The 266,862-nt window shown below is 43.5% G+C and overlaps 4 protein-coding genes and 1 non-coding gene across 7 annotated transcripts; 4 read left to right on the top strand and 1 right to left on the bottom strand.

Annotated features, from left to right (window-relative positions):
* The first annotated feature begins 7,057 nt into the window (after positions 1 to 7,057).
* On the top strand, positions 7,058 to 22,550 carry LOC139544384 (isochorismatase domain-containing protein 1-like). Its single transcript, XM_071351416.1, has 5 exons — positions 7,058 to 7,359; positions 13,154 to 13,273; positions 15,101 to 15,304; positions 18,075 to 18,191; positions 18,604 to 22,550. Exons 1-5 carry the CDS (start codon positions 7,096 to 7,098, stop codon positions 18,670 to 18,672), a joined length of 774 nt encoding a protein of 257 aa, XP_071207517.1. The 5' UTR covers positions 7,058 to 7,095; the 3' UTR covers positions 18,673 to 22,550.
* A 2,002-nt stretch (positions 22,551 to 24,552) lies between these two features.
* On the top strand, positions 24,553 to 43,821 carry LOC139544383 (isochorismatase domain-containing protein 1). Of its 3 annotated transcripts, none has more exons than XM_071351415.1 (6): positions 24,628 to 24,927; positions 30,713 to 30,832; positions 32,660 to 32,863; positions 35,637 to 35,753; positions 40,138 to 40,314; positions 43,369 to 43,821. In XM_071351415.1, exons 1-5 carry the CDS (start codon positions 24,664 to 24,666, stop codon positions 40,282 to 40,284), a joined length of 852 nt encoding a protein of 283 aa, XP_071207516.1. In that variant the 5' UTR covers positions 24,628 to 24,663; the 3' UTR covers positions 40,285 to 40,314; positions 43,369 to 43,821. The 3 variants fall into 3 exon arrangements, with proteins under 3 accessions (XP_071207513.1, XP_071207516.1, XP_071207515.1); XM_071351414.1 differs by having other exon boundaries at positions 43,350 to 43,821; XM_071351412.1 differs by lacking the exon at positions 43,369 to 43,821 and having other exon boundaries at positions 24,553 to 24,927; positions 40,138 to 41,188.
* A 101,996-nt stretch (positions 43,822 to 145,817) lies between these two features.
* On the top strand, positions 145,818 to 258,948 carry LOC139544378 (A disintegrin and metalloproteinase with thrombospondin motifs 19-like). Its single transcript, XM_071351403.1, has 23 exons — positions 145,818 to 146,177; positions 146,466 to 146,965; positions 154,535 to 154,715; positions 160,082 to 160,254; positions 160,984 to 161,067; positions 161,515 to 161,669; positions 169,014 to 169,057; positions 181,218 to 181,323; positions 187,216 to 187,356; positions 188,240 to 188,390; positions 195,147 to 195,248; positions 196,963 to 197,108; positions 198,308 to 198,456; positions 203,177 to 203,304; positions 207,041 to 207,161; positions 209,449 to 209,529; positions 231,218 to 231,375; positions 233,559 to 233,727; positions 235,045 to 235,180; positions 238,321 to 238,525; positions 242,277 to 242,429; positions 248,971 to 249,148; positions 255,604 to 258,948. Exons 1-23 carry the CDS (start codon positions 146,111 to 146,113, stop codon positions 255,753 to 255,755), a joined length of 3,480 nt encoding a protein of 1,159 aa, XP_071207504.1. The 5' UTR covers positions 145,818 to 146,110; the 3' UTR covers positions 255,756 to 258,948.
* trnaa-agc (transfer RNA alanine (anticodon AGC)) lies at positions 207,976 to 208,052 on the bottom strand. The gene has a single exon. It is a non-coding gene; the product is annotated as a tRNA-Ala (tRNA).
* Positions 258,949 to 259,707: 759 nt separating the features above from the next.
* LOC139544377 (major intrinsically disordered NOTCH2-binding receptor 1-like) lies at positions 259,708 to 265,856 on the top strand. Its single transcript, XM_071351402.1, has 3 exons — positions 259,708 to 260,105; positions 261,514 to 261,762; positions 265,637 to 265,856. Exons 1-3 carry the CDS (start codon positions 259,959 to 259,961, stop codon positions 265,841 to 265,843), a joined length of 603 nt encoding a protein of 200 aa, XP_071207503.1. The 5' UTR covers positions 259,708 to 259,958; the 3' UTR covers positions 265,844 to 265,856.
* The last annotated feature ends 1,006 nt before the right edge of the window (positions 265,857 to 266,862 follow it).

The following is a 266,862-nucleotide window of genomic DNA, read 5'->3' as shown; positions in this document are numbered from 1 at the left end:
AGGTGTGTTTGGCAAAAGTACATTTGTTAGGTGTCCTTCAGTAACTGTGTTGAGATGGCACAGTCCACTGGCACAGCACTAGTTTATTAAGGGCGTCATGCATTATGTCATGTTTTCAACAGTTTGCCAGTTAGTCATTACCATCTTGTGTTACTCTGAAATGTAACCAGACCCAGGTCCAAAATAGTCTTTATTTCCTTACTTGTACTTATGAATCGGTTCCATTGTAAGACCAGCTCAAGAAAACAAATACTATTTGAACCCAGGTCTGAATGTGATGCAAAGTGATTATATTTACTGTCAAAATGATAGCTGAGAAGCTTGTCAGGGATCCATTAAGGGTTCAATTCAGTCAAACCAGTGTTAATGCTTTATCAACATGCCTTATCCCCTCCAATAAAATAACAACGTGGTTCTGGAGCAACTGTAAAATACTAGCCCGAGGGCCATTCTATTGGCGCTATCATGCCAACTCCTTGTCAGCCATTTTCATGACAATGCTTGTCATATTTGACTTGCGATGGAGTTGGCAAGAGCACAAACAGGTCTGGGACCAGGCTATAGAAGGAGACAACAGGTCTGGGACCAGGCTATAGAAGGAGACAACAGATCTGGGACCAGGCTATAGAAGGAGACAACGGGTCTGGGACCAGGCTATAGAAGGAGACAACGGGTCTGGGACCAGGCTAGTAAAATAACAAGCAAGCCACCTCTTATAAGTAGATGCTTCTAGCTTTGTAATTAGGCATCTGGGTAGTTAGCCTCATTTATGCAGTATCTCTATTTACTAAGGCAGGTTTGAGGCTAAGGCGGGTTTGAGGCTAAGGCGGGTTTGAGGCTAAGGCGGGTTTGAGGCTAAGGCGGGTTTGAGGCTAAGGCGGGTTTGAGGCTAAGGCGGGTTTGAGGCTAAGGCGGGTTTGAGGCTAAGGCGGGTTTGAGGCTAAGGCGGGTTTGAGGCTAAGGCGGGTTTGAGGCTAAGGCGGGTTTGAGGCTAAGGCGGGTTTGAGGCTAAGGCGGGTTTGAGGCTAAGGCGGGTTTGAGGCTAAGGCGGGTTTGAGGCTAAGGCGGGTTTGAGGCTAAGGCGGGTTTGAGGCTAAGGCGGGTTTGAGGCTAAGGCGGGTTTGAGGCTAAGGCGGGTTTGAGGCTAAGGCGGGTTTGAGGCTAAGGCGGGTTTGAGGCTAAGGCGGGTTTGAGGCTAAGGCGGGTTTGAGGCTAAGGCGGGTTTGAGGCTAAGGCGGGTTTGAGGCTAAGGCAGGTTTGAGGCTAAGGCAGGTTTGACTGAATTCAGCCCTTTAAGAGTTTTCTATGTATAAATATTGTTAATTTCTACAGGTATTTGAACTATGTTTTGGTGAAGAAGACTATAGTTTACAATGTCAGAAATGTTGAATTCATTGAGATGGTCAAGCCCTTATGATTAATCTAGTTAGGATTATATTATATAATTTTCAGATAATTTAAGCACAGTGAATGATTGCAATGAAGTTAATTTGCACAGTGTGTGAAAATCACATTTTCAGCTTGTTTTACTTTCTGGTTTGGACAGCCAAACACGTTTATTTCACTTTGATTATTTAAAATGTTGAATATTTGGTCAAATGGTGTTTAACAGCATTTGTTGTTTATCATTTTAATTTGATAGTATTTAATTTGTGTGTGTGTGTGTGTGTGCCAGATACATCAACACTTTCAAATGCAAATTTCAGAGTTATATGGACCACCATTTTCAACTTTTCCTTCAGACACTTATAGTGATACTAGTGCCACCAGATTCAATTTCCTTATACAAATTCAATATGATTCAATTCAGATTCAATTTCTGGTGGCAATAATATCACTCCATATTATAGTAATTTGTCATCTTTGCTTTTACCCGAACCCCATCTTTCCAAAATGGAAAATATGCCTGTACATTTGCCTGTGATATGCCTGTACATCCATTAACAGCTAGGGTCTTAGGGCTACAACAGTAAATAGTCAGAGTGATCTGACAGTCCTGTTAATGTCTGTGTGTAAAAGCTATTCATTAACACTACTTAACGCTGACAGTTATGTTGAATGCCTTACGATGTGGTTTATAATGCATTGTAAAACATGTTATAGGCATGTATGACCCTCCCTGATAAAGTCTTACCTCATAATGATCATCTCAAATTTCAGTCAGTTGAAAACATGATAAATAGAGAGACGTATTACAGGCTTTTAAATCAACACTGATGCTTTCTTACAACAAGTACTAAAGCGTTATAGCTGCTTTAAGTGGTACTAGCTATACCACATGTTGTGGTGATTCTCTCAGGGTACGTTTACTGTGTGCACTGGGAGGACCTTGCAAGCTGCTGTCGTAGGGAGTTTTAACCCATTGAGGTCCAACAGTAGATATACTGTATTTGTGTTTTCCATTGTCATCATTGAAGCCTTCATTAACAGTTTTAGAACATATATGTAGCCTAGCTGATTATGGGAATAGTCTGTGCCATTGTGAATATGACATGGAAGAATTATTAAAAGTTTTAAAAAATGACGAGTGTGTGGTTTTACCTGTACTGTGATTATTAGTAATGCGTTTTAATTTAAAAAAAAAAATGTAGAACTGTGGTTAGCACATTTATTTAGAAACGGATGACATCATTTGAGGGCTCACTAACTATTTAATCTCTTTTTCATTTTGTTAGTCTTCATTGAATCAGACATGGTTAACTAAATTTAGCCTGGTCAAATGTGCCATTGCCAATAACATTGCTGTCATTGTTTTGGCATGACAGCACAAACAGACTGGCACTCGGACTATAGAAAATTTCCAAGTGGTCTGAAGTATGACAATCTGTACCGAAGCGTCTTGATATGGGCTAGCCTATTCACTGATTGGTTGAATATTACAGGTGGCAGACAGACCGCAGATAAACATGCAGACAATACACTTTCATCAACCCAGATTAGAGAACGGAACGGTCATAGAAGACAGATTAGAGAACGGAACGGTCATAGAAGACAGATTAGAGAACGGAACGGTCATAGAAGACAGATTAGAGAACGGAACGGTCATAGAAGACAGATTAGAGAACGGAACGGTCATAGAAGACAGATTAGAGAACGGAACGGTCATAGAAGACAGATTAGAGAACGGAACGGTCATAGAAGACAGATTAGAGAACGGAACGGTCATAGAAGACAGATTAGAGAACGGAACGGTCATAGAAGACAGATTAGAGAACGGAACGGTCATAGAAGACAGATTAGAGAACGGAACGGTCATAGAAGACAGATTAGAGAACGGAACGGTCATAGAAGACAGATTAGAGAACGGAACGGTCATAGAAGACAGATTAGAGAACGGAACGGTCATAGAAGACAGATTAGAGAACGGAACGGTCATAGAAGACAGATTAGAGAACGGAACGGTCATAGAAGACAGATTAGAGAACGGAACGGTCATAGAAGACAGATTAGAGAACGGAACGGTCATAGAAGACAGATTAGAGAACGGAACGGTCATAGAAGACAGATTAGAGAACGGAACGGTCATAGAAGACAGATCAGCACTTCTTAATTTGATGTTTTTAGAACACTGCATAAGGTGTAAACAACTCCAGTCCTCCAGTAACCCCTACAGTACACATCATGTAGGGCAGTGTTTCCCAACTCCAGTCCTCCAGTAACCCCTACAGCACACATCATGTAGGGCAGTGTTTCCCAACTCCAGTCCTCCAGTAACCCCTACAGTACACATCATGTAGGGCAGTGTTTCCCAACTCCAGTCCTCCAGTAACCCCTACAGTACACATCATGTAGGGCAGTGTTTCCCAACTCCAGTCCTCCAGTAACCCCTACAGTACACATCATGTAGGGCAGTGTTTCCCAACTCCAGTCCTCCAGTAACCCCTACAGTACACATCATGTAGGGCAGTGTTTCCCAACTCCAGTCCTCCAGTAACCCCTACAGTACACATCATGTAGGGCAGTGTTTCCCAACTCCAGTCCTCCAGTAACCCCTACAGCACACATCATGTAGGGCAGTGTTTCCCAACTCCAGTCCTCCAGTAACCCCTACAGTACACATCATGTAGGGCAGTGTTTCCCAACTCCAGTCCTCCAGTAACCCCTACAGTACACATCATGTAGGGCAGTGTTTCCCAACTCCAGTCCTCCAGTAACCCCTACAGCACACATTATGTAGGGCAGTGTTTCCCAACTCCAGTCCTCCAGTAACCCCTACAGTACACATCATGTAGGGCAGTGTTTCCCAACTCCAGTCCTCCAGTAACCCCTACAGCACACATCATGTAGGGCAGTGTTTCCCAACTCCAGTCCTCCAGTAACCCCTACAGTACACATCATGTAGGGCAGTGTTTCCCAACTCCAGTCCTCCAGTAACCCCTACAGTACACATCATGTAGGGCAGTGTTTCCCAACTCCAGTCCTCCAGTAACCCCTACAGCACACATCATGTAGGGCAGTGTTTCCCAACTCCAGTCCTCCAGTAACCCCTACAGTACACATCATGTAGGGCAGTGTTTCCCAACTCCAGTCCTCCAGTAACCCCTACAGTACACATCATGTAGGGCAGTGTTTCCCAACTCCAGTCCTCCAGTAACCCCTACAGCACACATCATGTAGGGCAGTGTTTCCCAACTCCAGTCCTCCAGTAACCCCTACAGTACACATCATGTAGGGCAGTGTTTCCCAACTCCAGTCCTCCAGTAACCCCTACAGTACACATCATGTAGGGCAGTGTTTCCCAACTCCAGTCCTCCAGTAACCCCTACAGCACACATTATGTAGGGCAGTGTTTCCCAACTCCAGTCCTCCAGTAACCCCTACAGTACACATCATGTAGGGCAGTGTTTCCCAACTCCAGTCCTCCAGTAACCCCTACAGCACACATCATGTAGGGCAGTGTTTCCCAACTCCAGTCCTCCAGTAACCCCTACAGTACACATCATGTAGGGCAGTGTTTCCCAACTCCAGTCCTCCAGTAACCCCTACAGTACACATCATGTAGGGCAGTGTTTCCCAACTCCAGTCCTCCAGTAACCCCTACAGCACACATCATGTAGGGCAGTGTTTCCCAACTCCAGTCCTCCAGTAACCCCTACAGTACACATCATGTAGGGCAGTGTTTCCCAACTCCAGTCCTCCAGTAACCCCTACAGTACACATCATGTAGGGCAGTGTTTCCCAACTCCAGTCCTCCAGTAACCCCTACAGCACACATCATGTAGGGCAGTGTTTCCCAACTCCAGTCCTCCAGTAACCCCTACAGTACACATCATGTAGGGCAGTGTTTCCCAACTCCAGTCCTCCAGTAACCCCTACAGTACACATCATGTAGGGCAGTGTTTCCCAACTCCAGTCCTCCAGTAACCCCTACAGTATACATCATGTAGGGCAGTGTTTCCCAACTCCAGTCCTCCAGTAACCCCTACAGTACACATCATGTAGGGCAGTGTTTCCCAACTCCAGTCCTCCAGTAACCCCTACAGCACACATTATGTAGGGCAGTGTTTCCCAACTCCAGTCCTCCAGTAACCCCTACAGTATACATCATGTAGGGCAGTGTTTCCCAACTCCAGTCCTCCAGTAACCCCTACAGTACACATTATGTAGGGCAGTGTTTCCCAACTCCAGTCCTCCAGTAACCCCTACAGTACACATCATGTAGGGCAGTGTTTCCCAACTCCAGTCCTCCAGTAACCCCTACAGTACACATTATGTAGGGCAGTGTTTCCCAACTCCAGTCCTCCAGTAACCCCTACAGCACACATCATGTAGGGCAGTGTTTCCCAACTCCAGTCCTCCAGTAACCCCTACAGTACACATCATGTAGGGCAGTGTTTCCCAACTCCAGTCCTCCAGTAACCCCTACAGCACACATCATGTAGGGCAGTGTTTCCCAACTCCAGTCCTCCAGTAACCCCTACAGTACACATTATGTAGGGCAGTGTTTCCCAACTCCAGTCCTCCAGTAACCCCTACAGCACACATCATGTAGGGCAGTGTTTCCCAACTCCAGTCCTCCAGTAACCCCTACAGCACACATCATGTAGGGCAGTGTTTCCCAACTCCAGTCCTCCAGTAACCCCTACAGTACACATCATGTAGGGCAGTGTTTCCCAACTCCAGTCCTCCAGTAACCCCTACAGTACACATTATGTAGGGCAGTGTTTCCCAACTCCAGTCCTCCAGTAACCCCTACAGCACACATCATGTAGGGCAGTGTTTCCCAACTCCAGTCCTCCAGTAACCCCTACAGTACACATCATGTAGGGCAGTGTTTCCCAACTCCAGTCCTCCAGTAACCCCTACAGCACACATCATGTAGGGCAGTGTTTCCCAACTCCAGTCCTCCAGTAACCCCTACAGTACACATTATGTAGGGCAGTGTTTCCCAACTCCAGTCCTCCAGTAACCCCTACAGCACACATCATGTAGGGCAGTGTTTCCCAACTCCAGTCCTCCAGTAACCCCTACAGCACACATCATGTAGGGCAGTGTTTCCCAACTCCAGTCCTCCAGTAACCCCTACAGTACACATTATGTAGGGCAGTGTTTCCCAACTCCAGTCCTCCAGTAACCCCTACAGCACACATCATGTAGAGCAGTGTTTCCCAACTCCAGTCCTCCAGTAACCCCTACAGTACACATTTTTGTTGTAACCCTGGACAAGCACACCTGATTTAACTTGTCAAGCCGTCAATGAGTTGGATTAAAAATACACTGAATTGTGTTAAGTAAAATTATCCTCTTGGGAAATGGTTAGATATTACTGTGAGCCTACAACAATGTCACATGCAAATTCAGATCAAATTCAACTCTAATTTTGAGGAAGGAAAACAAAATAAAATTCAAGGAAAACATTCGATAACTCAATAGTATAAGGTTGAGAAGTTTGAGCCATATTCAGCGCAGAGTACAACATAACACAACGTCGCAGATAGAAATGGAATGTATAGGCCTGACACTAGGCTACGCTTCCGGTATACAATACAGACCTATCTGTTCTACCGATCGCTTTTCTAGTTTCTGCACAGTTGCGCCCTCTATGAATGACCCACGCTTCTGTACGCATTCACACGACACACAGCTCCTGGAATCATGGCGGACGGTCACAGCAACAACAATCATGTCCCTGTTTTGCTTTCATTTTCGGCGTTTTCGCGGCCGTCCTCTGTCCCTGTTGGTTCTGGATATGAAGTGCTCATTCAAAAGTTTTTGTCACTATACGGACGCCAGATTGACCTCCGTCGTAAATTCATGATTCAATTGTATTCGGACGAGTGGGCACAGTACATTGATTTGCCGAAAGGATTCATCATATCTGAGAAATGCAAGCTACGATTTGTACCTTTGGAAACGGATGTAAGATTCTACCGTTTAGTTTCTTCATTGCAAATGTTGTATATAATGATGCACATTATCGCCCAAAAAGTCAAAACCTACTAACTTACAGTACTTTGACAAATTGAATTGGTTTCATAGAGACTGAGTTGAAAACGGTTCACTGCAATACTTTGTAGCTTGGCCTACTTGTCAGTAATACGGTCGCTGTCACAAATGCCCAATTTCTTGTAGGCTACATGTTTGTTCCAAAATGGTAGAGAAATACTAGCTATCATCCAACATTCATTACAGTATTTAATTTAGGTTGCCATGTTTCATATTTATTAAATGTATATTGAATTAGTTTACATAATTATAAAGTCTTTACTGTACAGTAGGTGTCAGTGAAGAGAGATGCATGGAAATTATCAACTTGGTGTAATTATTTATTTAACGTAATTGTTCTACTGTGAAAATCGAAGTCTTGGAGTCTACTAATACAGTAACTTATGTAGAAAGTTTTATATAAGGGAAATTAATAATTTTATTTGGCTACAGTAGGCTATTTTACCAATACACCCTATTTAGTGTGAACTGGCCAAAACAAACGTAGACTTGTATCATTATCACTATGTATCTTGTATTTGTGTATCACTAATACAGTAGTAGCCTGAGCTAAATAATCATACAAAATGCATAATATTTGCTTTTGAGTAGTAGGGCTACAAACACCAACAATATTGCCTAAAAATGACGTGCAGAAGTTGCCATTGTAAACCATCAAAGCTGTAATTGTAGTGTGACTGACAAAAATGGGATGTGGGTCGTTCTTGAATTGCGGTAGCGTTTGTGCATGGCATTCTGGGGGAAGAAACGTAAGGTTCTTGTATATCTTTGTAATGAATGATTTTCAAGGCGCTAACATCAAAGTTCATGAAACTGAGGGAGTGGTATTTTAATATTCGCCTTTGTTTTCATTGGTCTATACAATATATTAAATACTTTTCACTTCCTAGCATTACAAACAATTGAAAGATATCTCTAAATCCTCAAAACATGTCGCTACACATCACCACTGGGACAAGCCAATTTGCTTACCCTAAGTCCTTTAAACCGTGCATAATGTTTGATCGTATACCCTGCATGCACAATTATTAGGCAAATTGTATTCCTCAGGATTCATTTTATTGTTGAACAATCACAATGCCGTCAGTCAATCCAAAATGTTATTGAACCTCAAACCTGAATGTTTAACAAAGGAAAAGTGAGTTTTGTCTTTCTCAGAGGAATATATAAGTGTGCACAATTTATTAGGCAACTATTAGTGTGCACAATTATTAGGGAACTAAATTACAAAAATAATTTCTCCAAACTCACTTGTTTATTCTCAATTTTTAGAGTAAGTGTAACAAATAAGTAACACAAAATGACAATTAAATAAAAATGTTGGCCTTTCAAAAATATTCAGTGACCAATATAGCCACCCTCCTTTTCAATAACTGTCATGAGTCTTCCGTCCATGGAGTCAGTTTCTTGATCTGTTCACGATCAACTTTCACTGAAGACGCAACCACAGCCTCCCAAATGCTGTTCAAAGAGGTGTATTGTCTCCCCTCACTGTAAATCTCACGTTTGAGAAGGGCCCACAAGTTCTCAATGGGATTTAAGTCAGGTGAGGAAGGGGGGTCAGGTCGTTATTCGGGCATCTTTGAGGCCCTTGCTGGCTAGCCAAGCAGTGGAGTACATGGATGCAGGTGATGGAGCATTGTCCTGCATAAAGATCATGGCCTTCTTGAATGCTGAGGACTTCTTCCTGTACCACTGATAGAAGACAGAATGTTCCAGAAACTGGCAGTAGGTTTGGGAGTTGAGTTTCAGTCCATCTTCAACCACGAAAAGGTCCAACTACCTCATCCTTAGTGATAGCAGCCTATACCAGTACCACCTCCTCCACCTTGCTGGCGCCTGACTCGAAGTGGTGCCCCTGTGTCCATTACTGATCTAGCCACGGGCCCATCCATCTGGTCCATCAAGAGTCACTCTCCATAAAACCTTAGGGCAAAGAAATACCTGAAGATAGATTTTTCAATCTTGACGCTTCAACTTGTGAATCTTATTCAGTGGTGGTTGTGTTTCAGCCTTCTTGACCTTGGCCATGTCTCTGAGCACTTGACACCTGGACAGTCCAGGTAGGTTGCAGTTCTGGAATATGGTGGCACTGAAGGATAATGGGTTCCTGGTAGCTTGACGTTTAATTCTTCTCAAGTCTTTTGCAGTTAATTTGCGCCTTTTCTTCTCCATTCGTTTTTTTTGTGGCCCAGTTGACTATTCGCAACAAAACGTTTGATTGTCCGGTTGTCACACCTCAATAGTTTAGCTATTTCAAGAGTGTTGCATCCGTCTGAAAGGCATTTTAAAACTGTTGACTTTTCAGTGTCAGTTGGCCCATTTTACCTGAGGTAATGAAGCTGCCTAATAATTATGCACACCTTGATATAAGGTGTTATTGACTTTCGCCACACCCTCCCTCATTACACAGACACATATCACCTGAAAATGATTCAATCCAATAAGCATTCAAGTTTATATTGTTTGGAGTTGGAACATGTACATAGAAATAACGATAAGATCAGAATACTCACTTGCCTAATAATTGTGCACGCAGTGTATAAACAGCCCACTGGGCACAGACTTCAAATCAACGTCTATTCCACATTGGGTCAACGTAATTTCATTGAAATGAAGTAGAAAACAACGTTGATTTAACCAGTGTGTGCCCATTGGGAGTTCAATATGAACAAAAACATGTTTGATGTGTAACTATTTGTAATTTAATTTTTTTAAATTTATGTTTGCAAAGGGAAGGCAAGGGACGCAAATGCTACCAACATTCAGGAACGACCCTCGTGTAATCCTTGGGAGGCTTTCCACTGATTCCAATGGCAGCTGTCAATGGAACCCCAAAGGAACCACTGGCACCACTAGAGATGACAATGCCATTGATCCTTTAGTAACAAAGAAATAGAATGACAAAAGTGGGTATACCTGTTTCAAAGCAACACTCTACCCGTTTCAAAGCAACTCTCTGCCCGTTTCAAAGCAACTCTCTGCACGTTTCAAAGCAACTCTACCCGTTTCAAAGCAGCGCTCTACCCGTTTCAAAGCAACTCTCTGCCCGTTCCAAAGCAACTCTCTGCCCGTTCCAAAGCAACTCTCTGCCCGTTCCAAAGCAACTCTCTGCCCGTTCCAAAGCAACGCTCTGCCCGTTCCAAAGCAACTCTCTGCCCGTTCCAAAGCAACTCTCTGCCCATTCCAAAGCAACGCTCTGCCCGTTCCAAAGCAACGCTCTGCCCGTTCCAAAGCAACTCTCTGCCCGTTCCAAAGCAACTCTCTGCCCGTTCCAAAGCAACTCTCTGCCCGTTCCAAAGCAACTCTCTGCCCGTTCCAAAGCAACTCTCTACCCGTTCCAAAGCAACTCTCTACCCGTTTTCAAAGCAACTCTCTACCCGTTTTCAAAGCAACTCTCTACCCGTTCCAAAGCAACTCTCTACCCGTTTTCAAAGCAACTCTCTACCCGTTTTCAAAGCAACTCTCTACCCGTTTTCAAAGCAACTCTCTACCCGTTTTCAAAGCAACTCTCTACCCGTTTTCAAAGCAACTCTCTACCCGTTTTTTACAGTGGTGGAAAAAGTACCCCATTGTCATACTTGACTAAAAGTAAAGATAAGATGATAGAAAATGACTCAAGTGAAAGTCGCCCAGTAAAGTTTTTGGTTTTAAATATACTTAAGTATCAAATGTTAAAGTATAAACCATTTCAAATTCCTTTTATTAAGCAAACCAGATGCCACACATTAAAATGTATTTATTTATTTATAGATAGCCAGGGACACACCAACACTCAGACTATCAGGTTTCAGTTAGGACCCAGATTCAGGTCAGATCAGGTCAGGTCAGATTCAGGCAGGCTCAGGGACAGGCAGGCGGGCTTAGTGTCAGGGCAGGCAAGAGGTCAAAACCGGGAGGACTAGGAAAAACAGGAACTCTGAAAACACGTGGGTAAGCTTGACAAGACGAACTGGCAACAGACAAACAGAGAACACGGGTATAAATACACGGGATGATGGGGAAGATGGGCAACAGCTGGAGAGGGGTGGAGACAAGCACAAAGACAGGTGAAACAGATCAGGGTGTGACACAGACATAATTTAGTAACTGAAGCATGTGTGTATAGTGAGGCTGCAGATCAGAGGCAGTAGGGATGACCAGGGATGTTCTCTGTTTAGTGAGTCCTCCAGATCAGAGGCAGTAGGGATGACCAGGGATGTTGTCTTGACAATTGTGTGAATTGGACCATTTTCCTGTTCTGCTAAGCATTCAAAATGTTACGAGTACTTTTGGCTGTCAGGGAAAATGTATGGAGTAAAAAGTACATTATTTTCTTCAGGAATGTAGTTCAATAAAATGTGTTAGAAATATAAATAATGGAGTACAGATACCCCAAAACATACTTAAGTAGTACTTTGAAGTACTTTACACCAATGTTTTTTTTTTGTATATCAATTGAACCCCTATTGTAACCATCAAATTGTATTGGTCACATACAGTACACGTGATTAGCAGATGTTATTGCAGGTTTAGCGAAATGCTTGTGCTTCTACCTCCGACAGTGCAGTAATATCTAACAAATTACACAACATATACCCAAATACACACAAATCTAAGTAGGAATGAAAAAAAATAACTATATACATATGGACGAGCGATGTCCGAGCGGAACGGACTAAGATACAGTAGAATAGTATGGTTATTGTACACAGACAGAACTTGGCGCCGACGGAGATGGCAGCATCGCGACTAGATCTTAGGAACCATTGGCAAGTCTTACTGTCCAATGTTTGTTAAAAGATGGTCATAAATACATTATGATACACTATAATTATTTATGAATGTAACTTAGAAATGCCTCATGTTGTCAGTTCAACTGTCGTACCCCATCAGAACCCAAAATATAAGCTTGTTTTACTCCCAATATTTGTAAACAAACACTGTATAAGCGTCAAAACATGGTTAAAATGATACGTTTGATATCATGGATGCTTTGTTATTGTTCCAATTAAGGACTTTTTGACTAAAAAAAACATGATCAATGGTGAATCTCCATTAAAAGCGTTTTTTTAGTTCAGGGCTTAATGTGTCTGGTGAACTGGAACTAGATGTTTCAAATCTTATTGTACGATTACAACCAAATTACAGAGAGACAGTGGCAAACTATTCACTCAACCCTGAGAAATGTCTTTGTCGTGATGTCACAATACTATTTCTCCCTTCCTTATTATAATAGCAATAGTGATATTAAAGATATGTTCATTAAATGAATACTCTGCCGCGCCATTGAGATATTAAAAAGAGATGAAGGGAAATGCCTGAGCAATACTGGGCTGAGCTGTTACAACGATAGGATTACAAGCATGTCGCTAATTTAATTATTTTTCTTCTTGGCATTAAGCTATAATCTACTGAATATACAACAGCTGAACCAAACCAGAATGTTCAATTTGATAATTTCTATTATACTATAGATACCATATTTCATAGTACATCAAATATTATGATTAAGATTCCTTTATTGTCCAATTTTACACAAGGCTCCAATGGAAATCCGTCTTCCACTTTATCCCAACTCCTCTGAAAGACACACAGTCAATTTTACGACAAATACTTATTTCTCCTCAAAGACAAAGCAGTCAACTAAGCTCAGTCATTGATAATGTAGACTAAATATAAAACTATGATGGCAAAACCATAAATCATCCTATTGTTTTATATGCAGGTGACAATACTGGGGAACCTGATCCCAGCCACCACGGTTTTCTTCTGCTGTGACATGCAGGAAAGATTCCGCCCAGCTATCAAGTACTTCGGTGACATCATCAGTGTGGGACAGAGACTGGTAAATTGACCCCCTTTTCATACACCCTTGTTAATTTACATTTAAACAATATTTATGTACAGTACCAGCCAAACGTTTGGACACACCTACTCATTCAAGGGTTTCTCTTTATTTTTACTATTTTCTACATTGTAGAATAATAGTGAAGACATCAAAACTATGAAATAACACATATGGAATCATGTAGTAACCAAAAAAGTGTTAAACAAATCAAAATATATTTTATATTTGAGATTATTCAAAGTAGCCACCCTTTGCCTTGATGACAGCTTTGCACACTATGTCCTGACAAAATAAATAGTGAGCCTATCACAAAAATGAAAATAAATGTCAAGAAAACTGTAGGCAGTTAGACCATTATTTATCATTACCGCACATCAGAGGCATGGAAAAATGGGCAAATGGACTTGAAAATGGTTGGTATGGCGGCAGCCTGGTCTCAGAGCATTTCATATTATTCTGTATGTAAACCCCAAGGCAATGCATTTAGTATGATATATTACATTTCGTATGGTATGTATTCATTTGTGGATGTCCATCAACCATTTCATATGATAGGCTATGTTATGAATTACAATTTGTATTATATGTTAAACATTAGCAAAACGCACAATATGTTACAAATTTGCTAAACATACTATATGTTACGAATTCTAGCTAGGTGTCTAACGTTAGTTAGCAATAAGAGAATTTAAAATGCCAAGAGTGTGCAAAGATGTCAAGGCAAAGGGTGGCTACTTTGATGAATATAAAATATATTTTGATTTCTTTAACACTTTTTTGGTTACTTCCATATGTGTTAATTCATAGTTTTTATGTCTTCACTACTATTCTACAATGTAGAAAATAGTAAAAATAAAGTAAAACCCTTGAATGAGTAGGTGTGTCCACACTTTTGATACTGTAAATATACACTACCATTCAAAATTTAGGGTCACTTAGAAATGTCCTTGTTTTTGAAATATTTTTTATTTTTTTACCATTAAAATAACATCAAATTGATCAGAAATACAGTGTAGACACTGTTAATGTTGTAAATGACTATTGTAGCTGGAAACGGCAGATTATTTTATGGAATATCTACATAGGGGTACAGAGGTCCCTTATCAGCAACCATCACTCCTGTTCCAATGCCACGTTGTGTTAGCTAATCCAAGTTTATCATTTTAAAAGGCTAATTGATCGTTAGAAAACCCTTTTGCAATTATGTTAGCACAGCTGAAAACTGTTGTGCTGATTAAAGAAGCAATAAAACTGACCTTCTTTAGACTAGTTGAGTCTCGGAAGCATCAGCATTTGTGGGTTTGATTACAGGCTCAAAATGTCCAGAAACAAATAACTTTTTTCTGAAACTCGCCAGTCTATTCTTGTTCTGAGAAATGAAGACTATTCCATGCGAGAAATTGCCAAGAAACTGAAGATCTCGTACAATGCTGTGTACTACTCCCTTCACAGAACAGCGCAAACTGGCCCTAACCAGAATAGAAAGAGGAGTGGGAGGCCCCGGTGCAGAACTGAGCAAGAGGACAAGTACATTAGTGTCTAGTTTGAGAAACAGACGCATCACAGGTCCTCAACTGGCAGCTTCATTAAATAGTACCCGCAAAACACCAGTCTCAACGTGAACAGTGAAGAGGCGACTCCGGGATGTTGGCCTTCTAGGCAGAATTGCAAAGCCATAATAATAATAATAATAATAATAATTTACATTTCCTGTTGCTGTGGGATTATTTTCCTTCTGTTGAAAACTGGCTCAAATTAAGATCCTACATCTGTATATGACATTTATATATTCCCCTCTCTCTTTCCATCCCCTCTACTGTGTAGCTTCAGGGGGCTCGTATCCTGGGGATTCCCGTCATCGTGTCGGAGCAGTACCCCAAAGGCCTGGGTAGCACGGTGCAGGAGATGGACCTTACTGGAGCCAGGCTGGTGTTCCCTAAGACCAAGTTCTCCATGGTGCTGCCTGAGGCCGAGGCAGCCCTGGCCGACCTGCCGGGGGTCCGCAGCGTGGTACTGTTCGGGGTGGAGGTAAGGTTCAGAGAGAGGGAGACTGTCCTTGAATTGCAAATCGACTCCCAGACTGTACGGCGTTTGCACTTGTGGAGATATGAGAGGGTGTGATAGCTGTAGGGAATAGAGAAAGATGGAGCTCCCACCATATTGCTTACACCAATGGTTCCCAACCTTTTCTGAACCGTGGCAAGGGATAAAACATTCGGCTGCACACCTAACATTTCCCGATTTTAAATTATTTAGTGGTAATGACCTCCATCTGATCAAAAAAAAGATTAAATAGTGTTAATTTGAAATATTTTGATCGTTTTCATATACTGAACAAAAATATTAATGCAACATGTAAAGTGTTGGTCCCATGTTTCAAGAGCTGAAGTAAAAGATCCCCAAAAATGTTCCATATGCACAAAAAGCTTATTTCTCTCAAATTTTGTGCACAAATGTGTTTACATCCCTGTTAGTGAGCATTTCTCCTTTGCCAAGATAATCCATCCACCTGACAGGTGTGGCATATCAAGAAGCTGATTAAACAGCATGGTCATTACACAGGTGCACCTTGTGCTGGGGACAATAAAAGGCCACTCTAAAATGTGCAGTTTTGTTACACAACACAATGCCACAGATGCCTCAAGTTTTGAGGGAGCGTGCAATTGGCATGCTGACTGCAGAAATGTCCACCAGGGCTATTGCCAGAGAATTGAATGTTGATTTCTCTACCATAAGTTTATCGTTAGAAAACGATCGTTTTAGAGAATTTGGCAGTACTTCCAACTGTCCTCACAACCACAGACCACGTGTAAGCACGCCAGCCCAGGGGAAAAACTCATTCTGATTACCTGGGCCTGGCTCCCGAGTGTGTGGACATATGCCCACCCATGGCTGCGCCCCTGCCCAGTCATGTGAAAACCATAGATTAGGGCCAAATAAATTTATTTCAGTAGATTTTTTTATTTCATTTTTTATTTATTTTTATTTCACTGTAAGTGAAATTGTTGAAATTTTTGCATGTTGCATTTGTGTGTAACCATTTAAGAGTGTCCCGCAAATCCACGGCAGCAAGAAAAAAATGTAGCTCTGGTAAAGTAGGTCTTTAGTTTTGAACGGTTTGAGGTGCTAGAGATGAGTGGTTTTCTACATTCTAAAGATACAAACCATAGACACAAAGCCATGCTCCTTTTGTTTCTGTAGCAGAGGCTGTGCTACAGCTAAGCCTAATCAGACTTGCCTGTGCTAATGTTTTTCACAGGCAAAGTAAAATGATACAAATGACTTTGCTCGTAATGCACACCCCTTTAAATGATACAAATGACACTGCTCGTAATGCACAACCCTTTAAATGATACAAATGACTTTGCTCGTAATGCACACCCCTTTAAATGATACAAATGACACTGCTCGTAATGCACACCCCTTTAAATGATACAAATGACACTGCTCGTAATGCACACCCCTTTAAATGATACAAATGACTTTGCTCGTAATGCACAACCCTTTAAATGATACAAATGACTTTGCTCGTAATGCACACCCCTTTAAATGATACAAATGACTTTGCTCGTAATGCACACCCCTTTAAATGATACAAATGACTTTGCTCGTAATGCACACCCCTTTAAATGATACAAATTACTTTGATCGTAATGCACACCCCTTTAAATGATACAAATTACTTTGCTCGTAATGCACACCCCTTTAAATGCTACAAATGACTTTGATCGTAATGCACACCCCTTTAAATGATACAAATGACTTTGATCGTAATGCACATCCCCTTTAAATGATACAAATGTAACAACAGCCTGATCACACTGGACTTGAAACAACCACACAGATGTAACCATGTGACATGTAATGGTTTATCTGACCGCCACTAGGCTCCCAAATCAGATTCCCGGTGCATCCCACAGGTCACGTTTATAAGTGAATGTTACAAAAAAGAATAATAATACTAAGATTAGGAAAAGTTTTGCAGTACTCCTGAGAGTTCCTCAAGGCACACCAGTGTTAAAAACCACTGGTTTACACAGTGGTTTTGGGAGCCTAGTGGGAGCCTAGTAATCAAATGGCTACCAGAACTATTTGCATTGTGTGCCCCCCCAACCCCTCTTTTACGCTGCTGCTACTCTCTGTTTATCATATTTGCATAGTCACTTTAACTATACATTCATGTACATACTACCTCAATTGGACCGACCAACCAGTGCTGCCGCACATTGACTAACCGGGCTATCTGCATTGTGTCCCACCACCCACCACCCGCCAACCCCTCTTTTACGCTACTGCTACTCTCTGTTCATCATATATGCATAGTCACTTTAACCATATCTACATGTACATACTACCTCAATAAGCCTGACTAACCGGTGTCTGTATGTAGCCTCGCTACTGTATATATCCTCGCTACTGTATATATCCTCTACTGTATATAGCCTCACTACTGTTATTTTTCACTGTTTTATTTCTTTACCTACCTATTGTTCACCTAATACCTTTTTTGCACTATTGGTTAGAGCCTGTAAGTAAACATTTCACTGTTGTATTCGGTGCACGTGACAAATAAACTTGTACTCAAATTGTATAGGGGGAGACTGTCTTACACGTTGCCGCCATCTAGGGGTGTAGTCTAGTGGTACAGTTGATTGGACAGCAGAGGGTGAAATCCCAGTACAGTACAATTAGAACGTATGCACTTAATAACCAAAGATATGTCCTTATTAGTAGCCATTTTGTCATGAACATAGCTCTTCCTATAAGTAACCCAGACCTCCTGTGTTGTCTGTCTCAGACCCATGTGTGCATCCAGCAGACAGCCCTGGACCTGCTAGCAAGGGGTTTCGAGGTGCACATGGTGGCAGACTCCACCTCATCCCGTAGCATGATGGACAGAATGTTTGCACTGGACGTAAGTATCATATTTTCATGTATTTATTTAAATGTATATTTTCATATTTATTTTTATTTAACCTTTTTATTTAACTAGAAATATTTTCCACTTAAATTACTTAAATAAATACTTAAATTCATTAAAAATCCTACAATGTGATTTTTCTGGATTTTTTTTCCTCATTTTGTCTGTCGTAGTTGAAGTGTACCTATGATGAAAATTACAGGCCTCTCATCTTTTTAAGTGGGAGAACTTGCACAATTGGTGGCTGACTAAATACTTTTTTGCCCCACTGTATATCAATATTCCATGTTCTACCTACCGCCATTGTGCCTTTGAGCAAGGCACTTCAAACTGATCTGGGGGCGTTGTACTGACTTTGGCTCTGACCCCAACCTCTCTCTTTCTGTATGTACTGTATGTCTACCAGGGAGAATGGGATATGCAAAATACTCATTTCCATTGTTCATGTACTAAACGGACAATAAAGTCATCCTAAAAATAACCTATTGCATAATTTACAGCAGCAGGGTATTTATTAACACACGTCTAGTCAGACTCAGCTCTTACTATGTGCTAGTGGGTACTTGCCTTCTCTTTCTCTGCGTCTCTCTCTCTCTCTGCGTCTCTCTCTCTCTCTGCGTCTCTCTCTCTCTCTCTGCGTCTCTCTCTCTCTCTGCGTCTCTCTCTCTCTCTGCGTCTCTCTCTCTCTCTCTGCGTCTCTCTTTCTCTCTCTCTCTGCATCTCTCTCTCTCAATTCAAGGGGCTTTATTGGCATGGGAAACATATGTTAACATTGCCAAAGCAAGTGAGGTAGATAATAAACAAAAGTGAAATTAACAATAAATATGAACAGTAAACATTCCACTCACAGAAGTTCCAAAAGAATAAAGACATAACAAATGTCATATTATGTCTATATACAGTGTTGTAACGATGTACAAATGGTTAAAGTACAAAAGGGAAAATAAATAAGCATAAATATGGGTTGTATTTACAATGGTGTTTGTTCTTCACTGCTTGACCTTTTCTTGTGGCAACAGGTCACAAATCTTGCAGCTGGGATGGCACACTGTGGTATTTCACTCAGTAGATATGAGAGTTTATCACACTGTGGTATTTCACTCAGTAGATATGGGAGTTTATCAAAATTGGGTTTGTCTGCTTTCTCTCTCTGCATCTCTCTCACTTTCTCTTTATATCTTATGCTCTTTATAGGACACATCACTGCACTCTATACTCCTCTGTAAACTGGTCATCTCTGTATACCCGTCACACGACCCACTGGTTGATGCTTATTTATAAAACCCTCTTAGCTCAGATAGGGGGGAGTGAGGCCTAAGAGGGTTCACTCTCCCCTATCTGAGATATCTACTGCAGCCCTCATCCTCCACATACAACACCCATTCTGCCAGTCACATTCTGTTAAAGGTCCTCAAAGCACACACATCCCTGGGTCGCTCGTCTTTTCAGTTCGCTGCAGCTAGTGACTGGAACGAGCTGCAACAAACACTCAAACTGGACAGTTTTATCTACATCTCTTCATTCAAAGACTCAATCATGGACACTCTTACTGACAGTTGTGGCTGGTTCGCGTGATCTATTGATGTCTCGACCTTCTTGCCCTTTGTGCTGTTGTCTGTGCCCAATAATGTTTGTACCCTGTTTTGTGCTGCTACCATGTTGTTGTCATGTTGTGTTGCTACCATGCTGTGTTGTCATGAGTTGATGCCATGCTATTATCCAGAGCGACTTACAAATTGATGGGGTGTCACTAGTTCCTCCTTGAAATAAAGACGAATGGCAGACTAAATAGAGGCGTCGTGTGTTTGAAGCACTGGTGACCACATTCTGGTCACCCAAAATTCTTCGTTCTGACCTACTACACTAACCAACGTAGATATGAACTTTTAATATCAGAAACGGTCCATATGCTTTGCTACAAAAATAGTAGTAATTCTGTTTTTGTTTTTTAAATAAATATTTTATACATATAGTTAAGGCTCATAATTTAAACCAAAGTAGGTGTGTTTGGCAAAAGTACATTTGTTAGGTGTCCTTCAGTAACTGTGTTGAGATGGCACAGTCCACTGGCACAGCACTAGTTTATTAAGGGCGTCATGCATTATGTCATGTTTTCAACAGTTTGCCAGTTAGTCATTACCATCTTGTGTTACTCTGAAATGTAACCAGACCCAGGTCCAAAATAGTCTTTATTTCCTTACTTGTACTTATGAATCGGTTCCATTGTAAGACCAGCTCAAGAAAACAAATACTATTTGAACCCAGGTCTGAATGTGATGCAAAGTGATTATATTTACTGTCAAAATGATAGCTGAGAAGCTTGTCAGGGATCCATTAAGGGTTCAATTCAGTCAAACCAGTGTTAATGCTTTATCAACATGCCTTATCCCCTCCAATAAAATAACAACGTGGTTCTGGAGCAACTGTAAAATACTAGCCCGAGGGCCATTCTATTGGCGCTATCATGCCAACTCCTTGTCAGCCATTTTCATGACAATGCTTGTCATATTTGACTTGCGATGGAGTTGGCAAGAGCACAAACAGGTCTGGGACCAGGCTATAGAAGGAGACAACAGGTCTGGGACCAGGCTATAGAAGGAGACAACAGATCTGGGACCAGGCTATAGAAGGAGACAACGGGTCTGGGACCAGGCTATAGAAGGAGACAACGGGTCTGGGACCAGGCTAGTAAAATAACAAGCAAGCCACCTCTTATAAGTAGATGCTTCTAGCTTTGTAATTAGGCATCTGGGTAGTTAGCCTCATTTATGCAGTATCTCTATTTACTAAGGCAGGTTTGAGGCTAAGGCGGGTTTGAGGCTAAGGCGGGTTTGAGGCTAAGGCGGGTTTGAGGCTAAGGCGGGTTTGAGGCTAAGGCGGGTTTGAGGCTAAGGCGGGTTTGAGGCTAAGGCGGGTTTGAGGCTAAGGCGGGTTTGAGGCTAAGGCGGGTTTGAGGCTAAGGCGGGTTTGAGGCTAAGGCGGGTTTGAGGCTAAGGCGGGTTTGAGGCTAAGGCGGGTTTGAGGCTAAGGCGGGTTTGAGGCTAAGGCGGGTTTGAGGCTAAGGCGGGTTTGAGGCTAAGGCAGGTTTGAGGCTAAGGCAGGTTTGACTGAATTCAGCCCTTTAAGAGTTTTCTATGTATAAATATTGTTAATTTCTACAGGTATTTGAACTATGTTTTGGTGAAGAAGACTATAGTTTACAATGTCAGAAATGTTGAATTCATTGAGATGGTCAAGCCCTTATGATTAATCTAGTTAGGATTATATTATATAATTTTCAGATAATTTAAGCACAGTGAATGATTGCAATGAAGTTAATTTGCACAGTGTGTGAAAATCACATTTTCAGCTTGTTTTACTTTCTGGTTTGGACAGCCAAACACGTTTATTTCACTTTGATTATTTAAAATGTTGAATATTTGGTCAAATGGTGTTTAACAGCATTTGTTGTTTATCATTTTAATTTGATAGTATTTAATTTGTGTGTGTGTGTGTGTGTGCCAGATACATCAACACTTTCAAATGCAAATTTCAGAGTTATATGGACCACCATTTTCAACTTTTCCTTCAGACACTTATAGTGATACTAGTGCCACCAGATTCAATTTCCTTATACAAATTCAATATGATTCAATTCAGATTCAATTTCTGGTGGCAATAATATCACTCCATATTATAGTAATTTGTCATCTTTGCTTTTACCCGAACCCCATCTTTCCAAAATGGAAAATATGCCTGTACATTTGCCTGTGATATGCCTGTACATCCATTAACAGCTAGGGTCTTAGGGCTACAACAGTAAATAGTCAGAGTGATCTGACAGTCCTGTTAATGTCTGTGTGTAAAAGCTATTCATTAACACTACTTAACGCTGACAGTTATGTTGAATGCCTTACGATGTGGTTTATAATGCATTGTAAAACATGTTATAGGCATGTATGACCCTCCCTGATAAAGTCTTACCTCATAATGATCATCTCAAATTTCAGTCAGTTGAAAACATGATAAATAGAGAGACGTATTACAGGCTTTTAAATCAACACTGATGCTTTCTTACAACAAGTACTAAAGCGTTATAGCTGCTTTAAGTGGTACTAGCTATACCACATGTTGTGGTGATTCTCTCAGGGTACGTTTACTGTGTGCACTGGGAGGACCTTGCAAGCTGCTGTCGTAGGGAGTTTTAACCCATTGAGGTCCAACAGTAGATATACTGTATTTGTGTTTTCCATTGTCATCATTGAAGCCTTCATTAACAGTTTTAGAACATATATGTAGCCTAGCTGATTATGGGAATAGTCTGTGCCATTGTGAATATGACATGGAAGAATTATTAAAAGTTTTAAAAAATGACGAGTGTGTGGTTTTACCTGTACTGTGATTATTAGTAATGCGTTTTAATTTAAAAAAAAAAATGTAGAACTGTGGTTAGCACATTTATTTAGAAACGGATGACATCATTTGAGGGCTCACTAACTATTTAATCTCTTTTTCATTTTGATAGTCTTCATTGAATCAGACATGGTTAACTAAATTTAGCCTGGTCAAATGTGCCCTTGCCAATAACATTGCTGTCATTGTTTTGGCATGACAGCACAAACAGACTGGCACTCGGACTATAGAAAATTTCCAAGTGGTCTGAAGTATGACAATCTGTACCGAAGCGTCTTGATATGGGCTAGCCTATTCACTGATTGGTTGAATATTACAGGTGGCAGACAGACCGCAGATAAACATGCAGACAATACACTTTCATCAACCCAGATTAGAGAACGGAACGGTCATAGAAGACAGATTAGAGAACGGAACGGTCATAGAAGACAGATTAGAGAACGGAACGGTCATAGAAGACAGATTAGAGAACGGAACGGTCATAGAAGACAGATTAGAGAACGGAACGGTCATAGAAGACAGATTAGAGAACGGAACGGTCATAGAAGACAGATTAGAGAACGGAACGGTCATAGAAGACAGATTAGAGAACGGAACGGTCATAGAAGACAGATTAGAGAACGGAACGGTCATAGAAGACAGATTAGAGAACGGAACGGTCATAGAAGACAGATTAGAGAACGGAACGGTCATAGAAGACAGATTAGAGAACGGAACGGTCATAGAAGACAGATTAGAGAACGGAACGGTCATAGAAGACAGATTAGAGAACGGAACGGTCATAGAAGACAGATTAGAGAACGGAACGGTCATAGAAGACAGATTAGAGAACGGAACGGTCATAGAAGACAGATTAGAGAACGGAACGGTCATAGAAGACAGATCAGCACTTCTTAATTTGATGTTTTTAGAACACTGCATAAGGTGTAAACAACTCCAGTCCTCCAGTAACCCCTACAGTACACATCATGTAGGGCAGTGTTTCCCAACTCCAGTCCTCCAGTAACCCCTACAGTATACATCATGTAGGGCAGTGTTTCCCAACTCCAGTCCTCCAGTAACCCCTACAGTATACATCATGTAGGGCAGTGTTTCCCAACTCCAGTCCTCCAGTAACCCCTACAGTATACATCATGTAGGGCAGTGTTTCCCAACTCCAGTCCTCCAGTAACCCCTACAGCACACATCATGTAGGGCAGTGTTTCCCAACTCCAGTCCTCCAGTAACCCCTACAGTACACATCATGTAGGGCAGTGTTTCCCAACTCCAGTCCTCCAGTAACCCCTACAGTACACATCATGTAGGGCAGTGTTTCCCAACTCCAGTCCTCCAGTAACCCCTACAGTATACATCATGTAGGGCAGTGTTTCCCAACTCCAGTCCTCCAGTAACCCCTACAGTATACATCATGTAGGGCAGTGTTTCCCAACTCCAGTCCTCCAGTAACCCCTACAGTATACATCATGTAGGGCAGTGTTTCCCAACTCCAGTCCTCCAGTAACCCCTACAGTACACATTATGTAGGGCAGTGTTTCCCAACTCCAGTCCTCCAGTAACCCCTACAGCACACATGTAGGGCAGTGTTTCCCAACTCCAGTCCTCCAGTAACCCCTACAGTACACATTTTTGTTGTAACCCTGGACAAGCACACCTGATTTAACTTGTCAAGCCGTCAATGAGTTGGATTAAAAATACACTGAATTGTGTTAAGTAAAATTATCCTCTTGGGAAATGGTTAGATATTACTGTGAGCCTACAACAATGTCACATGCAAATTCAGATCAAATTCAAATCTAATTTTGAGGAAGGAAAACAAAATAAAATTCAAGGAAAACATTCGATAACTCAATAGTATAAGGTTGAGAAGTTTGAGCCATATTCAGCGCAGAGTACAACATAACACAACGTCGCAGATAGAAATGGAATGTATAGGCCTGACACTAGGCTACGCTTCCGGTATACAATACAGACCTATCTGTTCTACCGATCGCTTTTCTAGTTTCTGCACAGTTGCGCCCTCTATGAATGACCCACGCTTCTGTACGCATTCACACGACACACAGCTCCTGGAATCATGGCGGACGGTCACAGCAACAACAATCATGTCCCTGTTTTGCTTTCATTTTCGGCGTTTTCGCGGCCGTCCTCTGTCCCTGTTGGTTCTGGATATGAAGTGCTCATTCAAAAGTTTTTGTCACTATACGGACGCCAGATTGACCTCCGTCGTAAATTCATGATTCAATTGTATTCGGACGAGTGGGCACAGTACATTGATTTGCCGAAAGGATTCATCATATCTGAGAAATGCAAGCTACGATTTGTACCTTTGGAAACGGATGTAAGATTCTACCGTTTAGTTTCTTCATTGCAAATGTTGTATATAATGATGCACATTATCGCCCAAAAAGTCAAAACCTACTAACTTACAGTACTTTGACAAATTGAATTGGTTTCATAGAGACTGAGTTGAAAACGGTTCACTGCAATACTTTGTAGCTTGGCCTACTTGTCAGTAATACGGTCGCTGTCACAAATGCCCAATTTCTTGTAGGCTACATGTTTGTTCCAAAATGGTAGAGAAATACTAGCTATCATCCAACATTCATTACAGTATTTAATTTAGGTTGCCATGTTTCATATTTATTAAATGTATATTGAATTAGTTTACATAATTATAAAGTCTTTACTGTACAGTAGGTGTCAGTGAAGAGAGATGCATGGAAATTATCAACTTGGTGTAATTATTTATTTAACGTAATTGTTCTACTGTGAAAATCGAAGTCTTGGAGTCTACTAATACAGTAACTTATGTAGAAAGTTTTATATAAGGGAAATTAATAATTTTATTTGGCTACAGTAGGCTATTTTACCAATACACCCTATTTAGTGTGAACTGGCCAAAACAAACGTAGACTTGTATCATTATCACTATGTATCTTGTATTTGTGTATCACTAATACAGTAGTAGCCTGAGCTAAATAATCATACAAAATGCATAATATTTGCTTTTGAGTAGTAGGGCTACAAACACCAACAATATTGCCTAAAAATGACGTGCAGAAGTTGCCATTGTAAACCATCAAAGCTGTAATTGTAGTGTGACTGACAAAAATGGGACGTGGGTCGTTCTTGAATTGCGGTAGCGTTTGTGCATGGCATTCTGGGGGAAGAAACGTAAGGTTCTTGTATATCTTTGTAATGAATGATTTTCAAGGCGCTAACATCAAAGTTCATGAAACTGAGGGAGTGGTATTTTAATATTCGCCTTTGTTTTCATTGGTCTATACAATATATTAAATACTTTTCACTTCCTAGCATTACAAACAATTGAAAGATATCTCTAAATCCTCAAAACATGTCGCTACACATCACCACTGGGACAAGCCAATTTGCTTACCCTAAGTCCTTTAAACCGTGCATAATGTTTGATCGTATACCCTGCATGCACAATTATTAGGCAAATTGTATTCCTCAGGATTCATTTTATTGTTGAACAATCACAATGCCGTCAGTCAATCCAAAATGTTATTGAACCTCAAACCTGAATGTTTAACAAAGGAAAAGTGAGTTTTGTCTTTCTCAGAGGAATATATAAGTGTGCACAATTTATTAGGCAACTATTAGTGTGCACAATTATTAGGGAACTAAATTACAAAAATAATTTCTCCAAACTCACTTGTTTATTCTCAATTTTTAGAGTAAGTGTAACAAATAAGTAACACAAAATGACAATTAAATAAAAATGTTGGCCTTTCAAAAATATTCAGTGACCAATATAGCCACCCTCCTTTTCAATAACTGTCATGAGTCTTCCGTCCATGGAGTCAGTTTCTTGATCTGTTCACGATCAACTTTCACTGAAGACGCAACCACAGCCTCCCAAATGCTGTTCAAAGAGGTGTATTGTCTCCCCTCACTGTAAATCTCACGTTTGAGAAGGGCCCACAAGTTCTCAATAGGATTTAAGTCAGGTGAGGAAGGGGGGTCAGGTCGTTATTCGGGCATCTTTGAGGCCCTTGCTGGCTAGCCAAGCAGTGGAGTACATGGATGCAGGTGATGGAGCATTGTCCTGCATAAAGATCATGGCCTTCTTGAATGCTGAGGACTTCTTCCTGTACCACTGATAGAAGACAGAATGTTCCAGAAACTGGCAGTAGGTTTGGGAGTTGAGTTTCAGTCCATCTTCAACCACGAAAAGGTCCAACTACCTCATCCTTAGTGATAGCAGCCTATACCAGTACCACCTCCTCCACCTTGCTGGCGCCTGACTCGAAGTGGTGCCCCTGTGTCCATTACTGATCTAGCCACGGGCCCATCCATCTGGTCCATCAAGAGTCACTCTCCATAAAACCTTAGGGCAAAGAAATACCTGAAGATAGATTTTTCAATCTTGACGCTTCAACTTGTGAATCTTATTCAGTGGTGGTTGTGTTTCAGCCTTCTTGACCTTGGCCATGTCTCTGAGCACTTGACACCTGGACAGTCCAGGTAGGTTGCAGTTCTGGAATATGGTGGCACTGGAGGATAATGGGTTCCTGGTAGCTTGACGTTTAATTCTTCTCAAGTCTTTTGCAGTTAATTTGCGCCTTTTCTTCTCCATTCGTTTTTTTTGTGGCCCAGTTGACTATTCGCAACAAAATGTTTGATTGTCCGGTTGTCACACCTCAATAGTTTAGCTATTTCAAGAGTGTTGCATCCGTCTGAAAGGCATTTTAAAACTGTTGACTTTTCAGTGTCAGTTGGCCCATTTTACCTGAGGTAATGAAGCTGCCTAATAATTATGCACACCTTGATATAAGGTGTTATTGACTTTCGCCACACCCTCCCTCATTACACAGACACATATCACCTGAAAATGATTCAATCCAATAAGCATTCAAGTTTATATTGTTTGGAGTTGGAACATGTACATAGAAATAACGATAAGATCAGAATACTCACTTGCCTAATAATTGTGCACGCAGTGTATAAACAGCCCACTGGGCACAGACTTCAAATCAACGTCTATTCCACATTGGGTCAACGTAATTTCATTGAAATGAAGTAGAAAACAACGTTGATTTAACCAGTGTGTGCCCATTGGGAGTTCAATATGAACAAAAACATGTTTGATGTGTAACTATTTGTAATTTAATTTTTTTAAATTTATGTTTGCAAAGGGAAGGCAAGGGACGCAAATGCTACCAACATTCAGGAACGACCCTCGTGTAATCCTTGGGAGGCTTTCCACTGATTCCAATGGCAGCTGTCAATGGAACCCCAAAGGAACCACTGGCACCACTAGAGATGACAATGCCATTGATCCTTTAGTAACAAAGAAATAGAATGACAAAAGTGGGTATACCTGTTTCAAAGCAACACTCTACCCGTTTCAAAGCAACTCTCTGCACGTTTCAAAGCAACTCTACCCGTTTCAAAGCAGCGCTCTACCCGTTTCAAAGCAACTCTCTGCCCGTTCCAAAGCAACTCTCTGCCCGTTCCAAAGCAACTCTCTGCCCGTTCCAAAGCAACTCTCTGCCCGTTCCAAAGCAACGCTCTGCCCGTTCCAAAGCAACTCTCTGCCCGTTCCAAAGCAACTCTCTGCCCATTCCAAAGCAACGCTCTGCCCGTTCCAAAGCAACGCTCTGCCCGTTCCAAAGCAACGCTCTGCCCGTTCCAAAGCAACTCTCTACCCGTTTTCAAAGCAACTCTCTACCCGTTTTCAAAGCAACTCTCTACCCGTTCCAAAGCAACTCTCTACCCGTTTTCAAAGCAACTCTCTACCCGTTTTCAAAGCAACTCTCTACCCGTTTTCAAAGCAACTCTCTACCCGTTTTCAAAGCAACTCTCTACCCGTTTTCAAAGCAACTCTCTACCCGTTTTCAAAGCAACTCTCTACCCGTTTTCAAAGCAACTCTCTACCTGTTTTTTACAGTGGTGGAAAAAGTACCCCATTGTCATACTTGACTAAAAGTAAAGATAAGATGATAGAAAATGACTCAAGTGAAAGTCGCCCAGTAAAGTTTTTGGTTTTAAATATACTTAAGTATCAAATGTTAAAGTATAAACCATTTCAAATTCCTTTTATTAAGCAAACCAGATGCCACACATTAAAATGTATTTATTTATTTATGGATAGCCTGGGACACACCAACACTCAGACTATCAGGTTTCAGTTAGGACCCAGATTCAGGTCAGATCAGGTCAGGTCAGATTCAGGCAGGCTCAGGGACAGGCAGGCGGGCTTAGTGTCAGGGCAGGCAAGAGGTCAAAACCGGGAGGACTAGGAAAAACAGGAACTCTGAAAACACGTGGGTAAGCTTGACAAGACGAACTGGCAACAGACAAACAGAGAACACGGGTATAAATACACGGGATGATGGGGAAGATGGGCAACAGCTGGAGAGGGGTGGAGACAAGCACAAAGACAGGTGAAACAGATCAGGGTGTGACACAGACATAATTTAGTAACTGAAGCATGTGTGTATAGTGAGGCTGCAGATCAGAGGCAGTAGGGATGACCAGGGATGTTCTCTGTTTAGTGAGTCCTCCAGATCACTGGCAGTAGGGATGACCAGGGATGTTCTCTGTTTAGTGAGTCCTCCAGATCAGAGGCAGTAGGGATGACCAGGGATGTTGTCTTGACAATTGTGTGAATTGGACCATTTTCCTGTTCTGCTAAGCATTCAAAATGTTACGAGTACTTTTGGCTGTCAGGGAAAATGTATGGAGTAAAAAGTACATTATTTTCTTCAGGAATGTAGTTCAATAAAATGTGTTAGAAATATAAATAATGGAGTACAGATACCCCAAAACATACTTAAGTAGTACTTTGAAGTACTTTACACCAATGTTTTTTTTTTGTATATCAATTGAACCCCTATTGTAACCATCAAATTGTATTGGTCACATACAGTACACGTGATTAGCAGATGTTATTGCAGGTTTAGCGAAATGCTTGTGCTTCTACCTCCGACAGTGCAGTAATATCTAACAAATTACACAACATATACCCAAATACACACAAATCTAAGTAGGAATGAAAAAAAATAACTATATACATATGGACGAGCGATGTCCGAGCGGAACGGACTAAGATACAGTAGAATAGTATGGTTATTGTACACAGACAGAACTTGGCGCCGACGGAGATGGCAGCATCGCGACTAGATCTTAGGAACCATTGGCAAGTCTTACTGTCCAATGTTTGTTAAAAGATGGTCATAAATACATTATGATACACTATAATTATTTATGAATGTAACTTAGAAATGCCTCATGTTGTCAGTTCAACTGTCGTACCCCATCAGAACCCAAAATATAAGCTTGTTTTACTCCCAATATTTGTAAACAAACACTGTATAAGCGTCAAAACATGGTTAAAATGATACGTTTGATATCATGGATGCTTTGTTATTGTTCCAATTAAGGACTTTTTGACTAAAAAAAACATGATCAATGGTGAATCTCCATTAAAAGCGTTTTTTTAGTTCAGGGCTTAATGTGTCTGGTGAACTGGAACTAGATGTTTCAAATCTTATTGTACGATTACAACCAAATTACAGAGAGACAGTGGCAAACTATTCACTCAACCCTGAGAAATGTCTTTGTCGTGATGTCACAATACTATTTCTCCCTTCCTTATTATAATAGCAATAGTGATATTAAAGATATGTTCATTAAATGAATACTCTGCCGCGCCATTGAGATATTAAAAAGAGATGAAGGGAAATGCCTGAGCAATACTGGGCTGAGCTGTTACAACGATAGGATTACAAGCATGTCGCTAATTTAATTATTTTTCTTCTTGGCATTAAGCTATAATCTACTGAATATACAACAGCTGAACCAAACCAGAATGTTCAATTTGATAATTTCTATTATACTATAGATACCATATTTCATAGTACATCAAATATTATGATTAAGATTCCTTTATTGTCCAATTTTACACAAGGCTCCAATGGAAATCCGTCTTCCACTTTATCCCAACTCCTCTGAAAGACACACATAGTCAATTTTACGACAAATACTTATTTCTCCTCAAAGACAAAGCAGTCAACTAAGCTCAGTCATTGATAATGTAGACTAAATATAAAACTATGATGGCAAAACCATAAATCATCCTATTGTTTTATATGCAGGTGACAATACTGGGGAACCTGATCCCAGCCACCACGGTTTTCTTCTGCTGTGACATGCAGGAAAGATTCCGCCCAGCTATCAAGTACTTCGGTGACATCATCAGTGTGGGACAGAGACTGGTAAATTGACCCCCTTTTCATACACCCTTGTTAATTTACATTTAAACAATATTTATGTACAGTACCAGCCAAACGTTTGGACACACCTACTCATTCAAGGGTTTCTCTTTATTTTTACTATTTTCTACATTGTAGAATAATAGTGAAGACATCAAAACTATGAAATAACACATATGGAATCATGTAGTAACCAAAAAAGTGTTAAACAAATCAAAATATATTTTATATTTGAGATTATTCAAAGTAGCCACCCTTTGCCTTGATGACAGCTTTGCACACTATGTCCTGACAAAATAAATAGTGAGCCTATCACAAAAATGAAAATAAATGTCAAGAAAACTGTAGGCAGTTAGACCATTATTTATCATTACCGCACATCAGAGGCATGGAAAAATGGGCAAATGGACTTGAAAATGGTTGGTATGGCGGCAGCCTGGTCTCAGAGCATTTCATATTATTCTGTATGTAAACCCCAAGGCAATGCATTTAGTATGATATATTACATTTCGTATGGTATGTATTCATTTGTGGATGTCCATCAACCATTTCATATGATAGGCTATGTTATGAATTACAATTTGTATTATATGTTAAACATTAGCAAAACGCACAATATGTTACAAATTTGCTAAACATACTATATGTTACGAATTCTAGCTAGGTGTCTAACGTTAGTTAGCAATAAGAGAATTTAAAATGCCAAGAGTGTGCAAAGATGTCAAGGCAAAGGGTGGCTACTTTGATGAATATAAAATATATTTTGATTTCTTTAACACTTTTTTGGTTACTTCCATATGTGTTAATTCATAGTTTTTATGTCTTCACTACTATTCTACAATGTAGAAAATAGTAAAAATAAAGAAAAACCCTTGAATGAGTAGGTGTGTCCACACTTTTGATACTGTAAATATACACTACCATTCAAAATTTAGGGTCACTTAGAAATGTCCTTGTTTTTGAAATATTTTTTATTTTTTTACCATTAAAATAACATCAAATTGATCAGAAATACAGTGTAGACACTGTTAATGTTGTAAATGACTATTGTAGCTGGAAACGGCAGATTATTTTATGGAATATCTACATAGGGGTACAGAGGTCCCTTATCAGCAACCATCACTCCTGTTCCAATGCCACGTTGTGTTAGCTAATCCAAGTTTATCATTTTAAAAGGCTAATTGATCGTTAGAAAACCCTTTTGCAATTATGTTAGCACAGCTGAAAACTGTTGTGCTGATTAAAGAAGCAATAAAACTGACCTTCTTTAGACTAGTTGAGTCTCGGAAGCATCAGCATTTGTGGGTTTGATTACAGGCTCAAAATGTCCAGAAACAAATAACTTTTTTCTGAAACTCGCCAGTCTATTCTTGTTCTGAGAAATGAAGACTATTCCATGCGAGAAATTGCCAAGAAACTGAAGATCTCGTACAATGCTGTGTACTACTCCCTTCACAGAACAGCGCAAACTGGCCCTAACCAGAATAGAAAGAGGAGTGGGAGGCCCCGGTGCAGAACTGAGCAAGAGGACAAGTACATTAGTGTCTAGTTTGAGAAACAGACGCATCACAGGTCCTCAACTGGCAGCTTCATTAAATAGTACCCGCAAAACACCAGTCTCAACGTGAACAGTGAAGAGGCGACTCCGGGATGTTGGCCTTCTAGGCAGAATTGCAAAGCCATAATAATAATAATAATAATAATAATTTACATTTCCTGTTGCTGTGGGATTATTTTCCTTCTGTTGAAAACTGGCTCAAATTAAGATCCTACATCTGTATATGACATTTATATATTCCCCTCTCTCTTTCCATCCCCTCTACTGTGTAGCTTCAGGGGGCTCGTATCCTGGGGATTCCCGTCATCGTGTCGGAGCAGTACCCCAAAGGCCTGGGTAGCACGGTGCAGGAGATGGACCTTACTGGAGCCAGGCTGGTGTTCCCTAAGACCAAGTTCTCCATGGTGCTGCCTGAGGCCGAGGCAGCCCTGGCCGACCTGCCGGGGGTCCGCAGCGTGGTACTGTTCGGGGTGGAGGTAAGGTTCAGAGAGAGGGAGACTGTCCTTGAATTGCAAATCGACTCCCAGACTGTACGGCGTTTGCACTTGTGGAGATATGAGAGGGTGTGATAGCTGTAGGGAATAGAGAAAGATGGAGCTCCCACCATATTGCTTACACCAATGGTTCCCAACCTTTTCTGAACCGTGGCAAGGGATAAAACATTCGGCTGCACACCTAACATTTCCCGATTTTAAATTATTTAGTGGTAATGACCTCCATCTGATCAAAAAAAAGATTAAATAGTGTTAATTTGAAATATTTTGATCGTTTTCATATACTGAACAAAAATATTAATGCAACATGTAAAGTGTTGGTCCCATGTTTCAAGAGCTGAAGTAAAAGATCCCCAAAAATGTTCCATATGCACAAAAAGCTTATTTCTCTCAAATTTTGTGCACAAATGTGTTTACATCCCTGTTAGTGAGCATTTCTCCTTTGCCAAGATAATCCATCCACCTGACAGGTGTGGCATATCAAGAAGCTGATTAAACAGCATGGTCATTACACAGGTGCACCTTGTGCTGGGGACAATAAAAGGCCACTCTAAAATGTGCAGTTTTGTTACACAACACAATGCCACAGATGCCTCAAGTTTTGAGGGAGCGTGCAATTGGCATGCTGACTGCAGAAATGTCCACCAGGGCTATTGCCAGAGAATTGAATGTTGATTTCTCTACCATAAGTTTATCGTTAGAAAACGATCGTTTTAGAGAATTTGGCAGTACTTCCAACTGTCCTCACAACCACAGACCACGTGTAAGCACGCCAGCCCAGGGGAAAAACTCATTCTGATTACCTGGGCCTGGCTCCCGAGTGTGTGGACATATGCCCACCCATGGCTGCGCCCCTGCCCAGTCATGTGAAAACCATAGATTAGGGCCAAATAAATTTATTTCAGTAGATTTTTTTATTTCATTTTTTATTTATTTTTATTTCACTGTAAGTGAAATTGTTGAAATTTTTGCATGTTGCATTTGTGTGTAACCATTTAAGAGTGTCCCGCAAATCCACGGCAGCAAGAAAAAAATGTAGCTCTGGTAAAGTAGGTCTTTAGTTTTGAACGGTTTGAGGTGCTAGAGATGAGTGGTTTTCTACATTCTAAAGATACAAACCATAGACACAAAGCCATGCTCCTTTTGTTTCTGTAGCAGAGGCTGTGCTACAGCTAAGCCTAATCAGACTTGCCTGTGCTAATGTTTTTCACAGGCAAAGTAAAATGATACAAATGACTTTGCTCGTAATGCACACCCCTTTAAATGATACAAATGACACTGCTCGTAATGCACAACCCTTTAAATGATACAAATGACTTTGCTCGTAATGCACACCCCTTTAAATGATACAAATGACACTGCTCGTAATGCACACCCCTTTAAATGATACAAATGACACTGCTCGTAATGCACACCCCTTTAAATGATACAAATGACTTTGCTCGTAATGCACAACCCTTTAAATGATACAAATGACTTTGCTCGTAATGCACACCCCTTTAAATGATACAAATGACTTTGCTCGTAATGCACACCCCTTTAAATGATACAAATGACTTTGCTCGTAATGCACACCCCTTTAAATGATACAAATTACTTTGATCGTAATGCACACCCCTTTAAATGATACAAATTACTTTGCTCGTAATGCACACCCCTTTAAATGCTACAAATGACTTTGATCGTAATGCACACCCCTTTAAATGATACAAATGACTTTGATCGTAATGCACATCCCCTTTAAATGATACAAATGTAACAACAGCCTGATCACACTGGACTTGAAACAACCACACAGATGTAACCATGTGACATGTAATGGTTTATCTGACCGCCACTAGGCTCCCAAATCAGATTCCCGGTGCATCCCACAGGTCACGTTTATAAGTGAATGTTACAAAAAAGAATAATAATACTAAGATTAGGAAAAGTTTTGCAGTACTCCTGAGAGTTCCTCAAGGCACACCAGTGTTAAAAACCACTGGTTTACACAGTGGTTTTGGGAGCCTAGTGGGAGCCTAGTAATCAAATGGCTACCAGAACTATTTGCATTGTGTGCCCCCCAACCCCTCTTTTACGCTGCTGCTACTCTCTGTTTATCATATTTGCATAGTCACTTTAACTATACATTCATGTACATACTACCTCAATTGGACCGACCAACCAGTGCTGCCGCACATTGACTAACCGGGCTATCTGCATTGTGTCCCACCACCCACCACCCGCCAACCCCTCTTTTACGCTACTGCTACTCTCTGTTCATCATATATGCATAGTCACTTTAACCATATCTACATGTACATACTACCTCAATAAGCCTGACTAACCGGTGTCTGTATGTAGCCTCGCTACTGTATATATCCTCGCTACTGTATATATCCTCTACTGTATATAGCCTCACTACTGTTATTTTTCACTGTATTTTTTATTTCTTTACCTACCTATTGTTCACCTAATACCTTTTTTGCACTATTGGTTAGAGCCTGTAAGTAAACATTTCACTGTTGTATTCGGTGCACGTGACAAATAAACTTGTACTCAAATTGTATAGGGGGAGACTGTCTTACACGTTGCCGCCATCTAGGGGTGTAGTCTAGTGGTACAGTTGATTGGACAGCAGAGGGTGAAATCCCAGTACAGTACAATTAGAACGTATGCACTTAATAACCAAAGATATGTCCTTATTAGTAGCCATTTTGTCATGAACATAGCTCTTCCTATAAGTAACCCAGACCTCCTGTGTTGTCTGTCTCAGACCCATGTGTGCATCCAGCAGACAGCCCTGGACCTGCTAGCAAGGGGTTTCGAGGTGCACATGGTGGCAGACTCCACCTCATCCCGTAGCATGATGGACAGAATGTTTGCACTGGACGTAAGTATCATATTTTCATGTATTTATTTAAATGTATATTTTCATATTTATTTTTATTTAACCTTTTTATTTAACTAGGCAAGTCCGTTAAGAACAAATTCTTATTTTAAAACGACGGCCTACCCCGGCCAAACCTTCCCCTAACCAGGACGACGCTGTGCGCCGCCCTATGGGATTCCCGATCACGGCCGGTTGTGATACATTTACATTACATTTACATTTAAGTCATTTAGCAGACGCTCTTATCCAGAGCGACTTACAAATGATACAGCCCAGGATCGAACCAGGGTCTGTAGTGACACCTCTAACACTGAGATGCAGTGCCTTACACCGCTGCGCCACTCGGGAGCCTTATATACATATTTGCATAATATCATGAAAGTGTAATATGTAAACATCACAGGGGTCTCTAACATGGTAGCTCGTTGGTTGTCAATGAGAATTAATCAGTAATATTACGTGATTTCATTTGTGAACACAGAATGCCACAAAGTAAAAAGCAGCAGGTATTGGTATCGCGATAAGACGGCTCTGCTAGGTTAGCTAAGGGATATTGAGTGAATAAGCTATTTGACTCTATTTTCAACAAATATATATGCTGCTGAAAACATTTCTACAAGTTATTTTCAACGTTTTCATGGTGAAAGATGGTGCTTCTAACAACGATCCATTTCAACAATTCCATTTCAGTTCCAGTCAATTCAGGAAGTACACAGATTTTTTTTTTTTTTATGCGTTTCAATTAGTAAAATGTGGAATTGGAAATGGAATTTGGTTTACTTTCTGAATTGAAATGGAATTGACTTCAACCCTGCTACCAACAACAATACATGAGTGTGTGTAGCTGGGACATTTACTTTGTACAGTATGAAGACATTCTTCTAAAAGAAAAGGTTGGAGAGCAGCACCACAACACAGCAGCAGCATCACCACGCAGCAGCATCACCATGCAGTATTACCATATGAACCTACAGTGGGGCAAAAAAGTATTTAGTCAGCCACCAATTGTGCCAGTTCTCCCACTTAAAAAGATGAGAGAGGCCTGTAATTTTCATCGTAGGTACACTTCAACTATGACAGACAAAATGAGGGGAAAAAATCCAGAAAATCACATTGTAGGATTTTTTATGAATTTATTAGCAAATTATGGTGGAAAATAAGTATTTGGTCAATAACAAAAGTTTATCTCAATACTTTGTTATATACCCTTTGTTGGCAATGACAGAGGTCAAACGTTTTCTGTAAGTCTTCACAAGGTTTTCACACGCTGTTGCTGGTATTTTGGCCCATTCCTCCATGCAGATCTCCTCTAGAGCAGTGATGTTTTGGGGCTGTTGCTGGGCAACACGGACTTTCAACTCCCTCCAAAGATTTTCTATGGGGTTGAGATCTGGAGACTGGCTAGGCCACTCCAGGACCTTGAAATGCTTCTTACGAAGCCACTCCTTCGTTGCCCGGGCGGTGTGTTTGGGATCATTGTCATCTGAAAGCCCCAGCCACGTTTTATCTTCAATGCCCTTGCTGATGGAAGGAGGTTTTCACTCAAAATCTCACGATATATGGCCCCATTCATTCTTTCCTTTACACGGATCAGTCGTCCTGGTCCCTTTGCAGAAAAACAGCCCCAAAGCATGATGTTTCCACCCCCATGCTTCACAGTAGGTATGGTGTTCTTTGGATGCAACTCAGCATTCTTTGTCCTCCAAACACGACGAGTTGAGTTTTTACCAAAAAGTTCTATTTTGGTTTCATCTGACCATATGACATTCTCCCAATCTTCTTCTGGATCATCCAAATGCTCTCTAGCAAACTTCAGACGGGCCTGGACATGTACTGGCTTAAGCAGGGGGACACGTCTGGCACTGCAGGATTTGAGTCCCTGGCGGCGTAGTGTGTTACTGATGGTAGGCTTTGTTACTTTGGTCCCAGCTCTCTGCAGGTCATTCACTAGGTCCCCCCGTGTGGTTCTGGGATTTTTGCTCACCGTTCTTGTGATCATTTTGACCCCACGGGGTGAGATCTTGCGTGGAGCCCCAGATCGAGGGAGATTATCAGTGGTCTTGTATGTCTTCCATTTCCTAATAATTGCACCCACAGTTGATTTCTTCAAACCAAGCTGCTTACCTATTGCAGATTCAGTCTTCCCAGCCTGGTGCAGGTCTACAATTTTGTTTCTGGTGTCCTTTGACAGCTCTTTGGTCTTGGCCATAGTGGAGTTTGGAGTGTGACTGTTTGAGGTTGTGGACAGGTGTCTTTTATACTGATAACAAGTTCAAACAGGTGCCATTAATACAGGTAACGAGTGGAGGACAGAGGAGCCTCTTAAAGAAGAAGTTACAGGTCTGTGAGAGCCAGAAATCTTGCTTGTTTGTAGGTGACCAAATACTTATTTTCCACTTAAATTACTTAAATAAATACTTAAATTCATTAAAAATCCTACAATGTGATTTTTCTGGATTTTTTTTCCTCATTTTGTCTGTCGTAGTTGAAGTGTACCTATGATGAAAATTACAGGCCTCTCATCTTTTTAAGTGGGAGAACTTGCACAATTGGTGGCTGACTAAATACTTTTTTGCCCCACTGTATATCAATATTCCATGTTCTACCTACCGCCATTGTGCCTTTGAGCAAGGCACTTCAAACTGATCTGGGGGCGTTGTACTGACTTTGGCTCTGACCCCAACCTCTCTCTTTCTGTATGTACTGTATGTCTACCAGGGAGAATGGGATATGCAAAATACTCATTTCCATTGTTCATGTACTAAACGGACAATAAAGTCATCCTAAAAATAACCTATTGCATAATTTACAGCAGCAGGGTATTTATTAACACACGTCTAGTCAGACTCAGCTCTTACTATGTGCTAGTGGGTACTTGCCTTCTCTTTCTCTGCGTCTCTCTCTCTCTCTGCGTCTCTCTCTCTCTCTGCGTCTCTCTCTCTCTCTCTGCGTCTCTCTCTCTCTCTGCGTCTCTCTCTCTCTCTGCGTCTCTCTCTCTCTCTCTGCGTCTCTCTCTCTCTCTCTGCGTCTCTCTCTCTCTGCGTCTCTCTCTCTCTGCGTCTCTCTCTCTCTGCGTCTCTCTCTCTCTGCGTCTCTCTCTCTCTCTCTCTCTCTGCGTCTCTCTCTCTCTCTGCGTCTCTCTCTCTCTGCATCTCTCTCTCTCTCTGTGTCTCTCTTTCTCTCTCTCTCTGCATCTCTCTCTCTCAATTCAAGGGGCTTTATTGGCATGGGAAACATATGTTAACATTGCCAAAGCAAGTGAGGTAGATAATAAACAAAAGTGAAATTAACAATAAATATGAACAGTAAACATTCCACTCACAGAAGTTCCAAAAGAATAAAGACATAACAAATGTCATATTATGTCTATATACAGTGTTGTAACGATGTACAAATGGTTAAAGTACAAAAGGGAAAATAAATAAGCATAAATATGGGTTGTATTTACAATGGTGTTTGTTCTTCACTGCTTGACCTTTTCTTGTGGCAACAGGTCACAAATCTTGCAGCTGGGATGGCACACTGTGGTATTTCACTCAGTAGATATGAGAGTTTATCACACTGTGGTATTTCACTCAGTAGATATGGGAGTTTATCAAAATTGGGTTTGTCTGCTTTCTCTCTCTGCATCTCTCTCACTTTCTCTTTATATCTTATGCTCTTTATAGGACACATCACTGCACTCTATACTCCTCTGTAAACTGGTCATCTCTGTATACCCGTCACACGACCCACTGGTTGATGCTTATTTATAAAACCCTCTTAGCTCAGATAGGGGGGAGTGAGGCCTAAGAGGGTTCACTCTCCCCTATCTGAGATATCTACTGCAGCCCTCATCCTCCACATACAACACCCATTCTGCCAGTCACATTCTGTTAAAGGTCCTCAAAGCACACACATCCCTGGGTCGCTCGTCTTTTCAGTTCGCTGCAGCTAGTGACTGGAACGAGCTGCAACAAACACTCAAACTGGACAGTTTTATCTACATCTCTTCATTCAAAGACTCAATCATGGACACTCTTACTGACAGTTGTGGCTGGTTCGCGTGATCTATTGATGTCTCGACCTTCTTGCCCTTTGTGCTGTTGTCTGTGCCCAATAATGTTTGTACCCTGTTTTGTGCTGCTACCATGTTGTTGTCATGTTGTGTTGCTACCATGCTGTGTTGTCATGAGTTGATGCCATGCTATGTTGTTGTCTTAGGTCTTTCTTTATGTAGTGGTGTCTCGTCGTGATGTGTGTTTTGTCCTATTTATTTAAATTCCAGCCCCCGCCTTTTACCTTTTGGTAGCCCGTCATTGTAAATACGAATTTGTTCTTCACTGACTTGCCTAGTTAAATAAAGGCTACATAAAAAATAATAATCTCTTTCTATCTCTCTCAGCGAATGGCTCGCACCGGGATCATTGTCACCACCAGTGAGTCTGTCCTCCTCCAGCTGGTAGGCGACAAGGAGCACCCAAAATTCAAGGAGATCCAGAATATCATCAAGGCCAGCACCCCCGAGTCTGGCTTGCTTTCCAAGGTCTAGACTAGGCCACACATGGTGAAAAAGGAAAAGGTAGAATGTGTCCTTATCCACTGATCACAGATTATAGATATGGGTTCATATTCTCATAGTGGTTAAGGATAGAAGTTAGATGTAGAGTAGCCTGATCCTAGATCTGTGGTTAAATTAGTATGTAATGGTTAAGGTTAGGATTGAGGGTAGGGATATCTGTGGTTAGGGACAACTTCTACCATCAAGCAGTGACAGAGAACCAACAGGAATCAAGAGGTTTAAAGGGGCAATCTGCAGTTGCTTAATCTATTTTTGGAGTTATAATTTAATTATATGTACCCATTGATTCTTGAGGAATATAACTTGGAAATGCCTCATGAGCTTAATTCAGCTGTCAACCTTATTTTACTCCAATGTTTGACAACAACAAACACTATATAGCCTCATATATATTGCATCCATAGCTCTGTCTATGAATTTGAGTGGTTACACTTCACCAGCCCCATCCCTTATTTTTTTTCCTGCTGATTTGACGCTTTAAGGTGAATTGGGAGATGGACCAGTTTTCTTTCAGTCCTGGTCTGGGAAGCCCATTGCGTATGCAGCATTTCACTCCAGCTGGATTAAATATTGTGAAAATCTAACCTTGTTGTAGGGAAGGACTTGTCTTGAACTGAAAGTGCACATTGAGGTGATGTCATAGGACCAGTACATTTCCACTGACCAGTTTCATGTGGGTTGATAAACATACACACTGCGTCTCGGACTTGGGAAACCTTGGCTGGGCTTATTTGGTACCAATGATATTTATGCACTGAGCTTTCTAGCCTGCCTGAGCACATGGGTGATTAAGTGCTTGCTTCATGTGACTATTATATTGTATGTGAGTCAGGGTTTGATGTAGAAAAATGAATAAATATGATATATTTCCTAATGTATAATTCCTGTTTCCCTTTTTGTCAACAGCTCACAGTATGACAGTAATTCGGAATTGTACTTCCTCGTCTATTTTTATTATGTGTTCAGTGCCGTATTCTCTTATCTGCCTGTAATGAAAAGGGGGAAATAAATATAAGAAATTGTTGAGACATTTCTTTGATCTAGTTCTTACCTTTTAGTTGGTCCTAAACCATGAAAATAAAACATTGCACAAAAGGCTTATTACACTAGCAAGCCTCATCGTAAATGATAAAAATCTCTCAATGCCGAAAGTGTGTGCAAGCGTGTGAGACTACAGTACCTATCTCACTATCTGGTGTCTACACTACCTATCTCACTATCTGGTGTCTACAGTACCTATCTGACTCTGGTGTCTACACTACCTATCTCACTATCTGGTGTCTACAGTACCTATCTGACTAGTTGGTGTCTATAGTACTTATCTGACTATCTGGTGTCTACAGTACATATCTGACTCTGGTGTCTACAGTACCTATCTGACTATCTGGTGTCTACAGTACCTATCTGACTATTTGGTGTCTACAGTACCTATCTGACTATTTGGTGTCTACAGTACCTATCTCACTATCTGGTGTCTACAGTACCTATCTGACTATTTGGTGTCTACAGTACCTATCTCACTATCTGGTGTCTACAGTACCTATCTCACTATCTGGTGTCTACACTACCTATCTGGTGTCTACAGTACCTATCTGGTGTCTACACTACCTATCTGGTGTCTACAGTACCTATCTGGTGTCTACAGTACCTATCTGGTGTCTACAGTACCTATCTGGTGTCTACACTACCTATCTGGTGTCTACACTACCTATCTGGTGTCTACACTACCTATTTGGTGTCTACACTATCTGAATATCTGGCGTCTATAATACTTATCTGACTCGCTGGTGTCTACATTACCTATCTGACTATTTGGTGTCTACAGTACTTATCTGGTGTCTACACGATCTGACTATCTGGTGTCTATAATACTTATCTGGTGTCTACAGTACCATTCTGACTCCCTGGTGTCTACAGTACCTATTTGGTGTCTACAGTACCATTCTGACTCTCTGGTGTCTACAGTACCTATTTGGTGTCTACAGTACCTATTTGGTGTCTACACTATCTGAATATCTGGTGTCTATAATACTTATCTGACTCTGGTGTCTACACTACCTATCTGACTATCTGGTGTCTACAGTACTTATCTGGTGTCTACACTACCTATCTGGTGTCTACAATTCCTATCTGACTCTCTGGTGTCTATAATAATTATCTGGTGTCTACACTACCTATCTGACTCTCTGGTGTCTACACTACCTATCTGACTATCTGGTGTCTACAGTACCTATCTGGTGTCTACCGTACTTATCTGGTGTCTACACTACCTATCTGGTGTCTACAATTCCTATCTGACTATCTGGTGTCTACAATACTTATCTGGTGTCTACACTACCTATCTGGTGTCTACAATTCCTATCTGACTATCTGGTGTCTACAGTACTTATCTGGTGTCTACAATTCCTATCTGACTATCTGGTGTCTACAATTCCTATCTGACTCTCTGGTGTCTACAGTACCTTAATTATTCATCCCCCAATTGATTTCTTCACATTTTATTGTGCAACAAATGTTTTTTTAAAGAAAAATAAAACACTAATATATCTTGATGAGATAAGTATTCATGACTCTGAGGTCATTAAAGATCCCATGGCACTTATCGTAAGAGTAGGGGTGTTAAACCCGATGTCCTGGCTAAATTTCCAATCTGGCCCTCAAACCATCACGGTCACCTAATAATCCCCAGTTTACAATTGGCTCATTCATCCCCCTCCTCTCCCCTGTAACTATTCCCCAGGTCGTTGCTGTAAATGAGAACGTGTTCTCAGTCAACCTCCCTGGTAAAATAACGGATAAATATTTTTGTTGTTGTTGTTAGAAACCCCTTTGGCAGCGATTAAAGCTGTGGGTTTATTTGGGTAGGTCTCTAAGACCATTGCACACCTGGATTGTGCAATATTGTCCCATTAATCTTTTTATTTATTCTTCAAGCTCTGTCAAGGTGTTAGGAATAATGGCTAGATTTTCAAGCAGATTTAAGTCAAAACTATAACTTGGACACTCAGGAGCAGTGGTAAGCAACTCCAATGTAGATTTGGCTTTGTGTTGTAGGTTATTGTCCTGCTGAAAGGTGAGGTCGGGGGGGCATGTGCCATGCGTGCCCGTTCGGTAATCCGGCCCTGATCCCTGAGCAGTTTCCTTCCTGTCCTGCAGCTCAGTTCAGAAGGATGACTGCATCTATGATGTGTCTGGGTGGTTTAATACAGCATCATTATTAACTGGTCCATGCTTAGAGATATTCAATGTCTGATTTTGTTATTGTTACTGTATATATTCACTGTAAAAACTGAATGTATGACAGCTCTTGGAGGTGGGGCTTTGGCTGAGAGTTTCCTTTTGCCAGGGTGGAGACTTTGTTTTTCACGGAACTCTCAATTTCTAACATGCATAAACACAGAAGTTAATCACACAGCTGACCAAATTATGTAAGATTTTAGTTCTGGGATAACACAGATGATACATTTGTAAACTTCTTGCGAATAAAAACTATTATGTTGTTTTGTATTGGCTGCTCATATGAATACATGTTTGTGTTCACTACTACTGCATGTGCTGTGTTATTAGCCCACTTGTCAGCTCCCTTTTTGGAGTATCAACAACCCCTTTTGAAATATCATTCTTCCTCTCAATATCAATATGTTGTCTTGACCAAGTCAATGCTTCTCCCAGTACAAGTGAATATGGAATGCTAGCTTTCATTCATTTTCTGAATTGTTCATGTTTTTTTTGGGGGGGGGGATTCACCCTTTTTCAATTCATCAACTGGTCTGCATCATGTGATTTTTAAACAACCTATGAGCAGACAAAGGTTAGAAAAAAACACATGATGCATACCAGATGGGGCAGCAGGTAGCCTAGTGGTTAGAGCATTGGGCCAGTAACCGAAAGGTTGCTAGATCGAATCCCCGAGCTGACAAGGTAAAAAAAATCTGCCCTTGAACAAGACAGTTAACCCACTGTTCCCCGGTAGGCCGTCATAGTAAATAAGAATTTGTTCTTACTGACTTGCCTGGTTAAATATATATATATATTTTTTAAATGATGTCATCAGTGTCTCTGTATGATGTCACTCGAAAATACTAATATTCCTCTTATCTTTTTCACTATATACAACACATAGAAATGTGCCGTTTCTCAGATGTTTACGTTGCGCTGGTGCTGGAGATGATGAATTAAAATGTTTCCCCTTTCAATTGTTCCTCACCAGCGATAACCCAGGGATTGACCCTGAAACGGATTGAATAAATAACAACAACATAAAAACAAAGACCAATAGAGAGAGACGATAAGAGCAGGAACACCCGTGTGGTGGTATAGGAGAGTTTAAGAATCATGCAATTGTGAATCAAGAATTGTGCAGGAATAATGTGTTTATAACTTGTTCTAAGTGTGTATGAGCTTGTAGTTCTTATAATATGGTATGTCGCTATGTATTAACATTTCAGCTGACTGAAAATGTCCCGTATAGGATCATTATGTTATTGAGTCTTACAATGCATTATAACTACTTCATAATCCATTTGAAGGGTCTGGAAAAGTCGTAGGTCAGAGTTTGGTGCCCCCGCTGCCATTGAATGTAATAAAGGCTTAGACATAGAGAAAGGGGGACAAGGTTTAGACATAGAGGCGGGGTCATAGCGACTTCCAATAGACCATAATGATTTGTCATTCTCAACATACAGTGCCTTCGGAAAGTATTCAGACCCCTTGACTTTTTCCACATTTTGTTACGTTACAGCTTTATTCAAAAAATGTGTTAAATCGTTTTTCCCTCATCAATCTACACACACAATACCCCATAATGACAAAGCAAAAACAGGTTTTTAGGATATTTTTTTTGCTAATTTGTAAAAAAAAAAAAAAAAAAAACAGATATCAAATTTGCATAAGTATTCAGGCCTTTACTCAGGACTTTGAAGCACCTTTGGCAGCGATTAAAGCTTCAAGTCTTGTTGGGTATGGCGCTACAACCTTGGAACGACTGTATTTGGGGAGTTTCTCCACATTCTTCTCTGCAGATCCTCTCAAGTTCTGTCAGGTTGGATGGGGAGTGTCGCTGCACAGCTATTTTCATGTCTCTCCTGAGATGTTCGATCGGGTTCCAGTCCAGGCTCTGGCTGGGAAACTCAAGGACATTCAGAGATTTGTCCCGAAGCTACTCCTACGTTGTCTTGGCTGTGTGCTTAGGATCATTGTCCTGTTGAAAGGTGAACCTTTGCCCCAGTCTGAGGTCCTGAGTGCTCTAGAGAAGGTTTTCATCAAGGATCTCTCTGTACTTTGCTCTGTTCATCTTTGCCTCGATCCTGACTAGTCTCCCAGTCCCTGCCACTGAAAAACATCCCCACAGCATGATGCTGCCTCCACCACCATGCTTCACCAAATGGATGGTGCCAGGTTTCCACCAGACGGGACGCTTGACATTCAGGCCAAAGAGTTCAATCTTGGTTTCATCAGACCAAAGAAATCTTGTTTCTCATGGTCTGAGAGTCTTTAGATGCCTTTTGGCAAACTCCAAGCGGGCTGTCATGTGCCTTTTATTAGGGAGTGGCTTCCGTCTGGCCACTCTACCATAAAAGCCTGATTGGTGGAGTGCTGCAGAGATGGTTGTCCTTCTGGAAGGTTCTCCCATCTCCACAGAGGAAATCTAGAGCTCTGTCAAAGTGACCATCGGGTTGTTGGTCACCTCCCTGACCAAGGCCCTTCTCCCCCGATTGCTGTTTGGCCGGGCGGCCAGTTCTATGAAGGGTTTTGGTGGTTCCAAACTTCTTCCATTTAAGAATGATGCAGGCCACTGTGTTCTTGGGGATCTTCAATGTCGCAATTTTTTTGCTACCCTTCCCAAAATCTGTGCCTCGACACAATCCTGTCTCTGAGCTCTACGGACAATTCCTTCAACCTCATGGCTTGGTTTTTGCTCTGACATGCACTGTCAACTGTGGGACCTTATATAGACAGGTGTGTGCCTTTCCAAATCATGTCCAATCAATTGAATTTACCACAGGTGGACTCCAATCCAGTTGTAGAAACAGCTAAAAGGATGATCAATGTAAACAGGATGCACCTGAGCTCAATTTCGAGTCTTATAGCAAAGGGTCTTAATACTTATGTAAATAAGGAATTTCTGTTTTTTACTAATTTAAAAAAAAATGTATCGCTTTGTCATTATGGGGTATTGTGTGTCCGGTCGTGTCTGTAGATTGCTGAGGATTTTTATTTATTTAATCCATTTTAAAATAAGGCTGTAACGTAACAATGTGGAAAAAGTCAAGGGGTCTGAATACTTCCAAAGGCACTGTATATAATATGCCTCTGTGTTTTGCTTGTAAACTCAAATGGACAGTGATGTCCAACTGGCCTTCGAAAAATTATATATACTTTTTCTGTTATCATAGAATATGGGGTCATCCTACAGGTGGTTTCAGAAAATAATTCCATCTTTGTTAGAGTCCATTGAGTCTATGGTAGGGAGGGTTTGCTCCCAAGGTCAAGAGAGAAGGCCCTGCTGTGTACACTCCAGTCACTAACAAGCTAATGTTATCTGTGGTGTCTTGTCAACACCACTGATGAAATGGTTAAATTCGTCACCTTGACGTTTAACAGGAATATGGTCTAGCGTTTTTTTGAAACGCTACACTCAAGCTGTTGTGATATGTTGAATCTGATTACCGTAACCAATTATTACAAGGCACGTTATGATACAAAACTAGGTGTAAACAGAGATGAACAAGGAAATATGGCTTTGAGAAAATGTACTTGAGATCTGTACTAGAGTTGTCTCCCGGGTGTCCGGTCGTGTCTGTGATTGTCTTTGTCAATAAAGCATCTAATACTTTGGGTAATCAATAAGGATAATAAGCTTAAATCAGAGCCATAAACACAGAATGAATGTACAGTGTATATATATAACTCTGGATTCACTATTTTAAAAGCTATTTCAATGCACCCAGTTTGAAGAAGGCTGTGGCATTCTCCCAAACACAGATGCTATGAGTTATGTCCAGGCTATGTCTCGTTTATGTATATAACCAGTACATTCCACACACCATCCAAGACTGATATTATTTTTGGGAACATTTGGTGAGTTGTAAAGCCAAAGTCTAGCCCAGTTTTGGTCCTGAAATTAGTAATTTATGACTGTACATGTATGTACTGTGGCCTGGACTATAAAATCCTAATATATATTGCCAACTGTTGGATCACTACTGTTTTTTTGCATTAATAAGTTAATAATGTAAAATCATTTTTCACTTTAGGTATGGCCATAGCATGATATTTTGGAAATGGGGGAAAAGTATTTTTTTTGCAAAGTTGCTGTAAAAGCCACACACTTAATCAAATGGAGGCAATTCTAAAACTATGCCTACCACACGAAGTCTACAAAATGTGAAGATGGCTTCTTAATACTGCCAGATGAGGGCACTAGAGTAGCGTTGGAGTGAAAAAAAAAAGTACAAATTTCAGTCTTGCTAGCTGCTACTATGGCCAATGTTTCTGTGTCAGTGGTTTCATCTATGGGTTATGAACAGATGACATTTAGCTTTATATTCATTCTAATAGACACACTAGTAATTTGTTTTGTTCAACCGTTGAAAATGTTTACACATAAATGTTTTATTTTTGAAAATGTTTATTTTGAATTACAAAACCTGACCTTTTAGTTTCTTATCCTTCTCATTTTCATTGGCTAGTGTAGGAAATACAGTAAGCTGGCATGATGAATGATACCAAAATGTCAACAGAGGAAGATGTCGAGATACTGTATGTCAATGGAAAATGTCAACGTGAAGATGTCAAGCTATGTCAAAATAGGAAGATGTCAAGTATCATTTCATGTGTCCCCTTATTGTATTATAACTTCTAAAAGATCAATTATACAATCAAAAGCAGAATTGCTGTCTTAGCAAACCGGCAATTAACAGCAGTTCCCTGCATCATGAATAATTAATTGCTCTGCTGGTTCTGCCATTTCAATCACATAAAAGACTGATGCAGCTCTCCAAAAGATCTAACACTGAAATGAATTTTAATCTCAGATTACTCAAAGTCCATCAAAAATATACTGTAAGTAGTAATACAAACATCTTTCCTGTTTTGTTTTGTTGCGTTCAACGCAAGTCATCGTTAGCTCCCCCCCCCTAGTCAATCAATCAATCAATCAATTTTATTTTATATAGCCCTTCGTACATCAGCTAATATCTCGAAGTGCTGTACAGACACCCAGCCTAAAACACCAAACAGCTAGTAATGCAGGTGTAGAAGCACGGTGGCTAGGAAAAACTCCCTAGAAAGGCCAAAACCTAGGAAGAAACCTAGAGAGGAACCAGGCTATGAGGGGTGGCCAGTCCTCTTCTGGCTGTGCCGGGTGGAGATTATAACAGAACTATGCCAAGATGTTCAAAAATGTTCATAAGTGACAAGCATGGTCAAATAATAATCATGAATAATTTTCAGTTGGCTTTTCATAGCCGATCATCAAGAGTTGAAAAACAACAGGTCTGGGACAGGTGGCGGTTCCATAACCGCAGGCAGAACAGCTGAAACTGGAATAGCAGCAAGGCCAGGCGGACTGGGGACAGCAAGGAGTCACCACGGGCGGCAGTCCCGACGCATGGTCCTAGGGCCCAGGTCCTCCGAGAGAAAGAAAGAGAGAAGGAGAAAATTAGAGAGAGCCAAGATTTTCAAAATGTTCATAAATGACAAGCATGGTCAAATAATAATCAGGAATAAATCTCAGTTGGCTTTTCATAGCCGATCATTAAGAGTTGAAAACAGCAGGTCTGGGACAGGTAGGGGTTCCGTAACCGCAGGCAGAACAGTTGAAACTGGAATAGCAGCAAGGCCAGGCGGACTGGGGACAGCAAGGTGTCATCATGCCCGGTAGTCCTGACGTATGGTCCTAGGGCTCAGGTTCTCAGAGAGAAAGAGAGAACGAGAGAATTAGAGAGAGCATACTTAAATTCACACAGGACACTGGATAAGACAGGAGAAGTACTCCAGGTAACCAACTGACCCTAGCCCCCCGACACAAACTACTGCAGCATAAATACTGGAGGCTGAGACAGGAGGCTGAGACACTAGTCCCTTGTGTTTCCTGGTTTGTAGCAGTCAGAGATCAGTGATTTGAAATGCAGTCGTTGAGGACATGGCTGTTGAGAAGGCCTGACTGAAATATATCTGGGAGCTCACCGCAACAGGAAAACAGCTGGCAGAGGCATCATATTCAGGGATTTGAGAGAAAATATTGGGGACCATAAAAATGTTTCATTGTGAGGGAATGAGTCCACCAACAGTACAGACCAGTACAGGCTCCATGCAGATACTATACTCCACGAACAAGAGTCCTGGGGACGGTAAAAGTTCCTGTTCATGTGAAATGGTGTTTATGTGGGATTTTAGCATGTTAGGTTTTCAAGACTAAACTATCAAAATAAAGAAAGTCGCACACTCCATATATAAACTCCCAGTAATTTATTGGGTATTTACCAACGTTTCGGCATCACTGTGCCTTCTTCATGGCGAAGAACATACCCAATACATTACTGGGAGTTTATATATGGAGTGTGCGACTTTCTTTATTTTGATACTTTATAGTTTATTCGCCGTTAGTCAGCACCTCCACACAAACTAATTTTTCTGGGTGTGCGCCAACTCATGTTTTTTTTTTATCGGGTTTTCAAGACTGGCAATGGAAAGTTTGAACTGGTTGATTCACTAGCTCAAAACGTAGAGTCAAGAATCTTAATAAACTAAGGATAGAGCAGGATATGACTTATTCCGTTTTCCTTTTTGGCACCTGAATTCTACGCAGCATTTGAGGTCGTGTGAGAATTTTAAGGTATTAAAAGCTCTTTTATTGAAATGACTAACAGTACCAGTCAAAAGTGTGGACACAACTACGCATTCATGGGTTTTTCTTTGTTTGTACTATTTTCTACATTGTAGAATAATAGTGAAGACATCAAAACTATGAAATAACATATATAGAATCATGTAGTAACCAAAAAAGTGTTAAATAAATCCAAATATATTTTATATTTGACATTCTTCAAAGTAGCCACCCTTTGCCTTGACAGCTTTGCACACTCTTGGAATTCTCTCAACCAGCTTCACGAGGTAGTCACCTGGAATGCATTACAATTAACAGGTCTGCCTTGTTAAAAGTTCATTTGTTGAATTTCTTTCCTTAATGCATTTGAGCCAACCAAGGTAGGGGTGGTATATTTGGTAAACGACCAAGTCCATATTATGAAAAGAACAGCTGAAATAAGCAAAGAGAAATGACAGTCCATCATTACTTTAAGACATGAAGGTCAGTCAATACGGAAAATGTCAAGAACTTTGAAAGTTTCTTGAAGTGCAGTCAAAAAAACATAAAGCGCTATGATGAAACTGGCTCTCATGAGGACCGCCACAGGAAAGGAAGACCCAGAGTTACCTTTGTTGCAGAGGATAAGTTCATTAGAGTTAACTGCACGTCAGATTGCAGCCCAAATAAATGCTTCACAGAGTTCAAGTAACAGACACATCTCAACATCAACTGTTCAGAGGAGACTGTGTGAATCAGGCCTTCATGGTCAAATTGCTGCAAAGAAACCACTACTAAAGGACACCAATAATAAGAAGAGATCTTGCTTGGGCCAAGAAACACGAGCAATGGACATTAGACCGGTGGACTCATCAGACCAAAGGACAGATTTCCAAAGACACCACCATGTCTTTGTGAGATGTAGAGTAGGTGAATGGATGATCTCCGCATCTGTGGTTCCCACAGTGAAGCATGGAGGAAGAGGTGTGATGGTGTGGGGGACACTGTCAGTGATTTATTTAATATTCAAGGCACACTTAACCAGCATGGCTGCCAGAGAATTCTGAAGCTATCCGCCATCCCATCTGGTTTGCACTTAGTGGGACTATCATTTGTTTTTCAACAGGACAATGACCCAACACACCTTCAGGCTGTGTAAGGGCTATTTGACCAAGAAGGAGAGTGATGGAGTGCTGCATCAGATGACCTGGCCTCCACAATCACCCGACCTGAACCCAATTGAGATGTTTTGGGAAAAGGAAAAGCAGCCAACAAGTGCTCAGCATATGTGGGAACTCCTTCAAGACTGTTGGAAAAGCATTCCAGGTGAAGCTGGTTGAGAGAATGCCAAGAGTGTGCAAATCTGTTATCAAGGCAAAGGGTGGCTATTTGAAGAATCTATAATATAAACAATATTTTTATTTGTTTATAGTTTTTTTGGTTACTACATGATTCCATGTGTTATGTCATAGTTTTGATATCTTCACTATTATTCTACAATGTAGAAAATAGTAAAAATAAAGAAAAACCCTTGAATGAGTATGTGTGTCCAAACTTTTGACTGGTAGTATATATGGCCTGAATTATCAATTTCTATTCTATGTCAACTTTTCAACTCAATAATGAATAATTGTTTTCTTGATTTTTACTTCGTTTCTTTTGACGCCTCACTGGCAAATAAGATTCAAACCTGGGGAATGAAAATGCTTTATAATGTGTCAAATAAGATTCAAACCTGGGGAATGAAAATGCTTTATAATGAGGCAAGGAAGATTCAAACCTGGGGAATGAAAATGCTTTATAATGTGGCAAGGAAGATTCAAACCTGGGGAATGAAAATGCTTTATAATGTGGCAAGGAAGATTCAAACCTGGGGAATGAAAATGCTTTATAATGAGGCAAATAAGATTCAAACCTGGGGAATGAAAATGCTTTATAATGTGGCAAATAAGATTCAAACCTGGGGAATGAAAATGCTTTATAATGTGGCAAGGAAGATTCAAACCTGGGGAATGAAAATGCTTTATAATGTGGCAAGGAAGATTCAAACCTGGGGAATGAAAATGCTTTATAATGAGGCAAATATGATTCAAACCTGAGGAATGAAAATGCTTTATAATGAGGCAAATAAGATTCAAACCTGGGGAATGAAAATGCTTTATAATGAGGCAAGGAAGATTCAAACCTGGGGAATGAAAAGGCTTTATAATGAGGCAAATAAGATTCAAACCTGGGGAATGAAAATGCTTTATAATGAGGCAAGGAAGATTCAAACCTGGGGAATGAAAATGCTTTATAATGTGGCAAGGAAGATTCAAACCTGGGGAATGAAAATGCTTTATAATGTGGCAAGGAAGATTCAAACCTGGGGAATGAAAATGCTTTATAATGAGGCAAGGAAGATTCAAACCTGGGGAATGAAAATGCTTTATAATGTGGCAAGGAAGATTCAAACCTGGGGAATGAAAATGCTTTATAATGAGGCAAGGAAGATTCAAACCTGGGGAATGAAAATGCTTTATAATGAGGCAAGGAAGATTCAAACCTGGGGAGTGAAAATGCTTTATAATGAGGCAAGGAAGATTCAAACCTGGGGAGTGAAAATGCCTTATAATGAGGCAAGGAAGATTCAAACCTGGGGATAATGTGCATTATAACTGAATTTAAAATAAATAATACCATCTCGGCTCAGAATAAATCCTACTTCTCAACGACGCACCTTTACGGCAGAGCGTACAGTATTCCATTTAATTTTAGCAATGGTCACAATGACACCCTGGTGAATAGAGTGTTCATATTCACTTTACTCCAGTGTCCTCACAAAACAGTGTACCAACAACTAGGGTTTCAAAATTCTGGTGACTTTCCCAAAATGCATAGTTTTTCTAGAAATCCCGGTTGGAAGATTCTAGGAATCAGAAGGTAATAAGACGGAAATCCAGAATCCTTCAAATCCAGCCTTCCAACCAGGTTTTCTGGAAAACCAGGGAATGTTGATACTGGAATTGTGCAACCCTTCTCATAACACAATGTCCTTGCACCACCACTCACTACTGTACATAGCACAACACTCCAACCAATAACTTTTCTGTACCCTATCCAGTAAAGGCATTTGACCAAGTTGTCAGATGCGAAGCGTAACACAGGCACCCAAATTTTTGTGGGCCAAAATATGCCAAGCGATTTAACCACTTTCCCCAACCTTAACCTTAACCCTAACCTTAAACTATTTCATACTTTGAGCATCACTTGAATTTTTAAGAAAAACCTTTTTTTTTAAAGAAACTTCCTGGTTCGCAAAAATGGCACCTAATAAAGGAGGTGGACGCAAGAGGCAGCTATCCAATGAGAGCTCAGATATTAGTATATTGTCGGGGCAGCTATCCAACCAGAGCTCAGATATTAGTATGTTGTCGGGCCAAAAAGGGCCTATGTTGTTGGTCAATGTCTTACATATTGGATGCTATCTGAGATTTGTGTTCCTGAAAATGAGTTGACTCCTAGTGATCAAGGAGGAGTCAAAAGACAAGATGAAGGCTTCTCTTATGTGCCCTGGATATTAATGACAAAAGAGATGGACATTCCAACGTCAGATCAGTCAGCCCTATGGCCTGAGCATATTGTAGTTCAGATTATGCCTGAATAACATCCACATGTACAGGTGATCATGATAGGAATGCCAACATGGATTTTATGTACAGTAATGGTGATGTCATTCTCTAAAGCAGCGGTCTTCAACCTTGTTCTTGGAGAGATACCCTACTGCAGGTTTTAACTCCAACCCTGTTTCTGGAGAGATACCTTACTGCAGGTTTTAACTCCAACCCTGTTCCTGGAGAGATACCCTACTGCCGGTTTTAACTCCAACCCTGTTCCTGGAGAGATACCGTCCTGTAGGTTTTAACTCCAACCCTGTTCCTAGAGAGATACCCTCCTGTAGGTTTTAACTCCAACCTTGTTCCTGGAGAGAGACCCTCCAGTAGGTTTTCACTCCAACCCTGTTCCTGGAGAGATACCCTCCTGTAGGTTTTAACTCCAACCCTGTTCCTGGAGAGATACCCTCCTGTAGGTTTTAACTCCAACCCTGTTCCTGGAGAGATACCGTCCTGTAGGTTTTAACTCCAACCCTGTTCCTGGAGAGATACCGTCCTGTAGGTTTTAACTCCAACCCTGTTCCAACCTGTTTTACAAGCTACTGTCTTGTAAAGCTACTGTCTTATGAATTTGACAGGGCGGTAGCTCTCCAGGAACAGGGTTGGAGAGCCCTGCTCTAAAGGGATAGTAAAAAAAAATGTAAGCTTTAGCTTATTTTTGACTTTTGTACAAACCTTTTTCTGCTAGTAATTTAGCATGGTCCAGAATCTCCTGGCTAGTATTTTTGGAGCATGTAGCAATGCTAGTGAAAACCCATATCAGTTAGCAGTGTATTCAAAAGCATAGGGAAAGAGTTCTGACTTCCTCATTCTTCCCCCCCACTGCTAACTGACGCAATCCATTTCTAATAGCGTTGCTATATGCTCCAAAAATGTTACCCAGGAGATTCTTTAAAAAAGTTAACTATCCCTTCAACTGTGTTGAACGCTGAAGCCATTTTTAGCACTAAATAAAGCTGTGGCATAAATCCATTACAGCCGAATATAGTTAGAGAAATATTTTATAAAACGAGTTGGTAGCTTGATATTGAACGGTGAACTTTAAATAATGATTGTAGTAATTCCATTTAATATGTTTGTGTTTTTTTTAAAGTGGAGCTTAACAGTTATTTACAGGGGAAATATTGTTGTGCAGGGAATTTAATTAATGTTTGTTTGCTGTACTTCAGATTTTAATGAATAAACATTGAGCTGTATTTCAATACTCTCTTTGCTATATTGCTGTGGAACTCTCAACTTTAAGGTAAAAAAATAAAATAGGCTACAATTGATGATGTTTTTTTAAAGGAAAATGGGTGGAGAATACCTAAACACATCCAGTGCTTTATAACGGGCAGCTTTCCATGTCACAGAAAATGCACCTTGTGTCAAGTTGCATCTACCTTGTCCAGTCCTGATTCGGCGTCAGTTCATGTTTTACTTTCATACTTTACAACTGTACAACTGTACTACATAAAACACTAGTCTACCAACATCATCATAACTCCAATAATATTTTCCTTTCTCCCCCACTCCCATGTGTTTTATTTTATTTATTTTTTACATGAGTTCATTGCATACTGAACTAGATGGAAAATAACAGCCAACATTTTGTAGTAGAGGTCATAACCGTTAACATGGAGTAACGTGGCAGTCTTTGTCGGGGCAGTTTATGAAAGCCTATAGCATGCTCTATGTGAGTAATTGTGGACTGGTGTGGAAGGCAACAAGAGACAACTGCCAAAACATTTATTCAGTTCAGAATGGGCTTTCCCACTAATCATTGCTAAATAGAGATTGCAGGAAGTGGTTAATTCAAGTTGGAAGCTCTCTCTCTCCAACACTAAGACGACATCATATTCAGGAGAGAGAGACAGACAGAGAGACAGACAGACAGACAGAGAGACAGACAGACAGACAGAGAGACAGACAGACAGACAGACAGACAGACAGACAGACAGACAGACAGACAGACAGACAGACAGACAGACAGACAGACAGACAGACAGACAGACAGACAGACAGACAGACAGACAGACAGAGAGACAGACAGACAGACAGACAGACAGACAGACAGACAGACAGACAGACAGACAGACAGACAGACAGACAGACAGACAGACAGACAGACAGACAGACAGACAGAGAAAGAGAGAGAGACAGAGACAGAGACAGAGAGAGAGACAGAGAAAGAGTCAGAGAGACAGACAGAGAGAATCAGAGAGAGAGAGATGGCAAGAGAGATGGGAGAAATGTGAGTGAGAGGGGTGAGGAGATAGTGAGTGAAAGGGGTGAGGAGGGAGTGAGTAAGAGGGGGGAGGAGAGCGTGTTCGAGAGTAAAAGTGTACGTGCGTGCATGCGTGCGCACATCTGCCGGTAGAACGGTGTGGGCCTGGATCGTCGTGTCTCCAAAGGCCTCTCTCCTTGTCAGCTGATGTTTCCCAGAGCTAATGACACATGCAAAGAGAAGAGCGGCGTCACTCCAAGCATCACTCCAGAGTTAATTGAGTGTAAGACATCTCTCCCGTCTGTCTGTCTGTGTCTGTCTGGCATAAAATAAAAAACAGCACACCGTGACTGATATCTCCCATTTGGACTGTGAGAACCGCCTTTACCCCAACCATCCTGAATCCGCTTACAGATTTGAGGAAACTAATATGGGTAGGTTTTTACCCGGCCAATCGCCGTTCGCAGTGAATAAAGTAATGCTCCCTAAAAAAGAAAATGGTATTTACCCTTCCCTCCACCACTGGTTGTAAAGTCTTGTAGCTAATTGGGGAGTAGCCCAAACTGGACTCGAACCTAGATCCTTGGAAGTAACACCGTAGCACTACTGTAGTAACACCGTAGCAACAACGTAGCAACACCGTAGCAACAACGTAGCAACACTGTAGTAACACCATAGTAAACCCGTAGCAACAACGTAACAACACCGTAGCAACACCGTAGCAACAACGTAGAAACACCGTAGTAACACCATAGTAAACCCGTAGCAACACCGTAGCAACACCGTAGCAACAAGAGATCCAAACATCTTGATGAGGTCGCTAGGTGTTCTACTTAGGTCATTACATCCCAGCAGGCAAAACTGGTTGCAATAACATCATTAGGATTTATATTGGTTGTATAAAGAAGTGGTGTTAACGTCTTTTTAGCAGCAAGAAAAATGTCTTTATTTGGATGTAATGTGGTCTGACCAGATAACAAACAGAATGTAGTCATGCAAACATGTATTTACCTGTTTGTAACAGAGATGAGAGGGAGGGAGGGAGAGCGAGGGAGAGAGAAAGCCCACCTATGTTAACGTACCAGTTAGCAGGGTACATTGTGAGGGCCTTCAAGTGAATGACTAATTTCACAGCCCCACGTTCCATCAGGCAGGACGTTTAAGGTTTTCCACTTTTCTTCAGGCTTCAGCAAACCGGTAGACTGCTATTGTGCGAATCAACCAGCGGCAATGTAGAGAAATGGTACGATCCAAGTGAACAAACACTTTCCAGGACCTTATACAAAGCAAAAGTTACAGTAATGTTCTCATTGACTTTCTTAGCGTCATAGCACCTTATAACACAGTCATAGCCATGTCATAACACCTGACATAACTTGTCATAACACTGTTCTGACACATTTAGATGTTTTTGTGACATATATTGTCATATTTTATGGCATGGTTATGACACCTGCATAAGAGTGTCAAAAATCCACAAAAACCTACCACACAAGGAAAACCATTCCTTTCCACCATACTTGTAGTAGGTTAAGTTCGATAACACTTCCTGGAAATATACATTTTATTGCCATTCCAATTGCACACACATTAATATCAGACATCAACCCCAAAGCCCTGTTGCTGATGACTGAGACGAATGGAGGAGTAGGTATAAATCAAATCAAATGTATTTATAAAGCCCTTCTTACATCAGCTGATATATCAAAGTGCTGTACAGAAACCCAGCCTAAAACCCCAAACCGCAAGCAATGCAGGTGTAGAAGCACGGTGGCTAGGAAAAACTCCCTAGAAAGAACCAAAACCTAGGAAGAAACCTAGAGAGGAACCATGCTATGAGGGGTGGCCAGTCCTCTTCTGGCTGGTATAAGAGACCCGATTTGTGACTTATGACTGACATAAGGGCATGTAAGTAATAGGTCTATCTGGCTAATATGATTATGACGGCCATAATGTCATAAAGTGTATTTAACTCGTTCAAGTAAAGTGACACAGGATGGTCATGATAAGATCTCAGGCGTGGTCACAGAATTTAGACATAATATGTACAGTGTTGCCCCTATGATTTTTTTTCAGCAGCGGTGGCAATGATGGCGGGGGGGGGGGGTACATTGCTACTAGTGTTAGCACAATGACTTTCTCGCGGTTCCAGTTACTTCCAGTCACTGAGCTAACAACTATCCATTTAAAAGTGCGTCTCGGCAGAAATATGTATAGCAAAATAAATTACATCATATTTTTGCAGCGGTGGTAACAATTTAGCAGTGGTGGGCCACCGCTGCAAAATTAATATAGGGGAAACACTGATGTCTGGAGAATCTCCATTGAAAGTGCTTTTCAGCCTAGAACTAGGTACTTTTTAGCCAGTAGTTCTGAAAGTAGCACTCACAAGCCAAAAGTGGTCCACAAAAATGGCCAACTACCTCACATACAGTGGGGAGAACAAGTATTTGATACACTGACGATTTTGCAGGTTTTCCTACTTACAAAGCATGTAGAGGTCTGTAATTTTTATCATAGGTACACTTCAACTGTGAGAGAAGGAATCTAAAACAAAAATCCAGAAAATCACATTGTATGATTTTTAAGTAATTAATTTGCATTTTATTGCATGACATAAGTATTTGATACATCAGAAAAGCAGAACTGAATATTTGGTACAGAAACCTTAGTTTGCAATTACAGAGATCATACGTTTCCTGTAGTTCTTGACCAGGTTTGCACACACTGCAGCAGGGATTTTGGCCCACTCCTCCATACAGACCTTCTCCAGATCCTTCAGGTTTCGGGGCTGTCGCTGGGCAATACGGACTTTCGGCTCCCTCCAAAGATTTTCTATTGGGTTCAGGTCTGGAGACTGGCTAGGCCACTCCAGGACCTTGAGATGCTTCTTACGGAGCCACTTCTTAGTTGCCCTGGCTGTGTGTTTCGGGTCGTTGTCATGCTGGAAGACCCAGCCACGACCCATCTTCAATGCTCTTACTGAGGGAAGGAGGTTGTTGGTCAAGATCTCGCGATACATGGCCCCATCCATCCTCCCCTCAATACGGTGCAGTCGTCCTGTCCCCTTTGCAGAAAAGCATCCCCAAAGAATGATGTTTCCACCTCCATGCTTCACGGTTGGGATGGTGTTCTTGGGGTTGTACTCATCCTTCTATTCCTCCAAACACGGCGAGTGGAGTTTAGAGCAAAAAGCTCTATTTTTGTCTCATCAGACCACATGACCTTCTCCCATTCCTCCTCTGGATCATCCAGATGGTCATTGGCAAACTTCAGACGGGCCTGGACATGCGCTGGCTTGAGCAGGGGGACCTTGCGTGCGCTGCAGGATTTTAATCCATGACGGCGTAGTGTGTTACTAATGGTTTTCTTTGAGACTGTGGTCCCAGCTCTCTTCAGGTCATTGACCAGGTCCTGCCGTGTAGTTCTGGGCTGATCCCTCACATTCCTCATGATCATTGATGCCCCACGAGGTGAGATCTTGCATGGAGCCCCAGACCGAGGGTGATTGACCGTCATCTTGAACTTCTTCCATTTTCTAATAATTGTGCCAACAGTTGTTGCCTTCTCACCAAGCTGCTTGCCTATTGTCCTGTAGCCCATCCCAGCCTTGTACAGATCTACAATTTATCCCTGATGTCCTTACACAGCTCTCTGGTCTTGGCCATTGTGGAGAGGTTGGAGTCTGTTTGATTGAGTGTGTGGACAGGTGTCTTTTATACAGGTAACGAGTTCAAACAGGTGCAGTTAATACAGGTAATGAGTGGAGAACAGGAGGGCTTCTTAAAGAAAAACTAACAGGTCTGTGAGAGCCGGAATTCTTACTGGTTGGTAGGTGATCAAATACTTATGTCATGCAATAAAATGCAAATTAATTACTTAAAAATCATACAATGTGATTTTCTGGATTTTTGTTTTAGATTCCGTCTCTCACAGTTGAAGTGTACCTATGATAAAAATGACAGACCTCTACATGCTTTGTAAGTAGGAAAACCTGCAAAATCGGCAGTGTATCAAATACTTGTTCTCCCCACTGTATGTGCAGTAATGTGCAGCACGCCATTGCTCTCTCTCTCTCTCTCTCTCGCACTCTGCTGTGTGCGCATCTGTGTCCGGGAAACCAGCCCTAAGAGATCATAAAGGATAGCACACTGAAGGATCACCCCTGATCCACAACATGTTTCTCTGTGGCTAGTTTACACAGGTAGCCCAATTCTGATATTTCTTCCCACAAATGTAATATTTTGACCAATCACATCAGCATTGTAAATAAGCGCAATTGTGATGATTTTAATCAGCATTGACATCAGATCTTTTTCAGAGCTGCTCTGATTGGTCCAGACACCAATGGTCCAATGACTGGTCTGATTGGTCCAAAGACCAATGAGTGAAAAAAAGATCAGAATTGAGCTGCCTGTGTAAACCCTAGAAGGACAAATAAGGAAGTCAGCAAAGACAATGACTGTACAGAAGCTGCCTGCATTCTATCTCCCCGAGGACAGTAGGGAGAGCCTGTCATAGTTAATAGGCTACACGCTAATTGAAATCAGTTGTCCCCACCTGGCAGCCTTATCTGCATAGATTTTTTGGTGGTGACACATGATGTAAATACAATAGTGCTTCCTGAAGGTAAATGACTGCACCCAAACCAGGGCATTGTCAGGAAGTGGCTAACCCTTTTTGCAAACAAATCATTGGATGCCTCCCAAATAGTACCCTATTCCCTATACAGTGCAATACTTTTGACCAAAGCACTCTGGTCAAAAGTAGTGCACTAAATAAGCAATAGGGTGCCATTTGGGACACATATCTTGTTTACGTCAATGTAATTTCTCCTAATGGTGAGCAAATGGAAGCATTTAGGATAGTGCTCAGAGCCATGGTTACTTGGTTGTTTTTGAAACCTGTTGTTGGGACGAACCCTTCTCAAAAGTAACCTGTGAATAACAGCACACAATTTTCATACAGCTGAAATGCCTTGGGACTGGGGCAACTAGCTACCCTGAAATATATTCCTTAAAGATTGAATCCGCATTAAGGGAAACAGCTGTTCGCTCTAGTGCTTCTGTTATTGTCTCTGTTTTGTTGTTGAAACCGAGCAGAAACAGAGAAAAGGAGCCTCATGGCAGCGTAAAAAACCCCCATTGCAAATCAAATACAATTTTATTTGTCACATGCGCCGAATACCGTGAAATGTTTACTGACCACCCCTTTCCCAACAACGCAGTGTTCAATATTTGCAAAAAATGAAATAGTAACACAACAAAATATCTATAACAAGACTATATACTGTATATATACAGCTGTTGTCACATTGGTATAAATAAAAGAGCGAGGAGGACCTTGAATAAATACACAAGCGCACAATGATACCAAACGGGACGAGACCCGTAATCATCTGTGCAATACACACGGCACAAAAGCCAAAACAACACAGGTATTCACACGATCAACGGACATTGGAAACAATAAAGATAAACAATAAAGACAAGACAACGGTGAACCAAGGGCACACTTATACAATTACTAATCACTGGGAATAGGGGCCAGGTGTGCGTAATGAAAGTTCCCAGAGGGATCCGTGTATCAAGTTAATGTGCAGGGGTACGAGGTAGTGGAGGTAATTGAGGTAATATGGACATGTAGGTAAGGCTAAAAGCGACTAAACAATCAGGATAGATAATAAACAGAGTAGCAGCAGCGTTTGTAAAGAGTGAAAGTGTGTCTGTGTGAGTGTGTGTGTGTGTGTGTGTGTGTGTGGCGTCAATATGCATGTGTGTGTGTGTGTGTGTGAGCGTATGTAGTCCTATGTAGTCTATGTGTGTATATGTGTGTGTTGGAGTGTCAGTGTAGTATGAGTGAGTGTGTGGGTAGACTCCAGTGTGTGTGCATAGAGCCAGTGCAAGAGAGTCCGTGCAAATAAAAAGGGTCTCAATGCAAATAGTCAGGGTAGATATATGATCAACTGTTCAGCGGTCTTATGGCTTGGGTTAGAAGCTGTTCAGGAGCCTTTTGGTCCCAGACTTGGCGCACCAGTACCGCTTGCCATGCGGTAGCAAAGAGAACAGTCTATGACTTGGGTGTCAAGAGTCTTTGACAATTTTTAGGGCCTTCTTCTGACACCGCCTGGTATCGAGGTCCTGGTTCGAAGGGAGCTCGGCTCCAGTTATGTACTGGGCCGTACACACTACCATCTGTAGCGCTTTACAGTCGGATGCCAAACAGTTGCCGTACCAAGTGTCGTGGAAAATCATTTTCAAATACAACGCTTACCAGAACTTTTAAAATCAAACATGCTCTTTATTACAACTGTACAGCCCACTGGCATGTCCCCGCGGAACACACCCCGCGGAACACACCCCGCGGAACACACACCGCTTCCCAACCCCGGTTCCAACATTTATACATAAATAGCATATGGGTCCACCCCATATGCAAATAAGCATACCTCCCCTAATTTTTCCTGCCATCCTTATCTTTTTAGTTCAGGCTTCCTGCTTGTTCACGCCTACTAACGCCCATTATCTGCTTTCAGTTAAATTATAATAGTGGCCAGACCCATGCTTGTCTTAAAAATAATATATGTCCCCCTATACTCTAGGCCTATGACTCAACCCTGTATTTAATTCAATGCCCCAGCATGTTCTCTGGTATTTCCTTATTGGAATTGGCAGACTCTATGTCTCTTCTTGTCATTAGTGTCCAGTTGCCTTAAGCATATTTCTCTGGTATGTGTGCTTTTAGTGGAATGTGTAGACTATAAGTCTAGTGTGTCCAATTATTTTAGGTGCCCATGTGTCTGGTCAGTCTGTCAGCACAATGGAGAAAATAAGAGGGCCAGAACGTCTCTTAGTATATCTCCATTACCACAGTCTCATGATAAATGTGAACATGTGGTTCGTTACTTTAATGTTCAGCTATCTTTTATATTTATATTTTATCCATGTGTTTTATGTTACTACTACAATCCCCCCTCTGGGGCTATTTAGCCACATAAATGATACAAATAAGACTTTGGGATAGTAAATTAAAATACCTATGATAAACAAGAAAATACAAAAAATAAAAACAAAGTGAAGCATATAAACCAACTAGACCAAACATCTCCAATGTGAAATAGGAGTAAAAGATCCAATCAGAAACATTAAAGAAAACCAACTAGACCAAACATCTCCAATATTCATAAGAGTAAAAGATCAAATTTGGTGTAAAAATTAAGAAAGATAAAATATTACAGATTTGATGAAGCATGTGCGTGTAAGTACTTAGCCTTGCCTGAGGTTATCTCAGTTATGTGGAAAATCAAAATAATACAAGGAGTATCATAATAAATGAATAAGGAAAAAAAATCAAAGACCAACATGCAGTTACAAAAGAAAATTGACACAACATCATTCTAAATTTAAGCATTTCAACATGATCCTCCCTCGCAGACACCTCTCTAATAAAGTGATATCAATGATACCAACCTTTGTTTAGAAGATTAAGGACATGGTCCATAGACACTTGTAACCGGAAAACCCTCTGTTACCTAACATGTTTTTTGAAATTAACCTAGTTTTTAGAAGGCATAACTAGCTTCAATTAAAGAAAAACATATATATATTCATTGATATACATATCTAAAAATTCAACCAAACATACAAAAACACAAATTTAAACAAAAATAGATATACTAAAATCCTTACATAGGAGCACAGTCCTCATCCTGACAGATTCTACAATCACCTCTTTGACATTTTGCGCAAAACACGGGGTCTCCATGATGGTCATGGCCTTCCTCATTAAATTTTGTGCACCACTTGCACTTACGGCGCAAATGACACTCTTTGTGGACATGTACCAGTAGACATTCGTCTGCATTTGGGAATACAGCATATACAGGCAGACCATCCTTACTGAAATCATGGCAAGCAGAACCACCTCCCGGCATCACTCCATAGAGACAGTTTGGATTGCCAAAGGGGCAGTCCAGAGGTCCACCAACTGCATTGCAAAGTTTTCCATACTTATTAGTATACTTGCCTGAGCTACTCGGTACAGGATCAATCACCACAGGAGGGTCATCTCTCCTTACAGACATCTATTTAACTGCTGTCTGAACCACCATTGACTTTACCAGGGGTATAACACAACAAAATGCAATACCCAAAGCCAACAACCCTCCTCCTAACATGATGGTCATCCTAGCAAACATGACACAAACTCCACCCTTCTCCACTAAGAGCCAATTAAGTATAGTTAATGAATCCCTGTTGATTATATCATATATAATTAATCCATTCTAAGTTCATATTTGGTGTTATCCACAGAAATATAGATTCAAATCCTGATTTAACCTCCTCTCTGGCCTTGAAATCCCTAAGTAGACCTCTAAGCAGTCCAATTACATTAAGGTATACCTCAGGATCCTTATCATAAACCCTTTTAACTCTAGGTTTTAACATAGTCATCATGGAGTGATTCAATAATAGTAACCTATTTAATTGCTCTAACTAAGGCACAAAGACCAATCCATCCATCAGGCAATACATTCAACAGTTAGTTTTTTTTTTTTCACACATCCAGAAACTATCAGCAATACCTCTGTCTTGATTTTTCAACATAGTAAGAGATGGCGCAACCTGAGTTATGTAACTACACAACCCTTTTCTATTCATAATCAACCCTTTATCATTACTTTTACGAACTCCCGCATTCTCTAACACCCAAATAGTATCACATTCTACAGTGGTGTTTCCTACATCAATTCCTTCGGTGTGGTGTCTGTAAAATCATTCATATTTTCCTTTAACCACGGTACCTCTGTCTAATTGAGGTACATTTAATTCAGTTCTAATGTTATAGGCAGCACAATCATTGTCTCCCAGCATGGTTTCATTCAACATAGTTTTACCCCTAGTGCCTACCCAGAGCAATCCTATATTTTATGTCACACAAGGGAATAGAATACTTTCTATTGGTACAATAGTCATTTTTCCAACTTACACAGTTTTTAAATGATGCTGGTTCAGAGACTATTAAAAGATCAGACAAAGGTGATTTTCTTCACAAAATACAATTGTCCATTCTGTGTCTGTTTGCCATATTCTTAGCCCATTCGTATCACTCCTTCTTCACTACTTCTTCTCATGTAGTGTCCCTGAGTGGTTCTGATTCTGATATATCTAATTCTGTTGCTTTTTTCAATGTTCTTATCTTGAGGTAGATCATTAGAGTTTATCAGAAAGTTTCAAATATCAGTAAAAACTCTCCTGACTGATGTCTCAGGTTGCTTTGTTGGCACGGTGGTCTGCTTGGTAAGGGCAGTCGATGTCATCTAGTGGTAGCTACTGTGGTCGTCACAGCAGCCGCCACCCTTGTTGTTGTCACAGGTTCTTCCTGTTCAGGTGCAGGGGTAGGTCTTCACCTTCCACTGGTTCAATCTTGTTCATGATGAGCACCTACTCGTCTTTTTCTTTGATTCATATCAGGTCACATTCTTTCGGGTCCCAAACGACTTCTCCCTTTGTTTGGTGATGTGTCCATCCACAGAGTGCAATCTCCGATAAGGGTTTGATCCTTATGATTGAGATAGACTTCAGTTCTCCTGCTTCTGTTATACATTGAGGTGGAACATAGATTCTAACCTTGTCAGTCTTTTTGGATTGTTCGGCTGATTCCATTCTTCTCTTCCTGCTCCCACCATACATCTTGATTGTGCATTAGTCTGTTGTTTCTATACTAGCATTCACTGTTGCTTCTGTTATGTCAATGTCATTATTCTTTTGTTGTTCTAACATCAATTGTCTGTAAAGGAGGCCATTCAAAAGTTTAAAAGTCAATTGTGGGGTAATCCCCATTTTCTTCAGCTTGCGGGACTTTTCCTCCTCTTTCTTCACCTGAAGCTCCCTCCTCAGACCGGACTTAGCTTCCATCTGGAAGGGTTTCAATTTTAGGAAAGAAACGTTCTTATTCTGTTCCTTGTGAGGCCTCTCCTCCTCTTCTGGGTGCATTAGTCGGTGCACGTGTCATATTTTGGCTTTCACTTGATTTACTGTTTTCTTGGCTCCTCCCTGGCATCTCAATCGTTTCCGCTGCTCCTGCTCCCTCCAGGCTCCCTCCTGGTGAATCAGCATCCTCAGTGTCCTCATCTCTATGTGGTTGTATCCTTCTCTCTGTTGGGACTCAGCTGCAGTGGTTCAGATGGTACCACGTCTGGCTTCTTTTCACTTGGACGGCCGTTCTTGTTGCTTTGGCCACCTCATAGGGTCCATCTCTCCTCGGTTGATCCCACTTCCTCCGGATCCCTCCAACGTGGACTAGATCTCCTGGTACCACTGAGAGAGGTCCTTCTAGTCCCCTTGGATCATCAGACGCAGAACCTCTCATCCTGGTTCAGGTTTCTGCCTACTTTCTGTGAAGCATTCATACTTAGAGACTTATGGCCTCTGTTCTAAGATTGCACCATACATCCTCTTACTTCCATCACTCATCACACAACAAACAGACATTCCAGCTGAAGCTGGCAAACCCCTCTCCTTCTGGTTTCCTAAACATAAGACTTGGAAAACAACAGACAAAACATAACAGCATTGACAATGTTATGTGTTATGCATAAATATATTCATGCAAACTGAAATCTGAGACCATGACAATTCCCACTCTCTCTTTACCTGACTCTATGCCTCCAGGATACTTTTCTGCTGGACTCCACAAAAATAAAAGCCCTAAAAAGCTTCCTCATGCTTCCACCCAGTCTTCCCCTTTCGGCCACAGGTTCTGAGAGGTGTTCCCAAATCATGTCATTTTTACTTAGTTTCCCATCTACTCCATTTCAACTGATAATCATGTGCATAACCTACAATTAACATTCTCTCTTCTTGAATTAATTCAACACTGTATATGCTTTCATATCAATCCCTTTAACATGTTTGTTTAGAGTATAATATCCTATTATCCATTCTCTTTCACATGATGTATTAAAAATAAAACAAGTAGCCTCCAAACTCAACCCAGTATGTCTATAGTGGAATCTAATCTCTCTCTCTTTCTCTCTCTGATTCCACATCCTCTGTCATGGTGTTTTCAAGCTCACCCATTATTCAGCTGGACCTTACTTCTCGTGAGACTTATGCACCCACCAAAGAGAGACATAAAGAACTTTACCACTGCAGTGTTGTAAGAAGTATACCACCAGCCTGGTGTATCTTGATGTACACTCAATCTCCAGAATGCAGCCCAAGCCCTTCCATTTCTGGCTGTTTTTTCCTGAGGACATACACACTAACACATGGGTTATTTCCTGACAACATTAGCAAGATCACTAAATCTTAATTTTTAATAACAGCCCTATGTAACCATTCTGCCTCAAATACCTGGCCTCCTGCCACAGAAATATTCAATGATAGTCAAATGATGTTCCCTACATCAACTGCTGTACAATAACATGTAATCAGTCAAATGTCTTCCAGTTGGATTAATATCCAATCCTATCAAAACTAAGTAATAAGTTTCTTAAACTTTTGCTCTAGTGTTCAAAATGCCACCACTTATTCTTTTTACCATATCTTTAGATATGTGAATTGTTCTATTTACTTTTAGAATTGTCCCTATATTTTACACAGCCAGCTGTCTTTCCTTTTCTGTGAATTATCTCTATTTTTATACATATTTCTAGAAATAACACCCCTTTACTACCATTACCTTCATTTATAAGTCCCCTAACCCATAACTGCCATTGTTTGATACATACTTAAAACATCCTTAAGTCAATTTATATATCATTTATATCAGTCCCTCCTCAGGAACATATACACAACCTTATGTTCCTCAAAACAAAAATAAATTGACCAAACGAGAAAAAGAGAAAAAAAAAAAAAAAAAATTATAATAATTATTGCACATGTGCAATATTATCACTATTTGTAAAGAAATGAAACCTGGAGAAAACATCCATCCGTGTCATTCTATGCCCAAGTTATTGTTGGTCTCTTTCTTCTTCATTCATGGGTATCTTCGCACAACAGACTACCTTTTTATTCAATTAAACATTACATTTTATCATTCCAATTCCAATGACATTATAAAACGAAAGAAACAAAAAACCTTTAATCTAAAATTCTGTAAGTTTTGTCAACCACCTTGTCTCAGGATTAGTTTCCAGAGCTTCCCTAGGCCTATTAACGTTAAACAGTTCTAGATCCAAATAACTAAACAGTTCTTTTTGAAATACTTTTCCCAATCCAATATTCAGGATAACAGTCCTTAGTGTTTACTTTAACTCAAATTTGACCTTATCTATTCAATACACAACATCCCTTTAATAATTAACATTTATACTAAACACTTTTATTACCAGTACTATCTATTTTCCCAATAGCCCTTTTGTCTCAGTTTCTCTCATGAGTGGCCTGATAATAAAAAAATCAGTACCCCAATAACCTTAAGTCATTATTCTCCCAACAAATATAACATAATTTCAGCATGTCTTTTTTTTTTTTTTTAGATACAGTTCACAGGTCATCAGACACAGTTGTCCCTCACTATTCAGTCGATTAGGGCGGGTATGAGCTCCACACCCACTAGTGGTGATATTCTCTCCCATGCCCTAAAGCATTCTGACGTCACCTTTCATGACAACTCCCTTATTCTACTGGTGATCTCTCAGATGAATTTCAGATGATGTAGTTATCAACAAAACCCTTACATAATCCCACACTCCAATAAACCCTTTAGAAAAACTTTCAACACTTTTTATATGCATAATGAACAAAACACATTTGTGTATTCCCCCAAAGACCATAACCCCAAAGAACTGATAGTTTTACCTATGAACCCATGTTATATCGAAAATAAAAATTAAAATAAACCTATTCGAATAACTTATTCAATTTAAGGGTACAACTCTTCATAATTTTCCCAGGGACATAATAGATTTTCAAAGTAATTATACAGTTTGAATAGAGTCAGGTGTCTTAAACATTTTATAAGTATATCCCACCTGTTCCAACAATTTCTAGTAAAAGGTGATCAGTCTTTCACAAGAAATTCCTAGGATTCAGGGCATTTTGAGACCATTAATATGTTTCCACTCCCCCTTTCTTTAGGAGCAACTTAAATACATTTTTCAAAAACATGTTCATCCTTTTGCATACCCAATTTGAAACTGAATTGGAAAAAACCCTTCCAATAAACCTACTAATGTATATTCATTCCCAGTACATGGTGCACTTAGTAGTAAATCATAAGCCAATAATCGCAAAGGGACTGGACTCACTCATCCAGAACTCCATGTTTTAGCCTTATCCAGATATTTTTATTTTTAAAGCGGCTGACTTTAATTAACTGCTTTCCACAGTAATGCAGTCTCCAATGACATTGTTGACCAGAGAAGATTAAAAAACCCTTTTTTTCCCTTATTCTTTCTGGAAAAGAAAGTGTACATATTGTTAATATTCACAACGTTACCTTTTAGTCAGCAAACCAATAATTTTACTTATCCATAGATTTTATTCTAAAGCGTCTTTAACAGTTCCAGAGAATTGTGGTATAGAATGTCTAACAATTAAAATTCCATCGTTATTTTACTAGATGTCAAACGTGATCCAATACTTCTTCTTGACCACATATAAACTGTAATCTCTATGAAACACTCATTGTTCGCTCAGAGACTATACACCGACAAGTAAAAAATTCCATTCTCACTAACCTCAAACCAATTAGTTGTTTGTTATTTTGACAAGGAAATAAACTCTTGTATAGCGGCATTTCCTACTACCGCACTAAGTTCTAGTGTCACCTTACACTAATTTTCCCCATAACCCGCTATATCCATATTCAAAACAGGGAGCTATTTTCTCATTTGTTCTTAGATCTTGTCAATAGTTCTGCCAATCACCCGCACGTCTGCGAGGACTAGAGGAACCACACACACAACCTCATCGCAATGTATTTTCTGATGATAGAATGTTGACATCAGAACGCCTACAAATCGAGCTTCACATTTTGGTCCCATGCGACTATTTATTTATTTATTTTTCCTAAATACTCCCATGTATTTCTACACCTTTTATTTACTATTTTTCCGAGTTAGAGCCAATCTCCTTTCCAATTAATAATTCATTTGTCACATCACTTAATTTCTTTTATCGAAGCCTACTCTATACAGTACATACATTATTTCTGAATACTACAGCATCAACTCTACTCTGTCACAGGAGAGCTGCGCGCTCCCTCTCCTGGACGTTCTGCCTACATACACACACAACTCATCTTTCCTTCCTAATCTTCTATTTTTACACAGATCTACTCATTTCTTACAACATTATCATTCATCCTTTTATGTTTCATCCGTTCATTCAATCCCTTTGTTTTTACCTCAAAACAACTCAGTCTTTCTTTATTGACTTAATTCACTTCCTTCTACATAAGCCTAGACTTCTACAATATGACGAGACTACTGTCTAATCGGATCAGCTTGTCTTCATATCCTATTCAACCCCCAATACTTATCTTTTCTTCTATTCTTAGAGTAGTATTGTGGCGTGACCTACTGAATTACCAAACCCTGGTAGCTAGACAGAGCGGTTTTTTATTCGCAGGATTTCTTTTGCATTTGAACGCCGCACAATCGGGCCAACGTTTTTCCTGCACCTACTACTTCACCCATACAATCTTCCTTTCAGAGCGGAAACTATGAATATTTATTTAACTACTGATTTATGTTTTGACCGTATAAGTTACTTTTGCAGTTGAACGCCGCACAATCGGGCCAACGTTTTCCTACAACCTACTGTTTTATGCTTTGACCGTATAAGTTACTTTTGCAGTTGAACGCCGCACAATCGGGCTAACGTTTTCCTACAACCTACTGTTTTATGCTTTGACTGTATAAGCTACTTTTGCAGTTGAACGCCGCACAATCGGGCTAACGTTTTCCTACAACCTACTGTTTTATGCTTTGACTGTATAAGCTACTTTTTCAGTTGAACGCCGCACAATCGGGCTAACGTTTTCCTACAACCTACTGTTTTATGCTTTGACTGTATAAACTACTTGTTGTAGCCCTGCGCCGCTCAACTAGAGAGTACAAACAGTTGCGCCGATCAGCCCACACAAGGCTGCTCAAAATGAATGGTCCGACGAGAGGGGCAGTCCGAATCACACACACCCGACACGAGTCGCCCGCTCAGGTTGACTGAGGTGTGTTTACGCACATCCCAAAACAGATCCTGATACGGTCGAACCCGGCCAAGCAGAATCAGACGGAACAACTCCCCCAATCAAACCAGACACATGAACCTGTCTCGAGCAGTCCAACCAGAACAAATGCCTGCTCCCCCCAGCCAAACACCCGACACAATCAAAGTTCACAGTTCCAGTTCACTCAATCTCTAGACATGCGCATTCATACAAAACCCAAACTCACACATGCACGCACATTTATTTGAATTCAAAAGTTCTTTCGTTTTTATCGTTTTTTAGGAAATTTGAGAGAGAGACCTACATGACATTCCTCCCGCTGAGACAGGACTCTGAAGCAATCCACACAAACATTTCAACTATTGTAAGAACTTGCTTACCGTATATAGTTGGGCGGCCACCTCTGTTTGTTTAGATTGTCCAAAGAACCCATCATCAGCCAAGAACGTCCCAGTCCCTATCAGCTCCTGGCTAGCTCGCCAATTATGTCGTGGAAAATCATTTTCAAATACAACGCTTACCAGAACTTTTAAAATCAAACATGCTCTTTATTACAACTGTACAGCCCACTGGCATGTCCCCGCGGAACACACCCCGCGGAACACACCCCGCGGAACACACACCGCTTCCCAACCCCGGTTCCAACATTTATACATAAATAGCATATGGGTCCACCCCATATGCAAATAAGCATACCTCCCCTAATTTTTCCTGCCATCCTTATCTTTTTAGTTCAGGCTTCCTGCTTGTTCACGCCTACTAACGCCCATTATCTGCTTTCAGTTAAATTATAATAGTGGCCAGACCCATGCTTGTCTTAAAAATAATATATGTCCCCCTATACTCTAGGCCTATGACTCAACCCTGTATTTAATTCAATGCCCCAGCATGTTCTCTGGTATTTCCTTATTGGAATTGGCAGACTCTATGTCTCTTCTTGTCATTAGTGTCCAGTTGCCTTAAGCATATTTCTCTGGTATGTGTGCTTTTAGTGGAATGTGTAGACTATAAGTCTAGTGTGTCCAATTATTTTAGGTGCCCATGTGTCTGGTCAGTCTGTCAGCACAATGGAGAAAATAAGAGGGCCAGAACGTCTCTTAGTATATCTCCATTACCACAGTCTCATGATAAATGTGAACATGTGGTTCGTTACTTTAATGTTCAGCTATCTTTTATATTTATATTTTATCCATGTGTTTTATGTTACTACTACACAAGCGGTGATGTAGCATGTCAAGATGATCTCAATGGTGCAGATGTAGAACTTTTATAGGATCTGAGAGGCCATGCCAAATCTTTTCAGCCTCCTGAGGGGGAAGAGGCGTTGTCGTGCCCTCTTCGCGACTGTGTTGGTGTATTTCGACCATGATAGGTCTTAAGTGACGTGGACATTGAGGAACATGAAGCTCTCGACCAGCTCCACCACAGCTCCGTCGATGTGAATGGGGGCGTGCTTGGCCCTCCGTTTCCTGTAGTCCACGATCAGCTCCTTTTTTCTTGCTGATGTTGAGGGAGTGGTTGTTGTCCTGGCACCACACTACAAGGTCTCTGACCTCTCCCTATAGGCTGTATCATTGTCGTTGTTGATCAGGCCTACAACCATCATGTCGTTGGCAAACTTAATGATGGTGTTGAAATCGTGTGCGGCTACATAGTCGTGGGTGAACAGGGAGTACGCAACCCTGAGGGGCCCCCGTGCTGAGGGTCAGCGTGGTGGATGTGTTGTTGTCTACCCTCACCACCTGGGGGCGGACAGTCAGGATCCAGTTGCAGAGGGAGGTGTTCAGTCCAAGGCTCCTTAGCTTAGTGATGAGCTTGGAGGGTACTATGGTGTTGAACGCTGAGCTGTAGTCAATGAACAGCATTCTCACGTAGGTGTTCCTTTTGTCCAGGTGGGAAAGGGCAGTGTGGGGTGCAATAGAGATTGCGTCATCTGTGGATCTTTTGGGGCGGTATGCAAATTCGGGTGGGTCCAGGGTGTCTGGGATGATGGTGTTGATGTGAGCCATGACCAGCCTTTCAAAGCATTTCATAACTACAGATTTGAGTGCTAAGTCATTTGGACAGGTTACCTTGGCCTTCTTGGGCAGAGGGACTATGGTGGTCTGCTTGAAACATGTAGGTATTACAGACTGGATCAGGGAGAGGTTTAAAATGTCAGTGAATGTCTGAATACGCGTCCTTTAAATCCGTCTGACTCTGCGGCCTTGTGAATGTTGACCTGCTTAAAGGTCTTACTTACATTGGCTATGGAGAGCATGATCACACAGTCGTCCGGAACAGCTGGTGCTCTCATGCATAGTTCAGTATTGCTAGCCTCGAAGCGAGCATAGAAGGCATTTAGCTCGCCTGGTAGGCTCACATCAGTGGGCAGCTCACGGCTGGGTTTCCCTTTGTGATCCGTGATAATTTGCATACCCTGCCACATCCGAAAAGGGCCATAGACGGTGTAGTAGGATTTGATCTTAGTCCTGTATTGATGTTTAGCCTTTTTGATGGTTCGTCGGAGGGCTTAGCAGGATTTCTTATAAGCGTCCAGATGGAAAGAAGCAGCTCTAGCCTTTAGCTCAGTGAGGATGTTCCCTGTAATCCATGGCTTCTGGTTGGGATTTGTACGTATGGTTGCTGTGAGGACGACGTTGTCTTTGCACTTGTTACTGAAGCCGGTGACTGATGTAAGCTCCTCAATGCCATCGGATGAATCCCGGAACATATTCCAGTCTGTGGTAACGAAACAGTCCAGTAGCTTAGCATTCGCTTCATCGGATCACTTCCGTATTGAGCGCATCACTATTACTTCCTGTTTGAGTTTTGCTTGAAAGCAGGAATCAGGAGGATAGAGTTATGGTCAGTTTTGCCTATCTGTCTAGGTAGGTGATCTAGAAGTTTTTTGCATGTTGTACAGCTGACGTGGCAGAAATGAGGTCAAACCGATTTCAGTTTTCCTGCATTAAAATCACCGGCCACTAGGAGTGCCGCCTGTGGGTGAGCATTTTCTTGTTTTCTTATGGCCCTACACAGCGCGATGAGTGCGGTCTTAGTTCCATCATTGCTTTGTGGTGGTAAGTAGACAGCTACGAAAAATATAGATACAAATTCTCTTAGTAAATAGTATGGTCTACAGTTTATCACGAGGTGAGCAGAACCTTGAGATGTCCTTAATATTAGAGATTGCGCACCAGCTGTTGTTAACAGAGACCCACACCACCCCGCTGAGTGTACCCAACGCTGACATTCTGGCTTGACGATGTATAGAAAAACAAGATATATTTTGTCCTTGTCTAGTCTCGACTCGGAGAAACGTAGGATATTACAGTTCTTCAGATCACATTGATTGGATAGTCTCGAAACGAGCTCATCCAGTTTATTCTCCAGTGATTGCACGTTAGCCAACAGAACAGAGGGTAGAGGCAGTTTATCCACTCATCTTGCACGCCGCCTCTATAACGCTGTCTCTTTCTTCTTCGAGTGTCAGAGATTTGGGCCTTTTCCGGGATGAGCTTCCAACTCTGTGAAGTAGAAATCTTCATCCAAATCGAGGTTAGTGATCGCTGTTCTGATGTCCAGAAGCTCTTTTCGGTAATAGGAAGTGATGGTGGAAACATTATGTACAAAAAAGTTACAATCAGCACAAACTAGCACAATTGGTCAGGAGCCTGTAAAACTGCTGCTATTACCTCCAGTGTCATGTTTTTCAGTAAATATTCTGCTGTTCAATTGCTCGTTCAATGATGTCTAGGGGGGAAAAAAACTGTGTTTCTTTGTTGTTGTAATATCCCAAATGGACTTGGTAGTTTCATGAATTAAGGATTCCAGATATAAAGAAATTAAGTACTTTTAAATTAAAATGTAACTTGTGACAGCAAATTAATAATTTCCTTTTCAGATAGAACACATAAAACACATTTTACATTCAATGGAAATCAATGCAGTGTAGGCCTACGCAATTGGTAGTACTTCTACCGCTACCTCTGTCTCTCCCTCTCCCAGTACCTCTACCTCTCCCTCTACCAGTAACTCTCCCAGTACCTCTCCCTCTACCAGTACCTCTACATCTCCCTCTACCAGTACCTCTTCCTCTACCAGTAACTCTACCTCTACCAGTATCTCTCCCTCTACCAGTATCTCTCCCTCTACCAGTACCTCTACCAGTACCTCTCCCTCTACCAGTACCTCTCCCTCTACCAGTACCTCTCCCTCTACCAGTACCTCTCCCTCTACATCCACCTCTACCAGTACCTCTCCCTCTACCAGTACCTCTCCCTCTACCAGTATCTCTCCCTCTACCAGTACCTCTCCCTCTACCAGTACCTCTCCCTCTACCTCTACATCTCCCTCTACCAGTACCTCTACCTCTACCAGTAACTCTACCTCTACCAGTATCTCTCCCTCTACCAGTATCTCTCCCTCTACCAGTACCTCTACCAGTACCTCTCCCTCTACCAGTACCTCTCCCTCTACCAGTACCTCTACCAGTACCTCTCCCTCTACCAGTACATCTCCCTCTACCAGTACCTCTACTGTCACGAACCGGCTCAAAGTGCGTAACAAAAAAGGAGACAAACGTGGAGATAAGGAATAACAAAATATATTTATTTAACTAAAGTAAACTAAGTATAATTAACAACGGTGCGTGTAGTCAGTAATCAGTTGTGTAAGTGAGTGTTTGCATGTATAAATGTGATAATGAGGGGTGTTGAAAGGTGCCAATGCAAACAACCAAAAACAGCCACAAAAATGCCACAACCAAAATCTGTGTCTGCATGGAGAGTCTCATCAATGAATGGGGAAGAGGTGCATTTATCCTGGGACACACCCGAGCCCAGGTGTGTCCCATTTCGCTGACGACCCATTTCGCTGACGACCCGCCCACTGACATCCTATTAAGGAAAACAAGAGCAAAGAGAAAGAATTCGGCAGACGGAGTGGGAGGGTCGTCACACTACCAGTACCTCTACCAGTACCTCTACCAGTACCTCTACCTCTCCCTCTACCAGTACCTCTAGCAGTACCTCTACCTCTGCCTCACCTCTACCAGTACCTCTACCTCTACCTCACCTCTTCCAGTACCTCTACCAGTACCTTTACCTGGACCTCTCCCTTTACCAGTACCTCTACCTCTACCAATACCTCTACCTCACCTCTACCAGTACCTCTACCAGTACCACTACCTCTACCTCTTCCAGTACCTCTACCAGTACCTCTCCCTCTACCAGTACCTCTAGCAGTACCTCTACCTCACCTCTACCAGTACCTCTCCCTCTATCAGTACCTCTAGCAGTACCTCTACCTCACCTCTTCCAGGACCTCTACCAGTACCTCTACCTCACCTCTACCAGTACCTCTACCAGTACCTCTACCTCTCCCTCTACCAGTACCTCTACCAGTACCACTACCAGTACCTCTACCTCTACCAGTACCACTACCAGTACCACTACCAGTACCTCTACCGCTTTCTCTACCTCTACCCCTCCCAGTACCTCTACCTCTACCAGTACCTCTACCTCTCCCTCTGTCTCTCCCTCTACCTCTGTCTCTGTCTCTCCCTCTACCAGTACCTCTGTCTCTCCCTCTGTCTCTCCCTCTGTCTCTCCCTCTCCTAGTACCTCTACCTCTACCTCACCTCTTCCAGTACCTTTACCTGGACCTCTACCTCTCCCTCTACCAGTACCTCTACCAGTACCTCTACCTCTACCAATACCTCTACCTCACCTCTACCAGTACCTCTACCAGTACCACTACCAGTAACTCTACCTCTACCTCTTCCAGTACCTCTACCAGTACCTCTCCCTCTACCAGTACCTCTAGCAGTACCTCTACCTCACCTCTACCAGTACCTCTCCCTCTATGAGTACCTCTAGCAGGACCTCTACCTCACCTCTTCCAGAAACTCTATCAGTACCTCTACCTCACCTCTACCAGTACCTCTACCAGTAGCTCTACCAGTACCACTACCAGTACCTCTACCTCTACCAGTACCTCTACCAGTACCAGTACCACTACCAGTACCTCTACCTCTACCAGTACCTTTACCGCTTTCTCTACCTCTACCCCTCCCAGTACCTCTACCTCTATCAGTACCCCTACCAGTACCTCTACCTCTACCAGTACCTCTACCAGTACCTTTACCTCTTCCAGTACCTCTACAAGTACCTCTACCAGTACCTCTACCAGTACCAGTACCTCTACCAGTACCACTACCAGTACCTCTAACTCTACCAATACCTTTACCACTTTCTCTACCTCTACCAGTACCACTACCAGTACCTCTACCAGTACCACTACCAGTACCTCTACCAGTACCTCTACCAGTACCTTTACCACTTTCTCTACCTCTACCAGTACCTTTACCACTTTCTCTACCTCTACCAGTACCTCTCCCTTTACATGTACCTCTACCAGTACCTCTACCTCTCCCTCTCACTCTACCTTCACATCAACCTCTCCCTCTATCACTACTTCTACCACTACCTCTATCAGTACCTCTGCTTCTACCTCTACCAGTACCTCTACCTCTCCCTCTGTCTCTCCCTCTACCTCTGTCTCTGTCTCTCCCTCTACCAGTACCTCTACCTCTCCCTCTGTCTCTCCCTCTGTCTCTCCCTCTCCTAGTACCTCTACCTCTACCTCACCTCTTCCAGTACCTCTACCAGTACCTTTACCTGGACCTCTACCTCTCCCTCTACCAGTACCTTTACCAGTACCTCTACCAATACCTCTACCTCACCTCTACCAGTAACTCTACCTCTACCTCTTCCAGTACCTCTACCAGTACCTCTCCCTCTACCAGTACCTCTAGCAGTACCTCTACCTCACCTCTACGTCTACCTCTATCAGTACCTCTAGCAGTACCTCTACCTCACTTCTTCCAGGACCTCTATCAGTACCTCTACCAGTACCTCTACCAGTACCTCTACCAGTACCACTACCAGTACCTCTACCAGTACCTCTACCAGTACCACTACCAGTACCTATACCAGTACCTTTACCGCTTTCTCTACCTCTACCCCTCCCAGTACCTCTACCTCTATCAGTACCTCTACCAGTACCTCTACCTCTACCAGTACCTCTGCCAGTACCTTTACCTCTTCCAGTACCTCTACAAGTACCTCTACCAGTACCTCTACCTCTACCAGTACCTCTACCTCTACCAGTACCTCTACCTATACCTCTACCAGTACCACTACCAGTACCTCTACCAGTACCACTACCAGTACCTCTAACTCTACCAGTACCTTTACCACTTTCTCTACCTCTACCAGTACCTCTACCTCTACCAGTACCACTGCCAGTACCTCTACCAGTACCTCTACCAGTACCACTACCAGTACCTCTAACTCTACCAGTACCTTTACCACTTTCTCTACCTCTACCAGTACCTCTCCCTTTACATGTACCTCTACCAGTACCTCTACCAGTACCTCTACCTCTCCCTCTCACTCTACCTTCACATCAACCTCTCCCTCTCACTCTACCTTTACATCAACCTCTCCCTCTATCACTACTTCTACCACTACCTCTATCAGTACCTCTGATTCTACCTCTACCAGTACCTTTACCTCTCCCTCTACCTCTGTCTCTCCCTCTCCCAGTACCTCTCCCTCTCCCTCTGTCTCTACCTCTCCCTCTGTCTCTCCCTCTCCCTCTACTAGTACCTCCCCCACTACCAGTACCTTTGTATCTCCCTCTGCCTCTACCGCTACCAGTACCTTTACCTCTCACTTTTCTTTTCAATACTAAGAAAGTACTTTGAAAGTACTAACTATGTTGTTAAAATGTAAAAGTAAAGTACTATGAAAATTAAAATATAAAGGAAATAAATAAATGAAAATGCAAGGAAAGTACTATGGTGGCCCACATCACGCACGCACGCACGCACGCACACGCGCACGCGCACGTGCACGCGCACACGCACACGCACACACACACACACACACACACACACACACACACACACACACACACACACACACACACACACACACACACACACACACACACACACACACACACACACACACAGGGCCTGTATTCAGAAAGTGTCTCAAAGTGGGAGTGATGTTCTAGGATCAGGTCCCTCTGTCTATGTCATCGTTTTCATTGTTATCTAAAAGGCCAAACTGATCCTAAACCAACAGTCTTACTCTAAAATAATGTATTCATACCCGTTAGCTAAGTAGTTGGAACATTCCAAAGGTTTTTAAATGAGCAGAGCAATTCATCAAATGAACTACAGATAGTTTGGCTCAATGGTAACAAGTTACATGCTGTAAGTGAATGCCGATGTTATTTGGGCTAGCTACTTACTGTTTGGACTTTTTTGTCAAAGGTTTCGCAATGAATTGGCACACTTGTCACTGTTTGTGTCTTTAGACGCCATTGCCAATACTGAACTGTTGGGCTGAAAACACTCAGATTTATCCCACACTCTGAACAACTCACAAAGGTTGCCGTAGTGAAAAACATGACATCACAATTGATAAACTGACAAACATAGAATAATATTTATGTTAATAACGATGTAACAACCTAGGAGACAATCAGAGGCAACCTAACAACAATCTATCCCTGTGCTCACAATGGCTCAAATCAAATCAAATGTTATTGGTCACATACACGTGGTTAGCAGATGTTAATGCAAGTGTAGCGAAATGCTTGTGCTTCTAGTTCCGGCTGTGCAGTAATATCTAACAAGTAATCTAATAAATTCTCAACGACTACCTTATACACACAAATGTAAAGGGATGGAATAAGAATATGTACATAAGTATATGGATGAGTGATGGCTGTGTGGCATAGGCAAGATGCAGTAGATGGTATAGAATACAGTATATACATATGAGATGAGTAATGTAGGATATGTAGACATTATTAAAGTGCCGTTATTTAGTGACTAGTGATATCTTTATTAAATCCATGTATTACATTTATTAAAGTGGCCAGAGATTTGAGTCTGTGATGTGTACGCCGAGGAACTTAAAACTTTCCTCCCTGTAGGCCGTCTCGTCGTTGTTGGCAATCAAGCCTACCACTGTAGTGTCGTCTGCAAACTTGATGATTGAGTTGGAGGCGTGCATGGCCACGCAGTCATGGGTGAACAGGGAGTACAGGAGAGGGCTGAGAACGCACCCTTGTGGGGCCCCAGTGTTGAGGATCAGCGGGGTGGAGATGTTGTTTCCTACCCTCATCACCTGGGGCGTCCCGTCAGAAAGTCCAGGACCCAGTTGCACAGGGCGGGGTCGAGATCCAGGGTCTCGAGCTTAATGACGAGTTTGGAGGGTACTATGGTGTTAAATGCTGAGCTGTAGTCAATGAACAGCATTCTTACATATGGGATAGGGCAGTGTGCAGTGTGATGGCGATTGCGTCGTCTGTGGACCTATTGGGGCGGTAAGCAAATTGGAGTGGGTCTAGGATGTCAGGTAGGGTGGAGGTGATATGGTCCTTGACTAGTCTCTCAAAGCACTTCATGGTGACGGAAGTGAGTGCTACGGGACGATAGTCATTTAGTTCAGTTACCTTATCTTTCTTGGGAACAGGAACAATGGTGGCCATCTTGAAGCATGTGGGCACAGCAGACTGGGTTAGGGATTGATTGAATATGTCCGTAAACACACCGGCCAGCTGGTCTGCGCATGCTCTGAGGACGCGACTAGGGATGCCGTCTGGGCCGGCAGCCTTGCGAGGGTTAACCCGTTTAAATGTTTTACACGCGTTTGCAACGGTGAAGGAGAGCCCACAGGCTTTGGTAGCGGGGCGTGTCAGTGGCACTGTATTGTCCTCAAAGCGACCAAAGAAGTTGTTTAATTTGTCTGGGAACAAGACGTCGATGTCCGCGACGGGGCTGTTTTTCTTTTTGTAATCCGTGATTGACTGTAGACCCTGCCACATACATCTTGTGTTTGAACCGTTGAATTGCGACTCTACTTTGTACTATACTGACGATTAGCTTGTTTGATTGCCTTGCGGAGGGAATAGCTCCACTGTTTGTATTTGGTCATGTTTCCAGTCACCTTGCCATGATTAAAAGCGGTGGTTTGTGCTTTTAGTTTTGCGTGAATGCTGCCATCAATCCACGGTTTCTGGTTAGGGAAGGTTTTAATAGTCACAGTGGGTACAACATCACCGATGCACTTCCTAATAAACTCGCTCACCGAGTCAGTATATACATCAATGTTATTGTTTGAGGCTGCCTGGAACATATCCCAGTCCACATGATCGAAGCAATGTTGAAGCGTGGAATCCGATTGGTCAGACCAGCGTTGGATAGACCTGAGCACAGGCATTTCCTGTTTTAGTTTCTGTCTATAGGCTGGGAGCACAGGACATTCTCCAAACACCCGACAGGGCCGACATCCCCGTTATTTGCAAGAAGCGGCGACGCAGGTACAGAGGACAAAGAGCCAGATGCCTCGTGAGGACCCGGAGAAGACGAGTGGGAAAGTTGTCGTTACCGTCAATACTACTCGCCAACGTGCAATCATTGGACAATAAATTAGACGAGCTGCGATCACGAGTATCCTACCAACGGGACATCAAAAACTGTAATATCCTATGTTTCACGGAATCGTGGCTGAATGACGGCATGGATACTCAGCTTGCGGGATATACGCTGCACCGGCAAGATAGAACAGCACACAAGGGGGGGGGGGGTCTGTGCATATTTGTAAACAACAGCTGGTGCACGAAATCTAAGGAAGTCTCAAGATTTTGCTCGCCTGAAGTAGAGTATATTGTGATAAATTGTAGGCCACTACTTGCCTAGAGAGTTTTCAGCTATTATTTTTGTGACTGTTTATTTACCACCACAGACAGATGCTGGCACTAAGACCGCACTCAGTCAGCTGTATAAGGAAATAAGCAGACAGGAAACCACTCACCCAGAGGTGGTGCTCCTAGTGGCCGGAGACTTTAATGCAGGGAAACTTAAATCAGTTCTACCAAATGTCTATAAACATATTAAATGTGCAAGCAGAGGGAAAACATTCTAGATCACCTGTACTCCACACACAGAGACGCGGACAAGCTCTCCCTCGCCCTCTATTTGGTAAATCCGACCACAACTCTATCCTCCTGATTCCTGCTTACAAGCTAAAATTAAAGCAGGAAGCACCAGTGACTTGGTCTATAAAAAAGTGGTCAGATGAAGCAGATGCTAAACTACAGGACTGTTTTGCTATCACAGACTGGAACATGTTCCGGGATTCTTCCGATGGCATTGAGGAGTACACCACATCAGTCACTGGCTTTATCAATAAGTGCACCGAGGACGTCGTCCCCACAGTGACTGTACGTACATACCCCAACCAGAAGCCATGGATTACAGGCAACATTCTCACTGAGCTAAAGGGTAAAGCTGCCGCTTTCAAGGTGCGGGACTCTAACCTGGAAGCTTACAAGAAATCCTGCTATGCCCTGCGATGAACCATCAAACAGGCAAAGCGTCAATACAGGGCTAAGATTTAATCATACTACACCGGCTCCGATGCTCGTCTTATGTGGCAGGGCTTGTAAACTATTACAGACTACAAAGGGAAGCACAGCCGCGAGCTGCCCAGTGACACTAGCCTACCAGACGAGCTAAATCACTTCTATGCTCTCTTCGAGGCAAGCAACACTGAGGCATGCATGAGAGCATCAGCTGTTCCGGACGACTGTGTGATCACGCTCTCTGTAGCCGACATGAGTAAGACCTTTAAACAGGTCAACATACACGAGGCTGCGAGGCAGACGGATTACCAGGATGTGTGCTCCGGGCATGTGCTGACCAACTGGCAGGTGTCTTCACTGCCATTTTCAACATGTCCCTGATTGAGTCTGTAACACCAACATGTTTCAAGCAGACCACCTTAGTCTCTGTGCCCAATAACACAAAGGCAACCTGCCTAAATGACTACAGACCCGTAGCACTCACGTCCGTAGCCATGAAGTGCTTTGAAAGGCTGGTCATAGCTCACATCAACACCATTATCCCAGAAACCCTAGACCCACTCCAATTTGCATACCGCACCAACAGATCCACAGATGATGCGATCTCTATTGCACTCCACACTGCCCTTTCCCACCTGGACAAAAGGAACACTTATGTGAGAATGCTATTCATTGACTACAGCTCAGCGTTCAACACCATAGTACCCTCAAAGCTCATCACTAAGCTAATGATCCTGGGACTAAACACCTCCCTCTGCAACTGGTTCCTGGACTTCCTGACAGGCCGCCCCCATGTGGTGAGGGTAGGTAGCAACACATCTGCCACGCTGATCCTCAACACTGGAGCTCCCCAGGGGTGCGTGCTCAGTCCCCTCCTGTACTCCCTATTCACCCACGACCGCATGGCCAGGCACGACTCCAACACCATCATTAAGTTTGCAGATGACACAACAGTGGTAGGCCTGATCACCGACAACAACGAGACGGCCTATAGGGAGGAGGTCAGAGACCTGGAATAACAACCTATCCCTCAACGTAACCAAAACTAAGGAGATGATTGTGGACTACAGGAAAAGGAGGACCGAACACGCCCCCATTCTCATCGATGGGGCTGTAGTGGAGCAGGTTGAGAGCTTCAGGGTTCCTTGGTGTCCACATCAACAACAGACTAGAATGGTCCAAACACACCAAGATAGTCGTGAAGAGGGCACGACAAAGCCTATTCCCCATCAGGAAACTAAAAAGATTTGGCATGGGTCCTGAGATCGTCAAAAGGTTCTACCGCTGCAACATCGAGAGCATCCCGACTGGTTGCATCACTGCCTGGCATGGCAATTGCTCGGCCTCCGACCGCTAGGCACTACAGATGGTAATGCGTATGGCCCAGTACATCACTGGGGCTAAGCTGCCTGCCATCCAGGACCTCTACACCAGGCGGTGTCAGAGGAAGGCCCTAAAAATTATCAAAGACTCCAGCCACCCCAGTCATAGACTGTTTTCTCTACTACCGCATGGCAAGCGGTACCGGAGTGCCAAGTCTAGGACAAAAAGGCTTCTCAACAGTTTACATCCCCAAGCCATAAGACTCCTGAACAGGGAATCAAATGGCTACCTGGACTATTTGCATTGTGTGCCCAACCCCCTCTGTTTATCATATATGCATCGTCACTTTAACTATACATTCATGTACATACTTCCTCAATTGGACCGACCAACCAGTGCTCCCGCACATTGGCTAACCGGGCTATCTGCATTGTGTCCCGCCACCCACCACCCGCCAACCCCTCTTTTTACGCTAATGCTACTCTCTGTTCATCATATATGCATAGTCACTTTAACCATATCTACATGTACATACTACCTCAATCAGGCTGACTAACCAGTGTCTGTATGTAGCCTCGCTACTTGTATAGCCTCGCTACTGTATATAGCCTCGTTTCTGTTATTTTTCACTGTCTTTTTACTGTTGTTTTATTTCTTTACTTACCTATTGTTCACCTAATACCTTTTTTGCACTATTGGTTAGAGCCTGTAAGTAAGCATTTCACTGTAAGGTCTACACCTGTTGTATTCAGCGCACGTGACAAATAAACTTTCATTTTATTTGATTATAACGTGTCTTTCCACTAATACTTGTGTGCTTTGGTTGTCCTAAAATACCAGAATTCCCTGCTCTGATGCTTTCCTCCTGACTATGAGACTTTGTAGTCCTAAATTGGAGCCTTTAGTAGTCCTTTGTAGACTATGAGACTTTTGTCATCCTCTGTTGGAGCCAGATGGAACAAATGGAGTGATGATGGAACCAGAGTGATGATGGAACACATGGAGTGATGATGGAACCAGAGTGATGATGGAACACATGGAGTGATGATGGAACCAGAGTGATGATGGAACCAGAGTGATGATGGAACCAGAGTGATGATGGAACACATGGAGTGATGATGGAACTAGAGTGATGATGGAACCAGAGTGATGATGGAACCAGAGTGATGATGGAACCAGAGTGATGATGGAACCAGAGTGATGATGGAACCAGAGTGATGATGGAACCAGAGTGATGATGGAACCAGAGTGATGATGGAACCAGAGTGATGATGGAACTAGAGTGATGATGGAACTAGAGTGATGATGGAACCAGAGTGATGATGGAACCAGAGTGATGATGGAACCAGAGTGATGATGGAACCAGAGTGATGATGGAACCAGAGTGATGATGGAACCAGAGTGATGATGGAACCAGAGTGATGATGGAACACATGGAGTGATGATGGAACTAGAGTGATGATGGAACTAGAGTGATGATGGAACCAGAGTGATGATGGAACCAGAGTGATGATGGAACCAGAGTGATGATGGAACCAGAGTGATGATGGAACCATAGTGATGATGGAACTAGAGTGATGATGGAACCAGAGTGATGATGGAACCATAGTGATGATGGAACCAGTGTGATGATGGAACCAGAGTGATGATGGAACCAGAGTGATAATGGAACCAGAGTGATGATGGAACCAGAGTGATGATGGAACTAGAGTGATGATGGAACCAGAGTGATGATGGAACCAGAGTGATGATGAAACCATAGTGATGATGGAACCATAGTGATGATGGAACCAGAGTGATGATGGAACCATAGTGATGATGGAACAAGAGTGATGATGGAACCAGAGTGATGATGGAACCAGAGTGATGATGGAACCAGAGTGATGATGGAACTAGAGTGATGATGAACCCATAGTGATGATGGAACCAGAGTGATGATGGAGCCAGAGTGATGATGGAACCAGAGTGATGATGGAACCAGAGTGATGATGCAACCAGAGTGATGATGAAACCAAAGTGATGATGGAACCAGAGTGATGATGGAACCAGAGTGATGATGGAACCAGAGTGATGCTGGAACCAGAGTGATGATGGAACCAGAGTGATGATGGAACCAAAACACAGTGATGATGGAACCAGAGTGATGATGGAACCAAAACACGGTGATGATGGAACCAGAGTGATGATGGAACCAGAGTGATGATGAAACCATAGTGATGATGGAACCAGAGTGATGATGGAACCAGAGTGATGATGGAACCAGAGTGATGATGAAACCATAGTGATGATGGAACCATAGTGATGATGGAACCAGAGTGATGATGGAACCAGAGTGATGATGGAACCATAGTGATGATGGAACTAGAGTGATGATGAAACCAAAGTGATGATGGAACCAGAGTGATGATGGAACCATAGTGACGATGGAACCAGAGTGACGATGGAACCAGAGTGATGATGGAACCAGAGTGATGATGGAACTAGAGTGATGATGGAACTAGAGTGATGATGGAACCATAGTGATGATGGAACCATAGTGATGATGGAACCATAGTGATGATGGAACCATAGTGATGATGGAACCAGTGTGATGATGGAACCATAGTGATGATGGAACCATAGTGATGATGGAACCATAGTGATGATGGAACCAGTGTGATGATGGAACCATAGTGATGATGGAACCAGAGTGATGATGGAACCAGAGTGATGATGGAACCAGTGTGATGATGGAACCATAGTGATGATGGAACCAGAGTGATGATGGAACCATAGTGATGATGGAACCAGAGTGATGATGGAACCAGTGTGATGATGGAACCATAGTGATGATGGAACCAGTGTGATGATGGAACCATAGTGATGATGGAACCATAGTGATGATGGAACCAGAGTGATGATGGAACCAGAGTGATGATGGAACTAGAGTGATGATGGAACCATAATGATGATGGAACTAGAGTGATGATGGAACCAGAGTGATGATGGAACCAGAGTGATGATGGAACTAGAGTGATGATGGAACCATAGTGATGATGGAACCAGTGTGATGATGGAACCAGAGTGATGATGGAACCAGAGTGATGATGGAACCAGAGTGATGATGGAACCAGAGTGATGATGGAACTAGAGTGATGATGGAGCCATAATGATGATGGAACCAGAGTGATGATGGAACCAGAGTGATGATGGAACCAGAGTGATGATGGAACTAGAGTGATGATGGAACCATAGTGATGATGGAACCAGTGTGATGATGGAACCATAGTGATGATGGAACCATAGTGATGATGGAACCAGAGTGATGATGGAACCAGAGTGATGATGGAACCAGAGTGATGATGGAACCAGAGTGATGATGGAACCAGAGTGATGATGGAACTAGAGTGATGATGGAACCATAGTGATGATGGAACCAGTGTGATGATGGAACCATAGTGATGATGGAACCAGAGTGATGATGGAACCAGAGTGATGATGGAACCATAGTGATGATGGAACCAGTGTGATGATGGAACCATAGTGATGATGGAACCAGAGTGATGATGGAACCAGAGTGATGATGGAACCAGAGTGATGATGGAACCAAAACATAGCTTCTCAGAACCTCCCTAACCCTCGATTGCTAAATACTGAATTCTTAAATACTTATCCCTTTGAGCATGATTCTCTCTCTTTCGCACATACATATGCCGTACACATACATACACACCCACACACACACACACACACACACACACACACACCCACACACACACACACACACACACACACACACCGGCTGAAGAAAGTGGTGACATAGACGTCATCATTGCACCACAGTCATTTTAATTGTCCCATTATCTTAGAAGCGCACGGTTGCATCCCAAACGAAACCCTATTCCCTTTATAGTGCACTACTTTTGATCAGGTAGTGCATTATATAGGGAATAGGGTTGACATTTGACCAGGGCCAGTTGAGATAGCCAAAAGAATGGGGATAAAACTGAGTATCATGGTCTTCAGCTTAACACGTCCCACATCTCTTTATTACCTGGCTAACTCAACAAAGAGACACACACACACACACATACACACATACACACACACACACACGGTGTAAAATAGGCGAAGCGTTTGGTGAGTGCAGCCAAGAGAGCGACAGGAAATCATATCACCGTGCCGAGCAGTAACGACGTGCTCAGAGAGGTGACAGAATGTCTTTGCACAAGCGAAGGGGGTGGGGGGGTGGGGGGGGGACGGAAGCTGATGTCACTGTTTAAAATAAGCAGAACTCATGAGAGCCAGGCAGAGAGATCCAGTGGTCCCTCAGAGGACGCTTGTAGATCTTGTCTGGCGATAGAGGAAAACATGTCACCGTTATGTGACCACTGTCTCTGGTGCCAGAAGGTTATAGTGTTCTCAGTGGCGGTCCATAATAACAGCTACACACTACTCCTGCTTTTTACAGGGCTGCTACACTCCTCGCATAACTTTTGAAGAGCTTGAGGTGCTCCCATTGATTTATATTGAATCTGGGCGTAAGCAGTGCAAGTCTGCGAGAAGCTTTCGCGACTCAGCGTAAAATTATGTTCTGGTTATACACTGAGTGGACAAAACATGAGGGCTGTCTTCCTAATACTGAGTTACACCCCCCCTTTGCCCTCAGAACAGCCTCAATTAGTTGGGGCATAGACTCTACAAGGTGTCAAAAGCGTTCCACAGGGATGTTGGTCCATGTTGACTCCAATGCCTCCCACAGTTGTGTCAAGGTGGCTGGATGCTGTTTGGGTGGTGGACCGTTCTTGATATGCATGGGAAACTGTTGAGCGTGAAAAACCCCAGCAGCGTTGCAGTTGTTGACACACTGAAACCGGTGCGCCTGGCACCTATTACCATACCCCGTTCAGAGGCACTTACATCTTTTGTCTTGCCCATTCACCCTCTGAATGGCACACAAACACAAACCATGTCTCAATTGTCTAAATGCTTAAAAATCCTTCTTTAACCCTTCTCCTCACCTTCATCTACACTGATTGAAGTATATTTAACACGTGACATTAATAGTGGATTATAGCTTTCATCTGGTTAGTTGATGTCATGGAAGAATAATGTTTTGTAAACTCGGTGTACTTGAAAGATTTTGATGCACGGCTCACACCTGAGAACACTTTGTACAGTTCCTCTTCCTCTGCTCAGTTCCTCTTCCTCTGCTCACGCCCTCCACGGTTACGCTTCCCATGAAGCAGCTAAAAAACCAACTGCTTTTATGACGTCCCATTGTAGAAGATATGTCCTGTGTTGACAACAGCCTCGTCTCTTATTAAAGGTGCTGCCTAGCAACCTGCATGAGTTTGGCAAAGCTCAGACACATGGGAAAGATAAACCTCAAACAGAGCGGCGTGTGACCGTGTTGTGTTAGCGATCGCCTGTTGGGTGTTGATAAACGGTGGCGATTCAACATGAAGATTTGTCAGGAAATTAACAGAAAATGACAGCCGACGTTATGGTCAAAGACGATAGCTCGACCACCCGCTACGTTTAACCATTCGTTGTCATGGTGTGTTTTATAGCAGCTGCTATGACCTCGCAAAGGTCAGAGTTCACACTGCATAACATGCAATCTGGCTCCTCCCTCCGTCCGCTCTTGTTCCGTCTCACCATCCGCTGAGCCATACATTAGTAGTATTCCATGTGTCCCTCCCCTGTGCCCAACTGCAAATGACATTATGTTTTTTTTTTACACAGCTCGCTTCTCTGCTTTTACGCTGCCGGTCCCCCCTAAGGTCCTGTTAGGGGAGGAAATCAAACACTGTTGTCAGCTAAGGCTGTCCCCCCCTTAAAGGTCAATCCATGACTTGCAAGACAAATAAATTGAACATTTCACAAAACCATGAACAGAATTAAACAATACAAATATAAACACAAATACAAAATAGAAGTTGAACCTGAGTTCAAAGTACCAGAACCCTGCTGTTACGGTAACTATGTGTTCTCTATCATTAAGTGCTGGTTTCTATGGGTCTATGTCTATGCGGCCTCCATTGCGGGTTTCCCTAACGCCTCAGTAAAGACGTTGACCGTAGACTAAACAGAGGCAGTCACCTGTTGCAGCGCTGACAGTGGAGATCAATGGCAGGTCAGCACCGTAAGATTATGGTCTGCATAGACAGACTGCCTAAAATATTTCACATAGCCCTCTCTCTCTCTCGCTCTCTCGCTCTCTCCCTCCCCATCCTCTCTCTCTCTTCTCTATTTCTCTGTGTAATATGTTAAGTGTGAAAAAAAAATACGTAATGTGAAATTTCTTTCAGCAAGTCCTTTGTTTGGTGCACAAAGAACCCAGACGTCAGGTATGCACTGCCAGTTGCCTTCGTATGAAAGGGGTATGCATAAGTTATTCATAACCCTTTTATGAATCCAGTCATGACACCTTCATGAGTGTTGAAGTATCATTCATACAACATTCAAAACACATTTATTCAACGTAATTCACAAGGGGCCTTCAAAATAAAAGTCCCTTTCCATTGTAGTATAAAAAGTTATTTTATTAGAAAAATCCTGGACACCACAAGGTTGTGTTAGCCTGCTGAAATAAAGGCTTGGCATTAGTCTTCAGATCTTGCCTAAGATTGTTCACTACCACATTACAATGGCAAACAATTGCCCAGATACCACCCAGAGTCATACATGGGTTCAAATTGGGTTTTAAATTGTTACTTTGAGCATTTGCTTGAGCCCGCTTGGAGTGCCAGATGGGCATGTGGGGAATATATATCTTCTGTATACCACCCCTACCTTTTCACAACACAATTGCTTGGCTCAAACGCGTTAAGAAGGAAAGAATCTCCACAAATTAACTTTTAACAAGCCACACCTGTTAATTGAAATGCATTCCAGGTGACTACCTTATGAAGCTAGTTGAGAGAATGCCAAGAGTGTGCAAAGCTGTCATCAAGGCAAAGAATGTGAAATATAAAATATATTTGGATTTGTTTAACACTTTTTTGGTTACTACATGAATCCATATGTGTTATTTCATAGTTTTAATGTCTTCACTATTATTCTACAATGTAGAAAATAGTAAAAATAAAGAAAAACCCTGGAATGAGTAGGTGTGTCCAAACGTTTGACTGGTACTGTATATATTGTCACATACACTGGTGTCACCCCCTGATCTGTTTCACCTTTCTGTGTTATTGTCTCCACCCCCCTCCAGGTGTCACCCATCTTCCCCATTATCCCCAGTGTACTTATACCTGTGTTCTTTGTTTGTCTGTTGCCAGTTCGTCTTGTTTGTCAAGCTTACCAGTGTTTGTCCTGTCAGCTCCTGTTTTTTCCCAGCATCTCTTTTTCTCACCCTCCTGGTTTTCACCCTCGCCTGTCCCGTCTCTGTACCCACCTGCCTGACCACTCTGCCTGCCCTTGACCATGAGCCTGCCTGCCGACCGGTACCCTTGCCCCATCTCTGGATTATTGACCCCTGCCTGCCTTGACCTGTCTCTTGCCTGCCCCTTGGACTATTAAACCATTGTTTATTCAACGTGTCTGCATCTGGGTCTTAACTTGATTCCTGATACACTGGATAGGTGCAGTGAAATGTTTTTTTGCTCAAGGACACATCGGCAGATGTGTTACCGAAACCTTCAACACCAGTTAATTAGCTTGATTTAAAGATGCTAATTTTGGTATCCGAAAATGATCACGCAGCTGGTTTACAATTAAATAGCTGATCTCAAGATATTGGCTTGATGTGGAGCGTTATTTTAGACATTCCCTAAACACGAGAAAATCTATGTAATCTATGTTTTTTTCTGGGCCATTTGCCTGTCATTAGTCGTGATATAAACTTTTTATAGGGGTCCTGTGTGGCTCTATTTGGTAGAGCATGGCGCGTGCAACGTCAAGGTTGTGGGTTCAATTCCCATGGGGGACCAGTGTGTAAATCTATACACTTACTGTAAGTCGCTCTGGATAAGAGTGTCCGCTAAATGACAAAAATAAATGTAAAATATAAAAAATGTGTTGGGCGCCTATGCAGAGTCGGACAGTTAGTTGTCACGGAAGTCCCCAATGATTAACTACGCTGGAAATAACTCTCTGCTGCAAGTGGTTTTTCGATTTGACTGCTTTCCTTTATACCAATAAACAGAAATAATCACTGAGGGAGAAATTTTCATTGCAGAGAGATTTTTTTGATATCCTTTAAAACAAGCTTGATTAAACACTGATGGCCTATGCTACGCTGCCAGGCTCATACCCGGCTCCACGAGGGGGATAAAGGGGTTTAGCACCCTCAGTTCAAATTTGTGCCCCCTCACTTTTAGTGATATAAAAATAGCAAAACAGTTCAAATTGATTGAGTGTGATTGAGATTGGCGCAAAATTAAATCTTTATCTCTGCTGCGCTGTGTCAGCACAATGGACAGTTTTTGATTTATAAGGGCAGGGACAAGTTTACGAGTCGGGCCTCTGGGGAGGACGCTGTGTTGGAGGCCGAACTGTCTCCTTCCTGCTCTGCTGTTCCTATGGGGGGGCTCTGCGGGACTGTATGCCCTATGATGGGGTGTGTGAGGTTTTCATCCTGACATTGACTAACACTGAATTGATTATGACCTCTCCGTGTGCTCCTGACCCTATCCCTGGGCTTGGAGAGAAAATGACGGCACCGCAAAATGTTCCTGGGTGGGGCAAGGAAGTGTCACTGTTGGGGGGGGGGGGGGGGGGGGGGGGGGGGGGGGGGGGTCTGCAAACACCCCAAGTGTCCACTGTGCATCGTTCTGGAGAGAATGCTCCCTTACCTGCTTCAACAAAGGCCCACGCGGGGAAGTTTGTGACCCTGCATCGCCAAAAGGATAGTGGACAGTGTTTAGGGCCTGAGGGCTATGGGCTCTCTCCAGTCAATTCGTGCGCAGTCAGAGCCCGAGCATTCTTAGGTCTCTCCTCCACCCGTTACGGGGTCAGAGCCCGAGCATTCTTAGGTCTCTCCTCCACCCGTTACGGGGTCAGAGCCCGAGCATTCTTAGGTCTCTCCTCCACCCGTTACGGGGTCTGAGCCCGAGCATTCTTAGGTCTCTCCTCCACACGTTACGGGGTCTGAGCCCGAGCATTCTTAGGTCTCTCCTCCACCCGTTACGGGGTCAGAGCCCGAGCATTCTTAGGTCTCTCCTCCACCCGTTACGGGGTCAGAGCCCGAGCATTCTTAGGTCTCTCCTCCACCCGTTACGGGGTCTGAGCCCGAGCATTCTTAGGTCTCTCCTCCACACGTTACGGGGTCTGAGCCCGAGCATTCTTAGGTCTCTCCTCCACCCGTTACGGGGTCTGAGCCGCCAAAGCCTTCCACCATTAGCTCTGACAAATTGAAAACCCTAATCATTGTCGACGACATTACCCGCAATATAAGACTTTAAAAGAATCATCCAGCAATCATACATTGTTTACCAGGGGGCAGGGCTACCGACGTTAAGGCTAATCTGAAGATGGTGCTGGCTGAGGCTAAAACTGGCAAGTGTAGATGGTACAGGGATATTGTTTTCCACGTCGGCACCAATGATGTTAGGATGAAACAGTCAGAGGCCACCAAGAGCAACATAACTTCAGCGTGTAACTTAGCTTGAGTAATTGTCTCTGGCCCCCTCCCAGTTAGGGGGAGTGATGAGCTCTACATCAGATTCGCACAACTCATTCGCTGGTTGAAAACTGTTTTCTGCCCCTCCCAAAATATATAATTTGTAGATAACTGGCCTTCTTTCTGGGACTCCCCCACAAACAGAACCAAGCCTTCTGAGGAGTGACGGACTCCATCCAAGCTGGAGAGGTGATCTCATTTTATCTATCGACATAGACAGGGCTCTAACTGAACTAAAGGCCTCGGTTTAAAACCTGACAGGGATTTTATATACTTTCAAGTTATTATTTTGGATCCTGCGGCTCTGTTGGGCTAAATTGCTGTGAGCGTTGCTGTCTGTCCCGGGATCCTTTCAGATTCCGCATAGGGGGAGAGACACGAACGCCCAGCTAGCCTAGCTGGCTCGGCGGTCTCAAATGGAGGCCGCTATTGAATGTTTCCAGCTCTAAAGGAGCTGTGTTTACTTTGCTTTGTTCCGGGACAATGTGGACCGCGCTGACTTTCAATGTAGCAACTGCTTGCATGCGGAGGACTACAGTAGCGAAGTAGCTACTCTTAGCAAGCAAGTAGCAAACCTACACAAGCTACTGGGGAACCCACGCACGCCTACTTTTTCATTATCTTCCACCCCAGTTGCCAGACGCCGCTCTGGTCTGGTGTAAGTTTCGCCGCCGTGTCAACTCTCCACAGCCGACTGGATGGTGCTCGGGCAGGGTTCCATCCCTGAAGGGCTCTCCCCTTTCCATGGAGAACGGAGCTGATCTCAACCCAACCAACCAGACTTGGAGGTACGTCACTCGCCGTGGAAGTGGAAGAAAATATCCTCTGGCAACGGGGGTCTCCATGGAGATGTTGAGCCCGGGACTGACACAGATCAGAAACAGCTTTGCCGTCCTGGATCCAGAGGTTCCGGAGCCTTCTTCATTGGGGGCTTCCCATTCAAGATCGGATCCTGAAGTACCTGTGTCTTCGTCCTTGGTTCTGTCTCCCTCTCCTGTGGCTTTTACCTCGGGTTCAGATCCTCTGAGCTCCCACCCTCATCAGACCGTGAGGCTGCCTCAGAGACCGGCCCATTCAACATCACCAGTTGTCATCGTAGGCAGCTCTATGGTGAGAAACATTTCGGTTCCCAAGGCAAAAACCCTGTGCTACCCAGGAGCACGAGTACAGGACATAACAAGGCTGCTTCCAACTGTTCTACCACAGATGCCGGGAGCTGACACTGTCATAGTCCATGTGCGAATACTTCTGTTTATCCTACAGCTATTGTATGCTGTAATCATGAGCTTATGATCTAGAGTTACACTGTTAGCACTGAGGTGGTGTGCCCTAGTAGGAAGACCACTTTGTGCAGCTCACCCTGCACTATCAGCTCCCATGTAAATAACATGAGTAAGTCTACTTCTGATAATCTTCCCAGTAAAGCATTCAAAACAATCAAGCAACCCAGAAAAGTGCTAAAAAATAGCCCATATTAACATACGAAGCCTAAGAAACAAGGTCCATAAAGTCAATAACTTGCTTGTAACGGATGACATTCATATTCTGACTGTCTCTGAAACTCACTTAGATAATACCTTTGATGATACAGTGGTAGAAACACATGGTTATAACATCTACCGAAAAGACAGAAATGTCAACGGGGGAGGTGTTGCAGTCTATATTCAGAACCACATTCCTGTAAAGTTTAGACGATCTAATGTTAAATACTGTTGAAGTAATATGGCTACAGGTTCATCTGCCTCACCTAAAGCCCATTCTGGTGTAGAAGCTGCTATAGCCCACCAAGTGCTAGCAGTCAGAATCTGGATAATATCTGTGAAATGCTTGATAATGTATGTGATATCAACAGAGAAGTATAATTTCTGGGTGATTTAAATATTGACTGGCTATCATCAAGCTGCCCACTCAACAAAAAACTTCAAACTGTAACCAGTGCCTGCATCCTGGTTCAACCTACCAGGGTAGTTACAAACAGCACAGGAATTAATTCATCAACATGTATTGATCACATCTTTACTAATGCTGCATAAATGTGCTTTAAAGCAGTATCCAAATCTATAGGATGTAGTGATCACAATATAATAGCCATCTCTAGGAAAAACAAAATTCCAAAGGCTGGGCCTAATATAGTGTATAAGAGGTCATACAATAAGTTTTGTACTGATTCATATGTTGATGATGTAAAGAATATGTGTTGGTCTGTGGTGTGTAATGACAAGCAACCAGAAGCTGCACTTGACACATTTATGAAATTGCTTATTCCAGTTACTAATAAGCACGCACCCATTAAGAAAATTACTGTAAAAACATATTAAATCCCCTTGGAATGATGAGGAATTGAAAAATTGTATGGTTGAGAGGGATGAGGCAAAAGGTATGGCAAATAAGTCTGCCAGCCCAACTTATTGGCAAACGTACTGCTAATGAAGAAATCATGTAACTAAACTAAATAAAAATAAACTATACTATGAAACAAAGATACATTATATAAAGAATGATAGTAAAAACTTTGGGGCACCTTAAATTACATTTTGGGAAAATAAGCCAACTCGGCTCCATCATTCATTGAATCACATTCATCACAAAGCCCACTGATATTTGCAAACTACTTTAATTACGTTTTCATTGGCAATATAAGAAAACTTAGGGCTGACATGCCAGCAACAAATGCTGACACTAATCATCCAAGTATATCGGACCAAATTATGAAAGACAAGAACTGTACTTTTGAATTCCATAAAGTAGGTGTGGAAGAGATAAAAAAATTATTGTTGTCTATCAACAATGAGAAGCCACCGGGGTCTGAAAATCTGGATGGAAAATTACTGAGGATAATAGCAGACGATATTGCCACTCCTATTTGCCACATCTTTAATCTAAGCCTATTAGAAAGTGTGTGCTCTCAAGGCCTGGAGGGAAGCAAAAGTCATTCCGCTAACCAAGAATAGTAAAGCCCCCTTTACTGGCTCAAATAGCCAACCAATCAGCTTGTTACAAACTCTTAGTAAACTTCTGGAAAAAATGGTGTTTGACCAGATACAATGCTATTTTACAGTAAACAAATTCACAACAGACTTTCAGCACGCTTATAGGAAGGACACTCAACAAACAACTAAATCTTGTAATAAATAATGTGGAAATTGAGCAAGTTGAGATGATTAAACTGCTTGGAGGAAGCATAGCTTGTAAACTGTCATGGTCAAAACATATTGATGCAGTAGTAGCTAAGATGGGGAGAAGTCTGTCTATAATAAAGCGATGCTCTGCCTTCTTAACAACACTATCAACAAGGCCGGTCCTACAGGCCCTAGTTTTGTCACACCTTGACTACTGTTCAGTCATGTGGTCAGGTGCCACAAAAAAAGGACTTTTGAAAATTGCAATTGGCTCAGAACAGGGCAGCACGGCTGGCCCTTGGATGTACACGGAGAGCAAACATTAATAACATGCATGTCAATCTCTCCTGGCTCAAAGTGGAGGAGAGATTGACTTCATGACTACTTTTATTTATGAGAGGTATTGACATGTTGAATGCACCGAGCTGTCTGTCTAAACTACTGGCACATAGCTCGGACACCCATGCATACCCCACAAGACATGCCACAAGTCCAGAACAGACTATGGGAGACGCACAGTACTACATAGAGCCATGACTACATGGAACTCTATTCCATATCAAATAACTGATTAAAGCAGTAAAATTAGATTTAAAAATCAGATAAAAAACACCTTATGGAACAGCGGGGACTGTAAAGAAATACAAACATAGGCACAGACAGATGCATACACACACACTGTCACGCCCTGACCGTAGAGAGCTTTTTATGTCTCTATTTTGGTTTGGTCAGGGTGTGATTTGGGTGGGCATTCTATGTTCTTTTTTCTATGATTTGTATTTCTGTGTGTTTGGCCGGGTGTGGTTCTCAATCAGAGGCAGCTGTCTATCGTTGTCTCTGATTGAGAACCATACTTAGGTTGCATTTTCCCACCTGTCTGTGTGGGTAGTTGTCTATGTGTAGTTGCACTCGTTGTATTAGCTTCACGTCCGTTTTTTTGTTGTTTTGTTAGTTGTTCAGTGATCTTCCTTTAATTAAACAAGAATGTATTCACATCACGCTGCACCTTGGTCTCCTCTCTTTGACGGACGTGACACACACACGATAATATACACACTATACACACACACATACATATGGATTTAGTACTGTAGATATGTGGTAGTGGTGTGCCTGTGGGCACACTGTGTGTTGTGAAATCTGTGAATGTATTGTAATGTTTTAAACATTTTATAAACTGACTTAATTTTGCTGGACCCCAGGAAGAGTAGCTGCTAATGGGGATCCATAATAATTCCAAATACAAATACAAACTCCTCTACCTCTAGCTCAATGAGAAAATGGTGCAGGCCAGGCAACAGGCTGTTAGCCAGCCTGCCAGCTTAGTGGAGTCTGCCACTAGCACAGTCGGTGATGTCAGCTCAGCTTCCCCCATTGAGACTGTGTCTGTGCCTCGATCTAGGTTGGGCAAAACTAAACATGGTGGTGTTTGCCTTAGCAATCTCACTGGAATAAAGACCTCCTCCATTCCTTTCATTATTGAAAGAGATTGTGATAATATCTCACATCTCAAAATAGGACTACTTAATATTAGATCCCTCACTTCCAAGGCAGTCATAGTCAAAAATCTGTTAACCATCTAACCGAGGTTCTAAATGTAACCTTGTGTAATATCCTAGATGCAGGCGCACCTCTAAAATGTAAAAACAAATTAGCTTCCTGGTATATAAGGAGATCATCGTGGACTTCAGCAGAGGGAGCACCCCTCTATCCACATCGACGGGACAGAAGTGGAGAAGGTGGAAAGTTTTAAGTTCCTCGGCGTACACATCACGGACAAACTGAAATGGTCCACCCACACAGACAGTGTAGTGAAGAAGGCTGAAGAAATTTTGCTTGTCACCTAAAACACTCACAAACTTTTACAGATGCATAATTGAGAGCATCCTGTCAGGCTGTATCCCCATCTGGTACGGCAACTGCACCTCCCACAACCGCAAAGCTCTCCAGAGGGTGGTGCGGTCTGCACAACGCATCACCGGGGGCAAACTACCTGACCTCCAGGACACCTACAGTACCCGATGTCACAGGGAGGCCAAAAAGATCATCAAGGACAACAACCACCCGAGCCACTGCCTGTTCACCCCGCTCCATCCAGAAGGCGAGGTCAGTACAGGTGCATCAAAGCTGGGACCAAGAGACTGAAAAACAGATTCTATCTCAAGGCCATCAGACTGTTAAACAGCCATCACTGACATAGAGAGGCTGCTGCCTACATACAGACTCAAAATCATTGGCGACTTTAATAAATGGATCACTAGTTACTTTAATAATACCACTTTAATCATGTTTACATATCTTGCATTACTCATCTAATATGTACAGTTGAAGTCAGACGTCAGAACATACACCTTAGCCAAATACATTTAAACTCAGTTTTTCACAATTCCTGACATTTAATCCTAGTAAACATTCCCTGTCTTAGGTCAGTTAGGATCACCACTTTATTTTAAGAATGTGAAATGTCAGAATAATAGTAGAGAGAATGATTTATTTCAGCTTTTATTTCTTTCAATACACATTCCCAGTGGGTCAGAAGTTTACATACAAGTTTACATACACATACAATTTGGTAGCATTGCCATTAAATTGTTTCACTTGGGTCAAGTGAGCTGGTGTAACTGAGTCAGGTTTGTAGGCCCCCTTGCTCGCACACGCTTTTCAGTTTTGCGCACAAATTTTCTATAGGATTGAGGTCAGGGCTTTGTGATGGCCACTCCAATACCTTGACACTGTTGTCCATAAACCATTTTGCCACAACTGTGGAAGTATGCTTGGGGTCATTGTCCATTTGGAAGACCCATTTGCAACCAAGCTTTAACTTCCTGACTGATGTCTTGAGATTTTGCTTCAATATATCCCCAAAACTTTCCATCCTAATGATGACATCTATTTGGTGCAGTGCACCTGTCCTTCATGCAGCAAAGCACCCCCACAACATGATGCTGTCACGCCCGTGCTTCACGGCTGGGATGGTGTTCTTCAGCTTGCAAGCATCCCCCTTTTTCCTCCAAACATAACGATGGTCATTATGGCCAAACAGTTATATTTTTGTTTCATCAGACCAGAGAACATTTCTCCAAAAAGTACGCTCTTTGTCCCCATGTGCAGTTGCAAACCGTAGTCTGTTTTTTTTATGGCGGTGCTGGAGCAGTGGCTTCTTCCTTGCTGAGCGGCCTTTCAGGTTATGTCCATATAGGACTCGTTTTACTGTGGATATAGATACTTTTGTACCTGTTTCCTCCAGCATCTTCACAGGGTCCTTTGCTGTTGTTCTGGGATTGATTTGCACTTTTCGCACCAAAGTACGTTCATCTCTAGGAGACAGAGCAGTATGACGGCTGTGTGGGCCCATGGTGTTTATACTTGCGTACTATTGTTTGTATAGATGAATGTGGTACCTTCAGGCGTTTGGAAATTGCTCCCAAGGATGAACCAGACTTGTGGAGGTCTACAAATTTTTATCTGAGGTCTTGGCTGATTTCTTTTGATTTTCCCATGATGTCAAGCAAAGAGGCACAGTTTGAAGGTGGGCCTTGAAATAGATCCACAGGTACACCTCCAATTGACTCAAATTATGTCAATTAGCCTATATTAGCCTAGAAGCTTCTAAAGCCATGACATCATTTTCTGGAGTTTTCCAAGCTGTTTGAAAGCACAGTCAACTGATGTATTAAACCCCCCAGACACAAAGATACAGTCGTCATTCTGAACTGAGCTGCAGCACGGGAAGGAAACTGCTTAGGAATGTCACCATGACACTATTGGTGATTTTAAAACAGCTACAAAGTTGATTGGCTGTGATGGGAGAAAACGGAGGATGGTTCCAGAACATTGTAGTGACTCCACAATACTAGCCTAAATGACAGAGTGAAAAGAAAAATATAAATATACAGAATACAAATCTTCCAAAGCATGAATATGTATGCAACAACGCACTAAAGTGACACAGCAAAGGAATACACTTTTTGGCCTAAATGCAAAGCCTTATGTTTGGAGCAAATCCAACACAACACATCACTGAGTAACTGCCTACTTATTTTCAAGCATAGTGGTGGCTGCGTCATGGTACGGGTATGTTTGAGTGTCTGCTAAATGACTAAAATGTAAATGTAAACTGGGGAGTTTTTCAGTATAAAAATAAATTGGATGGAGCTAAGCACAGGCAAAATCCTAGAGGAAAACCTTGTTCAGTCTGCTTTACACCAGACACTGGGAGAGGAGTTCACCTTTCAGCAGGTCAATAACCTACAACACAAGGCCAAATCTACACTGGAGTTGAAGACTTATGATACCCACTGTAGGGAAAAAGGGTGCCATTTGGGAAATAGCATACATGTCATCATGGCCGATTTCTGTTATGGATCATGATAATGAGACTGTATCGACCCAGCAGGTGCATCTGTGAGTGCTATTGCACAGGAAACAGCCGGCCACCTGCAGGAAACGATTATTTCTCATATCTTTTGTGAAAGGTTTACGGTTCTGGTCACTGTCTGGCGAAGACTGTGCACTCCACCCTGTGGACCTTTAACCTTATCTTGAGGCAGCACATCTAGGCGTCTGGTAACTGCCTCTTGTTAGCGGCATTAGATCGTCCATTTGTTACCCTGTGTAAGCAGTAACCCTGTCACGTCTGACATTTTGTTGGAACGTCCGAGTGATCGACTTCCCGTCCAATTAGTCTCTGAAATCGAAAATCACCTGAGCGGATCCCGAACATGTTATGTGTATCTAGTGGGGAGTACCGACAGGTCACTGTGAATGAGATGATCACCTGGATACCAATAACAAACAATATGCTGTGACTATGAAGTACATATATACATATATGAACATGGGTTGCTATGAATGCAACTCAATGCAACTTGTCAGGTTCATGACACATTTACGATGGGAATGGAAAAACACAATTTTCAGTCTCGAATAATGGCATAATGTACGCTCAATTTCTTTCCAATCATAGGCCTATTCACTTCCTCTTCTAAATGCTGGTGAAACCTACAGATTGGGCTTAGGTCATTACCGGTCACTGGTAGAAACCTACATATTGGACTTGGGTCATTACCACTTGATGCAAATGGACAGGGAAGACCTTAAGTCTGAAACAATTCATGGTTCAACCGAGTTCAGCGGTGCTGTAACTTTAATGTGCCCTCACAGGAGTTCTGCCATAATGGAGAAGTATATGGGGGGAAATGGAATGATGAATACTTTGAGAGGTCAGATGAACCTGGAGTAATGGCCAAAGAGCATGAGAGCAAAGGAGGCTATTCAGGGAAAGAGAGAAAATGGCGCAATTATGAATGCGAGGATATTAGATCATGGGTCCGCACCCTCCATTCAGGAAAGGCACCACACTCTGATACAGTACTGTACTGGTAAAACAAGCTGAGTTCACCACTGCTTAGGACAGACTCTGATACAGTACTGTACTGGTAATACAAGCTGAGTTCACCACTGCTTAGGACAGACTCTGATACAGTACTGTACTGGTAATACAAGCTGAGTTCACCACTGCTTAGGACAGACTCTGATACAGTACTGTACTGGTAATACAAGCTGAGTTCACCACTGCTTAGGACAGACTGATACAGTACTGTACTGGTAAAACAAGCTGAGTTCACCACTGCTTAGGACAGACTCTGATACAGTACTGTACTGGTAATACAAGCTGAGTTCACCACTGCTTAGGACAGACTCTGATACAGTACTGTACTGGTAAAACAAGCTGAGTTCACCACTGCTTAGGACAGACTCTGATACAGTACTGTACTAGTAAAACAAGCTGAGTTCACCACTGCTTAGGACAGACTCTGATACAGTACTGTACTGGTAATACAAGCTGAGTTCACCACTGCTTAGGACAGACTGATACAGTACTGTACTGGTAATACAAGCTGAGTTCACCACTGCTTAGGACAGACTCTGATACAGTACTGTACTGGTAATACAAGCTGAGTTCACCACTGCTTAGGACAGATTGATACAGTACTGTACTGGTAATACAAGCTGAGTTCACCACTGCTTAGGACAGACTCTGATACAGTACTGTACTAGTAAAACAAGCTGAGTTCACCACTGCTTAGGACAGACTCTGATACAGTACTGTACTGGTAATACAAGCTGAGTTCACCACTGCTTAGGACAGACTCTGATACAGTACTGTACTGGTAATACAAGCTGAGTTCACCACTGCTTAGGACAGACTCTGATACAGTACTGTACTGGTAATACAAGCTGAGTTCACCACTGCTTAGGACAGACTCTGATACAGTACTGTACTGGTAATACAAGCTGAGTTCACCACTGCTTAGGACAGACTCTGATACAGTACTGTACTGGTAAAACAAGCTGAGTTCACCACTGCTTAGGACAGACTCTGATACAGTACTGTACTAGTAATACAAGCTGAGTTCACCACTGCTTAGGACAGACTGATACAGTACTGTACTGGTAATACAAGCTGAGTTCACCACTGCTTAGGACAACCTGATACAGTACTGTACTGGTAATACAAGCTGAGTTCACCACTGCTTAGGACAGACTCTGATACAGTACTGTACTGGTAAAACAAGCTGAGTTCACCACTGCTTAGGACAGACTCTGATACAGTACTGTACTGGTAATACAAGCTGAGTTCACCACTGCTTAGGACAGACTCTGATACAGTACTGTACTGGTAATACAAGCTGAGTTCACCACTGCTTAGGACAGACTCTGATACAGTACTGTACTGGTAATACAAGCTGAGTTCACCACTGCTTAGGACAGACTGATACAGTACTGTACTGGTAAAACAAGCTGAGTTCAACACTGCTTAGGACAGATTGATACAGTACTGTACTGGTAATACAAGCTGAGTTCACCACTGCTTAGGACAGACTCTGATACAGTACTGTACTGGTAATACAAGCTGAGTTCACCACTGCTTAGGACAGACTCTGATACAGTACTGTACTGGTAAAACAAGCTGAGTTCACCACTGCTTAGGACAGACTCTGATACAGTACTGTACTGGTAATACAAGCTGAGTTCACCACTGCTTAGGACAACCTGATACAGTACTGTACTGGTAATACAAGCTGAGTTCACCACTGCTTAGGACAGACTGGTACTGTACTGGTAAAACAAGCTGAGTTCACCACTGCTTAGGACAGACTGGTACAGTACTGTACTGGTAAAACAAGCTGAGTTCACCACTGCTTAGGACAGACTGGTACAGTACTGTACTGGTAAAACAAGCTGAGTTCACCACTGCTTAGGACAGACTGGTACAGTACTGTACTGGTAATACAAGCTGAGTTCACCACTGCTTAGGACAACCTGATACAGTACTGTACTGGTAAAACAAGCTGAGTTCACCACTGCTTAGGACAGACTGATACAGTACTGTACTGGTCAAACAAGCTGAGTTCACCACTGCTTAGGACAGACTGGTACAGGACTGTACTGGTAATACAAGCTGAGTTCACCACTGCTTAGGACAGACTGGTACAGTACTGTACTGGTAAAACAAGCTGAGTTCACCACTGCTTAGGACAGACTCTAATACAGTACTGTACTGGTAATACAAGCTGAGTTCACCACTGCTTAGGACAACCTGATACAGTACTGTACTGGTAATACAAGCTGAGTTCACCACTGCTTAGGACAGACTCTGATACAGTACTGTACTGGTAATACAAGCTGAGTTCACCACTGCTTAGGACAACCTGATACAGTACTGTACTGGTAATACAAGCTGGGTTCACCACTGCTTAGGACAGACTCTGATACAGTACTGTACTGGTAAAACAAGCTGAGTTCACCACTGCTTAGGACAGACTCTGATACAGTACTGTACTGGTAATACAAGCTGAGTTCACCACTGCTTAGGACAGACTGATACAGTACTGTACTGGTAAAACAAGCTGAGTTCACCACTGCTTAGGACAGATTGATACAGTACTGTACTGGTAATACAAGCTGAGTTCACCACTGCTTAGGACAGACTCTGATACAGTACTGTACTGGTAAAACAAGCTGAGTTCACCACTGCTTAGGACAGACTCTGATACAGTACTGTACTGGTAATACAAGCTGAGTTCACCACTGCTTAGGACAGACTCTGATACAGTACTGTACTGGTAATACAAGCTGAGTTCACCACTGCTTAGGACAGACTGATACAGTACTGTACTGGTAAAACAAGCTGAGTTCACCACTGCTTAGGACAGATTGATACAGTACTGTACTGGTAAAACAAGCTGAGTTCACCACTGCTTAGGACAGACTCTGATACAGTACTGTACTGGTAAAAAAAGCTGAGTTCACCACTGCTAAGGACAGACTGGTACAGGACTGTACTGGTAAAACAAGCTGAGTTCACCACTGCTTAGGACAGACTGGTACAGTACTGTACTGGTAAAACAAGCTGAGTTCACCACTGCTTAGGACAGACTCTAATACAGCACTGTACTGGTAAAACAAGCTGAGTTCACCACTGCTAAGGACAGACTGGTACAGGACTGTACTGGTAAAACAAGCTGAGTTCACCACTGCTTAGGACAGACTGGTACAGTACTGTACTGGTAAAACAAGCTGAGTTCACCACTGCTTAGGACAGACTCTGATACAGTACTGTACTGGTAATACAAGCTGAGTTCACCACTGCTTAGGACAGACTCTGATACAGTACTGTACTGGTAAAACAAGCTGAGTTCACCACTGCTTAGGACAGACTCTGATACAGTACTGTACTGGTAATACAAGCTGAGTTCACCACTGCTTAGGACAACCTGATACAGTACTGTACTGGTAATACAAGCTGAGTTCACCACTGCTTAGGACAGACTCTGATACAGTACTGTACTGGTAATACAAGCTGAGTTCACCACTGCTTAGGACAGACTCTAATACAGTACTGTACTGGTAATACAAGCTGAGTTCACCACTGCTTAGGACAGACTCTAATACAGTACTGTACTGGTAATACAAGCTGAGTTCACCACTGCTTAGGACAGACTCTAATACAGTACTGTACTGGTAATACAAGCTGAGTTCACCACTGCTTAGGACAGACTGGTACAGTACTGTACTGGTAAAACAAGCTGAGTTCACCACTGCTAAGGACAGACTGGTACAGGACTGTACTGGTAATACAAGCTGAGTTCACCACTGCTTAGGACAGACTGGTACAGGACTGTACTGGTAATACAAGCTGAGTTCACCACTGCTTAGGACAGACTGATACAGTACTGTACTGGTAATACAAGCTGAGTTCACCACTGCTTAGGACAGACTCTGATACAGTACTGTACTGGTAATACAAGCTGAGTTCACCACTGCTTAGGACAGACTCTAATACAGTACTGTACTGGTAATACAAGCTGAGTTCACCACTGCTTAGGACAGACTGGTACAGTACTGTACTGGTAATACAAGCTGAGTTCACCACTGCTTAGGACAACCTGATACAGTACTGTACTGGTAATACAAGCTGGGTTCACCACTGCTTAGGACAGACTCTGATACAGTACTGTACTGGTAAAACAAGCTGAGTTCACCACTGCTTAGGACAGACTCTGATACAGTACTGTACTGGTAATACAAGCTGAGTTCACCACTGCTTAGGACAGACTCTGATACAGTACTGTACTGGTAATACAAGCTGAGTTCACCACTGCTTAGGACAGACTCTGATACAGTACTGTACTGGTAAAACAAGCTGAGTTCACCACTGCTTAGGACAGACTCTGATACAGTACTGTACTGGTAAAACAAGCTGAGTTCACCACTGCTTAGGACAGACTGATACAGTACTGTACTGGTCAAACAAGCTGAGTTCACCACTGCTTAGGACAGACTCTGATACAGTACTGTACTGGTAAAACAAGCTGAGTTCACCACTGCTTAGGACAGACTGGTACTGTACTGGTAAAACAAGCTGAGTTCACCACTGCTTAGGACAGACTGGTACAGTACTGTACTGGTAAAACAAGCTGAGTTCACCACTGCTTAGGACAGACTGGTACAGTACTGTACTGGTAAAACAAGCTGAGTTCACCACTGCTTAGGACAGACTGGTACAGTACTGTACTGGTAATACAAGCTGAGTTCACCACTGCTTAGGACAACCTGATACAGTACTGTACTGGTAAAACAAGCTGAGTTCACCACTGCTTAGGACAGACTGATACAGTACTGTACTGGTCAAACAAGCTGAGTTCACCACTGCTTAGGACAGACTGGTACAGGACTGTACTGGTAATACAAGCTGAGTTCACCACTGCTTAGGACAGACTGGTACAGTACTGTACTGGTAAAACAAGCTGAGTTCACCACTGCTTAGGACAGACTCTAATACAGTACTGTACTGGTAATACAAGCTGAGTTCACCACTGCTTAGGACAACCTGATACAGTACTGTACTGGTAATACAAGCTGAGTTCACCACTGCTTAGGACAGACTCTGATACAGTACTGTACTGGTAATACAAGCTGAGTTCACCACTGCTTAGGACAACCTGATACAGTACTGTACTGGTAATACAAGCTGGGTTCACCACTGCTTAGGACAGACTCTGATACAGTACTGTACTGGTAAAACAAGCTGAGTTCACCACTGCTTAGGACAGACTCTGATACAGTACTGTACTGGTAATACAAGCTGAGTTCACCACTGCTTAGGACAGACTGATACAGTACTGTACTGGTAAAACAAGCTGAGTTCACCACTGCTTAGGACAGATTGATACAGTACTGTACTGGTAATACAAGCTGAGTTCACCACTGCTTAGGACAGGCTCTGATACAGTACTGTACTGGTAAAACAAGCTGAGTTCACCACTGCTTAGGACAGACTCTGATACAGTACTGTACTGGTAATACAAGCTGAGTTCACCACTGCTTAGGACAGACTCTGATACAGTACTGTACTGGTAATACAAGCTGAGTTCACCACTGCTTAGGACAGACTGATACAGTACTGTACTGGTAAAACAAGCTGAGTTCACCACTGCTTAGGACAGATTGATACAGTACTGTACTGGTAAAACAAGCTGAGTTCACCACTGCTTAGGACAGACTCTGATACAGTACTGTACTGGTAAAAAAAGCTGAGTTCACCACTGCTAAGGACAGACTGGTACAGGACTGTACTGGTAAAACAAGCTGAGTTCACCACTGCTTAGGACAGACTGGTACAGTACTGTACTGGTAAAACAAGCTGAGTTCACCACTGCTTAGGACAGACTCTAATACAGCACTGTACTGGTAAAACAAGCTGAGTTCACCACTGCTAAGGACAGACTGGTACAGGACTGTACTGGTAAAACAAGCTGAGTTCACCACTGCTTAGGACAGACTGGTACAGTACTGTACTGGTAAAACAAGCTGAGTTCACCACTGCTTAGGACAGACTCTGATACAGTACTGTACTGGTAATACAAGCTGAGTTCACCACTGCTTAGGACAGACTCTGATACAGTACTGTACTGGTAAAACAAGCTGAGTTCACCACTGCTTAGGACAGACTCTGATACAGTACTGTACTGGTAATACAAGCTGAGTTCACCACTGCTTAGGACAACCTGATACAGTACTGTACTGGTAATACAAGCTGAGTTCACCACTGCTTAGGACAGACTCTGATACAGTACTGTACTGGTAATACAAGCTGAGTTCACCACTGCTTAGGACAGACTCTAATACAGTACTGTACTGGTAATACAAGCTGAGTTCACCACTGCTTAGGACAGACTCTAATACAGTACTGTACTGGTAATACAAGCTGAGTTCACCACTGCTTAGGACAGACTCTAATACAGTACTGTACTGGTAATACAAGCTGAGTTCACCACTGCTTAGGACAGACTGGTACAGTACTGTACTGGTAAAACAAGCTGAGTTCACCACTGCTTAGGACAGACTCTAATACAGCACTGTACTGGTAAAACAAGCTGAGTTCACCACTGCTAAGGACAGACTGGTACAGGACTGTACTGGTAAAACAAGCTGAGTTCACCACTGCTTAGGACAGACTGGTACAGTACTGTACTGGTAAAACAAGCTGAGTTCACCACTGCTTAGGACAGACTCTGATACAGTACTGTACTGGTAATACAAGCTGAGTTCACCACTGCTTAGGACAGACTCTGATACAGTACTGTACTGGTAAAACAAGCTGAGTTCACCACTGCTTAGGACAGACTCTGATACAGTACTGTACTGGTAATACAAGCTGAGTTCACCACTGCTTAGGACAACCTGATACAGTACTGTACTGGTAATACAAGCTGAGTTCACCACTGCTTAGGACAGACTCTGATACAGTACTGTACTGGTAATACAAGCTGAGTTCACCACTGCTTAGGACAGACTCTAATACAGTACTGTACTGGTAATACAAGCTGAGTTCACCACTGCTTAGGACAGACTCTAATACAGTACTGTACTGGTAATACAAGCTGAGTTCACCACTGCTTAGGACAGACTCTAATACAGTACTGTACTGGTAATACAAGCTGAGTTCACCACTGCTTAGGACAGACTGGTACAGTACTGTACTGGTAAAACAAGCTGAGTTCACCACTGCTAAGGACAGACTGGTACAGGACTGTACTGGTAATACAAGCTGAGTTCACCACTGCTTAGGACAGACTGGTACAGGACTGTACTGGTAATACAAGCTGAGTTCACCACTGCTTAGGACAGACTGATACAGTACTGTACTGGTAATACAAGCTGAGTTCACCACTGCTTAGGACAGACTCTGATACAGTACTGTACTGGTAATACAAGCTGAGTTCACCACTGCTTAGGACAGACTCTAATACAGTACTGTACTGGTAATACAAGCTGAGTTCACCACTGCTTAGGACAGACTGGTACAGTACTGTACTGGTAATACAAGCTGAGTTCACCACTGCTTAGGACAACCTGATACAGTACTGTACTGGTAATACAAGCTGGGTTCACCACTGCTTAGGACAGACTCTGATACAGTACTGTACTGGTAAAACAAGCTGAGTTCACCACTGCTTAGGACAGACTCTGATACAGTACTGTACTGGTAATACAAGCTGAGTTCACCACTGCTTAGGACAGACTCTGATACAGTACTGTACTGGTAATACAAGCTGAGTTCACCACTGCTTAGGACAGACTCTGATACAGTACTGTACTGGTAAAACAAGCTGAGTTCACCACTGCTTAGGACAGACTCTGATACAGTACTGTACTGGTAAAACAAGCTGAGTTCACCACTGCTTAGGACAGACTGATACAGTACTGTACTGGTCAAACAAGCTGAGTTCACCACTGCTTAGGACAGACTCTGATACAGTACTGTACTGGTAAAACAAGCTGAGTTCACCACTGCTTAGGACAGACTGGTACTGTACTGGTAAAACAAGCTGAGTTCACCACTGCTTAGGACAGACTGGTACAGTACTGTACTGGTAAAACAAGCTGAGTTCACCACTGCTTAGGACAGACTGGTACAGTACTGTACTGGTAAAACAAGCTGAGTTCACCACTGCTTAGGACAGACTGGTACAGTACTGTACTGGTAATACAAGCTGAGTTCACCACTGCTTAGGACAACCTGATACAGTACTGTACTGGTAAAACAAGCTGAGTTCACCACTGCTTAGGACAGACTGATACAGTACTGTACTGGTCAAACAAGCTGAGTTCACCACTGCTTAGGACAGACTGGTACAGGACTGTACTGGTAATACAAGCTGAGTTCACCACTGCTTAGGACAGACTGGTACAGTACTGTACTGGTAAAACAAGCTGAGTTCACCACTGCTTAGGACAGACTCTAATACAGTACTGTACTGGTAATACAAGCTGAGTTCACCACTGCTTAGGACAACCTGATACAGTACTGTACTGGTAATACAAGCTGAGTTCACCACTGCTTAGGACAGACTCTGATACAGTACTGTACTGGTAATACAAGCTGAGTTCACCACTGCTTAGGACAACCTGATACAGTACTGTACTGGTAATACAAGCTGGGTTCACCACTGCTTAGGACAGACTCTGATACAGTACTGTACTGGTAAAACAAGCTGAGTTCACCACTGCTTAGGACAGACTCTGATACAGTACTGTACTGGTAATACAAGCTGAGTTCACCACTGCTTAGGACAGACTGATACAGTACTGTACTGGTAAAACAAGCTGAGTTCACCACTGCTTAGGACAGATTGATACAGTACTGTACTGGTAATACAAGCTGAGTTCACCACTGCTTAGGACAGGCTCTGATACAGTACTGTACTGGTAAAACAAGCTGAGTTCACCACTGCTTAGGACAGACTCTGATACAGTACTGTACTGGTAATACAAGCTGAGTTCACCACTGCTTAGGACAGACTCTGATACAGTACTGTACTGGTAATACAAGCTGAGTTCACCACTGCTTAGGACAGACTGATACAGTACTGTACTGGTAAAACAAGCTGAGTTCACCACTGCTTAGGACAGATTGATACAGTACTGTACTGGTAAAACAAGCTGAGTTCACCACTGCTTAGGACAGACTCTGATACAGTACTGTACTGGTAAAAAAAGCTGAGTTCACCACTGCTAAGGACAGACTGGTACAGGACTGTACTGGTAAAACAAGCTGAGTTCACCACTGCTTAGGACAGACTGGTACAGTACTGTACTGGTAAAACAAGCTGAGTTCACCACTGCTTAGGACAGACTCTAATACAGCACTGTACTGGTAAAACAAGCTGAGTTCACCACTGCTAAGGACAGACTGGTACAGGACTGTACTGGTAAAACAAGCTGAGTTCACCACTGCTTAGGACAGACTGGTACAGTACTGTACTGGTAAAACAAGCTGAGTTCACCACTGCTTAGGACAGACTCTGATACAGTACTGTACTGGTAATACAAGCTGAGTTCACCACTGCTTAGGACAGACTCTGATACAGTACTGTACTGGTAAAACAAGCTGAGTTCACCACTGCTTAGGACAGACTCTGATACAGTACTGTACTGGTAATACAAGCTGAGTTCACCACTGCTTAGGACAACCTGATACAGTACTGTACTGGTAATACAAGCTGAGTTCACCACTGCTTAGGACAGACTCTGATACAGTACTGTACTGGTAATACAAGCTGAGTTCACCACTGCTTAGGACAGACTCTAATACAGTACTGTACTGGTAATACAAGCTGAGTTCACCACTGCTTAGGACAGACTCTAATACAGTACTGTACTGGTAATACAAGCTGAGTTCACCACTGCTTAGGACAGACTCTAATACAGTACTGTACTGGTAATACAAGCTGAGTTCACCACTGCTTAGGACAGACTGGTACAGTACTGTACTGGTAAAACAAGCTGAGTTCACCACTGCTAAGGACAGACTGGTACAGGACTGTACTGGTAATACAAGCTGAGTTCACCACTGCTTAGGACAGACTGGTACAGTACTGTACTGGTAATACAAGCTGAGTTCACCACTGCTAAGGACAGACTGGTACAGGACTGTACTGGTAATACAAGCTGAGTTCACCACTGCTTAGGACAGACTGATACAGTACTGTACTGGTAATACAAGCTGAGTTCACCACTGCTTAGGACAGACTCTGATACAGTACTGTACTGGTAATACAAGCTGAGTTCACCACTGCTTAGGACAGACTCTAATACAGTACTGTACTGGTAATACAAGCTGAGTTCACCACTGCTTAGGACAGACTGGTACAGTACTGTACTGGTAATACAAGCTGAGTTCACCACTGCTTAGGACAACCTGATACAGTACTGTACTGGTAATACAAGCTGGGTTCACCACTGCTTAGGACAGACTCTGATACAGTACTGTACTGGTAAAACAAGCTGAGTTCACCACTGCTTAGGACAGACTCTGATACAGTACTGTACTGGTAATACAAGCTGAGTTCACCACTGCTTAGGACAGACTCTGATACAGTACTGTGCTGGTAATACAAGCTGAGTTCACCACTGCTTAGGACAGACTCTGATACAGTACTGTACTGGTAAAACAAGCTGAGTTCACCACTGCTTAGGACAGACTCTGATACAGTACTGTACTGGTAAAACAAGCTGAGTTCACCACTGCTTAGGACAGACTGATACAGTACTGTACTGGTCAAACAAGCTGAGTTCACCACTGCTTAGGACAGACTCTGATACAGTACTGTACTGGTAAAACAAGCTGAGTTCACCACTGCTTAGGACAACCTGATACAGTACTGTACTGGTAATACAAGCTGAGTTCACCACTGCTTAGGACAGACTCTGATACAGTACTGTACTGGTAAAACAAGCTGAGTTCACCACTGCTAAGGACAGACTGGTGCAGGACTGTACTGGTAATACAAGCTGAGTTCACCACTGCTTAGGACAGACTGGTACAGTACTGTACTGGTAAAACAAGCTGAGTTCACCACTGCTTAGGACAGACTCTAGTACAGTACTGTACTGGTAATACAAGCTGAGTTCACCACTGCTTAGGACAACCTGATACAGTACTGTACTGGTAATACAAGCTGAGTTCACCACTGCTTAGGACAGACTCTAATACAGTACTGTACTGGTAATACAAGCTGAGTTCACCACTGCTTAGGACAGACTCTGATACAGGACTGTACTGGTAATACAAGCTGAGTTCACCACTGCTTAGGACAGACTCTGATACAGTACTGTACTGGTAATACAAGCTGAGTTCACCACTGCTTAGGACAGACTCTGATACAGTACTGTACTGGTAATACAAGCTGAGTTCACCACTGCTTAGGACAGACTCTGATACAGTACTGTACTGGTAATACAAGCTGAGTTCACCACTGCTTAGGACAGACTCTGATACAGTACTGTACTGGTAATACAAGCTGAGTTCACCACTGCTTAGGACAGACTCTGATACAGTACTGTACTGGTAATACAAGCTGAGTTCACCACTGCTTAGGACAGACTCTGATACAGGACTGTACTGGTAATACAAGCTGAGTTCACCACTGCTTAGGACAGACTCTGATACAGTACTGTACTGGTAATACAAGCTGAGTTCACCACTGCTTAGGACAGACTCTGATACAGTACTGTACTGGTAATACAAGCTGAGTTCACCACTGCTTAGGACAGACTGGTACAGTACTGTACTGGTAATACAAGCTGAGTTCACCACTGCTTAGGACAGACTCTAATACAGTACTGTACTGGTAATACAAGCTGAGTTCACCACTGCTTAGGACAACCTGATACAGTACTGTACTGGTAATACAAGCTGAGTTCACCACTGCTTAGGACAGACTCTGATACAGTACTGTACTGGTAAAACAAGCTGAGTTCACCACTGCTTAGGACAGACTGGTACAGTACTGTACTGGTAATACAAGCTGAGTTCACCACTGCTTAGGACAGACTCTGGTACAGTACTGTACTGGTAATACAAGCTGAGTTCACCACTGCTTAGGACAGATTGATACAGTACTGTACTGGTAATACAAGCTGAGTTCACCACTGCTTAGGACAGACTCTGATACAGTACTGGTAAAACAAGCTGAGTTCACCACTGCTTAGGACAGACTGGTACAGTACTGTACTGGTAATACAAGCTGAGTTCACCACTGCTTAGGACAGACTGATACAGTACTGTACTGGTAAAACAAGCTGAGTTCACCACTGCTTAGGACAGATTGATACAGTACTGTACTGGTAATACAAGCTGAGTTCACCACTGCTTAGGACAGACTCTGATACAGTACTGTACTGGTAAAACAAGCTGAGTTCACCACTGCTTAGGACAGACTCTGATACAGTACTGTACTGGTAAAACAAGCTGAGTTCACCACTGCTTAGGACAGATTGATACAGTACTGTACTGGTAATACAAGCTGAGTTCACCACTGCTTAGGACAGATTGATACAGTACTGTACTGGTAATACAAGCTGAGTTCACCACTGCTTAGGACAGACTCTAATACAGTACTGTACTGGTAATACAAGCTGAGTTCACCACTGCTTAGGACAGACTCTAATACAGTACTGTACTGGTAATACAAGCTGAGTTCACCACTGCTTAGGACAGACTGGTACAGTACTGTACTGGTAAAACAAGCTGAGTTCACCACTGCTAAGGACAGACTGGTACAGGACTGTACTGGTAATACAAGCTGAGTTCACCACTGCTTAGGACAGACTGGTACAGTACTGTACTGGTAATACAAGCTGAGTTCACCACTGCTAAGGACAGACTGGTACAGGACTGTACTGGTAATACAAGCTGAGTTCACCACTGCTTAGGACAGACTGATACAGTACTGTACTGGTAATACAAGCTGAGTTCACCACTGCTTAGGACAGACTGATACAGTACTGTACTGGTAATACAAGCTGAGTTCACCACTGCTTAGGACAGACTCTGATACAGTACTGTACTGGTAATACAAGCTGAGTTCACCACTGCTTAGGACAGACTCTAATACAGTACTGTACTGGTAATACAAGCTGAGTTCACCACTGCTTAGGACAGACTGGTACAGTACTGTACTGGTAATACAAGCTGAGTTCACCACTGCTTAGGACAACCTGATACAGTACTGTACTGGTAATACAAGCTGGGTTCACCACTGCTTAGGACAGACTCTGATACAGTACTGTACTGGTAAAACAAGCTGAGTTCACCACTGCTTAGGACAGACTCTGATACAGTACTGTACTGGTAATACAAGCTGAGTTCACCACTGCTTAGGACAGACTCTGATACAGTACTGTACTGGTAATACAAGCTGAGTTCACCACTGCTTAGGACAGACTCTGATACAGTACTGTACTGGTAAAACAAGCTGAGTTCACCACTGCTTAGGACAGACTCTGATACAGTACTGTACTGGTAATACAAGCTGAGTTCACCACTGCTTAGGACAGACTCTGATACAGTACTGTACTGGTAAAACAAGCTGAGTTCACCACTGCTTAGGACAGACTGATACAGTACTGTACTGGTCAAACAAGCTGAGTTCACCACTGCTTAGGACAGACTCTGATACAGTACTGTACTGGTAAAACAAGCTGAGTTCACCACTGCTTAGGACAACCTGATACAGTACTGTACTGGTAATACAAGCTGAGTTCACCACTGCTTAGGACAGACTGATACAGTACTGTACTGGTAATACAAGCTGAGTTCACCACTGCTTAGGACAGACTGATACAGTACTGTGCTGGTCAAACAAGCTGAGTTCACCACTGCTTAGGACAGACTCTGATACAGTACTGTACTGGTAAAACAAGCTGAGTTCACCACTGCTAAGGACAGACTGGTGCAGGACTGTACTGGTAATACAAGCTGAGTTCACCACTGCTTAGGACAGACTGGTACAGTACTGTACTGGTAAAACAAGCTGAGTTCACCACTGCTTAGGACAGGCTCTAATACAGTACTGTACTGGTAATACAAGCTGAGTTCACCACTGCTTAGGACAACCTGATACAGTACTGTACTGGTAATACAAGCTGAGTTCACCACTGCTTAGGACAGACTCTAATACAGTACTGTACTGGTAAGACAAGCTGAGTTCACCACTGCTTAGGACAGACTCTGATACAGGACTGTACTGGTAATACAAGCTGAGTTCACCACTGCTTAGGACAGACTCTGATACAGTACTGTACTGGTAATACAAGCTGAGTTCACCACTGCTTAGGACAGACTCTGATACAGTACTGTACTGGTAATACAAGCTGAGTTCACCACTGCTTAGGACAGACTCTGATACAGTACTGTACTGGTAAAACAAGCTGAGTTCACCACTGCTTAGGACAGACTCTGATACAGTACTGTACTGGTAATACAAGCTGAGTTCACCACTGCTTAGGACAGACTCTGATACAGTACTGTACTGGTAAAACAAGCTGAGTTCACCACTGCTTAGGACAGACTGATACAGTACTGTACTGGTCAAACAAGCTGAGTTCACCACTGCTTAGGACAGACTCTGATACAGTACTGTACTGGTAAAACAAGCTGAGTTCACCACTGCTTAGGACAACCTGATACAGTACTGTACTGGTAATACAAGCTGAGTTCACCACTGCTTAGGACAGACTGATACAGTACTGTACTGGTAATACAAGCTGAGTTCACCACTGCTTAGGACAGACTGATACAGTACTGTACTGGTCAAACAAGCTGAGTTCACCACTGCTTAGGACAGACTCTGATACAGTACTGTACTGGTAAAACAAGCTGAGTTCACCACTGCTAAGGACAGACTGGTGCAGGACTGTACTGGTAATACAAGCTGAGTTCACCACTGCTTAGGACAGACTGGTACAGTACTGTACTGGTAAAACAAGCTGAGTTCACCACTGCTTAGGACAGGCTCTAATACAGTACTGTACTGGTAATACAAGCTGAGTTCACCACTGCTTAGGACAACCTGATACAGTACTGTACTGGTAATACAAGCTGAGTTCACCACTGCTTAGGACAGACTCTAATACAGTACTGTACTGGTAATACAAGCTGAGTTCACCACTGCTTAGGACAGACTCTGATACAGGACTGTACTGGTAATACAAGCTGAGTTCACCACTGCTTAGGACAGACTCTGATACAGTACTGTACTGGTAATACAAGCTGAGTTCACCACTGCTTAGGACAGACTCTGATACAGTACTGTACTGGTAATACAAGCTGAGTTCACCACTGCTTAGGACAGACTCTGATACAGTACTGTACTGGTAATACAAGCTGAGTTCACCACTGCTTAGGACAGACTCTGATACAGTACTGTACTGGTAATACAAGCTGAGTTCACCACTGCTTAGGACAGACTCTGATACAGTACTGTACTGGTAATACAAGCTGAGTTCACCACTGCTTAGGACAGACTCTGATACAGGACTGTACTGGTAATACAAGCTGAGTTCACCACTGCTTAGGACAGACTGGTACAGTACTGTACTGGTAATACAAGCTGAGTTCACCACTGCTTAGGACAGACTCTAATACAGTACTGTACTGGTAATACAAGCTGAGTTCACCACTGCTTAGGACAACCTGATACAGTACTGTACTGGTAATACAAGCTGAGTTCACCACTGCTTAGGACAGACTCTGATACAGTACTGTACTGGTAAAACAAGCTGAGTTCACCACTGCTTAGGACAGACTGGTACAGTACTGTACTGGTAATACAAGCTGAGTTCACCACTGCTTAGGACAGACTCTGGTACAGTACTGTACTGGTAATACAAGCTGAGTTCACCACTGCTTAGGACAGATTGATACAGTACTGTACTGGTAATACAAGCTGAGTTCACCACTGCTTAGGACAGACTCTGATACAGTACTGTACTGGTAAAACAAGCTGAGTTCACCACTGCTTAGGACAGACTCTGATACAGTACTGTACTGGTAATACAAGCTGAGTTCACCACTGCTTAGGACAGACTCTGATACAGTACTGTACTGGTAAAACAAGCTGAGTTCACCACTGCTTAGGACAGGCAGGAGAAAACTGACTTCACGTGAACAAACATGCAATATGTTTATTCTCTTAGATCTGTGCATAGGGCCTACTACTCTACAGTAGTGTACACTATAACATAGGGCTACTAGTCTACAGTAGTGTGCACTATAACATTTACATTTTACATTTAAGTCATTTAGCAGACGCTCTTATCCAGAGCGACTTACAAGTTGGTGCATTCACCTTATGATGTCCAGTGGAACAACCACTTTACAATAGTGCATCTAACTCTAAGGAGGGGGGGGGGGGGGTTAGAAGGATTACTTTATCCTATCCTAGGTATTCCTTAAAGAGGTGGGGTTTCAGGTGTCTCCGGAAGGTGGTGATTGATTCCGCTGACCTGGCGTCGTGGGGGAGTTTGTTCCACCATTGGGGTGCCAGAGCAGCGAACAGTTTTGACTGGGCTGAGCGGGAGCTGTACTTCCTCAGAGGTAGGGAGGCGAGCAGGCCAGAGGTGGATGAACGCAGTGCCCTTGTTTGGGTGTAGGGCCTGATCAGAGCCTGAAGGTACGGAGGTGCCGTTCCCCTCACAGCTCCGTAGGCAAGCACCATGGTCTTGTAGCGGATGCGAGCTTCAACTGGAAGCCAGTGGAGAGAGCGGAGGAGCGGGGTGACGTGAGAGAACTTGGGAAGGTTGAACACCAGACGGGCTGCGGCGTTCTGGATGAGTTGTAGGGGTTTAATTGCACAGGCAGGGAGCCCAGCCAACAGCGAGTTGCAGTAATCCAGACGGGAGATGACAAGTGCCTGGATTAGGACCTGCGCCGCTTCCTGTGTGAGGCAGGGTCGTACTCTGCGAATGTTGTAGAGCATGAACCTACAGGAACGGGTCACCGCCTTGATGTTGGTTGAGAACGACAGGGTGTTGTCCAGGATCACGCCAAGGTTCTTAGCGCTCTGGGAGGAGGACACAATGGAGTTGTCAACCGTGATGGCAAGATCATGGAACGGGCAGTCCTTCCCCGGGAGGAAGAGCAGCTCCGTCTTGCCGAGGTTCAGCTTGAGGTGGTGATCCGTCATCCACACTGATATGTCTGCCAGACATGCAGAGATGCGATTCGCCACCTAACATAGGGCTTACTACTCTTCAGTAGTGTACACTATAACATAGGGCTTACTAGTCTACAGTAGTGTGCACTATAACATAGGGCTTACTACTCTACAGTAGTGTACACTATAACATAGGGCTTACTAGTCTACAGTAGTGTGCACTATAACATAGGGCTTACTAGTCTACAGTAGTGTACACTATAACATAGGGCTTACTACTCTACAGTAGTGTACACTATAACATAGGGCTTACTAGTCTACAGTAGTGTGCACTATAACATAGGGCTTACTACTCTGCAGTAGTGTACAGTATGACATAGGGCTTACTAGTCTACAGTAGTGTACACTATAACATAGAGCTTACTACTCTTCAGTAGTGTACACTATAACATAGGGCTTACTAGTCTACAGTAGTGTGCACTATAACATAGGGCTTACTACTCTACAGTAGTGTACACTATAACATAGGGCTTACTAGTCTACAGTAGTGTGCACTATAACATAGGGCTTACTACTCTGCAGTAGTGTACAGTATGACATAGGGCTTACTAGTCTACAGTAGTGTGCACTATAACATAGGGCTTACTAGTCTACAGTAGTCTACAGTATGACATAGGGCTTACTAGTCTACAGTAGTGTACACTATAACATAGGGCTTACTACTCTACAGTAGTGTACACTATAACATAGGGCTTACTACTCTACAGTAGTGTGCACTATATCATAGGGCTTACTAGTCTACAGTAGTCTACAGTATGACATAGGGCATACTAGTCTACAGTAGTGTACACTATAACATAGGGCTTACTAGTCTACAGTAGTGTACAGTATGACATAGGGCTTACTAGTTTACAGTAGTGTACACTATAACATAGGGCTTACTAGTCTACAGTAGTGTGCACTATAACATAGGGCTTACTAGTCTATAGTAGTGTACACTATAACATAGGGCTTACTAGTCTATAGTAGTGTACAGTATATCATAGGGCTTACTAGTCTACAGTAGTGTGCACTATAACATAGGGCTTACTAGTCTACAGTAGTGTACAGTATAACATAGGGCTTACTAGTCTATAGTAGTGTACAGTATATCATAGGGCTTACTAGTCTACAGTAGTGTACACTATGACATAGGGCTTACTACTCTACAGTAGTGTACACTATAACATAGGGCTTACTAGTCTATAGTAGTGTACAGTATATCATAGGGCTTACTAGTCTACAGTAGTGTACACTATGACATAGGGCTTACTACTCTACAGTAGTGTACACTATAACATAGGGCTTACTAGTCTACAGTAGTGTGCACTATAACATAGGGCTTACTAGTCTATAGTAGTGTACAGTATATCATAGGGCTTACTAGTCTACAGTAGTGTACACTATAACATAGGGCTTACTAGTCTACAGTAGTGTACACTATAACATAGGGCTTACTAGTCTACAGTAGTCTACACTATAACATAGGGCTTACTACTCTACAGTAGTGTGCACTATATCATAGGGCTTACTAGTCTACAGTAGTGTGCACTATAACATAGGGCTTACTACTCTGCAGTAGTGTACAGTATGACATAGGGCTTACTAGTCTACAGTAGTGTACACTATAACATAGGGCTTACTAGTCTACAGTAGTGTACAGTATGACATAGGGCTTACTAGTTTACAGTAGTGTACACTATAACATAGGGCTTACTAGTCTACAGTAGTGTGCACTATAACATAGGGCTTACTAGCCTACAGTAGTGTACAGTATGACATAGGGCTTACTAGTCTACAGTAGTGTACACTATAACATAGTGGGAAAAAAGTGGGAAACAGAACAACAACACTAAACAAAGACAGACCTGGAATACAAAGTGACCACTGAACTCAGGGGGCAGATAAACAGATGGCTCATTCAGGGCCATGAGTGAAAACATTAATACATCCCGATGGAGTCAAGACGCCATGCTCTGCGGCATGGAGCGTGCTGGGTCCGGGGGAAAGACTCGTATTCACGCATGATATCATCTTTGAACAGCTCTTCCGTGACTCCGTGCTTCAGATTTCAGAGGAGGCCAAAGCATGCCCACAACTCTGGGGACAGAAGCTCCGTTTAAATGCTCTCCACTCAAAGATCCTGGTTCTCTGAACACTCTAGCTGAGTATTTTTACAGCCAAAGTCACTAGTGACTCCCATCATATAGTGTCTGGTGACCAGTTTTCCAATGCTACCCAATTTATAGTAGTGTAGTTACTGTAGCCTACTAGAAAGACATTAGATAGATAGATGGAGATATCTGCAGAAAGATAGTTAGATAGATAGATACTTTTTTTCACTTTTGTATATTAATTCAATTCAATTCAAGGGGCTTTATTGGCATGGGAAACATGTGTTAACATTGCCAAAGCAAGTGAGGTAGGTAATATACAAAAGTCAAATAAACAATAAAAATGAACAGTAAACATTACACATACAGAAGTTTCAAAACAATAAAGACATTACAAATGTCATATTATATATATGCAGTGTTGTAACAATGTACAAATGGTTAAAGCACACAAGTTAAAATAAATAAACATAAATATGGGTTGTATTTACAGTGATATTATATATATATATATTATTATAATATAATATAATATCATATAATATTATCTACCACACTTGCTTTGGCAATGTTAACATATGTTTCCCATGCCAATAAAGCCCCATGAATTGAATTGAGAGATAGATAGATAGAATGAAGAACAAACACCACTGTAAATACAACCCATATTTATGTTTATTTATTTTAACTTGTGTGCTTTAACCATTTGTACATTGTTACAACACTGCATATATATAATATGACATTTGTAATGTCTTTATTGTTTTGAAACTTCTGTATGTGTAATGTTTACTGTTAATTTGTATTGTTTATTTCACTTTTGTATAATATCTACCTCACTTGCTTTGGCAATGTTAACACATGTTTCCCATGCCAATAAAGCCCCTTGAATTGAATTGAATTGAATAGATAGATAGATAGATAGATAGATAGATAGATAGATAGATAGATAGATAGATAGATAGATAGATAGATAGATAGATAGATAGATAGATAGATAGATAGATAGATAGATAGATAGATAGATAGATAGATAGATAGATAGATAGATAGATAGATAGATAGATAGATAGATAGATAGATAGATAGATAGATAGATAGATAGATAGATAGATAGATAGATAGATAGATAGATAGATAGATAGATAGATAGATAGATAGATAGATAGATAGATAGATAGATAGATAGATAGATGGATAGATATACTGTACACTACCGTTCAATTGTTTGGGGTCACTTAGAAATGTCCTTGTTTTTGAAAGAAAGGCCATTTTTTTGTCCATTAAAATAACATCAAACTTGATCAGAAATACAGTGTTAATGTTGTAAATGACTATTGTAGCTGGAAACGGCAAGATTTTTTATGGAATATCTACATAGGTGTACAGAGGCCCATTATCAGCAACCTTCACTCCTGTGTTCTAATGGCATGTGGTGTTAGCTAATCCAGGTTTATCATTTTAAAAGGCTAATTGATCATTAGAAAACCCTTTTGCAATTATGTTAGCACAGCTGAAAATGGTTGTTCTGATTAAAGAAGCAATAACACTGGCCTTCTTTAGACTAGTTGAGTATCTGGAGCATCAGCATTTGTGGGTTCGATTACAGGCTCAAAATGGCCAGAAACAAAGACCTTTCTTCTGAAACTCGTCAGTCTATTCTTGTTCTGAGAAATAAAGGCTATTCCATGCAAGAAATTGACAAGAAACTGAACATCTCGTACAATGCTGTGTACTACTCCCTTCTCAGAACAGCGCAAACTGGCTCTAAACAGAATAGAAAGAGGAGTGGGAGGCGCCGGTGCACAACTGAGCAAGAGGAAAAGTACATTAGAGTGTCTAGTTTGAGAAACAGACACTTCACACGTCCTCATTTGGCAGCTTCATTAAATAGTACCCGCAAAACGGCAGTCTCAACGTCAACAGTGAAGAGGCGACTGCGGGATCCTGGCCTTCTAGGCAGAGTTTCTAGGCGACTGCGGGATGCTGGCCTTCTAGGCAGAGTTTCTAGGCGACTGCGGGATGCTGGCCTTCTAGTGTCTGTGTTCTTTTCTTTTTATTGGTCAGTCTGAGATATGGCTTTTTTTTTTGCAACTCTGCCTAGAAGGCCAGCATCCCGGAGTAATTGATAGATAGATAGATAGATATGTAAATAGATAGCTTTATAGACAGTTAGAGAGATCGAGAGATAGATAGATTTAAGATATCTCATTTAAAGAGATAGCAGCCAGCTGACAAAACAACAACCACACAAAAACTATAAGATGAAAGAGAAGAACAAGAACAAGGAATATACTAAGCTAAAGATAAAAACGTACGGAAATACCCTAAATAATTAAATAAAACATCTGGACTTGTCCAGGTCTGCCCAGAGGAGAGAACTTGAACAGGTAGGAAACAACACATACAAAAACAATAGGCTAACAAAATTTAAACTGGCTCAGATAACGTTCCCATCAAATATGAATTCGGTATGGAATACAGATGTTAAAATTATTCAACTATTTAAGCTACAACACGGAAATCAATGCGGAATTTGGCGGAAGAGTTGAGAGCGGGTGATGTGATGTGCTGTGCTGTGATCTGATGGGCTGTGATGTGATCTGATGGGCTGTGATGTGATCTGATGGGCTGTGATGTGATCTGATGGGCTGTGATGTGATCTGATGTGCTGTGATGTGATCTGATGGGCTGTGATGTGATCTGATGTGCTATGATGTGATGTAATCAGATGTGCTGTGAGTGTCACGAATACCACCGAAGGTGGCTCCCCTTCCTGTTCGGGTGGCGCTCGGCGGTCGTCGTCACCGGTCTACTAGCTGCCACCGATCCCTTTTTCCTTTTTGTTTGTTTTTGTCTAATTGTTTTCACCTGTTCCTTGTTGGGGTTTTGGGATGGGTGTTATTTAAGTTCATTTAGCCCGCTGGTGTTTGTGCGGGCTTGTTGTTATTTTTGACATTTGTGGTGTTTACTGACTTTTGGGTTTTCGCTGTCCGGTATTTTGGTAACAGTGGTTTTGGGTTTGTTTGCGCCTGTGTTTTGGGCTTCACCCATGTTTGTACCTGTTACTGTGCTTGAGGACATTAAAGCGTTTTTTTCCGTCTACCTCCCGCTCCACACCCATCACTCTCCCGGCGTTACAGTGAGGTTATGTGCTGTGATGTGACCTGCTGTGATGTGATGTGATGTGACGTGCTGGGATATGATCTGATCTGATGTGATCTGATGTGATGTGATCCTCAACAATGTATAGGCTAGGTCTACAGCTCCATGACAGTTACCATTATGAACCAGTAACCTAAGTCTATTCACTATTAAGGGCCACTATTAACCAACACCAGCTAGGAACAACACAAACCAAGGAAATATGGTGTTTTTTGGGGGCGGGTGGGATTCATTAGGCTACTATGGAGGAATTGAGGAAATACAAGCTTCCGACTTTTGTTTTCACTTTACTGTTGGATTAGAGTGTCAGAACCTGATATAATTTTCCTTTATATCACATGTACAGTATTTCACCTGAGATGTTATTGCGATCAGCTCCCTTATGAAAATGTCTGAGATATTGTAACACAGAGAGCCATCTATAACCACTGTCAGAAGAACCAACCATGCTGTAACGGCATTCAACGGGTAGAGTGACTTTGCCAAAGCCAGTCAGTGGTCTTTCCCAGTTGGGAGACATTCGGCAGCATCAAAGGGCCTCTTGTAATGACTTTACCAGATGGGGCCCGCGAGTCTTAGTGCCGGCGTCCTTTCAATGGCTTTTTCCAAAACATCCCGCAGACTTTCACAGATGGCCCCTGGACCTTTGAAGGTACCCATGGTATGACCCAGTTTCGGTAGCTGAAACACCCTCACACAATGCATAGAGAGGAACCTTGTCTCTACTGTACTGGATGTACTTGGTAGAGGGGGGGGGGGGGGGGCTGGAGACGGTTCACAGTTCCTGACACAGCTTAGTTTAGGGTGGGCAGATCCATGCCTCTCGTCTCGTACGGGATCATTAAGGGTGTGCACTGATCAGCAGGGTTTCTGTGGTGTCCATCCAGAGACAGACGGATGTTGTCTGATGTCCTCAGTTGGACTGGACTGGACAGACTATACTATACTGGACTGGACTGGACTAGACTATACTGGACTGGACTGGACAGACTATACTGGACTGGACTGGACAGACTATACAATACTGGACTGGACTGGACAGACTATACTATACTGGACTGGACTGGACAGACTATACTATACTGGACTGGAGTAGACTATACTGGACTGGACTGGACAGACTATACAATACTGGACTGGACTGGACAGACTATACTATACTGGACTATGCTATACTGGACTGGACTAGACTATACTATACTGGACTGGACAGACTATACTATACTGGACTGGACTGGACTGGACAAGACTATACTATACTGGACTAGACTATACTATACTGGACTAGACTATACTGGACTGGACTGGACTGGACAGACTATACTGGACTGGACTGGACTGGACAGACTATACTATACTGGACTATGCTATACTGGACTGGACTAGACTATACTATACTGGACTGGACAGACTATACTATACTGGACTGGACAGACTATACTATACTGGACTGGACTGGACAGACTATACTATACTGGACTATGCTATACTGGACTGGACTAGACTATACTATACTGGACTGGACAGACTATACTATACTGGACTGGACTGGACTAGACTATACTATACTGGACTAGACTATACTATACTGGACTAGACTATACTGGACTGGACTGGACTGGACAGACTATACTGGACTGGACTGGACTGGACAGACTATACTATACTGGACTATGCTATACTGGACTGGACTAGACTATACTATACTGGACTGGACAGACTATACTATACTGGACTGGACAGACTGTACTATACTGGACTGGACTGGACAGACTATACTATACTGGACTATGCTATACTGGACTGGACTAGACTATGCTATACTGGACTGGACTAGACTATACTATACTGGACTGGACAGACTATACTATGCTATACTGGACTGGACTAGACTATACTGGACTGGACTGGACAGACTATACTATACTGGACTGGACTGGACAGACTATACTATACTGGACTGGACTAGACTATACTATACTGGACTGGACTGGACAGACTATACTATACTGGACTGGACTAGACTATACTATACTGGACTGGACTGGACAGACTATACTGGACAGACTATACTATACTGGACTGGACTAGACTATACTGGACAGGACTGGACAGACTATACTGGACTGGACTGGACTACACTGGACTAGACTAGACTGGACTGGACTATACTGGACAGACTATACTATATTGGACTGGACAGACTATACTGGACTGGACTGGACTAGACTATACTATACTGGACTGGACTATACTGGACAGACTATACTATATTGGACTGGACAGACTATACTGGACTGGACTGGACAGACTATACTATACTGGACTGGACTAGACTATACTATACTGGACTGGACTGGACAGACTATACTATACTGGACTGGACTAGACTATACTGGACAGACTATACTATACTGGACTGGACTGGACTATACTGGACTGGACAGACTATACTATATTGGACTATACTATACTGGACTGGACTAGACTATACTGGACTGGACTGGACAGACTATACTATACTGGACTGGACTGGACTACACTGGACTAGACTAGACTGGACTGGACTATACTGGACAGACTATACTATATTGGACTAGACAGACTATACTATACTGGACTGGACTGGACTACACTGGACTAGACTAGACTGGACTGGACTACACTGGACTAGACTAGACTGGACTGGACTATACTGGACAGACTATACTATATTGGACTGGACAGACTATACTATATTGGACTGTACTGGACTATACTGGACTGGACTTGACAGACTATACTATACTGGACTGGACAGACTATACTGGACAGACTATACTATACTGGACTGGACTGGACAGACTATACTGGACAGAATATACTATACTGGACTGTACAGACTACACTGGACTAGACTGGACAGACTATACTATACTGGACTAGACTATACTGGACTGGACTAGACTGGACTGGACTGGACAGACTTTACTGGACTGGACTATACTGGACTGGACTGGACTGGACAGACTTTACTGGACTAGACTATACTGGACTAGACTATACTGGACTGGACTGGACAGACTATACTATACTGGACTGGACTAGACTACACTGGACTAGACTATACTGGACTGGACTGGAGAGACTATACTATACTGGACTGGACTAGACTACACTGGACTAGACTATACTGGACTGGACAGACTATACTGGACAGACTATACTATACTGGACTGGACTGGACAGACTATACTGGACAGAATATACTATACTGGACTGTACAGACTATACTGGACTGGACTGGACAGACTATACTATACTGGACTAGACTATACTGGACTGGACTGGACAGACTATACTATACTGGACTGGACTAGACTACACTGGACTAGACTAGACTGGACTGGACTATACTGGACAGACTATACTATATTGGACTGTACAGACTATACTGGACTGGACTATACTGGACTGGACTTGACAGACTATACTATACTGGACTGGACAGACTATACTGGACAGACTATACTATACTGGACTGGACTGGACAGACTATACTGGACTGGACTAGACTATACTGGGCTGGACTAGACTATACTGGACTAGACTATACTGGACTGGACTGGACAGACTATACTATACTGGACTGGACTAGACTACACTGGACTGGACTGGACAGACTATACTGGACTGGACTAGACTATACTGGGCTGGACTAGACTATACTGGACTAGACTATACTGGACTGGACTGGACAGACTATACTATACTGGACTGGACAGACTTTACTGGACTGGACTGGACAGACTATACTATACTGGACTGGACTGGACAGACTATACTGGACAGAATATACTATACTGGACTGTACAGACTATACTGGACTGGACTGGACAGACTATACTATACTGGACTAGACTATACTGGACTGGACTGGACAGACTATACTATACTGGACTGGACTAGACTACACTGGACTAGACTAGACTGGACTGGACTATACTGGACAGACTATACTATATTGGACTGGACAGACTATACTGGACTGGACTATACTGGACTGGACTTGACAGACTATACTATACTGGACTGGACAGACTATACTGGACAGACTATACTATACTGGACTGGACTGGACAGACTATACTGGACAGAATATACTATACTGGACTGTACAGACTATACTGGACTGGACTATACTGGACTGGACAGACTATACTGGACTGGACTGGACTATACTGGACTAGACTATACTGGACTGGACTAGACTGGACTATACTAGACTGGACTGGACTGGACAGACTTTACTGGACTGGACTGGACTAGACTATACTGGACTAGACTATACTGGACTGGACTGGACAGACTATACTATACTGGACTGGACTAGACTACACTGGACTAGACTATACTGGACTGGACTGGACAGACTATACTATACTGGACTGCACTAGACTATACTGGACTGGACTGGACAGACTATACTGGACTGGACTAGACTATACTGGGCTGGACTATACTGGACTGGACTGGACTACACTATACTGGACTAGACTAGACAGACTATACTATACTGGACTGGACTAGACTATACTGGACTAGACTAGACAGACTATACTATACTGGACTGGACTGGACAGACTATACTATACTGGACTGGACTAGACTATACTGGACTAGACTATACTGGACTGGACTGGACAGACTATACTATACTGGACTGGACTAGACTACACTGGACTAGACTATACTGGACTGGACTGGACAGACTATACTATACTGGACTGGACTAGACTATACTGGACAGACTATACTGGACTGGACTAGACTATACTGGGCTGGACTATACTGGACTGGACTGGACTACACTATACTGGACTAGACTATACTGGACTGGACTAGACTGGACTGGACTGGACTACACTATACTGGACTAGACTATACTAGACTGGACTGGACTGGACAGACTATACTATACTGGACTGGACTAGACTATACTGGACTAGACTATACTGGACTGGACTGGACAGACTATACTATACTGGACTGGACTAGACTATACTGGACTGGACTGGACAGACTATACTGGACTGGACTAGACTATACTGGGCTGGACTATACTGGACTGGACTAGACTATACTGGACAGACTGGACTATACTAGACTGGACTGGACTGGACAGACTATACTGGACTGGACTGGACTATACTGGACTAGACTATACTGGACTGGACTGGACTAGACTATACTGGACTAGACTATACTGGAATGGACTATACTGGACTGGACAGACTGGACTATACTAGACTGGACTGGACTGGACAGACTATACTGGACTGGACTGGACAGACTATACTATACTGGACTGGACTAGACTATACTGGACTAGACTATACTGGACTGGACTGGACAGACTATACTATACTGGACTGGACTAGACTATACTGGACTGGACTGGACAGACTATACTGGACTGGACTAGACTATACTGGGCTGGACTAGACTATACTGGACTAGACTATACTGGACTGGACTGGACAGACTATACTATACTATACTGGACTGGACTAGACTACACTGGACTGGACTGGACAGACTATACTGGACTGGACTAGACTATACTGGGCTGGACTAGACTATACTGGACTAGACTATACTGGACTGGACTGGACAGACTATACTATACTGGACTGGACAGACTTTACTGGACTGGACTGGACAGACTATACTATACTGGACTGGACTAGACTATACTGGACTAGACTATACTGGACTGGACTGGACAGACTATACTATACTGGACTGGACTAGACTACACTGGACTAGACTATACTGGACTGGACTGGACAGACTATACTATACTGGACTGGACTAGACTATACTGGACTGGACTGGACAGACTATACTGGACTGGACTAGACTATACTGGGCTGGACTATACTGGACTGGACTGGACTACACTATACTGGACTAGACTATACTGGACTGGACTAGACTGGACTATACTAGACTGGACTGGACTGGACAGACTATACTATACTGGACTGGACTAGACTATACTGGACTAGACTATACTGGACTGGACTGGACAGACTATACTATACTGGACTGGACTAGACTATACTGGACTGGACTATACTGGACTGGACTACACTATACTGGACTAGACTATACTGGACTGGACAGACTATACTGGACTGGACAGACTATACTGGACTGGACTGGACTGGACTAGACTAGACCAGACTATACTGGACTGGACTGGACTGGACAGACTATGCTGGACTGGACTGGACTAGACTATACTGGACTGGACAGACTATACTGGACTGGACTGGACTAGACTATACTGGACTGGACTGGACTATACTGGACTGGACTGTACTGGACAGACTATACTATACTATACTGGACTGGACTATACTAGACTGGACTGGACTGGACTATACTATACTATACTATACTGGACTGGACTGGACTGGACTGGACTAGACTAGACTGGACTGGACAGACTATACTATACTGGACTGGACTAGACTATACTGGACTGGACTGGGCAGACTATACTGGACTGGACTAGACTAGACTGGACTGGACTATACTATACTGGACTGGACTAGACTAGACTAGACTATACTGGACTGGACTGGACTAGACTAGACTATACTGGACTGGACAGACTATACTATACTGGACTGGACTAGACTAGACTATACTGGACTGGGTTGGACAGACTATATTATACTGGGCTGGACTAGACTATACTATACTATACTGGACTAGACTATACTGGACTGGACTATACTATACTGGACTAGATTATACAGGACTAGACTCGACTGGACTGGACAGACTGTACTATACTGGACTGGACTAGACTATACTGGACTGGACAGACTATACTTGACTGGACTATACTATACTGGACTAGACTGGACAGACTATACTATACTGGACTAGACTATACAGGACTAGACTAGACTGGACTGGACTGGACAGACTATACTATACTGGACTGGACTAGACTATACTAGACTAGACTGGACTAGCCTATACTGGACTGGACAGATGATATTGGACTAGACTATACTATACTGGACTGGACTATACTATACTGGACTGGAGTATACTATACTGGACTAGACTATACTATACTGGATTGGACTAGACAGACTATACTGGACTGGACTGGACAGACTGTACTATACTGGACTGGACTATATTATACTATACTGGACTGGACTGGACTGGACTGGACTGGAATGGACTGGACAGACTATACTATACTGGACTGGACTAGACTATACTGGACTAGACTATACTATACTGGACTGGACTGGACAGACTATACTGGACTGGACAGACTATACTATACTATTCTGGACTAGACTATACTGGACTGGACTGGACAGACTATACTGGAATGGACTGGACAGACTGTACTATACTGGACTGGACTAGACTATACTGGACTAGACTATACTATACTATACTATACTGGACTGGACTGGACTGGACTAGACTATACTGGACTAGACTGGACAGACTATGCTGGACTGGACTGGACAGACTATACTGGACTGGACTGGACAGACTATACTATACTGGACTGGACTGGACTAGACTATACTATACTGGACTGGACTGGACTAGACTATACTGGACTGGACTGGACAGACTATACTATACTGGACCGGACTAGACTATACTGAACTAGACTACACTTTACTGGACTGGACTGGACTATACTGGACTAGACTATACTATACTGGACTGGACAGACTATACTGGACTAGACTATACTATACTGGACTGAACTATACTATGCTGGACTAGACTATACTGGACTGGACTATAATATACTATACTGGACTATACTGGACTGGACATACTATACTGGACTGGACAGACGATACTTGACCGACAGACTATACTGGACTGGACTGGACAGACTATACTGGACTGGACATACTAGACTGTACTGGACTGGACTGGACTGGACTATACTGGACTAGACTATACTGGACTAGACTATACTGGACTGGACAGACGATACTTGACTGGACTATATTGGACTACACTATACTATACCGGACTATACTATACTGGACTGGACTATACTGTACTAGACTATACTGGATTGGACTATACTAGACTATACTGGACTGCACTGGACTATACTATAATGGACTGGACTGGACTATACTAGACTGTACTGGACTGGACTGGACTGGACTATACTGGACTAGACTGGACTATACTGGACTAGACTATACTATACTGGACTGGACTATACTATACTATACTGGACTAGACTATACTGGACTGGACTATATTGGACTACACTATACTATACCGGACTATACTATACTGGACTGGACTAGACTGGACTAGACTATACTGGATTGGACTATACTATACTATACTATACTATACTGGACTGGGCTATACTGGACTAGACTATACTAGACTGGACTGGACAGACTATACTGGACTGGACTGTACTGGACTGGACTAGACTATACTGGACTAGACTATACTAGACTGGACTGGACAGACTATACTGGACTATACTATACTGGACTGGACTGGACTGGACTAGACAGACTATACTATACTATACTGGACTGGACTGGCCTGGACTATACTGGACTGGACCAGACTAGACTGGACTGGCCTGGACTACACTGGACTGGACTATACTTGACTGGACTATACTGGACTGGACTGGACCGGACTGGACTATACTGGACTGGACTGGACCGGACTGGACTTTACTATACTATACTGGACTGGACTATACTGGACTGGTCTGGACCGGACTGGACTATACTATACTGGACTGGACCATACTATACTATACTGGACTATACTGGACTATACAATTCTATGCTGGACTATACTATACTGGACTGGACTATACTGGACTGGACTATACTATACTGGACTAGACTGGACTGGACTGGGCTATACTGGACTGGACTATACTGGACTAGACTATACTATACTGGACTGGGCTATACTGGACTAGACTATACTATACTGGACTGGACAGACTACACTGGACTGGACTGGACTACACTGGACTAGACTAGACTATACTGGACTAGACTATACTATACTATACTGGACTGGACTAGACTATACTATACTATACAATACTGGACTATACTGGACTGGACTATACTGTACTAGACTATACTAGACTGGACTGGACAGACTATACTGGACTAGACTATACTAGACTGGACTGGACAGACTATACTGGACTATACTATACTGGACTGGACTAGACATACTATACTATACTATACTGGACTGGCCTGGACTATACTGGACTAGACTAGACTGGATTGGACTATACTATACTGGACTGTACTGACCTATACTGTACTGGGCTATACTGGACTGGACTATACTATACTATACTGGACTGGACTATACTGGACTGGACTATACTGGTCTAGACTGTACTGGACTGGACTATACTATACTGGACTGGACCATACTATACTATACTGGACTGGACTATACTGGACTGGACTATACTATACTATACTGGACTGGACTATACTGGTCTAGACTGTACTGGACTGGACTATACTATACTGGACTGGACTATACTATACTATACTGGACTGGACTATACTGGACTGGACTATACTGGTCTAGACTGTACTGGACTGGACTATACTATACTGGACTGGACCATACTATACTATACTGGACTATACAATTCTATGCTGGACTATACTATACTGGACTGGACTATACTGGACTGGACTATACTATACTGGACTAGACTGGACTGGACTATACTGGACTGGACGGGACTATACTGGACTATACTGTACTGGACTGGACTATACTGGGCTGGACTATACTATACTGGACCATACTATACTATGCTGGACTATACTATGCTGGGCTGGGCTATACTATACTACACTGGACTGGACTATATTGGACTGGACTATACTATACTATACTATACTATACTGGACTGGACTATACTGGACTGGACTAGACTGGACTGGACTGGACTGGACTATACTGGACTATACAATTCTATGCTGGACTATACTATACTGGACTGGACTATACTGGACTGGACTATACTATACTGGACTAGACTGGACTGGACTGGGCTATACTGGACTGGACTATACTGGACTAGACTATACTATACTGGACTGGGCTATACTGGACTAGACTATACTATACTGGACTGGACAGACTACACTGGACTGGACTGGACTACACTGGACTAGACTAGACTATACTGGACTAGACTATACTATACTATACTGGACTGGACTAGACTATACTATACTATACAATACTGGACTATACTGGACTGGACTATACTGTACTAGACTATACTAGACTGGACTGGACAGACTATACTGGACTAGACTATACTAGACTGGACTGGACAGACTATACTGGACTATACTATACTGGACTGGACTAGACATACTATACTATACTGGACTGGCCTGGACTATACTGGACTGGACTAGACTAGACTGGATTGGACTATACTATACTGGACTGTACTGACCTATACTGTACTGGGCTATACTGGACTGGACTATACTATACTATACTGGACTGGACTATACTGGACTGGACTATACTGGTCTAGACTGTACTGGACTGGACTATACTATACTGGACTGGACCATACTATACTATACTGGACTGGACTATACTGGACTGGACTATACTATACTATACTGGACTGGACTATACTGGACTGGACTATACTGGTCTAGACTGTACTGGACTGGACTATACTATACTATACTGGACTGGACTATACTGGACTGGACTTTACTGGACTGGACTATACTGGTCTAGACTGTACTGGACTGGACTATACTGGACTGGACCATACTATACTATACTGGACTATACAATTCTATGCTGGACTATACTATACTGGACTGGACTATACTGGACTGGACTATACTATACTGGACTAGACTGGACTGGACTATACTGGACTGGACGGGACTATACTGGACTATACTATACTGGACTATACTGTACTGGACTGGACTATACTGGGCTGGACTATACTATACTGGACCATACTATACTATGCTGGACTATACTATGCTGGGCTGGGCTATACTATACTACACTGGACTGGACTATATTGGACTGGACTATACTATACTATACTATACTATACTGTACTGGACTATACTGGACTGGACTAGACTGGACTGGACTGGACTGGACTATACTATACTATACTGGACTGGACAATACTGGACTGGACTATACTGGATTGGACTGGACTGGACTATACTGGACTGGACTATACTATACTATACTATACTGGACTGGACAATACTGGACTGGACTATACTGGACTGGACTATACTATACTGGACTGGACTGGACTATACTATACTCTACTAGACTGGACTAGGTTGTACTGGACTGGACTTCACTGGACTGGATTGAACTGTACTGGACTAGATTATACTGGACTTGACTATACTGGACTGGACTTCACTAGACTGGATTGAACTGTACTGCACTAGATTATACTGGACTGGACTAGGCTATACTGGACTGAACTGGACTAGACTGGACTGGAATAGACTGGGCTATACTGGACTGGAATTGACTGGACTAGACTGAACTGGAATAGACTGGACTATACTGGACTATACTGGACTAGACTGAACTGGAATAGACTGGACTATACTGGACTAGACTATACTGGAATAGACTGGATTGTACTGGACTGGACTACACTGTACTGGAATAGACTGGACTGGACTAGACTGTACTAGACTGTACTGAAATAGACTGGACTGGACTGTACTGAAATAGACTGGACTGGACTATACTGGACTGGACTGGACAGACTATACTGGACTAGACTATACTGGAATAGACTGGACTATACTGTACTGGACTGTAGGTATCTCATTAAAGTACAGTTGATCTAGTGTAATGGAAATGGACCTGTAATCAGAGGCGCTCTCAGGATGCACGTCTGCAATATGCAATGAACTCTTCTCGTCCTCTATGAAAAATGTGTTTTGATTAAGAAAGAGCTTGGCCAAAATGCGTAGATAATGCACGGTTGGGTTTCAAAACCTTTTTTTGTATGATTTTGTTCCACCATCTTTCAAGATTGTATTTCCCGGTGAACCTATGACTGATTCAGCACTGCATGTGTTTTGTTAACCTGAGACTTAAGTCACACGTTAAAGGTCATGTAGCAATGACAAGAGGATTTAATACAAGGGCTATTCAATTCTGGTCTTCCCAGGGCCGAAGCTCATGGAGGTTTTCCCTGCCTGATAGTACACTGCTGAATAAATGTCATTGATTGTTCCAGGTTTGAATCAGCCCCTGATTATAATAGAATGAGATCAGTCAGCTCCGTGGCCTCCCAAGACTGTAATCGACTAGCATTATCACGATCGTTCGTCACTGACACAACTCCCTAAACAGATTTTCCAAGTGCTGCACAATACTGATGAAGGTTAATATTGTCAAACTGATAAAAAAAAAAATGTTGCCTTGACAACTAAGGGCTCTTGTCAAAAGAAGTGGACTATATGGGGAGTAGGCTGCCATTTGAAACATAACCCAAATGAACGGTATAGGGTTTGAATTAGTCTTAAAACACACACAAACGTGCACAAATAGGAAACATGCACGTGGACATTTCCCTGTACCACTTTACGTGAACCCTCTGTCATTATGACACCTCTAATGTAATAACAACATTAAATGATGAATGACTCAAGGTAAAGTGGAACCCATTTCTTTATGTTTTTAGTTTTTTTACTACAAAAAGATTACGTAACACACTGTAAATTGTGTAAATTCTGAATATGCAGTGTATTATACAATAAGCCCATGTGGGCTGGCGATCTGAATAGAGTCAAGATGCTTCAATAACAAACTAAATAAATATCTAGGTTGCTTCCCTCTATGTGAAGGAGATAGCAGAGATGCTGTGAGTCATTTCATCCCTACCTTCTTTCTCTCTCTCTCTCTCTCTCTCTCTCTCTCTCTCTCTCTCTCTCTCTCTCTCTCCCCCTCTCTTTCTCTCTTTCTCGCTCTCTCTCTCTCTCTCCCCCCCCTCTCTCTCTCTCTCTCTCTCTATCTCTCTCCCCCTCTCTCTCTCTCTCCCTCTCTCTCTCTCTCTCTCTCTCTCTCTCTCTCTCTCTCTCTCTCTCTCTCTCTCTCTCTCTCTCTTTCTCGCTCTCTCTCTCTCTCTCTCTCTCTCTCTCTCTCTCTCTCTCTCTCTCTCTCTCTCTCCCCCTCTCTCTCTCTCTCTCTCTCTCTCTCTCTCTCTCTCTCTCTCCCCCTCTCTTTCTCTCTTTCTCTCTCTAGGAAGGGATGAGGGAACCAGGGGGAGGGTGGTAAGGATGTGGAAAGTAGTGCAGCACATGAACAGAGTGGGGTTTTAAGAGAGCTCTGCGTTCAAAGGAAGTGAACACTGGCGTCCCGCCTCACCTCCTGCCTATTACACAATTCTGTCTTCCCCTTAACTCTTGTCCTTCGGCAAATGTCTGCCTTTAAACACCGCTTATTAAAAGTACACTGATTCATATTCCAAGTGCACAATTCATTCATTGATTCTGTACATTGACAATAGATGATGGTAATGAAGAGGGTTAACATGGGGGGGGGGGGGGGGGGGGCGGTTTGGGAATCCTCCCAGGAGTTATAAACCATGCAAACGTTGAATCTTGTCTGTGCATTTAACCCGATCCCCAGTGGTTTGGTTTGATAGGTCGCCTGGTAGTTAGAAATATGAAATACTTGGGCGGAACGAGCAACAACTAGTTGTAAATGTCAACATGAATAATGCTAAAGAATGAAAATAAATTCGCGAGGGATACGTTTGTGTCGAGCGTTACAATCTTTTATAAGGGAATTGCTATGGTCATCTCCCAGAGTGGGCAGCTAGGAGGGTTGTCTTTATCTTGATGAAATATAGTGTGACTGTTGCGGCCCCACAAGAGATATACATTTGCTGTAGGCTGAGATACTGTAAAATGCATATTAGATAGAGCTAATCTGTCTCTCTTGGTGGTCCTATTCAGACTTAGTCGGAGGTACATTTTCCTCGACTGGCGGAAGATCTCTCAGTTTCTTCAATTTATGCAATTCTTCATTCATAGTTACGAGGCAGCAACAGATACTTAAAAGGGTTCTACCTGGAACCAAAAAGGGTTCTCCTTCCCCTGTAACTATTCCCGAGGTTGTTGCTGTAAATGAGATATGTTCTCATTCAATTTACCTGGTAAAATAAAAAATAAAAAAACATCCAAATAACCCTTTTTTTCTACGAGTGTACTATCCCTGACAATGTCTGTGTTGTCTCTGGGTAATAAAAAAACAAACACATTAGCAAATACATTTTCAAAGCTATACACCAATGTCTGCTGTAATCCCTCACTCCCTCCCAGCCATCATCAGAACAACACCACCACGTCTCTCCCACGTAATGTAACATGGCTCCTATGGACCTGGCTGCTATTATTCAATACACTGTATCATAGACAAAGCTTGGCTCATTTGTCCTACAAGTCTTTTTAGATTACATTGCTGTTCTCTCCCACCCATCCCCTCTTCGAAAAAAAAAAGAAAGAAAGATTTTTTTTTTGAAAAAGTCTTGGCCTATTTGATTTATTTCTCTCTGTTTAAGGCATCACATTAGCTACCTCATAGGCCTGTCAGCTGTCCCAGTGCAGTGTCTAATGGAAAAGCTCTCCTCTGTGCCAGGGGCAAGTGTGGCTTGGCCAGGTCTGTGATCAGCGTAGATAAAGGAACTCCTAATGTGTTTTAAGGCCCTCTACTGGGGCTGAATCGCAAATGGAATCCTATTCCCTTTATAGTGCAGCACTTTCTTATTCCCTAACGTAGTGTACTCTAAAGGGAATAGGGTGCCGTTGTAAGATGAATATCACTTTATTGGTCAATTGCACCCAAGGTCCAATCCAAACGTGACTTCCGCTTTTGGAGAGGGACAGAGGGCTGCCACACTGGGGAGCTGTTGTTGTGGGGAGTTAAGGGCATTGCCTCAATGCACTTGAGGCAGTGGCATCTAGGATTTGAGGCAGTGGAATCTAGGATTTGAGGCAGTGGCATCTAGGATTTGAGGCAGTGGCATCTAGGATTTGAGGCAGTGGCATCTAGGATTTGAGGCAGTGGCATCTAGGATTTGAGGCAATGGCATCTAGGATTTGAGGCAATGGCATCTAGGATTTGAGGCAATGGCATCTAGGATTTGAGGCAGTGGCATCTAGGATTTGAGGCAGTGGCATCTAGGATTTGAGGCAATGGCATCTAGGATTTGAGGCAATGGCATCTAGGATTTGAGGCAATGGCATCTAGGATTTGAGGCAATGGCATCTAGGATTTGAGGCAATGGCATCTAGGATTTGAGGCAATGGCATCTAGGATTTGATAACCTCCGGGTTGCTATCTCACTGCCCACAATATACTGTATATGCTATCTCACTGCCCCCCTGTCGGACCCAGGATTCAAACGGGCAACCCTCCGGTTAATGGCTCACCTCTCTAGCTGCTAGGCTACCTTTGGGACGCAACGTGGAGCTAGGGGCGAGGCAGGTGGGAGAACTTTGTTCAACTTTCACTATGGAGATCAAAATAGCGAAAGGGAATGGGGGGGGGGGGGGGTCGAACCCTATATTACATTTGGGACTTGAATGGATCAGAAGAGGGCTCTAATTTGTCTGTTTGTTTTTCTCTCCCAGTGACCTTACTAAGATTTTCTCCTCTCCATTAGCGGTGTAATAGAGGAGATTTGGCTCAGTGGGTTGAGGGGAGAAGGACAATTTGAAGCCTGAATACGAGAAACATGAACAAGCTAGCCCTCGATTTGTAGCCATTCTATGAGAGAGAAAGCTTTTGTCGTTGAAAAACATTATGTTGCTACAATCTGCATCACATCATGTTTCACTGATAGAAGAAATGTTGCTTTATCATTTCATACACTATATGGCACCTTGGAGACTACTCTGATGTCTCTCTCTGATTCATTGTAAATGTTATTGTTGTATTCAATTGAATTGTATTCTGTGACTATTTTAGTCAAAGCTTTCCACCCTCGATATTAAAGAAATGTGAACTGCTTCCAGCCATTGATGGATATTCACATGCGCATTTCCAAAAAAACAATGTCCATTCTCTTAATAAATTCTCATCATTTGGATTAACGTACATTGTATACAGGACTGACACCGTGCTTTGTTATATTGCACTTTATCGTGAGGACAGGCTTGAATCCACAACACAATAAGCTCTCTATCCATTGGAAATCATAAACAGCATCCCAAATGGCACCCTATTTCCTATATAGTGCACTACTTTTGACCAGAGCTCTATGGACCCTGGTCAAAAGTAGTGCACTAAATAGGTAATAGGGCGCCATTTGGGACATAGTCATAGCTTCCAAATAGCATTAACGTACTGTAGTCCTTGCTGGCCCGCTGCTCCTCGATGACTGAGCTATTTGTATAGCCACAGTTCAAAGTTGTGATGATCTCAGCATCTAAAACTGGGTGTGGAATCAGGACTCTGACTGTTAGTACAACAGTTTCTCAAAATGGAAGTAAATCTTGATTAATCCAGTACAACTCCAATGATTGATGGATTACAGAAATAACGCGTTTTAATAAGAAGGATTTGCACTGTAACGAACGCTTTAATTCAGACATAATGTCTTTCATCTGTCAGATGTTGGACAACAATGTATCATCTCTGTATTCAGAATCCTTGGTTGCTCCGCAGCCATTACACAGTGTAAATGAATACTGCACAGTTTGCTCAGAACAATGCTATTATGTAAACCATGTAGCTCATAACACATGATATAATGGTGTTCTCTCACAGGGTTATTCATGACCTGCAGCTCCGTTGTTGCACTAGGAATGTCATCAACAGGACTACACAACACAAGACTGCAAGAAACACGTCATATTTGTAAAGTTAAAGAATATCCGTGAGTCAAAGTAATTTTACATTAGTTAAAACTAGTGCATAATAACCGGAGAATAACTTAATTTCTAGATTATAAACATAATTCTTTATGGAATTAACTACTGAGTCCTGTAATGGAGTCATGTCCTGGAGTCCTGTAATGGAGTCATGTTCTGGAGTTCTGTAATGGAGTCATGTCCTGGAGTTCTGTAATGGAGTAATTTCCTGAGTCCTGTAATGGAGTCATGTCCTGGAGTTCTGTAATGGAGTCATATCCTGGAGTTCTGTAATGGAGTTATGTCCTGGAGTTCTGTAATGGAGTCATGTCCTGTAGTTCTGTAATGGAGTCATGTTCTGGAGTCCTGTAATGGAGTCATGTCCTGGAGTCATGTTCTGGAGTCCTGTAATGGAGTCATGTCCTGGAGTTCTGTAATGGAGTCATGTCCTGGAGTTCTGTAATGGAGTCATGTCCTGGAGTCATGTTCTGGAGTTCTATAATGGAGTCATGTCCTGGAGTCATGTCCTGGAGTTCTGTAATGGAGTCATGTCCTGGAGTTCTGTAATGGAGTCATGTCCTGGAGTTCTGTAATGGAGTCATGTCCTGGAGTTCTGTAATGGAGTCATGTCCTGGAGTTCTGTAATGGAGTCATGTCCTGGAGTTCTGTAATGGAGTCATGTCCTGGAGTCCTGTAACGGAGTCATGTCCTGGAGTTCTGTAATGGAGTAATTTCCTGAGTCCTGTAATGGAGTCATGTTCTGGAGTTCTGTAATGGAGTCATGTCCTGGAGTTCTGTAATGGAGTCATATCCTGGAGTTCTGTAATGGAGTCATGTCCTGGAGTTCTGTAATGGAGTCATGTCCTGGAGTTCTGTAATGGAGTCATGTTCTGGAGTCCTGTAATGGAGTCATGTCCTGGAGTCATGTTCTGGAGTCCTGTAATGGAGTCATGTCCTGGAGTTCTGTAATGGAGTCATGTCCTGGAGTTCTGTAATGTAGTCATGTCCTGGAGTTCTGTAATGTAGTCATGTCCTGGAGTCATGTTCTGGAGTTCTATAATGGAGTCATGTCCTGGAGTTCTGTAATGGAGTCATGTCCTGGAGTTCTGTAATGGAGTCATGTCCTGGAGTTCTATAATGGAGTCATGTCCTGGAGTTCTGTAATGTAGTCATGTCCTGGAGTTCTGTAATGTAGTCATGTCCTGGAGTTCTGTAATGTAGTCATGTCCTGGAGTTCTGTAATGGAGTCATGTCCTGGAGTTCTGTAATGGAGTCATGTCCTGGAGTTCCGTAATGGAGTCACATTGCAACTACAGTCATTACGTAGTTGCAACTTGCAAGTATATGCAATCTCTTTGTAACCAGAGTACAGTATAGTTGATACTCTATGGTTTGACATTGTATTTAGACAACAAGGGATAGTTCCCTAGAAGAACCATAGTTTAGCATTTAGTTTATTAGTTCACTGTTGATACAATCATAAAGAAGTGTGCATGTCAGAAGTCAATTTTTCAAGATGGAGCACTTTCAGTACATAGAAAAAACTGTGATGAGTATTATTTTAGAATGATCACTTTTAAGCAGCAATCAGCAGTTTAAACAAGAAAAAAAAACATTTATTCTCCCCTGTTTCTGTAAAAATCTGAGGGATGAGGCTGGAGAAACCACTCTCAAATTCATAGACAGAGCTATGTCTGCAAGGCCTCACCATCCATGATATCTAAATTATAATTTTAACCATGTTTTGAGGCTATATAGTGTTTGTTTACATGTCCTTTGTTTACAAACATTGGAATAAAACGAGCTTATATTTGTGGTTCTGATGGGGTACGACAGTTTAACTAAGCTCATGGGTCATATCATTAATTTATAAGGCCAAAAATGAACGAAGCAACTGCAGATTGCCCCCTTTTAAAGTGCACACGTCACTGCTCAGACGAGAACCATTGACTGACTGAGTGACATCACTAAACCTGGCCCATCAATACCAAACATGCCAGCAAGACAAGCAAGACTGGCAAAGCTTGAACTCAGTATGCCCTAATTGATTACATACCCATGTCGCTGCCAATTTGATTACTTGTGCTCTTCTTTCTCTTCTTCTCATTTGTGTTGAAATGTGTCAAATGATTGCGTAATATGCCACGTGGTAGGAGGACTATATTGAAAATATCGTAATCAATTTTGCATTACCCCTTGAGATTTGATATGCCAGAAGGCAAATTCCGTATGAAATCATATCAGTATGCTTTGGCACAGGAGAAATCAGACTTATCAAGTATTACTCAAACCCTCCTTCGTTGAAAGATGGATTAGATCATTTTGCATCAGGTCATCTCACTGTGGTAGTACAAAGCCCGATAGAGCCCCACAGTGGAGGTGTCATAATACCCATAAAACCTAGCGGTCAAACAGGGAAATGGTTGCAATCGTTTTTCCACCATTAATTTTCCCTATAAGGGCTGTGATTCGTGTAGGCTTACCCTGGCGTGATGTTTTGATAACCATATAAATCTCTCTTGGACAAGGTGACTTATCAATATATTTGGCTCTATTTACACTCAGATTAAAAAATGCTAGCATCAAAGTCGACAACATGCAAGACTACAAATCCCTGCAAGCTCCTGCACATCATGTCTAAATGACAACTTTGCTAACAGGTTTTGTGTCAATTTAAAACTTGCACAACACAAGACATTTTGCCAATTTATTCATTACTACATTTAGGTAACATTAGATAGTTAATCCAGAGATTCTTACCTTTGCCTCAATTTGGCAGTCTGGTCCAGATCATCCAGCATTTCATTATTGGAGGGTAAATACAGGCTAATATATTGATAAACATCACCTTGTCCTAGATATATTTACACGGTTATCAAAATGTCATGCCAGGGTAAGCCTACACAAAACACAGCCCTTATTTTAAGTGTTTCTAGAATCCCCTATTGGAAAAATTAATGGTGTAAAAATGGGTGTTAGTGCGTGCTAGCTCTGGTCCAGGGTGTTAGTGCGTGCTAGCTCTGGTCCAGGGTGTTAGTGCGTGCTAGCTCGGGTCCAGGGTGTTAGTGCGTTTTAGCTCTGGTCCAGGGTGTTAGTGAGTGATAGCTCTGGTCCAGGGTGTTAGTGAGTGCTAGCTCTGGTCCAGGGTGTTAGTGAGTGATAGCTCTGGTCCAGGGTGTTAGTGAGTGCTAGCTCTGGTCCAGGGTGTTAGTGAGTGCTAGCTCTGGTCCAGGGTGTTAGTGCGTTTTAGCTCTGGTCCATGGTGTTAGTGTGTGCTAGCTCTGGTCCATGTTGTTAGTGAGTGCTAGCTCTGGTCCAGGGTGTTAGTGTGTGCTAGCTCTGGTCCAGGGTGTTAGTGAGTGATAGCTCTGGTTCAGGGTGTTAGTGTGTGCTAGCTCTGGTCCAGGGTGTTAGTGAGTGATAGCTCTGGTCCAGGGTGTTAGTGAGTGATAGCTCTGGTCCAGGGTGTTAGTGAGTGATAGCTCTGGTCCAGGGTGTTAGTGAGTGCTAGCTCTGGTCCAGGGTGTTAGTGAGTGATAGCTCTGGTCCAGGGTGTTAGTGAGTGCTAGCTCTGGTCCAGGGTGTTAGTGAGTGCTAGCTCTGGTCCAGGGTGTTAGTGAGTGCCCTACCATGGACCTAATCGATCATGAATAGAAGTCTGGGAATACTGTAGGATCACATAGAAAGGATATCAGTGGTCTTGCTGACACTTTTGATAAGCCTATCATTTAGAGAATAATGGAGAAAAACCCAAACTCTATGAAACCCCAGAGTCATTGCTGAGAATGGGTTCTCCTATACACAAACTTACACGTTGTGAAGGGTTAGGAGCATGGGATCAACTGATGATGATGAATGAATACAAAAAGAATTACTGCAACCCAGTAGGCTACTGTTTTTACACAATTATACAGCTCTTTTTAATACACCCATTCTATGAGGAAAAAAACGTAGGAAATCATTAATTGGAAAATATGTTTTAACTATGGTAAAAATCAAACACAGCAGACGTTTGGCAATTTTCCTTTATTGTATGATCCAAAAGATATACAGGTGTCCAGGAAATTAAATGGAAAGAACGAGCATTTGTTCAGTGAGAAGCTAAATGAAAACTCAAACAATTGAAAACGAAGTGACAACATTTTGACATGAGATTGTTTCATTCCATTTGAGCAAAAATAACTCCAATATATAGCTATAGTAGACAGACAGTAGTTTATTATGCTCCAATTAAATCTGTAGAAAAAAGCCTGCATGTTATATTTTCTTTTGCACACCTCCTCCCCAATAAATTGAGGTAGCAACTCAACACGTGTGGCTATATTCTTCTCTGGTCTTAGTGCAGTTGAGTAGGCTATTTAGAGCTTGAAGTATTGACTGCTCGAGTGTGCTCTCTACCGCTCAGTGCGCGCTGTCCATACATCAAAATACACTTCTATACAAATCTCTCTCTCTCTCTCTCCTATGCTGACTTTTTGATTTTTACAGTGCAGGATACGGACTCATTCATTTGGAAACACGTTCATGTGAGAGAGGAGAGAGGCGCGTTTACCGGGAGATGGGAAAAAGTATCAGGCAGCGCATAGACAACACAGAATTTGACTAATGTGCGTGGAGAGCAACTTTTTAACGACACTATAGCTGTAAAGGTTAATTGAACAATAACTGAATATGCATCTAAAGCGCATCTTCAGTCTCCTCCATCAGTTATGTTTTCTTGGAGCATTTGCCATTGCAGGTATATGTGAAACACCTTCAATATGCAGTTTAAACGTTGATTTAGTTCATCAGGTACTCACAAGGCATTGGTAACAATTCTCGATGTTTCTCACTGTTATAATTCGCTGAGTTAGCTAATATAGTGATGCGCAGGTGAGACATCACCCAGTCATTTTATTGGAGCAGACAGGCTCATCCATGGGCTACATTTTCTTTGCTCCAGTTGACCTTTCTGAAAAAGACTATAACGACTAATCCTAGGGTATTTGCTGTCTTCTTTCTCTCGTTTCCTATTTTTACTCTCCAGATCCACACCCCTTCCAGGAATCCGAGTCCGAAATTATTTTCCCGGAGGTTTTTCCAGACACAGGTCCACCGGCTCCTGATAAACCAAATAGCCGAGAGACTGACGCCAGCGCCGGGGCTCCCGATAAACCAACTAGCCGAGAGACTGACGCCAGCGCCGGGAGCAGCTCTCGGGAGGTTCGTTCCATTTCAAACTGGGAAGAGTACGAATCTCCAGAGCTATACCATTGGGAACCTCAAGGACCGCAAACGGCTGCTTCCACAGGGCTGAGACTCCGAATTCCTGCTTTTGGCAGGGACCTGCACCTCATCCTGAAGAGAGACACTCGGTTTCTGTCCCAGAAATTCATGGTGGAGAGGAGACAGAAAGCACAAAAGGCATCTCGGAGCGGTATGCCAGTTTCGTCCGCTGCCAACACAGAAGAGAGAGGATGCTATTACAGCGGAACTGTTCTCAATTACGCAGGATCCATTGCCTCATTCAGCACCTGCGCAGGACTGGTAAATATATATATATTCAAGTCAATAGCATGATTGGCATATTAGTTATGTTTATTGATAGGCCTAAGTGTTATTTGTTGTGTGTCTTTAAAAAACATAAGCTATGCTCATGCATGAGAATAGAATAGTCTGTAACACCTGCCATTTCCAACATCATACTTCTGAGTTTGGATACTGTTAAACAACAACAATAGTGTACATTTCATTTTTGCAATCCAAATACATTGTTTTAGTAGGCTACTGTCTAGACATCCGTTCAAGTCATTCTGGGACGATTCATACATTCAGAGTTGGAGATATGTGTAGGACAAGGACCATTGAACTCAAACAAACAATCTACCCATTGTGACTTGATAGGGATGTTGAATGTTCCTACCCATTGTGACAGCTTGATAGGAATGTTGACGGTACCCTACCCATTGTGACAGCTTGATAGGGATGTTGACGGTACCCTACCCATTGTGACAGCTTGATAGGAATGTTGACGGTTCCTACCCATTGTGACAGCTTGATAGGAATGTTGACGGTACCCTACCCATTGTGACAGCTTGATAGGAATGTTGACGGTTCCTACCCATTGTGACAGCTTGATAGGAATGTTGACGGTTCCTACCCATTGTGACAGCTTGATAGGAATGTTGACGGTTCCTACCCATTGTGACAGCTTGATAGGAATGTTGACGGTTCCTACCCATTGTGACAGCTTGATAGGAATGTTGAAGGTTCCCTACCCATTGTGACAGCTTGATAGGAATGTTGAAGGAGCCCTACCCATTGTGACAGCTTGATAGGAATGTTGAAGGTTCCCTATCCATTGTGACAGTTTGATAGGGATGTTGACGGTTCTCTACCCATTGTGACAGCTTGATAGGAATGTTGAAGGTTCCCTATCCATTGTGACAGTTTGATAGGGATGTTGACGGTTCTCTACCCATTGTGACAGCTTGATAGGAATGTTGAAGGTTCCCTATCCATTGTGACAGCTTGATAGGAATGTTGACGGTCCCTACCCATTGTGACAGTTTGATAGGAATGTTGAAGGTTTCCTACCCATTGTGACAGCTTGATAGGAATGTTGAAGGTTCCCTACCCATTGTGACAGCTTGATAGGAATGTTGAAGGTTCCCTGCCCATTGTGACAGCTTGATAGGAATGTTGAAGGTTCCCTGCCCATTGTGACAGCTTGATAGGAATGTTGAAGGTTCCCTGCCCATTGTGACAGCTTGATAGGAATGTTGAAGGTTCCCTGCCCATTGTGACAGCTTGATAGGAATGTTGAAGTATGTCTAAAGTGGGGAGGTACTGTAGCAACTCTGTGTCTCTGTCAGTGAGTGTGTGTGTGTGTGTGTGTATTTGTGTTTATATGTGTGTAACTCCATGCATACCGCCTTAGCCTTAGGTGTATCTTTTGAATGTGTGGGAGGTAAACTCTCCAAGGTCCACTGCCTTTTTGGCCCACCCTGCTTTGTGCCGTCTCAGGGCAGACAACATGAACTTCTCCGTGAGCCACAGCACAGAATCATTAGCAGCCCCCTGAGGTTTTAAGGGTGAGCTCCTGTGGTTAGAGAGGCTTGGACTCAGTCTCAACAGTTTGGACCACAGTCCCGGGCTCTGTCTTGTTAACCCGAAACGTCGCCTCACACACATTGAAACACGCAATGAGCTTGGCAAAAGCACGGTATTGCTTTTCCCTTCATTGTTTTCTTTCTCCTTGTTTGTCCATGCGACAACAAGCTCTCAATTTATGAAATATTGCAGTTCATGTGAATTAACTTTTACGATGGCGACGGACCAGTTGTGTAGTTTTGCAATATTGGATTTGCTATCGTCTAAATATACCAGTATCTGTGTCTAGTCCTTCTGTAGAACCAGTGTACAGTATATGCCATTCTACACCATTGGATCAGTCCACATAACAATGTATCACTGAGAAATATACCACAGCCAGACCTCTGACCTAAGATAAACCGAGTACTGTTTGAAGTGATGGTCTTTGGTTCTGATGCTCACACCACAGCAGTGGCAGCATTAGGAATCTAGCACATTGTTGACCTCAGCAGACTCACCAAAGGTGACAGAATTTTGACGCTAATTTTAGAATGTGACAAACGATACATAAGTTGACATTTCATCAACCTTCATCAACTCAAAATGTCTACCTATCTCTCTCTCTCTCTCTCTCTCTCTCTCTCTCTCTCTCTCTCTCTCTCTCTCTCTCTCTCTCTCTCTCTCTCTCTCTCTCTCTCTCTCTCTCTCTCTCTTTCTGCACTGATACATGTTGTTTCATAGTGTCTACAACTTCAAGAGGACAATTTGACATGTTGTGTCCTGTATGTCTATTGGGCAATTAGGTTCTAATAATGTTTGATTGACAATAGCAGAGTTGGTCATGGCTCAAATTGCACAAAAGGATGGAGTTGGCGGGGTGGATTGACAGGCCGTAAACGGATCGACCTCGACCCTAAAGTCCTTGTATTTGGTGTAATTACATAGCCATAACACTGCAACAGTAGCAATGTCAGAACTGCGAGGAGGGATAACTGGAGTGAGAAGGAGAAATTGGTTGATAAAGAATGAAATAGTTAACGCTAGTGCAGAAGTCAAACTCCATTGGTCATGTTGTTGTTCTGCTATGTTCTTGCTGGACTCCACACTGATGCCTTGATGATGTGAAAAGTCCTTTTGAAATGAAAGGTGGTCAACATAGGTCAGTAAAACCATCCTCAGACCTGTTTTTGTGGGGTCAGTGTAGTCTCAATACACAGACGCGTTGCCTCCCACAATGTACCAATGTTCCAGCATACACGTCTGTACAAGTACCTGTTGAAGTACCTGTATAAGTATCTTCGTCAGTTGGAATAGAGAAGAAGAGGTGGAACTACGTTAGAGACCTATCCCTTCATATCCTGCCGTAAACATTCCCGCTAGCTAGCAAGATGGAGCTCGCAGAGGATATTTTCAATGAGTGTGTTTCGCTAGTTAGTGGTTTGCATGCGCCATGACATTAGAGTTACAAGCTTAAAACCACTGACTGGCATGATTCCCAGACTTAGTGCTGTTGCCCTAGGTCTGGGATCTCTGAGACTGGGGTCAGTAAGGCTTGAAGTGGTCATGCCTTACCCTCGGTCTATCTCTGCCCACATTGGGCAGCAATTTTCTCCTCGTCAGCCCACTTTCTTTTGATCAGGCAACGCCGGTGGCTTGTTTAGTCTGCACAAATCATCAAACCTAAATGAACCCAAACCAAATATGCCTTCATCATCGGCCTATCCTCTCCCTTCACTCCCCTCCTGCAACACTAACCCTCCTGACCCTCTTCCTTCTATCCAAACATCAGGTAATCCCTCCGGGGGTTTGTTCCTCGTCATGTTTTCACCACGTTTGGAGAATAGCCCCAAGGGGAATAGCCCCAACTGTACGGACAGTTTGAGGTTATGGAGCCTGCAATGAGAGCTGGGGAGCTCTAGGTGTTGGGGAGGTAGTGGGGAGGTAGTGGGGGAACTCTAGGTAGTGGGGAGGTAGTGGGGAGCTCTAGGTAGTGGGGGAACTCTAGGTAGTGGGGAGCTCTAGGTAGTGGGGAGCTCTAGGTAGTGGGGGAACTCTAGGTAGTGGGGAGGTAGTGGGGGAACTCTAGGTAGTGGGGGAACTCTAGGTAGTGGGGAGGTAGTGGGGGAACTCTAGGTAGTGGGGAGGTAGTGGGGGAACTCTAGGTAGTGGGGAGGTAGTGGGGGAACTCTAGGTAGTGGGGAGGTAGTGGGAAGTTCTAGGTAGTGGGGAGGTAGTGGGGGAACTCTAGGTAGTGGGGAACTCTAGGTAGTGGGGAGCTCTAGGTAGTGGGGGAACTCTAGGTAGTGGGGAGGTAGTGGGGGAACTCTAGGTAGTGGGGAGGTATTGGGGAGCTCTAGGTAGTGGGGAACTCTAGGTAGTGGGGAGCTCTAGGTAGTGGGGAGGTAGTGGGAAGTTCTAGGTAGTGGGGGAACTCTAGGTAGTGGGGAGCTCTAGGTAGTGGGGAGGTAGTGGGGAGCTCTAGGTAGTGGGGAGGTAGTGGGGGAACTCTAGGTAGTGGGGAGGTAATGGGGAGCTCTAGGTAGTGGGGAGGTAGTGGGGGAACTCTAGGTAGTGGGGAGGTAGTGGGGGAACTCTAGGTAGTGGGGAGGTAATGGGGAGCTCTAGGTAGTGGGGAGGTAGTGGGGAGGTAATGGGGAGCTCTAGGTAGTGGGGAGGTAGTGGGGGAACTCTAGGTAGTGGGGAGGTAATGGGGAGCTCTAGGTAGTGGGGAGGTAGTGGGAAGTTCTAGGTAGTGGGGAGGTAGTGGGGGAACTCTAGGTAGTGGGGAACTCTAGGTAGTGGGGAGCTCTAGGTAGTGGGGGAACTCTAGGTAGTGGGGAGGTAGTGGGGGAACTCTAGGTAGTGGGGAGCTCTAGGTAGTGGGGAGGTAGTGGGAAGTTCTAGGTAGTGGGGGAACTCTAGGTAGTGGGGAGGTAGTGGGGAGCTCTAGGTAGTGGGGGAACTCTAGGTAGTGGGGAGGTAGTGGGGAACTCTAGGTAGTGGGGAGGTAGTGGGGAGGTAGTGGGGAGCTCTAGGTAGTGGGGGAACTCTAGGTAGTGGGGAGGTAGTAGGGAGCTCTAGGTAGTGGGGAGCTCTAGGTAGTGGGGAACTCTAGGGAGTGGGAAGGTAGTGGGGAGCTCTAGGTAGTGGGGAGTTCTAGGTAGTGGGGAGGTAGTGGGAAGTTCTAGGTAGTGGGGAGGTAGTGGGGGAACTCTAGGTAGTGGGGAACTCTAGGTAGTGGGGAGCTCTAGGTAGTGGGGGAACTCTAGGTAGTGGGGAGGTAGTGGGGGAACTCTAGGTAGTGGGGAGCTCTAGGTAGTGGGGAGGTAGTGGGAAGTTCTAGGTAGTGGGGGAACTCTAGGTAGTGGGGAGGTAGTGGGGAACTCTAGGTAGTGGGGAGGTAGTGGGGAGGTAGTGGGGAGCTCTAGGTAGTGGGGGAACTCTAGGTAGTGGGGAGGTAGTAGGGAGCTCTAGGTAGTGGGGAGCTCTAGGTAGTGGGGAACTCTAGGGAGTGGGAAGGTAGTGGGGAGCTCTAGGTAGTGGGGAGGTAGTAGGGAGCTCTAGGTAGTGGGGAGCTCTAGGTAGTGGGGAACTCTAGGTAGTGGGGAGGTAGTGGGGAGTTCTAGGTAGTGGGGAGTTCTAGGTAGTGGGGAGCTCTAGGTAGTGGGGAACTCCAGGGAGTGGGAAGGTAGTGGGGAGCTCTAGGTAGTGGGGAGTTCTAGGTAGTGGGGAACTCTAGGGAGTGGGGAGGTAGTGGGGGAACTCTAGGTAGTGGGGAGGGAGTGGGGAGCTCTAGGTAGTGGGGAGGTAGTGGGGAACTCTAGGTAGTGGGGAGGGAGTGGGGAGCTCTAGGTAGTGGGGAGGTAGTGGGGAGGTAGTGGGGAACTCTAGGTAGTGGGGAGGGAGTAGGGAGCTCTAGGTAGTGGGGAGCTTTAGTTAGTGAGGAGCTCTTGGTGGTGGGGAGCTCTAGGAAGTGGGGAGCTTTAGTTAGTGAGGAGGTCTTGGTGGTGGGGAGCTCTAGGTAGTGGGGAGCTCTAGGTAGTGCTGAGCTCTAAGTAGTGGGGAGCTCTAGGTGGTGGTGAGCTCTAGGAAGTGGGGAGTTCTAGGTAGTGGGGAGCTTTAAGTAGTGAGGAGCTCTAGGTAGTGGGGAGCTCTAAGTTGTGGGGAGCTCTAAGTAGTGGGGAGCTCTAGGTGGTGGGGAGCTTTAGTTAGTGGGGAGCTCTAGGTAGTGGGGAGGTAGTGATGAGCTCTAGGTAGTGGGGAGCTCTTGGTAGTCGGGAGCTCTAGGTAGTGGTGAGTTAGTGGGGAATTCTAGGTGGTGGTGAGGTAGTGGGGAGCTCTAGGTAGTGGAGAGGTAGTGGGGGGCTCTAGGTAGTGGGGAGCTCTAGGTAGTGGGGTAGTAGTGGGGAGCTCTAGGTAGTGGGGAGCTCTATGTAGTGGGGAGCTCTAGGTAGTGGGGAGCTCTATGTAGTGGGGAGCTCTAGGAAGTGGGGAGCTCTAGGTAGTGGGGAGCTCTAGGTAGTGGGGAGGTCTAGGAAGTGGGGAGCTCTAGGTGGTGGGAAGCTCTAGGTAGTGGGGAGCTCTAGGTGGTGGGGAGCTTTAGTTAGTGAGGAGCTCTAGGTAGTGGTGAGCTCTAAGTAGTGGGGAGCTCTAGGTAGTGGGGAGGTCTAGGTAGTGGGGAGCTCTAGGTAGTGGGGAGGTCTAGGAAGTGGGGAGCTCTAGGTAGTGGGGAGCTCTAGGAAGTGGGGAGCTCTAGGTAGTGGGGAGGTCTAGGAAGTGGGGAGCTCTAGGTGGTGGGAAGCTCTAGGTAGTGGGGAGCTCTAGGTGGTGGGGAGCTTTAGTTAGTGAGGAGCTCTAGGTAGTGGTGAGCTCTAAGTAGTGGGGAGCTTTAGTTAGTGAAGAGCTCTAGGTAGTAGGGAGCTTTAGTTAGTGAGGAGCTCTAGGTAGTGGGGAGCTCTAGGAAGTGAGGAGCTCTAGGTGGTGGGGAGCTTTAGTTAGTGAAGAGCTCTAGGTAGTAGGGAGCTTTAGTTAGTGAGGAGCTCTAGGTAGTGGGGAGCTCTAGATGATGTGTGGCGGGGAGCGTGTAAGCAGGGCTTTGTTATTTGGACTAACTGACCTGTAATGTAAAGTTCCCCTAGTTGTAGACGTCTCGGCCGCATGGCATACCTCCAAGCCTTCAGGGCTGGGGTTCTGGGGTTCTGGGGTTCTGGGGTTCCGGGGTTCTGGGGTTCTGGGGTTCTGTGTAGTGTGTTTAGCCGGAAGGTTCAGAGAAATGCCACAACCACTTCAAGCTCTGCACGGAAGTGGGAAACCTGACTAGCGTTCACACCGACCAATGAGAATGCTGCTCCTTATTGCTCAGAGAGAGACGCTGTGAACGTACTGAGAAGGACAAACGCAGTGCAGTGTGTTGTATTGTTTGACATGCACTGACGTCAGGCTGTCAGCTTCCTTATTTTAATGTCAGTGTATATCAGGCTGATGACATGGTCAGGACAGCGACAACACAGCGGGCTCAAGTGATGAGTGACTGAAATGTTTAGGTCTTGCATTCAATGTAATCTGCGTTTGTTGCTGTACGTTCATCTCTCATTCATAATTAAGCCAGGTGTTCTCTTAGATGTAATTAGGGAGAGAGAGAGAGAGAAAGAGGCTTTACCGCCATGAAAACCTCATGGCTCTACTGTACAGTTTGAAGTCATTTTTCACCCCAGACACAAATCAGCACCTATTGTGCGTCCCCATGTGTCTCAGTTGATAGAAGATGATGGTTGCAACTCCACGGTTGTGGGTTCGTTTCCCATGGTGGGCCAGTAAGTTGCTCTGGATAGGTGTCTGCTAAAATGTAAATGTATTTTTTATGCCTCGATTGATATGCTGCTGTGCTCTCCTACAATATCTCCCCTCCTTTGTCAGTGGGCGAAGTTTAAGCTGGATTGCGCTGTCATCAGATGGGCAGGGGAAAAAATGCGGTTTGAGCGCAAGCCATGATCTCTGTCTTGTCTTGTCCATTTTTTGCAGATGGGCTTCATTCAACTCAATGGAGACTTCCTCTACATCGAGCCTGTCAATAGAACGCTGGCCGTCACGGGACAGGCCCACCGGGTGACCAGGAGGAAGCGCTCCACCACCGAGGAGAGACAGACAGACAAGCAGACGACAGACAAACAGACAAGCGGCAACTACTGTGGAGTCATTCCAGGTGGACTTTCTCCATCTTGTGCTGCAGACACATTATTGATGAAGATGTTCCCCTTTCGGAACACTGAAGTTATTAAAGGGATAGTGCACTTTTTAAGTTTTAGGTTAAGTTTTAGTTTGGTTTAAAATTGGTTTAGGGATTATTGGTCTACGCTGCCTGTTATGAAGATCCCACAGAGATCTTATTAAATTACTTTAGGGGCTATGCAGTACTCTAAAAATGCAGTTTAACACGCTACCAATTACTTCACACTGAAAGAAGTTACGCTACACTAAAGCTACCCTTAATAAATATATAGTTTACTTAACTAAAGTTACTTTGAAAAATATGTTCACTACATCCAATCTACTTTGTGAAAAATTACATTTCTAAATCTGAAATATTGTAGACTACAAATTGCAAGAAGAGATCAATCTGGAGTCAGATGTTAACAGAATGTGTAACTTAGCCTAGTAAACACAACAACTATGTTTCAAGTGAGAATAAGGCAGGTCTGATGCCAAAACAGAAAGGAAATTCTTGCCTACTTCACCCATATTTTATTATATTTTTGCAAAGAAAATTGTATGTACTTCCAGTAGTTAGCTACACCACTACATGGCCAAAAAAAAGTAATTAACTACTGTAAACACTACCTAGATTTGAATTTAGTTCAACTACCACCAAGCTACTGCAAAATGTAGTTAAAATACTAGTTTAACTACATGAAGTTCACTACTCTATGTCATAAATAAATCCTCAAAGTTCCAGAATAGTGTGATAATGGCAGCCATTTTGGCCAAGGAGATTTCCAAACCAGTCTAATTGACCCTTCGCTAAGGCCCGCCCCCCTTGGAAACTGTTGCAAACTGTTGCAAAATTCCCCATTCAACCACTAGCGAAATCCCCTCACAATGATCTCAAACTGTGTTTCTCAAATCAAAATCAAATCAAATTTTATTGGTTACATACACATGGTTAGCAGATGTTAATGCGAGTGTAGCAAAATGCTTGTGCTTCTAGTTCCGACCATGCAGTAATATCTAACAAGTAATCTAACAATTTCACAACAACTACCTTATACACACAAGTGTAAAGGAATGAATAAGAATATGTACATATATGTTCTAATACACAATGAAATTAAACACAGACTACCCCTTGCTAATCAGGAAACTTGCGTATGTTGTGGTGGACTGTCATTGCAATTGCATCACAGGAAGATGGTAAAATGATTTATCTAGTGTAGCTAGCAACAGTGCAGTCAAAGCTATAACCACTTTTGGAGCGTTCAAATCGTATCCGGATGTCGACTGCAGATGGGAGTTGTATTCATAGCATTGCTAACTTAGCTAGCTTACATACATTTTTTTGAAAAAAAATTATATTAAGTGGCTAGCTAGCATTAGCAATGTTTGGTAGTCAATGAGACTGAGAGAGCTAGCTAACCAGCTGAGTTAGCAAACAATGTAACAAAAATATTATTTTGGATTAAAAAAAATACTCCATCAACAGGCTCTGCATTTCAGCAATCACAGTAGCAAGTACTCCTGGTGCACTATTAAATGATTTAGCCATTAAGCACAGCTCTTGACATAGCCCTGACTGGCTTTCATGCGTTTTAAACGTGAGCTTGTCCGAGGTGTCGGACTCAATGACAGTTGCTATCCATTGGTGCACTGTGATTGGTTGCCCACAAGATGACAAGATGGTACCGACAGACATGGTTCCCCTGTTCCTCGCTCCTAGCCAACTTTGCCATATATATTTTTTGGGGGGTTATTTATTACATTATTTGCTCAGAATGTTTCTTGCTGAAAATAACTTTTGGATATTAGATTGGCAGTCACTCACCAGCATTTCGACCAGAAATTACTCTTTCCACAATTGTATCCTTTGTTTGTACCCCCTGAGGCAATTCCACTGATCCCAGGGGTTGCTACAAGACGCCGTCGATGGAGAAGAGGAATTCGGAGTGTGCTTTTAGTCCGACTTAGGAGGCGTGCATACCATCCACCATTTTCGAGTATATTACTCACTAATGTGCAGTCCCTGGACAATAAAGTAGGCGAGCTCAGGGCGAGGATCTCCTTCCAGAGAGACATCAGGGACTGTAACATACTTTGTTTCATGCAATCATGGATCTCTCTGGATATACTGTCTCCGTCCATACAGCCAGCAGCGTTCTCTATACATTGCCCGGACAGGAAGAAAGAACTCTCCGGTAAAAATAACATATTCAGTCTCTCCCTATCCCAGTCTGTTGTTCCCACTTGCTTCAAGATGTCCACCATTGTTCCTGTACCCAAGAAGACAAAGGTAACTGAACTAAATACTATCGCTACGTAGCATTCACTTCTGTCATCATGAAGTGCTTTGAGAGGCTAGTTAAGGATCATATCACCTCCACCTTACTTGACACCCTAGACCCACTACAATTTGCATACCGCCCTAACAGATCCACTAATAACGCAATCGCAATCGCCATCGCACTGCACACTTCCCTATCCCATCTGGACAAGAGGAATACCTATGTAAGAATGCTGTTCATCGACTACAGCTCAAGCTCATCACTAAGCTCTGGGCCCTGGGTCTGAACCCCACCCTGTGCAACTGGGTCCTGGGCCTCCTGATGAGCCGACCCCAGGTGGTGAAGGTAGGCAACAACACCTCCGCTATGCTGATCTTCAACACGGGGGACCCACAAGGGTGGTGCTCAACCCCCTCCTGTACACCCTGTTCACTCATGACTGTGTGACCACGCACGTCTCCAACTTAATCATCAAGTTTGCAGACGAAACAACAGTGGTAGGCCCGATTTACCAACAAAATGAAGGAGCCGATCATGGACTTCAGGAGAGAGCAGAGAGAAACATGCCCCCATCCACATCGACGAGGCCGCAGTGGAGAAGGTGAAAAGCTCATCGGAGTACAGATCATTGACAACCTGAAATGGTCCATCCAAATAGACAGTGTGGTGAAGAAAAGAACCTCACAAAACTTCTAGAGATGCACCATCGAGAGCATCCTGCCCGGGTTGTATCACCGCCTGGTACGGTGATGCATTTCCTCCTTTCAGTTATGCAGGGAAATAAAAGTAAAGCATGTGATATAGCAGAAATTGTGTAATAGAAATATTGTCAAACCAAAATATGTCTTATAATTATAAATACAGTTTAGACAGGATTTATACAAATGTTCTGTATAAATAGCCTCTAAAATATTATATGATTCAATATCAGTACTTGGCTGCATTTACAACTTGTCTAAGTCCTATCATCAACGGACTTAAGCCAGTGTATGGCTGTGTATTGACTACATTGTTTGTATGGAATGTTGGTATATTGGAAGTTAATTTGAAGTAATTTGATGGAATCATTCCACTAAAACTCGTTGGCTAGCTAGCTAATAAACATACTGTGCAGATTCATTGTTTTAACATACTGTAATATCTTATCACATCACTGGCTGACCATGGTTGACCAACTTCTTTACCAAAATGATCTTTTATACTGTCATAACATAGTTCATGTCCATTCTAGTATTCCTACTTCTATGAAAGATCTACAAGTACACAGATGTATTTTGAAGTTATATTTTTCTGTCTCTTTAAGTAATGATAATACTAATAATAATGGGCCTTGTAGAACATGTTTGTCTGGTATAACTGGTCAGTAAATTAATATATTGTAGGTAGAGATATTTAATGTCTCTACCTATATTAATTTACTGACCAGCCATACCTTACCTTTAAGCATGATGCAACAGTGTCAACAAACCATGTTCCTCACAAAGGCCCAGTGACACATTCTCACCCCGTAGGTTGTTATCCACCTCATATTTTCTACCTCGCGATTTGAAAATGATCCTGTCATCCTAAGGCATTTCCACCTATGCTGTTCATCAACCCTACATTTTGATTTGTACATCTCAATGTCAGAAAGTAATAGCTTCCACACTGGCGTTTGTCCTCTTGCATGCTAAGGCTCCATGGGTAAAGCTCATGCCTCAGCTTATTGAGAGATCCATGTCTGATTTATGTACAGCGAGCAAGAGAACTCACTGGTGTGTAGACGAAGACGTTTTCTCTGCTCGCCAGATTGGACTTCTGAGATCTCTTTAAACCCAGAAAAGATGTGAACATATAAAAACAGTCACCCGCAACTCAACATAACTGTCACACGTAGACCTACAGTATCTCTCAGGTTCAACCATAGTGGCGCCGGTCGTAAGACGTTCATCGTTCTATCGTTCCTAGTTCTCACCTTGAATAAGCGCAGGGTTATCTCCACATCAGTGTTAAACCTCGAGCTCTCGCAAAGCAGACTAGAAACCAAGAAGGATTTTCATTACGAGGTCTTAACCAATCTGCTTTGGATCAAGGAAATCCACTCCAGATGAGGTCAATGTGTGTGGACTTTCTGTCTACTACCCATTTTCAAAATAAGTGTGTGCTGACCAATAAAGTCACTATATAACTGACCACGTTTTCATGTGTATGGGCGTACGTTTCAGTTACAGATACCAGACAGTTACATGGAGTTACATGGAACTACAGTGTCAATACACTTGTAACTGATTTGAAACAGAATCTGACCAGTTTCATTTGACAAAAATTCACCCATTGTTCTGTGTTCCTTTGTTATAGTGACTAGTTACACTATGATTATACTAGTTACCATGTTACTGACTAGTTACACTCTGGTTATACTAGTTACCATGTTATACTGACTAGTTACACTCTGGTTATACTCTAGTAACTACATGGGCTAACACTATTTGAATAGGAATTACATAAGGACTCCATAACACATTCATAAGGACTCCATAACACATTCATAAGGACTCCATAACACATTCATAAGGACTCCATAACACATTCATAAGGACTCCATAACACATTCATAAGGACTCCATAACACGTTCATAAGGACTCCATAACACATTAAAAGGACTCCATAACACATTCATAAGAACTCCATAACACATTCATAAGGACTACATAACACATTAAAAGGACTACATAACACATTAAAAGGACTCCATAACACATTAAAAGGACTCCATAACACATTCAAAAGGACTCCATAACACATTCATACGGACTCCATAACACATTCATAAGGACTCCATAACACATTCATACGGACTCCATAACACATTCATAAGGATTACATAACACATTCATAAGGACTCCATAACACATTCATAAGGACTACATAACACATTAAAAGGACTCCGTAACACATTCATCAGCCACACATAACACATTCATGAGCAGTACACAAGCATTTATGTAATGCCTACGTCAACAACCACAATTTGACTACAGGGCGTTATGAGAAGCGTCACAATAAGCGTTGTCATTTTTCTCTGTTTATTTACAGAAAGACAGAAGAGTAAGACCAGGAAACCGTCTGAGGGAGGCAGAGGGAAACGGTACTCGTATAAACTACTCCACGAGTACAACGTGGAGACTGTGGTGGTGGCCGACCCAGCCATGGTCAGCTACCACGGCTCAGAGGCAGCCAAACGATTCATCCTCACCATCATGAATATGGTATGTGTATAGACTTACATAGAACCTACTATGAATATATTGTACTATACATATAGAATCATGTAATAAGATATCTATGGGTATCTATGTATCTGTTCTCTGGTCCTGTCCAGAAACAACCCTTCCTTCCTACCCCTTAAACCATGGGTGTCAAACATTCAGCCCGCGGGTGGTTTGAGTAAAATAACTAAAAACCAAATGGAAAGTGTGTATAAATGATCACGGACCTACATTCATACAGTATTTTGGCTTTGTCCAGCTAATAATCACCCAAATGACAGCTAGACAGTCAGGGAGCATAGACAATTCCCCCCAAAAATGATGGATAGAGGACACATTAGTTGAAGACGGAATGTGGCCCCCCCGGGACAAGATGAGTTTGACACCGCTGCCCTAACCCTACTTCTATCCCCCTGTACTTCCTTGGCCGTGTCCAGAAACAACCTAAAACCCTAGGCACTTGAATACAACTGAAAGGATGGGATAGTTATGTTGTTGCTATACAGCGATATCAGCTCTGTTGATCGGATAGATGTGACCAACTACGTCTCTTCTGATTGGGTAGATTGGGCTAACTAGCTCTGTTGATTGGATAGATGTGGCCAACTACGTCTCTTCTGATTGGGTAGATTGGGCTAACCTGCTCTGTTGATCAGATAGATGTGGCCAACTTTTGTTGCTGTGTTATTATTACAAGGGTTTTAAATAATATCCATTCCCTTTTTGCAGGTTTTCAACTTGTTTCAACACAAGAGCCTGGGAATACAGATTAATATCCGATTGACTAAACTTGTGTTGCTTCACGAAACACCAGTAAGAAACTACTTCAACTGTACAGTATATTATACTAATATAATATGATATTAGCTGATGTACGAAGGGCTATATAAATACATTTGATTTGATTTACAGTATGAGACATAACACTACAAGTAGAGTAACTTAGAATAACTTCACGTCTATATTCTACAACAAGGTTGATTTTATTTCCAATGTCATGTCATGAATACATCATAAGCAGTCATAGAACCTTATGTCAGGTCAAAACAATGAATAAAATGTCTACCTCTCTCTCTCTCTCTCTCTCTCTCTCTCTCTCTCTCTCTCTCTCTCTCTCTCTCTCTCTCTCTCTCTCTCTCTCTCTCTCTCTCTCTCTCTGTCTGTCTGTCTGTCTGTCTGTCTGTCTGTCTGTCTGTCTGTCTGTCTGTCTGTCTGTCTGTCTGTCTGTCTGTCTGTCTGTCTGTCTGTCTGTCTATGCAGTCAGACATGTACATTGGTCACCATGGTGAGAAGATGCTGGAGAGTTTCTGTCGTTGGCAGCAGGAGGAGTATGGGAAGAAGAGCGTGATGTCAGACTTTAGCACTCGGTGGAGGGAGGACTTACCCTCCGTGGACACGGCCATTCTAATCACACGGTACTGTGTCCATTGCATGCACTGTTCAAAGAAAATAAATAGATACCCACACACACTCCCATATACTTTATTTCTGTGAAATTTTTCGCCCTGTTCAATTGATTTATTTTCTATTATATAATCTTTTGAATCCTGTACCTGGAAAATTGCTGGATGTGCGTGCATTACTTTTGAACATGTACTGGTCATTCATCCCCAAAGTGTCCAGGCAGGTCTGATCTCCTGCAGCCGTGACATACATTTAGAACACACCCAATAGGCCAGCCATTGGTCACGTCACCTGCCCATCAACACCTTTACCCATCCCACTGTCCAATACCTAGGTAGTATTGCAAAGAAATTAACAGACTCCGCTTTCGAAAGGTCAGTTCCTACAAGCAGCTATTCATACAGTACCAGTCAAAAGTGTGGACACACCTACTCATTCAAGGGTTTTTTCTTTATTTTTTACTATTTTCTACATTGTAGAATAATAGTGAAGACATCAAAACTATGAAATAACACATATGGAATCATGTAGTAACCAAAAAAGTGTTAAACAAATCAAAAATAATTTTATATTTGAGATTCTTCAATGTAGCTACCCTTTGCCTTGATGACAGCTTTGCACAATCTTGGCATTCTCTCAACCAGCTTCATGAGGTAGTCACCTGGAATGCATTTCAATTAACAGGTGTGCCTTATTAAAAGTTAATTTGTGGAATTTCTTTCCTTCTTAATGCATTTGAACCAATCAGTTGTGTTGTGAGGTAGGGGTGGTATACAGAAGATAGCCCTATTTGGTCAAATACAATGTCAGTCCTTCATGGTCGAATTGCTGCAAAGAAACCACTACTAAAGGACGCCAATAAGAGGAAGAGACTTGCTTGGGCCAAGCTGTCATCAAGGCAAAGGGTGGCTACTTTGAAGAATTTAAAATATATTTAGATATGTTTAACACTTTTTTGCTAACTACATGATTACATATGCGTTATTTAATAGTTTTGATGTCTTCACTATTAAAATAGTAAATAATAAAGAAAAACCCTTGAATGAGCAGGTGTGTCATAATATTGTCTATGACAGTTATTATTCCCAAATTGTGGTTTGCACATGTTTTTTGCACCCTAAAAGAAACGTTGTAGAATCATTCACACAACTTTACAGTTTTTGTGTTTTGGGAACATATCTTTTGTCATGTCCCCACATGGTCCTTACCACACTGTTCCCACAACCTAATGAAACATTCTGGGAACTTTTTAAAGAACAGATTAAATGTCTTATAGGAATGTTCTTGCAACATCAGGCGAATGTTTTATACAAACATTATAATCATCACATTACTGGTACATTGTGTTATTACATTACCTGGAAAACGTTTAAATATAAAAAATATTTTGTTATCAAACACATTCTCTTAAGGTTTTGTGGACGTTATCATCCTAATGTTAAATAAAAAGCCCTGAGTAGAACTTAATGGGAATCTTAGCTTATGTTCTGGGAATGTTCCCGGTTTGCTGGGATGTCAGTCCTATGACTTGAAAGTGCACACGTGCGTACCCACTCACTGCAGGTTGCACTACCATCTACTGCTCAGTTTAAGACTGCTAACATACAACTGGACAAGTGTCACATTAGCTGGCTAAAGCGATTAGCCTCTTGGAAATTCAACACCCGGGTTCTGTTCTTTGATTTCATCAAATACCGCCATGTCATAACAGAGAGACCTCCATGTCATAACAGAGAGACCTCCATGTCATAACAGAGAGACCTCCATGTCATAACAGAGAGACCGCCATGTCATAACAGAGAGACCTCCATGTCATAACAGAGAGACCGCCATGTCATAACAGAGAGACCTCCATGTCATAACAGAGAGACCTCCATGTCATAACAGAGAGACCTCCATGTCATAACAGAGAGACCTCCATGTCATAACAGAGAGACCTCCATGTCATAACAGAGAGACCGCCATGTCATAACAGAGAGACCTCCATGTCATAACAGAGAGACCGCCATGTCATAACAGAGAGACCTCCATGTCATAACAGAGAGACCTCCATGTCATAACAGAGAGATCTCCATGTCATAACAGAGAGACCTCCATGTCATAACAGAGAGACCTCCATGTCATAACAGAGAGACCTCCATGTCATAACAGAGAGACCTCCATGTCATAACAGAGAGACCTCCATGTCATAACAGAGAGACCTCCATGTCATAACAGAGAGACCTCCATGTCATAACAGAGAGACCGCCATGTCATAACAGAGAGACCTCCATGTCATAACAGAGAGACCTCCATGTCATAACAGAGAGACCTCCATGTCATAACAGAGAGACCTCCATGTCATAACAGAGAGACCTCCATGTCATAACAGAGAGACTGCCATGTCATAACAGAGAGACCTCCATGTCATAACAGAGAGACCTCCATGTCATAACAGAGAGACCTCCATGTCATAACAGAGAGACCGCCATGTCATAACAGAGAGACCTCCATGTCATAACAGAGAGACCGCCATGTCATAACAGAGAGACCTCCATGTCATAACAGAGAGACCTCCATGTCATAACAGAGAGACCTCCATGTCATAACAGAGAGACCTCCATGTCATAACAGAGAGACCTCCATGTCATAACAGAGAGACCGCCATGTCATAACAGAGAGACCGCCATGTCATAACAGAGAGACCGCCATGTCATAACAGAGAGACCTCCATGTCCTAACAGAGAGACCTCCATGTCATAACAGAGAGACCTCCATGTCATAACAGAGAGACCTCCATGTCATAACAGAGAGACCTCCATGTCATAACAGAGAGACCTCCATGTCATAACAGAGAGACCTCCATGTCATAACAGAGAGACCTCCATGTCATAACAGAGAGACCGCCATGTCATAACAGAGAGACCTCCATGTCATAACAGAGAGACCTCCATGTCATAACAGAGAGACCTCCATGTCATAACAGAGAGACCTCCATGTCATAACAGAGAGACCTCCATGTCATAACAGAGAGACCTCCATGTCATGAGGTATTAACAGACACCACCTCCATGTCATGAGGTATTAACAGAGAGACCTCCATGTCATGAGGTATTAACAGACACCACCTCCATGTCATGAGGTATTAACAGACACCACCTCCATGTCATGAGGTATTAACAGAGAGACCTCCATGTCATGAGGTATTAACAGACACCACCTCCATGTCATGAGGTATTAACAGACACCACCTCCATGTCATGAGGTATTAACAGAGAGACCTCCATGTCATGAGGTATTAACAGACACCACCTCCATGTCATGAGGTATTAACAGACACCACCTCCATGTCATGAGGTATTAACAGACACCACCTCCATGTCATGAGGTATTAACAGACACCACCTCCATGTCATGAGGTATTAACAGACATCACCTCTATGTCATGAGGTATTAACAGAGACCCCTTTATTTAACTAGGCAAGTCAAAATAAGAATAAATTCTTATTTACAATGACGGCCTTCCCCTTGCCAAACTCTAACCCGGACGACACTGGAGCAATTGTGCACCGCCCTATGGGACGAGGTATGTCATGAGGTATTAACAGAGAGACCTTCATGTTTAGAGGTATTAACAGAGAGAGGACTCAGTCAACTTCATGGGAAAGTATTTCGGCACTCGATGCTGACTCAGAACATGCAGTCTTTTTGGTTTTCATTTCAATTAAGCTGTTAATGGGCAGTGATCACGTACGACCCGCTGTGTCCCAAATAGCCCTCTAGTCCCTATATAGTGCACTACCTTTGACCAGTTCCTTGGGAATAGGATGCCATTTGGGACTAAGCCTTTGAATTATTTGGCCAGCCAAATTATCCGTCCAGTTTAGCTATAAATCCCCTCCGAAAAGAGCTGGCTGGAGTCAGAATCTGATTCGGACCTGTTGATAGATCTCAGCGCTCTGATGGGTGATTCCGAGCAAGCAGGTGTTTGATGTTGGCGCAGTGCGGAACGTTGTCAGATAAAAGAGCTGGCCCCATTCCCCTCTGAGGGTTGGTGTGGTGGGTTAGGGTCTCCTCAGAGAGATAGTGGGGAGTGTTTGGGTCCTCTCTGAGGGTTGGTGTGGTGGGTTAGGGTCTCCTCAGAGAGATAGTGGGGAGTGTTTGGGTCCCCTCTGAGGGTTGGTGTGGTGGGTTAGGGTCTCCTCAGAGAGATAGTGGGGAGTTTTAGGGTCCCCTCAGAGGGTTGGTGTGGTGGGTTAGGGTCTCCTCAGAGAGATAGTGGGGAGTGTTTGGGTCTCCTCAGAGGGTTGGTGTGGTGGGTTAGGGTCCCCTCTGAGGGTTGGTGTGGTGGGTTAGGGTCTCCTCAGAGAGATAGTGGGGAGTGTTAGGGTCCCCTCAGAGGGTTGGTGTGGTGGGTTAGGGTCTCCTCAGAGAGATAGTGGGGAGTGTTTGGGTCTCCTCAGAGGGTTGGTGTGGTGGGTTAGGGTCTCCTCAGAGAGATAGTGGGGAGTGTTTGGGTCCTCTCTGAGGGTTGGTGTGGTGGGTTAGGGTCTCCTCAGAGAGATAGTGGGGAGTGTTTGGGTCCCCTCTGAGGGTTGGTGTGGTGGGTTAGGGTCTCCTCAGAGAGATAGTGGGGAGTGTTTGGGTCCCCTCTGAGGGTTGGTGTGGTGGGTTAGGGTCTCCTCAGAGAGATAGTGGGGAGTGTTTGGGTCCCCTCTGAGGGTTGGTGTGGTGGGTTAGGGTCTCCTCAGAGAGATAGTGGGGAGTGTTTGGGTCCCCTCTGAGGGTTGGTGTGGTGGGTTAGGGTCTCCTCAGAGAGATAGTGGGGAGTGTTTGGGTCTCCTCAGAGGGTTGGTGTGGTGGGTTAGGGTCCCCTCAGAGGGTTGGTGTGGTGGGTTAGGGTCTCCTCAGAGAGATAGTGGGGAGTGTTTGGGTCTCCTCAGAGGGTTGGTGTGGTGGGTTAGGGTCTCCTCTGAGGGTTGGTGTGGTGGGTTAGGGTCTCCTCAGAGAGATAGTGGGGAGTGTTTGGGTCTCCTCAGAGGGTTGGTGTGGTGGGTTAGGGTCTCCTCAGAGAGATAGTGGGGAGTGTTTGGGTCCTCTCTGAGGGTTGGTGTGGTGGGTTAGGGTCTCCTCAGAGAGATAGTGGGGAGTGTTTGGGTCCCCTCTGAGGGTTGGTGTGGTGGGTTAGGGTCTCCTCAGAGAGATAGTGGGGAGTGTTTGGGTCCCCTCTGAGGGTTGGTGTGGTGGGTTAGGGTCTCCTCAGAGAGATAGTGGGGAGTGTTTGGGTCCCCTCTGAGGGTTGGTGTGGTGGGTTAGGGTCCCCTCAGAGGGTTGGTGTGGTGGGTTAGGGTCTCCTCAGAGAGATAGTCGGGAGTGTTAGGGTCCCCTCAGAGGGTTGGTGTGGTGGGTTAGGGTCTCCTCAGAGAGATAGTGGGGAGTGTTAGGGTCTCCTCAGAGAGATAGTGGGGAGTGTTTGGGTCTCCTCTGAGGGTTTGTGTGGTGGGTTAGGGTCTCCTCAGAGAGATAGTGGGGAGTGTTTGGGTCTCCTCTGAGGGTTGGTGTGGTGGGTTAGGGTCTCCTCAGAGAGATAGTGGGGAGTGTTTGGGTCTCCTCAGAGGGTTGGTGTGGTGGGTTAGGGTCTCCTCAGAGAGATAGTGGGGAGTGTTTGGGTCTCCTCAGAGGGTTGGTGTGGTGGGTTAGGGTCTCCTCAGAGAGATAGTGGGGAGTGTTTGGGTCTCCTCAGAGGGTTGGTGTGGTGGGTTAGGGTCTCCTCAGAGAGATAGTGGGGAGTGTTTGGGTCTCCTCAGAGAGATAGTGGGGAGTGTTTGGGTCTCCTCAGAGAGATAGTGGGGAGTGTTTGGGTCTCCTCTGAGGGTTGGTGTGGTGGGTTAGGGTCTCCTCAGAGAGATAGTGGGGAGTGTTTGGGTCTCCTCAGAGAGATAGTGGGGAGTGTTTGGGTCTCCTCTGAGGGTTAGTGGGGAGTGTTAGGGTCTCCTCAGAGGGTTAGTGGGGAGTGTTAGGGTCTCCTCAGAGAGATAGTGGGGAGTGTTAGGGTCTCCTCAGAGAGATAGTGGGGAGTGTTTGGGTCTCCTCAGAGAGATAGTGGGGAGTGTTTGGGTCTCCTCAGAGAGATAGTGGGGAGTGTTTGGGTCTCCTCAGAGAGATATTGGGGAGTGTTTGGGTCTCCTCAGAGAGATAGTGGGGAGTGTTTGGGTCTCCTCAGAGAGATAGTGGGGAGTGTTAGGGTCTCCTCAGAGAGATAGTGGGGAGTGTTTGGGTCTCCTCAGAGAGATAGTGGGGAGTGTTTGGGTCTCCTCAGAGAGATAGTGGGGAGTGTTTGGGTCCCCTCAGAGAGATAGTGGGGAGTGTTTGGGTCTCCTCAGAGAGATAGTGGGGAGTGTTTGGGTCCCCTCAGAGAGATAGTGGGGAGTGTTTGGGTCCCCTCAGAGAGATAGTGGGGAGTGTTTGGGTCTCCTCTGAGAGATAGTGGGGAGTGTTTGGGTCTCCTCTGAGGGTTGGTGTGACACATTCCCACCTGTGTTTGTGCTACATGCATTTGTCACTGTCCTACGGTAGACTCACATGTACACACACACACACACACACGCACACACACACACACTCTCTCTCACACACACACACATACTGACTGAGCTTTTTGGCGTGCAAAACACACACACCAAGGGTTTATCCTGAAAAGACTGAGAACACGAGTAACAACATCTGCCAAAGGGAAAAGTTATCATTATCATAATAATGATAACAGTGAATAGTTCTCCTGTGGTTCATTTAAAAAATCAAGTCAAAGACTGAAGAGACCAGTTCTTCACGAGACCATTTCTCTTCACCTGAAAGTACAGCCAAGTCAAATCTGAAGCCATAACAATACCTCACGTACTGAACTATAATAAACCCGTTCAATCCCTTTTTCTATGGAGATTAAATAGAAATGGGCTAAGGTACATACCTTATATGGTACCTGTAGTTCACCATAAACACACACAAGCACAGCACACACGCCCTCATCCTCGACCACACAGCTACACAGTCATGTGTGAGAGCTGGGTTTAGGTTCCTGAGGCGTTGCCTTTATAGAGGTCACAACCTTTGCCAGCCCCACCCCCAAGTTCTCCCTTCTGAATTTGAGACATAACTCCCGATTAACCCCTTATAGCTTTGAGGATTTGAGGATCGATGACGGCTCCCATATCCCCTGCTAATCCACGGCACTTGGTCTGCTCTGCCACCGGAGGGGATAAGCAGGCCTTGAGAGTTCTCTACTGAGCCATACCAATCAACTGGTCAAGGGGGGATCAGAGCATCAAAGTTGGCTTTGCCCGGTGGATGTTGACGTTTCTTTGTGTTTTATGTTGCAGGAAGGATTTCTGCGTGCATAAAGATGAACCCTGTGACACTGTAGGTGAGTGGGATACAGCTCTCCCTGTGTGTGTGTCTGTCTGCAAGCATGTGTGTATCAGTGTGTCAAAGCAAAGTGTAACCTTGATGTTAAGGATAAAGTCCCGTTGCTGCTGTTGAAGGTAGTACATTGAGTTTATAGTTAATGTTAATAGTTGATAGTTAGTAGTGTTACTAGTTACTTGTTTATAGTTTATAGTTAGTGTTAATAGTTAATCCTTTATATTTAGTGTTAATAGTTTATAATTAGTGTTAATAGTTCGTCGTTTTTAGTTAGTGTTAATAGTTTATAATTAGTGTTAATATCTGATAGTTAGTAGTGTTACTAGTTTATAGTTAGTGTTAATAGTTTATAGTTAGTGTTAATAGTTAGTAGTGTTAATTGTTTATAGTTAGTGTTAATAGTTAAGTTTATAGTTATTGTTAATAGTTGATCGTTTATAGTTAGTAGTGTTAATAGTTTGTAGTTAGTGTTAATAGTTTATAGTTAGTGTTAATAGTTTATAGTTAGTGTTAATAGTTAATTGTTTATAGTTAGTGTTAATAGTTAAGTTTATAGTTATTGTTAATAGTTGATAGTTTATAGTTAGTAGTGTTAATAGTTGATCGTTTATAGTTAGTGTTAATAGTTAATAGTTTATAGTTAGTGTTAATAGTTTATAGTTAGTGTTAATAGTTTATAGTTTATAGGTAGTGTTTATAGTTTATAGTTAGTGTTAATAGTTGATAGTTAGTAGTGTTACTAGTTACTTGTTTATAGTTAATAGTGTTAATAGTTAATAGTTTATAGTTAGTGTTAATAGTTAATAGTTTATAGTTAGTGTTAATAGTTTATAGTTAGTGTTAATAGTTTATAGTTTATAGGTAGTGTTTATAGTTTATAGTTAGTGTTAATAGTTGATAGTTAGTAGTGTTACTAGTTACTTGTTTATAGTTAGTAGTGTTAATAGTTTATAGTTTATAGTTAGTGTTAATAGTTAATAGTTTATAGTTAGTGTTAATAGTTTATCGTTAGTGTTAATAGTTAATAGTTTAGAGTTAGTGTTAATAGTTTATAGTTAGTGTTAATAGTTTATCGTTAGGGTTAATAGTTAATAGTTTAGAGTTAGTGTTAATAGTTTATAGTTAGTGTTAATAGTTAATAGTTTATAGGTAGTGTTAATAGTTTATAGTTAGTGTTAATAGTTTATAGTTAGTGTTAACAGTTTATAGTTAGTGTTAATAGTTTATAGTTAGGGTTAATAGTTAATAGTTAGTAGTGTTAATAGTTTATAGGTAGTGTTAATAGTTTATAGTTAGTGTTACTAGTTGATAGTTAGTAGTGTTACTAGTTACTAGTTACTAGTTTATAGTTAGTAGTGTTAATAGTTAATTGTTTATAGTTAGTGTTAATCGTTTATAGTTAGTGTTAATAGTTGATAGTTAGTAGTGTTACTAGTTACTTGTTTGTAGTTAGTAGTGTTAATAGTTAATTGTTTATAGTTAGTGTTAATAGTTTGTAGTTAGTGTTAATGGTTGATAGTTAGTAGTGTTACTAGTTACTTGTTTATAGTTAGTAGTGTTAATAGTTAATTGTTTATAGTTAGTAGTGTTAATAGTTTATAGTTAGTGTTAATAGTTTATAGTTAGGGTTAATAGTTTATAGTTAGTGTTAATAGTTGATAGTTAGTAGTGTTACTAGTTACTAGTTTATAGTTAGTAGTGTTAATAGTTAATTTTTTATAGTCATTCCCCCGAGCTGCTCCATTAAGATACTCCTGAACCATGCTACAATCATTCCCCCGAGCTGCTCCTTTAAGATACTCCTGAACTATGTTACATTCATTCATCTGAATGTGGCATATTTAAGATATTCCTGAACTATGTTACATTCATTCCCCTGAGCTGCTCCTTTAAGATATTCCTGAACCATTACATAACAAATATTACTCAATTTGACCACCACATTCCTGGAATGCGTCCAAATGGCACACTATTCCTTATATAGTGCACTGCTTATGACCAGAGATCTAAAGGGAAAGGGGGATACCTAGTCAGTTGTACAACTGAATGCCTTCAACTGAAATGTGTCTTCCGCATTTAACCCAACCCCTCTGAATCAGAGAGGTGCGGGGTGGCTGCCTTAATCGATATCCACGTCTTCAGCGCCCAGGGAACAGTGCCTTGCTCAGGGGCAGAACGACAGACTTTTACCATGTCAGCTCTGGGATTTTAGGCTATGTACCCTGATCAGAAGTAGTGCACTACATAGGCAATAGTGTGCCATTTGAGACGCAATATAGGAATGTGTTGGTCAAATTGAGTTATATGTGTTATGTAATGGTTCAGGAATATCTTAAAGGAGCAGCTATTCATCCCTACTGTCTCCCTCAAGACAGAGCTGATAAGAACTCTTGAAGCCACTCATGTGAATGCTAACCATGTGACTCCATTCTATTGGCTTGGTCATTGTGTATCTGTTCCAGGATGAAGTTTCCCCTAGGTACAGATCTAGGATCAGCTTCCCCTTCCCCAATCTTAACTTTAACCATTAGTGGGGAAAATGCTAAACTGACACCTGATCAGTGTCTAGGGGCATCTTAACCGTACACCAGAGGGGACTTCCATGCCTGTGAGCTTTGACTTGATTGGCTTCCCATGATGACTCATGAGCCAATCAGATTAGTCCTTACTGGAGTTCACAGACCACAAGTCATTTGTGATGTATGGCTGAGAAGTAACACAATCCAGTAACAAGGGTTTTTCATTTGAATGAAGTTTCTTCCATCAGTTGCCTGCATCTATTTATATATCCAGTTTATACTTCATTGGGGTTACGCATTTTAGTTGAGTGATTTAGTCTTAGTGGTTTGCTTTGGTAACCCTCCAGAACTATGGCATGCTGCAGATGCCCTCTGTGCAGGATGAGCATTTAGGATGATGGTTTTAGTCAGTGTCAGAGAAAGAGAAACACTACTTTTGACTATAAAGGCCTTGGTGTTTAGGACACAGTCAAAGAGAGACTAAGATTGTGACATTTGGATACATCATGTCCTGTTACATCATGTCCTGTTACATCATGGCCTGTTACATCATGACCTGTTACATCATGTCCTGTAACATCATGTCCTGATACATCATGGCCTGTTACATCATGTCCTGATACATCATGTCCTGATACATCATGTCCTGATACATCATGTCCTGATACATCATGTCTTGATACATCATGTCTTGATACATCATGGCCTGTTACATCATGTCCTGTTACATCATGTCCTGATACATCATGTCCTGTTACATCATGGCCTGTTACATCATGGCCTGTTACATCATGTCCTGTAACATCATGGCCTGTTCGTCTAGCCTTGTGAACCTGTGTGATCTGTGTGTCCCCCCTCCCCCGAGGTTGTGTTTTGTTCACATATAGACACTCTCACACACTCCTCTCTCTCTCCCACACAGCACACACAGACACACAGCACACACAGACACATGCACACACAGCACACACAGACACATGCACACACAGCACACACAGACACACACAACACAACACACAGCACACACACACACAGCACACATAGACACATGCACACACAGACACACAGCACACACAGACACATGCACACACAGACACACACAGACACAGACACACAGACACATGCACACACAGCACACACAGCACATATAGACACATGCACACACAGACACACAGCACAACACAGACACATGCACACACAGACACATGCACACACAGCACACACAGACACACAGCACACATCATACACACACACAGCACACACAGACACATGCACACACAGCACACACAGCACACACAGACACACACAACACACACACACCAGCGCATAGGCAATGGCCCATATTGTTGTTGTTCACCCTGGTTTTTATAGGAAGACATAACGAGCCGCACCGCGGGCACTTCCACTCCCTGGCCAAGCTCAGTGCATGCCTTTCCTTACAGGTAGTCACAAGAAGGGGTGTGTTCTGAATGGCACCCTATTCCCTATTTAGTGCCCTACTTATGACCAGGACCAATAAGGCAGAGGGTGAACAGACCACCAAGCAACACGCCATGCACCTCCACTAAGAATAAAGGAAGGGCGGAGGGAAACATGATGTAATCCTGGCTGTGTTAAAAGGAGATGTGGTTTGTTTGATGTGGATGTACTGACAGTTGTGGCTGCTTTGTGTGATGTAATGTTGTCTCTACCTTCTTGCCCTTTGTGCTGTTGTCTGTGCCCAATAATGTTTGTACCATGTTTTATGCTGCTACCATGTTGTGTTGCTACCATGTTGTTGCCATGTTGTGTTCCTACCATGCTGTGTTGTCATGTGTTGCTGCCTTGCTATGTTGTTGTCTTATAGGTCTCTCTTTATGTGGTGTTGTGTTGTCTCTCTTGTTGTGATGTGTGTTTTGTCCTATATTTATATTGTATTTATTTTTAATCTCAGGCCCCCGTCCCCGCAGGAGGCCTTTTGCCTTTTGGTAGGCCGTCATTGTAAATTTTCATGACCTCTCGGAGGTGTCAAAGTACACTGTATTTGACCTTACCCCTTTGGCCCCACTCTCCCAGCCTCCTCCCACTCTCCCAGCCTCCTCCCACTCTCCCAGCCTCCTCCCACTCTCCCAGCCTCCTTGCTGGCTTCAGGGCTAGTTTCCAGCCTCCAAGTGTGGAATTTGCGTGACATACACACACACAGCATGTAACAAAAGTCATCACTGTAGAGAGGGACAGGTAGATGGAGAGAAAGAAACGTTTAAGGGGGAAAGCTAGCCGTTGACCTAGATTCTCACAACCGCTGATTCCTCTGGTTCGTGTCGGCCATTCCTCCTTACACTGCCAATCCTCAGGTATCCTATCAAGGCTGGTGTGGTTATGGGTACCTTATGCTGTGTGCAACATGGCTGCAAAGCTAAAGTTCAATGTTTGACAAATTCGGCGTAACACCCCCTGTGTCTGTTCGGATTATGACCATGTTGTTTGACCTGAAGGTTTTCGCTACAGGCGAGTTTCCCTCTGGCCTCACTCTAAAAGCATACACTAAAATTAGATGTTTCCCTTTTTCTTCACCAGGCACGCTGTGCAACAATTTGATAGCTTTTGAGTGCATCCGCAGTGGGTAGGATATTATTGGGTACATATTTGTCAGTTTAAGCCTGAGATTAAGGATGGAGTAAAAATGTTACAACAACATGGAGAATTTTTCTTTGTGGGGGGGGGGTGGGGGTGGGGGTAGATGCACAGACGTTAAAGTGACTGCTTTAAGTAGAGCACCTGAAAATCCCATCACCATACATTTCATCGAAGTATACAATCACATTCTAGTTACTATGCGATGTTCATCTGATGTTCACTTACTCGTAGATCACAGATTACATGGCAATTTAGCATTCCTTTGCTCCTGTGTTTGTCCCGTACCCTATTTCATAAAACGCTAGCCCTAGTATGACAGGACAGAATGAGGGGAGGACTCCAAACCAGATCCTAAAGCACCCTGGTTTAATGTAGGTTTGCCGGTCGTACCGCCGCATAGTCAGTACAGGTGTACCACACATGTGGGCTTAGAGGCATGGGTTTGTCGTTAGACCGATTCCCAGATTGATGTTTAACTATAAAAATATCAAGCGAAATGGATTTGGGTACTCCAGGAGGATTAAAAATCCATCTTTTTTTCCCCCTGGATTTGGAGTTGCAGGTTCATTGAACATATACTTCATAAAAACAAGTTCTTATGTTACGTTTCTTTACTATCTGACGGAGGGAGAACACAAAAAAATATTCTGCTGCTTCCATTTTACTTTCCGTGAAAAGCAGACAATCTGGAGGTCGTTGTGGGCTAGGTGGAAGCTCCGCTACGTTGTTGTAAAACTTGTTTTAGCCCGCACTGTCCATTTCTCCCCCTCATTTACGTTTAGGTTTGACTAATGATGGAGGATTTGCCGGCTGGAGCATGGAGATAATGTGTCAAAACGTCTAGCATAAAGACTCATTGCCCCCCTCACACACCTGAAAGGAACAACGCCAGACCAAACACATCTTACCTCCATCCACGGCCTGTTATTGACATGGTTTGCCTACCGACGGAGGCCCTTACATAAATGGGCGACGGCAGAGAGCGTTATCATCGGGATCACAATGACTTGTCGTCTCACATTTCTCAAAGGAGTGGAGGGGTGTCATTAGGGGCCTTTTCAAGCCAACTCAACACCCAGAAGGGCCAGATGCCCAGCTAAGTGCAGGGGAACAGAGTGGCTGGCTGTTACTTCACAGGACCCGGGCTGCCAGAGACTCCTAGCATTCACTAATGGCCAGATTAGGGGCTAATCTCTACCGTCTAGCCCTGAAACCCAGTCATATTGCCCTGGAACCCACTCATATTGAACCCAGTCATATTGAAACCAGCCATATTGCCCTGAACTAGTCATAGACTGTTCTCTCTGCTACCGCACGGCAAGTGGGACCGGAGCCATAAGACCCCCCAAGCCATAAGACTCCTGAACATCTAATCAAATGGCTACCCGGACTATTTGCATTGCACCCCCCCCCCTCTTTTACACTTCTGCTACTCTCTGTTGTTATCATCTATGCATAGTCACTTTAATAACTCTACCTACATGTACATATTACCTAAATTACCTCGACAAACCGCTGCCCCTGCACATTGACTCTGTGATGGTACCCCCTGTATATAGTCTCACTATTGCTATTTTACTGCTGCTCTTTAATTATTTGTTACTTTTATTTCTTATTCTTATTTGTACTGCATTGTTGGTTAGGGGTTCGTAAGTAAGCATTTCTCTGTAAGGTTACACCTGTTGTATTTGGCGCATGTGACTAATACAATTTGATTTGATTTAATTTGAACCCCAGTCATATTGCCCTGAAACTGAGTCATATTGAACCCAGTCAAATTGAACTAAGTCATATTGCCCTGAAACCCAGTCATATTGAACCCAGTCATGTTGAACCCAGTCATGTTGAACCCAGTCATATTGCCCTGAAACACCAGTCATATTGAACCCAGTCATATTGCCCTGAAACCCAGTCATATTGAAACCAGTCATATTGAAACCAATCATATTGAACCCAGTCATGTTGAACCCAGTCATATTGCCCTGAAACTGAGTCATATTGAACCCAGTCATGTTGAACCCAGTCATATTGAACCCAGTCATATTGAACTAAGTCATATTGCCCTGAAACCCAGTCATATTGAAACCAGTCATATTGAACCCAGTCATATTGCACTGAAACCCAGTCATATTGAACCCAGTCATGTTGAACCCAGTCATATTGCCCTGAAACCCATTCAGTCATATTGCCCTGAAACCCATTCAGTCATATTGCCCTGAAACCCATTCAGTCATATTGCCCTGAAACCCATTCAGTCATATTGCCCTGAAACCCATTCAGTCATATTGCCCTGAAACCCATTCAGTCATATTGCCCTGAAACCCATTCAGTCATATTGCCCTGAAACCCATTCAGTCATATTGCCCTGAAACCCATTCAGTCATATTGCCCTGAAACCCATTCAGTCATATTGCCCCATCTTGAGATGTTTCTAAGAGACAGAAACATAGAAAATTAGCACATTTTGGGAGGAGTGAGTACAGGGAGTGTGTGTGTGTGTGTGTGTGTGTGTGTGTGTGTGTGTGTGTGTGTGTGTGTGTGTGTGTGTGTGTGTGGTGAGATGGCGAGCCTAAGATGTCTAATGGACATCCAGGCCCTTAGAAACTGCACTTAATTTATTTTATTTTCGTCCATCAAAGGCAGGATTGTTCTGCCGGTTTTCGTAATGGAAAGCATTAGTTCTGGATCCTTTTCAATGGGGTGATTAAGCCATCAAAGGTCACAGCATACGATCCACTACATGAGAAAATACAAAATCCCCTTCTCGTGTTTTCCCCCTTAACCTGATCCCGCAGGAGCAAAAGAGTTGCAGCTGTCATTTCCAGGCCAGAATTCGGGAGCACACACCAGACATGGCGCTAGTATGTTGAACTGTTAGGGCAATTTACCTGACGGTGGATGAAATGGAGGGCTTTTTCCCTTTGAACCGGATCCACATTTTTTAAATAAAGGCCTGAAATCACTTTGATTACTGGATGGAAGAGAAAGGAGAGGACAAGGGAGAACATACTGTATTATTGTAGAGTTAGAGTTAGGGCTTATTGTAGGGTTAGGGCTTATTGTAGGGTTAGGGCTTATTGTAGGGTTAGGGCTTATTGTAGGGTTAGGGTTTATTGTAGGCAGAGCCATCATGCCCCAGAGCCATCATGCCCGCAGGGGCATGTGCTCCCTCAGATTTGTCCTGTTTAAAAAATACATAAAAAAAATAAATAATAATAATATATACACTCCCGGTCAAACGTTTCTTTATTTTTACTATTTTCTACATTGTAGAATAATACTGAAGACATCACAACTATGAAATAACACATATGGAATCATGTAGTAAACAAAAAAGTTTTTTAGATTTTAGAATCTTCAAAGTAGCCACCCTTTGCCTTGAGTAGCCACCCTTTGCACACTCTTGGCATTCTCTCAACCAGCTTCACCTGGAATGCTTTTCCAACAGTCTTGAAGGAGTTCCCACATATGCTGAGCACTTGTTGGCTGTTTTTCCTTCACTCTACGGTCCAACTCATCCCAAACCATCTCAATTGGGTTGATGTTGGGTGTTTGTGGAGGCCAGGTCATCTCATGCAGCACTCCATCACTCTCCTTCTTGGTCAAATAACCCTTACACAGCCTGGAGGTGTGTTGGGTCATTGTTCTGTTGAAAAACAAATGATAGCTAAGCGCAAACCAGATGGGAGGCGTATCGCTGCAGAATGCTGTGGTAGCCATGCTGGTAAAGTGTACCTTGAATCCTAAAAATATCCCTGACCGTCTCACCAGCAAAACACCCACACACCATCACACCTCCTTCACAGTGGGAACCACACATTCGGAGGTCATCCGTTCACCTACTCTGCGTCTCACAAAGACACGGCGGTTGGAATAAAAAATCTCACATTTGGATCTTATGTCTAATGTCCATTGCTCGTGTTTCTTGGCCCAAGCAAGTCTCTTCTTCTTATTGGTGACCTGTAGTAGTGGTTTCTTTGCAGCAGTTCGACCATGAAGGCCTGATCCACGCAGTCTCCTCTGAACAGTTGATGTTGAGATGTGTCTGTTACTTGAACTCTGTGAAGCATTTATTTGGTCTGCAACTTCTGAGGCTGGTAACTCTAATGGACTTATCCTCTGCAGCAGAGGTAACTCTGGGTCTTCCATTCCTGTGACAGTCCTCACGAGAGCCAGTTTCATCATAGCGCTTGATGGTTTTTGCGACTGCACTTGAAGAAACGTTAAAAGTTCTTGACATTTTCCACATTGACTGACATTCATGTCTTAAAGTAATGATGGACTGTAATTTCTCTTTGCTTATTTGAGTTGTTATTGCTATAATATGGACTTGGTCTTTTACCAAATAGGGCAATCTTCTGTATACCACCCCTACCTTGTCACAACACAACTGATTGGCTCAAACGCATTAAGAAGGAAAGGAATTCCACAAATTAACTTTTAGCAAGCCACACCTGTTATTTGAAATGCATTCCAGGTGACTACCTCATGTAGCTGGTTGAGAGAAAGCCAAGAGTTTGCAAATATGTCATCAAGGCAAAAGGTGGCTACTTTGAAGAATCTCAAATATAAAATATATTAACCTTTCACGAGCCTCTACCCCGGGTCCGGGATCACCCCCCACCCCCCCCACACACTGATTAGCATAGCTAGCATAGCTTCACAAGTAGATAGTAGCATCTAAATATCATTAAATCACAAGTCCAAGACACCAGATGAAAGATACAGATCTTGTGAATAAAGCCACCATTTCAGATTTTTCAAATGTTTTACAGGGAAGACAAAATATGTAAATCTATTAGCTAAACACGTTAGCAAAATACACCACTATTCTAACTCCATCAGTTTCTTACTCCTTCAGGTGCTATCACCAATTCGGCTCAACTAAGATATTGATAGCCACTAACCAAGAAAAAACCTCTTCAGATGACAGTCTGATAACATATTCATGGTATAGGATAGTTTTTGTTAGAAAAAAGTGCATATTTCAGGTAGAAATCACAGTTTACAATTGCACCGACCATCACAAATCGACTAGAATTACTAGATAGAGCAACGTGTATGACCAATTTACTCATCATAAAACATTTCATAAAAATAGACAAAGCATAGCAATGGAAAGACCCAGTTCTTGTGATTTCAGACCATATTTCAGATTTTCTAAGCGTTTTTCAGCGAAAACACAATAAATCGATAAGTTAGCATACCACATGTGCAAACGTTACCAGAGCATCGATTCCAGCCAAAGAGCGCTATAACGTAATCACCGCCAAAATATATTAATTTTTTCACTAACCTTCTCAGAATTCTTCAGATGACACTCCTGTAACATCATTTTACAACATACATATACAGTTTGTTCGAAAAGGTGCATATTTAGCCATACAAAACCGTGGTTACACAATAAAAATACTAGGAAATCAAGCCTCAATATGTCTGACGTCATCTATCAGAGTGATCTAGTTTAATTGAAAGCTAATCATATACTTGACTAAAAAATACAGGGTTGACAGGAATCGAAAGACAAATTAGTTCTTAATGCAACCGCTGACTTACATTTTTAAAATTATCCTTACTTTTCAATACAGGGTTCGCCAAGTGACGCGATAACAAACAAAATGGCGAAATATGCGTTTAAAATATTTCGACAGAACAACAATTTATCATATTAAATATTGCTTACTTTGAGCTGTTCTTCCATCATATTCTTGGGCAATGTATCCTTTCTATGTTATAAACGTCTTTTGGTCGATAGATGTCCTCTGTCCTTCGAAATGTCCACCACCAACGACCGACACCCCGAAACGTTTCCAAAGCTAAAAAGGGCACGACAAAGAAATTCCTCAAAATCGCACTAAACGGATATAAATTGCTATAAAACGGTTCAAATTAACTACATTATGATGTTTTTAACAACTATAACGACTGAAAACATGACCGGAGAAATCTAACTAGTTAAACAACGATTTGGAATGAGGCAGGTCCGATGCCTATCTTGCTTGTGGCGCGCGGAGAAGAGAGGGAGGTGCTCCCACGTTTTGTGGTTTTATATGGGCTGGGATTGTGCAATAGACTCCATTCAAAACGTGATGACGTACAGACACCCAGAGGAAGACGTAGGCAGTGTCGGTTTCTTCATAGCATTCACTGTCGCCTTAAAAACAGACTCCAGATCAGGGGTAAAAAATTCTGAAATCTGACTCCTGTCATGAAAAGTGCTGTAGATATTGTTCTGTACCACTCAGAGACAAAATTCCAACTTCTATAGAAACTAGAAGGTGTTTTCTATCCAATAATAACAATAATATGCATATTGTACGATCAAGAATTTAGCACGAGGCAGTTTAATTTGGAGACCCAAATATGCTAATGCGGAACAGCACCCCCTATAGTTGCAAGAAGTTAACATTTGTTGAACACTTTTTTGGTTACTACATGATTCCATATGTGTTCATAGTTTTGATATCTTCACTATTATTCTACAATGTAGAAAATAGTAAAAATAAAGACAAACCCTTGAATGAGTAGGTGTGTCCAGACTTTGGACTGGAAATGTATATTATTTATTTGTTGTAATACAACTAGCCACCTAGCATTTTTATGAAGTTGGCTTTAGCTAGCCCAGATAGGTTCCCAATCTCCAAACCCCATATCTAGCTATCAATAAGCCATTTCAGGTTATCACTCAAATTAGAGTAGCTAGCTTATCTAACTATTTTAGCTGGCATGCCTGCTGAAATTAAAAAGCAAGCAGGAACTAAATGTAATGAAAAGACTCACATTCCTTTCAATCTTTCACCAAGATTTTTAGAAGAGATGCAGAGAAGAATATTTTGTTTCTTTAAAAAATAACCACCAGTCAGGAGGATACAGACAGCTAAAAGGGTATGCTTAGATTTTTTTTACAGAGAAATAGGAAATAGGAAAAAGGTCTTTCAGGTGTTTGAAAAGGCCTAGCCCCCTCCGGACCACGGATTCCACCCTTAGAGATGTCAACCATTTTGTTTTCCCTGTTCTCCATTGCAGGCATTGCCTACCTGAGCGGCATGTGCAGCGAGAGAAGGAAATGCATCCTTGCTGAGGACAACGGCCTCAACCTGGCCTTCACCATCGCTCACGAAATGGGCCACAAGTGAGTCAAGTTTTTCCTCTCCCATAACTTTCACCTCACACTTTCACCTCGATATCCACCACAAAGGCTAACCAACTGTCACCTCACTCTTCACAAGCTCGATATCCACCACAAAGGCTAACCAACTGTCACCTCACTCTTCACAAGCTCGATATCCACCACAAAGGCTAACCAACTGTCACCTCACTCTTCACAAGCTCGATATCCACCACAAAGGCTAACCAACTGTCACCTCACTCTTCACAAGCTCGATATCCACCACAAAGGCTAACCAACTGTCAGCTCACTCTTCACAAGCTCGATATCCACCACAAAGGCTAACCAACTTTCCCCTCACGCTTCACAAGCTCGATATCCACCACAAAGGCTAACCAACTTAATTATCTCACAAACATGGTATGACATCTATAATTACTATAGACAGTTGGCTGTGCAATGCCATGAGTTGTGTGGAAACAAATCTATCGACACAAGTTTACGCAGTAGTTTTGTATCTGAATTTAGCAGAGAAATCGATCGCTAAGATGCACTGACTTTATTTTATGCCCTGATAACAGAGTAAGAGTTCTATTCAGTCTGTATCGCTGAACATTCCTTTAAATTTCAATCACGCAGTAACGCTGAACTTCCGCGATATGGATTGAATTGAGCCCTAAAGCTCTGTTAAGTAAAGTCATGGTGGTATGGGGAGTCAAAGGAGCCTACTTGCCCTTAGAGGGCCCTTCAAGGTGTCCCCAGAGCGAAAGAGTGAGCAGCTCCGCTAATGCTAACGTAGCATCTGGTCTTAAGAAAGCCTCCAAGGATGTGTCATCATCATCCTCACTAGCTCTGTATAGGAAAATCCTCTGGTTGAATTTTGTTCCAAAAACACCACTGTGCTTTGTCAGGGCTGTAGCCGCTGTTCCAGTTTGTCTTTTTGTTTATTGGATTGTGTGTGTGAAGCTATTGTTTATCCAACTGTGTGTGTCTGTAGATTTGTTGGACAAACTGAAGTCTCTGGGGTGGTGAGATCAGTGCCCGAAGTTGGTTGCTCGTCTTTGTTGTGTGCTTGTCCCAGTTTGGTCCCGCTGATTCAACAGAGATGGGGTTATCTGAGTCTAGAACGCTAATTATTAACTAGTTATTTCATTGTTAATGACATGTTATGTGTAAGCATGCGTCTTGGGACGCGAGTCTTCCTATGAATTTGCCTGCATGTACTTAAATGCATTCACATGTTGGCTATTGGTGCTAGCCTACAAAACTAGAGATGTGTGTGTGCGTGTATGTCTGTGTTTGTGTGTGATGTATCTGTCTCAAGATAGCGAACAGGAAAACTAGTTGATGAGTCCTGGAGCACACTTGTCTCTGCCAAATGAGCTCAGAGATCAGAGCTCGCGTTCGTCATGACTTGGCAGTAGTTTCACAAAGGCCACGCTGATGCGGACTACAACTCAAAGACATCAAAGTATCTTGAGTCACTTTCCAAAGGCAGTTGGGGTGAACTGACACAGAATTTAATTACAGAGTCAATACCGTTGAGTGCAAATGTCACAGGGCTAGCAAAGCATGTCACAGGGCTAGCGTAGCATGACACAGGGCTAGCGTAGCATAACAGAAAAATAGCATAGCATGACACAGGGCTAGCGTAGCATGACACGGGGCTAGCGTAGCATGAGACAAGGCTAGCATAGCATGACAGTGGGCTAGTGTAGCATGACACATGGCTAGTGTAGCATGACACAGGGCTAGCATAGCATGAGACAAGGCTAGCGTAGCATGAGACAAGGCTAGCGTAGCATGACACAGGGCTAACGTAGCATGACAGAGGGCTAGCGTAGCATGACACAGGGCTAGCGTAGCATGACACAGGGATAACGTAGCATGACATAGGGCCAGTGTAGCATGACACAGGGCTAGTGTCGCATGAGACAAGGCTAGCATAGCATGAGACAAGGCTAACGTAGCATGACACATGGCTAGCGTAGCATGACACAGGGCTAGCGTAGCTTGACAGAGGGCTAACGTAGCTTGACAGAGGGCCAGTGTAGAATGAAACAGGGCTAGTGTAGCATGACACATGCCAGAGCTGTCTTCGGAAGGTGAAAGCCATGACGTAGTGCATTCACAAAACACAAGGTGCAAAAGAAAGGCTGTCTTGTATGAGGTCATTACACATAACGTTATTCATCCAATGCATCATCCATCATCTTCCACTCAAAATAGCAAAATATTATTGTGAACATTCTCGTTCTATCTCTCTCGTTTGACTACATTTTAATTTGTGTTTCACTCTATTTCTTTTCCATAAACCTTTAAAATAATTTGTTAATATATTGCACTTATGTGCCTTAATGGTCTGAGTATTTTTGTAAGGTACTAGAGATTAATAATGGCCTAGAACTGCCATTAGAATTCATCCTATAATTGCTCTAAAAATATACAATCAAGTGAAATATTCGTTATGTCATTTGATATGTTACTGTAAGTTGAAAACTGATGTTTGATTTAGGAAAAAAAAGTTTTTTAAATAAAGCTCTTGCGGATAGCTTTTGGCATATCCCATCTGTTATACATTTGGGACTAAATTTAATATACATGTCTGACAGTCAAAAGGATGTATTTTTAGCTGTGTAGCTCAGAGTAAAATAGCAGAGTATCAGTCTTTGCAATGGCTTGGATGGCCTCATTGAATTTGCCATTTTTAAAACATAAGATAAAACGTCTGAAGTAGACACAAAATGTTCTTCTAAGGGGATTTATAGCCAGTCATGCAGAACTAACTGAGATTAAAAACCAATGGTCGCGTTAACTATCAAATCAGATGCTTCACAGTCCAGATGCCGACTGCTTTATCTGCATGTGGTGTTTGGATATTTTTATTTTATTTAACTAGTCAAGTCAGTTAAGAACAAATTCGTATTTACAATGACGGCCTATCAAAAGGCAAAGGCCTCCTGCGGGGACGGGGGATTAAAAATAAAAAATAAAATTAAAATATAGGACAAAACACACATCACAACACTACATAAAGAGAGACCTAAGACAACAACATAGCATGACAACAACACATGACAACACAGCATGATAGCAACACAACATGACAACAACATGGTAGCAACACAACATGGTAGCAGCACAATACATGGTACAAATATTATTCGGCACAGACAACAGCACAAAGGGAAATAATGTAGAGACAACAATACATCACACGAAGCAGCCACAACTGTCAGTAAGAGTGTCCATGATTGAGTCTTTTAATGAAGAGAGTTTGAGTGTTTTTTTGCAGCTTGTTCCAGTGGCTAGCTGCAGCGAACTGAAAAAGACGAAATGACCCAGGGATGTGTGTTGCTTTGAGGACCTTTAACAGAATGTGACTGGTAGAACGGGTGTTGTATGTGGAGGATGAGGGCTGCAGGAGGTGTGAATGGTTTACAGAGAAACCAGAGTTCAATATCGAGCTGAACCTAAATTTCACATCCTCTCTAGCCTTCCTATGTAGACTCCTGGCTGGCTAGCATCTGATGACTTGAGAGAAACAAACAGGAATTATTTAGCAGAAGTTGTTTCTGAACAACTTGCAGAAGTTGCAGAGTTTTGTGCATTTCTCTCCTAACTCAGTGTTTGACTTGTTCCTCGGTAATGATGGGGTCATGTCCTCTGTAGACAATGGTGGGTTAAGGAAAGCATCTGAAAGGCCCGGCTTAGTCCTGAGCCGTTGGGTCCCTGACAAGGCTTGCGAGTCACCTCCATTTTAGTAACCTTATCAAAGTGTTTTTACAAGAGAGAGGCTTTGTTCCTCCTCTGTGACCCTTGATGCACATGATCTTTTCTCACCAGCCACTGATGCGATTTCACAATAGGCCCAGGAGGTCTCACTTTGTCCTGTGGAAATGCTGTAAAAAAAGGAGAAAAAAGGGAGGAAACCAGCCCAAATGTAGACATGAAGGGAATTATCTAAGATCTGAAGGTTGACTGTTGGGAATATATTGCTAATGAAGGATTCCGTATTATGGGATATGATTTATGATAATATATGTGCTTTATTTGTACATGAATAGTGACTTAAAATACATCATGGACATGCATGCAGTGCAGAATATTTTGAAAATATCAGAGGGGGTTTTGCTGTCAAGACAGGGAGGGGTTTGGGGTCAAGCTTCAAGTAAATCACGACCTGGTCCACTGATTTAATCCTCACATAATAATTTCCCAAAAAATGTCTAACAGTGTTTCTTTATTGCCAGACTTTTGTCTCCCATTTGCACTAGAGAGCCAAGCCAATGAAACCACTTTAAAGGGTTAAAGGGGCAGTGCAGTTAAACATTAGATTTTTCCATCTCTATGAGATCTTAGGGCACCATAGGGCTCTGGTCAAAAGTAGTGCACTATGTAGGGAATAGGACTCTGGTCAAAAGTAGAGCACTATGTAGGGAATAGGGCTCTGGTCAAAAGTAGTGCACTATGTAGGGAATAGGGCTCTGGTCAAAAGTAGTGCACTATGTAGGGGATAGGGCTCTGGTCAAAAGTAGTGCACTATGTAGGGAATATGGCTCTGGTCAAAAGTAGTGCACTATGTAGGGAATAGGGCTCTGGTCAAAAGTAGTGCACTATGTAGGGAATAGGGCTCTGGTCAAAAGTAGTGCACTATGTAGGGAAAATGGCTCTGGTCAAAAGTAGTGCACTATGTAGGGAATAGGGCTCTGGTCAAAAGTAGTGCACTATGTAGGGAAAATGTTTCTGGTCAAAAGTAGTGCACTATGTAGGGAATAGGGCTCTGGTCAAAAGTAGTGCACTATGTAGGGAATATGGCTCTGGTCAAAAGTAGTGCACTATGTAGGGAATAGGGCTCTGGTCAAAAGTAGTGCACTATGTAGGGAATATGCCTCTGGTCAAAAGTAGTGCACAATGTAGGGAAATTGGCTCTGGTCAAAAGTAGTGCACTATGTAGGGAATAGGGCTCTGGTCAAAAGTAGTGCACTATGTAGGGAATAGGGCTCTGGTCAAAAGTAGTGCACTATGTAGGGAATATGGCTCTGGTCAAAAGTAGTGCACTATGTAGGGAAAATGGCTCTGGTCAAAAGTAGTGCACTATGTAGGGAATAGGGCTCTGGTCAAAAGTAGTGCACTATGTAGGGAATATGGCTCTGGTCAAAAGTAGTGCACTATGTAGGGAATAGGGCTCTGGTCAAAAGTAGTGCACTATGTAGGGGATAGGGTGCTACTTGAGGATACAGCCAAATGGAAACCCACCCCTTCCCTCTACCCTCTCTGGATAGAAATCTGTAGCAGATGGGCATTGACTCGTTGCCCTCAGCAACTGGAATCAAGGCGCATTTAATACCCGTGACTGAGTGAATTTGTGCCGATGTTTATTTGCTAATTCCCGGCGCTTTTCATGTTCTTGCTTGTTTTTCGGGCAACGACACATGGTTATGGTTTCATGCTAGTGTGTCCTCCTCGGACCAGGTTGGGTGTATTTTTTTTGTCCTCTGGTTTTGATAATGTCGATAATGTGCTGGTAATGTGTAGTGACATTTTTCTGAAATCCATGTTGGATTTCCTCCCAGTTTACACCCTGCTGATTCAAGAAATCATCCAACCAGGATTTCTGGGGGGGGGAAGTTTTAGGAAATTTTCAGGAATTTTGCTAATGTGTGTAAATGTGTCTGATTTTAGCTGAGATTATAGCTCTTTAAACCTACTCTGACACCTCTTGATTGATTTGAGGATCCCTGTTGCCTTAAAGTTTTAGGACATTTTCAGGAATTTTGCTAGCCTCGATTGTGGTATCATGGCATGATAAAGAGTGTTAAGGAGTGGTATGATGGCACAAACAGACTGGTACCCAGGAAAGAATTTTGCAACCTTAGTCAATAATGTTTTTTTTCTCTCTCTCTGTGACTGTAGCATGGGTGTGAGTCACGACAACGACCACCAGTCATGTGCGGACGGCCTCCACATCATGTCGGGAGAATGGGTCAAAGGTCAGAACCTGGGCGATGTTTCCTGGTCCGGCTGTAGCCGTGACGACGTGGAGAAGTTCCTCCGGTAAACCAGCCATCCTTCGTCCTCCTCTTCCTTCCTCCTTCTCACCCTGATCATTTATGTTTCAATTCATTTCATTTCATTAATTGGTTGTCAATTTGACCAACTTAAATGTTAAAATAACGTTTATATATTTATTAATTTCATATCGGTTATTTGAAGTCCATTGCCACGATCACATGTCATCCATTTGCACAGAAAACAGGACACCCTGCTTACTTCAATGTTTCACTCCTCTCCCCAGTGACGTTATGCATGTATGTCTAAAGACTTGTTTATAACATCAACTACAGCCACAAGAGTCATGCTGTGGAGGAATGCAGGTTGACATTTATTGTCATGAATCTTGCCCTGGAGGCAGAACTGAGCGATTTTCAATAGATGGGCCAGCTGCAAAGTCAAAATTGGCTATGTTGTAAAAATTCATGAAAACGAAAACTTGATTTTTAGTCTTCATTTCAGATTCATGACAATGAATGCCAACCTGCTGGAGGAATGAGGGTTTGAATGAGACAGCTGAAAGCTGTGGATGATTAGTTGACCATAATACAGTAGTAAAGTACAGTCAGTGCAGCTGGGAATTTGGCCCGTATTCACAAATCAGTTTAGCCTTTTAGATCATAATGAATAAGATTATATCGACAGGGGGACCTGATCCTAGATCAGAACTCCTACTCTGAGACGCTTTATGAGCCCAGACCTGGGTTCAAATAGTATTTGCCATAGTGATGTGAAATGCCCTCAATAGGAATCCATAGTGACGTCAAATGCTCAATCGGAAGTCACTTCTTTGCCAGGTTAGTGGAGAGTGACTCAGTAGAGAACTTTTCTGTGTGTGTGTGTGTCCGTGTGTCCATGTGTGTGCATGCACGTGTGTGTGTCGTAGGTCCAAGGCCAGTAGTTGTCTCCTCCAGACCGACCCGCTGAGCTTGAACTCAGTGATCCTGCCATTCAAACACCCAGGGATGACCTACACGGCAGATGAACAGTGTCAGATCCTCTTCGGAGCCACCGCCTCCCACTGTCAGAACATGCAGGTGAGTGAAGCACTAGGAAATGGGAGTTGATTACAAAAGGCATGAACTGCATCGCTGCATCGGAAATGGCGCCATTTCTTTTCTAAGGGTGCAGTCACACTGAGCAGCACAGAGTAAAATGGTGGAGCCAACTGAATGTATTTCAATGGGGAAGGTGCATTGGTTTGCATGAGGTTGCAGCACACCAAGCACGGCCTCAAAAAGCGCGTAGCTTATACTCTGTTACCTCTGTGTGGGATGCGTCGCGAGGTCATCCTACATCTGAACCGAGCATGTTGGGATCAGTACCTAGTTTTGAGTTCAGAGAATATTTCCCCCTATTAAAGACAAGAGCTGTGTTCGAATACCCATGCTAACATACTGTATACCGCATACTTAATGAGTATATACTACATACTACATACTATTAGTTCATTTTAGTGTACTGTAAATAAACGGTATCCTTTTAGATGAGCGTACTAGAGCTTTGCCTGTCTACCGGAAGTTGATGCTGTTGCTATGCAACCTCTTACTAGCTTGTTAGCATAACAATTACTAGCTAGACTTTTTACGACTTCGGGTGTGTTCTTAAATTCAATCTGGAGTGCCAGCGTGCGCTCAGAGACCGCTCTGGGCGTTCATCAACTCAGAGAGTTGTCAGATTGTCAGTTCATAAATTCAGAGCGTTTCGCTCTGGGAGCGTTCAGAGCGCACACTGGACACTCTGGCCCGAGGAGTAGGGTTGACCCGAGTGTTCTGGCCTCACAACGGCAGTCAAGCACCCAAGCTAACGTTGGCTAGCTTGCTAGCTACTTCCAGACACAAATTAGAGAACAACTCACTCTGATCATTTTACACGCCCTAGCAGAGCTGGTTAGGCAGTTTTCATGTTATCTAGAGTGTTGGTGACTAATTGTGCTGCTGCTGGCAACAATTGAATTACTCTGACACTGGCCATATTCAACGGGTGTTGAGCATAAATTCATCAGTTATTCTGCGCTCGAGAGCGCTCTGAAATCGGAGTAGCTAGCCAGAGCGAATTTACAAAAGCACCCGAATGTCCATTGAGAACACACAATGACAATACCACTTAGCTAAGAATGAGAGGAATAATCCAGTCAATAAACATTGGGTAGTTAGTTAGAGATAGCATATAGTTAATATACTGGCAGATTTCAGTTATTAGTAGACAACTAACATTAGGTAGCTAACTAACATACCGGTACATACTACTGTAATGCTATGTGGTTCGTAAGGATAGCATAGCTAACAAATTGTCAGCCAACATAATGTGTAAGGTAACTTATTTGAAAGTCATTACTTTATTACATTGTTCAAAATGTTCTTAACATTTGTCATAATTTGTTAAAACAATGAATTTGTATCTGTTCTCGTTGGACTTCGGCTGCATATTTTCCGCCATTTTCTTCAAATCTGAAAACGATGTGAAGCCACGCCCATTTTCTGAAGAATTGCATTATGGGCCCTAAAAGCACGTAAATAGTGTCCACTACTTGTATACTTAATATTTTGGCGATTGTAGTACGACATCCGGGAACTTTTGGCATACTAACTACATCCATACTATGACCAATAAGCATACTATATACTCAATTTACGCCAAAAATAGTACAGTTAGTGCGGTTAGTATGAGCATTCGAAGATTTGTGATTATGTACGGAAGTTCTCCCCTTACTAAGATAACAACAACAACCAATGTCATATTTCTAAAACTAGAAAATGACTCAAATTAAAATAGATTTCCTACATAGCAGAAATCAAAGCGATCTTGACTTCAACGATTCCTACTTATGTCACAATGGCACACTCACTGAAATACAATTGTACTTATTTTGCACTGTTGCCACTGTATGTTTGTCACCGTGTTACTATGGAGACACTGGTATCAACCACATCCATCAGTTCCAGAACATATCCCCCTTTCCGAAAGGAACCGATCTCTATCTCTCTGAGAACCCTACAAATCACTTCCTCCGAGGTCTCGGGGGGGGGGGGGAATGTTTTTACTGTTTCGATAACCACTCAAGCTTTAATTCATAAAAACGGAGACATATGAACTCTCCCACCAGTCGCTCTGAGTGAATCCTTAATCTCCACCATGAATCACCAACAATAGTTTTTTTAAACGGATGACAGATAAATGAAATAAAGAATTACCAAAGATTCGATCGAGGTTCCTCACGTCGCGTCCTGTCACGATAAGATGGCGGCGCGGCCTCGGCGGTGGACCCGTTTGTACCCCAGAGGCTCAGCAATCTCATAAAAGCAACCCATTAATTAAGCTGTGTTATCAGGCACCATGGCAACTGCTGTGTTTACGAACCAAACACCCCCCTAAATGGCATTGTGATTTTTTTTCCACCAGAGTGCAAGCGGTTTGAAGAGGACGTGAGCTTTTTAATCCATCGTTGGGCTTGTGAAGCTGTATTTAGAGCCTGCCTGCAAGTGTTTTTAATGGGCCAATGAGTTTTTTTTTTTTTTTACTGAGAATGTTAGGGGTTGTTTTATTGTTGTCAGGTGCTAATGGAAATCAAGAGGTCCGTTTTCCTTCTTTTCTTTTCTCATTGAGTTTGTTGCGATTGTGTAATTAGTGAAAATGCATGTAGGCGTGATGCCCACTGTGTTGTTGTTTGAATCACAGAATGCCCCTTTAAAAATATGTCTTGGGGGCCTAAAGTAAAGCCTGTATGTGGTTAGAGGTCCTTCACGCAACAGGTGGCTACTTGGTGCATCTGGCCTCTTTAACTGTGTAAATCCTAAACCCTTTAACTGTGTAAACCCTACACCCTTTAACTGTGTAAACCCTACACCCTTTAACTGTGTAAATCCTAAACCCTTTAACTGTGTAAACCCTAAACCCTTTAACTGTGTAAACCCTACACCCTTTAACTGTGTAAACCCTACACCCTTTAACTGTGTAAATCCTAAACCCTTTAACTGTGTAAACCCTAAACCCTTTAACTGGGTAAACCCTACACCCTTTAACTGTGTGAACCCTAAACCCTTTAACTGGGTAAACCCTACACCCTTTAACTGTGTAAACCCTAAACCCTTTAACTGGGTAAACCCTACACCCTTTAACTGTGTAAACCCTAAACCCTTTAACTGGGTAAACCCTACACCCTTTAACTGTGTAAATCCTAAACCCTTTAACTGTGTAAACCCTAAACCCTTTAACTGGGTAAACCCTACACCCTTTAACTGTGTAAACCCTACACCCTTTAACTGTGTGAACCCTACACCCTTTAACTGTGTAAATCCTAAACCCTTTAACTGTGTAAACCCTACACCCTTTAACTGTGTAAACCCTACACCCTTTAACTGTGTAAATCCTAAACCCTTTAACTGTGTAAACCCTAAACCCTTTAACTGTGTAAACCCTACACCCTTTAACTGTGTAAACCCTACACCCTTTAACTGTGTAAATCCTAAACCCTTTAACTGTGTGAACCCTAAACCCTTTAACTGGGTAAACCCTACACCCTTTAACTGTGTAAACCCTAAACCCTTTAACTGGGTAAACCCTACACCCTTTAACTGTGTAAACCCTAAACCCTTTAACTGGGTAAACCCTACACCCTTTAACTGTGTAAATCCTAAACCCTTTAACTGTGTAAACCCTAAACCCTTTAACTGGGTAAAGCCTACACCCTTTAACTGTGTAAACCCTACACCCTTTAACTGTGTGAACCCTACACCCTTTAACCGTGTAAACCCTACACCCTTTAACTGTGTAAACCCTACACCCTTTAACTGTGTATACCCTACACCCTTTAACTGTGTAAACCCTACACCCTTTAACTGTGTAAACCCTACACCCTTTAACTGTGTGAACCCTACACCCTTTAACTGGGTAAACCCTACACCCTTTAACTGTGTAAACCCTACACCCTTTAACTGTGTATACCCTACACCCTTTAACTGTGTAAACCCTAAACCCTTTAACTGTGTGAACCCTACACCCTTTAACTGTGTGAACCCTACACCCTTTAACTGGGTAAACCCTACACCCTTTAACTGTGTAAACCCTACACCCTTTAACTGGGTAAACCCTACACCCTTTAACTGTGTAAACCCTACACCCTTTAACTGTGTAAACCCTACACCCTTTAACTGTGTAAACCCTACACCCTTTAACTGTGTATACCCTACACCCTTTAACTGTGTAAACCCTACACCCTTTAACTGTGTATACCCTACACCCTTTAACTGTGTGAACCCTACACCCTTTAACTGTGTAAACCCTACACCCTTTAACTGTGTAAACCCTACACCCTTTAACTGTGTGAACCCTAAACCCTTTAACTGTGTAAACCCTACACCCTTTAACTGTGTGAACCCTAAACCCTTTAACTGTGTAAACCCTACACCCTTTAACTGTGTGAACCCTACACCCTTTAACTGTGTAAACCCTACACCCTTTAACTGTGTAAACCCTAAACCCTTTAACTGTGTATACCCTACACCCTTTAACTGTGTATACCCTACACCCTTTAACTGTGTAAACCCTAAACCCTTTAACTGTGTGAACCCTACACCCTTTAACTGTGTGAACCCTACACCCGTTAACTGTGTGAACCCTACACCCTTTAACTGTGTGAACCCTACACCCTTTAACCGTGTAAACCCTACACCCTTTAACTTTGTAAACCCTACACCCTTTAACTGTGTGAACCCTACACCCTTTAACTGGGTAAACCCTACACCCTTTAACTGGGTAAACCCTAAACCCTTTAACTGTGTGAACCCTACACCCTTTAACTGTGTAAACCCTAAACCCTTTAACTGTGTATACCCTACACCCTTTAACTGTGTATACCCTACACCCTTTAACTGTGTATACCCTACACCCTTTAACTGTGTAAACCCTACACCCTTTAACTGTGTGAACCCTACACCCTTTAACCATATGAACCCTACACCCTATTCCCTAAATGGTGCACTACAAGGGGTCAATAGGGTTCTGGTCAAAAGTAGTGCACTATAATATAGGGAATAGGGGGCCATTTGTGACTTAGCCTTGGTTTGCCCCTTAAACCTTCTATTTCCTTTACACCACCCCCTTCACTTCCTCTCAATGTATTGGGGCAGATGTAGAAACTTAGGTGAAAGACATGCTTCAAAAGAGGATTCCTTGATGATTGGTTTTCTATTGCAACCTTGCAAACTCTCAATACAAATAGCTTTTCATTGGTATATTTACAGTGTGTTAATCTCAGTTAACCCAGAACTAAAATCTTGCATAATTAGTTAATCTGCGTGATTTAGTTCTGGATTCATATGTATTAGAAATTGAGTTCCGGTTTGTGAAGAATCCACCCTTGCAAAAGGAAACTCTCAGCCAAAGTCCCCACCCCCCATTCCGCTAATTTCACCACACACGCAAAGCTTTCGAAGTTTAAGCACCGCCTACGCCCAATCCTGATACATCTAAATAATCTGTGACCTTCGCCCAATCCTGATACATCTAAATAATCTGTGACCTTCGCCCAATCCTGATACATCCAAATAATCTGTGATGTTCGCCCAATCATGATACATCCAAATAATCTGTGACCTTCGCCAAATCCTGATACATCCAAATAATCAAATCAAATCAAATTGTATTGGTTACATACACATGGTTAGCAGATGTTATTGGGAATGTAGTGAAATGCTTGTGCTTCTAGTTCCGACAGTGCAGTAATATCTAACAAGTAATCTAACAACAACTACCTAATACACAGAGGTTCCTTGGTGTCCACATCAACAATGATCTATCATGGTCCAAACATACCAAGACAGTCGTGAAGAGGGTACGACAAAACATTTTACCCCTCAGGAGACTGAAAAGATTTGGCATGGGTCCCCAGAGCCTCAAAAAGTTCTACAGCTGCACCATCGAGAGCATCCTGACTGGTCGCATCACCGCCTGGTATGGCAACTGCTCGGCATCTGACCATAAGGCGCTCCAGAGGGTAATGCGTACGGCCCAGTACATCACTGGGTCAAGCTTCCTGCAATCCAGAACCTATATAATAGGCGGTGTCAGAGGAAAGCCCATAAAATTGTTAGAGACTCCAGTCACCCAAGTCATAGACTGTTTTCTCTGATACCGCACGGCAAGCGGTACCGGAGCGCCAAGTCTAGGACCAAAAGGCTCCTTAATAGCTTCTACCCCCAAGCCATAAGACTGCTGAACAAATAATCAAATGGCCACCGGACTATTACATTGACCCCCCCCCCCCCCCCCATGCATAGTCACTTCACTCCTACCTACATGTACAAATTACCTCAACTAACCTGTACCCCCGCACACTGACTCGGTACCCCCTGTATATAGCCTCGTTGTTGTTATTTTACTGTGTTACTTTTCACTTTAGTTTATTTGGTCAATATTTTCTTAAACTCTTCTTGAACTGCACTGTTGGTTAAGGTCTTGTAAGTAAGCATTTCACGGTAAGGTTCTACACTTGTGGTATTCGACGCATGTGACTAATACAGTTTGATTTGAAGGAATTGGACATCATTGTGAAGAGTAGTAGTGAGTGCCAATACTTTTTTATTTTGTCATTTTCCAATAAGAACACCTATTTCCATTATGCATTGAAAGCTTTTTTTATAAACCACATGTAACATTTTTTAACAGTGATTCAAGTAAATAAACATAGACTGCATCATAAAAATGTATGTCAATAAACTTTATTTCTGTCTGTGTGTGTGTGTGTGTGTGTGCGTGCGTGTGTGTGTGTGTGCGTGTGTGTGTGTGCGTTTCAGTATGTGATGTGTTCAGGGCTGTGGTGCCGGGTGGATGGAGAGAAGGACTGTAAAACCAAACTGGACCCACCCATGGATGGCACAGAGTGTGACCCTGGAAAGGTAGTTAGAACCACAGAAATGTATTACGATACAGTACATGTATTTGTGTAGAACATGTGGAGGACTTCTGTCATTTGTGGACACTGCTCTTTTTCACATGACTTCATTCAAGTTTTATTATAAAAACTAATTATACAAATTATACCAAATGGTATAGTGTACTATTTTTTATATAGGGTGCTATTTGAGACGTTTTGTCCTATTGTTAGATCGAAACAACTTAACTTTATAATTACAACATACAGCTTTTCAGACAAAAAAATGTATTCGATTATTTTTCAGGGTAGACTCTATTGCATCCCTTTCTACCTCTGTGTCCGCATCCCAAATTACGCTTATATCCCTTCTGAATATAGTGCACTACATTTGACCAGAACCTTATGGGGCGTGTTCAAAAGTAGTGGACTATCTAGGGAATAGGGTGCTATTTGGCACGTAACCAATGTCTTTATTAATTCATCACATTTTCATCATCTTAAAATCAGCCAATCAACACGATATAGGTCACTACCAAATGGTCTCTCAATACCAGCCTCACAAATATGAAATCATCTTTTCCACACAAGCCCAAGCAAGCAGCCATTGCTGCAAGAGAAAAGAGAGCGAGTGAGGGAGAGAGAGAGAGGGGGAAAGCGAGAGAGCGTGAAAGAGCGAGTGAGAGAGAGAAGAGAGAGAGACAAGAGAAAGAGAGAGCCATCCTCTCCGAGATATATTATAAACAGGGAGATGAGAAACAGCCTGTGGGCCAAGGGAAGGGGCCAGCTGTGGCCGCTCACGGCAAACCCCTGGCCCCGCTTCAGACTGTCTCCACGTCCCTTTGTGTATCCACGCTGACAGGCAACATGATGCAGAGCACCGCGCGGAGTCCGACCATCGTAAACCCTGCTAGTAACGCCACCAGGAACGTGTTGTATGTACGCCACGGTTGAGTTTTAGGTATTAGAGTAGTGAAGTACAGAAGGGAGTCTATTGAGACTTTGTCCTTAGATGCACCATTTATAATCTGTAACAGCCCATGTAGAAATTCAAGTGCAGTCTCTTGAAGAAATATGCTTTAATTGATCACCGAAGTGTACGTTGGGAGGAAACATTTTTGGGGGTGGGGGGGGGGTCTTTGAATAAGGCCAGTGAACTCTGGAGAATGTTACTCGTCATCAGAGTGGACAGGACGTATTAAATAGTGAGATCCCACTTCTAGGGCAGTGTTTGAATTATTTCAGGTATCTTGGAATGGGTGGATTGTATCAGTGAAAAGTTGACGTTAAAGAGTTCCATCCTGTCCAACAGAAGTGTCAATAGTAGTAATGATGAGCACAAACCAGAGTAAGGGAGATTGCCAGTGTTCAATCAGACCCTGAATCCTCTGTTTACATAGCTCAACACATCAGCCGCCACATAATCAGCAGCACGTCAACGGCAAGGCCGAGTTACACTGTGAGTGCAGCGTTGTTTTGTATTAGTGTTGGGTTCAGGAGTGTTTGCGTTCACAGTTGTTCAGTAGTGGGGTTTCATGATGTCATTGGACAGGGTTGTAGGTTTGGACACTGTGTGATTTATTCAAGTGTGTGTGTGTGTGTGTGTGTGTGTGTGTGTGTGTGTGTGTGTGTGTGTGTGTGTGTGTGTGTGTGTGTGTGTGTGTGTGTGTGTGTGTGTGTGTGTGTGTGTGTGTGTGTGTGTGTGTGTGTGTGTGTGTGTGTGTGTTGTACTCATGCAGTGGTGTCGTGCTGGGGAGTGTGTGAGCAGAGCGGTGCCAGTGGAGCAAGCCATGGGGGAGTGGAGCACCTGGGGGTCCTGGGGAACCTGCAGTCCAACCTGCAGCACTGGCATCAGTGGACGCCAGCGCAAGTGTGAGAGTCCCAGGTACTTTACACTATAACGACTGTCTCTGAGTAGAGTCCCAGGTACTTTACACTGTAACGACTGTCTCTCTGAGTAGAGTCCCAGGTACTTTACACTGTAACGACTGTCTCTTTGAGTAGAGTCCCAGGTACTTTACACTGTAACGACTGTCTCTGAGTAGAGTCCCAGGTACTTTACACTGTAACGACTGTCTCTGAGTAGAGTCCCAGGTACTTTACACAGTAACGACTGTCTCTGAGTAGAGTCCCAGGTACTTTACACTATAACGACTGTCTCTGAGTAGAGTCCCAGGTACTTTACACTGTAACGACTGTCTCTGAGTAGAGTCCCAGGTACTTTACACAGTAACGACTGTCTCTGAGTAGAGTCCCAGGTACTTTACACTATAACGACTGTCTCTGAGTAGAGTCCCAGGTACTTTACACTGTAACGACTGTCTCTCTGAGTAGAGTCCCAGGTACTTTACACTGTAACGACTGTCTCTTTGAGTAGAGTCCCAGGTACTTTACACTGTAACGACTGTCTCTGAGTAGAGTCCCAGGTACTTTACACAGTAACGACTGTCTCTGAGTAGAGTCCCAGGTACTTTACACTATAACGACTGTCTCTGAGTAGAGTCCCAGGTACTTTACACTGTAACGACTGTCTCTCTGAGTAGAGTCCCAGGTACTTTACACTGTAACGACTGTCTCTTTGAGTAGAGTCCCAGGTACTTTACACTGTAACGACTGTCTCTGATTAGAGTCCCAGGTACTTTACACTGTAACGACTGTCTCTGAGTAGAGTCCCAGGTACTTTACACAGTAACGACTGTCTCTGAGTAGAGTCCCAGGTACTTTACACTATAACGACTGTCTCTGAGTAGAGTCCCAGGTACTTTACACTGTAACGACTGTCTCTCTGAGTAGAGTCCCAGGTACTTTACACTGTAACGACTGTCTCTTTGAGTAGAGTCCCAGGTACTTTACATCTTTGAGTACATTTTAGTCATTTAGCAAACACTCTTATCCAGAGCAATTGGGATTCAGTGCTGAAGGGCACATGGACAGATTTTTCACCTTGTCGGCTTGAGGATTCGAACCAGCAACCTTTCAGTTACTGGTCCAACGCACTTTATCCGCTAGGCTACAGGAGCTTTACTTCTTTGATCTTGACCTCCATTCCATGCATTTTGTTTTGTATTGTCTCTGTGGGACCAGTGGGAAAAGCCGGGACTGTGTCGGCTCCAGGATGCAGTACAGGCTGTGTGAGAACCTACCCTGCCCTGCCGGGAGCCCCAGCTTCAGAGATCAACAGTGCCAGACCTTCAATCGCCCCTCCCTACACTGGCACTCCGTCATGGATGATGGTATATATCTAGATCATAGACTGTATAAAAAAAAATCCATTGTAGATCAGACTTGCAAAGGATGCCTACCATACACCCCCGATTTCGCATTTCAGCACCATTGTCTCACTCCTTGCGCCTCGTTGCGCCTCGTATCGCCCCGTAGTTGAGGCGACCATGTCAAACCACACTGCTGTCTCGTCGATGGTAATGATTCTCTCCTTTATCTTATATTGCCCTACGATACTCACTGAAGTTCACTCCGGCATTTATTTGAAACGTTTATTTGCTGAAATGCTGATGCCCGGCTATTAAAAGGGACAGGCAGCTATTTGAGACTGCGTTTAATTGAAGTTTTACTGTACACTATTCACAATTACTGCAGTGCAGTTCTCTAAACCACCAACTCTCTCAGACACTAACTCTCAAACTCTAATATCTTGCTTTGCTCAAGCCTCTTTCTTGGTCTAATTGTGCCTGTTAGGGTAGAGTTGGTAGCCAAACCGGTCTGTGTGTGTTTGAGCGTGCTATGCGTGTACCTGTGTGTGTGTGTGTGTGTGTGAGGCCCATGTTAGCGGCAGCCCCAGGCTACAGTAATTGAACCTGGGTTCTGTGTAGAATGACAAACAGGCTCTCCAGTGGCTCTCTCTCTCTCTCTCTCTGCTCTGGATGACATCACTGGAGGACATCACTAGATGACTTCATTGCACAGACGCTCTGCCTGCTGGAGCACAAAGCTCCTTTCATCAGGCAAGGGTTCTCTCTCTCCTTCTCTCCCTCTCTATTTCTCTCTGTCTTCCTATCTATCTATCTCTCTCTCTCTCTCTCTCTCTCTGTCTCTATGTCCCTCTCTCAATTCAATTCAATTTCAAATTCAAATTCAATTTCAATATAATGGGCTTTATTGGCATGGGAAACATATGTTTACTCACAAAAGTTCCAGAAGAATAAAGACATTTCAAATGTCATAGTATCTCTACATACAGTGTTGTAGTGATCTGCAATAGTTAAAGTACAAAAGGAAAAATAAATAAACATAAATATAGGTTATATTTACAATGGTGTTTGTTCTTCACTGGTTGCCGTTTTCTTGTGGCAACAGGTCACAAATCTTGCTGCTGTAATTCCACAATGTGGTACTTCACCCAATAGATATGGGAGTTTATCAAAATTAGTTTTATTTTCAAATTCTTTGTGGGTCTATGTAATCTGAGGGAAATATGTGTCTCTAATATGGTCATACATTTGGCAGGAGGTTAGGAAGTGCAGCTCAGTTTCCACCTCATTTTGTGGGCAGTGTGCACATAGCCTGTATTCTCTTGAGAGCCAGGTCTGCCTTCTGCGGCCTTTCTCTCTCTCTCTAATTATCTCAATGTCCCTCTCTCTGTCTCTACCTCTCATTTGATTGGTTAAAGATCAGACACTGTCCCTGAAGATATGCAGCAACTGCTTCTTTGGAACCCTAACCATATTATCCAGGTGCATTTGTGATAACTAAAAGGTTGCAGATTTCAATCCCTGAGCTGATTGGTGAAGAATCTGTCGATGTGCCCTTGAGCAAGGCACTAAACCCTAATTGCTCCTGTAAGTCGCTCTGGATAAGAACATCTGTTAAATGACTAAAATTATAGCTTGCGGATACAATGCATTCCTCAAATGCACTCATGGTTGATATAGATGATCAAAACCATCTTTGATACGTAACAGGTATTCAGACTGGCTCCCGATGCTCCCAATCCCACATTCCTCCATATTTGGAGCAGAGAGGGGTAAAAAGTGGCTTTGACTGGGAGATTTGGGAGATAGCGAGTGTTGGACATCCCATGTGTACAACACGATGCTGCTGCTGGAAGGCTGCTCGCATAGCTCTGACCTCAAGCCTGCGTCTCAAACGCCATCCTATTCCCTATATAGTGCACTACTTTTGACCAGAACCCTATGGGCCCATTTGGGATGCAGACCAAGTGTGCGCTCGGTGCCAAGTCCTGGCATATTGCACAAATCAGTATAAACCTGTCGGCCGCATGTACGCACGCTTAAGTGTTCAAAGATGGGGATTGAATGTTTACAACGTAGCCTCGTCAAACACTGTAAGAGATTAATGCGCCTGGAAGATGTTTCGCGACCGTTTCGCGACGCCGCAATTAGTTACATCTTGGCCCCCTTCTCAACCGAGCTGGACTAAAACGAAGGCGGGTGGCTTTTTAAACATATCGCTGGCTTTTTAAACATATCGCTGGCTTTTTAAACATATCGCTGGCATAAACATTTTGACAGGTGACGAGATAAGGATGTAAGAGAGTGTAGGGTTTATGAGGAAAGCAGCTGGCCCTGATCCAGCGGTGTTCTGTTTAAAGCATCATTAAGATTCCAGACTCCACGTGAGCTTTTAAAAGGGCAATCTGCAGTTCAAACAACAACAACAAAGTGGACACCCTGCCACTGTTTTGGTAAACATCTGAGAATTGGAGCTGGACATTTTTTACCACTTTCAAATTCATAGACATTGCTATGGTATCACGTTTTAGGGAAGACCCAGATGGAGACAGTGTCGAAGTAACAAACGTTTATTACTAGAACAGGGGCAGGCAAAACGACAGGTCAGTAATCCAGATCAGAGTCAAAAGGTACAGAACGGCAGGCAGGCTCGAGGTCAGGGCCGGCAGAAAAGTCAAAACCGGGAAAACTAGAAAACAGGAACTATAGAAAAAGAAAGGAGCAAGGGGAAAAATGCTGATAGGCTTGACGGACAAAACGAACTGGTAACAGACAAACAGAGAACACAGGTATAAATACACAGGGGATAATGGGGAAGATGGGCAACAGCTGGAGAGGGGTGGAGACAAGCACAAAGACAGGTGAAACAGATCAGGGTGTGACATATGGATACAAGGACTAACAATTGATGAGATCAACATTTTAATTCAAAAATACATGTACCAATTGCCGATTGCCCCTTTAAACACTGCATATTTATCTTGTTTCGAAAACATATACACACTTGCTGCATGCAGGCTGCACAGTAGGCCCTCCTAGTCCTATAGATATCTTAGTATGGAGTCAGTCCACCACCTAAATGTATCGTGTAACCCAGGGCTCTCCAACTCTGTTCCCGGGGAGCTACTCTCCTGTAGGTTTTCGCTCCAACCCCATTTGTAACTAACTTGATACAGCTTATCAACCAGCTAATTATTAGAATCGGGTGCACTAGATTGGGGTTGGAGTGACACCTACAGGATGGTTGATCTCCGGGAGAGCCCTGATGTAAACCTGTAAATGTCAATACAATGTTTAGTATTTTAGGTTTCTCAGAATAGAAACCTAGAATTTGCACATTGACCAAAGATTGTCTGTGAAAAATCTAATTTGCGTCTATGCAATGCATTATAATGTGTTATAAATGTGCGTCTATGCCATGCATTATAATGTGTTATAAATGTGCGTCTATGCCATGCATTATAATGTGTTATGAATGTGCATCTATGCCATGCATTATAATGTGTTATGCATAGTTCCTAATGTGTTATAAATGTGCTTCTAAAACATCATGAAGAAGTTATCCATAGAAAACAGAAAGTGTCACCAAATGTTTTTTTATAAATGATGCATCCAATCCAGTTTTATTATTCACCAACATTTAGTCAGTGTGTTTAAACCCCAGAGATAACAGAGCTGCATGAGCTCAGACACGCCGCGGAGACTAACGGCTGAAAGCTGCAGTTGGCCGTTCTATCGCCTCTGAATATCAGCCGTCAATTTCTGTTAATTTTCCAACGATTCTACATGTTAAAACGGCCCAAACAGCCAAACAATGTTTGTCATCACCCAGCAGGTGATAGCTAACACATTGCAGCCACACGCTGCTTTTAACCGTTCGATCTCTGGCGTGTCTGACCTCTAAAATGTAACTTGCTGAGATGTCTGGGTTGAACGTATTTTTAGCTGGTTGTCATGAAGGTCACAATGGAGTCGTGTCACGGTCATGAACATAGAGCATGGTGATATGATATCATATGCCTTAACACAAATATCTGTGGTACACTCTTAGAAAAAAAAGAGTTCCAATGGGTTCTACATGGAACCAAAAGGGTTCTACATGGAAGCCAAAAGGGTTCTTCAAAGGGGACAGCCAAAGAACCCTTTTAGGTTGTAGATAGCACCTTTCTTTCCTGAGTGTAGTAGTTCAAAGCTAATAGATATGGTATCGTGCATGAACGTCAAGATGAGGTCATGTAGGTGTTGTGTATGGGTAATGATGGGGTTGTGTAGGGGTCAAAATGATAGAGCATGGTAATATGATATGAAAGGATAGGATCTGATCTGATAGGTTCGGAAATTCTAGGATAGGATAGGATATTCTCTATATGAGGACCTACTTTACATTAAATGGCACCCTATTCTCTATATGGTGACCTACTTTACATTAAATGGCACCCTATTCTCTATATGGTGACCTACTTTACATTAAATGGCACCCTATTCTCTATATGGTGACCTACTTTACATTAAATGGCACCCTATTCTCTATATGGTGACCTACTTTACATTAAATGGCACCCTATTCTCTATATGGTGACCTACTTTACATTAAATGGCACCCTCTCTTCTCTACTCTCCCCAACCCCCACCTCCTTACTTGTCTCCACGTCTCCTCCCCATATCCTCTCTCTTCCTCTCCCCTCCCTCCCTCCTCCTCGCTTCCTCCTCCTCTCTCTCCTCCCCTCCCCTCTCTCTCTTCCAGAGAGGCCCTGTACACTGTTCTGTTCCTCCACAGGGAAAGAGCAACCCCGCCTCCTGGCTGAGAAGGTGCTGGATGGAACCTCCTGCGGCTCTCAGGAGTCTGGCCTCTGTGCCAACGGGACATGTCAGGTACACCAGTCATGTGACAGGGGACTTTTCAGGTACACCAGTCATGTGAAGTTGCCCCTAGACGCTGATCTTGGGTCAGCGCATATCCCCACTAATGGTTAAGGTTAGGATTGTGGCAGGGGAAGCTGATCCTATATCTGTACCTAGGGGAAACATGTCATGTGATGTGGCATGGGACTTGTCAGGTACGCCAGTCATGTGACAGGGGACTTGTCAGGTACACCAGTCATGTGACAGGGGACTTGTCAGGTACACCAGTCATGTGACAGGGGACTTGTCAGGTACACCAGTCATGTGACAGGGGACTTGTCAGGTACACCAGTCATGTGACATGGGACTTGTCAGGTACACCAGTCATGTGACATGGGACTTGTCAGGTACACCAGTCATGTGACAGGGGACTAGTTAGGTTCCAGTGTGTTCTACATTTTCAGTAATTCTATGGTAGATTCACACAATATAGTTCTAAATAAAGCTGGAAGTTTTGCATCGCTTAATGGCACACAAAACCCAAAGCGCTGGAGATTTTTTGTAAGTGTTACTTGCAGCCATCTCAAGCAACAAAACTTTTTTTCCTGACGTCTCTGATGTAGGTTAGTCTGATCTGATGTCACAGTTCTCGGACAGCAAACCTGTGAAGATTTTTCCATATTGCAGAGAGAGAAAGTCATTTTCCAAGCTGTTTCCCCAACACATATTTTTTTAATACCACAAAATACACATTCCATGTCTCCTTCCAAACAAAGTCTTCAATGTCAAGTCCAGCAAGAAAATAAATGGTGCTTAAATCACTGACACAAAATGGTGCCCTATTCTCTATTTAGTGCACACTTGTTTTTACCAGGGCCCATAGGGCTTTGGTCAAAAGTAGTGCACTGTGTAGGGAATAGTGTTCCATTTGGGTCACAGACCCATTGTTATCGGCGGAGCCCCACGGCCACCCTCCATTATGTTGACTGCACTCCCAGGAGCAGGGGAACGTGCCTTCAGTAGACAGACAATCACTCCAATGACCCTCTTTCTCTGGTAGAAAAATAGACAACTGGGGAATATTTCAGAAAACACAGGGATGATTTGCGGGGATTATTTCCTGCTATCTGGGCTGGAGAGAGATGAAAAGAGAGAGAGAGAGAGAGAGAGAGGGGACGAGAGAGAGAAAGAGAGAGAGAGAGCGATAGAGCGCAAACAACAGACAGGCAGACAGACATGATAGAGAGAGAGCACGCAAGAAAGAGAGAGAGAGAGGCAGACAGTCAGACAGACAGTCAGACAGACAGACAGAGAGAAAGGCAGAGAGAAAGGCAGACAGAGAGAAAGGCAGACAGAGAGAAAGGCAGACAGAGAGAGAGGCAGACAGAGAGAAAGGCAGACAGACAGTCAGACAGTCAGACAGAGAGAGAGAGAGAGAGAGAGAGAGAGAAACAAAGTAATATGTTGCCCTGGCGTTGTAAGGATGTTTCCACGCTCCCAGAGTAGGTCGTGGCCCAAGCCCCAGCACACACCCATCATCCTCTCTGACACACGGATGGCCCATCTGTGAACTGCTGGCACTTGGTCAAAAGAATCTGCTCTCCAGCTACATATTTCTTTTGACATTAATAAAGGTTAAAAAAATAAAAATAAACTAGGTAAGTCAGTTATGAACAAATTCTTATTTACAATGACGGCCTACCGGGGAGCATTGGGTTAACTGCCTTGTTCAGGGGTAGAATGACAGATTTTTACCTGGTCTGCTCGGGGATTCAATTCAGCAACCTTTCAATTACTGGCCCCACACTCTAACCACTAGGCTACCTGCTGCCCCTATTGCATAGTACTGTCTGCTCACCATAGTACTGTCTGCTCACCATAGTACTGTCTGCTGACAATAGTACCGTCTGCTCACCATAGTACTGTCTGCTCACCATAGTACTGTCTGCTCACCATAGTACTGTCTGCTGACCATAGTACTGTCTGCTGACCATAGTACTGTCTGCTGACCATAGTACCGTCTGCTGACCATAGTACCGTCTGCTGACCATAGTACCGTCTGCTCACCATAGTACCGTCTGCTCACCATAGTACCGTCTGCTCACCATAGTACTGTCTGCTCACCATAGTACCGTCTGTTCACCTGAATTGGGTTAGTGAAGGTTCTGGAAAAACTGGTCCCGTTTGGTTCCTAGTGAATACACCCCTGGCTAAACTGGGCCCGTTTGGTTCCTAGTGGATACACCCCTGGCTAAACTGGGCCCGTTTGGTTCCTAGTGAATACACCCCTGGCTAAACTGGGCCCGTTTGGTTCCTAGTGAATACACCCCTGGCTAAACTGGGCCCGTTTGGTTCCTAGTGAATACACCCCTGGCTAAACTGGGATGTACAACAGATGCTGGCCTACATTATACTTCTCTATCACCCACCTCCGGCCCAAATCAGCCCTCCATCCAAAGTAGTCTCCTATTGTACAAACATATGTCAAGGCCTGTCTGAGATTACAGTAGTATGTAGACAGTAGTGTGTAGACAGTAGTGTGTAGACACTAGTGTGTAGACACTAGTGTGTAGACAGTAGTATGTAGACAGTAGTGTGTAGACAGTATTGTGTAGACAGTAGTGTGTAGACAGTAGTATGTAGACAGTAGTATGTAGACCGTAGTGTGTAGACAGTAGTATGTAGACAGTAGTGTGTAGACAGTAGTAGGTAGACAGTAGTGTGTAGACAGTAGTATGTAGACAGTAGTGTGTAGACAGTATTGTGTAGACAGTAGTGTGTAGACAGTAGTATGTAGACGGTAGTATGTAGACCGTAGTATGTAGACAGTAGTGTGTAGACAGTAGTATGTAGACAGTAGTATGTAGACAGTAGTGTGTAGACAGTAGTATGTAGACAGTAGTATGTAGACAGTAGTGTGTAGACAGTAGTATGTAGACAGTAGTATGTAGACAGTAGTATGTAGACAGTAGTGTGTAGACAGTAGTATGTAGACAGTAGTGTGTAGACAGTAGTGTGTAGACAGTAGTATGTAGACAGTAGTATCTAGACAGTAGTGTGTAGACAGTAGTGTGTAGACAGTAGTATGTAGACAGTAGTATGTAGACAGTAGTATGTAGACAGTAGTATGTAGACAGTAGTGTGTAGACAGTAGTATGTAGACAGTAGTGTGTAGACAGTAGTGTGTAGACAGTTGTGTATAGACAGTAGTGTGTAGACAGTAGTATGTAGACAGTAGTGTGTAGACAGTAGTGTGTAGACAGTAGTATGTAGACAGTAGTATGTAGACAGTAGTGTGTAGACAGTAGTATGTAGACAGTAGTATGTAGACAGTAGTATGTAGACAGTAGTACGTAGACAGTAGTACATAGACAGTAGTATGTAGACAGTAGTGTGTAGACAGTAGTATGTAGACAGTAGTGTGTAGACAGTAGTATGTAGACAGTAGTATGTAGACAGTAGTATGTAGACAGTAGTACGTAGACAGTAGTACGTAGACAGTAGTATGTAGACAGTAGTATGTAGACATAATGAATGGCCAGTTCAGTTTTACTGAATATTTCTGCATATTGTCCAAGTTCTCCAAAGCACCCGAACTAGACTGTCAATCAACTGTCGATCAAACCTTTTTTTAAACCACCACTGCCCCTCCCCCCCCCCCCCCGTCATCAAAGTTCAACATCATTTTAAGCTTTATTTCTGTTTAACTGTATTATCTACAATGTGAGAATGTTGTTAACCTGAGGTGTCTTATGTTGTTGTCTAGAAAGTGGGCTGTGACCGGATCCTGAGTTCGATGGCAAGAGAGGACCACTGTGGGATGTGTAACGGCAATGGCAAGTCTTGTAAAGTCATCAAGGGGGACTTCAACCACACCAAAGGAGCAGGTACCGTACCGTCAGTACCCTCACTAACCCCCCTCAGTAGGTTTAGGGCAACCTTGCCTCTAGACGCTGATCTTGGGTCAGTTTTGCATTTTCCCCACTAATGGTTAAGGTTAGGATTCGGGGAAGGGGAAGCTGATCTAAGATCTGTACCTAGGGGAATCTTCAAAAATGACTATACTATAACGTTACCTCTGGCTGCCAATCTCCCTCGGTTTGTCTTAGAGAGTCTCACAGAACTGGACTTTATCTCCTAACAAGCTGTAGCGCTATTACAGGGAATGTTCTTAAAATTTGAATGAAGTGTTGAATTACTGTTGATAAACTCCCTAAATGATTTACATCCAAGTTGGATTGAACTTTGATTGAACTTTTATGGATCATTCATCACTTTCTATTGTAGCTTGTTGGTTAAAACATATTGGCTGTATGTTTAAGCAATAAGGCCTGGGGGGTGTGGTATATGGCCAATATACCACGGCTAAGGGCTGTTCTTGAGCACGACGCAACGCTGAGTGCCTGGATACAGCCCTTAGCCGTGGTATATTGACAATGTACCACAACCCCCCCGAGGTGCCTTATTGCTGTTATAAACTGGTTACCAACGTAATTAGAGCAGTACAAATACATGTTTTGTCATACCCGTGGTATACAGTCTGATATACCACGGCTGTCAGCCAATCACCATTCAGGGCCTGACCCACCCAGTTTATAATGCTCTATAATCATTTTTACATTTAAGTCATTTAGCAGATGCTCTTATGCAGAGTGACTTACAGTAGTGAGAAACATTTTTTTTAGTATTTTTTCCCCATACTGGTCCCCCCGTGGGAATTGAACCCACAACCCTGGCATTGCTAGTGTCATGCTCTACCAACTGAGCCACATGGTACCAGTACGGGGGGAAAAGTAATGACATTATTATTACTACCAATAAAGGTTTACCACAGCCCAAGGAGAGAGCGAGAGAGAAGAGGAAGGAATTACAGCTCTTCTTTTTTTTTCCCACACGGGGTCCGATTATTAAAACTCATCATTATTCACAAGAGACACAGTTAAGTATCAAACGTATCAGTCAAACTGGATGTGTATCTCTCACGTCACAAACGGACAGTTTTTTAGTGAGGTCATTCATTACTTGCAGAGTTATTTTCTGCTCCCCCCCCCCAAAAAAAGGACCCAGCCTCTCCTGCACGGACCCTGAATCAGCACTAAGCTGTATCTTAAAGACTGGACAAAGTTTACAAATCACCCTTTTGAATACTACTTCAAAGCAAGTTCAGATAACACAGCGACAATGTCAACATCCGTGTGATGAATGGCTATGGCTCGGCAACGGTGAGGAACACCTTCTCGACCTTGAACGGATCTCATTCATACGTACTCAAGCTCCCCGGACCACGCTAGGCTAACTGTGACCATCAGTTAGGTCGCAGGGGGACCCCACACATAGATCCATTCACGGCCTGTGATCACGAGCACAGGGGGTAGAGACACACACGAACACACAGTACAGTACTGTAGCTCTTCCAGTCAACCCTATCTGGCTCTCTTAGAAGTGAAGTGACTGAACTGTACGTTACATGTACACATGATACTAGTGAGCAAGATAGTTCTAGTTCAGGCATGGACCCAACAACCGTACAGTTACATCCCCACCACTTACCCCCCCCATCTCTCTCTCTCTCTCTCTTTATCTCTCTCTCTCTCTCTACTTCTCTCTTTATCTCTCTCTCTCTCTCTTTATCTCTCTCTCTCTCTCTCTTTATCTCTCGCTCTCTCTCTCTACCCACCCCATCTCTTCTCTCTCTCTCTCTACCCACACCATCTCTCTCTCTCTCTCTCTCTCTCTACCTCTCTCTCTCTCTCTTTATCTCTCTCTCTCTACATATCTCTCTCTCTCTACCTCTCTCTCTACCTCTCTCTTTATCTCTCTCTCTCTCTCTCTCTCTCTCTCTCTCTCTCTCTACCTCTCTCTTTATCTCCCTCTCTCTCTACATCTCTCTTTATCTCTCTCTCTCTCTCTACCTCTCTCTTTATCTCTCTCTCTCTCTTTATCTCTCAATCTCTCTCTCTCTCTCTCTACCTCTCTCTCTCTACCTCTCTCTTTATCTCTCTCTCTACCTCTCTCTCTACCTCTCTCTTTATCTCTCTCTCTCTCTCTCTACCTCTCTCTTTATCTCTCTCTCTACCTCTCTCTTTATCTCTCTCTACCCCTCTCTCTCTCTCTCTCTCTCTCTCTCTCTCTACCTCTCGCTCTCTCTCTCTCTCTCCACCTCTTTCCACTCAGGCTATGTGGAAGCTGTGATCATCCCCAAAGGGGCCAGGAGAATCAGAGTGGTGGAGGAAAAGCCTGCACAGAGTTATTTGGGTAAGATACGGACCGCTGTGGCTTTGAACAGGGTGATACAGTAGCAAACAACTCTCTTGAATCTAGCAGTAGTCATTTGTATGTCTCTAATATAGTGCCCATTTGACTTTAAATATAACACATTCTATAGCAGGTGTCTCAAACTCATTTTGTCTGGGAAGCACATTTTCTCTTCACCGAAGTCCAGAGGGCCGCACTGCAATTGATGTAGGCTATATATCCCTATGGCCACCTCATCCAGCTTTACAGCGAGAGAACCTCTCATCACTCCTCTCATCACTCCTCTCATCACTCCTCTCAACACTCCTCTCATCACTCCTCTTAACCACTCCTCTCATCACTCCTCTCATCACTCCTCTCATCACTCCTCTCAACACTCCTCTCATCACTCCTCTCAACCACTCCTCTCATCACTCCTCTCATCACTCCTCTCATCACTCCTCTCATCACTCCTCTCATCACTCCTCTCAACACTCCTCTCATCACTCCTCTTAACCACTCCTCTCATCACTCCTCTCATCACTCCTCTCATCACTCCTCTCAACACTCCTCTCATCACTCCTCTCAACCACTCCTCTCATCACTCCTCTCTTCACTCCTCTCATCACTCCTCTCATCACTCCTCTCAACCACTCCTCTCATCACTCCTCTCATCACTCCTCTCATCACTCCTCTCAACCACTCCTCTCATCACTCCTCTCATCACTCCTCTCAACCACTCCTCTCATCACTCCTCTCATCACTCCTCTCATCACTCCTCTCATCACTCCTCTCATCACTCCTCTCAACCACTCCTCTCATCACTCCTCTCAACACTCCTCTCATCACTCCTCTCAACACTCCTCTCATCACTCCTCTCATCACTCCTCTCATCACTCCTCTCAACCACTCCTCTCATCACTCCTCTCATCACTCCTCTCATCACTCCTCTCATCACTCCTCTCATCACTCCTCTCAACCACTCCTCTCATCACTCCTCTCAACCACTCCTCTCATCACTCCTCTCATCACTCCTCTCATCACTCCTCTCAACCACTCCTCTCATCACTCCTCTCAACACTCCTCTCATCACTCCTCTCATCACTCCTCTCAACCACTCCTCTCATCACTCCTCTCAACACTCCTCTCATCACTCCTCTCAACACTCCTCTCAACACTCCTCTCAACACTCCTCTCATCACTCCTCTCAACACTCCTCTCAACCACTCCTCTCAACCACTCCTCTCATCACTCCTCTCAACACTCCTCTCAACCACTCCTCTCATCACTCCTCTCAACACTCCTCTCAACCACTCCTCTCATCACTCCTCTCATCACTCCTCTCAACCACTCCTCTCATCACTCCTCTCATCACTCCTCTCAACCACTCCTCTCATCACTCCTCTCAACACTCCTCTCAACCACTCCTCTCATCACTCCTCTCATCACTCCTCTCAACACTCCTCTCAACCACTCCTCTCATCACTCCTCTCATCACTCCTCTCAACACTCCTCTCATCACTTCTCTCAACCACTCCTCTCATCACTCCTCTCATCACTCCTCTCATCACTCCTCTCAACCACTCCTCTCATCACTCCTCTCAACACTCCTCTCATCACTCCTCTCATCACTCCTCTCAACACTCCTCTCATCACTCCTCTCATCACTCCTCTCAACACTCCTCTCAACACTCCTCTCATCACTCCTCTCATCACTCCTCTCAACATTCCTCTCAACCACTCCTCTCAACACTCCTCTCATCACTCCTCTCATCACACCTCTCATCACTCCTCTCAACACTCCTCTCATCACTCCTCTCATCACTCCTCTCAACACTCCTCTCATCACTCCTCTCATCACTCCTCTCAACACTCCTCTCATCACTCCTCTCAACACTCCTCTCATCACTCCTCTCATCACTCCTCTCAACACTCCTCTCAACACTCCTCTCATCACTCCTCTCATCACTCCTCTCAACACTCCTCTCATCACTCCTCTCATCACTCCTCTCAACACTCCTCTCATCACTCCTCTCATCACTCCTCTCAACACTCCTCTCATCACTCCTCTCATCACTCCTCTCAACCACTCCTCTCAACCACTCCTCTCAACCACTCCTCTCATCACTCCTCTCATCACTCCTCTCATCACTCCTCTCAACCACTCCTCTCATCACTCCTCTCAACACTCCTCTCATCACTCCTCTCATCACTCCTCTCAACCACTCCTCTCATCACTCCTCTCAACACTCCTCTCATCACTCCTCTCAACACTCCTCTCAACACTCCTCTCAACACTCCTCTCATCACTCCTCTCAACACTCCTCTCAACCACTCCTCTCAACCACTCCTCTCATCACTCCTCTCAACACTCCTCTCAACCACTCCTCTCATCACTCCTCTCAACACTCCTCTCAACCACTCCTCTCATCACTCCTCTCATCACTCCTCTCAACCACTCCTCTCATCACTCCTCTCATCACTCCTCTCAACCACTCCTCTCATCACTCCTCTCAACACTCCTCTCAACCACTCCTCTCATCACTCCTCTCAACACTCCTCTCAACCACTCCTCTCATCACTCCTCTCATCACTCCTCTCAACACTCCTCTCAACCACTCCTCTCATCACTCCTCTCAACACTCCTCTCAACACTCCTCGCATCACTCCTCTCATCACTCCTCTCAACATTCCTCTCAACCACTCCTCTCAACACTCCTCTATCACTCCTCTCATCACTCCTCTCAACACTCCTCTCAACCACTCCTCTCATCACTCCTCTCATCACTCCTCTCATCACTCCTCTCAACCACTCCTCTCATCACTCCTCTCAACACTCCTCTCACCACTCCTCTCATCACTCCTCTCAACCACTCCTCTCATCACTCCTCTCACCACTCCTCTCAACACTCCTCTCAACACTCCTCTCATCACTCCTCTCATCACTCCTCTCATCACTCCTCTCAACCACTCCTCTCATCACTCCTCTCGACACTCCTCTCATCACTCCTCTCATCACTCCTCTCAACACTCCTCTCATCACTCCTCTCATCACTCCTCTCAACACTCCTCTCAACACTCCTCTCATCACTCCTCTCATCACTCCTCTCAACATTCCTCTCAACCACTCCTCTCAACACTCCTCTCATCACTCCTCTCATCACTCCTCTCATCACTCCTCTCAACACTCCTCTCATCACTCCTCTCATCACTCCTCTCATCACTCCTCTCATCACTCCTCTCAACACTCCTCTCATCACTCCTCTCAACACTCCTCTCATCACTCCTCTCATCACTCCTCTCAACACTCCTCTCAACACTCCTCTCATCACTCCTCTCATCACTCCTCTCAACACTCCTCTCATCACTCCTCTCATCACTCCTCTCAACACTCCTCTCATCACTCCTCTCATCACTCCTCTCAACACTCCTCTCAACACTCCTCTCATCACTCCTCTCATCACTCCTCTCAACCACTCCTCTCAACCACTCCTCTCATCACTCCTCTCAACCACTCCTCTCAACACTCCTCTCAACACTCCTCTCAACACTCCTCTCAACACTCCTCTCATCACTCCTCTCAACACTCCTCTCAACACTCCTCTCAACACTCCTCTCATCACTCCTCTCATCACTCCTCTTAACCACTCCTCTCATCACTCCTCTCATCACTCCTCTCATCACTCCTCTCATCACTCCTCTCAACACTCCTCTCATCACTCCTCTCAACCACTCCTCTCATCACTCCTCTCATCACTCCTCTCATCACTCCTCTCATCACTCCTCTCAACACTCCTCTCATCACTCCTCTTAACCACTCCTCTCATCACTCCTCTCATCACTCCTCTCATCACTCCTCTCAACACTCCTCTCATCACTCCTCTCAACCACTCCTCTCATCACTCCTCTCTTCACTCCTCTCATCACTCCTCTCAACACTCCTCTCAACCACTCCTCTCATCACTCCTCTCATCACTCCTCTCATCACTCCTCTCAACCACTCCTCTCATCACTCCTCTCATCACTCCTCTCAACCACTCCTCTCATCACTCCTCTCATCACTCCTCTCATCACTCCTCTCATCACTCCTCTCATCACTCCTCTCATCACTCCTCTCAACCACTCCTCTCATCACTCCTCTCATCACTCCTCTCAACCACTCCTCTCATCACTCCTCTCAACACTCCTCTCAACCACTCCTCTCATCACTCCTCTCATCACTCCTCTCAACACTCCTCTCAACCACTCCTCTCATCACTCCTCTCATCACTCCTCTCAACACTCCTCTCATCACTTCTCTCAACCACTCCTCTCATCACTCCTCTCATCACTCCTCTCATCACTCCTCTCAACCACTCCTCTCATCACTCCTCTCAACACTCCTCTCATCACTCCTCTCATCACTCCTCTCAACACTCCTCTCATCACTCCTCTCATCACTCCTCTCAACACTCCTCTCAACACTCCTCTCATCACTCCTCTCATCACTCCTCTCAACATTCCTCTCAACCACTCCTCTCAACACTCCTCTCATCACTCCTCTCATCACACCTCTCATCACTCCTCTCAACACTCCTCTCATCACTCCTCTCATCACTCCTCTCAACACTCCTCTCAACACTCCTCTCATCACTCCTCTCATCACTCCTCTCAACATTCCTCTCAACCACTCCTCTCAACACTCCTCTCATCACTCCTCTCATCACACCTCTCATCACTCCTCTCAACACTCCTCTCATCACTCCTCTCATCACTCCTCTCAACACTCCTCTCATCACTCCTCTCATCACTCCTCTCAACACTCCTCTCATCACTCCTCTCAACACTCCTCTCATCACTCCTCTCATCACTCCTCTCAACACTCCTCTCAACACTCCTCTCATCACTCCTCTCATCACTCCTCTCAACACTCCTCTCATCACTCCTCTCATCACTCCTCTCAACACTCCTCTCATCACTCCTCTCATCACTCCTCTCAACACTCCTCTCATCACTCCTCTCATCACTCCTCTCAACCACTCCTCTCAACCACTCCTCTCAACCACTCCTCTCATCACTCCTCTCATCACTCCTCTCATCACTCCTCTCAACCACTCCTCTCATCACTCCTCTCAACACTCCTCTCATCACTCCTCTCATCACTCCTCTCAACCACTCCTCTCATCACTCCTCTCAACACTCCTCTCATCACTCCTCTCAACACTCCTCTCAACACTCCTCTCAACACTCCTCTCATCACTCCTCTCAACACTCCTCTCAACCACTCCTCTCAACCACTCCTCTCATCACTCCTCTCAACACTCCTCTCAACCACTCCTCTCATCACTCCTCTCAACACTCCTCTCAACCACTCCTCTCATCACTCCTCTCATCACTCCTCTCAACCACTCCTCTCATCACTCCTCTCATCACTCCTCTCAACCACTCCTCTCATCACTCCTCTCAACACTCCTCTCAACCACTCCTCTCATCACTCCTCTCAACACTCCTCTCAACCACTCCTCTCATCACTCCTCTCATCACTCCTCTCAACACTCCTCTCAACCACTCCTCTCATCACTCCTCTCAACACTCCTCTCAACACTCCTCGCATCACTCCTCTCATCACTCCTCTCAACATTCCTCTCAACCACTCCTCTCAACACTCCTCTATCACTCCTCTCATCACTCCTCTCAACACTCCTCTCAACCACTCCTCTCATCACTCCTCTCATCACTCCTCTCATCACTCCTCTCAACCACTCCTCTCATCACTCCTCTCAACACTCCTCTCACCACTCCTCTCATCACTCCTCTCAACCACTCCTCTCATCACTCCTCTCATCACTCCTCTCAACACTCCTCTCAACCACTCCTCTCATCACTCCTCTCATCACTCCTCTCATCACTCCTCTCAACCACTCCTCTCATCACTCCTCTCAACACTCCTCTCATCACTCCTCTCATCACTCCTCTCAACACTCCTCTCATCACTCCTCTCATCACTCCTCTCAACACTCCTCTCAACACTCCTCTCATCACTCCTCTCATCACTCCTCTCAACATTCCTCTCAACCACTCCTCTCAACACTCCTCTCATCACTCCTCTCATCACTCCTCTCATCACTCCTCTCAACACTCCTCTCATCACTCCTCTCATCACTCCTCTCATCACTCCTCTCATCACTCCTCTCAACACTCCTCTCATCACTCCTCTCAACACTCCTCTCATCACTCCTCTCATCACTCCTCTCAACACTCCTCTCAACACTCCTCTCATCACTCCTCTCATCACTCCTCTCAACACTCCTCTCATCACTCCTCTCATCACTCCTCTCAACACTCCTCTCATCACTCCTCTCATCACTCCTCTCAACACTCCTCTCAACACTCCTCTCATCACTCCTCTCATCACTCCTCTCAACCACTCCTCTCAACCACTCCTCTCATCACTCCTCTCAACCACTCCTCTCAACACTCCTCTCAACACTCCTCTCAACACTCCTCTCAACACTCCTCTCATCACTCCTCTCAACACTCCTCTCAACACTCCTCTCAACCACTCCTCTCATCACTCCTCTCAACACTCCTCTCAACACTCCTCTCAACACTCCTCTCACCACTCCTCTCAACACTCCTCTCAACACTCATCTCATCACTCCTCTCATCACTCCTCTCATCACTCCTCTCAACACTCCTCTCATCACTCCTCTCATCACTCCTCTCATCACTCCTCTCAACCACTCCTCTCATCACTCCTCTCATCACTCCTCTCATCACTCCTCTCATCACTCCTCTCATCACTCCTCTTAACCACTCCTCTCATCACTCCTCTCAACACTCCTCTCATCACTCCTCTCATCACTCCTCTCAACACTCCTCTCATCACTCCTCTCATCACTCCTCTCATCACTCCTCTCAATCACTCCTCTCATCACTCCTCTCATCACTCCTCTCATCACTCCTCTCATCACTCCTCTCATCACTCCTCTCATCACTCCTCTCATCACTCCTCTTAACCACTCATCTCATCACTCCTCTCATCACTCCTCTCATCACTCCTCTCAACACTCCTCTCAACACTCCTCTCAACACTCCTCTCAACACTCCTCTCATCACTCCTCTCATCACTCCTCTCATCACTCCTCTCATCACTCCTCTCAACACTCCTCTCATCACTCCTCTCATCACTCCTCTCAACCACTCCTCTCATCACTCCTCTCATCACTCCTCTCAACACTCCTCTCAACACTCCTCTCAACACTCCTCTCATCACTCCTCTCAACCACTCCTCTCATCACTCCTCTCATCACTCCTCTCAACACTCCTCTCAACACTCCTCTCAACACTCCTCTCATCACTCCTCTCATCACTCCTCTCAACCACTCCTCTCATCACTCCTCTCATCACTACTCTCAACACTCCTCTCAACACTCCTCTCAACACTCCTCTCATCACTCCTCTCATCACTCCTCTCACCACTCCTCTCAACACTCCTCTCACCACTCCTCTCAACACTCCTCTCAACACTCCTCTCAACACTCCTCTCATCACTCCTCTCAACACTCCTCTCAACACTCCTCTCAACACTCCTCTCATCACTCCTCTCAACACTCCTCTCAACACTCCTCTCAACACTCCTCTCATCACTCCTCTCATCACTCCTCTCAACCACTCCTCTCATCACTCCTCTCATCACTCCTCTCATCACTCCTCTCATCACTCCTCTCAACACTCCTCTCAACACTCCTCTCAACACTCCTCTCATCACTCCTCTCAACACTCCTCTCAACACTCCTCTCATCACTCCTCTCATCACTCCTCTCAACACTCCTCTCACCACTCCTCTCAACACTCCTCTCAACACTCCTCTCAACACTCCTCTCATCACTCCTCTCAACACTCCTCTCAACACTCCTCTCAACACTCCTCTCATCACTCCTCTCATCACTCCTCTCATCACTCCTCTCAACCACTCCTCTCATCACTCCTCTCAACACTCCTCTCACCACTCCTCTCATCACTCCTCTCAACCACTCCTCTCATCACTCCTCTCATCACTCCTCTCAACACTCCTCTCAACCACTCCTCTCATCACTCCTCTCATCACTCCTCTCAACCACTCCTCTCATCACTCCTCTCAACACTCCTCTCATCACTCCTCTCATCACTCCTCTCAACACTCCTCTCATCACTCCTCTCATCACTCCTCTCAACACTCCTCTCAACACTCCTCTCATCACTCCTCTCATCACTCCTCTCAACATTCCTCTCAACCACTCCTCTCAACACTCCTCTCATCACTCCTCTCATCACTCCTCTCATCACTCCTCTCAACACTCCTCTCATCACTCCTCTCATCACTCCTGTCATCACTCCTCTCATCACTCCTCTCAACACTCCTCTCATCACTCCTCTCAACACTCCTCTCATCACTCCTCTCATCACTCCTCTCAACACTCCTCTCAACACTCCTCTCATCACTCCTCTCATCACTCCTCTCAACACTCCTCTCATCACTCCTCTCATCACTCCTCTCAACACTCCTCTCATCACTCCTCTCATCACTCCTCTCAACACTCCTCTCAACACTCCTCTCATCACTCCTCTCATCACTCCTCTCAACCACTCCTCTCAACCACTCCTCTCATCACTCCTCTCAACCACTCCTCTCAACACTCCTCTCAACACTCCTCTCAACACTCCTCTCAACACTCCTCTCATCACTCCTCTCAACACTCCTCTCAACACTCCTCTCAACCACTCCTCTCATCACTCCTCTCAACACTCCTCTCAACACTCCTCTCAACACTCCTCTCACCACTCCTCTCAACACTCCTCTCAACACTCATCTCATCACTCCTCTCATCACTCCTCTCATCACTCCTCTCATCACTCCTCTCATCACTCCTCTCATCACTCCTCTCAACCACTCCTCTCATCACTCCTCTCATCACTCTTCTCATCACTCCTCTCATCACTCCTCTCATCACTCCTCTCATCACTCCTCTTAACCACTCCTCTCATCACTCCTCTCAACACTCCTCGCATCACTCCTCTCATCACTCCTCTCATCACTCCTCTCAATCACTCCTCTCATCACTCCTCTCATCACTCCTCTCATCACTCCTCTCATCACTCCTCTCATCACTCCTCTCATCACTCCTCTCATCACTCCTCTCATCACTCCTCTTAACCACTCATCTCATCACTCCTCTCATCACTCCTCTCATCACTCCTCTCAACACTCCTCTCAACACTCCTCTCAACACTCCTCTCAACACTCCTCTCATCACTCCTCTCATCACTCCTCTCATCACTCCTCTCAACACTCCTCTCATCACTCCTCTCATCACTCCTCTCAACCACTCCTCTCATCACTCCTCTCATCACTCCTCTCAACACTCCTCTCAACACTCCTCTCAACACTCCTCTCATCACTCCTCTCAACCACTCCTCTCATCACTCCTCTCATCACTCCTCTCAACACTCCTCTCAACACTCCTCTCAACACTCCTCTCATCACTCCTCTCATCACTCCTCTCAACCACTCCTCTCATCACTCCTCTCATCACTCCTCTCATCACTACTCTCAACACTCCTCTCAACACTCCTCTCAACACTCCTCTCATCACTCCTCTCATCACTCCTCTCATCACTCCTCTCAACACTCCTCTCACCACTCCTCTCAACACTCCTCTCAACACTCCTCTCAACACTCCTCTCATCACTCCTCTCAACACTCCTCTCAACACTCCTCTCAACACTCCTCTCATCACTCCTCTCAACACTCCTCTCAACACTCCTCTCAACACTCCTCTCATCACTCCTCTCATCACTCCTCTCAACCACTCCTCTCATCACTCCTCTCATCACTCCTCTCATCACTCCTCTCAACACTCCTCTCAACACTCCTCTCAACACTCCTCTCAACACTCCTCTCATCACTCCTCTCATCACTCCTCTCAACCACTCCTCTCATCACTCCTCTCATCACTCCTCTCAATACTCCTCTCATCACTCCTCTCATCACTCCTCTCAACACTCCTCTCATCACTCCTCTCAACACTCCTCTCATCACTCCTCTCATCACTCCTCTCAACACTCCTCTCAACACTCCTCTCATCACTCCTCTCATCACTCCTCTCAACACTCCTCTCATCACTCCTCTCATCACTCCTCTCAACACTCCTCTCATCACTCCTCTCAACACTCCTCTCAACCACTCCTCTCAACCACTCCTCTCAACACTCCTCTCAACCACTCCTCTCAACACTCCTCTCAACCACTCCTCTCATCACTCCTCTCATCACTCCTCTCATCACTCCTCTCATCACTCCTCTCATCACTCCTCTCATCACTCCTCTTAACCACTCCTCTCAACACTCCTCTCAACACTCCTCTCATCACTCCTCTCATCACTCCTCTCAACACTCCTCTCACCACTCCTCTCATCACTCTTCTCATCACTCCTCTCATCACTCCTCTCATCACTCCTCTCATCACTCCTCTTAACCACTCCTCTCATCACTCCTCTCAACACTCCTCGCATCACTCCTCTCATCACTCCTCTCATCACTCCTCTCAATCACTCCTCTCATCACTCCTCTCATCACTCCTCTCATCACTCCTCTCATCACTCCTCTCATCACTCCTCTCATCACTCCTCTCATCACTCCTCTTAACCACTCATCTCATCACTCCTCTCATCACTCCTCTCATCACTCCTCTCAACACTCCTCTCAACACTCCTCTCAACACTCCTCTCAACACTCCTCTCATCACTCCTCTCATCACTCCTCTCATCACTCCTCTCAACACTCCTCTCATCACTCCTCTCATCACTCCTCTCAACCACTCCTCTCATCACTCCTCTCATCACTCCTCTCAACACTCCTCTCAACACTCCTCTCAACACTCCTCTCATCACTCCTCTCAACCACTCCTCTCATCACTCCTCTCATCACTCCTCTCAACACTCCTCTCAACACTCCTCTCAACACTCCTCTCATCACTCCTCTCATCACTCCTCTCAACCACTCCTCTCATCACTCCTCTCATCACTCCTCTCATCACTACTCTCAACACTCCTCTCAACACTCCTCTCAACACTCCTCTCATCACTCCTCTCATCACTCCTCTCATCACTCCTCTCAACACTCCTCTCACCACTCCTCTCAACACTCCTCTCAACACTCCTCTCAACACTCCTCTCATCACTCCTCTCAACACTCCTCTCAACACTCCTCTCAACACTCCTCTCATCACTCCTCTCAACACTCCTCTCAACACTCCTCTCAACACTCCTCTCATCACTCCTCTCATCACTCCTCTCAACCACTCCTCTCATCACTCCTCTCATCACTCCTCTCATCACTCCTCTCAACACTCCTCTCAACACTCCTCTCAACACTCCTCTCAACACTCCTCTCATCACTCCTCTCAACACTCCTCTCAACACTCCTCTCATCACTCCTCTCATCACTCCTCTCATCACTCCTCTCACCACTCCTCTCAACACTCCTCTCAACACTCCTCTCAACACTCCTCTCATCACTCCTCTCAACACTCCTCTCAACACTCCTCTCAACACTCCTCTCATCACTCCTCTCAACACTCCTCTCAACACTCCTCTCATCACTCCTCTCATCACTCCTCTCAACCACTCCTCTCATCACTCCTCTCATCACTCCTCTCAATACTCCTCTCATCACTCCTCTCATCACTCCTCTCAACACTCCTCTCATCACTCCTCTCAACACTCCTCTCATCACTCCTCTCATCACTCCTCTCAACACTCCTCTCAACACTCCTCTCATCACTCCTCTCATCACTCCTCTCAACATTCCTCTCAACCACTCCTCTCAACACTCCTCTCAACCACTCCTCTCATCACTCCTCTCAACACTCCTCTCATCACTCCTCTCATCACTCCTCTCATCACTCCTCTCAACACTCCTCTCAACCACTCCTCTCATCACTCCTCTCAACACTCCTCTCAACACTCCTCTCATCACTCCTCTCATCACTCCTCTCAACCACTCCTCTCAACCACTCCTCTCAACACTCCTCTCAACCACTCCTCTCAACACTCCTCTCAACCACTCCTCTCAACCACTCCTCTCAACCACTCCTCTCAACACTCCTCTCAACACTCCTCTCAACACTCCTCTCATCACTCCTCTCATCACTCCTCTCAACCACTCCTCTCAACCACTCCTCTCATCACTCCTCTCAACCACTCCTCTCAACACTCCTCTCAACACTCCTCTCAACACTCCTCTCAACACTCCTCTCATCACTCCTCTCAACACTCCTCTCAACACTCCTCTCAACCACTCCTCTCATCACTCCTCTCAACACTCCTCTCAACACTCCTCTCAATACTCCTCTCACCACTCCTCTCAACACTCCTCTCAACACTCCTCTCAACCACTCCTCTCAACACTCCTCTCAACACTCCTCTCAACACTCCTCTCAACACTCCTCTCAACACTCCTCTCAACACTCCTCTCATCACTCCTCTCATCACTCCTCTCATCACTCCTCTCATCACTCCTCTCATCACTCCTCTCAACCACTCCTCTCATCACTCCTCTCATCACTCCTCTCATCACTCCTCTCATCACTCCTCTCATCACTCCTCTCATCACTCCTCTCATCACTCCTCTTAACCACTCCTCTCATCACTCCTCTCAACACTCCTCTCATCACTCCTCTCATCACTCCTCTCAACACTCCTCTCATCACTCCTCTCATCACTCCTCTCATCACTCCTCTCAACCACTCCTCTCATCACTCCTCTCATCACTCCTCTCATCACTCCTCTCATCACTCCTCTCATCACTCCTCTCATCACTCCTCTTAACCACTCCTCTCATCACTCCTCTCATCACTCCTCTCATCACTCCTCTCAACACTCCTCTCAACACTCCTCTCAACACTCCTCTCAACACTCCTCTCATCACTCCTCTCATCACTCCTCTCATCACTCCTCTCAACACTCCTCTCATCACTCCTCTCATCACTCCTCTCAACCACTCCTCTCATCACTCCTCTCATCACTCCTCTCAACACTCCTCTCAACACTCCTCTCATCACTCCTCTCAACCACTCCTCTCATCACTCCTCTCATCACTCCTCTCAACACTCCTCTCAACACTCCTCTCAACACTCCTCTCATCACTCCTCTCATCACTCCTCTCAACCACTCCTCTCATCACTCCTCTCATCACTCCTCTCATCACTCCTCTCAACACTCCTCTCAACACTCCTCTCAACACTCCTCTCATCACTCCTCTCATCACTCCTCTCATCACTCCTCTCAACACTCCTCTCACCACTCCTCTCAACACTCCTCTCAACACTCCTCTCAACACTCCTCTCATCACTCCTCTCAACACTCCTCTCAACACTCCTCTCAACACTCCTCTCATCACTCCTCTCAACACTCCTCTCAACACTCCTCTCAACACTCCTCTCATCACTCCTCTCATCACTCCTCTCAACCACTCCTCTCATCACTCCTCTCATCACTCCTCTCATCACTCCTCTCAACACTCCTCTCATCACTCCTCTCAACACTCCTCTCAACACTCCTCTCATCACTCCTCTCAACCACTCCTCTCATCACTCCTCTCATCACTCCTCTCAACACTCCTCTCAACACTCCTCTCATCACTCCTCTCAACACTCCTCTCAACACTCCTCTCAACACTCCTCTCATCACTCCTCTCAACACTCCTCTCAACCACTCCTCTCAACACTCCTCTCATCACTCCTCTCAACCACTCCTCTCATCACTCCTCTCATCTCTCCTCTCATCACTCCTCTCATCACTCCTCTCAACACTCCTCTCAACACTCCTCTCAACACTCCTCTCAACACTCCTCTCAACACTCCTCTCAACACTCCTCTCATCACTCCTCTCAACACTCCTCTCAACACTCCTCTCAACACTCCTCTCATCACTCCTCTCATCACTCCTCTCAACCACTCCTCTCATCACTCCTCTCATCACTCCTCTCAACACTCCTCTCATCACTCCTCTCATCACTCCTCTCAACCACTCCTCTCAACCACTCCTCTCAACACTCCTCTCAACCACTCCTCTCAACACTCCTCTCAACCACTCCTCTCAACCACTCCTCTCAACCACTCCTCTCAACACTCCTCTCAACACTCCTCTCAACACTCCTCTCAACACTCCTCTCATCACTCCTCTCATCACTCCTCTCAACCACTCCTCTCAACCACTCCTCTCATCACTCCTCTCAACCACTCCTCTCAACACTCCTCTCAACACTCCTCTCAACACTCCTCTCAACACTCCTCTCACCACTCCTCTCAACACTCCTCTCAACACTCCTCTCAACCACTCCTCTCATCACTCCTCTCAACACTCCTCTCAACACTCCTCTCAACCACTCCTCTCATCACTCCTCTCAACACTCCTCTCAACACTCCTCTCAATACTCCTCTCACCACTCCTCTCAACACTCCTCTCAACACTCCTCTCAACCACTCCTCTCAACACTCCTCTCAACACTCCTCTCAACACTCCTCTCAACACTCCTCTCAACACTCCTCTCATCACTCCTCTCATCACTCCTCTCATCACTCCTCTCATCACTCCTCTCAACCACTCCTCTCATCACTCCTCTCAACACTCCTCTCAACACTCCTCTCAACACTCCTCTCATCACTCCTCTCAACACTCCTCTCATCACTCCTCTCATCACTCCTCTCATCACTCCTCTCAACCACTCCTCTCATCACTCCTCTCAACACTCCTCTCAACACTCCTCTCATCACTCCTCTCATCACTCCTCTCATCACTCCTCTCATCACTCCTCTCATCACTCCTCTCATCACTCCTCTTAACCACTCCTCTCATCACTCCTCTCAACACTCCTCTCATCACTCCTCTCATCACTCCTCTCAACACTCCTCTCATCACTCCTCTCATCACTCCTCTCATCACTCCTCTCAACCACTCCTCTCATCACTCCTCTCATCACTCCTCTCATCACTCCTCTCATCACTCCTCTCATCACTCTTCTCATCACTCCTCTCATCACTCCTCTCATCACTCCTCTTAACCACTCCTCTCATCACTCCTCTCATCACTCCTCTCATCACTCCTCTCAACACTCCTCTCAACACTCCTCTCAACACTCCTCTCAACACTCCTCTCAACACTCCTCTCATCACTCCTCTCATCACTCCTCTCATCACTCCTCTCAACACTCCTCTCAACACTCCTCTCATCACTCCTCTCATCACTCCTCTCATCACTCCTCTCAACCACTCCTCTCATCACTCCTCTCATCACTCCTCTCAACACTCCTCTCAACACTCCTCTCATCACTCCTCTCAACCACTCCTCTCATCACTCCTCTCAACACTCCTCTCATCACTCCTCTCAACACTCCTCTCATCACTCCTCTCAACACTCCTCTCAACACTCCTCTCAACACTCCTCTCATCACTCCTCTCAACACTCCTCTCAACACTCCTCTCAACACTCCTCTCATCACTCCTCTCATCACTCCTCTCAACCACTCCTCTCATCACTCCTCTCATCACTCCTCTCATCACTCCTCTGAAACACTCCTCTCAACACTGCTCTCAACACTCCTCTCATCACTCCTCTCAACACTCCTCTCAACACTCCTCTCAACACTCCTCTCAACACTCCTCTCATCACTCCTCTCATCACTCCTCTCAACACTCCTCTCAACACTCCTCTCATCACTCCTCTCAACACTCCTCTCACCACTCCTCTCAACCACTCCTCTCATCACTCCTCTCAACCACTCCTCTCATCACTCCTCTCATCACTCCTCTCATCACTCCTCTCATCACTCCTCTCATCACTCCTCTTAACCACTCCTCTCATCACTCCTCTCATCACTCCTCTCATCACTCCTCTCAACACTCCTCTCAACACTCCTCTCAACACTCCTCTCAACACTCCTCTCAACACTCCTCTCATCACTCCTCTCATCACTCCTCTCATCACTCCTCTCATCACTCCTCTCAACACTCCTCTCATCACTCTTCTCACCACTCCTCTCAACCACTCCTCTCATCACTCCTCTCAACCACTCCTCTCATCACTCCTCTCAACCACTCCTCTCATCACTCCTCTCACCACTCCTCTCAACCACTCCTCTCATCACTCCTCTCAACCACTCCTCTCAACCACTCCTCTCATCACTCCTCTCAACACTCCTCTCAACCACTCCTCTCATCACTCCTCTCAACCACTCCTCTCAACCACTCCTCTCATCACTCCTCTCATCACTCCTCTCAACCACTCCTCTCAACCACTCCTCTCAACACTCCTCTCAACACTCCTCTCATCACTCCTCTCAACCACTCCTCTCAACCACTCCTCTCATCACTCCTCTCAACACTCCTCTCAACACTCCTCTCAACACTCCTCTCATCACTCCTCTCATCACTCCTCTCAACACTCCTCTCAACCACTCCTCTCATCACTCCTCTCAACACTCCTCTCAACACTCCTCTCATCACTCCTCTCATCACTCCTCTCAACACTCCTCTCATCACTCCTCTCATCACTCCTCTCATCACTCCTCTCAACATTCCTCTCAACCACTCCTCTCAACACTCCTCTATCACTCCTCTCATCACTCCTCTCAACACTCCTCTCATCACTCCTCTCATCACTCCTCTCATCACTCCTCTCAACCACTCCTCTCAACCACTCCTCTCAACCACTCCTCTCATCACTCCTCTCATCACTCCTCTCACCACTCCTCTCAACCACTCCTCTCAACACTCCTCTCATCACTCCTCTCATCACTCCTCTCAACCACTCCTCTCATCACTCCTCTCAACCACTCCTCTCATCACTCCTCTCAACCACTCCTCTCATCACTCCTCTCATCACTCCTCTCATCACTCCTCTCAACCACTCCTCTCAACACTCCTCTCATCACTCCTCTCATCACTCCTCTCATCACTCCTCTCAACCACTCCTCTCATCACTCCTCTCAACCACTCCTCTCATCACTCCTCTCATCACTCCTCTCATCACTCCTCTCAACCACTCCTCTCATCACTCCTCTCAACACTCCTCTCATCACTCCTCTCATCACTCCTCTCAACACTCCTCTCATCACTCCTCTCATCACTCCTCTCACCACTCCTCTCAACACTCCTCTCATAACTCCTCTCATCACTCCTCTCAACCACTCCTCTCATCACTCCTCTCATCACTCCTCTCATCACTCCTCTCAACCACTCCTCTCATCACTCCTCTCAACCACTCCTCTCATCACTCCTCTCATCACTCCTCTCATCACTCCTCTCAACCACTCCTCTCATCACTCCTCTCAACACTCCTCTCATCACTCCTCTCATCACTCTTCTCAACACTCCTCTCATCACTCCTCTCATCACTCCTCTCACCACTCCTCTCATCACTCCTCTCACCACTCCTCTCAACACTCCTCTCAACACTCCTCTTAACACTCCTCTCAACACTCCTCTCAACACTCCTCTCAACACTCCTCTCAACACTCCTCTCATCACTTGGTCCGTTCAAGTCGCTGCTCTTTGATCAGTCCTTCCCCATCTGAAGAGAGAGAACACTTAAGCCGGGCGTACACTGCACGATTTTGTCCCCGATTTAGCTGTCCCAGACACGTTTTTGAGATCGTAGACAAAATCCCCATGTCGTTGCCTACTTGGGGTTACGGTCGCCACTGACGCTGTTTAATGTGAGCGGGTCAGAGAGCCAATCTGAGGGTCCCGTCTTTGAGTCGTCCCAGAGGTCCTGTTATTTTCAAACATGTTTTATTTTATCGGTACAAATACTGCAACACTCTTGTAGTGTGAGATGTGCAACGTCAAGTTTTGAGAAAGGTGATCAGCAATAGCCAATGAGAGAAGAAGCCAGTGAGATGATGACGTTGTATCGCGTCACCCAGAATGTGTAGACTCCAATGATGTATATAAACCATGGATTGCTGATGCTATGTATTAGCCAATGAGAGGCTTTGAAGCCACCGACGAACCTATGTATTAGCCAATGAGAGGCTTTGAAGCCACCGACGAACAGTGACATCAGTCCTTAAAAAGAAAATGATGCTTTATGGAAAATGTTTTTGTATATATTTTCTTTTTTTATGTTTAGCTCACATAATATAATTTTAAAAGTATCCATTAAGGTGTCTGTAATAGAATAATCATGGTAAAAACCAATGTAGACATTAATAAATGCATTTCTCTAGCTGGCAAAATATTTCTTTTTACAACGTTGGGGGAGTGCCAAGATGGAGGTGAATCGGCTTCAAAACAGCGCTGTTAGGTATCTAGTGTATATATAAATCATTGGTGGACTCTCGAGCAGGAGTGATTGGTGGACTCTCGAGCAGGAGTGATTGGTGGACTCTCGAGCAGGAGTGATTGGTGGACTCTCGAGCAGGAGTGATTGGTGGACTCTCGAGCAGGAGTGATTGATGGACTCTCGAGCAGGAGTGATTGGTGGACTCTCGAGCAGGAGTGATTGGTGGACTCTCGAGTAGGAGTGATTGGTGGACTCTCGAGCAGGAGTGATTGGTGGACTCTCGAGCAGGAGTGATTGGTGGACTCTCGAGCAGGAGTGATTGGTGGACTCTCGAGCAGGAGTGATTGGTGGACTCTCGAGCAGGAGTGATTGGTGGACTCTCGAGCAGGAGTGATTGGTGGACTCTCGAGCAGGAGTGATTGGTGGACTCTCGAGCAGGAGTGATTGGTGGACTCTCGAGCAGGAGTGATTGGTGGACTCTCGAGCAGGAGTGATGACTACTACTAGCCTACTAGTATGCTTACTCTGAAGTTCACAAGCAATGTTATTCAATTCAAAATGTATTGAAGCTGCTTTGAGCCACAGCTCGTTATAGCTGCACAATCTAATCACATCATTGTTTTCACGAGACAGCAGGGTTTCCAGAATCCTCACGACCAACTGAAGAACCTATAGTGTGTGACCACCGTCTGCCAGAATGTTTAGTGTGTGCACGACTACGTTGGGAAGACAAAAAAAAAACGTAATGAAAGACGTTTGTTTAATGTGATAGGCTCAGCGATGTTAAGCTTTTGAAAGTCGTGTAGTGTACGCCTGGTATTACTCCCCCAGCTCCTACACATCTATACAGAGATCACCCTTCTCATCTTTCATGTGCCCAGTCCATTGCTCTTAGATAAGCCCTTCCCCCAGCTTTAGTGAGAGAGTGTTACTCCCCCAGCTTTCGAGTCTCACTAACTTCCTGAACTCATCCACATTTCCTCTCATTTTTCACGTGCCCAACCCACTGCTCTCAGATTAGTCCTTCAGCCAGCTTTAGTGAGAGAGCATTAGTTCCCCAGCTCCACACATCTCCTCTCATCTCTCATATGGCTCTCTTTCAGATGTCTCTCTTTCAGATGACTCCTAGTGTAACCACACAACACAAGTCCTGCGCTGTATCCATCTGTCTAATATGTGTCAGCAGACCTGCCTGCTATCAGGGAATAATATGTCTCAAGTGGCACCCTATTCCCTATGTAGTGCACTACTTATAGCCATTTGGGATTCAACCTGACTGTTTTCCTCCCCTGCCTGCCAGCGTCCTGACTCCTGCCTTTCATGTGATTAGGAACCACGAGGCGGCTCACTTCGATTACACTGAGAGGCTGCTGGGGCAGTCCTCTCTACTTCCCCAGAGTCTTTACTTCCCCCTCCTCTCTACTTCCCCCTCCTCTCTACTTCCCCAGAGTCTTTACTTCCCCCTCCTCTCTACTTCCCCCTCCTCTCTACTTCCCCCTCCTCTCTACTTCCCCAGAGTCTTTACTTCCCCCTCCTCTCTACTTCCCCCTCCTCTCTACTTCCCCAGAGTCTTTACTTCCCCCTCCTCTCTACTTCCCCCTCCTCTCTACTTCCCCCTCCTCTCTACTTCCCCCTCCTCTCTACTTCCCCAGAGTCTCTACTTCTCCCGCCTCTCTACTTCCCCAGAGTCTCTACTTCTCCAGAGTCTCTACTTCCCCAGAGTCTCTACTTCCCCAGAGTCTCTACTTCCCCAGAGTCTCTACTTCACCAGAGTCTCTACTTCACCAGAGTCTCTACTTCACCAGAGGCTCTACTTCACCAGAGGCTCTACTTCCCCCTCCTCTCTACTACCCCTTCTCTCTACTACCCCCTCCTCTCTACTACCCCTCCTCTCTACTACCCCTCCTCTCTACTACCCCTCCTCTCTACTTCCCCTCCTCTCTACTACCCCTCCTCTCTACTTCCCCAGAGTCTTTACTTCCCCCTCCTCTCTACTTCCCCCTCCTCTCTACTTCCCCCTCCTCTCTACTTCCCCAGAGTCTTTACTTCCTCCTCCTCTCTACTTCCCCCTCCTCTCTACTTCCCCAGAGTCTCTACTTCCCCAGAGTCTCTACTTCTCCCGCCTCTCTACTTCCCCAGAGTCTCTACTTCTCCAGAGTCTCTACTTCCCCAGAGTCTCTACTTCCCCAGAGTCTCTACTTCACCAGAGTCTCTACTTCACCAGAGTCTCTACTTCACCAGAGGCTCTACTTCACCAGAGGCTCTACTTCCCCCTCCTCTCTACTACCCCTTCTCTCTACTACCCCCTCCTCTCTACTACCCCTCCTCTCTACTACCCCTCCTCTCTACTTCCCCTCCTCTCTACTACCCCTCCTCTCTACTACCCCTCCTCTCTACTACCCCTCCTCTACTTCCCCAGTGTCTCTGCTTCCCCACCACCATTCCTTCCTCACTCCCCATTCGCTAAGCCATCCCTCTCCACCCTCCCAGGATGCCAATCTGCTAAGGAGAAGCCAAATGAGTTCAAACGCATGTAGAGGGAAGAGTGATAAGATTGGACAAGAGGTTACTGTTAGGATTCTGGCGAGTGTGTGTGTGTGCGTGTGTGTGTGTGTGTGTGTGTGTGTGTGTGTGTGTGTGTGTGTGTGTGTGTGTGTGTGTGTGTGTGTGTGTGTGTGTGTGTGTGTGTGTGTGTGTGTGTGTGTGTGTGTGTGTGTGTGAAGAGAATAACACCATTCTACAGTATGTTGTAGAATACATTATCAAAGGAGATAAACAAGGTTAAAAAAACAAGCATCAATTGTTGTAAATATATATTGACGTTTCAAATAATTTTGTAAACACGTCTAAGATGAAGGACCTCACAGCTAAACACATCTAAGATGAAGGACCTCACAGCTAAACACGTCTAAAATGAAAGACCTCACAGCTCAACACGTCTAAGATGAAAGACCTCACAGCTCAACACATCTAAGATGAAGGACCTCACAGCTAAACACGTCTAAGATGAAGGACCTCACAGCTAAACACATCTAAGATGAAGGACCTCACAGCTAAACACGTCTAAGATGAAGGACCTCACAGCTAAACACGTCTAAGATGAAGGACCTCACAGCTCAACACATCTAAGATGAAGGGCCTCACATCTAAGTGGTAAACAGAACTTTGGCCAGACTGCTGCCTTGTATTTTTCCTCCCTCACAGTATCAACAACATCCGTCCACAGAGTGGGTACAAGTTACATGTGCATCAGTGGAAACATCCCAAAATGGTACTCTATTCACTATATAATGGACTACATTTAACCAGAGCCCATGAGTTACTATCTAGGGAATAGGGTGCCATTTGGGACTGTAACCATTAAGTCCCAAATGATCTCTGCTGCATTTCCTTGTTTACTTTCTGCAGCACTCAAAGACACAAACAAGCATTCCATCAACAGCGACTGGAAGATAGACCGCCCAGGAGCCTTCAACATGGCGGGCACCACCGTTCACTACGTCCGGAGAGGACTGTGGGAGAAAATGTCAGCCAGAGGTCCCACTACCTCCCCGCTGCATCTCATGGTGAATTACTTCCTTATTTCCTTATGTCTCTGTAAACCTGGGTTCAAATACTATTTGGAATCTTTGAACCTACTTTCAGCGTTTGCTTTAGCCTGCCTGGAGTGGCTCAGTTGTTAGAGCAATGGCACTTGCAATGCCAGGGTTGTGGGTTCGATTCCCTCGGGGCATTAGTATCAATGAAAAAGGTATGCATTCACTACTGTACGTTGCTCTGGATAAGAGTGTCTGCTGATGTGCAGGGTTTTCACTTATGGGACTTTTCTGTTGGTTCCATTACAACAGGCAAGCTCAATGAAGCACATCATTTTTAAGTGATTTCAGATTATACTTGAACTCAGGGCTGCTCTGTGGGTTTACATCCATTTGTGGTCACGTCCCCTAGTCCTGAGGTGCTACCAGGGCTATGCAGTTTCATTATTGTGGTCACGTCCCCTAGTCCTGAGGTGCTACCAGGGCTACGCAGTTTCATTATTGTGGTCACGTCCCCTTGTCCTGAGGTGCTACCAGGGCTACGCAGTTTCCTTATTGTGGTCACGTCCCCTAGTCCTGAGGTGCTACCAGGGCTATACAGGATTTCCTTATTGTGGTCACGTCCTCTAGTCCTGAGGTGCTACCAGGGCTATGCAGTTTCATTAGTGGTCACGTCCCCTAGTCCTGAGGTGCTACCAGGGCTATGCAGGATTTCCTTATTGTGGTCACGTCCTCTAGTCCTGAGGTGCTACCAGGGCTATGCAGTTTCATTATTGTGGTCACGTCCCCTAGTCCTGAGGTGCTACCAGGGCTATGCAGGATTTCCTTATTGTGGTCACGTCCTCTAGTCCTGAGGTGCTACCAGGGCTATGCAGTTTCATTATTGTGGTCACGTCCCCTAGTCCTGAGGTGCTACCAGGGCTACGCAGTTTCATTATTGTGGTCACATCCCCTAGTCCTGAGGTGCTACAGGGCTATGCAGGATTTCCTTATTGTTATTACTCTGCTGTACAACAGACAAAGCAGTAAACATGTCTAATGGAACTACGGAATTTCTGGTGGTACTATATCCACAGGTGGAAGCGCACACCCCATATGTCAGGTCAGGTTGTGAGTTGGCCTGTGACCAGCCTGGCAGCCTGAGCGCAGACGCGATTAATGATTGAGGATATGATTGGCTGCACGGCTGCCGTTATTAGCTGGCTGGGGCTAGCGACAGCTCTGTCATTGCTGAGATTAGGGTTATAATTTGAATAGGATTAGCCTCCTGACAACTACTAATGAGATTATGTTAACGGGGGGGGGAGGGGGGGGGGAGAGGTGTGCATCATGATAAATCGGGTCCCGCACAGTGGTTTCATTAAGTAATAAATGTTAATTGATAACAGTAGTGTGTGGGCGGCAATATGATATCAAATCAATACGATATCAAATCAATATGATATCAAATCAATACGATATCAAATCAATACAATATCAAATCATGTCTCAGTGGTTTTGGAAAGTGTCTCTTCAAAAACAGTTGTTTGTTTCTCCTCCATTTTGGAAATGAAGTGTATGTATTGTAATGTTTTTATTTCAATGTATTTACAGAGGAAGTAGTCTTTTGAGAAGCTATGCAGCGTTTGTGTACTTTTTTCTGAAACAATCCCTAGTCCCTAACCCCTAGTCCCTAACCCCTAGTCCCTAACCCCTAGTCCCTAACCCCTAGTTTCTTGCTCCTAGCCAGGGATACTCAAATCTGGACCTCGAGTCCAGTTCCAAATCTGATTTGAATGTTTTACCTGGTAGTTAATTGTACTCACATGGTACCCCAGGTTTAAACCAGTCCCTTACTAAATTGCAAGAATGAAAATCAGTGTGGAACTGGACTCGAGGTCCAGATGTCACGTCATGTAAATCTGGAATATGGCCGTAGCTCCACCTTGCCCTCCACATTGATAGGCTAGTTGGAATTTACCTATTAAATTATTTTCAGTCCACCTGCCTAGGGTGTAATAGGGGCTGTGGTTTGTTATTGGAATTGGTTGACTGAATCCACAAACTTAAGGCAATAACGTCAAACATTAGACAAATATTAGACAAATGTTGAACTCTTATCCCCCTGACCCAGGTGCTGTTGTTTTTAAACTTGAGGCAATAACATCAAACATTAGACAAACATTAGACAAACATTACTCAAACGTTGACCTTATATTATCCGCCTGACCCAGGTGCTGCTGTTCAATGAGCAGAACCATGGCATCCATTACGAGTACACCATCCCCACAGAGGCTAACATGGAACCCCAGGGGGGGTTAGGACCGGGGGCCATGCCCAGCGAACCCCTCTTCATGTGGACCCACTCTGGCTGGGAGGACTGCCATGCCGTGTGTGGAGGAGGTAGGACCACCAACACAACCCATTGACATCCAGGAGTGTGTGTGTGTGTGTGTTTTAAAGGAGAGGAGTGGAGATTCAGTCTCATTACGTATTCTATTAGGTATTAGCTAGATGAGAAACAGAGGCCGGGACATGTTAAGAGGCGTTATTAGCTAGATGAGAAACAAAGGCCGGGACAGGTTAAGATAAGTTATTAGCTAGATGAGAAACAGAGGCCGGGACATGTTAAGAGGCGTTATTAGCTAGATGAGAAACAGAGGCTGGGACAGGTTAAGATAAGTTATTAGCTAGATGAGAAACAAAGGCCGGGACAGGTTAAGAGGTGTTATTAGCTAGATGAGAAACAGAGGCCGGGACAGGTTAAGAGGCGTTATTAGCTAGATGAGAAACAGAGGCTGGGACAGGTTAAGATAAGTTATTAGCTAGATGAGAAACAGAGGCCGGGACAGGTTAAGAGGAGTTATTAGCTAGATGAGAAACAGAGGCCGGGACAGGTTAAGATAAGTTATTAGCTAGATGAGAAACAGAGGCCGGGACAGGTTAAGATAAGTTATTAGCTAGATGAGAAACAGAGGCCGGGACAGGTTAAGATAAGTTATTAGCTAGATGAGAAACAGAGGCCGGGACAGGTTAAGATAAGTTATTAGCTAGATGAGAAACAGAGGCCGGGACAGGTTAAGAGGAGTTATTAGCTAGATGAGAAACAGAGGCCAGGACATGTTAAGATAAGTTATTAGCTAGATGAGAAACAGAGGCCGGGACAGGTTAAGATAAGTTATTAGCTAGATGAGAAACAGAGGCCGGGACAGGTTAAGATAAGTTATTAGCTAGATGAGAAACAGAGGCCGGGACAGGTTAAGATAAGTTATTAGCTAGATGAGAAACAGAGGCCGGGACAGGTTAAGATAAGTTATTAGCTAGATGAGAAACAGAGGCCGGGACAGGTTAAGAGGAGTTATTAGCTAGATGAGAAACAGAGGCCGGGACAGGTTAAGATAAGTTATTAGCTAGATGAGAAACAGAGGCCGGGACAGGTTAAGAGGAGTTATTAGCTAGATGAGAAACAGAGGCCGGGACAGGTTAAGAGGCGTTATTAGCTAGATGAGAAACAGAGGCTGGGACAGGTTAAGATAAGTTATTAGCTAGATGAGAAACAAAGGCCGGGACATGTTAAGAGGTGTTATTAGCTAGATGAGAAACAGAGGCCGGGACAGGTTAAGAGGTGTTATTAGCTAGATGAGAAACAGAGGCCGGGACAGGACATTGCTTGATCCCTTTCCAATACTTTGTCGTTCATATTCGATTTTTCTTCTCTAGGAGAAAGAAAGACAATCGTCACCTGCACTAATATTGTCAACAAAACTACAAGTGTGGTGGACAACCGAAGATGTCGTCACCTAACCAAACCTGAGCCTCAAGTCCGCAAGTGCAATGATCAGCCCTGCCAGACAAGGTAAAGATCAGCCCTGCCAGACTAGGTAAAGATCAGCCCTGACAGACAAGGTAAATATCAGCCCTGCCAGACAAGGTAAATATCAGCCCTGCCAGACAAGGTAAAGATCAGCCCTGCCAGACAAGGTAAAGATCAACCCTGGCAGACAAGGTAAAGATCAACCCTGCCAGACAAGGTAAAGATCAACCCTGGCAGACAAGGTAAAGATCAGCCCTGCCAGACAAGGTAAATATCAGCCTTGCCAGACAAGGTAAATATCAGCCCTGCCAGACAAGGTAAATATCAGCCCTGCCAGACAAGGTAAAGATCAGCCCTGCCAGACAAGGTAAAGATAAGTGCTGGTACAATATGGATGTTCCTTCTTCTCCCTTCCCTCTCAGGCTTTGTTATAACTGGCAGATAGTCTGATAGTTTGTGGTCCCGTGTGGCTCAGTTGGTAGAACATGGCACTTGCAATGTCAGGGGGACTAGTATGAACATCTATGCACTCACTCTGGATAAGAGTGTCTGCTTAAATGACTAAACATTTTACCAAAAAAAATGATGGGGGGGGGGGGAATAGTGTAATAGCAACATTCATTGAGAACAGACTTTTTAATTCTTATAGAAGAATTATGTTACTATTGAGTCATATTGCACATGTAGCTCAAAGAGAAATCAAACTTCACTTCGCCATGCCAAAGTCTGGGATGCTTGTTAACAATGACAGTTGATCATGTGTTCTTCTCATACTAACAGTCTTCATCCAGCAAGTTCTGGTAGTTCCTGGAAATGGTTGTTCCACTTTAGTTGAAGGACCTTCTGTGGCAACTTCTTAACACATTTATAGAAGTGTTCCATGATATACTCTGAAGTGCTGCAAACTCCGTCGTTAAAGGGGGAATCTGAGATTGGTACATACTTTTTAAAAAACTTTTAAATTAATTATGTATAGCCATTGATTCTTGAAGAATATGACAAATAAAAAATAAAAAATGAGCTTAGCTCATTTCGTACTCCATCAGAATCCTAAATATAAGCTTGTTTTACGCCAATGTTTTACTTGTCTTACTCCCAGCTGTTTTTCAATGATGGGGTGGGCGATTTCTCGCTGTTTAGATCCCAGATTGCCTCTTTAATGCTGACGTAAGATGAGCCTTAGATCGTCCATTGCATATTGGATTGAGGTGATACACCAAGTCACATTTGTTGACAGAAGCCAGTACAAACATTTACATGAAGCCCACAAAGTTGTTTTGCCTTGATTATAAACGTGTATCGCAGCCCTTCTTCCCCGGGCCTATACCAGTACAGAACTTTCCCTTATCTTCCTGCAAGGCTAGTCAAAGGCTAGTCCAATGCTAGTCCAAGGCAAGTCCAAGGCTAGTCCAAGGCTAGTCCAAGGCTAGTCCAAGGCAAGTCCAATGCTAGTCTAATGCTAGTCTAATGCTAGTCTAATGCTAGTCCAAGGCTAGTCCAAGGCAAGTCCAAGGCTAGTCCTTGGCTAGTCCAAGGCTAGTCCAAGGCTAGTCCAATGCTAGTCCAAGGCTAGTTCAATGCTAGTCTAATGCTAGTCCAAGGCTAGTCCAAGGCAAGTCCAAGGCAAGTCCAATGCTAGTCTAAGGCTAGTCCAAGGCTAGTCCAAGGCTAGTCCAAGGCAAGTCCAATGCTAGTCTAATGCTAGTCTAATGCTAGTCCAAGGCTAGTCCAAGGCAAGTCCAAGGCTAGTCCTTGGCTAGTCCAAGGCTAGTCCAAGGCTAGTCCAATGCTAGTCCAAGGCTAGTTCAATGCTAGTCTAATGCTAGTCCAAGGCTAGTCCAAGGCAAGTCCAAGGCAAGTCCAATGCTAGTCTAAGGCTAGTCCAAGGCTAGTCCAAGGCTAGTCCAAGGCTAGTCCAAGGCAAGTCCAAGGCTAGTCCAAGGCTAGTCCAAGGCTAGTCCAAGGCTAGTCCAATGCTAGTCTAATGCTAGTCCAAGGCTAGTCCAAGGCTAGTTCAATGCTAGTCCAAGGCTAGTCCAAGGCTAGTCCAAGGCTAGTCCACACTCGCTGCTGACATTTACATTCCACCACAATGCATCCCCTGGAAATCATTAGTTTCTCTCTCTTATCTGTCATATGTATCTGGGGTATTACACTTCATCTGCAGCCGAGCAGTAAGCAGCAAGCTGTGAGCTTTCATCACCCCGAGCCGCGGATAAATAACATTTACAGTCCTGCCGTGCTCAACAACAACAAAAAACCCGGCGATCAGATAATGGCAGAACAGACCACTGGATCTGTGGATCTGATGTCAGATGGGGATGTGGGGGGGGGGAGGAGGAGAGAGGGAGCGTGATAGGTCAACAAGGCCACGTCATGTTCCTGTTTGGCCCGAGCAGACTTCCAGCTGGACCCTGTCCTCTCCGGCTGCTCTACCCTGATCGCAGTCACCGAGGGGAGGCTTGGATGGAGCATATCCACCCCACCATCACCATCATCCACCAGTAGAACCAGACTCTCCCTGGTGCCTCTGCCTGCACATCTGTCACCCAGATGGGGCCAGATTACGTCAGAACCAGCCTGGTAGCCTTCCTCTAGGGCTGTGCTTGGGCCTGGTTGTCTGTTTATGGGGCGTCATTAACACTGAGATGAGATCCCCCCCGCACACACACACATATACATGCACACACACGCACGCACGCACACACACACACAAACACACACACACATACACTCACCGTTCACGTTCCTGCTCCTTGGCTTAGGTTTCTCTGTTGAATGGGAATGAGGTCTGGTGGCCACATTGTTTACACAAAGCAGAAGGTTGTTGTGGGGAGAGATGTTTTTGTGATATATGGTGTCTGTCTGTCTGTCTGTCTGTCTGTGTATGTGTATGTTTATGATTGTATGTGTGTGTGCGTACTGTGTATATGTTTGTGTGTACTGTGTGTGTGTGTGTACTGTGTGTGCGTACTGTGTGTGTGTGTGTGTGTGTGTGTGTGTGTGTGTGTGTGTGTGTGTGTGTGTGTGTGTGTGTGTGTGTGTGTGTGTGTGTGTGTGTGTGTGTGTGTGTGTGTGTGTGTGTGTGTGTGTGTGTGTGTGTGTGTGTGTGTGTGTACTGTGTGTGTGTGTGTGTGTGTGTACACAGTATGTGTGTATCAATGTGCTCTCTACCCCTCCAGGTGGATGATGACTGAGTGGACGTCTTGCTCTCGTACCTGTGGTAGAGGCTCTCAGAGCAGACAGGTTGCCTGCACCTTGCAGCTAGCCAACGGCACCCTGGTCAAAGCCAAGGACCGCGACTGTGCCGGCCCCAAGCCGGCCCCCACACAGCGCTGCGAGGGCCAGGACTGTCTCACCGTGTGGGAGGCTGGTGTGTGGTCTGAGGTGAGGCCACTTAGTTGTGATGCACTATTTACTCTATTTATTTTACATCAAAAGAAAATATGGATTCAAAATGCATTTATTCTATGAATATTGTGTTTCAGTGTGATTTTACACACATGTTCACTTTTACACAAGTCAAAGTGGTGACCATGTGTCCCTCTGTAATCTATGGCTGAATCTCAACTTGAAAACTGGGCCACAGAGCCCTTTATCGAGAGACCGCTTAGCTGATGTGTTCAGTAGTGACCACTAGTGTCCAAATTAGACATAGCTGATGTGTTCAGTAGTGACCACTAGTGTCCAAATTAGACTTAGCTGATGTGTTCAGTAGTGACCACTAGTGTCCAAATTAGACGTAGGTGATGTGTTCAGTAGTGACCACTAGTGTCCAAATTAGACTTAGCTGATGTGTTCAGTAGTGACCACTAGTGTCCAAATTAGACTTAGCTGATGTGTTCAGTAGTGACCACTAGTGTCCAAATTAGACTTAGGTGACGTGTTCAGTAGTGACCACTAGTGTCCAAATTAGACTTAGGTGACGTGTTCAGTAGTGACCACTAGTGTTCAAATTAGACATAGCTGATGTGTTCAGTAGTGACCACTAGTGTCCAAACTAGACGTAGCTGATGTGTTCAGTAGTGGCCATTGAGACAATGCCACCTGGTCAAATTCAAAACGTTCTAAACCATTGTGTAGCCAGCTATGTTATAAAATAGCTAGCTTGCAGTCAGTTATGTTGCTAAGTAACAATCCTAAGATTCATGGGTAAAGTCTGCTAGCAAAGACACTGAGTAGATAGATGCCTCACTTTGGTAGCGAGGAGAATTGAGGGCGTAGTGGAACCCTCGACAATTCGACAGCTAGCAAATGAGATAACATGATTATGAACTTTAGTGAGCAAGAACGCAAAAATAAAGTGGTATGTATAAGTGTTCAGTTTAAGATTCAACTCATTCAGAATGGGCAGAATGTACTTAATAAACACTTAGTCTATTCACATTTTACATGACCACTTTTAAAAAGTCTCACCAGAGTACAAACTCACATAGACAGGGCTATTTAAGCTAATATGCCAATGTTTAGCCCCAGAAGCTTATGTAGAGAGAGGTTTTAGAGAGCTCCCAGAATATTTCCCTTGGCACTTCACATAGAGGGGCTTACGCAATGATGCTGAGATTCCTTTGAGTTCTCTGTATAGCACCTGCACATCACTGGCTCAGGCCTTGCTGCCAGCATCTCCCTCTACCCCCATCCTCCCCTCTCCCTCATTCTCATGCTCCCTCCTTCCCTCCCACCCTTTCAGGGCCTGCTGGCAGCAGACGAAAGGAACCAGGCCTCGACCAGTTCTCTAACAGTATCGATAAGGAGAAAATATCTCAATCGAGATTCTCTCATGTGGCTCCAATTTCTCATTTTGAAGATTTTCGTTTTCTCACACATTAAACACTGTTGCTTTTTCTCGGCCCCCGTTGAAGTATGTTTATGTAAGAAGTCGATGAGGGAAAATCCTTCTGTTTTGATAATGCAGTTGATGAAAGGCCGTTAATACTATCAAAGGGGAGTACATTGATGAATTGTTTTATGGGTAAATGAGTTCATAGCTTTCTAGTATTTGTAGTGTTTGCAGCTGTGTGTATGTGGGAGTGTACGTTTGTGGTTCCCCCTGTTTGTGGATTAGTCATTCGGTAAAAGGCAAGGTTACTCTAGGTTTAGACTTAGCTAATGCCCTGTGGACAGACACAACCTCCCCTCATAAAACTTGGGGCGGCAGGTAGCCTAGTGGTTAGAGCGTTGGACTTGTAACCAAAAGGTTGCAAGATCAAATCCCCGAGCTGACAAGGTACAAATCTGTCATTCTGCCCCTGAACAAGGCAGTTAACCCACCGTTCCTAGGCCGTCATTGAAAATAAGAATTTGTTCTTAACTGACTTGCCTAGTTAAACAAAGGTAACAAAAAAAAACTCTAGGTAAAGACTTAGCTAACGCCCCCCCCCCCCCCCCAGACAAACACATCCTTCACTCATCAAACTCTAGGTAAAGACTTAGCTAACGGTCTTAGCTTTCTCAATAGCAAGGCTATGCTCACTGAGTCTGTACATAGTCAAAGCTTTCCTTACGTTTGGTTCAGTCAGTGGTCAGGTATTCTGCCACTGTGTACTCTCTGTTTAGGGCCAAATAGCATTGCAGTTTGCTCAGTTTTTTTGTTAATTCTTTCCCATGTGTCAAGTAATGATATTTTTGTTTTCTCATGATTTCGTTGGGTCTAATTGTGTTGGTGTCCTGGGGCTCTGTGGGGTCTGTTTGTGTCTCTCTCTCTCCCTCTCTCTGTTTCTGTCTCTCTCTGTCTCTCTTTCTTTCTCTCTCTCTCTGTCTCTCTCGATAGTAGCCACCCCTGCAATAATCCCCAATACATTAACCGAGTGATCTCATTTAGAGTTCAAAGGGCAACTAAATTAGTGTGTCTAGACCAAACAAGTGGAATTGACTGAGTCCTGGGCCAGCGCAACCGACCTCCTTTCCTTAGCATCTGTAAAAAGACAGGTTTGTAAAATGGGGGGGGGGGGGGGGGTGAGGGGATGGCCTACCCTCCACCCCACAAAGTAAGAGAAGCTGCTCCCCTCCAATACCTCCCCCCTCCCTCCCATTCTAGCATATGATTTAATGCTCCCCCTGTCGGAGGTTGCGGAGCAGACCATAACTCACCTGGGGACGGGGGTTGCTCGGGAGGGTCTAAAGCGAAACATCTGCCAACACCAGGGGGGTTTTTCGGGGCCGGGCCAAGAGGGCCAAGACTGACAGTGAATGTCCTTGCCTTTGATCACCCCTCCTTGGTCCAATCCCCCAGGCAGCTGTGAACACGTAGGGGCAGAGGAGAGAAAAGTGGGAATTTGAGAGGAGATGTGAAAAGAGAGGAGTGGAGGATAAAGGGATAAAGAGTGACGTGGCCTGATAGATAGGCTACAGGAAGAAGTGTTCCCCCCCCCCCACCACCAGACTGATCTGGAATTAGCTCACACTAAATCAGTCCTGTTTGCAACCACTCCTTGGCAGGAAGTAAAACTGACTCTAGTTCAGTGCCTAGGGGTAACATTCAAGTGCACTGCCTCGTGGCTGATTGGGTCATCTCTGTCAGACTCTCTAGCTACCTAATATGCCCCGACAGATTGAAACAGTGCTTCTACAAAAAATTATCCACTGATATAAAAAAAGGTATTGACAGTCAAAGGCAATATGGCAGAAACCTAACCTTTGACCTTACAGTAAAAGAGAGGTGAGACAAGCATAGAGCCATCAACACATTATGACAGCCATGCTCCTTTTGGAATAAAACGTCTCTTTCTGGAACGCTGCGTTTGCCTTGCAGCGTTGTGTTACAGAGGCAGTTGAAGTGCGTTCTGTGTGGTTCATACGTTGAATTTATCAAACATATACGTCAAACTGTATGCGTAGACTGCTTGACAGAAACGGTAGCAGAAAAGTGAATGTTGAACTTTTGTTGCACAAATAACCAGATGACGCTGTCGGTGTGATCTAGGCATCAGATCATCCTAACCCCTTGACCTTGTCTGACACATCCAAGATACCTACCATACTTAATGTGTATATGAGTCCAATTCCCTACATAGTGCACAACTTTTGACCAGATACTATGGGTCCAGGTCAAAAGTAGTGCAACGCAATGCTGCAAGGCATTTCCATTGGAAATGAATGTACTGAGACGCAGCCCAATCCATCCATTTCTGTGTTGCAGTGCTCGGTGAAGTGTGGGCGGGGGGCGCGCCATCGGCTGGTGAAGTGCACCAACCCACGGAAGAAGTGTGACCTGTCGACCCTGCCCCGTGAGACGGAGGACTGTGAGGACTACTCCAAGTGTTACATCTGGAGGACAGGAGACTGGGCCAAGGTGGGTACATAGAGATATAAAACTACTACTACTTCTAATTACTACTTCTAATTACTACTACTAATGCCACTACTATGAATACTACTACTACTAATACTAATACTGCTAATACGAATACTACTACTACGAATACTACGAATACTACTACTACTACTACTACTACTAAGAACTACTACTACTGCTGCTGCTGCTACTACTAATAATACTACTACTACTGCTGCTACTACTAATACTACTAGTTACTACTACTATTTACTACTAATACTAGTTACTACTATTACTACTGCTATTAATATTACTACCAGTACTACTACTACTACTACTATTGCTTCTGCCACTAGTACTACTACTGCTACTACTACTACTGCTAGTATTACTACTAGTACTATACTGCTATTGTTACTACTAGTACTACAACTAATGCTACTACTACTATTGCTGCTACTACTACCACTACTAGTATTACTACTAGTACGACTACTACTATTACTACTACTGCTACTAATAATAATACTAATAATTTAATAATAATGATAATAGTGTTCTATTTAATTATTTGAGTTGTTATTTGTCTGTATCATCTCACCGATTGAGAGTAGTTCCACAATAAACAGTAAGTGAATTGAGTTCCAATCTTACTGACCTCAAACCTGATTCCAGCAATGACCTAAATGACAAATTAGCTCGTAAAATGACTGTAGGCTTCTCTGCTGTATTAGCAAAACGTGTGGTTTGTAATGGCGGTCAGGTGTCTCCCATTGACTAGCTTCTGCCAGCCACACTGAGATAAAAGTGTCGTTTTAAGCCATTTTGGTGAAGTATAAATGGACGATGCAAAGTATAACATCTATGTAAGCTGACTTTGAACTGGGACACAGTTGAGGTGTAGGGGGTAATACGGCATTTGTTTTGTATGTTCAATGTACTGTGAACTCCATGTTTACTGGACGGTGGCAATACTAATAATTAGGGTTGCACATTTTGGGGAATATTCAGAGGTGGAAACTTTCCGTGGGAATTAACGGGAATATATGAGAATTAACGAGAATATATGGGAATTAACGGAAATATATATGCAAATGAATATTAATACCATTTAAATGTAGATATATTTACCATATCATATGGAGACAGAAACATACACCTTTTACCTAATTTATTTATTATTTTACATAATTGCAAAATGATTAAATCCTTCCAATAGAAAAAAAAACAATTTAGTTACGAATTGAATTTAAATTAAATGAGTTGACTCTTCACATGGGATGATTTCACTGAACAACAAAAGAAAGGGAATATTGAATGATCCTCAATGATCCATCGCGTCTCCCAAAAACGTTTTCAACATACATCTGTAAAATGATAGTCTAAAAACTACTGCTTTGGTTGTCTTCCTCTCAGGCTTCCATGTCTTCTCCCTGGACCTCCTCAATGTCCACCTCTTGAACATCAGACTCTGAGGCCTCATCTTCACTGTCACTTTCCAACCTTTTGAGGATGGCTCGTTGTCAGGGTCAAAAAGCCTCAAATTTGCCCGGATGGCCACCAATTTTTCAACCCTTGTATTGGTCAGCCTGTTGCATGCTTTGGTGTGTGTGTTCCCAAACAAGGACCAGTTGCGCTCTGAGGCGGCTGATGTTGGTGGGATTTGGAGGATGACGGCGGCAACAGGGGAAAGAGCCTCAGTTCCACAAAGTCCCTTCCACCAGGTGGCTGATGAGATATGTTGGCACGACTGTCATATTGCATCTCCATCCCAAAGCCCTTGCTTGGAAGTGTATTTCGCCAGACTGCCAAGAACCTTGCCCTCATCCAGGCCAGGGTGGCGAGACACAGTAGTGATGACACCATAGACCTTGTTGATCTCTGCACCAGACAGGATGCTCTTGCCAGCATATTTGGGGTCCAACATACACGCTGCGGCGTGATTGGGCTTCAGTCAGAAGTCTTCACGCTTTTTGATGTATTTCAGAACTGCAGTTTCCTCTGCATAGAGCAACAGTGAAGTTGGCAGGGCAGTACGGATTTCTTCTCTTACATCTGTAAGCAGAGTCTGAACATCAGACAGGATGGCATTGTCTCCCTCAATCCGTGCAATGGCTACTGCTATAGGTTTCAGGCTGCTTACCACTCTCTCCCAAAATACATCATCCAGAAGGATCCTCTTGATGGGGCTGTCCATATCGGCGGACTGTGATATGTCCATTTCTTGGAGAGACTCCTTCCTCTCCAGGAGACTGGCAAACATGATGACAACACCACCCCAACGGGTGTTGCTGGGCAGCTTCAATGTGGTGCTCTTATTCTTCTCACGTTGCTTGGTGAGGTAGATTGCTGCTATAACTTGATGACCCTTCACATACCTAACCATTTCAAATCAAATCAAATCAAATCAAATCAAATTTTATTAGTCACATACACATGGTTAGCAGATGTTAATGCGAGTGTAGCGAAATGCTTGTGCTTCTAGTTCCGACAATGCAGTAATAACCAACAGTAATCTAACCTAACAATTCCACAACTACTACCTTACACACACACACAAGTGTAAAGGGATAAAGAATATGTACATAAAGATATATGAATGAGTGGTGGTACAGAACGGCATGGCAGATGCAGTAGATGGTATAGAGTGCGGTATATACATATGAGATGAGTACTGTAGGGTATGTAAACATAAAGTGGCATAGTTTAAAGTGGCTAGTGGTACATGTATTACATAAAGATGGCAAGATGCAGTAGATGATATAGAGTACAGTATATACATATGAGATGGGTAATGTAGGGTATGTAAACATTGTATTAAGTGGCATTGTTTAAAGTGGCTATTTCCTTGGCTCTCTTGTAGTGTATCCATTGTTTTCAGTGCCATGATGTCCTTGAGGTGCAGATTTAATGCATGAGCAGCACAGCAAATGGGTGTGATGTGAGGGTAGGACTCCTCATGAAGCAGCCTTCATGTTCACAGCATTGTCTGTCACCATTGCAAATACCTTCTGCAGTCCAAGGTCATTGATGACTGACTTCAGCTCATCTGCAATGTAGAGACCTCATCTGCAATGTAGAGTCTGTTGTCCCTTGTATCTGTGCTCTTGTAGAATACTGGTTGAGGGGTGGAGATGATGTAGTTAATTATTCTCTGACTACGTTCCTCCATCGAGTCAAAAAAACTTCTGATTCCAGAAGGACCATGAGCTGTTGCTATCGATAAGGTGTCTGATTCATAATTTTCACCTCGAATAGAAGTAGAGGGACTTTTGTCAGAGGTTGCTTGTTGTGAGCGCTGAGGGAACTTTATGCACTTGGCAAAATGATTCTGCATCTTTGTTGCATTCTTCACATATGATTTGGCACAGTATTTGCAAATGTACACAGCTTTTCATTTTACATTAGCTGCAGTGAAATGTCTCCACACATCAGATAGTGCTCGTGGCATTTTCCTGTAAAGATTAGAACATTTTTGTTAAAAAAACACAAATATAATTCCATGTACAGATAAATAGTTAAGCAGTTTGATTAAACAACTCCTTTGTAAGATAAATGTTTTAAAATGAAACATGTATGGAAACAGGTGAATTAACAAGCTAGAATCCACATGGTAACAAAAACTAACTACCAGACATTGTTAACAAGTTAGAAATGATTTAAACACACTTTGCTGTAGGCTACTATTTACTAGTTAACAAAAAATCTGTATGTCATATAAAATATATTCACCCCACCCAGTGCTGTAATCCAAACTTACCAGAAAGCATGTAGTCCCTGGCTCAGACAGTGTAGTAGTGTGGGCAGTGTGGGCTCAATAGCATCTCATTAGTGTGCAAGATCTTGAGAATCATCTGTACATGTGATGGAAGAGTGCACGGTGGATACAGAGGGTTACAATTCCATTAAATTGGGGATAGTTTAACCAAAATATGCCACAAGACCTAGAAATGCCTTGTGTGTATCTCACAAAAAAAGGTTAACTGTAAGCTAACTTTTTTGATGAATTTAAGCAAAATTCCCCAAATTTACATGGAAAATGTACCGGAAAGATTTTGACCCTTTGCAACCCTACTAATAATCCACATTTCCACCGTGTTAACAGTTGACTCAGATGGCCCGTCCCTTTGTGAACATTGTTCCAATGGGATGGCAAAAGGGGTGAGGTTGTGAGAACTGGGAACGGACGCTTTGTTTTCGAGTAATCTTTTTTTTCTCTTATTTGCTTCGCCTGTGGCTTGCAGAACCACAAATCCCTTAATATGTGACTATAAACCACATCATTTGTGGTAATGCTAATAAAAATACCCCTAGATGACTTGACATAGTCGTTATAACATGTTCACAGCCTACTGTAGCCGTACAGTAAATACATGGGAATGAACTCAATCACATCTATAAAATATTTTTAACTAAATCTATCCTTATATAAATACATGGGCTTACTTTGACTTTTTGAAAAGCGGTATTTGATTATTTCCTGTCTGTTGCATTGTTGTATTCCACGTCTAGATCTCTGTCTAGATCTCTCTCTCTCTCTTTCTCTCTCTCTGTGTGGAAATCTGGAAATCTACAAATTGTCATGGAGAGTGCTCTGTCATATCACTGCCAAACCCTGAGATGTATTTGCCATCTTCCCGAGTCTCGGTATGGCTAAAGCAGACTAATGTATCGGGTGAATAGGAGCGCCGCCGAGGCTTTTCTCTCCCCGCTCGCCCCGTTCAGACATGCCTGATCCCCAACATGCTGTTCTAGTCACAACAGCTGTCTGTTATTTAAACACTCACCTCCACATAAATGCATTACGAAGTTAGCTCATGTCGAAAAAGCCTCGAGTTGAAAGCGGACGGACTCCATCTCTCCAACCCCCACTTCTTTGAATGTCTAGAAAGCTGTTTTTAAAAAAGACATTGGAGAAGGGATTACAAGACTATATTAATCTGGCTCTGCCACTATTCATCGCAGCGCCTCCTGTATAAATTCACTCTGTCTCTGCCGGGTTGGACATATTTAGGCCTGAGTATCTCTGTGTTTTGGCGAACAGCAGTCGACCACGGAAACAGCTCGGGCTGGCCGCAGCCAATCGCTGAAGCCGGTGTTCCACTCATGCCTTGGCAGGTCTTTCACCTCAGAGACTTTTGGCTTGGCCCAAGTGAGTGATGCAAGCTCATTATATGGATCACTCATACATACAGCCACATACTGGGGCACGGACCAGGGGCTGTGGTAGGTGACACTTAACATGAGGTCAAAAGTCATAATGCTTTCGTAATCAAACGGATATCATATCATGGTCAAACTCATTCCATGAAGGGCAGGAGTGTCTGCTTTTATTTCCTTTCAATGTGTCAAATTAAGACCTAGACAACCAGGTGAGGGGAGTTCCTAACTCATCAATTAAGACCTAGACAACCAGGTGAGGGGAGTTCCTAACTCACCAATTAAGACCTAGACAACCAGATGAGGGGAGTTCCTAACTCATCAACTGAGACCTAGACAACCAGGTGAGGGGAGTTCCTAACTCATCAATTAAGACCTTGACAACCAGGTGAGGGGAGTTCCTAACTCATCATTTAAGACCTAGACAACCAGCTGAGGGGAGTTCCTAACTCATCAATTAAGACCTAGACAACCAGGTGAGGGGAGTTCCTAAATCACCAATTAAGACCTAGACAACCAGGTGAGGGGAGTTCCTAACTCACCAATTAAGACCTAGACAACCAGGTGAGGGGAGTTCCTAACTCATCAATTAAGACCTTGAAAACCAGGTGAGGGGAGTTCCTAACTCATCAATTAAGACCGAGACAACCAGGTGAGGGGAGTTCCTAACTCTTCAATTAAGATCTAGACAACCAGGTGAGGGGAGTTCCTAACTCATCAATTAAGACCTTGACAACCAGGTGAGGGGAGTTCCTAACTCATCAATTAAGACCTAGACAACCAGGTGAGGGGAGTTCCTAACTCATCAATTAGGAACTAGACAACCAGGTGAGGGGAGTTCCTAACTCATCAATTAAGACCTAGACAACCAGCTGAGGGGAGTTCCTAACTCATCAATTAAGACCTAGACAACCAGCTGAGGGGAGTTCCTAACTCATCAATTAAGACCTAGACAACCAAGCTGAGGGGAGTTCCTAACTCATCAATTAAGATCTAGACAACCAGGTGAGGGGAGTTCCTAACTCATCAACTGAGACCTAGACAACCAGGTGAGGGGAGTTCCTAACTCATCAACTGAGACAACCAGGTGAGGGGAGTTCCTACCTCATCAATTAAGACCTAGACAACCAGGTGAGGGGAGTTCCTAACTCATCAACTGAGACCTAGACAACCAGGTGAGGGGAGTTCCTAACTCATCAATTGAGACCTTGACAACCAGGTGAGGGGAGTTCCTAACTCATCAATTGAGACCTAGACAACCAGCTGAGGGGAGTTCCTAACTCATCAGTATGAGCTCATAACAAAAAGTAAATATATTATTATTATTATATTTTGCATTGTATTTAACATTATGGCCACTGACATAATCTTATGCTGTGTGTTATGGTGTTGACAGTGCTCGGTCACCTGTGGTAAAAGCATGCAGTCCCGGGTTATCCAGTGCATGCACAAGATCACCGGGCGCCACGGCAACGAGTGCTTCTCGTCGGAGAAGCCAGCGGCGTACCGGCCATGTCAGCAGCAGGCGTGCAACGAGAGGATCAACGTCAACACCATCACCTCGCCACGCCTGGGTGAGTATCACGCAACTTGTCATCACTGTCACCACCTCCCGAGTTCATGTTTAACAGGGTAGGGATCCATTCCAATTCAGTTCCCAAATGTTATTCAGAAAATGAATTGGAGAATTGCCCTTTCTTTTCAGAGTCAGGGTTTTATCAACACAGTTTATTCTTAAAGTTAACATAGATTGAATATCACAGAAGGCCAGAACTCACTTGATGCTTGCATGGGTTTAAGACACGCCGAGAAAAGACAAGAGTTGAGCTCTATATTCAGCTATAGATCGATCCTGATAATAATTAATCTATAGATTAATATAATAAAATAATAATAAATACCTAATAATAATGAAGTCCTGTTGTTTCTACTACTTACAATAACTGTTCTCCAGACACAGCTTGTATCACCATTCCAGATCCCTTACCTATCGTAGTTTCCCAAGTTCATCGAAAGTTCCCAAGGGTTGTTCTGTCTCATTATTTGAGTACGGTACGAATCCATTAGATACATCATCCGTCTCGCGCACAACGGGCTCATCGCGCTGTGTAGGGTTTCCAAAAAAGTATCCTCAAAGTATCTCGAGCTCATTCCCGAGTCAGTTCAAAACCCATTAATTGGCGAGCGTTGATGTGGAAAGTTTGGCCCACCACTTCCCCAGCAAGGCGGAGGGCCCCGGCAATCTAAATGTGCCATGTTTTGATGACTTCATTAAAAATATTATGTGCGGCCTCAAGCTGTGGGATTATGCTGTGTTGTATAATACCGCCTATTCACAAGCATGCCAGACACACCACTCAACGACCTCCGTTGACCCCAGACACAAGTGCCATTAAAAAAAAAAAAATGTAAAGCCTGCAGTGAATTTCACAGTTTACACGTTCCACCAACCCTTCTGCCCACTCGTCCCTGGGTGTGTCCCTATGGGCCCTGGTCATAAGTAGTGAACTAAATAGGGAATAGGGCTCTGGTCAAAAGTAGTGCACTACATAGGGAATAGAGTGCCATTTAGGATGCAATCACTGTGTTTATGGGCTGGATGGTACCAGATGACGGCGTTCGAAAATGTTGAGCCTTCTGGGAAGAGTGCGCATAGTTGATCATAAATTGCAGCTGGGGAAGAGTTGCTGAAGCTGGGGCTGATTCTGCTGAGGTTGAGAATGAGGCTGCTGAGGTTGAGACTGGGGCTGATTCTGCTGAGGTTGAGAATGAGGCTGCTGAGGTTGATTCTGGGGCTGAGGCTGATTCTGCTGAGGTTGAGAATGAGGCTGCTGAGGTTGATTCTGGGGCTGAGGCTGATTCTGCTGAGGTTGAGAATGAGGCTAGCCGAGGTTGAGACTGGGGCTGAGGCTGGGGTTGCTGAGTTTGAGGTTGGGCTGAGGCCGGGCGGATATATGGCATGATGTTTATAATTAGTGTACGCCGGCTCACGTTCTCGTTCCGAGCAGAGATGCAGCTGGAGGGAGGGATGTCTGTGGTACGCACCAGGGTAGCAGCTCTGCCCCCCCCCCCCCCTAAAACCTTCACAGCTGGTAATGCTAAGCTCCTCCAGGAATCTGGAAAATATGAACGTTTGTGCCTCAAGCCTCTCTTGCATTCATTTTTTGTGTATTATTTTTTATTCACTCCCATTCATTTTTTACATATTTCCTGTTTATCCATTCTATTTAGAACAGACATACGTCTGTTGGAGTACAATGTACAGTCAATTGAATCTGTATAATGGTACAATAGAGATTGAAGGGAAAAAAACAGACAATTGTCTGCTCAATAGTCTGTTCAATGTGAGATTAGGGCTACAAAGTATAAAATAAAACAAAAATACTATGAAAACATGCTTAGACACAAGGCTAGCCCACAATCCACACAGTTGTCATGGATATAGGACCAATACCACTGACATACATATTACCATGCAGTCAATAGCAACTAATTCTATCACTGTTTTTGCATACAATCAGATAACGTCTCTCTGTTCCTACTTCCCGCCTACAAGCAGCAACTCAAGAGGGAACCATCAACACAGAATAGTGAAGTGCTGGACAGAGGAGGCAGACTCAATGCTGTTTTGAGAATAATGATAGAACTACAGTACCAGTCAAAAGTGTGGACACACCTACTCATTCAAGGGTTTTTTTCTTTATTTTTTACTATTTTCTACATTGTAGAATAATAGTGAAGACATCAAAACTATGAAATAACACATATGGAATCATGTAGTAACCAAAGAAAGTGTTAAACAAATCAAAATATATTTTCTATTTGAGATTCTTCATAGCCACCTTTTGCCTTGATGACAGCTTTGCACACTCTTGGCATTCTCTCAACCAGCTGCATGAGGTAGTCACCTGGAATGCATTTCAATTAACAGGTGTGCCTTGTTAAAAAGTTAATTTGTGGAATTTCTTTCCTTCTTAATGCATTTGAGTCAATCAGTTGTGTTGTGACAAGGTAGGGGTGGTATACAGAAGATAGCCCTATTTGGTAAAAGACCAAGTCCATATTATGGCAAGAACAGCTCAAATAAGCAAAGAGAAACGACAGTCCATCATTACTTTAAGACACCTCCCCCCCTCAGAACAGTCTCAATTTCATGAAGCATGGACTCTATAAGTTGTCAAAATCGTTCCACAGGGATGCTGGCCCATGTTGACTACAATGCTTCCCACAGTTGTCAAGTTGGCTGGATGTCCTTTGGGTGGTAGATCATTCTTGATACACAGAGGAAACTGTTGAGCGTGAAAACCCAGCAGCGGTGCAGTTCTTAACACAAACCAGTGCACCTGGCACCTATTACCATACCCTGTTCAAAGGCACTTAAATCTTTTGTCTTGCCCATTCACCCTCTGAATGGCACACATACACAATCCATGTCTCAATTGTCTCAAGGCTTAAAAAATCCTTCATTAACCTGCCCTTCATCTACACTGATTGAAGTGGATTTAACAATTGACATCAATAAGGGATCATGGGGCCTCCCGAGTGGCACTGGTCTAAGACGCTGCATGGCAGTGCTAGCTGTGCCACTAGAGATGGTTCGAGTCCAGGCTCTGTCGCAGCCGGCCGCGACCGGGAGACCCATGGGGCGGCGCACAATTGGCCCAGCGTCGTCCAGGTTAGGGGAGGGTTTGGCCGGCAGGGATGTTCTTGTCCCATCGCGCACTAGCAACTCCTTTGGCGGGCTGGGGGCAATGCACGCTGACACGGTTGCCAGGTGTACGGTGTTTCCTCTGACACATTGGTGCGGCTGGCTGCGGGGTTAAGCGGGTGTTGTATCAAGAAGCAGTGTGGCTTGACTGGGTTGTGTTTCAGAGGACCCACGGCTCTCAACCTTCGCCTCTCCCAAGTCCGTACGGGAGTTGCAGCGATGGGACAGGACTGTAACTACCAATTGGATACCATGAAATTGGGGAGAAAAGGTGTGCATTTAAAAAAAAAATAATAATAATATTTGAGATCATAGCTTTCACCTGGATTCACCTGGTTAGTTTATGTCATGGACAGAGCAGGTGCCCTTTTGTACACTCAGTGTACAACATCAGTCACAGGCTTCATTAGAAAATGTGTTGATGATGTTGTACCCACAATAACAATCCGGACATACCCCAACCAAAAACCCTGGATGAACGGAGAAATCTGTACCATGCTGAGAGCCTGTATTGCAGCGTTCAATGTCAGTAGAACGAATCCCGATGACTCGGCGGTGCGCGATGCGTACATGATAAACAGAAAGACAATACAGACTCAAACTTTTAATTGAGGTTCGACAATTCAGACCCGCAACGCATGTGGCAACTACAGACTACAAAGGTAGACAATACCGAGCCATCCAGGAGGACTCTCGCTGTTCCAGACGACTAGGTGCTTTCGCTCTCCGAGGCTGACGTGAGGAAAAACTCACAAAAGAGTGAATGCTCACAAAGCCGTCGGCCCAGATGGCAACCCTGGCCACGTCCTCAGAGTGTGTGTTGACCAGCTGGTGGGCGTCTTTTCAGACATCTTCAACCTATCCCTGTCCCGGGCTGTATACCCCACTTGCTTCAAGGACACCATCATAGTCCCAGTGCCCAAGAAAAAGAAGGTGACATGCTCAAATGACTATCGCCACAATAATCGTGAAGTGCTTCGAGAGGCTGGTCATGTTCTGTACAGCACCCTCTGCAACTGGGTCTTGGACTGCCTGACGGGCAGACTACAGGCTGTGAGGATTGGCAACAATCTCTTAACACAGGGGCCCCCCAGGGGTGTGTCCTCAGTCCTCTGCTGTACTCTCTGTTGGCTTTGCACGACACCAACTCCATCATCACGTTTGCTGACGACACCACGGTTGTAGTCCTGATAACCAACCAAGACGAGTGAGACTATAGGGAGGAAGCAGAGGGAACATGCACAGATCCACATCAACGGAACTGCAGTAGAGAGTCAACAGTTTTAAGTTCCTCTGCGTCCACATCACAGAGGACTTGACATGGACCAACACCACCACCACTCTTGTCAAGATGGCTCAACAGCGTCTCTACTTCATAAGTCAGCTGAAGAAATTCATCATTCCGCCCCGGATCCTCTCCAAATACTACCCCTGCACCATTGAGAGTGTCCTGACCGGTTGCATCACAGCCTGGTACGAGAATTTCTCTGTCCACGACCGTAAGGTCCTCCAGTGGTTGGTGAAGACAATTTTTATCTACAATGCAAAAAACTAAATATATATATATTCTACTGAGTCATTTACTTTGTTTATATTCTTATTTTAAATAAAACAAATTAAAAATATGGTATTATTATTGTTTCTTATTGTTGTTGCATTGTCCAGAAGGAACCTGCAAGTAAGCATTTCATTGAACGGTGTATACCATGTGTATCCCGTACCACTAATAAAAACACTGTTACACCTCTACTACTGTGTATCAGTCGCAATAACAATGGGCTCAGCCGCGCAGCACCAAACTAGACTTAGCAGTTGAATTTCCCATGAAGCCAAAAATATGACTCAGACTTTTCCTATGAAGCCAAAAGGATGACTCAGATGTCGGGAGGCAGAAGAATGAAGAGGTGTGAGTTGTTTTACTGTCTGTCGCCATGGCGTTCCCACTAATCCCACCCCAGCCACGGGTGTTGTGTTCCGTTGTGTTTGCCTTGGTGGAGACTTCACGCCATCTCAAAAACAGCAGAACGCCATCAAGAGAAAGTTACGTCTCAAATGGCACCCTATTCCCTATGTAGTGAATTACTTTTGACCGGGGCCCATAGGGGTCTGTAATGCACTAGGGAACAGGGTGCCATATGAGACACCATCCAGGAAGTGGCAGCCCTCTTTAGCCGCCTCTGGAACGTTCCCGAGGTAGATAGAGACCCATGGCAGTCCCAAACGGCACCCTATTCCCTACGTAGTGCACTACCGCATGAGCCCTGGTCAAAAGTAGTGCACTACATAGGGGATAGAATGCCATTTGGGGAATCAACCAGCGTTGGTGGTCCCATCGCAACGTCTCATTGGCAAAGAGGGATGTTTACAACTCCTGCCTTCATTACCAAGGCCTGTTCGCTTCAAGAAAATATGTCAACACAGTGTCTATGCCCCCGAGAGCTGAGTTTATTCAGAATGCTGCCGATGCAAATGGAATGCGATGGAACGGTCATAATATAATGTTTTGTTGATTGTGTGACAGAGTAGTGTGTGTTGCAGAGTGCTGACTCCCCTACCCAACAGCCCCGAAACACAAATGAAACAAGGTTATCCTCGTGACCTTGCGTCTTCTTGAGAACTCTGCTCTCGTGTAAACGGGTGTTAATGGACTGAGGACAGATTTTACTGGAGAGAGAGACAGAGAGTGAGACAGAGAGAGAGACAGAGAGAGAGAGAGAGACACTATTTGGAAGTTTTTGGACAATATAGGACTGCTTGAGTCTGTGGGAATGTGCAATAATCTGCTTCTGCCATCATCTTTTAGTCATTGTGTGTTTAGGTGTGGCTAATAATTTGCTACTATAACACCCATTCTTTTTGACAGCCCTGAAATTACAATGTGGCAACTGGACTTTCAATATAATCTCTGTTTTACATGATAGATTTGGATTTATATTTTTTTTTAATCTCCAATGAATGCAAATTTGAATCAGTACAAAGAAAAGTAAATGTGAAATGTGTATAATACTGCCACCTATTGGTGATGCACTGGAATAACCATTTGATAAAAAGCCATGTTCATCTGTTATTCAGTTAAAACTGCATGCAACAACAAAACTTATTGTATTCACATGTATAGGTGTTACAGTACATGGATGTTTCCTAATCCTGGTCCTCTGCACTAACACACCCATTTCAACCAATCACAGGCTTGATGATGAGTTGAATCAAGTGGGTTACTGCTAGGCTGGAACAAAAATGTTCACCATTTTGGATCCCCAGGACCAGGATTAGGAAACTGTGCACTATGTCAAACTGAATCTCTCCTTTCATCCTCCGTAGCTGCCCTGACGTTCAAGTGTTTACGGGACCAGTGGCCGGTTTACTGCAAAGTCATCCGCGAGAAGAACCTCTGCCAAGACATGCGCTGGTATCAACGCTGCTGTGAAACTTGCCGGGACTTTTACGCACAGAAGATGCAGCAGAGGAGTTGACCCTCCCCTCGCCCCCTCGCCCCCTCCTTCCAGGGGCGAACTTAGGTGTCAAATCCTATTTATGTATATCAAGTGCACTTATTCCAACACGTGGGATGGACAGAACACACCTGTTTCAACCTAACCAGCGGTAGATTATAAGCACTGTAAATGTGTCATTAGTACGTTGTGTTATTGGTATTGAGTCCATACTATGTCATGTTATTGGTATTGAGTCCATACAATGTCATGTTATTGGTATTGAGTCGATACTATGTCATGTTATTGGTATTGAGTCGATACTATGTCATGTTATTGGTATTGAGTCGATACTATGTCATGTTATTGGTATTGAGTCGATACTATATCATGTTATTGGTATTGAGTCGATACTATGTCATGGTATTGGTATTGAGTCGATACTATGTCATGTTATTGGTATTGAGTCGATACTATGTCATGTTATTGGTATTGAGTCGGTCTAAGCACATCTCTTTTGAGGGTGTAATTGTTGACCAGCCTTCACCTGAGATCCGTTGAGCTGATATACTGTAGATCTACATAAGGATCCAACTCTTTGGTGTTTTTGGAGAAGTTTTTGTTTTTAATCATGTTAATTCATGCTAATATTTTGTAAATGTCTTACTATTTTCCATTCTGTATTTTTTTCCTGATTTATCTTCATTAATATCACATTGAAGATCAGACAAAATCCATCAAGGTATACCACTTGTAGTTTCCATAAATTTTGTTAACCCCGTATAATGTAACCAATGCAATAGTGCCAAAAGTGCAAACTACAAACTTCATCAAGCGTACCATCGGACCTAGGTCTACTGGTTTCCTATCAGTTTCTTCTTCTTCTTCTACTGTTTATCCTCCCAAGTACCACTGTTTATGCTCCCAAGTACCACTGTTTATGCTCCCAAGTACCACTGTTTATGCTCCCAAGTACCACTGTTTATCGGACAACCTTTCTATCTGTAAGGATCTTCATCAGGTCAAAACAACCTGACAAAACGACCTGACAAAACGACCTGACAAAACGACCTGACAAAACAACCTGACAAAGCAACCTGACAAAACAACCTGACAAAAACAACCTGACAAAACAACCTTACAAAACAACCTGACAAAGATCCTTGTGGATGGAAACGTTGTCTGATAAAAGATGCTATTTGGGAGCATAATCAGTGTGTTGGACTTTCCGTTTTTTTCCCTCAAGTTTACTTCTTTAGCCCAGCACAAACATTTCTATCTATTTCAGCATTGGTGAACTTCATGCTATCTGCTTGGTATTAGCCACTGCTGAGACTTTGGCTTCCAGCCGTGAGTAATTACAATGACGTTCTTGTCCTTCGTCAAGTTTAAGCAAAAATGTGTTTAGAGACACAAATGGTACTGTATGTTTAATCTATTTCAAACAGAATTCACAATACTGTCCATTTAGAAGCAATACTGAAAGCATTACAGCTGCAAAGACACTTATGTTTGATTGATATGATGTTTTAGGGTTTAGGACATTCAGCGCTTCATTTGCTTTGTACATGTTTGGCTTAATGTCGAACACTGTAAGCAACAATGTGGCTTTGGAGGGATTTGGATAATTGATGACACTTCTAGTAACGACAGCAAATATATTCTTATTATTTAGCTTTAAATGTCTCTTTGTAGTAACGTGGTGCTAATTAGTGTACTTGAGTGAACTTTTGGGGATCTAGGCTTAAACATAAAGTGTTGCCAAATAGCCGAGGCTTGCTTAAAGTTGGAGAAAATACCTTATTGTAACATTTACTGAATTAATCTATGTCTATGCATATGTTAACAATGGTGCTGCCTTAGGATCTGTTGGGACTGAAACAATTGTGTGGAAAGCTTGAAGACCCACATCTTTTCCCTCAAATCTAACATTGACATCAGGCGTGTGTTCAGTACGTCACATAGCGGTCTTCAACGTTTAATTCAACGGAAATGGTACTGTACTGAACGACCAGTTGAAGAACGGTGTATGGTGTGTGTGCTGCCTAAACCAGATCTTTACCATGATAAGGCCAGACCTTGCTCGACATTGCGGGGGCCAGGTTTGTCCTGCGTCCCGCAGTCGTGTGAGATTGTATGGTGTGTGTGTGCTGCACAAGTTTTGCGATTTAAAAAAATGGTCGCACACATATTGATCAGGTCACACCCATATTGATTGGCCCACACATATATTGCTCAGGCCACACCCATATTGATCAGGCCACACCCACCAAACGGGGGCAAACATACCTCAAAGGCTGTTACAGGAACGCTGCGCATCGTTTGGGGGAAATGTAGTTCAGTAGCAAACATTGAATCGAACTGAATGTATCCCAGTTACGCGCACGGATCTCTCCAAGTTAGGATTTGGATCTCAGTGTCTTCAGGAGAGTTTCTAAAGGGAAATTATCCTCCATTTTAAAATCACATGATCTGTATCAATATTTCAAAATGTGTTTCAAAATCACTAAAAAGGGACATTATTTAGTCATATAGTAAACTATCATTCATATTTTCCGTCAAATAGTTAGTACAGTATGGCCTACCTTGGTTGTGTACGTCAGGATGAGCCCACGGCTGTCTTGTATGTTAAAGTCAATGTTAGAGCGACAACATCTGAACAGCAAGCTGCTTCACTAGAACAATCTGCTGTACATGCTATTCACACAACGATGACTGTTTCTAGTGTATCACTCCACGGCCCTCTACTTGAATAGAGATAATGTAGAACTAAGAAACACTGTACATGTTTACACTGAAGTACTGCTGCACTGGTATGGGTTGGCTCTGGGGTGAAGTATCCCCTAGGTACAGCTCTAGGATCAACTTCCCCCCCCCCTCAACCCTGACCTTAAGAATTAGTGGAGAAAAAAATGCTAAAGTGACCCTAGATCAGCGTCTAGGGGAAACTTCACCCTACTCTGGTTCCCATGAGCCCTCAGTCTAGGCGTCACGTGGTGCAAAAAAAATACTGCTTGGTTTATACCTTCTGTCATTGGCTGAAAACAAGTTGAAGTTGAGTGTCGTTGAATTGAATTAAAATTGACATTTTATAGCACTGTAAGACCGTGTCATTTTTTAATGGCTCCTACATACCTGTATGTAGCGTTGTCTCGTAATGTCTTGCGGTTGTGTAGGAGAAAAAACTGCCTGCATATCATGTTCCTGAGAAAATAATAAAATAGATTCTCCATTATTTGTTTGTTCCTATGGTTTCCATGTCATATTGTATTTGCTTGGATTTTACTTGAAGGCTAAAAGTTGTCCTCAAAACAACTATATAAATAAATACAAATTGTAAGCCTAATTTTTTACCAACTGAGTCATACCAGGCCACTAATTGTTGCTCCTAGATCAGGCCTGTCAATGAACACAATGAACTATACAGATTCCCGACTTATTACTGTGTCTCAAATTCAGGCCCAAGGTTACAGCTTACCAGATACCACTTAGAATTTTGGTTCCGGGTCTGGTTGCCTAAACCAGATAATTACCATGATAAAGCCAGACCTTGCTCAACATTGCGGTGCCAGATTTGTCCAGCAGTCGTCTGCTATCAGGGATATAAACCTTTCATTTATTCTGAGTCTGCCTCAAATGGTGAAACTTTGTAACATATTAATACCCGAGATATAACTTCTGTGGATTTAATAAGACTACTACAGTTTATTACTTAAGGAAAAAAGTCTTACATTGTACAAATCTTGCATTGTCTTGCATATCCTATGATACTTATAGCAATTTCCCAGTACTGTACTAGTTACAGCCTAATCAAGGGCTTGATAAATGTTGATCAGTTAATGAGTAAATCAGCTGAGCTCCTATTGGAATAGATCAACTAAATGTATAGGTTTGGGAGACACTTACTTATATAAATATCACACCTTAGAGCATTGTATTAGCCTGGCATTAGACAATAGTCAGGTGTACAGGTGTCTGTTACCTGGGGTACCATGTCACCCTGCTGCCTGGTACCGTTGGTTAGTTCCCATCACAAGAGGTCAGGTTGGGTTACACACACACCCCTGCAAAAGACACCTGCTCATAAATAGCGGCTCATCAATAATTCCTGATCTGATGGAGGCACCGTGTGTAGCCTCATGTGTACGGACCAGAATTGCGTTCAACAAGGCAAACAGTGTGTGAACGTATGCTTGGTTGAACGCGTCTCAGCTCCTGTAGAGCTCCGGCTAAAGAGGACCTACGATGGACATATCGGTTCTGCCCAACAACAACCACCCGGATAAGTTATTTCAGCTGGACGTGGGGATGCTGCCGGCCACCCACGGAATGTTCCAGGTCGGGGCAGCTCTGTCGGGTCAGAGGCAGTGGAGTAACCAAGTCTATCAACAGGTAGGCCATGTGTCTCTGTCCTTTAAGTCTAGTAGACGTTCACTGTTAAAGGCAGGTACTCACATGATATCTAATGGAAGGCTTGTCTGCTTGGAGTGGCTCGGTCATGTAGATTCAGTATGTATGTAAAGGTGTGAATACCTCTGGCTCAAATTTAAGTCTAACTATAAGGACAGCACTTTATTTCACAATCTTGCACTTCAGGTAATCCAAACAATTTAGGTGAATACTTCAAGCCAAACTCAGAGGTGCTTAAAATCTGTTTAACTAGGCTAATTGAATTGAAGAGTCATTTAAAATGCTTATTGTCTTGCCATCATTTCAATAAAAGGAATATTTTATTGATCTCTTTTCTGTAAGTAACAGTGTTCTAGTAAAATACACATGAAAGATAGGCCTATTTTATTTGTGTGTAAAACAAAGATATACTAAAATAAGAGGACCAAGTTACTTTCGTGACGCACACAATGACAGCTATTGACTTTCCAATGAATAGTAATGAATAGTCATAGTGAAGAGTTATTGCATCAGTGTTCCATCACCATGCTTGCCAAAGATCACAAAGGGTTTACACATAATAAACTGACATTCTTTTTGAGTTGCAGACAACTGTGAATTGATTGATTCAGTCTGGATTCGTTCTTTTTCAAATGTATATCCAACTCTCCATCTTTGTTGTTTTTAAGTCAATATGGCTCCATAATTAACCACAGCTTCTGGTTGCAGTAGAATCATGAGTCAAACAGGAATGAGTCAGTCATTGGAGTTCAATGAGAATAACAAGTGAGCTTATCAGAATTGGTTAAGGTCACAGTTTCTCAGTCTGTCCATATCTCCTTTTCTGCATTTTACACAATTAATTGATGAGTGAAAGGCTGTGAATCGTTTCATCGTGATCTAACGCAAGCGCTCCATCATTTAATTGCTGCTTCAAACAAGGGAAGAAGATGGATCATTCCGCCGTCTGTTTTTTGCGGTGAACACACAGACATGCAGGAATATTGGGACTTTGAATCACCTGTGTATATATATGCATTACGGATGCATTATGGGCCATGTATGAATACATGAATAGCCTTTACTAAAGAATACTGTCATAAGGAGCCATGATATGTTATAACTGACAAAGCATAAAGCATCCACTCTGGGAGTAGGAGCATTATTTCAGCCTGCTGTTGCATCGAACAAGGCTGGCCAACTGAGACTTTGTTAGGTGTGATAGAAAGACACAACAAATGCATTATGCACAGCTGGTTTAAAGAAAGTCATAACAAAAGTGTGTGTATCCCCTTGCTTCCCCTAGTAACATCCCAAAATGGACAGGGAAAAACACTGTTACCACAGTCAAAGTAATATATAAAGACAATTCCCTTTTTCCCTCTCTCTCTCCATCTCTTTCCTCCCCCAGAGGGAACGTAGGACTGTGAGTGACACTAGGCCTTCCCCGTCCCCCGAGGGCAGCCCTGTGGTGTTTGTGGACAGATACCTGGAGAAGCACATCACGCCGCACACCTTGAATTCCAAGATCAAGAGGAACCCTCTGTACACAGACATAAGGACTATAGACATGGGGGAGAACCAGAAGTCCAAACCCTCCTGGACCATCCAGGAGTTTGACAGACACTCAATCCACTCCAACCTGGCAGGCTATCTAAAGGTAAATTGAAGACTTTAAAGGCAGGCAGGCAGACAGGTAGACAGGCAGGAAGGCAGACAGGCAGACAAGCAGGAATACAGACAGACAGGCAATCAGACAGGTAGACAGACAGGCTGGAAGACAGACAGACACAGGCAGGCATACAGGCAGTCAGGCAGACAGACAGACAGGAAGGCAGGCTGCAAGGCAGACAGGCTGGAAGGCAGACAGAGACAGGCTGGGAGGCAGACAGACAGACAGACAGACAGACAGACAGGCAGGCAGACAGACAGGCAGGCAGGCAGACAGACAGACAGACAGACAGACAGACAGACAGACAGACAGGCAGGCAGGCAGGCAGGCAGGCAGACAGGCAGGCAGGACAGACAGACAGACAGACAGACAGGCAGGCAGGCAGGCAGGCAGGCAGGCAGACAGACAGACAGACAGACAGACAGACAGACAGACAGACAGACAGACAGACAGACAGACAGACAGACAGACAGACAGACAGACAGACAGACAGACAGACAGACAGACAGGCAGGCAGGCAGGCAGGCAGGCAGGCAGGCAGGCAGGCAGGCAGGCAGGCAGGCAGGCAGACAGACAGACAGACAGACAGACAGACAGACAGACAGACAGACAGACAGACAGACAGACAGACAGACAGACAGACAGACAGACAGACAGACAGACAGACAGACAGACAGACAGACAGACAGACAGACAGACAGACAGACAGACCGGGTTTAGATTTGCAATAACATCAGCAACAGTAGATCAGTTCCAGGAAATAGAGCATGTTTTGGATATACAGACTTTGTCACTGTCACACAAAGTCACATATGCCAAGTAAAATAAGTTAAGATATCGCAAATTTGGCAGTGATGTCTCCTTCTCTTAGACCTGAAGTAACTGTCTCCTGAACCATAGAGGCTGATAATGGGAGGCTACATGCAAGTTGACCTTAAAATAAGGAGAGCTGGAGGTGACAGCATGGGATCAAGTCCATGCAGACAGTATTAAATGCTACATATACACATCCACAGTCCAAAACTACACACTACTAGTGCCTGGCAAACTTCACAGCACCAATTGTTATCCCTTTGATGTTTGCTCTCGGCGGTAGCTGATTATCTGCGATACGTATCCTTGAGCAAACTCCCACAGAAAGCACCATCGTAACTCCATCAGGCAGCTAATGTTTCACCTGACCAAACCAATCAGCCAAGTGACAGCTGATATACCATCCTCAAAGTCCCCAACCAAGGCACTGTGGGACACGTCAGGGACTATGACTGTCACCCAAACCAATGCTGCACAGGCTAGCCGAAATCAAATTAAAAACTCTCAACGGGCACCTCCAACATCGCCAGCAGGGAGTCAGCTCTGCAATGAAGATGACAAGTGTAACAGCATCCAATTATTTCCCTGTGAAAAATAATACAAAGCTGTCCTTTTTATTGCTGAATCAGAGACGTGAGGGATATGTTGTTTTTATTGCTGAATCACAGAGACGTGAGGGATATGTTGTCTTTATTGTTGAATCACAGAGCAGTGAGGGATATGTTGTCTTTATTGTTGAATCACAGAGCAGTGAGGGATATGTTGTTTTTATTGCTGAATCACAGAGCAGTGAGGGATATGTTGTCTTTATTGTTGAATCACAGAGCAGTGAGGGATATGTTGTCTTTATTGTTGAATCACAGAGAAGTGAGGGATATGTTGTTATTATTGCTGAATCACAGAGAAGTGAGGGATATGTTGTTTTTATTGTTGAATCACAGAGCAGTGAGGGATATGTTGTTTTTATTGCTGAATCACAGAGCAGTGAGGGATATGTTGTTATTATTGCTGAATCACAGAGAAGTGAGGGATATGTTGTTTTTATTGTTGAATCACAGAGCAGTGAGGGATATGTTGTTATTATTGCTGAATCACAGAGCAGTGAGGGATATGTTGTTATTATTGCTGAATCACAGAGCAGTGAGGGATATGTTGTCTTTATTGCTGAATCACAGAGCAGTGAGGGATATGTTGTCTTTATTGCTGAATCACAGAGCAGTGAGGGATATGTTGTTATTATTGCTGAATCACAGAGCAGTGAGGGATATGTTGTCTTTATTGCTGAATCACAGAGCAGTGAGGGATATGTTTTTTTTATTGCTGAATCACAGAGCAGTGAGGGATATGTTGTTATTATTGCTGAATCACAGAGCAGTGAGGGATATGTTGTTTTTATTGCTGAATCACAGAGCAGTGAGGGATATGTTGTTTTTATTGCTGAATCACAGAGCAGTGAGGGATATGTTGTCTTTATTGCTGAATCACAGAGCAGTGAGGGATATGTTGTCTTTATTGCTGAATCACAGAGCAGTGATCAATAAGTCATACTCGTTTCTTTCCCGTCTCCATAATGAAATCAGAAATCCGGTATGTGCCGATGGTTTGATAGAAATCTGGTAAGTGTCGATGCACAGAACAGCGCAAACTGGCTGTAACCAGAATAGAAAGAGGAGTGGGAGACCCCGGTGCACAACTGATTAAGAGGACAAGTACATTAGAATGTCTAGTTTGAGAAACAGACACTTCACAAGTCCTCAACTGGCAGCTTCATTAAATAGTACCCGCAAAACACCAGTCTCAACGTCAACAGTGAAGAGGCGACTCTGGGATGCTGGCCTTCTAGGCAGTGTTGCAAAGAAAAAGCCATATCTCAGACTGGCCAATAAAAATAAAAGATTACGATGAGCCAAAGAACACAGACACTGGACAGAGGAACTCTGCCTAGAAGGCCAGCATCCCGGAGTCTATTTCTATTCTGGTTAGAGACAGTGTGCGCTGTTCTGTGAAGGGAGTAGTATACAGCGTTTTACCAGATCTTCAGTTTCTTGGAAATTTCTCGCATGGAATAGCCTTCATTTCTCAGAACAAGAATAAACTGACGAGTTTCAGAAGAAAGTCTTTGTTTCTGGCCATTTTGAGCCTGTAATCGAACCCACAAATGCTGATGCTCCAGATACTCAACTAATCTAAAGAAGGACAGTTTTATTGCTTCTTTAAATCAGAACAACAGTTTTCAGCTGTGCTAACATAATTACAAAAGGTTTTTCTAATCATCAATTATCCTTTTAAAATTATAAACTTGGATTAGCTAACACAATGTGCCATTGGAACACAGGAGTGATGGTTGCTGATAATGGGCCTCTGTACGCTTATGTAGATATTCCATAACAATTTTTTTTTTTTAATCAGCCGGTTCCAGCTACAATAGTCATTTACAACATTAACAATGTTTACACTGTATTTCTAATCAATTTCATGTTTTATTGCACAAAAATTTTTGCTTTTCTTTCAAAAACAAGGACATTTCTAAGTGACTTTTGAACGGTAGTGTATGTGCATTTCTCCATTACTACAAATGTACAGTATAACATTTACAATATTACTGTAAATTTGTATAATGCACAATGTCTAGTTTGATGTGCTGTTTTACTTATGATGTAGGCTATTGTTTTACTATTATTACAATAAAATATACTGATTATTACTCATGTATAATGTATAAAGTACTTTTTATTTACAACTTACATTGAAATACATGTATTTTACTTTATAGCCTGTTACATCTCTTTTGCTAACACCTTCCTTGAAGTGGATATGCTTACATGCAACAGTCATAATCATTACATCTAATGTGACATAAACCATTATAACTGCTTATAAACAGCCGACTTCAGCTCATGATAACTAACGCGTCGTGAAGCTATAAGTAGCTTTATCCATTGTCATTGAAAAAATGTGTCATAACCTGTCGTCACATGTTATTACATACCTATAATGACAGTGTCGCGATGTCGTTGTTACACTTTCAAAATGCTCCCTTTTGTTTCAGGAAGAAGAAAAAGGACCCCGGGATCTAGATTTTTGGTTGGAGGATGTCTACACACCTGGTTACGACTCCTTGTTGAAGAAGAAAGAAGCAGAGATTAAAAGGAACAGACTTTGCAAAATACTGACCTACGTCATTCTGTCAGCGTGCGTCATCATTATCATCATCACAGTGCCAATTGTAGTCACCAGAAATGTAAATAAACCGTGACTGATTTGTAGAATCATGCCAAGGTGGGTCAAATTCTTTCAAAAGGTTAATGGATGTCTCATCATTCGCTATAACATGTACAGTAGGCTATATGTGTTTGAAACACATTGCGTATTTGGGACTATTGTGGCATATTGTTCATACTCTCACATTTATGAAAAGACATGAGAGAAGACACTTGAGCTGTCACGATTCACAAGTGCTTATTTAAGCAATAAGGAACGAGGGTGTGTGGTATATGGCCAATATACCACAGCTAAGGGCTGTTCTTAAGCACGACGCAACGCGGAGTGCCTGGACACAGCCCTTAGCCGTGGTATATTGGCCATATATCACAAACTCCCGAAGTGCCTTATTGCTATTATAAACTGGTTACCAACGCAAATTAGAGCAGTAAAAATAAACATTTTGTCATACCCGTGGCATACGATCTGATATACCATGGCTTTCAGCCAAACAGAATTGAGGGCTCAAACCACCCAGTTTATAATGTCTTATAAATAACATGACTAGGTAAAAATGGGGAAGCTGAGCATTTCACACCTGCTTAACTAATGGATCATGATTAGTTGCTTATTTGAATCAGGTGTTTGATCACACAGTCCTGTGCTCCGTAGTCACAAAGTGTATCACAGTAGGAGTGCTGATCTAGGATCAGGTCCCTCCTGTCCAAATAATCTCAGTCATTATAATCAAAAGGGAAATCTGACCCTATATCAGGACAACTCTGACTGAGACTCTTTGTGAGTAGGGGCCCTGAAGGTTAGAGATTGTATGAGGTTGGTGCTTGTGAGTGGGTCTGAGTATAGGCACTTGAATGACACTGAACATCATTGTTGCAGGTGTGTGGCCCCATTTCTGTTTAAAAAGGGGTATAAGACCACATTGAGATTCTCTCTTTGATTACAGGGCTGGTGCTCAGAGTTAGTTGTCTGTCAAGGTACAGCGTAGCTGTCACGTTCCTGACCTGTTTTCTCTTGTTTTGTATGTCTTTATTGGTCAGGGCGTGAGTGTTGGGT

Source organism: Salvelinus alpinus, chromosome 18, assembly GCF_045679555.1.
Source record: "Salvelinus alpinus chromosome 18, SLU_Salpinus.1, whole genome shotgun sequence".
NCBI classification, from domain to species: Eukaryota; Metazoa; Chordata; class Actinopteri; order Salmoniformes; family Salmonidae; genus Salvelinus; species Salvelinus alpinus.
This window is presented reverse-complemented; position numbering and strand designations above follow the sequence as displayed.

Coding starts and splice junctions, on each gene's coding strand:
- LOC139544378 (XM_071351403.1), top strand. CDS start 146,111: ATGCATCTAAAGCGCATCTTCAGTCTCCTCCATCAGTTATGTTTTCTT. Junction 187,357..188,239: donor GACGTGGAGAAGTTCCTCCG/GTAAACCAGCCA, acceptor TGTGTGTCGTAG/GTCCAAGGCCAGTAGTTGTC. Junction 207,162..209,448: donor CAACCACACCAAAGGAGCAG/GTACCGTACCGT, acceptor CTTTCCACTCAG/GCTATGTGGAAGCTGTGATC.
- LOC139544377 (XM_071351402.1), top strand. CDS start 259,959: ATGGACATATCGGTTCTGCCCAACAACAACCACCCGGATAAGTTATTT. Junction 260,106..261,513: donor GTAACCAAGTCTATCAACAG/GTAGGCCATGTG, acceptor TTCCTCCCCCAG/AGGGAACGTAGGACTGTGAG. Junction 261,763..265,636: donor ACCTGGCAGGCTATCTAAAG/GTAAATTGAAGA, acceptor CTTTTGTTTCAG/GAAGAAGAAAAAGGACCCCG.
- LOC139544383 (XM_071351415.1), top strand. CDS start 24,664: ATGGCGGACGGTCACAGCAACAACAATCATGTCCCTGTTTTGCTTTCA. Junction 30,833..32,659: donor TCAGTGTGGGACAGAGACTG/GTAAATTGACCC, acceptor TCTACTGTGTAG/CTTCAGGGGGCTCGTATCCT. Junction 32,864..35,636: donor TGGTACTGTTCGGGGTGGAG/GTAAGGTTCAGA, acceptor TGTCTGTCTCAG/ACCCATGTGTGCATCCAGCA.
- LOC139544384 (XM_071351416.1), top strand. CDS start 7,096: ATGGCGGACGGTCACAGCAACAACAATCATGTCCCTGTTTTGCTTTCA. Junction 7,360..13,153: donor TTGTACCTTTGGAAACGGAT/GTAAGATTCTAC, acceptor TTTTATATGCAG/GTGACAATACTGGGGAACCT. Junction 15,305..18,074: donor TGGTACTGTTCGGGGTGGAG/GTAAGGTTCAGA, acceptor TGTCTGTCTCAG/ACCCATGTGTGCATCCAGCA.